The following is a 254,258-nucleotide window of genomic DNA, read 5'->3' on the forward strand; positions in this document are numbered from 1 at the left end:
CGACATGTAAGTAGGTGGACTGAAATGAGCCACCTGATGGTAAGTGGTCACTAATATGATAGACACTGGAACTCCAAGAAATATCAAACTTTCCTCACATCCCTAATGCACCACCAACCTTAGTTATTCACTTTTAAACTGGGATGTAGGAGCACAAGGCATTGTTCCTTGGCAGCAGAATAAATTATGAATGTGCGGGTGGCTACCCAGATAGGTCTGCACCACCAAGTGAATCATTTCAATTACTCCCAAAACACATGAACTAATTGAATTATTCAAAATTCACATCGAAAAGCTAGTTTCTCACAAACATTTGCAGTTCAAGAAGCCATTTGCCGATGTATGTAGATCGAACATTTCACTGTTTGTTCCCTACAAATACGTTTTCAACGTCGACTTACTGAGTGCAAGGACACGAGCGACGTATTTCAGTAAGATTTGTTGGTTACATACGTTTCATGTGGTTTAAATGGATTTTAACAGTGGAAACATAATTTTATTATACATATATATATGTTTGCTTCGACAATTGATTATGGATGATTTTCACGTGAAATACTATTTCAGTGAGAATTTACCAAAATATTCGATGACATATTGTTTATAAAGAATACTAGCAATACCCCAAATTAATTAAGGAATTACTAATATTCCTATCTACCCCTCCTTTCACTTGTGTTAGGACGACAATAGTCCAAGGGGTCAGGATCGATCCTGCGACTTTTTACTCCGCTACTAGGCCCGTAAACCATTGCGCTGTTGACGCTTATAAATGCTTGCCACCTTTTGACATAAAAAAAAGAGTTCGTCGTTAATATGGATAGCTATAAGGCTAGAAAAATACCAAGTTGCAGATAGGACCGGAGATAAAGATGGATGTAATAAGCCATACACCGCTGACCCAAATAAATGGGATATACGTGAATAATGATTTATGGGAACCAGAAATATGAAAAATGGCATTTGGTCACCTGAGAGGATGGGATTTTATTAGATATCGAATAACCTTTTATATGAAAGTTATATTGAGCTTATAATTTTATGATAAATATGTATTTTTTATTGTTATTTTACAACCGGATCAGAATAAAACATCTTCTAGGACTGACGAGAGTATCAGAAGTTACACTTTTTTTTTAACTTCAACTAAACGATTGCACCGATTTTGATAAACTTCTTGTATGTTTATCCTTGGGTATATTGGTCGAGATTAGACCCGGCTAGCGCTGTGATCAGGAAGTAAATAAGATTCTTATTATTTTCACCCGGACGACGTCATATTCGTATCTCATATAATTATATATTATGTATATTAATATTAAATTCAGTTCATACATTGCGGTCAAGTCGTTTATATATCTGACATTGTTGGTTATGGGCGAAGCTGATACAAAAGATATTTCGTTACAACCGTCTATTTAAATGTCTACCCATGATAAATTAAATCATTAAAAATTCATTCTTATCCAAAAGTACATGTTGAAATAATTTAAAAATGTGTTTTTCAAGTAAATTAAGTAAATAGCGACGTTAATAAAGCGAGGAAAATCAATTTATATTAATAATGTTAAATCAATTACTTCATCAATGTCAACACAGGTAACGAAAGTTCACGTTTTACTGAGAAAACTGATACTAAAATATTAAAGAAATACGTTGCTATAATCAAGTATACTATTAAAAATTGCTATCTAGTTTGGCTGGCTAGTTTTAAACAGTGACAGTTTAGGTGAATTACGTAATGTGTTACCATACAGTAATACTTGGTATTACTGTGTTCCGGTTTGAAGGGTGAGTGAGCCAGTTTAACTTCTGGCACAAGGGACACAGCATCATATTTTCCAACTGGTCTGCCTTTAAAATAATAAATTAAATTTCCTACTGCTGGGCTAAGGCCTCCACTTCTTTTGAGGAGATGGTATGGAGCATATTCCACCACTTGGGTTTGAACCCGAAATCATCGGTTAAGATGCACGCGTTCTAACCACTGGGCCATCTCGGCTCTTTTTATTATAAATATATATCGAAATGTTTAGAAATATACTTTATTTTCATTTTAACGTAAAAAAATACTTGTAAGTATTTTTATATATCTTTTTGTGATAGAATAACAGACAAACAAATGAACTATATTTCTTGGTAACGTTAAGCTGTATGTCTTGCAAGAAAACTTAAAATGTTATACCTTAACTTGTCTACACTGACTCACTCGGCATTCAAACATATATTCAACATTCACCGAAACATAGCAATAATATACTTTGTGCATTTACCAAACTCCAGCGTGTAGTAGCACCGCGTTGGTACAGCCCTTAATCGTCTCGACAAAAAGATATTCTTCTACTAAATTCTTTACCGTTAAACATTTGAATTTGGAATATTTAAAAATAGTTTTTTTATAATTATCTCGTACATTTGTTCTCTTATTGTTTTGCATTTCTTCAGCTATAACATATGTTGTATCTCCAAGTATAGAAGCGTATGGTATTTTGAATGGATTAATAAATTTGTTATTCAAAATGACAAGTTCGATAAGATCTAAAGCCTTCATAGAATAACAACCGGAACGGAACAATGAATGAATTCAAAGAATACGAAGTAAAACAAGGATTATTATATTTATATAGTCCTAATAAGATTATTAGATTTTGAGTTGATAAAGGCAAAAAATCCTCTTAATAAATTCAGTAATTTCTGACATAAAATAAATGGAAGCTTTACCGACGTTAAAATTACCGAACAGCGACATTAATTAATTATTAATCTTGCAAATTAATTACTTTCGGATTGTTAATTCTGTGAAAAAACGTATAAATTAATTATAAGTCTACGTTATTGCCTATTTATTAAAATAATTTACTTTTGTGGAAACAATCTTTACATTCCATTAAAAAAACCCACTGAAGCAAATATAAACTTAACCCCTTTTTAAAGTTTCATGCTATGAAAGTTCTAGAGCTGGACAAAGGTCCTTTAGAGAAAAAGACTCGGAGCTTATTTAACCAAGCTGCTTCAATTGGATACGTTTGTGGCAAATTAAACAACATATGTAAGTTTCTAAGGGGTTTCTATTTATATATACTATTAAACACAATTTTAAAGCTCCTAACTTTAAAATTGGAATTCAATTCGAACCAACGACGTTTTGCATTAGAGATGTTATGAGTCCATAGAATTTTTTTTTTTATTAAAATTAATTTAGCAGTTGAAACACCTGGAACTTGGAGTATTAGTGTAAAAATCTTAATTAAAAGTATAATACCTCGCCTTATTGCTTCCACTGATGACAGGAGGTACATTTTTTGCCCAGAGGATCGCATTGAGTTTCAACGGGGAAATGCAAAAATGCTAGAATCTTGCCACCATTCCATTAAAGCCTTAATGTTAACAATTCTTATGTAAATATGTTATAGGAATAAAACAATGTCAGTTCAAGAATCGAATCAGTGACTTACATCGTTAATCAGGTCATTTCATGATATGAGCCAACTAGCTTAAAATAAGTTAATGGAAATTTCAACAAAACTCTTAATAATGGTTATAAAGTATTATCATTAATAACTTAAGCGTTGTATTTAAAATAGCTCTTCTCCCCAAACTTTGTCGTAATTAAAGGCGGCGACAGACAAACTGACTACGAAGTGTAATTTGGAAAGAGCCTTAATTAGTGAATAAAGTTAAAAAGTAAAGGAAGTCACGGGTTAAAAATAGTAAAATACTAAAGTCGTTCAGTATTAGAGTCATCTAATAGCGTTGGTAATTAGAGAACTTGTGGTGCAACTTTAGTTCTGGATTAGGGTGACCATGAACATGTTATTTAATGCCAATGCAAGGACTTTATTGTCAAGAATATAAGACGGCTTGTTTTTGTATAATTTGTTTTTTTTTATAAATTTTAATTTAAAGATATATACACAATGAAAATTGAGATGAATATAATCGTTATTAGAATCTGTAATAGATTAATATTTTAATTTAATACGTACGTTTTAATTAAGATTGTTGCAATTATTTACAAAATAGATTAAATATTTTGAACACTGAGTACTGTCTGGCGGTAGAATATCTGATGGGTGGTACCTACCCAGACAGGTTTATACGTAGCCCCACCAAGTGACTGGACGTGATGGAATTTTATCACCCACAAGCTTTTAACAATAATATTTTGGATAATTATTGAAATATAACATTAGAGATAATTGTAAATCCAGCCGCTTGGCGATCGCTACCAAATTATAAAGTATGCATATTGTTTTCTTAAAAAAATATACAATAGAAAATTTTGAAACAGTATACATTTATAATTATTTATTTTATGTTATTAAATGAAAAAGAAAACTTAATTATAATTCAAATGACGCCATAACATTTATTAAGCGTTGAAAAATAGTATTAATACCTATTTACATATAATATAAATAATTTCTATAAAATTTATAATATGTTCATTTTAAACATGTTCGACTTTATTAAATACCTTTAACTCACAGTAAGATATTAATTAGTTTAGCCTGCCTCGACACATACGATCGTGTTTGCTTTTATACGATAACACTATAATACATATTAAGAGCGAAATGTTACATATGCCATCGGATGTACGAATATTTCTGTATGTGTCGGATGAAAATCAACATAATTGCTTAGCCACCGCATTCCGCATTGGAGTAGTGTGGTGGAATAAACTCCAAGTCCTTAATCCATAAGCAGAGGTATAAGCCGAGCAGTGCTTATTACAGGCCATTAGTTTGCCAGTGTCTATGGAATGATCTCTTACCTTTATGGTGGGGGACGATATTTTAAAAAAGGTGTGTTTCCTTACGTGTCTCACGTCAATAATCGACATTTCCATTACTTTGAAACCATTTGTTTAATACCGAGAATTACAAATTGTCTGTTTAGTTATAAAACAATTTATGGACATTTTATTACCAAGCGTTTTAGTAATTAACAGCCCGTTTAAGTTACTACCCGTCAATACCTTTTAACTGGAAGAAGCCTTGTATTATTTTTAAGGAAAATGGCATTCATTGCACTATTTCTTTGTCATTCTCTCCACAATGATAGTAGGAAAAATATAAATACCAGACACTAATACCATTGTGTATGGTGCTTGATGACTTTCTGTGGAGATATCTCGTCCTGACATAAGAGGATGTAATTTAGGAGGAGCGAAGACGTAGTTCGTCCTGAAACAGAAATTTTGACTGAAATTAAAATTTATTTTTCAGGTTAATAAAAATCATCGCATTTTATGAACAATATTGCATTAAAACTAAAAAATATTCAAAGCACATCGCAATTTTATTAAGAGACATTTGATAAATAATTAAATAAAATGAAAAACAAAGATGGTCTACTGATTTTTTTTTTTAATAAAGCTGGTTTCTAAATCACACAAGTATTTATGGTAACCCTATTATGCGGCACCCAAAGAGATAGGTTGAATCTATTGTTAATTTAATAACCTGTTTAACGTGAGCTTTGCCAGGATTAAGTCTCAGAGGGCTTATACTGTTTCAGTATACTCGCCAAAGTGTTTAGTTCAGGCATCCACGTTAAAGTTTGTTTTATGGCACACCACTGGGATGACATAGTATGTCATATGTTAACAAAAACCCAATCTTTCTACTAATATTTATAATACATCGATAATGATGTGCATAATTATATCGATAATATTCGATGTATTGTAAATGAAACCTTAATTAATAATGTGGCAATTACAAGCCTTTTTAAGTGAACGCACATTAATCTGTTTCGCTAAGCGTAAATTAATTAATTGTAATTAGTAAACCGAGACGGCGTTGTAGTTAGGACTCGTCAATCGATATCGATGATTGCGAGAACATGGAAAATTTTCATTCGTTTGGTTTGTGTTGTTAATTATTTAACCCTAATCCGTGCACGTATTAGTCTAAATAAAATCTACGCTAAAATCGCGTGCAGATGCCAAGTTTATTAATCCACTAATTTTGATAATACCGCACTGTATTTACATTACATATTTTACATTAGCAGCCTGTAAATTTCCCACTGCTGGGCTAAGGCCTCCTCAACCTTTAAGGAGAAGGTTTGGAGCATATTCCACCACGCTGCTCCAATGCGGGTTGGTGGAATACACGTGTGGCAGAATTTCGTTGAAATTAGACACATGCAGGTTTCCTTACGATGTTTTCCTTCACCGCCGAGCATGAGATGAATTATAAACACAAATTAAGCACATGAAAATTCAGTGGTGCCTGCCTGGGTTTGAACCCGAAATCATTGATTAAGATGCACGCGTTCTAACTACTGGGTCATCTCGGCTCGCACGCTCGGCCGCACAGTACAGCACATTCATATAATAAAACACTAGACACATACGACCTGGTCTACTTCCATTCACTTATCAGATATTCTACCGCAAGTATTAGTTAGTATTATTGTGTTCCGGGTTGAAGGATGAGTGAGCCAGCTTAACTGCAGGCACATAACATCTCCCAAGGTTGGTGACGCATTGGCGTGATGTAAGACGGCCTGCCAATGTGCCGCCTGATGGTAAGTTGAAAAAAATGTTAACGATTCCTCTTACTAAGTGTTATTGGTAGAATATCTGATGAGTGGGTGATATCAACTCAGACAGGTTTGCACAAAGCCGTCCCACCAACATTAAGTGAGTTTTTTATTGAAATTTTTGACTTGAAGCATCAATTTCTATAATTTGAGAAATGCAAGATGTTCCCTAATAGTTATACTTCCTCTTCAGGACCATTATTTACAACCTTATCAGTGTTTGGCGCGTAAATAAAAAAAATATATATTCTGTGGTTTTCGTCAATTGTAAACTTTGGTTAGAGGAAGACTCCACCATAAATTTCGATTTCATATGTGCCGGGCGTCATGTGTTGGCACTCGTTTACAACAAATAGTTTTTTTTTTTTCTATTAAAAATAAAAGGTTGTATATCAGTAATAATTATTACTATACTTGATTTAAAAAATAAACAGAGTGATATTTAGACTGGATGCGTTTGAGTGTGATTCTGCAATAAACTAATTCGAATGTAATCAACGGAAACCGATGGTAGCATTACAAAGTACCCGCACTTTAAATGCAAATCACTTGATTTTCTGCACTGTTTACATTTACCGAAGCGATCGCAACTGGCAACACTATCATTAGTCGTAACGAGAATGTTCGCTAATTAGATTTGTTTTAATACATTTGAGTAAATTCTTGATTAGAATATTAATCGTAAATTGTCTTTTATTTTAATTAATTTTATTATTTTTAAATTTTCTCTAAGGAATTTTTCGATGTAAATTTTAATATCAAATGTTTTTTATAATGGTAACAAAAGGTGATATAAGCTTTAAATAAGTGAGACTGCGTGCACAAATCAGGACAAGAACCTCTGCTGATTAAACTTCCGATGAAAATGGAAGGTATTCTAATACTATAACTTTCTATAATTATATGTTGAAAAAGAGTAACTACCGAGTTTCTTGCGGGTTCTTCTCGGTAGATTCTACATTCCGAACCGGTGGTAGCTTTGCTTCTTTGATTTTTCTCGATAGACTCTACTTTCTGAAACGTGGTAGCTTAACGATTCAAAAGTGCTTTTATGAGCCTATTGAAATAAAGAATATTTAGATTTTGTCAAAGATCATCAGCATTTTTCTAGTTGTTGTGATGATGTAGGCATTTTCTACGAGTCTTCAATGACATTACAATAACATGGTAACCCTACCCGATGTTGAACATCATCTACAACCAGCAGGATATCCAACTCCTCATCAATAAAAGAGTATTTTTTTTAAAGTTTTTACGAAATTCGTTTATATTTATAATATCAACGGTCCCAAATACCTACTTCTAACTTCATTCTTCAACTTCAACTAAAATGCGTAGCGTAGTAGAATAAGGGCCGAAGAGACGTTTGCCTGGCAATGGGACATTTTGAGAACCGTTATTTTATGTCATTTTGCCATAACATGTTTACATAACATATTATTTATATGGCTCCCGTTTAACTTACTTGTGCTTCTTTTCAACCTTTAATAAAGTTTGAGCAATCTTCAAATTGCAATGTGCAATTAAAGTAATTAAGAGGAAAACAGAATTTACCAGAAACTGCATAAAACATTTCGCTTCTCAAAAACTTTACCAGACCGGATTAAAAAACTCGGCAGTTTTGGCAGAGCTTGAACGAGCCTTAATTAACTAAGACTTTATAAAGATTCGCTGGCCATCTTTCTAATGCGGGGGCTTTCGGAAAATTAGGCCTCGATTTAAAGACGTAGTGACTTTATTTGGAAATGGTTTTCAGAAAATCGGTTGGTATTTTATATTTATTATTACTTAAATATTTTTTATATTAAAATGAGGGATTTTCCTTGGTGAACGGCATCACGTGTACGCGGCTGGACCAATTTCGCGAATACTTTTTATGAATGTTATTGTTAGAAGATGGTTCTTTTATAAGAAAACAATTAAGTTGCTCGGAACATTAAATAATTCAAGAGAACTTAACGATCATATTAACTTTTTTAATTTAACCACCCTTAATGTAACTGTTTCAATTAAATTCATTTCTTAGTATAATGGCTTTTAGTTGTGCCGACTGGGCAGAGATTATTTCGCCAATGTCACGTAGGAAATGTATCTGTCAGCTGTTTAACAGTTGATGCAATTGACAGCATGCGCACTGCAAATATCATTTTATGACAGATGCATCGGTCGGAATTACAGTATTAAAATAAAAGTTCGAAAATGGTCGCTTCTCAGTTTCCTTGATATCGAACATTTATCGATATAAGTTTTATTTCAATTACTTAACAAAATTAAATTGTAATTACATAAAATTCCTTAGTAATGGTATAAATTCAAACCTATTGGTTGTTTAATTATTTTATACTTAATTATTTTTTCCTTATATTATTACAGAATGCCAGGGGAATTAGTAATCTATACATAGTATTATACATATGATTGCGGGTTCAAACGAGGCAAGCACAACTGAATTTTCATGTGCTTAATTTGTGTTAGTGATTCATCTTTTGCTGTTGAAGGAAAACATCGCGAGGAAGCCTGCAATTTCAACGAAATTGTGCCATATGTGAATCTACCTCAACCCGCATTGGAGCAGCGTGGTAGAATGTACAACCTGTAAATCACAATATTAGTCTGATTTCAAAAAAATATTATTGCGTCATATAATCCATTTATTAAGAAAGTTTATAGATTATAATTAAAATATTACGTTATGATCCACGGGGCACAGCAGTAACGTAACGCTCATAATAACGTTAAACGTAAGTAAAACGTGGCCCAGCTAATTTAATATACATTTCACAATTATATGAAACATTTTCTTGCCGATTTTCTGCACAAGTTATTGTAAAAAATACGTCTACGCTATCAACCTTTTATGTACATTAACTGAAATAAAGGTATTTCGTTAAACTACCATGCCTGGTAGTAGTAGAGCTTAGTGAATGTTCGTTTGAGTAAGTACCACCCACTGAGATTGACAATAGTACGCAAATCAACAGAAAATATTCCATATGGTACTTTACTTTGCTGTATACTTTATTGCACACCAAAAAGAGATAATAAATAAATAAAACATAGAGACATCCATATAATCATTATTTTCTAAACTCCTTAGAACGAAAACAATTCTGAAATTTAGTAGAATTAATTTTACATTGTAGTTCAACTGAAAACTCTGATAAAGCGTAGCCAAATCCTAACTTTACTAATTCAAGAAACTAGATTATAAATTATAATAATGTGCTAAGCACAAATCTAGAATATACATATATTTAAACGCATATCACGAAACAAAGACGACAAAAGTACTGTTATAAACAACTAAGATTTCCTACGATAAATTCTTAAAAAAAATCCTAAATAACATAATAGTACTGGTATAGTACCTGGTTTACTCGTTAATCTACTAGATCTCCATCAGTACAATAATGTGAGAAATATTAGGTCTTTAATATGTTAAGGAACTTTATTTTTTTTGACTATGAATTCTCATTGGCAATTCTAAATTGGGAATTTGGGTGACTTCCATGAACCACGTTCTTATTTCAAATAGATCTGGCAAATAATGAAGCAATGACAAACCAGCCTTTACATCGCCAATGCATTAACAACCTTGGAAGCTAATGATGATGAACGATGCCTCTGATCCCTATAATTACCCTTTAAACCAAAACACATCAATACTCAGTAGTTAGCGGTAGAATAAGCGATTAGGGGGTGGTCCTTACCTAGATGGGATGGCATAAATCCCTTCCACTGAGTGAGTATGGTATAGGCTTTAGAATTTTCCAAAAAGACATTGCCGTAATATAAAATGTTTATATCATAAAGAATAACATTCAGTAAAACTTCATTAAAATAACTTTTAAGTGCTTGGCTTGTATCAATAACATTAATTAAATTGCATTCACTGATTAATTAAATGGAAAACCTCATTGAACGTTTGTAGAGTCATAAGAGACTTCAAGAGCTTTTAATTGCATGCGACCGAAAATAATGTGAAACCATATTAAATCGAACTTTTATACTAAAAATATATTATTTAAACAAGATTGAATTCAAATCTGCAAAAAATTATAATTTTAAATTTATACAAAGCAATGAATCTACTTTGGTATCTAGCAACTGTGATATATTTATATATTTAAAACATGAATAGGTTTCTAATCATCATTGGTAATTTAATCATTGGTGATGACGAGAAAATAAATGAAAATGAAATGAAAATTAAACCTACAGATAATATTTGATTACAAATTGAATCATCGTAAAATAAACGTGATGTTTGTGATATGCAAATAATTTATTTTGTTTTTCTAACTAAAATGTCTGACCATATTATAATTAATGTAATTTATTAAATTGAAATAATCAGCATAAAGGAGTGCAATAGTATTATTTATTTTGTCACTAATGTCATTGATAAAACGCTTAAATAACCGAGGTCCTAAAGTCGGTACTTTAGGAACTCCTGAGTATGAATTGCATTACAGTTAGGTAAGTGATGGTGACATCCGTTAATGCAATCTCAATTTAAATCTTTGGTTATTTAAAATACTGTGTTTTTTAATAGTAATACGCATAAACACAACAAATACATGACGTTGATCTCTAAATTTTGTTGTAAGTACATTAGTTGACTCTCTATTGGTAATGAAGCCAACACACAATATGAAATTTAAAAAACGGAATTGCGATTAATTTTTTTATGGTTAATTGCCCCGGATTATTAGAATCAAAATAAAATGTAAAAAATATACTTCATTCGATAAGTACTTAAAAGCACTTTTGTACCGTCATTTTACAAAACTATACAAAGTAATGCTACCACCGGTTCAGAAAGTAGGTTCTACAGAGAAGAACCGGCAAGAATCTTAGCAGTTATTTTTTGAGATAAATTGTGTTAGTTTATTATTAAATTATGTATATAATATATCCTGCCTGAACGTCAACAAGTATGAGCAGTTTGACGTGTCTACTGCGTATTATGCAAATCATTTGATCATAAATTTTGACGACCTCCGTGGTCGAGTAGTGTGTACACGGGTTTTCATGGGTACGCCACTCCGAGGTCCCGGGTTCGATTCCCGGCCGAGTCGATGTAGAAAAAATCATTAGTTTTCTATGTTGTCTTGGTTCTGGGTGTTTGTGGTACCGTCGTTACTTCTGATTTCCATAACACAAGTGCTTTAGCTACTTACATTGGGATCAGAGTAATGTATGTGATGTTGTCCAATATTTATTTATTTATTTATTTATTTATAAATCCAACTGAAATAAGATTATGCATTCAATTTGACTTCAAATTTAAGCAATTATAAAGTATAATAGAGAGAATCTGAAAGTTATCTAATTCGAGCAATCCTCAGTTATTCTTATTCATCGTTAAAACCGTATTAAGAAATCTTGACTTATAGCTCCGGTAGTTGCACTTTTATTTTAATTAAAGTGATTTATATCTTTCAAGAACAAACTACTCCTACAGTTTCTTTCGAGTAAAAGAAAGTACGTTCAAGAAAATTAATTAATTCTTTCTTGACTAGTCATTCATTATTGTCTTTGCAACTCTTACGGATTTAACCATCAATATAGTAGTTTTTGAATTCTGGGTGACAAAATCACGAATACTTACGTTGGAAGAACCGTTTTCTATTATTCTTAAATTTTCTCAACTCTCATTTCTTTTAGGAAGAAGGTCCATGGGTCCGTTTAAAAAAACACGATTATATTGTTTTTTTTTTTGTGATATAGATAGGCCGATAGGTAAATAGACCACCTGATGGTAAGTGGTCACCATTGCCCATAGACAATGGTGCTGTAAAAAATATTAACCATTCCACATATCGCTAATGCACTCTACTAGCAAGTATAAAACTATTTTAATGAATTATACAACATTAAAAATGACAAGTGAAAAATCTCTCTCAGATGACTGATGGGACTAACTGACTCAAACACATGTATTTTCATCATCATTATTCTCTCGACCTTATCTCATTCTGCTCTCCTAACAAAACAAAAAAATAATATGTGTGTGTTAATGCACAATTACGAAAATTAGCATTAACAACCTAAATCCAACCTCGTATAATTTATAGCACATAGGACAATGAAATTATTCCCGTGTTATTCAAGCGTTCCGCTTCGCTCTAAAAAGATAAAACGTCAGCCATTTGATAATGCGTTCATATGAAAAAATCAACTCCTTCCTTCTCGTGTTTGGTGACAAAAATGTCACACAATCTTGTTTTAACATAACACGCTGTACCAAAGGATTGTCAACGTAAAAAAAAAAATCAAACAGACGGATATTTTATTCCGCAGTGCACTGCTGCGGGTTAATTTTATTCATACGTTTATTTGCATAAATGCCGTGAATACAGAGTTAGTTTATGGTCCCTGTTAAGCCTAGTTTTTACTAAGCAAACACTTATAACGATGGAGTCTAGGCACTTGGGGTCTGTGGACGTTAACGAGGCTTTAGAGTAAATTTTCTATTATGGAAATTTTATATAGCGTCCAAGACTGTGCTGCTAAAATGTTTAGTATAATAATATTATAATAAATAATAGCCTTTGTAATGCCAAACATTACCGCCTTTAATTATCCAAATGAGTTCCAATCAAAATCAAAATATACTTTATTCGAGTTATTATTAGTCTCATACGAGCATTTTTGAATTAAAACTTACAAGGTTAATTTTAACGTAAAAAAAGTGGTACGAAAATCAGCAGTTACTTTTGTCATCAAACACAAAATGTACACGTAGGTATATTATGCAACTTGTATATGTCCTGTAATGACATCAATTAATATTAACTCCAAGCTCTTTTATCGTTTATATAATTCTGTATACTCTATAATATAATAATAAAATCATTATTTATTAATATTTTAACTGGATTTCTAAATTTATCTTTATTGAAAATTTGTGTCTCAGTATATAAAACCATCTTAACCGATAATTGCGGGTTCGAAGCCCAGGCAAACACTGAATTTCTATGTGCTTAATTTGGGCTTATATTATATCTCGTGCTCGATGGTGGAGAAAACTATAATGAGGAATCCTGCATGTGTTTAATTTCATTGAAAATCTGCCACATGTGTGTCTACAAACTATATGTTTCTGGACAGCGTTCCAGCGTGAACCAGTGGAATTATTTTCAAACTTTCTTGTCAAAGGAAGAGGAGGCCTTAGCCCAACAATGGATCATTTACAGACAGTTACAATACTTTTACTACAATTCCCCATACAACTCATGTTTTTATTAATCATATACAATTAAAACTATATATTAGTCTAACTAATTTGAATATGGTACTATATCACCCGACATACAAAGGTTTCCTCACGATTTTTATCTGAGCTCGAGATGAACTATACATACAAATTACGCACGTTAAAATTCAGTACTAATCCGGATTTTAATAGAATATTTTACTTATGACACACATTGTCAAACAAAACCAGTTTTTTTTTCATTGAAAAGAGATTGCAAAAACTGACCTTCTTGGACATACACTTGTTTAACCATCTACGACCATTCCACCGTCAAAAGCAAGTTCTTAATTTCCAATTAAAATAATATTGTCAAAGTAAAATTCAATGTGCGAAAAAACCTTATATATTTTCCATTTCATACAAAGAAAATGTTCCATTCAAAACATGTGCTTAATTTCGTGCAAGTCTAAGAAATTGCAGAAACTTACGAGCGAAACGACGGAATATGATGAAATTGTATTCAACTACAGAATTTTAAAATAAGAACGAAAAATTAGGTTACGAATGCTATTTGACACAACGTTAAGCTGTGAAAAAGTGCTGAATTTGTATTCACTAATGATTCGGCGATGAAGGAAATATAAAAATATGCTGTCCATCTGTGTTTGAAACACACAAACAGATTTACTTGGTGTCAATACTTAGATAGGTACCACCCACTCATCAGATAAAATCTGATACCGCCAAACAGCAGTAGTATTGTTGTATTCCGGTTTTAAAGGGAAGTGTGCCAGTGTAACTACGGGCACAAGGGACATAACATGAACCAAGGTAGGTGGCGTATTGACAATGTAAGGAATGGTTAATATTCCTCACAGCGCCATTGTCTATGGGCATCATCATGGTGGCCCATTTGCTCGTTCGCCAACCTACCCGGGATATGCGGCCCTATATGTCAGCCGCTAGACGAATTTGGTTTTTCTAAAAAACGATAATAAGAAATATATATTTATTTTATAAATAATAAAACAATTTTCAACAGTGTGCCCGTCACAATTTTTATTTTATGGAATTATGGACCTAAGAAGGCATGGCGTCTCTTGTGTCTGTTTCTTGTCTTCAGAATAATGTACGATCAGCCAAACACGAAGTTACTAATTCTATTCAAATGTATTTAAGCGGAGGGCTAAGGAGAAGATGTACATATTCAAATTAATCCATTCGAAATGAACATTTTGAGACGTAGCGTTTGGGGTAGTCCTCCATCACATTAACAATGCCAAGCAGTGTAGAAGCGATTTATTATTAATGGAAAACTAAAAAAGAAAATTTGTACCCATACCTCATGTGATGTGAAAGCTGCAGTTAGTTAGCTATTCACTTTAGTGGTCTGTATTTAAAAGCCTGCCTATAAATCTTAATTCTTTGATGTGTCATATTCGCCGCCTTAAATTTAGCACAGCACTATATTGGAGGTTCCAAATTTATTTTAAGCTACGCTTTCTGTGCAACAGCAACCTGAAATGCTAATGTTTCTTAATGCTCGTTACATTTCTATGTTTATCAATTACGTTTAATTATTTGTTTTTAAAATGAACGAAAAAATACGAATGTTAAAGTCATGTAACCAGAGATATTATCATCACAGAAAACAACTATTAAATAATAAAAAAACTACGAGTTAGGAACAGAAAACCAACGGCCTAGGAAGTATTCAAAGATTCTATCTAGAATAACCGGTAGGAAACTAAAATAGTTTTATTTCATCAATTCCCTGGAATAAATGAATTGACCCTCTTATATCATTATTTAATCATTTTTTAAACAAAAGTCACCATAAAAAAAAAAAAAAAAATAAACAATATATGAAATAGACGTTCAAATTTCGAAATCCCACTCACTGATTAATCACGAAATCTCAGAAACTATAACACCTACAACATTGAAATTTGGCAGGTAGGTTATATTGTAAGGGGGTAAAACTTTTGAACCCTAAGGGGGTAAGATAAAAATTTCGTGTAAAGGCGCAGGTTCAGCTAGTATCATATACCTAAATTACTAGATTTACAATTTAAATTCGCAATGAACGAAACGAAACTACAAAAGCGATAAAGAATTATAAAATGTCACAGACGCAAAATTCTGCAGAATACAAGTGTTCATAAAAAAAAAGACAAGAAGAAAGAATTTATCGTGAATTATCGAAACGTATATTATTTAAACTATCGTAAATGTTTCCAGCGGGCTATCTCCATCACAGTTTCCATTGTGTAACCACTTTTACTGAATATTGGCATCGGAAAGCTATAAATTGGAATTTTAATCTGATACACTCTTTCATTGGGATGCGACCGAATCCTCTTGTAATATAATCACAGAGTATTCAAGACAGAAGTGATGTATAGTAGAAAACCGATCGTTTCCCTAAGGTGGGCAAAATTTTCCTTTCTTAAGGTTTTTTCTTAAATAGATCGTAACCATCGCCCCTCACATTGGCGCCGTAATGAATACGTATTCATTTTTGATAAGGTTTTCAGGTTTCATCTGATGACTACTTGCCACCAAATGGTCCATTTGATGGTAAGTAAAAAAGAAAACAATGATCTGCTATTTATGTAGTTAATTGTTAAAGGAGATTAAATATTTTTTTATTTCATTAGATTCTTAAAAATAACATCCATAATTAAATTTGTTTAGCTTGTACGACAGTATACTTGTTGGTAGGGCTTTGTGCAAACCCGTCTGGGTAGGTACCACCCACTCGTCAAATATTCTACTGCCAAACAACAGTAAACAACATTTGGCGGAGGCCTATGTGCAGTAGTGGAAGGCTGATCATGATAATGATGATGAAACAATAGTACTCAGTATTGTTGTGTTCGTCCGACAACCTATGGCATAAACAAAAGTGACATGTAAGTATTTAATTAGATAATTTCTAATTAAAAATACTAAGGAAAAGAAATTACATTCGATCGTATATAAGTTATTTTATTTAAAGTTCATGCCATTTCCAATACTCTGTGTTTTAAGGGTATTTAACGCTCGCAAGCAAAAATCACGACGTGTAAAGTGTACATTTATATTTTTTATTGCAGAGCCCAGTGGATAAATGGGTTAAAGCCTTTTGGGAACGTTTCGAAAAAGTTTTAAAGCATTGTTCCGTTCGGTGAGGTTCATTTCACACAGGTTGCAGTATTTGGAATTTAAAACTACTGAAAACCTTACCAAGCTTTTATTTAATACCTTTTTAAGGCGGACTAAAACTTGTAATATAACTATAGTTAGGATTGTAGTTATTTATGTGCGAGTTTTTTCGTGATTCCAAAACGATTGTCTTTTTTTTCAGCACATGTTTGAGGTATTCAAACCCAAATATTTATTAATCTTTTTGATTTGGCTGATTTTTGGAATTGAAGTACAATTTTTAAGGTTACATTTTTTTCAGGTAGAGGACTTTGAAATGATGAAAGTATTAATTAGTAGACAAAAGTCTCAGAGAGATTGTACTACTCGTATACCACCTTGATGTTCGAAAATCCACAACATTGCGGTTCATAGTTGGTTAAGAACCATTAAGTTTTCATATTAAACGCGTTATACCTTGCGTCTATAATAATAAGCTTTCTTAGAAATTGTTAACACTTTCTGCATGTAATTTTCTAATTATTTAGAAAGTCATAACAATAATAACACATTAAAGAACATTGTTAAAAAAAAATTTACTCGGTAGGGCTTTGTGCAAGCCCGTCTGTGTTGGTGCCACCCGCACATTTGATATTCTACCACCAAACAGTTATACTTATTATTGTTGTGTTCCAGTTTAAAGGCTGAATGAGCAAGTGTAACTACAGGCACAAGACATGACATCGTAGCTCCCAAGGTTGGTGGCACATTGGTCTCATGTAAGGAATGGTTATTTTTTCTTACAGTCAATGTCTATGGGTCGTGGTGACCACTTACCATCAGGTGGTCATTTGCTCCACCTACCTATAATAACACTTACATACTACATAAAAAAAAAATTTGGTGTCGTATTAAATAATGTTCTTAATCTTAATATTATATAAATTGTTCTATTTAGTAGAGCCGAGATGGCCCAGTGGTTAGAACGCGTGCATCTTAACCGATGATTTCGGGTTCAAACCCAGGCAGGCACCACTGAATTTTCATGTGCTTAATTTGTGTTTATAATTCATCTCGTGCTCGGCGGTGAAGGAAAACATCGTGAGGAAACCTGCATGTGTCTAATTTCAACGAAATTCTGCCACATGTGTATTCCGCCAACTCGCATTGGAGCAGCGTGGTGGAATATGCTCCAAACCTTCTCCTCAAAGGGAGAGGAGGCCTTTATCCCAGCAGTGGGACATTTACGGGCTGCTAATGCTAAAATCTATTTAGTTCTTTATAAGTACAGCATGTTAATTTTTATCCTTATTAAGCCTACATGAAAATTAACAAATGCTAATTCCATACTTTTTTGGCATCTTTGTGATATTTTATCAAATAATAAGTCCTATTGACGGTTTTGATATCAAGTTTTTCTAAGATATTGTTATGGAAGCAGCCCTTTGATTGCTTTTGCGAAAAAGGAAACTCAGCGATACAATATTGTTCTCTTTTAGATTTGTTGAAAAGAATTAATTCAAGCGAGCCGCTTTGCACGGGTGCAATTTATTAAAAAAATATGATAAAGAAAAAAAATGAGGACTGGATCAATACCACTAAAAACAAACAATTTCTACGTCTTTATAATATCAGTACAGCTTACTCTGATCGTAAATATCATTGTTTTAATATACTGCGATGCAACAAACAATATTAATCGCAATTCAAACGCTATGAACAACTACCTATAAGGAATGAACTCGTAGGATATTTGAAAGCTGTTACTTTTCTTTGCCTATTATTCATGTTGAAAGTTTTTTTCTTCGAACATCGATCGACGATGTATAAAGTCATAAATTATACAGACGACAAAAAACGTGTAGATAATACTTGTTGACTTCCAGACAGAGTATGTAATAATATATATATATATATTTTTACTAACATAATGTATCTCAAATTTTGAAAAAGAGTAACTGGTGAGTCTTTTTCCGGTTCTTATCAGAGGAATCTACATTTCGAAAAGATGGTAGCTTTGCTTTTAATACATTTCTGTAAAAAAACGGCGCATAAGTGTTTGTAAAGCCTATTTGAATTACTTGGTACTTATTCTTACCAAACGTGAGGCTGTAGTATCATTGTCTCACTGGTACACACGCACACACGCAACAATACTCAATCTTATGATCTGACAATAGAATCCGTTAAAAATGGGTGGTACCAGCCCAAACGGACATACCCAACTAAGGCCTAACTTTATTTTTATTTACTTTACATAATTTGATGCGCGAGGATTGACATTGTTGTGCTAGCTATACACTTAGTGCAATTCTGTAAAAAGATTTTCCAAAAATTCGTTAAAGCCTAACTAAATATCTTATTTTTATCTTATTATCTTGGTTCAAAAGTCGAACGTTGTTGAGATTCATCGTCAAGAGTTAATCAAAATTATATTAACACCGTTTATATTTGATAAAGGTTTATGAAGATTATAAAATCGCTAGGATTTATTAGCCTTTACACATTCAGTAACAACAGCGTACTAAGACTCTCACTATAACTCGTAAGCCACAGACAGCTGGAATTTAACGATAAAATAGTTTGGATTCGCGCCATGTGGACTAACTCCAAAGCCAGGTTCGTAGCTGTGTAAAATGTTACGTACGTTAGCTAAGCCCAGAATTCGGTTCTTAATTGGATATATTTAAATAAACCCCGCCCGTATCAACTTCCAATTTGACACCTAAAGAGACAATATTGGACGATTCGTATGCAGTTTTTATTGAAGTCGATATTTTGAAAACTTTAATGTCGTTTACTAGGTTATATTGTTACTAGTACAAAAATTGAGCGCAGAATATGTTTCAGAACTGTTTTCAAATACTGTTTCTAAATCTAATAGGCCAAGTTAAATAAATTCTTATGAAAACCAATGAACCCAAACGCATAGTAATTAAATAAAATTAATTAAGTGTAATTTATGCTATTTCAAATATAATAGAATCGTTGAAGAAAATAATTTGGAGCAAGTCATTAAATATTTTATGGAAGAAGGTAAATGACTACATAATCACGAGTATATAAAATTAAAACGTCAAAATTTGCATTTTCAAAAAGCGAACGTGCGATAAATTTTTTTAAACAACATATTATACCACATTAATAAATATAACTATTTATACTTACGCTTAAAATTGTCTTAAATGTAATATTTTCGTACATTAAATTACAATTTGAGAGAGACATCTTTGATTTTCGTTTGAAGTTGAGGATAGTTTCAGTATTCCTTTACAAGGAGAACAGGAGTATTCTTTTGGAGCAGTTGCGCTATTGGAACAAAGAGGGCACTCTCGCTCGGAACTGTTGCTATTCGCCAATAGATGGCATTATTAGTTCATAATTTTATATTATAAATTGCAATGAGAATACAGCTATTTTTCAAATATATTTTTAGTTTTATAACAAGCAGTAGTATATATATTTTATATTTAAACATATACATACATGCTAGAATATTTTGTATAATACGAACCCTTGCTATAGCGATATCATTAGTTTAAGAAGTGAATAAAGTAGATGCACTACATATTTATGTCTTCGTCCATAAAAAAAAAAAAAGTTTTTCTTTTTTTTAATTTCAAACAAAATACTTTCTATACGTAATTATAGGTTTGGTAGTTACCAAACCCTTCGAGGCTTAGACCAGTTAATTTTCCTATCCCTTCAATTAACCGGAAAGCTTATGTAAGGGTGACGACAATAATAACAAGGGATCGGGATTAAATCTGTGACCTTCACGTCAACATGCCACAAGTTTTATATAATCAGTTATTTCTTACTGTAATACTGACTTATATATGTTAATGTAAAAGCTCGAACTAAGGTAAATCTTAAGGTTTTCCAGTAAAACCTAAGATTTACCGACATGAGTTGGTTAATGTAAGTATTTATTATAAAGGGACGACTTTTTCGGACTTTTAAATAACTAACCTAACCTATTTAAATTATTTTATAACACGTTATGACATGATTTTTTTCAACGTTTACCGTGCCTTAAATGTAAATCCAAAAGTTCGAATCGCAAACCGTTTTGGGCATTTACCATTAAGAATTGGTAAATGTTAGGTTTTACTGGAAAATCTTAGGATTTACCGTAGTTCGAGCTTTTACAGTAACATATATATTACATAACTTGTTACTGATAGTGAATGATAGTTTTCAGTGATTATATTTGAAGCTCACAATTTAACGATTTTCCTTGCAATTAAGCGGTAATCGTAAAATGCAAATTTTACCGGAAACGCCACCTAATGTTGGTTGGGTTTGTGCCAGCTCGTCTGAATATCTAACAAAGATTGTAAAATAGGAATAGGATTTTTCAGGACTACAGAGATGTTTTAGATGAAGATATTATTATAAATCTACGTCATTAATATTAATTTTTATTCAGGTTGTGGTAGGATTTTGCAAGCCTGCCTGGATAGGTACCACCACTCATAAGATATTCTACCGCCACACTCAGTATCGTTGAGTGACTGAACCAGTGTAACGGGCTCTAGGGTCATAACATCTTAGTTCCTAAGTTTTGATCACTTAGACCCAATATTTATGATAAAAAAATAGGTCCATTGTTACTATAAGTATTTGAAACGGGATATTTATGTTTTTTTTTTTTTTCACGACACTCTCGTGAACAAGACATTCGTAGATATTGTCGGACTATCGAGCTCCACCAAATAAAAATAAAAAAAACGTGGTAAATATCCCGTTTCAAATACCTATAGTAATAAAAATAACCATGTTAATTTAAAAAAGAGGTCCATTGGTAATATTTCTCAGCCTAATATCGGGAATAATTAAAGGAGATTGCAACTTATTCCACGAAATCAACTCGAATGCCAGTCGGTTGATGTTTAATGGTTAATTAAAACAGGGCATATATTAACTTGATGTTTTCCCTCACCACAGAGAACGAAACTTTTTATAAAATCATATTAAGTACGTTAAAATTTTGAGATACTTGCCATGTATTGAACCTAGAATCTAAGGTTAAGGTTCTCATGTTCTAACCGCTGCGGCACCTTGGGTCGACATATTTAATTTATTAATAAATTTCAAATGTTCATTTATCGGAACACCGAGCCTTATGTATGATTTTCAATATTACAAAGTATATTAATGTACGTTCTAGTTTCCACCCGTCTCGCTTCAGATCGCGTGTGGAGGGGTGATCGTTTGTTTTAAGTTATTAGTTAAGGTATAAAATATCTATGACAAATTTCATTAAAATGATAAAACATTTATTAACATACAGTACTTAAATATATACAAATATGAATTAAAATTGTTACTGTATAAATCTTGACCGCGTGGAATGGTGATAAGAATGCTAGCAGCATTTCCCCGTTGAAACGCAATTCCGATCCTCTGGGCTAAAACGAAACAGCTCTCCTGTCACCAGTGGACGCGATAAGTCTAGGTGTTATACTTTTGATGAAGCTTTTTACACCACTACTCCAAGGGCCAAGGGTTTCGACAGCAAATGGGACAAAAAAGTAATTTGACATAAGACACGAATATTTAGATCTTTTTTTGGTCCAGGTTGTGTGATTTTTCACAAACATTCGAACATAGCACATTGAAAATATGAGAAGGATCCTGTATCTCCTAACGTGTTGGTCTAAGATTACACGTGCTTTGGTTGTTATATAAATGTCAAGCACGTAATGTTATCACATAAAAATGCAAATAATATTAGTCTCACCTTTGTGTCTTATGTCGGTGTAAATAATCCGCCTCAAAGGAGAATACCGCGTACCGTTCAAACCTGTTATTCGAGATTAAACTGTTTTTTATATTACGGAAAATTATTTTGTATTGGGAATCTATTTATCGAAAGATATATTACCTTGATTTTAGTACAGATTGTTTTTAGAACTTAATACCGTTCAAGTAGTGGTCTTATGGCTAATTAGCCTTGAACTAATTTAGCCACTTATTTAAGATAACTCAATCCAAAGATTAATTTTAAAATAGAACCAGTGCTTTAATAAAAATATTTACAAACTAAAACCTTTACGCAATCAGCATAGAAAATAAAAGTATATTATGTATTACTACCATAGTCTAAATAGTTTACCCCCTTACCCCCCTTTTGATGGAGAGGTTTTGGTAGACCGTACACCTATCATAGATAATAATTATTATGTAAGTAAACGATCTACATGTTCGTTTGTTAATCCCAATGATTTATTTATCCCATTTGCAGTTAAAACACTTTGACTTTGGAGTAATAGTGCAAAAACCTTTATTAAAGTTTAATACCTCGCTTTGCCCTCACTGGTAACATGATGACGGGTACATTTCTTGCCCAGAGGATCGGAATTGCGATTCAACGAGGGAACGCTGCTAGCATTCTTGCCACCGTTACTATTTTTAATTTGTATTTCCATACAATTAAAACCTTAAACTTCATAATTCTTGTGTAAACGTATATATTTAAAAATATATATTAAGTGCGGATATTAAACGGACACCTTACGATACTTATTGTCAATTTTAAAGACTTACAAATATTCCACCATATATTCAATAATTTATATCAACATGGCATTTCAACTAGGGATGTACACTGCCTGATTTTAATCGATTATTAATGATAATACTTCGTAACTTAATCTCGTATCACATAAATATAAGAAATATCAATATGATTAGTACAAATTTGGAGAATTTTCGGGTCTTTGGCATCCCTAATCTCTGGTATGTCGGGCAACTGTCAAATGTCAATCTTATGATATCGTTTGTCCTAACCTTAAAATAATACTAGTATCGTTAGTAATGGCTATTTTCTCCGAGATATCCGTCAGTAAAAAATATATTCATGGGTCTAAAGTTGTTGTCAATTAGAAGACATACATTACATACATTAGCAGCCTGGAAATTTCCCACTGCTGGGCTAAGGCCCCCTATTCCTTTGAGGAGAAGGTTTGGGGCATATTTCACGACGCTACTCCAATGCGGGTTGGTGGAATACACATGTGGCAGAATTTCGTTGAAATAAGACACAAGCAGGTTTGGTAGGTAGGTAGGTTGTTCACGATGTTTTCCTTCACCGCCGAGCACGAGATAAATTATAAACACAAATTAAGCACATGAAAATTAAGTGGTGCCTGCCTGGATTTGAACCCGAAATCATCGGTTAAGATGCACGCGTTCTAACCATTGGGCCATCTCGGCTCAAAAGAAGATGACAAAAAATCATTTTCTTTCGCTATGGGTTCTGTTGAGGACTACAATATATATATATTTATGTATGGAGCTAATTGTACTAAGTTATAACAATTTCGATAACCTCTCATTTCTATTCCGATCCAATTTCAATAATTCTTCACAAAAATAATTCTCAACTGATTCGTAGCATGGAACCAATACAACGATTCTATACCGATCCCAGTTCGATTAAACCGCAACTGAATCGTTGCGTAATCAGGATAGAAAACGAATAGAAAGCAAAAATTACGGTTCGGTTTGATAGCGATACTATGAAATTTGTTTTGTAGAATTATCCCCTGTCATAATGGTTTTAAAGAATTTTAAAATATACTTATGCGAAGGTGATTTACCTTAAGTAATAATAATATTAGTAAGGATAAACATAAGTATTTAAATTAGAAGAGGACAAAAGATTTGTAATCGTGAAGTCACTCTTGAAAATTTAGTTGAAATAAGTCACTTCTCGGGAAACCGTGCCTTTAGTGCTAAGCAGGCATCATCTTCTCATATATTAATAGCGTAATCCAATTTTTGTCCCAGTGACTATGTGACGATAGATGCACATAAAAAACGGTTTAATTTCGAAGAGCTTCAGCTGTTGATGATTGAAAAAATAAAGATGATTCTTGATTGCGATTTACTTAATTGTTACAATTTAACAAAGAATGAATTTTAGAGAGCGGAAAATAGTTACTGGCCTGCCAGAGAGCGGTGCTACAGCTGTATTAAAATAATGAAAAACCTTATCAAAATTAAAGTAACAATTTGTTTTCGTAAAAACTAACTAATGTTATAATGAATATAAAAAAAAATCTTTCGAATAAACGCTAAGTTTCGGGGACGACCCACTAGTTAAATTGAATCATAGTTTAGAATATTCGAGAAAATTAGCGCTACAAGGACACGGTTAAATCGAAAAGAAAGACTCGGCTAGGAAGCTGAACGAGCGAAGAGAATGTGGCGCAAGTAATCGTATAGTCCGTATGAGGTTTATTAACCACAATTGCAGTAATTCTAGGGTTTTAACAAGAGGACATAAACGCTACTTGCCATACATGCAATGAGTGGTCGAGGAAAATAAATTTCCCGACTAACAAATGTAACAAGACTGTTGTTCATCGTGAGAGTTCTATATTATATTTTCGTTGTAAAGAATATTCAAGAAGATAAAAAATATGATTTGGCAGTTAAAGAATCAGCCGCCCTTTTGAACGAAGCAATATTTTTTTTTTTAAGTAGACTTTTAATGTATATATAAACATGTCATTAATTTTTTTGGTAATGAATATTGTTGTCACCTGCTTTATTTGTTGTTTAAGTCTTTTGATTCGCTTCTGAGTTAAGTTAAATTATAAATATAAATGTATAATTATTTTAAAATAATTAATACCTGATTTTTTTTCAAGGTCATTTGGTCATATTATCACAAATTTGCAATAATTTATAATATAACAGTATTCGCCCGTATAAATTTGGATCCTTGTGTAATTTATTGTTGCCGACACCATTTTTTTTCTAAGCTACCTAAGATTTGGAAACGTGGCTCTTATTATTCTTATCCCCGAGTAGCCGCCGTTTTAGTGGGTTGATGGTTCGACGGAGTTATTCTCGGAAAAAATAGGATCTAGATAGCTGCGCACTTGATACGGAGAAATATATACTCAAAGAGCTATCACCGCCGTCAGACGTCTAAGATAAGGCCTAATTATTTTATGTACCAGGCCCATTAGGCGAAAACACATCCAGTTCAATAAGAATATTTTTGGCCAGAAATGAACCAGTGCCAAGCTCGCTCGATCGTTTAGTCTTTTAATTAAATACAATGTATCTGCAATACAAAAATAATCTCGTGTGGAGTTATAAAATTTAATAAACAAATATAATTAGGGTATTATATTTATAGTACTGTTTTTTAACGTAAAAATATTTAAATTATTGTATGTTAACTTCGGAAAATAAAAAAGGCAAAGAAAAAAAATATAAAGCTAAACTTTCCACTTAAAATGAAAATATTATCGCATGCTAAAATATATGATAACTAATGAGACATAAGTCAATTATTTGTAAAATATATCCTTCAGACATTTCGCAAACTTACGAAACTCTCATACAAAGTTTTTATGTATCTGTTGAAGTTTTCGCAGCGTCTGCAACGAAAGCGTCTGGACCGACAATTTTCTCTCCAACTACGTCAGCATATTATCCTGAAACTATAAATTAAAATAATAAAAAGCAAGAAACAAATATTACTCTATAATACATTTCTTCTTTATTATAAGTCAACCAGAATTTTACGTAAATGTTTTTTTTTTTTTTTAAGGATTAAATAATACTAGACTAACTATGTAGCAATTTTCTAATCAAGAAATACTGTAATTTCATTTAAAAAGGAAATATGTAACCGATATTTAAATTTTACTGTTTTTTTTTTTTAATTTTAGTACGAAATGTGTAATTTGAATTGACGTATTGGGACAGCTTTCCGCCCAATGTGTATCATATCATTTAATAGTTACGAATAATAACACGAATGAATGTGAAATGTTTCTGTTTGTTGTTTTTGAAAAATATTTTCTGTGCATTTTATAATTATATTTAGTTGAACAAAGTATTTATTTAGATTAATATAAATTAATACTGTCACGTGATTTGTTCTTCATTGTTAATGAATTTACTTGTGAAAGTTTAAATCTAATTTGTTAAATGTCATTCACCTGTAAAATCATAAACTTTAACGAAATATTTTGAGATCGATTTAATGTTTCGACGTTTTTTTTATTTATAAAGATAACGTACTCTATTGAATAAAATAAATATATTTTGAATACAATGTCTCCGCGAAAATAAAATGTAAAGCAAAAATGGGATTAACAGCTATGTTTTTGTATTCAGTAAATAACTTTAAATCGAGATCGGTTAAAAAAGTCATTCCGTTACCGAACTTGGCAACGAACAAACGCTCGATAAAAGTTGTTGTGATGTTCCAAGCTTTGACCAATTTGGAAGATCCAGCTAATCCACTATTGGGTCCAACTTTATGGGGCTTACAAACATGGGGCATGTGGCAACCTAATAAAGGATTAAGTCGTGTTATTTATAACATCATTCATCTTTTAGCTATCATCTTTGTATTGACCCAATATGTTGAGCTGTGGTACATCAGGTCAAATCTAGAAATGGCTCTAAGAAATTTATCGGTAACGATGTTGAGTACAGTATGCGTTGTCAAAGCTGGTACGTTTATAGCCTGGCAGAAATATTGGAAAAATATCTTCGAAAACGTTTCAATGTTAGAAAAGGAACAAAAAAACAAAAGAGACGATATCATAAATAGAATCATCAAAAAATATACTGGATATTCAAGAACTGTTATTTATTTTTATTGGTGTCTCGTTACAGTTACAGTTATCACCGTTATATTGGCACCATTGGTAATTTACCTATCATCATCGAAACGAAGAGAGGAAATTAGGAATGGCACGGCAGCATACCCTGAAATAATGAGCTCTTGGGCACCTTTTGACAAAACCAGAGGCTTCGGTTATGTTATACTAGTTACAATCCATACCCTCATTTGTTTCTACGGTGGTGGCATAGTTGCCAATTATGATGCAAATGCAGTTGTTTTGATTACATTTTTCTCTGGTCAACTTGAAATTCTAAAATCGAACTGTGAACGATTATTTGGAGACGGTCAAGAGCAAGTTAGTTATGTAGAAGCTGTTAGAAGGATACAGGATTGTCATCAGCATCACGTTATACTGATCAAGTTAATGTACTTTTGATTTATTCAATTAAGGAACCATTTTACCCTCAATTTTAATAACTTGGATATTATGGGTTTATTTCAGATACACGAAGATATTAAATTCGCTACTATCGCCGGTGATGTTTTTGTATGTTATTATTTGTTCATTCATGTTTTGTGCCAGCGCCGTGCAATTGACAACGGTATTGTATTTTAACTTTAAATATGAATCACATTGAACATATATTACAAATTTATTTTTATATTCTCAAGTTACATGAATGAAAGTTGTCTGAATTTTATGTTACGTTGCGCGTAATTTAACACATTTTATGTCGCTTCACAAGTATATTGTATTGTTTTGTTTTCAGGAAGGCACAACCAGTATGCAGCAAGTTTGGATAGCGGAATATCTTATTGCGCTTGTAGTTCAGCTATTCCTTTATTGTTGGCACAGCAATAAAGTTCTGTATATGGTATGAGGTTTTCGAGCAGAATATTTTAAAAATGAAACATATTCCAGTGTTACGGTATACTGTTGTGGTATTTTCTCTGTTATGGCATCGTTTTGGTTTCTAGATATTTTTGCATATTGAAGTTCATCTATTTATCTTCTATGAAGTCAGTCATTATTCTTGTAGACAAAATTTATCCCTTCCAAAATAAAACACTAAAATGTGTTGGACAATTGTCAAATTATGGGTATAATAATGGCTAGCTGTTTATGGATAGCAGAGGCAATGGAGCCGCTCTCTTGAATTAGGGGCAAATTTGTAAAATTTAGAATAAAATATAACCCACGGCACGGGCGCACACATCTGTCCATATATATACATATAAAACTTTAAATAAATTAAAACTATTTTGATTTCAGAGTAAGACAGTCGACGAAGGCGTCTACGCAAGTGCATGGTGGTCTCAGAGCGTGAGCGTGCGACGCTGTGTTTTGTTACTTAGCGGTCAATTGAATAAAACTATTAGATTCACAGCTGGTCCCTTCACTGAGTTAACTGTTGCTACTTTTGTTGCTGTAAGATTCATATACATGATTGATTATGTCTTTATACAGATTGCAGATAGTTTTACAAAATGGAAGATGTCTGGTCTCATATAAAACTATGCCGTATTATTCCTATTGCTCAGCTAATTACTATTTTTTATCAAAGTGAAAGTTTAGATCTAATTCCATGTCGTTCTACTGATTTTGTTTAACGTTGGTTATTCAGATTTTCTTCTGATATTTTCCGTTATCCTCTAGGCTCTTGTAATTATCGATATTACCTTTGTTACGCGTTTTCTAATAGTATGTGCTTTGTTACAGATTTTGAAAGGATCCTACAGCTATTACACGCTTCTGAGCAAAAAATAATGGTTGTAATATAAATAAAAAAAATTGTCAGGTATATAATAGTTGCATTAGATATATTATTTATTTTTTGGAAAAGAAGTTATGTATAGTATAATTTATTATATGCCAGTATAAATTTAACTGAAGCAATGCAGCGAAAGGAAAAACTGACTCATGATGGAAATGCATATCAAGAATAAGTTGAACAACATAATGATAATACAAGAAATCTTATATTTAATTGAAATAAAGTAGTTATTGAAATAACTCCTATTTTTCTACTGCAGTTCCGTTCATTAAGAAAAAAAAATTGACAACTCTCAGAATTTTTATGTATGTGGACTAAAAATCATACGATTTTGTTTAATAGTAAAATTGCAAAACATTAGTTACTTGGCGTAATATTGTTGCGTTATTTCTCTGGAATTAAAAATTAAATTCAATGCAAATAATTTATAATATTTAATTATATTGAGTTGTATATTATGTATATATAATACAAATATGCGGTATTATAATATATAACATACATATTAGTTATGTAGGTCAAACTTGTGAAGCTTTATTCTAATTTTACGAAAGACGCTTAAAATAAATGAGCGCTCAATTATTTATTATAGAATCGTGTAACGCAAAGATCGTCGAGCAATTTTCTTACGCACCCACAGTTACGTAATTCCTGTTAATTAATATTTACTTATCTGGAAATAAAGATGTAATTGTTATTGAAATATGAGCTTGATTATATTCTAAGCGGTCGGTCAATGTTTTCCACAAAGAATCGAAGGATGTAACATGCTGTTTATCTAGCACCAGTCTTATTAAAAGTATAATTTCCTCGCTTTAATAGTCTTAATAAGATATAGACCTAGTAGGACAAAAAAAGTATAATAACGTTACTTTGTAACGCTTTTCTTAGTGCGGTGCATATTTTGATAATCATAAAAGTTATAGGTTGGAAAACATAGCGTAGCCCCACAGCCAGGTGAACCGATGACCCGAAGAAGATGGTGGGACCTGACTGGTGGCGAAGGCGGAGAATCGGCAGCTCTGGCGCACTTTGGAAGAAGTCTATGTCAAGCAGTGGATTATAATTGGCTTATGATTATGATGATATTGATATAATATTTAAGTACTGTAGGTATACATTGCAGACAACGCAATATATAATTAGTGCAACCAAATTTTTTTAACCAGCCAATGACAAATAAACGATAAACAATGAAACAATGAAAAAAATGACGAACAATACATTAAAGCATCAGCGGTGCTCTCATCATGTTAAGCTCAACATTTAACTAAGAAGACTTAAGATATATTATGTACTATGTATATACAATGAATTAAATATATAACAAAACGCTATTAGTGAATTCTGTGACGTATTTAAAGCTTTTGATTGTGTTGAGCAAAGTCTTTGATAGACTTCATACTTGAATATCAAAGTACAACAAATTTCCGTGAATGGAATAAATTCTGGGTCTATACCAAGAATAGGTACTCCACAAGGATCAACTTTAGTTCCTATTCTATTTTTGGAATACATAAATGACTTTAGTAGAAATGTTAAAGCTAATTTAATATTTTCTGACGAGGCTTCATTATTTTCTATTGATGATATAAAACAAGGCAAATAAGAAAAAGTCAACGAAGCTATTGTCATCCGTATTGTCATCATGACCATAGTATGATAATCAGTTATTTTTTTAGCGCATACTATCACGGAAGCTACTTCGAGATTTCTTCTTATTTACTAATTATCAAAAATATTTATTAATATAATGTAATACAAATAAATGGGTGATAATGTCTTAAGGAGATTTATGTAAATACGTTATTAAATCAATTTGGCAACGTTTGTCGAGATAAATTCCTTAATGTTATACTAAAAATAAATTAATTTATCAGTTGGAATCATAGTTTGTGTGTTATTTATACGTGACCACTGTTTGTGGGCCAAAACGTAGTCACTCACTGCACTACTAGTTCCCAAATTCAAGGTCACTCAGTGTACTGTGGAGCGAGCAATGGTCGGAGTACCTGAGATTAACCGGAGAAGAATCAGAATTACCGGCATAGCTTGCATGATTAGCAAACGGAAGTGGCATTGTGCTGGTCACGTATATCAAAATAAAATTGTGGCCGTTGGAGCAGATGAGCTAGAGTAGAGTCAGTGGATACAAGGCATACAAGGCGTAAGACGCCTCTCATCCAGGAGGACTGGCGTTCACGTCCTGGGTTCAAATAACTGGTCATGAAAATATTTCAGTAAGATCACCATTATCATCATATTGCTATTTATTTTACAAGCTTTGCTATAACTTGTATTGAAATGTGTAAATCGTGGACTTGTATCTTTTTCTGAAAATGCTAACTTGTATTCGAGGTATCTTAAATATAAAAAAAACCTTAATTTTATTTTTAATGTAGCTTATTAGATTATTGAGTCGGAGCTATAAATACCCAATAATTTTTTGGTATATAGAGACGACAAGGCTTCATAATTTGTGTAAAAAAATAGGTGTATATTACTTAAACTTTTTGCGAAAGCTTTTCTATGGTTTCGGTATCATTTCGTTTAATATCAGTATAATTTATACGATATTACCGAGGAGTTATTATCTTAGGTGTATAAAAATACATGCTTTTAAATGAAATACCCTTTATATTTAGTAGAATAACATAATTTACAAGTTCATTAATGCTAATTTATGCATGATTTTTAATTGAAATGTTCGCCTTGTTCCATTAGAAGTGTGTATTAAATTTTAGCAAAAATAGGAAAGAGTATTTTATTTTGCATTTAAATAAATAAAAAGTTACTACCGTTAGATTATTATTTACGGTATCAGGGCAAAAATATAATGTATGCATTATGCTTATAATATCACTATAAACTAACTTGTTACTGTAATTAAACTCTAATTATAAATAATAACTTTGTATTACAGAATACAACCACTGGTGTAATCCTGTTTCGGTTTTAATATAATACGTGCAACCTCTTCTAATACTAAGTACACAATCCTATATAATAACAGATTAATAAAAAACGTTCCGAATATTCTATACACTTGAATTTTTATTTCAAAACTCAAGTGTATAAAACATTTAAATGAATCGTATGTCTATATATATATATATATAACTCAAAGTAAATAAACAGTATAAGTAAATAATTATAGTAAATTATTATATTAGTCTGTCGGTTAATATGTATGCTTAGTTATCTTTACAAATGCGAAAGGGATTTTGATGCGGCTTTTTTTAATAGATGGAGTTAGTCAACAACAAGGTTTATATGTATGTAAAATACATGCATAATATAGCAGAGAAACACTGATCATTTAGTGGTTGGTAAATTTTTTAAATAAAAATCCAATTGTATCGTATGGGTTGGTTATATACCTACTTATTACTCACTGTAAATAAACATTACAAGTAAATAAATTTATATATTAATTTAATTGGTATTTATTTAATTTTTAATATTCAAATATTTTAATAATAATAGTTTTATGCACTCAAATTGATACGGCTTAGAGCGTTTTTAGTAAGAACGGCGTATAAATGCTCTACTATCATAACACTTACTACCTTTTACAACCACTTATCATAGACAATTCTAATAAAACATATTTGTTACAATGTTAACGCAATACATACAATATAAAATGTTATTTCCCGTGAGTGATTCACTTACCTTCCAAGTAGGTACACAGCAATTCCAAATAGGCACCTATTTGGAAATAGTACGAGTACTCACAAAGGTAGAAGACATGAATAAAGGCAACACTGCATATATTTTCTACTACACATTAATAGGAGTAGTTTTCCAAACTGTTGCGTAAGATAGAGTGCGTAGTAATACGAACGAATTGGAAGAATTTGGTCCCGAAATAAAAGTTCGTTGTATTTTACGCACCGTGATTGGTCTGTTTTGTAATGGACTAATTTATATATGTACTAACCAGCATCAGAGAATCAGCTGTTCAGTGGTCATTGCACTGAACTTAGAGGATGTTAAAAACTTTCTAGACTTCGAATAATCCATATTAAGTATTTATTAAAGTATAATTTGTTACCTAACTTTTGATGAGACATAACTTCTTCTATATTCCAATTTGTTTATAACAATTCAAACTAGAATTTAAGAAATCAATAGACGAATTTGTACCAGTCATTCAGAGCAGCAATGAGCAGCGAAATAAAAAAAAATGTTAATTTCATATTGTGCGTGTGTGTGTGTTTATGTGTCTTATAGTATAAGACGTTATTATTGGAAGTGTAAAGTAGTCGAGCTCTAGACTTTAAAATATATGTTATAACATCAAACAAAGTTCTGATATAAAAATCATTTATATGGCATCAGTCGAAATGAAGTGCCTATTTTTAGTGGAATATTAAGTTAGTATATAGCTTTAAACTTTAAGTGGAACGATATTATATTAAAAATATATATATTATTTATAAATTGGGTACATATACAAAGGAACAGTTACTTATGATGTGATGTGCAGTCGACCATGTGGTATAATGAGCGATCCAACTCCTTTGTATATTTAATTACACTCACTTAAAATTCAAATTACACGCTTACACGAAGCCTTACTAAAACCGGTAAGGCAAATTTTTGCGTACCATTCAAAACATAATTAGTAAAATGTAACTAAAAATCAAATTTCAAGGAACATTACAATGGCTGCAAAGCAGTTAATGTAAATTGTATTTATAATCAAGTCAAGTTAAAGATACGATGAAGTGGCTTCCCAGAATTGTCTTTATCATTAAATCCAACCGCAACCGAACACCATTACAATTGAGGTTGTATTGATACTTAATGATCTTCGATCGTTCATTCCCAGACAGGAAAATCAATTCCTAGTAAAATAGGGCGCAATTATAAACACTGATATTATAATCAAATAAGAATTATACCCAGTATTGTCCAATAAGTATCGTACGTTACACAGTGAAGATAAAATATTTATGTCTGTTTTTGCCCACGTGAAGACCAGGATCAGTATATTTGTTTTGAAGATTATACATTCGGTATTGTATTACAACAAGCTCCCCGCCCTGATTTCATAAGGGTAAAGTTCATACAAAGTTTCACCACAAGTTATTCCTTGAAGTTTAAAATTCCAAAAATGCCACCTTCGACAGCATCTACGTTCCCAAAATAGTGGGTTACTGGCTGAATTTCAAAACAATAATTTCGCATTTCAATTTCCAATTTTGGCGTTTTTTGTCTGCAAAGAAATGGAAACCTTAAAAAGAGGAACATAATCGGTGAAGTCGTTCAGACTTGACCTGACCTAGGGAAATAGGGATTCCTTTTTTTATGTAAATAGATATCGAGTTTCCCAAAACTGTTTGTAAGCTGTACAAGGTTGGATACTGAACAGACTTGAACTAAATTTTAAAACACTGAAACTGAAGTTACCATTTAAGTTTAAATTAGTTTCTTCGATTTAGAAGAGATTTCGACACAGCATCTTCTTAATACAAGATATTTCATAAGTTTAATTTTAAAAATCTTTTGAAATTAATCGTTTAAAGAAAACAGACAAGTCAAGACATGGTAGAGTTTACGTTGCAAGGAGTTAAAACGACTTCTCACACATTCAGCGTTAGCCGGTAAGCCAGGGCGTTAAGTTGTTTTATAGTTCTATACATATTTATATAGTCGTTGTTTTAATATATAGCACTGGCTTACTAATCCGTCATACTAGAACACAGCAAAAAAAGTATTAATGTCACGCAAAAGTTAAAATAAGGGAAGTATGGGAACCTAGACGAATCTGCAATTCTTCAGGTAAAGAATTTTTTTTTAAATTAAATTAAACACTTGTTAACATGTGCTAAAATTTTATTAAAATGGTAATGTAATAATCTATACAAAGATAAATAATGTTAATTGCAAGACAGTTAAACAATTTGTAAGTGTAAGTAATTAAACGACGAAATCCAAATTATTTTTTACTTTCATGCATTTGAGTGAATAAAGTGTAAAAACTGTATGATCCCTTCAAGATCTGAAAAAGAAAATGAATTAGAAACACATTATATTTACTGTATTTTATTTTAAATCATACAATTGTTGTAAAGGCTTAAGTACCAACGTGTCACAAACTAAGTAACCTAAGACGTTATGTCTCTTGTGCCTGTACGTAAGACTGGCTCGCCCTTCCTTTTTTCTCGGTGGAAAAACGATCGTACAAGTTTCGTAAAAAAGAAGCGTATGTGAGAGTCGCCGGTGCTGAAAACGCCTGATGCGCTCTAGCACAATGGAATAAAGACTAAATTCCAGTGGTACCCACTCAGTCTCTTCCGAGACGCCCCGACGGTCTTCCCATCTTTGGAGGCCTTCAAGCTAGAAGGGTTCCCAGGGAATCCTATACTCAACGACACTTAACGAGAATTTGAAAATACCCATAGGCCAGCGAAGACCTAACTCAACTATAGTTAGAGAACAAAATAATGAAAAAAACTAATATTTTGGTTTAGTTTCGTACGATCGCTTATATGTGCGATTAAAATTCAAATTGCAAAATTGAAAGATACTTACGTCGATAAAAGTAGACATAGAGAATGTTGCAAATGGTCCCGCATCTAATATGAACGGGGATGACAACTTTCCAGCAAGAATCAACACTTGTTTGCGAACTCGAACATCAGATCTCCACCAGTTACTCGTGTAAACGCCGAGATCAACTGCATTACTCTTGAAAAATATTTAAGTTTAAAAAACAATTGCGGAAAACGAATGCTTTATTCATTGACAAATTCAGGTCTAACATCAAAATGTATATTGCTCAGTAGAAGTTTATATGGATGATCAGCGTAGGGTTGTTACATAGTTTATAATTTAAGTTAATTTGTAAATAAGACTTATAACTAATGAAAAAATTTTGACAATTCATGTCGATAAAACCGAAATATTAGCTGAAATTTCAAACCGATGGTATGAAGCTATTCATGAAATATATTTCTGTTTATTTAAAACATCAAGTTGGTAACTTCACTATAATAAAATGAAATTAATAAAAAATTAGTAAGCAAAAACTTATTCATGTTCAAAAAAAGTCTATACAGTACGTCCAAAATATTGGTAATACTAGTAGATACCAAGGTTATATTTTAGAGCTAAGCTTATAAATTGACCAAGTTCTCGTCAAATATCTAAAAGCATCTCCTTTCGATGTAGCATTTCTTAATAATTTTTAACTTTATAAGTAATTATTTTACGTCAAGTTTACCATCGTTAACTAAGCTTAATATTAAAGTTTGTATAATTGTTTTTATAACCATACCTCATAAGCGATTTCATTACTGTGCCAACAGTACAAGAAAAGTTGTACTGCCAATGCTGTGGTGTATTCAATCACCCACAACTTTTGTGACATCGTCACTTCACCCTGTACAAACATATCACATAATAATTATCTAAGAAATTACTATAGAACAGTCAAAAATCAAAATTTATTTTTGTTGAAATTCACTTTAACTCAGGAATACTAAACAGACCTGTTTTCAAGACTTTCGTAATATTATTATTTTCTCGGCACGTCAAATTGATGTTAGATGGGGGCGAGTAAATGATCCAAGGATTCAAGATTAAATTGTTTTAATGAGTTCTAGTCAGTTCGTGTACTGACTATTGAGGTTTCTGATTAAATTAAATTACATTAGTACAGTGAATTTGCTTACCAAACTTAATTGCACGACGCTGCAGCAAATCATAATAGAACAAACAAGTACGTATATGAACATCACCGGCGAAATAATTGAGTTGAATGTCTTATATTGCCTGTAACAATAAAATACTGTACGGGTTTTACATGCAAAATCATAATTCAAAATTTGTCAAAATATTTCCCTCACTCGATTATAAAATTGTGCAATCGATGGCATTCCTTTATATTATTCAAAACATCTTCATTTGAAACTCTTTTCTCTTCTCCGAAAATTATCTGACACTTGCACCGCAAAATTTGAATTTGCCCTTTTAAAAATGACATAATAGCAACGGCATTGGTGTCATAAACTGCAACAACTCCAGCGCCCTGAGTTGTCATTGTAACGTGGACCGCAACTGCCACTAAATATCCTGGCAATTTTGTTTTGTCAAATGGAAACCATGAACTCAAAATTTGGGGGTAAGGCTCAGTACCATTTTTAATCATTTCACGATAGGATGCAGTTGTTACCAATTTCAGAAATGGAGACACAATCGTGACCACATTTGTCAATAATATGACTGACCAAAATAAATAGGTAATGATGCGGGAGTAATTCTTATACTGTTCCATTAAATAAACGACTTTTGGATCTTTACTTTGTAGCGCGGAAATTTCTTCTCTCGATATGTTTTCGATAAGCCTTTTCCAATACGTAAGGTATGATATAAAAAACACCGTCTTACTTATCGAGACGAGACTCAAAGCAGTGACCGAGATATTGAAAAGAACTTTCATCAAATCGTTTCTCATAAAGTACAGTTCGACGAATTCACTTATGACAAAAACAAGGGAACAAAAATGTAAAAAGTTGAAGAGGGCATCGCGATATTTGTTCCCGCGTTGCCAGAGGCCGAACCAATAAAGCCCTGTAACATTTGGAGCTAATAAAGGATACTTTGGATTGTCAAGTCTTTTGACAATTGTAATTATTCTCTGTAGCAACATGTTCTTTTTGTATTGAATTTCGAATATTTTATGATGATTTTCACAGAAATGTTTTTTTTTATATAAGTAAACGAACATTGTTATACCATAAAGAACCATCTAATTGAAAAATATTTAACATGCTTTTTTTGTTCAATAACATTTGACTGAAAACCAAAATTGTTCTCAATGATATCTCTAGAAAAAAAAAAATTAGAGCTTAGTAATATTTCTTTAACATATTTTAAAGTCTTTTAATTAATACTTTTTGAATAATACCCTTCAAATAGAAACAGCATAGAACTGCTAATTCGCCATCCATTAATAAGGCGAAGTGTGCAATTTGTAGAGCAAATTTATCGTTTAAAATTTTTCTTTCATTAAAAATTCTATTCCGGCCGCAAGCGTCTCATTAAAATAAAGAAAACATGGTACGTTTTTCTCAATGATATTTTATTACTTAGTTCAAAATAAATGTTTGAAGTATATTTTTTTGAGCTTGACAAATTAAGTAAGATATTATTAAACAATTAGACGATTACAAAAAACGCTTACATTATTTATTGTATGTTCGAATCAATTCTATAATAATAATTAGATGTTAATTATTTACACAAATACCAAGTATTGCTGTTTGGTGGGAGAATATATTATGGCTTGGCTTGCACAACAATCACACCTTCCAAGTAACTAATTCCAAATAACATACACCGATAACCATAATAACGCGGTATTTCTCAAGGTGTACACGTCATTGTATAACACTAATCATAATTTTTGTAGAAGATATTCTTATAATTGTTTTGTTAAATATTAGCATCATGTCTATGGCCGGTGGTGACCTCTTCCCATCGGGGGTTTATCTGCCTATCTATTTTTGAAAACATCAGTAATAAAGAAACCGAGCACATACGCACACATTAAAAATTATACAGCGTCCAAAAATTTACTTTTTCTGGTTACGCTAAATTACGAAAAATATGGATGAGAATGCTGAATTGAAAATTGGATAGGCTGATAGTTTCGCAAAAGTTTTCGTTTCATTCAACGAAACAGTTGATGCCTTTTGAATAAAAGATCTACCTACCTAAGGAATGTGTCCCAATTGGTGTTTGTTTATTTCACCTTACATTACAGTAAAATATTACCGAATTACATTTATAAATATACAATTCATAAGAGGAATGAAATCACAACCAAACGATTACTTAATTTATTCATTAAATATTAAAAAAATCCGCTGTAATCATCCTTAAATATTTCTTTTACTATTAATTTATTTTTTAAATAAAAAATTTAGCTTACAATTTCTAATTCTAAATTTGCCGATGCTCATGACATAATCCGCTTATTTTTCAAATTTAATTCAAATCTGTCTCTATACGTTTCATTATCTCTGAATAAAAGGGTATTCTTGGTAATCCGTTTATGCTAACCAGGGAGTCGAGAGAAGTAATAATGATTTTTTTAATGTAACTGAGCAAACATATTCACTAACAGAAATATGTACTGCTGCTTTTGTACTCCTTATACCGATAATTTGACCTTGTACTAATTGCACTGGTTCACCAGTTTTCTAACACAATTTTTCAGTAGAATAACTAAAAAGAGGGTACACATCAGGTACAACCAAAATCTTAGCTATAGCAAAATGTATACAAAATTGATTCTTCAAGATCTTATATTATTATTGTACGCTACAGCTCAGAATTACAGTAGGATAGCTCAGCTAGACCATTACCTGAGGAATTTATTGAGGTAATAAAATTCGTAACATTCACAGTTAAGACATTTGTGCATTTCAGATTCCGCTCTAGGAACATCAATTCTACGAACGTTGATACGGACGCTAATAGTTCGGATTCAGATAGATTATCATTAAGGCAGGGTCTTGTCGAATTTATGACTTAGATTTGGACAACAATAAGTAATGCAATGTATTTATTTCTCATTTAACTTAGTTCAATTTTTGTGATGTCGGTTCGAAAGCGGTTCTTTGACGTAATTCGGAGACTAGTGGCTAGGCGAATATTGTCATTGTTAAAGAAGGGTTGCATGTATATTGTAGAGCCGAGATGGCCCAGTGGTTAGAACGCGTGCATCTTAAGCGACGATTTCGGGTACATACCCAGGCAAGCACCACTGAATTTTCATGTGCTTAATTTGTGTCTATAATTCATCTCGTGCTCGGCGGCGAAGAAAAACATCGTGAGGAAACCTACATGTGTCTGATTTCAACGAAATTCTGCCACATGTGTATTCCACCAACCGGCATTGGATAAGCGTAGTGGAATATCCTTCAAATTACACAAATTTTTACAATTAAATAAACTGTTTCTAATGTAAACACCGTCACTTCCTCCGAGACATATAATACGTCATAGTATAGTAATAGAATTAACTGTAATTGTCAACTAAAAGTCTTCGGACGATGAGATGAAAGTTTGGTCTTGAACTTAGCACGTGCCTTGACTTAATGTTATCACAACTTTGTAAATAGCACTTGGGATCGTGTTCGGACTACTTGTAACAAGCGACGTAAAGTGATTTATCGATAAACTAAAATCTCTTTAAGTTCAAGCTTAAAATCGTTAACTCTTTGCCACATGTCTCGTTTTCAACGCTAAATATATTTAAGAATATTTTTGTATTGTTTGATAGCATCGTAACATTGTTAGTACAATGATTTTCGTCGACAGTTCATCTTGACGTCAAATATTATATAAAAATAATTATTGTTTAGAATATTTTATTGATATTATCTGCCATTTTACTAAAACCACTTGATGTGGTGTAGTTTGTTGTAATTAGGTTTATCGTTTCTATGTACCAATTCAATAAATATCAATACTCTACAAAGGTATAAGTTGTTGTTGATTTTTTAAATGTAAGATCAATTTTATTAATACCAAAAGAGCTTAGCGAAAAAATATCATAGATATCAAACATAAATTAAAAGTAAGTATTTTTGTGGAAAAATTGGATGATATCACAAAGCACACTTATTGAAACGTCAAGAAATGTCTCATAATTCTCGTATTTTCCACAATATCCACTGATATATACGACACGATAAAAGAATTTCCGCTAGGCTTGTTAAAAGAATGCGAGTTATTTTCTTTGAACATTTTCCTCATCAAAGTTTTCCTACATTGCTTTTACTTTTGTGAACCCATGTCAAAGTTCAAGGTTAGGGCCCTGTGATGGGGTCTTATGTCATAAGTTTTATTTGATATCGATTCGGTAACACAGAGGTCTAGGGACTACATTTTTATCACTAATATAAATGAAAAATAGTCTACTCAAAATTAATCGAAGATTATAGAATTTTTGGAGCTTATTCGACTCAATACGAAATAACTTATAAACACTTTGAAAATATATGGCTAAGATTATTTTTATTACTTCTTACTTTTATCACTGCTTTTAACAAAAGGTGAAGAGCGTATTTAATTTATAGGCTAGGCTATGGTTTCAGATCCCAAGGTAAGTAACGGCTCATTAATGTTACACTGCTGAGCTATCTTTCTCTACTCTTAAGGTTCTCTGTGCAATTGTCTATTCTGACTGAAATCTGTCAGGATTCATAGGATTCATCAAGGCAGGTCAGGGCATCATCATCATCATAAATAAAAGGGAGACAATAAACAAGAAAGCCTATATTTTTGATTTTCCACGATGGTTCAGTTCAGATATCTTTGCATTTTGATTATAAGCCTGAACTGATCCCACGCCTAGGACTGAGTTGATGAACTCTTCAACAGTTAACAGATTTTTTATCAGATTTAATTATAATAAGACATTCTAAGTGCCACCATAAAATATGCTGTTACACTCGAAATTAGCTCTGGACGAGTAAAAAGCTTAGGCACGAAATTTTTAACTTACACTCAATAATGATAGCCTGTTCCAAAGTTTGGCATAGCTACAATATTCATGTTAATTAATCCAAATCTCTGTGCTTCTCTGGAAAATGCTATCACTACTGGAAGATGAATGCTGCAAACAATATGTAGACTTAGAAAATTGTCCAGAGAAAACTAAAAAAATATATAAATAAAACAATTCACTTATCTCATTTTTTTATATATAAAATATTTAAAATTATACTTAGTATTGTCACGACGAGCCTTTATATTATATAAATTTATATATTGTAACCTGTAGGCGGATTTTAGTAACTTAAAATTTTATTTTCACCCTCTAGAACATCCAAATAAAAGTTATTTTTGTATTTTATGTATTTTAATTTTAATTTCAATTTTTTTTTTAAATAAATTCATTAAATGTAATCGTTATCGCTTTCGGAATTAATGACGACGAACTGCAAAATATTAACAATTAGCTTTAGTAGGTGTGCAAATATAATTTATACCTAATTTTATTCAGAAAATCATGCATAGTTGAAATAACTAATCTTGTTCTTTAATACGCAAAAGTGAATGTATCTTTATATGTTGCCGTATGGTTGCCGTTATAGCGTCTGTTGTTCTGCGCTTAAAAGTTGCTCCCAAAAAAAGATATTTTTTTTTAATTTAATTTAACATTTTATATAGACCCCCGTATCAAAAATGCGAAGCTGGGTCGGGCACCTACTTTATATAACTGTCCTTCAACAAAACACTGTGGGCGACGGTGAAATTTCTACCCTTATTCAAATATTTACCTTGTAAAATGTTTGTAGTTATTTGTAGTTCTAATTTGCTTGTAATATCAAATCTTCCATAACACAATACAAACTTAATGTTTACTGTATATTACACAAGGAAATTATTATACATCGTTACTGTTTGCCCTGTGGGTATTCCATTGTTGGTTCTATATAAATTACAAAATGTTGTTATAGAAAATAAAACAAACCCGTTTATTTAGAAATTTGTAATCTGTAAACATTTACATAATCTGACAAAGTACTTAAAAAAATTGATATGAATTTTATATTGTATACGACTTCAGTAGTTAAGGTTAGAAGTTTAAACAATTCGGAGTCTCTATTATTCAAGTCAAGTCACACCGACTAAATAGCATCTACTAACACATATGCAACAAATTTACACACATACATAGAATAAACTATATAAAAGATAAGAGACTTTGAAATAGAGGAGCTACTAACAAAGATTTATGAAACCCCAGTCATTATACTTTAGCTTTTATTGTACATTTTTTTTTCCATTTTTATTACCAATAAATATCCAATTTATGGTGGTCATACCTAAACTGCTTTGCTTAGCTTTGATGGTCAGTAATATAATAAATAATAATTCTAGTCATTGTTCTTATATAATAAAACCATATTGTAAAATTTTTAGTTGATGTGATCATGCAACCCAATATTCAATTTTGTTTGAGGTTTTTCACTTTTTATAAATATTTTTAATTTGATGAATTTGAATTCGATACAATATATATTGAAAATTCAATACTGTTATTGTTTTATATAAATGCTACCAATAAGGTGTCGATGTTACGGATCATGATTGCGCATACACTTGTGCTATAATATGTACGGCGTAGTTTACAGGTCTCTTGAGACTGCTGTGAAATCGCTCAAGAGGACACCATCATTAAAACTATGCTTCTTTTCTTTTTTTCTTATTTATTTTAACATGAAATGAGTTTCTATTCATCTTAGATTTATTAATCGACTTAAATACCTCTTGCTTGATTTCTCGATCCTATTAAAGATAAGTATCATTCTACGTGGAATATTAAGGAAGCTTAAAACGTTAAATGGGTATAAAGAAAACATTTAACGTTCAAAATGCTTTCAAGCGGCAGTATATTTTGTACCTTTGACTTGCTTCTTGCGGTGTTATTCAGTGAGGGCGAATTAATGAGTTTTATAAAATGGCATTTATAGCATTTACTGGGAGCATAATTATTTGTGTAAGCGAAAACCAGTGCGCACTTATTTGACATTATGCCCTATATTATATCGTTCGCTCACAAATTATTTTCCTAACTGTAACAAATATTAGGCTAAAATCAAAATTCTTGATTTGTTTATATATTGACTTAATTAATTATATAAACAATCATCAACAATTACAGTATTTCTTATCTCTGTTCGGAATCTCCAGTCTCAATTCTGTGCTATTGACCCGCATAATTAAGGCACAGGTAGGTAACAAGCAAGAGACGCATGTAATGGAAATTGACTACCCCCGCCCATGGACATCTGCACGTTACAGATAACCTTGACATCACATACAATTGACTTAAGTTGTACCTAAAATAAGGCGTAAAAAAAAAAGCTTAGAAAATAATCGTCCATATTAACCTTTCCAGAAATGTTATCAGTCAAATCAAATCAAATCAAAATATACTTTATTCAAGTAGGCTTTTACAAGCACTTTTGAATCGTCATTTAACAAACTATATTAAGTGAAGCTACCACAGGTTCGGAATGTAGATTCTACTGAGAAGAACCGGCAAGATACTCAGTAGTTATTTGTCAACGTCTAAAAATACAGTCATGTTAGTTAAATACAATTATATATGTATGTTATATATCCTGCCTGGAAGTCAACAAGCCTTAACTCCACGCTTTTTGTCATCTATATAATCTTGTATCGAATGCCTGCTTTACAGATATATTTTTTAGTCGTTGCCGAGTGTGATATTATATTCACGAACGTCAGGCTCAGCGCTCACGTGGCTTCGTGAGTAAAAATAGTATGAGTATGAGTATACCTCGGATTATTAACCCTATTGCCCTAATAGGCTTTTCGGGTTATTTTCATTAAATCGTTTGACCGTTTTTATACTTATCTTCAGACTCAACTGAATTTAAATTACTTTATTAAACAAGGCACGAGTCGATGTTATTTCCCATCGGTAACATTTAAGGGAACCGCGTGACTTTTCTCAAATATTTAACTTTTTGGATAATATGTTCTGTCTCTATCATTATCACACTTTCATTGCGGTGAGAAATTATTTCTGCGAACACAAATTTGTTCGAACATTTCGAAATATAAAATTTTTCATGTTGATATTCGTATCTTATTTATTGTTTATCCAAATTAGTTACATTCGTATCCAAAAGGAATTAATCCTTTGAGCATGAATAGTACAGATTCATCATAAACCTTTTTGATTTTAACGCAAAAATACTAAATTTAAATTATTTATAATGCAAAGCTATTAATTGATATTTATATACTTATATTTGAATTATATTTAAACGATAATTGAACTGACAAGTACAAGAATGAGTTTGTTAGTATATATATGATACCGTAAGATTATAAACATCGTTAGATTACAGTCTACCTCGTCAGATTGTAAACTGTTGAAATATTGTGAACCGTGAAATATGACTGCAATTTAACGCATAATTTTTAGCTATATTGTAATCTATCGATGGGAAGCGGTCGAATTGTGAACTAAAGTTCGATGAGTTTTGCCGTACTTGCCAGAGTTCTTACATTGTATGTGCCGATGAGGAGATCAATTTAATTTTTATTTTTCTTTAAAACGTTTTGTTGTTGTGTTGAAGGGTTGTAGTCAAGAGAAAAATCTATTTCTTTCTTCTCCCCCGCGGTGATCAGCTGTGTTGGGTATTTGAGTGGTAGAAGGCTATTTAATTGCTAGGAGGTGTAGGAGTTTTTGTTTTGTTGGAATGTTCGGAATCATTTTTTTTTTTTATAAAGGCAGTGATTTTATTCTTTTTCGGAGCTTGGTTTTGGACAGTTGTTCCGTCTTGCTTTGGAGAAATTTCTAGGTTGCGTTTCTTTGTTTTTGTCGGCTAGTAGGGACTTCATTGGTGATATGATAGTTTAAAAGTATTATTTTATCGTATTTAATTATTGCTTTTTTGCCTTCTGCTTTATATTTTAATAGTTCTGTTTGAAGTTGTTTTCTCTTCTCTAAAATTTTTTGTGGGTAATCCTCTTTGTAATGTGTAGCGATATTTTGAATATTTTTCTTGTTTTGTAATAATATAATTTTTTCACCATAGTTGTGAAGGTGACTATATCCCTCTCTCCTTAATCTCCTTTTCTTAACTATTTCAAAAATAAAATTATGTTAACATTTGCAGAATGACATTCTATATGTATATTGTAGTTAAAATATATATATATATATATCTAAGAAAACAGATAAAACGGACGCTATCATACTGATAAGTTTGAGCGAGCAATTCGCAAACCCGTGTCAAAAACACTGAATCACCAATTAAGGGATTCGCTTACACAAAATGCGAAGGCTAAAATAATGTCTTTATTATAAATAAATTTTACAGCTATTAACGATAATTGGAAGATAAAATATTAAAATAAATTAATTATATAGATGTTTTCTCACGAAGGCGTGTCAAACGAATTATTTAAAAAAAAAAAAAAACTTTACTAATATATAATCTAACTAGCTGAATATGCTGCTTTACCCTCGCGAAATATATACAACTTTATAGCACACAAACCTTCACATCGAATCTTCCCCATACAAACTTCTACCCCCTTTTCACACCTTTAAAGGATGATTTTAGAGATAAAAACTAACCTATGTTCTTCTCCAGGAATCTAAACTATACCGTGAACAGATATAGACACTTTTGAAAAAAAACTTTTTAAGTTCACATTTTATATCAGAAAGTCATCGTATTTACGATTTAAAGCAAGCGGAATCATATTTTAATTACTGGTAAGGCTTTAGCTTAGGTATGTTGAAGGTTAGGGTAAGGTCGTTAACCAACAATATTGGTTTGAATGGAGGATAAGCAAAGATTATTAGTGAGATAATATTACCTTCAATACCGTTATGTGTGGCTCATTGAAATTAAAGTGGGTAACTGACCACTTACCATAATTTACCCAGTGTCATCTGCCTTCCTAAAATACTCGTAATTATACTAAAATATTATACTTACTATCAAGGAAATGAGTCAATTGCAATTTTAACCTACTTCTATTTTTGACAAGCGTTTTGACAAAGATAGTGTTAGAAGTATTGTGAAGATTTTATAAACCGTATTTTTTTGATGGTGGCTTTATTGGGACCTAATAAATGCAATACTTAACACTTAGCAAACTAACAAGAGACGATACCACGTAAAGTTACATTCAGTGCTAGGATGTGTTTTGATTAAAGAATTGGATTCGACAGGCAAACATCTACTGAACTTTTAAATTAGTTTTCGTAGAATTTTTTCACTTAAATTATTATATTATTCTTGGAACAAGTAACCCAAGTTTACTCAAGCCCAGAACTTAAGACAAACTTGTTCGAAGAGACACTACACTGCTTTATAATTTTGAACCTGAATTTGCATTTACAAATCCTGTTTGTAATGTTGTATTCCGTTCTAACATGTACGAACTAATTGCTCATAAATTTAACAATGGATATAAATGATATATATCTCAGATATATCTAAGATATATAACTCAGATATATCTAAGATATATAACGGTGAGAGCCAAACATTATTTCCATGGTAATGGTGACGTAACATTCACGATCGTTAGTAGGCTTGAGGACCTATCCTGTTTACCTGTTTATCCTGTAACTTGGTTTTTTTTTAATAGAAAGATGGACTGGCCATTTGATGGTATTTTTAGTTTGATCTATTTTCTTACACCACGCTCAAACGGTTCGATTTAAGTTGAGCAATTGGCCCAATGATTTAAATTTAATTTATTGAATTTGAAAACTTCAGACGGTTCAATTCGTCATTTCATAATTTAGACTGTACACAGTATCAGCCTGTTAATTTCCCACTGGTGGGCTAAGGCCTCCTCTCCCTTTGAGGAGAAGGTCTGAAGCATATTCCACCACGCTGCTCCAATGCGGGTTGGTAAATACACATGTGGCAGAATTTCGTCAATTTCGTGAAATTAGACAAATGTAGATTTCCTGATGATGTTTTCGTTTACAGCCGAACACGAGATGAATTATAAACACAAATTAAGCACATGAAAATTCAGAGGTGCTGACCTGGGTTTGAACCCGCAATCATCGGTTAAGATGCACGCGTTCTAACCACTCACATCTCGGCTCATTTTATCACTTACGCTACATAGTATTTAAATGTAATAACGAAATCATATAATTAATTTTGAATTTCAATTTGAGAACCATCTAGCTGTGATAGATGAATTTTCGGCAATGTGGTCAAGTATATTTAGACGTCAATTAACTAATGCCCCTGTGAGAGCAATTAGCTCGATTCATCTATTAGTCTGAACTATATCTGACTTCTATTGTGATATTAGCGATGAAGCGAGTTATATAATTCCGAATGCTGTAAATATTTTAGTTCCTTGAATCAAGGACCTTTGTCATCTAACTTTTGTCAGTTCGTAATTGTAATATCGTCATTTAATATTAAGTTATAGTAACTTCGATGGCGTTTGATATTTACGTGAAACTATTTGCTATGAACGATCGAATTGTAATTGTAATATTATAAGCGTATATTATTACTTTTCTTTTGTAATACGATAGTTTTGTCTTGCTTTTCGTCTTTTTCTTGGTAAGTATTTGTTTTTGATCAAAATGCGCCACCAACCTTGGGAGATATAATGTTATGTTTCTTGTGTTTGAACTTACACTGGCTCACTCAATATTCAAACGGGAACACAGCAATAATAGCAAGTATTTCTTCTTGGCGGTAGAATATCTAATCAGAGGGCGGTATCTACCCAGACGGGCTTTCACAAAGCCATACCATCAATAATGTCCCTAAGATATATTTATAATAAAAATGTTGAAAAAAATAGTAATATACTTATCTCAATAAAAATTGAATACTAATTCGATTCATTTATTTTCATGCAGAGTAATTATTAATTTACTATACATATATATATATATATATATATATTTTATGCATAATATATTAAAAATATATATATCATATCTAATTTATAAATCAAAAATCTTTTAGCCGTATTAATATAATAACTTATTTTAATACACATATCACACATCAAATTGTATCCGATAATTTACCGCCTTCCGATGATCTTCATTAGTTTAATACAGAAACATTTATATGGTAAAAACAGATTGCAATCTTGTCGCCTATAAGCCTTCACTCGACTTGTTTTAATTAGAAATCAATCTCCGTGTGATTATACGGAGTTTTAATTAATTTTCAGCCAGGGAAATACCCATTATAATAAAAGATATATCTGTAGTGACTAAATTTAAAGCCACAAGTCTCGATTTCTTTGGTTAATCCCCAGATCGAGTTAAGAAACAATCATTGGGTTTTCCATCAAAAATTTATCATTCCATACTCCCGTGCTTCGGAAAGTACGTATAGCAGTACGTTTTGGTGCCCGAACTCTTTCCGGCCGTCTTGGATTTTCCGTCCGCCATTGGATTATGACACTTGGGGAAGATAGTGCACATGCATCTGTGCACTTGTGTACTATAATATGTCCAACGAACTGTCGTCCCTTGAGATCGGCTTGGTCAAGCAATGAAACTGTTAGAAATAGCCCACCGAACGATACTGAAAGTAGCAAACTTTAAACTAACACTACATACAAATTACAAAACTTGGAGTGTTCTTAACATCAGACAACACTTTATTTTGTAGAATATTCTTGTATAAAACACACAGAAATTCATTTCTACGATTTTGAAACAAAGAAAAGACAAGATATGTACTATTCAGCAGCCGTACTGACCTTACGCTCACGAAATTATTGTCACATATGGAAAGATGTTAGGCCTTTCAAATCGGCCTAGCCGCTTACAAAGAACCTTAAAGACACCCAAATTATAAGTTTAAAATTCAGACTTACGTTTTACTGTTTTCTAGCTTTCGTTTGCGGCAACGTCCACATGTGTGTGTGTGTCTGTATGTGTGTGCGTAATTATGACGTTCTACGTTATGTATTATAATAAATGAAGCCAAGATGGCCCTGTGGTTAGAATGCGTAAATATTTTCTGATTATTGTGGGTTCACCCTGACAATAACCACTGGTTTTTTATGGGCTTAATTTGTGTTTATAATTCATCTCCTATTCGCCGGTGAAAGAAAACATCTTGAGGAAATATGTGTAATTTCAATGAAATCCAACTACATGCTTATCCACTAGCTCTCATTATGGAACAGGCTCCAACCCTCCTCCCGATAGGAAGAGAAGGCCTTAAAGCAGATGTGGATGTGATCATTTACAGGCTGTTACTTTTATTTTAATAAAGATTAATTATTTATGACAAATTTATCTAAAGCTGTTAATCTTATGAAAAAAAAAAAGTGTACTTATTGTACGCTTGAGAGAATTTTCTTCGTCGTAATTAAAATTGTTTTTAATTTCAAGAAAATAATTAATTAGAATAAAATAACAGTGATCTACTTTATGATTATAAAATTTAAATAATTCTTATGATAAATGTATTTTTTTTTCATCACCTCTATAAAACTCACTCAAAAAAAATGTTTATTTTTTTTGAGTGAGTTTTATAGAGGTGAAACAAATTTCAAGTTGTCTGTTTTGAGCGACTTGACAATTCCTCACTTGACTTGACACTTAATTAGCGGTTTAGCGAGCAACTTCATCAGGTTTCAGTTTACCCTGTACGCGCGCATCATAAAAATACAATCTCATAATTTTTTCATAAAGTGCCAAAAAATAACACTTTTTAAAAAAAAAATCGCTAAACAACAGTACGAGGTATTGCTGTGTTCCGGTTTGAAGGGTGAGTGAGCCAGTGTAACTACATGCACAAGGGACATGACATCTTAGTTCCCAAGGTTGGTGGCGCATTGGCGATGTAAGGAGTGGTTAATATTTCTTACAGCGCCATTGTCTATGGGCAGTGGTGACTGCTTACCATCAGGTGGCCCATAGGCTCGGCCGTCAACCTATGCCATAAAAAACGAACATTTAAACTTTACTGACAACTTGCAACTATTCCGTCCCTATCTTGAATGATTAATCAATTAATCAAGGAAAATATAAACAATTGCAGTTTTTAGATAACCAATTTCTTTTAACACCTCTATTAGAGTAGCTGACGGATGTCACTCCTTCCCATTTATATATTCAACTGATTTTGAACAATATAATATGATAAGAAGTGCTATTGGCCCACACCCGTCATTAACTATAGATTCCTATCAGCCTGGCAGATTCTAATGCGAGGCATCGCAGCATCAACTGTACCACCTGATATACTTTAAACTAAACTGATTGATAAGCGGCCAGGTGCAGACATCGGCATCTGTAGCGAGTCGCGGAGTATCTTGCCGAGCATATGCGCCGCGGCGATTATGACATTCGGTACGGGATAACCTTAAATCTTAAGTTTTTTCGCAAAAAGTGACATATAATTTATTTCATCAGTGCAGGTAAGTTTCTAACAATACACGATCACTTCAACACAAATATTGTGAAAAGCACATATTTATTGTTACGTCATTCTTTTAATTTATTTTTCAATCTTTGTTATGAATACATATTCTATGTAACCTAATAATTGTATATATATGTATGCATGTATGTGTGCATGTACGTATATATGTAAATATCTGAAGTGTCCAAAACGACTCGACCAATTTTTATGGAATTTAATTGTACACAATTAAATTAATTGGTTCCACAGAAGGTCTACATTAAACCCGGTGTTCCGGTAGGTAGGTGGTGCTGTAATATGATTAGAATTAAAAAAATGGAACTCATTCTTTACAACATCTCTTTATGATATTAATATGTACAATCGTACTTTCATCAATCAATCAATCAATCAATCATTTATAATACGACGATTACAATATATAATATACTCGTTATCGCCTGCTTAATATGTGTACAGAGTTTTCTTACAACGTTGTCCTTTACTGCCGAGCACGAGGTGAATTATAAAAACAAATTAAGCGTATAAATATTTCTTGGGTTTGATCCTGCAACCATCTTTTATGATACACGCGTTTTTACCACCAGGCCATCTTAAAGTAAATTACTAAAGACGAAATACAGTTACTCAACAAACACGTTTTGAATACTAATGATATTTGTCTACTAATTAATAATACTTGGTAATGCAGTCGAGTTTATAATGCTTCATTTCACGTTTCTCATTAACAGCCAACGTGGCGTATTCATATTATTAGTTGTATGAAGTTTATATTATGTCAGTGTAAACGATTAAGTTTTACCTTTATTAAATGATTATGATATCGAACCGATTTTGACCACGGCAGATATTCTCAATATTGATTAAATAACTGAAAAATATATATTAGTGCACAAGTGTATTGTCTTTTCTTACACTTTCATAATACGTTGGTATGCCATATCCGATATAGCTGGAAAGACAGGGTCAGGTTAAATGGCTTTATGAGGCCCAGAAGTGCAACGAAAGCGATTCGCACGGGATCGCTTTCGCTTACTAGCATGACGCCCTGTCGGCCAGCCCGCCTATGCGAGCCTTAAATACCTAGGGGGATTCCCGAGGTACTGAGAACTCTCTAGTCCCTGCAGGATCTATTGAGGTGAGGGGAGAAGATGCGCCTAGCGCTTTTTCCTCCTCCCTGGTCCCCCGGATCTGAATCCCTTTCCCATTCCGCTGCCACCTTCTGTGACATGACATTTTCGCAGAAGGAACCCATTGGTACCGAGCATAGAGCATTTTTAATGATTAATTGATAATTTATCTTGGAATAGCATGCAATGAATGAATTCCAGTAATATTAAGGTTTTAGTCTAAAGTAATGATATTTGTGAAACAAGCCAGGTGAAAAGGCGTCCAAAAATGCTTTATTAGCATGCGTTGACGATTATACCTGAATAAAATCAAAATATACTTTATTCAAGTAGGCTTTTACAAGTACTTTTGAATTGCCATTTAACAAAATATTTTAAGTAAAGCTAACACTGGTTCGGAATGCAGATTCTACCGAGAAGAACCGTCAAGAAACTCAGTATTTACTCTATTTCAACATCAAAAATACAGTCATGTTAGTTAAATACAATAATATATGTATGTTTTGTCTCTTGCCTGGAAGTCAACAAGCATTTAAAAAAAAATGTGTTTAGGTAATTTTAGAATTGTCCGCGGAATCTTATCACTACATTATTGGTGCTTCGTAACAATTTAAATTTTCTTCGTTATCAAAAAACAAAATGACATGATAGCAGATTTAGAAGGATTTTCATATAATCAATGCTATGTGGGCAAAGTCGCGGGATCGGGAAGTCTGTATATGTGTTACCGGAAGGTATGAAATCTAGGAATTGTATACAAATCAAACAATACCCTCCCCTCGCCCCGTTATCCCCGCGTACCCATATATATATCTCAAATGTTTTACATTTCCGATTGCTATTCAGGAAATGTATAGATTTCCTAGGAAATGTGTCTAATATAATTTATTTGACATATTTCCGTGCGATTTTAGAAATAACATACATTTCCTAGGAATTGTTTACAATTCCGGTAACATATATAAAAATCTTCTATATATGTATATGTAACTAACCTCCTTAACTGTTGGACAAATTTTGATGTTTAAGTGTATATTTGGGTCCCTGAATGGATTCGAATGAAACCGGTAGATTAAGCTGGGTTCGGAAATTAAATAAAAGTCTTATTTCACCAGAATTAATTCAGGATGGGGTGCTCATATAATATGTGTAAGTATTATTGGATAGTAAGATTACATTTTTTTAACAAATGTTATCTGAATTTCTATTAGCAATAAGGCTGCTTTTGCGTTCTTTTAAAATGTTTTTTGCCTGTTGTTTACACGAATTATGTAAATGTGTGAAATAAATTCCTAACAAATTAAGTATAAAGCCTACAAAATTGGTAGATTCTTTGATTTGTGTGAGGCATTCTATAATATTGAATAACTGTAATATTAAATAACTTTTAAGACTTACGTTACAAAGGGCGTTTCATAGGAATAAGTCTTGGGTCCGTTATTGTTCCTAGTTTGTAATAAAAATCTCCCGACTTTTTTAAAAGGTGTGCCACTATATTTTATTTTATTTGATAAGTCATTAATTTATTATCTAATAAATAAAGTTATAACAAAGTTTATTAATATTACTATAATTACAGTATCGATTGATTTATACAAGTTTTAAAGGAGGGTAAAGTGGGTGACATAAAAGACGTTGCTGTTCTTAACAAATATTAGCCACTCTTTGATATTTCTTATCTATATCCTTAATGATTACACTGTGTCACTGACTCACTCACAGCTAATACCGTTCAGTTACTTGAATGAGAAATAATTAATTAAACATTCAGAATATTTCTATCTAACAATTCAATTAACGAGTGTTCGACCTCCCTTAGGAATTAACTAGATGTATATATGTTCTTTATATAAATTTGTATAATTTATATGTTTTTAAAAATGATGTCTTGTTTTACTAAACTTGAAAATCTCTACGTTCCCCAGATTATTGGTATAAAAATGTTTTGATTTGATTCTTTCAGCCCACATCTGACGCCTCTGCCATTTATCGTCTTAAGAAGCAAATTTTTTTGCTAATGTATTTCGATTAAGCAAAGTTTGATAATATGCTTTTACGTGTCGAATAAAATTAGTTAATCCATAAGCCGAGCTTGGAGCGATTGTTTAAAATTTTCCTTAAAAATCGTGACGTCGTCAAAACTCCAGGAACAAAAAGCCATATACATACACAGACTTCCTTCCAAAAATTAAACTATAGATGAAAATTAAATAAATGTATATTTTTAAATCTCATAGACACATACAATCGTATAGCTTTCCAGCAGGAATTTCTTTTAATATTTAAAAATAGAAGCACTTGTAAAAACAGAAGTAAAACCTTATTACGTCAGAAAAGATTGTTGAAATTTCACTTTTTTCGCGTCCAAAGAAGTTTCACTTTAAATTAAATAGACCAACTTGAAAAGTACAAGCTAAAAATATATTAAGAATGCAAAAGTGGAAATGACATATACGAAATTGCAAATAAGCAGGTTCCAGGGAGAAATTTTGGTTTATTTAAATTCAGTTTTATTATATACAAAATTTATATGCAAAGTCAGATATAGTGGAGATAAATATTGATGATGACGATGATGATGTCGTACTGACTGGTTTCGGCCACGATGACCATACTAAAGAAACAATTACTATACTATACTATAGAATACCTACTAAAGAAGTATTTTACTTCAGCTGTATTGAAAATACTACAGAGCTCTATTAAAATTGAAATGCTATGGAAATACTGACACCGAACCAAAAATCAAACTATAAAATCAACGTACACAAGAATTGACATGAAAAGAAAAACATGATAGGTGCATCAAGAAAAATATAATAATAGCTTATTAATAACTAATAAATAAAATAATAAAAAATAATTAATAAATAAACCAAACTCAAAGCATTTTATATCCTCTTCTAACACAAATGACACTATGTGTTTTTCTCGCTCATACAAGATAACAGTGAAGTTGCCAACTAAAATCCACAGACAACTCTATTAGTTTGTTAACTGACCATTGAAAAATGCATCAATTTTACTTGTCCTTTTAACAATCAGGTAATTTAAATTGGTAGTTAGTTATTCGTTCAATTAATATCCATGTTTGGCATATAATCATATTAAAAATTTAATTCATAAAAATGTCTCTTAATTAAACAAAACTTTTTTCTTTAAAATAATGTATAGAAATATTAATTTTGTGTCGTGCAAAAAGTACAAACTGTAACTAAATTAAGTTAATTTTTTTGGATACATATTTTATATATTTTTATAGATAATATATTTTTACTATTAAACATTATCTGTAGACTCAAGCCTGTGGTCTCACTTCGGTCCATTGTCCATAAAACAGTTAGAGAAATTATATTGTAACTTTTAGTACTTTAATTTTCCATTAGCCTTCTCATCATCTCCTTTGAAACAGGAAAATTCAACCACCAACTAATAAAATTTCAAATATATACAAACAACAGCTTTTATTAGGAATTATACCGACAAATTATAGTTTATTCAAATATGTGGGGCCTTAAATAATTTTAAAGGTACAAAAGAAAAACTTCGAGCTGAACCGAGTTTTTGGGAGCACTTCTTTGTAGAGCTTTGTTGAAAGCTGTATCGCGGTGAGCACTTATTATAAAGGTCGACCATTATGTCGTCCACTTAACGTTTTAAATGGGAAAATTTAGTTTAACATTTTCTCATTACGAAAAATAAGTTCCAATATTATTTTTACCTTATACTCTGTCTGATGTTATAAATTATAATCGCATTATCCAAAAGAGGCTTTTAAGGTATTTTTCTTGATCAGAATATTTTTTCGTTTAACACTCTTAAATAAATTTGACGGTGATTAGGGAAAATATTTATCATTTCTTTTAGCAACCAGAAGCGAGACAACACACAAAAGAATATCACAAACAAATACTACCAACATCAATGATAAAATAACATCAAGTAAATTCAAAATGGCTTAAGTGACCTTAATCACGACCAACACTGGTCACTATCGTCTGTAGCATACAACCGATGGCATGAAAATGTCACGTTTTACTTCTAAGTTAGTTTTCGTCGGGTGGTTAATGATGACCTATGAAAACTCCTTATAATACAGCGGCAACGCTCGTTGGAAAAAGGTCACTGATGATACGTAATAAAGTATATTAAGTTGTTAGTAACATATGTAACGTAACGTTACGTTACGATTACCTAACGTTTAAATATTTTGTTATACAATCAATGTGGAATGTGAACTTTCTGGTACAATTTAATTTCTAAACGTTTCTATATAAACAAATTTTATTGATCAATATCGTTATTGCATTCATTTGTCATTTTGAAGGTATAAGTTATTTGAGCTGATAAAAAGGTTTTTTGTAATTATCTATTAAAATTTAATGAGCATATTAATATAAGTTCTAATAATAAGTTCTAAGTAATCAATATTTTTTGGCGGTGGAATGTTCGGTGATAATAATTACAGGCAGAAGCGACATCACATCTTAGCTCCCAAGGTTGGTTACCATGGACGATCTAAAGAATGATGAATATTTTTACAGGGCTGATATATATGGACAGTGGTCCTCTATTGAAGTCAGTGATAAGATAATGGTGATTATTATAATATAAGACGTTTATTTAAAAGTAGAAAGTTGAGAAACACTCGTAATACACTTAATCCTTTTAAGTGTATTACGAGTATTTTTTACGCTTCTTACAATAGAGTGACAGAAATCGTCACGTAAGGAAAGAGCGTGAGTCCAAAATCAAATATTGTGTTACATAGAAATTAATATTCTTACAGAGATTTTAAATTAATATTGTTATTTTTATTATTACAAGTATTTAAAACGGGATATTTACCAAGGTTTTCTTTACTTGGTGGATCTCGATATTTCGACCCTATCTACGAATGTCTTGTTCACGAGACTAAAAGGTACATATCCCAATTTAAATACTTGTAATAATCTCACTAAAAAAAAATATGAGAAACGTAACATAATTGGAAATCTATTGCATACATTCAGTATTATATCTGTATTATCTATAGAAAATAGTGACGTCAGTACGTTGCAAAGAAGAATTCATCTAAATGAAAACTTTTTCAATATCTCGGTTTGCTCGAGAACTCGAATAGATCTATATTTATTTCCTGACAGCACTTTATAACAATTTATAATACGATGACAAGTTAAACATTTGACAGATGTGTGTATAATCAATTGCAATTATTATTTTCATTTGTATTTCGTGACGATTTTTAATTGAATTCTATGCCAATCCAGCACATAGCGTATATTTTTAATTCTTTAAACCACGAGAAATAAAGGATATAGCGTTTGAGTTTTTTGTTCTTACTAATTTTGTTTTTTTTTTTTTATGGCATTGGTTGGTATTGGTATTGGCTGATGGTAAGTGGTCACCACCGCCCATAGACAAAGGCGCTGTAAGAAATATTAACCATTCCTTACATCACCTATGCGCCACCAACCTTGGGAACTAAGATGTTATGTCCCTTTGACCTGTGATTACACTGGCTCACTCACCCTTCTAACCGGAACACAACAATACAGTGTACTGTTATTTGGCGGTAGAATATCTGATGAGTGGGTGGTACCTACCCAGACGGGCTTGCACAAAGCCCTACACCAAGTAAAAGTGTTTTATATTCTACCACATAAGAGCAATGTTTATGTAGTATTGTTGAGTTCCAGGTTAAAGATAGTGAGTCAATGAAATACTTCTTGTGCCTATATCACTTGGAAGATAAACCCAAGGGTGGCGCGTGAGCGATGTAAAGAAATGTAATATTTTTACAGTGCCAATTTTTATGGTCGATGGTGACCACTTAGCATAACCACGTACTCTTCCATACCTACTATTCATTTATATATATCTTAAGTCGCTAACTACTGCTTAAGCGGGATGTTCAATATCGTTATAAACTAATGTCTAGTTAATTTTATTAGGCGACAAAAACTAAACAAACTTCTCCGCTTATTTCGTTGAATAAATAATAATATTTTAATTAAAATAGTAACAAATATTTCGTTAATCGTTTATCTCTTTTAAAAAATCGAATTTAGCTTAATTAAGTTGAAAAAATGCGAAGTATTCAATTAATGGTAATTATTTCCTACAATTCACAACAAGAGTTACATTTCAATGAAGTAAAAGAAAAAGAATTAATTTCCTTCAGTTGTTTTTCTTGTTCAAACCGGAAAGTTCGTTCATTAAATCTATATTTATAAACGACAGATCGATGCCTTAAGAAATAATTTAAGCCTTAGTTAAATGTTTAAATTTTCTAGACAGTACTAAGTAGTTAGGAAGAAACTTATTCTGACGATGAACCGTGACGTGTACATTATAAAATAATAATAATAATAATACTTCCTATCTAAAAAAGCAATTGTATGGTATCACAAATTATTAAAAAAAATATATAAATAAAGAAAAGAATAATGTAATATTCTGTGTAGAAATATTTTACACTTAAAAATTCGAGTTTAATTTATGAAAGCATTTGTAACAAATATCTAAATAAATGTTATCCTTTAATTTTAATTAACATATACAGTATAATAAAATATTGTAGAATAAATAAGAAATGACTTGGACAAAAAAACTTATTAGTTCGAAAAGATACGCGAGTAGATTAAAATTGTAATGTTTTATATGAAAAAATTGTAAATTTGTACCACTTAAAATTATAATAAATCACTTAACCAAAGTACAAACCAAAAGGTGTAGTGCGTTTCGGAGTATTTTCTAATATTTTATTATATGTTTTAGTTTCATCCGATTTAAATATACACGTGTGAATTATTGTAAGATAATACCATATTCTTGTATTCAACATAAACATATAATTATGACGACCGCGTATCAGACTTCTTAGAGTATCAAATACATCATTTTTTTATTATTTTTTTATGGTATCATAAAGTATGGTATTATAGAGTGAAATATCTATTAATATATTCTTTTAAAAATCTCATTTTGAAATCTCGGTAAGATTATATAAGTTAGTTAATAAAATCAAAGAATGTTTGTCTGAAACCCATCGCAGCTGTCTGAGTCAAAAGATCTGACGGCAAGATTTCTGTAATTAAAATAAAATTAGTAAAAAGTTACACTTGGAAGTATATCCCCGAGATGTTGTCATCACGTAACAGAGACAGTCCGCCGTAAAGTTTGCCAAATACTTTATCTTGGAAAGTTTTAAAGTACGCGTCGTTTCAAAATGTATTAGGGTAAGTAAATGATTGCGAAGCCGCGAAAATCAACACACAAAAGGTCAATATTATATTTTTAGTTATACACTACACACGACTGTTTGTATGTATGTACTTCAGACCCGATTCAGACTCTCTTTTTCACCTATTTTCAGGGAAAATATTTATAATTGCGTATAAGCTTGCGTTTGGTGGGTGCTAATTATACATTCGGACTTGCACAAATCCCTGCTCCAAGTACTTGAACAGATAGTTAAACTACTTGGTGGACGAAAAAGTACTTCGAAATAATGTATATAATTACCAAAAAAATAAAATAAATATATGTTAGGTATTATTATTACAAATATTGGATTTATATACAACAATAATAGACTGAAAACGGATAGAGGGTGTATAAACCACTCACCTGTACTTAATAAACGTGACGTAAGTCTTTATCCACGCATCAGAGTTATACACTTTGATATCGTTGTCAGATGATTCAACAATTTTTGACATTGATGGATTGGAGCCAGTATTTATGTAATAATGCCTTTATGTACTTTCAATTCGAATTGAATTTATTTTTTTGTGAATTTACATTACTAGAAAAAACTTTGTATATACTAATATTATTAAGATGTATTTATTTGTTTCTATGTATGGGGTGATCACGGAACTAAAGATTCAATAAAAATACAACAGTCGTAGAAAGGTACATTATTCATGAGTGCTATGAAACAAAAAAAATATATATTAAATTCTCTACACCAAATATTAAGCTTGTCAAAAGTACAAAAGTAAGTAAACCTTTAAATGAGGAAGAAAAAGCCATTGACGCAACAGAATTTCTTGGTTTAACTCTTGATGGTAAACTACAATGGCGCTTAATAAGTAAGTCGGCTAGTAGACACAGTTCTGCAACATTCGCGGTCAACAAAATTAGAATGTTAACTACGATACAATGCGACTGGTACGATAGTTCCTTTCACAGTATAATGTCTTACGGCATTTTACTTTGGAGTAATGCAGCTGACATATACGATATTTCTCCTGCAGAACTTTTTACAAATATAGTATTGGCTATTCGCACAATTTATAACCCTAAAACTCCTAACATAAGATAACTATTAGTTAACACAGCACACACAAGTAAAGCTCCCAGTTGGCAATTTTTTTCCGACAACATCAATCACAATTCTTCAGCTAATTTACAAAAAATTTAATGAGTCATACATCTGAACCTTCCTTATGAATTACTCTGACCAATAGTAAACACAGTATAAAAATCCGTTTGATAGGTTTTGAGCTTATTGCTAACAGATGCGGCGAAAGAACTTTATTTTGTAACTAGATGAACACCCGGCTTCGCTCAGGTAAAATAATTACAACTAATCAGATATAAATATACTGACTACCCTGCACGAAAATTATTATTTGGAACACACTTTTTGAATGCACCTGTAAACTTCAAACATGGCCGCCCGTTAAACTTCACGTCATTGAATTTCATGAATTTAATATCGAAATATCTTGATTTTACGAATATATCCATGTTGTCGACTAAAAATCATTATTTTTTTACGATCTATAATTGTGGATAGGTTTCGATCGAGTCTATTGTCTTCCTGCACGTAATTATTGATATAGATATGTAGTTATTAATTAATTACGGTTTTACCAATAAATGTTAAAGGATGTTTAGTTAAATAATGTTCAGTCTTCTTCTGTTAAATGTTAAATCCATCAGGACAGAAATATTGTTTTTTTACATTAATAGCCTGTAAATTTACCACTGATGGGTCAAGGCCTCCTTTCCCTTTAAGAAGAAAGTTTGGAGAATATCCCTCCACGCTGCTCCAATGCGGGTTGGTGGATTCAAATGTGGCAGAATTTCGTTGAAATTAGACACATGTGAATTTCCTCACGTTGTCTTCCCTCACCGCCCAGCACGAGATGGATTATAAACACAAATTAAGCACATGAAAATTCAGTGGTTCTTGCCTGGGCTTGAACCCGCAATCATCGTTTAAGATGCACGCATTCTAACCACTGGGCCATCTCGACTCATGAAAGAAAGAGAGAACTGAAATCAAAACGTACATAAGTAAGGCCGATATATATTAGATACTCCCCCAACGATATGATTTAAGCCGCAACCAACGTTCTCTGTCATTTCCTCGAACACCGCAATTTCTCGGTATCTCATTTTAATAGACATTTTAAAATTATTATCTCATATCGCGTTTTTATTCAGAGTTATATATAAAATAAATTTATGTATGTGTTTCAATGTATTAACATGTGAGTTTAATGTAACTGTAGTTGAATACTAATAATTAGAATAACTTCCCGTTTCGTTGTCAAAATATTAAAATATTTAGCTACCATCCACCTGTGGCTTTGCCCAATTGTTGATATATCAGGTGTTAAGTAGTCTCCATACCAAGTTTTGCGTGATTGAAAGAGAATAAACATATAAATATACTTTCACATTTTTAATATTTTATTCAAAGATTTTTATAAAATACCTTCGATACGTCTGTTATTTATTTGACATCAAAATTAAAAATATAGCCAATCAAAAAAGCAGGAAAACGGCGCGTGCTTATTCACTAAGCGAAATCTTTCAGAGATTCCACGAAAGAACTCATCTTCTTTTGCCAAAGGTAAGAGAATTGTTAAGTCCAGTTAAAAAAACTGTTTGTCATGTTTATACTATATCATTAATAATTTTGCTCATATAATGTTTTAATAATGATTATTTATATAATAATAAAGCCTTTATTTCCATAACCTTAATTTTCCATTCTAATGTTGGTATTTGTTAGCAGTAGTGTTAAATTTTAGTGTTTTCCTTATGTCTAAATTTTAGTAAAAGTTAGTTTTTGTTATTGATTATGGAGTCCTCCTCGGGTGAAGGCCTCCTCCAGTTCTTTCCACTCATCTCTGTTCTTGCCGATATTTTTCCAATCCTTTCCTATTAATTCCGTTAAATCGTCTGCCCATCGTCTCCTCGGTCCCTACCCTTATTTTGCCGATGGGCCCTTTCCACATTGTAGCCTTTATTGTCCACCTGTTGTCTTTGTATCTCGATAGGTGACCTGCCCACTGCCATTTCAATTTTAGAGCTTGTATGAGGGCGTCTGTTACCTTTGTTTTTGTTTGATTGCTTTGCTCCGGATTTTTTGCATTTTTCTTATGTTTAGGATACTTCTCTCCATAGCTCTTTGTGTTTTTGTTATCATTTGTTTTGCCTTTTTTTTGAATATCCATGTTTGGCAGCCATACAGTAGAGAAGGCAGTATGTAGTAGGTGTTGATGATTATTTATAACTGCATGAATATCACAGTGTATTAAAAACTAAAATAACTTACATTCACAATCCCCATCTGGGCCTTTTCTTTTTTTTTTTGTAATGAAGCCTTGGAGCTTAATCCTCCACGCTGCCCCAATGCGGGTAGATGAATATACGAATCAGATTTTCGGCCCGCACGCACAGGTTTCCATGTTTGAAATATAATATAATATAATGAGAAGCACAGCAAAATTTCTGTAGGTTATTGAATAATATGTCCGGTGGACTATCCTTTGGGATATAACACAGCAAGTGGAATGTATAAAATGTAACACAGCGAAAGTTTAAAGGGCAACATTACTGTGGCGAAAAAAATGCATAGTTAGTTAGTCAGTCTCTTAGATCCTTTTCTATTTTCGGTAAATACTTATAACAATGTTTCTACGTATATATTTAACATTCTATGCAAAAGGTATTAACTTGAATCTTTAGCGGAATCCTCATTTATAGTTGCTAACAGAAAGCCTCGGCTCCGCAACAGCGGTTAGAAAAGTTAGACAAGTAACTTATATCGAACTGCTCGATTATAGCATTTTGTTGAATTAATAGTATGAGGTTTTGAAGCATATTCCTTTAATATAACGCTTTCTTTATTTATTATTATTAGCCGAGATAGCCCAGTGGTTAGAACGCGTGCATCTTAACCGATGATTGCGGGTTCAAACCCAGGCAAGCACCGCTGAATTTTCATGTGCTTAATTTTTGTTTTTAATTAATCTCGTGCTCGGCGATGAAGGAAAACATCGTGAGGAAACCGGCATGTGTCTAATTTCAAAGAAATTCTGCCACATGTGTATCAATCAACCCGCATTGGAGCAGCGTGGTGGAATATGCTCCAAACCTTCTCCTCAAAGGGAGGAGAGGCCCAGCAGTGGGAAATTTACAGGCTATTAATTTCTTTATTGTAATAGATATGGAAAATGGGCTAACTGAAAGCGATTGGTCACCACTTCCAAAAGAGATTGACGTATATATAAGACTAAATAAAAATATGATAAAAAATTTCGAGTCCTCGTTGATTTCCATAAACTTATATAAAGAAGTGTAAATAACTGCCTGAAATGCAGAAATGATATAAAAAAAAAAAAATACAACATGCGATTTCTTTTAACGAAATATTTGATGCATATTTCATTATTGGCATTCAAAAAGACTTGAACTATTATTATATTGATATGATTGGAATATGAAGGAGGGTGGTATTTGGTCCCTCCGAATTCTTGAAAACAATATATGATTTTACTGGCATAATATTTGGATCATTTTTAATGCAAGTAAAGATAAATAATAATAATCACTGATTCATCAATGAATAAATGGAGTACGTGTACGTATCGTTTCATCAAACAGATTTTTACGTCCGCCATGTCAAGAGCTCGTCATTCACTTATGTGACTGGGAAATCGAATATATTTTTATGGTGTTTCATAACGTATTTCAGCTGTTTCCTGATATATGATGATTGTTTGCCCAGCTGACCCTCGCTTTATTATAGACTGTGGGTCTATGTATTATGATTTATCTTTAGACAACCAATATTGCCTGCACACAAAATTTGTAAATTTTTTCTTTGGAAAAAATTGTGAAAACTAGTAACTGCTAAGTTTTTTAGTCGTTCTTTAAGGTAGAATCTAATTTAGGAACTGGTGATAGCTTTATATTTAATCAAAACTTACATGACTTTTCAAAAGTGCTCTTTGAAGTTACTAGAACTAAGTATATTCTCATATTGACATGAAGAGTTTAATTATAATTGAAATACTGACAGTTTTAATTTAATTTGTATATAAATATAATATAACCGAATCATATTCACTTCTAAGTGTATTTTATATCTGAGTCTCGAACTTTAGGCGTGAAAAAAAAATACAGGACAAAGGAACATCTATTACCTTAATATTATTATTTTTAATATATATTCCAGGCCGAGTATATATATATTATGTTGCACATCTCCTTTAAATATATTACTTTGTAATTTCGTTTGATATAAAGATTTTCTTATCAGTTATCCTCGAGAGAATTTACCTTCAGTACCCTTGCTAGCTTACATTTAATCTATTCTTGGAAAATGACGAATCAAATGTTATTGCAAAAGTCTACAGGAATAAATCATATTTTGTTTTACCATGTTAATTTTTTTTTCTTTATAATTGTGTACCTAAATGAAACAATTAACAGAATTGAACCCATTGTCAAAGGGCGCATGGAACTTTTGCAAGTGGTCACAGCAGATTTAGTAATTACAGGAAAGATAATTTACAAAAAAAGTTTGATAATCATTTAAATGCCAATAAAAAATGTACAGTCAAAAGTGTTTATCATAGAGTAAATAAATAATTTACTTTACCTCTCAAAAGTTATTTAACCTTTAACATATTTTCCTATATACTTCCATGATAAATTCTATTCCAAAAATGTTCACGAAGTACAATCAGGTGTGATAAAATAGTGTTCGACCTTCGTAATTTACGGTGCTTCTTTTTGTCGTTAGCGTAAACTTTAGTTGGTCAGAACCGGTTACGACAAACTTTTTTCTACTTTGGAGAACTTGTTGTTGACTTCTTAGACAGTATCTTTTACAACTTTGCTTACTTAATTAGCGTCGAGGAAAATATTTTCTTTCATTGTCAAAGTATCTCGCATATATTAATGTATTCGGTCTTTAATTATGAAAATGTCGTTTTTTATGAAATAATTTAGCGTCAATTTTGTTTCTATATTTTTAATTGTATTAATCGAAATAATCCCATGCAATTGATGTATCTTTGTTAACGCAGTAGCAGTTTATTGATGCTCTTCTTAAAGAAATCAGCTGGACTTGAGGCAACAAATGCCTTTACACTGCCAAGGCAGTACAAATTTGAAGAAAGGCATTTTATATTAAATATTTACCCGCTAAGAAGTTATTCTAATTCTAGAAAAAATAGAATGTAATTGCAAGGTCTTATGAGTATGGCGGATGACAGAGAGCTTCTAACTCCAGCTCCTATAACTTGGAGACCGTATACTGAGCAGTTTGAGAAGACATGCGAGTTTCCCCACCATCGTATTCAATAGGTATTCATCTGCAGTAATTCTTATACAGTTTGATATCAAGCTGTGATGAATTACAAGTGCAATGTATCCTCAAACGGTTGCCATCATTTTTCTAGGAGTAACTTTTCATTTAGATCCATCCATCGCCTTTTTATCTTGCAAATTTGACGTAAATGAACCAATATCGTTTTATGCTAATTTAAAAAAATATATTCACCCGTAGATTGAGTATCATCAGCTTCCACAGTCGCCTTTAATTCGTCTTTGTCGACCAAGGTTTTTGGACGACCACGGGGCTCATTTTTCAGATGTCAATTTAAACGTTATTGATGTTGACATTTGTTTGATTAACGCTATACCCTGTAAAAAAAGCTTAATCTCTTTGACAGATGTAAATTTTTCTGATCGACATAACTTTGCAATGAGGAACATATTATTTTCTAAATTAAATGATATTAAAAATTTTAAAAATATTTTAAAAAATACTTATAATACAAAAGTCTCTAAAGATTCGAGCGTAATCCGAAACTTTTAAGACTTTTTATTGCTTCAAAGTATAATTAAAATCGAAACACTGAAAGTAATACAGGAATGTACTAATGTTACATCGGTCGAATGGTAGGGACGCGAATAACAGTAACTTCTACAAATATCGATTACAAAAATCCTTTTTAAGGATCATTGTTAAGTTATTGTTACGAACGGGCGTCCTTTTAGTTGGGATCTCTTTAGCTGGTATAACTCTTTTTAGAAAAATAAGTAAAAAAAAAAAGAATTCTAATTTGAATTACGCGTTCCATCGTTCCATCGACTGTTATATATGCTATATTTTCTGTTTTTCATCACTATCCCGTCTGTCAAAAAGATCAAATTAACTTGAACAGGGTATAATCACCAAATATATTATAAAATTTAAAATAAGAATTCAATATTTTTAAAATAAAATTCTTAGCTAAAAATAAGTTTTTTAATATTAAATGGTCAGTTCTACAGAACGGTAACTTCTTAGGTACCATATCATTACGTTTGTTTACCGTAGAGGAGCGCTTTCGAAATGAATAAGTCTATAACTTGTTATAGATTTTCTAACGAAATTATTTACGGCCTTGTACGATTTTTGGATTAAATTCCGGCACATTTGTTTCTTAAATCAATCATCATAATATGTTTTTAACTGTGTCAAGAATGTATGACACATTTTTAAATTAAATACGACTTACTTCTTCGTGTCCTAACTGATATTAATTACTACTATTTTTTTGTTACATTACATTACATTAGCAGCCTGTAAATTTCCCACTGCTGGGCTAAGGCCTCCTCTCCCTTAGAGGAGAAGGCTTGGAGTATATTCCACATGCTGTTCCAATGCGGGTTTTTGGAATACACATGTGGCTGAATTTCGTTGAAATTAGACACATGTAGGTTTCCTCACGATGTTTTCCTTTACCGCCGAGTACGAGATGAATTATAAATACAAATTTTAAGCAAATGAAATTTAGTGGTGCCTGCCTGGGTTTGACCCCGAAATCATCGGTTAAGATGCACGTGTTCTAACCACTGGGCCATCTCGGCTCTCATGTTTTATTTTATCTATAGTAACAATGTTTTATTGTTAATAAAACATTATTAAAATAGATAATGTAAAGGGTTTGGAAGACAATAAATCTGTTTTAAGTTATTTTCAACTAAAGTCTATGCATGCGAAGACAAGAAGTATTTCGTCTGATAAATCCTTCAAACTTTTTCTCGTGATATTGAAAAAGTTCTTGAACACGATAGATTCTTTTGCCTTGAAGCTGCGATTTCCATTACGAATTTGAGCTGGAAACTTACCTTGAGTTTGAATTGATCATTTCATTTCACTACATTTTGCTTTTTTTTAAATTAATTGTTAGTTAGGCTTTGTTCAAACGCGTTTAATTCTATCCTAATGCTTAGTAGTGTTGTGTTCGGATTTAAGGAGTAACACCTTTGTTCCTAAGTTTGGTGATGTATTATTGATTTAAGGAATGGTTAATATTTCTAACAGCGCCATAGTCCATGAGCAGCGGTGACCAGGTAGCACATTTGCCGATTCGCCTAACAATAGCCTTGAAAATTTTTATGCTTTCATTTATTTTATAATTTATGTATGAAGCTTGTTCTTTAGAATATTTTTTATTAAAACTGTATACAAAGGATAGATTATTGCTCTTATATAATGTATGTTACATCATTGAGCAGTGATGGCCACGAGGTTACGAGATCAGATTCTTATACAATGATTTTGAGTTCGAGCACGAGCAAGCATCACTATATGTGCTAAATTTCTGTTTGTAATTCGTCTTGTGGACGCCGATGAAGGAAAACATCGTGAGGATACCGGTAAGTGGCTGATGAGGTTCTATATATGCCCAAAGACATAGGCGTTGTTAGAAATATTAACCAGCTCTTACTTCGCCAATGCGCCACCAACCTTGGGAACTAAGGTGTTATGTCCCTTGTGCCTGTAATTACATCGCCTCACTCAGCCTTCTAACCCAAATACAATAATACCAAGTATTGTTGCTTGGCGGAAGAATATCTGATGAGTGGGTGGTACATACCCAGACGGGCTTGCGCAAAACCCTTCCAAGTAAAACATACATTCAAATTCAATTGAATTTTAAACAAAGTTATTTGAAATTCAATGTATGTTTTGTATACAATCAATATATAAATACATAATTAATTTTGTGTCATTGTATAGACTAAATTGAAGTGTTGCAAATAAATTTAAATAATTTAAAGAGATTTGCTATTAATTAAATATTCTGGAGTCCTATTCACGAAGCATCTCTTAAATTGGCGCGTGTTGTGCATAAATGTACCAACCCAGAGCACTAATAAAAGTTGTAAAGGGAAAGATATTGATTTATAAAATATCTTTAAAATAGTAAGCATAATATTCTATATAGTTATATACATGATATATAATTAGAACTACTTATAACTATAGTAAGAACACAACAGGTACAATTTCCTACCAAATCTTCTCGGTAGAATCTACATTCCAATCCGTAGGTAGCTGTAAATTTAATTCAATCATGAATAATGAGGATTTATAACCACTTGCAAAAACCTTCTTGAATAAAAGTATATTTTGATTTGATTTGATAAAAATAGTTTCGTTTTCAAATCTTAACAATTTTTATTAATGATTCTGAGAACATAACGGCCTATATAAATCCTATGGAATTATTTATATTCCTATTTACCCCTCTAATTAAGCTTAAAGCTTAGGAGTAGTGACGACAATAGCCTAAAGGGTCAAGATTGATCCAGCGACTTCTTTTACTTACATTTTAAATAGGTGAAGTATGTCTAATATATGATTTTAATACAACAACCAGTTAATAATAATATTATTGTTTGAATTATTTTTTTATTCAATTGGTGAATACGCTATTTTATGATATGTTATGTAAAAAAAATTGACCGTGGTTAAGCCTTCATAAAATAAATTATAATTTAAATATGAAAGAAGTAAATTTTGTTTTTCTTTTTAATTATCTTTTAAGCAAAAGTTTTTTTTTTTTATTATTCTATAGCTTAATACTGGTTTAATATTAAGTGTGTGTAATTTTAAGTTATTTTAACTTCTATTCACATCGTAACCGATTTAAGATGGCTCCGAATTTAAGCTCGAAATGTAATGAAAAAAATATTTATATCAGATTCCCAATATATTAAAAAAAAAACTATTCTATTAATCCTAACAATATTACACCTTATTTCCCTTACACGCAAAAGGCGGAAGAATGTATATTATGACAGTTCGTTGAACTTCTATTGTGTGAAAAAGGTCGTAAATTCTCTTTTTTATGAAAGATTATATTGAGAAGATACTGAAGTACAAATTTCGTGCCTTTGAGTGTACCTCTTGGATTATTTTCTGTGATATATAATAAAATGTAAATGATCGATTATTTTTAAATTAAGAATAATTTTCATTTGAGTTCTTCTATTAATATAATTTTATTATTCGAGATTTATGACACAAAGATGACAAATTAGAACTTATATATTCAGAATAATTTTATATACTATTGTAAGGATCAGAAGTGGTTAAAGATAAAAAAAAAAATAACAAATATGACAAACACTCTGTATTTCTATTTCTTACAATTTATTTAAGGAAACAAAATGTCAATCAACACTTTAACAAAAACACACAGCAATTCGATAATAGAAATAAACGTAAACAAAAGAGTAATTAAAGGGCTCACGTGACCAGCGATCCGACCTCTCGGACTGTCGACAAGGAAATGTCCCTACAAACATCTGTTACCGCTCTTTTATACGATTCGGGTAGCAGCAAAAAAAAATTGTTTGTCCGATTTTAAAGAAGCTTAGCTTATACTATTATAAATTAGTATTAAACTAGCAACATACTTATTAAAACATTCATTTTGTTTTTGACGTCATTACGTTACTGTCAGTAGGTAGTATGTAACTCTCAATATTGTATTGACGTGAAATTTGAAAACAATTTTTTTTTATACACTATAGTCCGGGGCCCAATTAAACACATTTAAAATTTCATCAAAATTTGTCGATTTTTTTTAGACAATGCACCTAAACTTGAACTGTGCGTAAAACTAATAAGTACTCATTGTATTAATTATTTCGGTGATGAACTAATAAATATTTAAGCACAGCTAATGGTAATAAAAAGTAGGTCAGTCATAATTAAATTAAAAGTGGGTTTATCAAGATCATATTATATAATTTAATTAAATCACGTACCAATTTGCAACATTTATTAAGTCTGGAATAGTTTTATGACTTTACCAATTTATTCGTTAATAAATTTTCATTATTTTTTTATCTTAATTAATTACAAGTATCGTATATTTTTTAATGTGTTAATGGTGTCGCCATAGTGACGAGAGGGTGACTGCTAGACTCCGTCTTCAAATTGAAGCCATGTCATGCTCCAAATGACGCCCATCTTAAAGTATCTACCACCCCACTAGTATCAGCGGGTTTTTTTTAATGAATATGTTAGGTAGTAAGGATGATCAGTGCGACTGTTGGTTTTATAGGAAACCTATAATTAATAAAAAATATTACATAATGTTGGAGCCGAGATTGCCCAGTGGTAAGAATGCGTGCATCTTAACTGATTGCGGGTTCAAACCCAGTCAAGCATCACTGAATTTTAATGTGCTTAATTTTTGTTTATAATTCATCTCGTGCTAAGCGATGAAGGAAAACTTCGTGAGGAAACCTGCATGTATTTAATTTTAACGAAATTCTGCCACATGTGTAATTCACCAACCCGCATTGGAGCAGCGTGTTTGAATATGCTCCAAACCTTCTCCTCAATGGGAGAGGAGACCTTAGCTCAGCAGTAAGAAATTAAAAAGATATTGATGTTGTTAATGTTGTACATAATGTCGACAAAACATGGTTTTCTTAAAATACCCATTCTTAAATATATAAATAACCATTAACTAATTTTGCATTAAAATTTTATGAGGACAACAATACTGATTAATAAAAAAAAGAAAGAATTTAGATGAAAAAAAATAAGCGCAGATTAAAATAACGATTTTACATAAACAAAAAACTGCATTTAAACCTTTCGTATTCCCCGACGATTTGCCAAAGCTGCACTTCTAATGGTCACACATTGACTAGCAAGAGCCTTCCGATAAACCTTATTCGTCCATTTTCGTTTCAGTTTTATTATCTTCCGGTAGATCGTAAAACCCGGACGGAATATTTAACTGCATATCTCATAAAGTTAATCCCAATTTATGTTCGTCAAACTTTATAAACATCATACGAATAGTACCAGATATTTGAATAAATTCAGGAGTTTAGACTGTTCGCGGCATTGCAATGGAAAATTTTACAACATAAGAAATTCACAAATTGGAAAAGTGATTAAAGTTAGTGGGTAAAGAAAATAATAAAGGTTGATAAATAAGGCAAATTATTTAATACAAGATTATATATTGAAGATTAAAAAAAAAGTTGTTTACTGATACACTCTGTAATTAAAATGCTAGAAAAGAGTAACTACTGTATTTCTTGCCGGTTCTTCTCGGTAGAATCTACTCTCCGGATAAGTAGTAGCTGAAAATTTAAGTGCTTTAATTCGAAGTGCTTTGATGAGCCTGCTTGAATAAAGAATATTTTGATTTTGATTTCCTAGTTTAGGGATCAAGATTTCAACGCAAAAGTTAACATAGAGGTTTGCAACTAAAGTTTTTTTTCAAATGTATATTTAGGTGGACAAGCAAATTGGCCCATCTGATTGTACGTGTCTACAGCCAGCCATTAGAACTGTAAGAAATATCAAATATTCCTTACATCGCCATTCCACACCAACCATAGACACTAAGATGTTGTGCCCCTCGTGGCTCGCCTCACCAATACTAATTAATCTTTCGTGGTAGAATATAATAAGTGGGTGGCATTAACCCAGACGAGCCCCAAAAAGCTCAACCACCAAGATTATTTAAGTTTCTAGTTTTATAACGTATGCAATCTCGTAAAAATCGAAAACTTGGTATTAATATCGGTTTGAATATGCTGAATCGTAGAATAGTTCCAGTGTGTAAAACCCGTCGTCAGTTTAGAACAAAGTACGGGACAGATTGCTTTTGAATGTAGTAACGCTACGTTGCTTCGTTTTATTGAACGCTTTGTACTTTCTAGATATAAAACTGTATTTCTGTTATTAATATTGCGAGTCCTTTGTTAGTGCTTCTAGAGTTTTTAAACTCCACATTTTTATTATATATTTTATGATATGTTACAAAAATATTCGTGTTAAATGTACGTTTTCGATACCAAGGTGGTTAAAATACGGGTGGTAGGTTCCAGCCTAGACTAGCTATGCATGTTTATGTTTAAGAATGTTTTTTTTTTGTTAATAGATGGCGTTAGTAGTTCTTTAACTCGCGCTATAATTGTCTTAATTTATTATTATAAGAATTTCGTCATTTAAAATAACAATTGAGTTTACTGGACCAATAGTTCGTTTCATTCGTCGTCTAACACAAGCACTGTTAAAGTTTTAGCCTGCTCTTTCCTCAAAAGCTGGCAATGCACCTGCAAGCTCCCAGTGTTGCAGATGTTCATGAACACTTACACACATAGACACTTTCCATTAGACTTCTGCTTCTTTGCCTCTTATGCTATAAAAAGTGTTAAATTTGTGGTGATAATCAATTTTATTAATGTCATGTATCAATTCTAAAAATATGTACCATCCCAATGGAAACTCATGTTAATTCATCAACATATTCTATATCCTCTTCTTAAAAATCCATTAATACTAAATTCATGAAAGCTTTACAGTAATAATGTAATACAATATACATGTGCAGAAAACTACAGATATTTTTTAGAAAAAAGTGAAACTCGGTCCTTTCTAATAGAAGTTAATTTTATATTAGATACTCTTCTCCAAAATCATTAATTAATTTGAACAATGACTCATTAAAGAGAAAAACCATCTAAATGCCACTTTTGTTTTTCTATTTTTAGTTGTGTTGTACAATATTAATGAAATGGAATCTAACTGGCAACGAATTCTTACGAACCCACATGTAATTCCACGAATTAATTCAAAAACTGTTATTTCATTTTCAAATACCAAATGGCCAAGGTACAATATGGTACATATTTTAAAAATTGTTTATTTTATATTATTTTATTCTTAAGTTCCTTTCTTATTGTAAGCCCATAATACCCGATTTTTGTCCTGCCTAATTCAAATCCACAATAGAGGTTGCTTCGAAAAGACCCCTCTAAGTGATAAGCCCTCTTTATAATTTGCCTGTTTTTGTTTTATATTTTTTGGAAATTAAGTGCTATGTAGACATGTTATAAAGATAAGTAAATAATAATGTTATCGTACAGTGGTGACCACTTACCATCAGGTGGCATTGATCCGTCCTACTAATTTTAAAATGTTTGTCATTCAATGATTCTTATTAAAAAATTGTTATAGATTTTTATCAAAAGCAAGCCGATAATCGCTTTTTTAATTACGATTTTAATCAACATGTGTACTTAGAATTAATCGCGAATCCATTTGAGACACAAGAGATTTCAAATAAAGATAATCCAAAGTGAATGCTCTTCTGAAATCCAAAGTTAGTCTTTGATGATCTAGACAGGTCATAGACGGTCACACCCTTTCTGAAACAAAAATTATCTTCGAATCTCAAATCAAACTTATTTGATAATATGATGTTAATTTCCAATGAACTCTTGTTATTTCCTCTTTCTATGACATATTTAATTGAAGCCCTTAAAAAAAATATTGAACGCTTCATTGTGTGGAAAATATCAACGAATATATTAAAAACAAGAAAATAAAAGAAAAACGAAAATATGTGCAGGAAAGGAAGAATCGACTTCTTTCGGGTAGGTTTCTTTATATTTTTTGCAGCCATATATATACATATATTGGTTTAAGCTTTATACAATTCCAAATACGTTAGTAAATAATAATATATATATTTGACGACCTCCGTGCTCAGGTAGTGTGTACACCGGTTCTCAAGGGTACGCCAGTCTGAGGTTTTGATTTGATTCCCGACTGAGTCGATGTAGAAAAAGTTCATTAATTTTCTATGTTGTCTTGGGTCTGGGTGTTTGTGGTACCGTCGTTACTTCTGATTTTCCATAACACAAGTGCTTTACCTACTTACATTGGGATCAGAGTAATATATGTGATGTTGTCCAATATTTATATTTATTTATTTATTTATTATTAATATGAATGTCATCCTGATCGATTTGGACCACGTTGGCCAATGTCAAGGGAGACCAGCCAACTACGCAGGAAATATTATAGTGTACAAGTTTGTGCACAACCACAGGTAAACTCTCTATTTCATCACTCCCATAATCCGATGGAACAGTATATCCGACACAACCAGATAGACTTCAGGCGCCAACTGATACGTGCTTTTCGAGGCACGGTAGTGTACACTGTACATACTTCGAACTTCCAGACTCCAGGCTGGCCTTATAAGTTTGACCTGGGGTTCAAATTATAGGGGTCTGCGATCTTATATCTGACACTAGACTAAAGATACACACGTTGATACAATGACTAGTTACTATATACCCAAATATGATATGAAGAAATATGATACTTTGTGTCTTTACAAATTTTAACAAAATACCGTTTTGATGAGTGAGTGTATTCGAATTTCCAGGAACGAAAATAAATAAAATAGTCTTACTTCTTTTATTTTTATCTATAATTAGATAAGAAACCAATATGTCTGAACGTAAGATGAGCGTACGGTAATAGCCGGAATATATTACATCGTAAACATTCGTACTTCACCGTCAGTTCATTTAACTTTGATCATAAAATATTTCTTATGAGAAGACATATTGTTTTACGGCATTGTTTTTATCAATATCGTATTTGTACTCTAATAAATGTCTGACAACTGTCTAGTAAAAACAATAAATCGACCCAAACAATAACAAGAAAAAAAAAAGGTATTAAAAGGAAAAAATGGTACTAAAATATTTGAGTTATTTTATACTGTTTTCTAATTAGTTTTTTGATTATAAGGAATCACCGTTAAAAGATATTATTATGATCGGATTTTGAACACGATGCTTGATGGTAGAAAGTCTTTTTACAATCTGGGTATGTACCACCCACTCATCGTACATTGTACCGTCAAACAACAATTCTGAGTATTGTTGCGTTCTGGTTTGAAGGATACTGCTACTACATGCATAAGGGATATAATATCTCAATTCCCAAGGTTGGTGGCACATTGCCGATATAAGGAATAGTTTTTTTATAGCGCCAATGTCTAGGGGCTCTGGTGACCGTTTTGCCCTTGCAACAAAAAAAGCTAACCTAACCTAATCTTAAGGTTAGAGAAACGCACAAGTGAAATGTGCACAAATATAGATGCACCCTCTAATTTTATTCTCATAATCCCATGGGACGGCAATACCATGCGACCGGGGAGAGAGGTGCAGGACAAATGGCTTCACGTTATTTCTGAGATATGTAAATATTATTCGAATTTCGAATTCGATTTTGGGTTCAAATCCAGGCAAGCGTCGGCTTATTGTATCCGATGATATTCAACTACATTTGTTTCCAACATCATAAGGCGAATTAGGCTTTAAACCTTCCTAGAGGTCTTGGCCATCATCGTGAAATAAATAATATAAATGTGCCGACATTTAAAAAAAATAAAATATACAAAATATACACTACCAATTCTTAAAAAAAAAAAACAAAAAGAAAAACAAAAAGGAGATTTGATAAGCTGCTTTAACCATACAGCTTCAAAGACAGACGAAAAATTTTAAAACTTGCTATATGTTACAATTTTACTGAGCCGAGATGGCCCAGTGGTTAGAACGCGTGCATCTTAACCGATGATTTCGGGTTCAAACCCAGGCAGGTACCACTGAAATTTCATGTGCTTACTTTGTGTTTATAATTCATCTCGTGCTCGGCGGTGAAGGAAAACATCGTGAGGAAACCTGCATGTGTCTAATTTCAACGAAATTCAGCCACATGTGTATTCCGCCAACCCGCATTGAAGCAGCGTGGTGGAATATGCTCCAAACCTTCTCCTCAAAGGGAGAGGAGGCCTTTATCCCAGCAGTGGGACATTTACGGGCTGCTTATGTATGTATATGTATGTTACTATTACATATATATATTAAGAATATTCCTTTTACAAACGCAGTGAAATACGGCTAATCTTTATTCCACGGAACCACCTCAGCGCATATATACACGTGTATAGTTATTTAACGTTTGTTCTAAGTAAAGCAGTGACCTGATCTCAGGGCGATTACTTTGGTGTCCGATATCGCGTTCCGTACTCGAGACTATTATAAATCACTTCACGCTGGCAAAATGGTATTTTAAACCTATTTGTCTGGTAGAAAACTGGATTAATTAGATATAATAAATATAGATTCATAAACTGTCCTTTTATGATATGGTTTGGCGGACTGGAAATCAGCCAACTGATGGTAAGTGGTCAGCAGCGCCAATAAGCTATATCGCCAAAGCGGTAACCAACCAACCAATTATGGGGTCAAAGATATTATGACCTGCCGTTAAGCTGTGCAGTGCACAGTCTGTGCCTGCAGTTAAGCTGGCTCACTCACCCTACAAAACAAAACTGCTTTTGGATGAATAATGTCTGATGAGTCCACCACTACCATCCATACCAGACTACCATCTATAATATATTTTATAGCTAATTTAGGAATATTTTTCAATATCTTCATTATCATTAAGAGTCAACTTTCAGATGGTAAGACAATAAGCTATCATTATTTTATAAGAATGACGTGAAAAAATGTGTCCGTTAAAAGGTCATGAAACATCGAAATTGGTTTTTATTGCGAATGGCGCGTTTGCTATAGTGATGCTATCGTCTTTGTCGTTCAGGGCGTGCATAGGACGCCTGAGTCTGTTCGAATAATAATATACACCGAAGAAAAATAATGTTCCACACAAACAAAAGGTGTGTGTGAGAGTGGCGGAGAAGGGGACTGAATAAGGGAGCCTTTCGCCTTCACATATGAGTCAGTCTCAACCACAAGGTGGGCCTTAAAACAAAATATTTAATTACAAACACTTCCTAAATTTTAAGCACTTTATACACTTACAAAAGTTTCACAATAAGACCCAACTTTTGTACTTTCACGTAAACAATAAATATAAACCAAGTGTTACATGAGAAAGCAGAATGATCATTGTTTGGTCTCTATTAAGGGTCGGGTTCGTAACCGCGTACTTAACGTCCTCCTAACTTACCCATATATCTTTAGCAAATTAGACTTTTGTGTCTCCCAAAGGAGTTACCATTAGAACAACACTTCATTTCCGTGTTACGACATTACCATACCATAATGTTCCGTTTTACGTAACTTTATCAGTAATAATAAACGTCAGTTTTTGCATAATTCAAAAAATAATAAATCAAAAATTTATCTCATATTTCAATCAAATTTATATCAGTGGTCACCTGCGGCCTCGCTTGAGATTTAAGTATTAGTCGTCAGGTATTAGGCAAAAGTAGTTATGTCCTTTAGGTTCAAGCTTATTTGGTACTACATTAGCAGCCTGTAAATTTCCCACTGCTGGGCTAAGGCCTCCTCTCCCTCTGAAGAGAAGGCTTGGAGCATATTCCACGACGCTGCTCCAATGCGGGTTGGTGGAATACACATGTGGCAGAAATTGAAATTAGACACATGCAGGTTTATTCACGATGTTTTCCTTCACCGCCGAGCACGAGATGAATTATAAACACAAATTTATATTTCATTCACTTCATACTAAATTTTATCAAATTCGGTTCAGTGTTTTGTCCGTAGAAAAGCAACAGACAGTTGATTGTTTAGAAGTACTTTTGCATTTATAGTATAGCAAATCTATTGTGTAAATAATTCTAAGGTAAACGAACAAATTGGTCACCTAGTGGTTAGTGACCACCACTCATGAATCTTTTTTTTAAATAAGCTTTCTTAATCAATTATATGAAGAAGCAAAAATAAAAGACTGACACACATTAAACGTACCTTGGTGGACTCTATAATTAATAATATTGACTTGTGAACCCTGGACTTCACAGACCGTTCAGTAAACAAAACAGGAACTTATTTCAAATTAACCACGTAATCATATTACAATATATAAGCAATTTGCTATCTGTCAAGTAGCTGACATCATTAATTTTGCACTGGCGGAACTTCGACTTGGCTCAGCGGAACGAATTTGGAAAACAACCGCTATGAAAGAATTTATCATACAGCCCCTTGCTTCTTAATAGCAAAATTATACTGAAAAATACAAGAGCAAAATGAAATGTCATAAATTCGGGCGTATATTTAGAATCCATATAAGGCTGTATACCCAGTAAAAGTAAACCAGTATCCTACTCAAACTGACAATTTAATTTGGTGATTGGTTTCGGGTTCAAACCCAGGCAGGCACCACTGAATTTTCATGTGCTTAATTTATATTTATAATTCATCTCGTGCTCGGCGGTGAAGGAAAACATCGCGAGGATGTGTCTAATTGTGATGCATGTGTCTAATTTCAACGAAATTCTGCCACATGTGAAATGGTGGAATATGCTCCAAGTCTTCCTTAGCCCAGCAGTGGAAAATTTACAGGCTGCTAATGCTAATTGGTTTCGTCGCAGCGTTTTCAATGACCATTACGCTCGCAATAGTTACATCATTGCGTGCGTTTTTACCAGGTAGGGCTTTGTACAGGTTCGTCTAGATATTTACCACCCACTCATGACATATTTTACCACCAAACAGCAATACTTAACATTGTTGTATTCCGGTTTGAAAGTTGAGTGAACCAGTGTATTCATGTGACATCTTAGCTCATGAGGTTGGTGGCGCATTGGTGATATAAGAACTAGTTAATATTTCTTACAGCGTCAATGTTTATAGCCAGACGTGTGCACTAACTATCAAGTGACAGATTTGTCTGACCTTTTTATAAAATATATACATATATATTTTTATACTATATTCCACGTTGTGTAAAGGACTGAACAATGTACTTAATATATCTTTAAGTGTCTGACTGACATATAATGCTTATCCTTAGATAAGTTTGGTATAGAAGCAATAAATTTGGAACAGAAAATCCTTGCATAAATAAAGTAAGGTACAAAAAAGATTCGTAATAAATTCACCCCCTCAGGGAGTTAAATGGAGGATATAAGTAAGTCATTAAGGGAACGATAAATAAAAAAACGTCCGAAAAATATTAACATACTAATATTATATATGTTACAGTAAAAACTCGAACTACGGTAAATCTTAAAATTTTCCAGTAAAACCCTGATTATGAATGGTAAATGTCCATAAAACTTTGGGATTCGAACTTTTACCATCATTCACTTGGTAAATCTTCGGATTTACATGTTAGGTTAGGTTAAGTTGGAATGGTAAAAGTCCGAAAAAGTCGTCCCTTTAAAATAAATACTTACATTTAACAACTCATGTCGGTAAATCTTAGGTTTTACTGGAAAATCTTAAGATTTACCTTAGTTCGAGCTTTTACAGTAACATGTATAAATAATAGTTAGGCTCATATCAGTAATATTCCTTGAATAATAAACTTCTCCTGACCGACTTCAGGCGGGATAGTATAACGTGTTACCCAGTCTGTCAGACTTGAGTTATTTGAATCCATTATGATAAGTCATAATATCCTGTCGATGTCAATCGATGGAAAAGTTGCCTCATTTAAATAAAAGATAGATTTAATAAAATATGTTGTTTTAATAAGAAAATATAGATACATAAAATCTTCCTATTTTACGTAAAAAGGTCATTTTAACCGTTTTTATCCGTTAAATTTGAAAGTGGTTTCCTTGAAATTTGATGGCATCTTCAGGAAAAGCTTTGTGATAGGCTCGACTAATTGCCTATTAGAAAAATTTCATAACTCTTAAAACGTTTGGGCACGAATTATTTCCTTATCATTAAATATTTACCGTAGTATAAAACAAAGTCACTTCCCCCGTCTGACTGACTTAATAATTATCGTAACAGATTTTAATTTAGATTTCATTAGTAAACATATGATATTATCGTAGAGAAAAGCTGAGAATAACAACTGTTCTGGCCGATAAAACAAAACTTTTATCTACTACTTACTTTTAACTTTAATCTAAAACTTTTTACACAGAACCTTATTGTACCCGTGACCCGTGGTAAGTGTAATTAGTTGAAAACAAATCCAGATTATAATAAAAAAAAAAAAAAAATGAAGCTGATTAAATTTTCTAAAAATAAACTAAATGTAGAGCCGGTAAAGGAAATAATCCAATTTATAAATGTCACGTCAAGGTATTCTCATATTAAATAGTGACGTACTCCGTTAAATGAAATCGCCTTTGTCAATGTACATTTACGATACTCAAAGGATTCAGGATAAAACTCAGTTTGAAATTCATTGAAAATTGGATAGATATTTATAGTAACAATCCGAGTAAATGACACAAGATCGGTATAGCCTTTGTCTGTCAGCTGTTAACTTGAGTTAAAGTATTTCCTCTTAAGACGCTTTGTAATGTAGTTAGGGAGGATTTTATTCAATTGCTTTTGCTTGCAATCAAAGATTAAACTTTATTAAACAGTGATCGAAATTCGATAAATTGAAACAAATAAAATTCTTTTATGCAACAGAAGCATAAACTTTACTTATTGATTGTCAATTTAAATACTAACATCGGTTTGTTAAAGAAAACCTACCCTAACCAGCGAAAGAAACTCAGACCATAAATTCAAAATATTAGCATGTATCGAAGATTTTGTTGTTGAAAGTAACAAACCTCGTCAATAGCTACTGAACAAAATTAAGAAAATCGATAAAATAATACCACTTATGTTTGGGTATTTTTATCATTATTATAAATACAAAAATAAGCGTTATAGATTCCTTACTACAGTCTTACTTAGTGGTAGCCCATCTGGGTACCACCTATCTTTATATATTCTACCGCCAAACAGAAATACTTAATTACTTGTGTTAAAGATTGAAGATATAAGAAGACATAACATCTCAGTTCCCACATTTGGCGACGTAAAAAATGGTAAAAAATTCTAACAGCGTCAATCTCAAGTAGTGGTGACCGCTTACCGTTAGGTGGTTTATTTGCCAGTCTATGCTATGCAAAGAAAAAGTAGGCGAATCCGACTTGCACTTATTAATTTATTCTTTATTGCACACTAAGAGTTAAACTAGAGTAGGTATAATTACAGTTGCTTCACAATATGTTTACAACAATATTTTGTATAATAATATACACATTTTCGAAAGAAATGGTGACAGTCATTGCATGGACACGAGTAGGAAAGTAGAACTAATAATACCTAGTTTCCGATTTCGCAAAGTTAGTACATACTTCCTGGGGCACGGTATTCGGTTCTGTAATAAGATTCCACAGCTATTTTTAACTTGCCCTATTAAAAAATTTAAAGCTCGTATAAAAAAAAAAAATGATAAATAAGGCATACTGCTCAATACAAGATTTATATTAATGATAAAAAAGTATGGACAAAGATTTTATTGACTTCTAGGCAGGCATATAATAAATATTTGTTGTTTTCTCGCCGCTTCTTCTCGGTTGAATCTACTTTTCGAACCGGTGGTAGCTTTAAATGTAACACAACACTGCAACATAACGATTCAAAAGTACTTTTATAAGCATAATAGGATAAAGATTTTTTTGATTTTGACTAAATATGCCATTTCGATTAATAAAAGTTGCATGTGGTGCAAAATTTTTATTATATTGCGTTTTCCACATTTAGAAAAATATTTTCATTTGAACCTAAAGTGATACCGAAAACTGCACTAATCGGAATTTTAATATTCTCTGCCAACAGAGTTACGAGAAATGGGAACCGGAGGCATATCTGGATAAATGCTACATAATACATTTTAATACCTCGAATTTATTATTTTCGAAAACGTATTGAATTTAATTCACAGAATTATTTTATATCAAATTTAATATCAGGAGTCTTCACATCCTTTATATTAACTGTTAATAACAGTTATTATAAGGCAAAAGCGAGGATCAAATCTATGACCAGGGAACACAAAGGACAAAGTTCAAAAAAATTAAGACCAGACAAAAAAATTGGTGACGTTCTACCGGATTTGAGCCCGCTGCTATAAATTCCAGTATCATTTGCCACTCACACCGCTGGATTTTCTCGATTATCTAACAAGATAAGATAGATACTGCAATAAATAAACTTCTCACTGCTGAGCAATGGCCGCATCACTTCTTCAGGAGAATATTTAGGGCGTATTCCACAACACTACTCCCGAGCAAATTGATGGATGCCCACGTGTGGCAGAACTCATTCGACACTTGTAAATTTCGTCACGATGTTTTCCTTTACCACCTGGCGTAAAATAATTATAAATACATTAAATTTCAGTGTTTCTAAGCCGGGTTTGAACCGAATTTTCCGGTTAAGAAGATACACGTTTTCTAATTATAAAGGATTAATATTCAGTCGTAGGAAAATAAATCCTTGAATGAATTAAATCTCTTTTAAATATACATACATACTGAACTTAGTAACTCAATAAAATAACATTTCCTCCAGCCCTAGACACTTTTAGCGACCGTGCAGAAATTTGTAGTTGACTGGATAATTTCATCAGTCGAAGTACTGGGTTCTGTAAGTTCAATTCCTAAGTGACCAACTTAGACTTGGAGAAATTGAATGAAAGCAATTTTTATACCAGTCTTAGTACACTTAAAGGAATCTTTGTTCTATCTATGACTTAATCTATCTTAATTTAGCAAATCCATCTTCGCTTTAAATAGTCCTTAATTTTTTCGTCACCTCACACAACTTGGATATTTACGTTAAGAGTTATTATTTAGGAAAAGCAGTCGAAAAAAGGGGATGTAAATTGCTCACCTTTATCTATGGTCATAAGTTCTGCAATCTGTGTAATTACGCTGGCGGATACGGCACAGAGTATAAATTATTTTTGGTAATATAGTTAACTTATTAGAAGATGGTAACTATCCAAGTGGGCCGGTATAAATATATCAGTAAAATTTAAACAATGCCGGCACCCTGCATTAAGCATTGAGGCAACCATGGGTACTAAGATTTTTGTACCTTGTGATTATAAATACACTGGCTCACTCATCATTCAAACTTTCCAGAGCAATGCAAAGTATTGATATGTGGCAACAATAATAGCAAAACGTGTTATAAATAGCCATCCATCGATCTAACATAACATAATTATAATGATTAATATTGTCGCCCTGACCGATTTCAGCCACGGCGGCCAATCTCACTAAGAGAGACCAGAAAAGTGTCCAGGACATTGTATACTACACGGGTTCTGCTGAGTGTGTACGCAAACACAGGTCCACTCTCTATTCGCTCTCTCTTATAAGCCGATGGAACGGAAAATTGGACACGACCGGAGACAGTTCAAGGTCAGGGCCAACAGCTTTACATGCTGTCCGAGGCAAGTGGTGTATACACTTACAATTTCCAAGCTCCGAACTGCTACTTAGAATTTTTCGAAAGAGAGACCCAATAACTTTTTATCAGTCCAACCTGGGATTTGTACACGGAACCTCAGAAGCTTCGCTTTATATCTAACACACGACAGCCTCGTTAAACATAACGTACTAGTATGATTAAGACTTACGAAGAATCGTTTAACCGAAATTAGTTTCTTATCGAAGTCGTAAAATATGTAAAGGCTATTTAACAGAATTTTATGTTTAACATACGACACAGGGATTTATAGGCATTAAAAACTTATTTATTTCTACTAACAATTGCCTTCTTTTAATAGCTACGTTTAGATCGTTTATCAAATATATTCATGTATTTTATGTTCTAGAACTAATAATAAATACAGCCAAATTAATGCAAAACTGTTACATAATAAGACATTTGAAGATTTTGGGGTTTTTTTAAAGAAAGTATTACAAGCGAAATGTCCACTAATTATGACGTAATAGAGTTAACAATAAATAAATTATCTATAAGATTTTAAATTAACGTGATTATTACAACAAGTATTTAATACGGGAAATTCATCATGTTTTATTTTTATTTGGTGATCGTATTTATCTACGAATGCCTGGTTCACGAGACTGAAGTTTTCGGGTAGATGTTGACGGCATTAGAAGTGTCCATATAGGACTACCCCTCTTTTGTACGTTGAAAATAAGGTTGTATATGTAAAAAAAAAAAAAATTTTTTTTTTTATGGCATTGGTTGGTGGACGAGCATATGGGCGACCTGATGGTTAGTGGTCACAACCGCCCATAGACAAAGGCGCTGTAAAAAATATTAACCATTCCTTACAACTCCTATGCGCCACCAACCTTGGGAACTAAGATGTTATGTCCCTTGTGCCTGATTACACTGGCTCTCTCACCCTTCTAACCGGAACACAACAATATAGATGTTATTTGGCGGTGGAATATCTGATGAGTGGGTGATATCTACCCAGGCGGGCTTGCACACAGGCCGTCTAGGTAGGTACCACCCTATAATTAAATGTTATTAATTATTATAATTTTATATGTATTATAATTCTAAAGCCGTGAGCCGAGATGGCCCAGTGGTTAGAACACGTGCATCTTAACCGATGATTTCGGGTTCAAACCCAGGCAGGCACCACTGAATTTTCATGTGCTTAATTTGTGTTTATAATTCATCTCGTGCTCGGCGGTGAAGGAAAACATCGTGAGGAAACCTGCATGTGTCTAATTTCAACGAAATTCTGCCACATGTGTATTCCGCCAACCCGCATTGGAGCAGCGTGCTGGAATATGCTCCAAACCTTCTCCTCAAAGGGAAAGGAGACCTTTAGCCCAGCAGTGAGAAAAGGCTGCTAATGCTAAAAAAAAAAAAAATCTATAGAAGTAGAAATGATTGCGCTCTTTAATCGTTTAAGTAAGTTACGTTACGTTGTTTAAGTAAGAAATGTTTACTAGAACAATATCGATTTATACGCTTATGAAATTAAACTTTAATAAATTTATTAGTTACTTACCTATCTACTAACGTATTCTGAATTAATTTTATGGCGATCTATTCCCTTATTTCCCTCTGGAACAATTTGAAAATCAGTTTTAAAACTATAGCCTTATATATTATTACAGTACCTATCTAAGCAAACTGTGCGTTCAACTATTTAAGATTAATGAACGTCGAAACTGTTTGAACGATCATTTTAAGAGTAGTCGCATAAGTCCAAAAAACATTGTGGCTCGTCCTCTTAGCATGATAGCTGATTCTATAAAAAAATATATATATTAATACAGAATATATTATAAATAATGAGTAAAATTATTATCTTATAAGTAAAATAACCACAATTGCGTGTTATGACAAGTTTGAGATCGCACTCAATTTATGAGCCTGTGTAATACTCCATATTAAAGTTGTCGACATGCGAGTTAATTGGTTTTGTACGTTGTTTGATATCAATATATCATACCGACATGGTTCCGTAACGTAATATAAAATAATTAACACATGAATATACGGAATTTATATTAATTATCAAATACAAATAATACTTTATTCTAGTAGTTTCGCAATCACTTTTAACTGCTCGTTGATCACACACTTGTAGGTAGGACTTTGTCCAAGTTTGTCTAGTTAGGTACCACCCACTCGTCATTACCACGAAACAACGATACTTAGTTTTGCTATGTTCCGGCTTAAAGGGTAACTCAGCCGGTATAACTACAGACAAAAAGGTCGCAACATCTTCGTTCACTTAGATATTATTATAATGTATTCAATATTCTGTTTGAAACAAAGAAATCTTGTAATTCAAAAATGTGTGAATCCTAGGGAAGAGCGCTGTTGTCTGAAGAACAGATTTTTATTAATCTAGTTTTTTAAGATATAGGTAGGCGGAGGAGAAAATGGGCCACCGGATGATAAGTGATCACCACCACCCACAGATATTAGTTCCGTAAGAAATATTAGTCACTTCTTACATAGCAAATGCGACACCAAAAAAAAAGTTCGAGTACGGCTGCCGAAGTTCTTTTAATAGAAAATAAATAAATAATCTCATCGGATTATCAGAGTGAGGAAATCGAAAGTACACTTGTACACACAGATATGCAATATATATATATAAAAAAAAATCCTTTACTCATATCCTGTGTAATTAAATTCAGCTGAGTTTCTTGCGTGTTATTTTCAGTACAATATATTTTCGAACCGGTGGTGCTTTTATGAGCCTACTTGAATTGATTTATGGTTTTCGTAAACAGCTAATTGTGCTTGAAAATTATTTAAAATAAAAAAATGAAAAACATAATCTTTCATCATTATTATTTAAAAATGGAACACGCCACAATTTCTACAAAAATTTACATTCTTACTAACATGAATACCGTAATAAAAAATCAATCAAACCAGGGCTTAAGTTTCGCTCAGTGAAGCGAGCGGGTAACATCTACTTATTCATACAATTGAATATAAATATCGAGACGTACATATAAATTGCAAGACAAGTGACACGAATAATGAGTTAAAATTCAGCTAATAGTATTCATTTTACATAAAAACATTTTATAATGTATGCTAGTTATTTTTCTTATGTAAATGATACTAAATATTTTATACCAAATCCTTGAAGTAGAATATCTTCCTATTTCACTTAAATGATGATTGGGCTATCTGCATGATTGTCTGTATGAGAGAACCAGTATAACTACAGGCGCGAGGGCCAAAACGACTTAGGTCCTTCCGTGCATTGGGGATGTAATTTTTTTACGGTGGCAATGGTTATGGGTCGTGGGGATCATTACCATCATGTGGCTCATTTGACCATCCACCAAAAAGAACAAATAAAGTAAATCCAATATTTAATTATGATAAGCTATTCAAATCCCAAAACTTTCGAATTCGAATGGTTTTCCAATGGTTGGAGCTTAGTATAATCCCTGCAGCTCATTAAAATATAAATGTCACTGGAATCCGGAATTATAGTTAATGTTTTACTCAAATGGGTTAGGAAACAAAATTTTCCTAAGTTTGTTTCCAGTAACTCATTTATAAAGCTTAGCAGAACTAAGGTATAATCCGTGCTATGAGAAAGGAATGGAGTTTTTCAAAGCATATCGATAATGTCAGTTTTCGAGCAAAAGAGGGTTAGCAAAGAATTTCTGTACAATATCTATTGGACTCTGGCAAAGACAAAGGCGAGAGTTTTTATAAAACTACATCTAAAATAGTAAATTTTAAAGTAAATTTCATAACTAGTTCTGTACTATATGGAAGTTTATTCGTCGGTCGCGATGACGTTGGGTGAATCGAGCTGGTTAGACGCGCCACTTAAACAACATGTATTATTTGGTCCTACCCTCGTTATATGTGTTTTATATTTCGCACTCTTTTAGTGTATTTTGTTTTAATGGATATAAGTTATACTAATATATTACAATAATATCTCTGTTTAATCCCAGCCAAATGTATATTCACATATATAGTGTGTGTCTCATGCATGTGACATTTTTGGTAAATATTTTTGAGAAAAATAAAGATCTTTAAATCTAAATAATGAATCTATTAATAAATAACCTTTTATTTTATTTATCAATCAACTGATCTATTTTGGTCACTGCCAAACTCAAGCGAGACTAGCCAACGCAGGATGTATTATATTATGTACAAGTGTTCGCAAACACAGGTGCATTCTCAAAGTCCTAATGTCCCCCCCTCGCACAATCCGTGGCGATGACAAATCTGACAACTGGAAAGTGGTCAAGCATATGTATGTCCTCTGCTTTATGTGCGTACCGAGGCCCAAGCGTGTGCATACTTCCAACTTCTAGACTACAGGCTTTTACTGTCACTTAGACCTGGAGTTTTAACCAACGAGTTAGATATCACAAATGAATATAAATCACACATGATAGCGTTTCGAATCATCCCAATTTTTCATGTTTTTTTAGTAAGTCACGCTCAATTGTTTTTCCCAATCAACACAATGGACAAACAACGAGCTAACGACTTCGGCGACAAACAAAAACGCCGAAACGTGACAAAAGCGAAGTGACGTTTATTTGTTCGACTTTTTCATATAACTCACAATAACGGCTACAGCAGAGGTATTCTGTGAGAAAAAAAATCCCGAAACTGAACTCAGAACAATAGCGTGAAATGTCGGAATGTGATATGCATTAACAATAATAATTATAAAATGTATAGGATATATGTACAGTGTACGTATTAGAATGGCGTAAGTTGACCCTATTTCCACACGCTCACAATCCAATGGGATGGCAAATCCGTCACAATCGGTAAAAGTTCAGGGCACGGCCAACATATTTAAATGCTAAGATTACTTGGTAGTGAGGATTATTTTTACTAGTAGGTATCCCGCATAACTTTCCGTTTATTCAAAATACTTTTTAGGAAGTTCGAAACCTATTACAGGTTTTGATTTGATTACATACACTGCCTTACATACCAATTCCAACCGGACCACAACAATACTCAATATTGCTATTGTATAGTGAAAAATGTGATGAATAGTTGGTACCTTTTTTTTCGCTAGAAAAACGCGTTACGCGTTTCCCCCACGTGGAAGTGGGGGGGTATTTGGGACTCGTCGGTGCCCAAGATGTTAGCGGCACACCGGAATACCCACTAAAAATCCAGCGGTACCCTCTCCGTCTCATTGGTGGGCGCCACGGGATCGCTTTCGCATGCTACCGTGACGGTAAGCCCGCCTATGCAGGCCTCCAATTCCTAGGGGCGATTCCCGGGGTACAGAGAACCCTCCTAGCCCCTGTGGCGCCTATTGAGGTGGTGGGAGAAGGTGCGCGTAGCGTTGTTTCCTCCTCCCCGGTCTTCTTCGGCGGATCGGGTCTGTACCTACCTAGATGGGTTGATGCAAAACCACCAAGTATTAATTAAGCTGATTGCGAAACATTGTATTGTATTCAAGGTTTTATTGGAAATTCTATTTACTAGTTGGTGTAAATAAAAGGAATAATTAATATTGAATTATAAGTAAAATAAAAAGATGTTTTTCCGAATATCCTCTTTTCATTTTACCAAAATCTTTCAATAAATTAATCAGACAAAGATGTACTTGATATTCTCATTAAAACTAAAAGCTTTCGTTTTAATATTTGATAAATGTAAGCGGAACCGTAATAAAAAAAAACCTTTTTCGTTTTCGGTCAAATTTTTTTTTACATTAAAGAAAGCACAATGAAAGATATTGGTCCAATCTTTTTAGAATTTAAAATTTTAATGAGGCTTTAAGAATTTTTAATCCAAATTAATGCCTCTTGAATTTTTCTCATTATCATTGAATTTGTTTACTTACTCTGTATTAAGTAAACTCTTAATTAAATGGTTAGATAACAATTTAATTAAATATATTCGGATCAAAGTTAAAAATATATGTACAAATGTCTGCGTAAATTGGTGCAAGAATGCCAGCAGCATCTTCCTTTTGAATCGTAATTAACATGCCTTAGGCGAATAATTACCCACCTGTGTCATTTCAATGGAGGTAATACGACGTCGCGTGAAATCTGTGAAGACTTTTTTTAGAAATCTTTTTTTTATGTTATCGATAGGCGGACGAGAGAATGGGCCACCTGTTAAAGTGGTCACCACCGTCCATGGACAATGGCGTTGTAAGAAATATTAACCATTCCTTACATCACCTATGCGCCACCAACCTTGGGACTAAGATGTTACGTCCCTTGTGCCTGTAGTTACACTGGCTCACTCACCCTTCTAACCGGAACACAACAATACTGAGTACTGCTGTTGGGCGGTAGAATATCTGATGAGTGAGTGGTATCTACCCAGACGGGCTTGCACAAAGCCCTATCACCAAGTAAAAACACATAGAAGCAATTATATACTGAGTTACATTTTAATAAATGGATCTTCACTTATTATAGCTTCAATACCTGCCCATCTATTTTTTATTGGATATTTATTATAACAGCAATATATCAAATTCAGTCTTAAATAAAAAAATATTAAATAAAACTACGAGTCAAAAATTTTTAAGAATTATATCTAATAATTTTAATAATATTTTGTTTATTGAAACATTCCAATGAGCTCAAATAAGATACCCTTTTGTAAGTAAAGGAGTTTGATATTCAAACTACAGATGATACTACTAGATGCATGATCAGGTTATTTTTTTTTTAGAAAAAAATATTCTCGATCTTGCTATGATGCCACAGACACAAACATCAAACTTATAAAATCTCTTTATTGCATAGTGGTAAAAAATCAGCACTTTTATTATAAAAAGAAAGCCTGTTTTGACGTATCGAAAATATAAATAGCGAATAAAAATCAAAATATACTTTATTCAAGTAGGTTTTTACAAGCACTTTTGAATCGTCATTTACCAAACTATATTAAGTAAAGCTACCACCGGTTCGGAATGTAGATTCTACCGAGAAGAACCGGCAAGAAACTCAGTAGTTACTCTTTTCCAACATCTAAAAAGACAGTCATGTTAGTTAAATACAATTATATAGAACAAATATATCTGATATATTTGCAGAAACTAGGTCGCACAAAACGAAATAAAATGCCAGCAAAACTTACGATATCATTTAATTTAATCTATTTACTAATAAAATGCCAATATCAATCAATTAACAACTATTAAGTATAAATCTACTAACTCAAGAAGGCACGCCCCTCTCCGTTAAATTACTCTTGGAGTGCGTTCGTGTATTAGTACGAGTTACGGCGGCTTGTAAATAATGTCTTAGTGTGCGTGAGACGACTAAGACAGAAATACAGCAAAAAAAAAAAACAAAGTAGATTATAATTATTTGTTAAATTCATTCTAGAGTATTAATTATTTTATAAATTTAATCATAATAATTATGAATTGACAACAATCTCCTTAGTTTAGAGAATATCGAGATATAATTACATACGTATATGATACGCATATAATATCGGATCCGCTTTGAAATTTAAGCCTTAAGGGAAACGTCCAATCGTCAATCTTAAGGGTGTCTCCGGTATGATCGCACTTCAACTCAAAGCGTAGTCGCTGGAGTGGAAAGCGCTTCTGCTCTCAGCACTACAAATTCTTGTCACGTCCTTTTGCGTGACATCACTAGCTCCCGGCAGCAACGGTGAACGAGTGTACTATGTTAGTTCCCTGCAAAGGGAGCTCTCGCAATAATTATCCTATCTTGTTTCTCTTGCAGGACGTGAGTTTATTGCTAGCACTGGATTCTATATAGAATTTCATTCTTAGCTGCTTGGCAATCAAATCGATGGAGAGTTTTTTAGCGCTACCATTATTACTTCTCGGAGGACATACTTTGCATTCCAGGTGTTGTTGAAACCAAATCAAAAAGTTCTTTTATAAATTATAAAATAACTTTTTGGTGAAAATCGTTCTTGGCATCATTATAAATGGTTACAGGTCTTTTGGGCGTCCTCAGGGTTGATTGAGCATAAAACAAAATATTAACTGTGTCGTACAATTTAATTAAAGTTTCACAATGTTTAATCGCTTCACAGTAATGACTTCCCAGTTACTCAATCATACATACATATTACATTAACAGTCTGTTAATTTCCCACTGCTGAGCGAAGGCCTCCTCTACCTTTGAGTAGAAGGTTTGGAGCATATTCCACCACGCTGCTCCAATGCGGATTTCGTTGAAATTAGACACATGCAGGTTTCCTCACGACGCTTTCCTTAATCGCCGAGTACGAGATTAATTATAAACACAAATTAAGCACATGACCATTCAATGATGCTTGCCTGGACGCATCATCGGTTAAGATGCACGCGTTCTAATCGGCTCGTTACACAATCAAATAGTTACAATCGAGTAGTGGATTATCGACACCAATTTGAACCCACTCAACCTCATTTTTATTTTGCATTAACTGTTCCAATGATCACCTAGATCCAGCTTCCCGCCATTCCTATTACATCGATTCTAGTTACAGACTACCACTGCGTAATTCCCGCCAAAAACATTAAGACCCCTCTCGAGGCCTATTCTCTACCCTGATTGATCGTAACGTACCAGGCAATATTATAATAGAAACTTTGAATGTTGCTTACTTATTTAAATGAAGATTCTGCTCGATAAAAAGTGTTATAATACAAATACAGCTTAAGAATTTATTTAAAATTTAAGGAACTACTACCGAAATAAAATCTTTCATTAGTTAAATTATCAATTATTATTATCAAATCACAATCCACAGCTGGACATAGGCTTCTCCCAAAGTCCGACAAGTCGGGTCATACCACCATCTTCATGTCATCGACCACGTTCCTGGGTGCCTATGCTACCTTTGCTGGTCCAAGATCATCTTCTAGAGAAGTGGTTAGAGCCACTGCCACTTCTATCTAGCTAACCTCAACATCACGAAATATTTAATTAGAAGCATTTGATTCTCTTGGGTATATGTAGTAGTAATAATAATAGTCTATTTTACAAGAATACTGTTTTTCTACGTTTCAATCAAAAATAATGACTTTTTTTAAATATTTGTTTTCTCGTTCGATTAAATATGACTTTCAATTCACATAATCAAACTTATACACATACACATACACACTAACACTTCTTCTTGATGGCAGAGCTATATGCAAGCCCGTCTGGGTGGGTACCAACCACTCATCAGATATTATATCACCAAGTAAAAGTACTCAGTATTGTTGTTTTCCGGTTTGAAGGTCAGTAAGCCAGTGACATAATATCTCAATTCCCAAGGTAGGTAGCAAAATGGCGATGTATGGAATAGTTAATATTTCTTAAAACGCCATTTTCTAGGGGCTGTGGTGACCACTTACCATCAGGTGGCCCATATGCTTGTCTGCTAACCTATGCAATAAAAAAGTAAACACACATTCTGAAATGATTATCTTCTATTCCCTTCCAATTTTACAAATATCCACTAACTACTTCAATTTATAAAGGTTATTAATTTAATTATAATACTCGTTATTTGATACCCTACCTTAAAATTTTCCGCCGTTAAAAGCATTCACCATCAAATCTGAACTACGCTTTCCATTTCACTCAATATTTTAAGAGGGTTGTTACACTTTATGGCAACGTATAACCTGAAAGGTATAATTAAATTTCCCTAAACGTTGCAATTTCTGAATAATGTTCTGATTCTAAGAAATTCAAATTTTACATTACCAAGATTTATTTGAGTCTCACTTTTCAAGTTCGAAGTCGAAGAACTCTTTACGAGTTGAGTGTTTTAATATTTCATAAGACAGACTAGACGATATTATGAAAACAGAGTACCGGTTATAAAATGTATACGAATCACTTGGGACTGTATTACATTTTGAGTACCTGACGTCATCTAGTCCCTAGTTATGTCATATTTTGGAATAAAGACGAATTGAAGTATATATATATATATATGTATGTATATAATAAATATTTAAGATAATAAAATTTTATATATAACGAAATTAATTGAAGTCGTCTAAATTATTACTTAGGTAATAGTTTTTTACAGCATTTTTAAAAGATGAAATAATTTGTGCTTTTTTTTATTTTTACTGGAAGGGCATTCCATAAAGTACAGTACAGTAAATGAGTTTTTAAGAAATTTTGTTTTGTGCACAGGTATTTTGAGAATAATGTACCGCTTCGATCTTAATAAAGAAAATTCATTTTTTTTCTTTAAATACGTAGGAAAACTAACGTTAAATAGCGCACAGTATAGAAGGGAAAGAATTTGCAGGTTCCTGCGAAGACGTATAGGAAGCGATTTGAGTCTAGAACGATATTCGGAGACATGGTCATATTTTCGAAGGCAAAATATGAATCGAATGGCAATACTTTGAAGTGGTTCAAGCTAAAGTGCTAACGATAGCACATGACATGTTTATTACGGAAAAAAACCGTTACTCAACTTTTATTTTCAGGAATCCACTTTGCCGGAAAACATATATCGAAAGTAACAGTAAAAATGAAATAAATTAGTAACATATACATGCGTCTATGTATGTTTAAGAGTACGGAAATGTACCTCAATATATAAATAGATACATCCTTTCTTGAAGTTTAGATAAACTTGCGTCGTGGTATCGAATTGTGTGTTTGGCGAATTTCTTTGTCTCCCTGCACTTTACAATATTTATTTCTAATTAAATCAGCAATCACTACACTAACACAATCGCATCACAAGAATAATGTTTCGGGCACTTCTATTTTATGAAATTTATTTCGTAGTCGGATCGACGTTGTTGACAAATTAGATCCATCATCGTGATAAGCTTTGTTATCTTACATAACTTCAATCGCTGTGCGTGCTTAATGGCTGTAGTAATTTCGTTCATAAAACTCAGTGCCTAATAAGGCTCTCGATATTATTATTTTTTACCTGTTTGTCGTTGAGCAATTACGTCTATATGGTAATGATAAATTAGACCGATTTCAACCAAAGCGGCCAATCTTATAGTACCCATTATAATATAGCCAATACTTATAATTGTCATAATCTTATGGGGATGGGGGGAGTTCAGACTGATAGGTCCTCTAATTTGCACAACGGTGACTACCAGTAGATAGTCACCGTTGTGCAAATTAGAGGCTCCGAGCTGCTACTCAGGATGTCAAAGAAATTACCGACCCAACTTAGATTTAGAACATATGACTTAGCATTACTTAGATTTTTAGAAATTTCCAAATCTATGACGGGTTTTGTTTTGATTGAATTTCATTGTAAACTGACGACTGTCTGTTCGTACGTTTTACTTTTGTTTTTGTTTTTTTATATATACAGCCACAGCCGCTCTCTACTCGGCCAATATTATTTTTCCGCTCTCTAAAATTAACTATTTCTTAAATCTTAACTATTTAGTAAATTGCAATCAAGAATCCTCTTTAATTTAAAGCACATCTACGGCTGGAGTTCTTTAAAATACGACCATAACCGATCTTCCACGTACAGCTATCGTCCCATAATCACTGGGAGAAAAAATCGTTTGCACTATTAATATATAAAGAAATATAAATAATCATTATTGTTTATAGTATCCATAGTCTTTCAGCGGTTGTAATTGGTTACTAATTAACTAATTAGTTCAGTTAAATTCCAATTCCGATCAAGCCGACCATGACTTAATTTGACAGTGAGGTAGCCTGGTATTATATAACGGGAGTCACGGGTAACATCCAGTATGTTTATAACGATTTATTCGTCTCGTGTTCGACCGTGAAGGTCAAAAAGTTATCAAGTAAGTCTGCACGTGTACAATAAAAGTCTACTTCGTGTATATATTTCCGTCAGAAATCAATAGTTCGAATCACTTCTGGTTAGAAAAGTAAAAAAAGAAGTATAATTCACAAAAAAAAAGATATACAACGAATAAGATTTTACTAAAGTGATATTTGTTTATTTGTCAGTTAGTCTGTTTACTCAAGTACTTTTCTAAAAGAAATAACATTTTTGTACCATGGAATAATCCAAGTTGTGGCTGGTAAAATAGGTTGATTATGGTAACTGTGTTGCCTTGATCGATTTTCTCCACGGTCATTCTCATAGGAGACTAGTACACTATGCATTTTATATATATAATAACAAAAGTGTTGAAAAACATAAATATAATTGAACACTTATATTACAGACGAAAAATCCCAAGCAACTGAGAAAGGCATAGGCGTAGAAATATCTTATATATGATATATAGAAGATTCTGAAAAACTGAATGGTGTCTACGTGAATTTATCAATAGAACCCAATCACTTTTTATTGGCCCGACCCAAACTTTTAGCTCAGGAACTCCGGATATACGATTTAACGGATTTACCACTAGACTAACACGCTACACACACACTAACACTACATGAGGCTGATAAAGACTAAGAATCCTTATAGCTAGACTGGCATAGCGATTTGTTTTGTTGAATTTTTTCAAGTTGAAGACAAAAATCATTATTCTTTCGCAGGTTCTTCTCAAGTCGGACGTGTTAATTTCCGAACCCGAACGGTAGATTTTTGACTATCAATAAGCAAGTGTAACACATCCATATTGAATAAAGACTTTGACATTGACATTGACTGATGAATGAAATCATTTACAAAAAAACAACACGTGTGATACCACAAGGAACGTTACGAATGGTAATTCACCAAACTGCTCTTTAGCAGTAAAGGAAAATATGATTAATTTTTTCTTCTGATTAGGACAGAAGATCTTCTCTCTTCTACGAGTATTGCTGTAAAATTTCACGATCTTCTTATCAATGAAAGTAATATAAAAAAAGTTTTGGTAAAATGATTCTACTTTTGTAATTTTAAAAATAGAATCACATTTACAAGCAAGATTGTTACAAACTTTAATAATTGAGAGAAAACAGCTCTCAACAAAGAACTCCATAAAATGATACAAGATTCGCAGATGCTTAAAAAATTAAAAACTTTGATCATTAAATCTTAGATTTTTTCTCTGGAATTTTAACACAATTTTTAATTTAGTTCGTAAATTTATTTATTATATTGAAGGACTTTTTATCCAATTATGTTTTGTAGATTTAATAACTATCTTTTAAGACTCCAAGTCTTGGAGTTGTAATCCCAGGTCGGGCCAGTAAACGTTATTTGGATTTCCTATGTCTCAGTAAGTACTTATAGCCTATTCCAATCACAGGAGGAGCAAAGTCATAGAAACAACTTTGACATGGAACTAACATGATACCATAGGTTGATATTTCTGAATAAGCTATGGATGAATTCTTTCATAGGTAAATGGTTTTTTGATCTTGGCAAAGTTTTTCTCAGTTATTTGATTTAGTTAAGTGGAATGGTTTTGTATTATAAATAAATACATAACTCAAAAGCTGCTTGTAATGCATATAGTGAAGCAAATTGCATAGAATATGTTAATTTAAGAATTGTTTACCTCCTTCTTCAATTGGAATAGGTTGTAATGATGACTGATTTGCCACACACACTTGTGTAGTAAAATATCTTCTGTTCATTAGATTGATCTTTAAAGATAATATTTGTGGCCAAAACACGAACGGAATAACATCTTAGTATACCTGAACGAATCTACGAAACTTCAGTAAATTCTAAAGTTATTTGATTTTATAAAAAAGTTTGAAAAAGAAACTATTGTCATGACTATTCTTAAAATTTTAGGACTCGTTTGATTAGACATCATAAACTCGGTTTTCAAAGTCACCAATATAATTTTAATTTCGTATTACGAGACTAGTTATTAAGTCCACGTTAAGAAGGGTTAAATTCCTGTATAACATTTTAAAAATACATATCTGAATTTTATAAACAACGTTTCGATGGTATTTTTCTTAAGGCAAATGGACTTGTATTTACATTTTGCTACATACATATTTCACGTGATATGAGAGTTGGCTGTCGAAGAAATTTGAAATGTACTTGAAACTTTCTACTTTAGACTCTAGTTATTTTCTTATCTTACATTGAAAATAACAAATGGTTTGTTCATAAAATGTAAAGTACTTTGGAAACGACGTCGAATGATTCTACATTTATTGGAATTATGGATGACTATGCATTTATTTGGTAGTAAGATTTTGTTGAAGCACCTTTGGGTACGAACCATTCATCACTTATTCTACCGCTAACCAGCACTACTTAGTATTCTTGTGATCCAGTTTAAAGGGTGAGTACATTACATTACATTAACAGCCTGTAAATTTCCTACTGCTGAACTAAGGCCTCCTCTCCCTTTGAGGAGAAGGTTTGGAGCATATTCCACTACTCTGTTCCAATGCGGGTTGGTGGATACACATGTGGCAGAATTTCGTTGAAATTAGATACATGCAGGCTTCCTCACGATGTTTTCCTTCACCGCCGAGCACGAGATGAATTATAAACACAAATTAAGCACATGAAAATTCAGTGGTGCATGCCTGGGCTTGATCCCGCAATCATCAGTTAAGGTGCACGCGTTCTAACCACTGGGCTATCTCGGCTGTAAAGGGTGAGTGAACCAGGGTAATTACAGGCATAAGATACATGACTTCATAATTCTCAGCGTTGGAGTATTGTCGATGGTGACCATTCACCATAAAGTAGCCCATTTACTAGTCACCTTACACATTATAAATAGATAAACAAAAAATAAAAAATTATGTTAAAATGAATAACAAATACTAATAAAACAGACTCCGCAGTGCCCTGATTTGAACTTGCGACCTTGAACTTACAAAATAAAATAATTGATTCAAATTTTAAGAATTATTAATTCCGAAGATTATTTCGAGATATAATTTTTAATCAAAATTGATTTCTCGTTGTATTTAAAATGATACCAACAAACTAAATATATTTTTTTTAATTTATTATATACCGCCTTCATGGTTTTCTGTTTGATCTAAAGGTTGACTGAGAATGCCTTCAGGCCTTAAGTCCTCCTTTTCTCCCATTTACTTTGTGGTTGTCAATAAAGTATTTATTTATAATCATAAACTAAATTCTCTACTTAATTTGCTTTATTTGGAACTGGTAGATTTTATACCTCTGGGTGGGATAACATAGTTGTGTTCCATTTTGAAGAGTAAGTAAGTGAGCCAAAACCACTACAGATATAAGGGATGTAACATCTTAGTTCACAAAGTTTGCGGCGTATTGATATAAGGAATGGTTAATATTCCTTAGAACTTTAATGCCTATGTTACGTGGTGACTTACCATAGGTATAAAAAAAAAAAATTAATTCGACACTTTTAAGCCCAGATTTTGAAGCGCTCATAAATATCTGCTTTACTAATGGAACTAAATACTACGACCATTAATAGTCTATTACGTCATAGACCATCGGTCAATTACAATTCTGATTAAAGTAAAAACACTGATTGATGTCATTTCAGATACTCAATTTATTTTTCAAAAGTTTATTCCATTTTTTTTTTTCAAGTCTGCATGTTCAATTATTGTAGTTTATTATATTTTAAGCATGTAATCAGTTTTTTTAGGACATTTTTCCTATTGAGAACAGGCTTCCTTTTCGAGAAAACTTGATGGAATAAGTGTCATAACAAAACTAAACCACCTGGAAAAAATAGGAGCTAAAAGTGGAATCTTTAAAGGTGATTACTTCAGTTATTCCAATAAATATCCTTTTGGAATAATTCCATCCAATACAAATTATCTTGTTTGTATTCTGATTTTACCAGATGTGCTAAATCTGGGTCAATTTAGCGAATAATATCCGGCGATGTTCCGTTTGCGGTTCGACTTCAGTATAGCAAATATATTTTATGTACATATATGAATATCTTATAGTTGTATCGATGTTTGATCACATTTTCATAATACAAATGAAATTAAAAAAAAATTAAATGACTGTGACGTCATATTTTTTTTTTTTTTTTTTTTTTTTATGTCATAAGGTGGCAAACGAGCAGGAGGCTCACCTGATGGAAAGTGACTACCACCGCCCATGGACATCTGCAACACCGGGGGGCTTGCAGGTGCGTTGCCGGCCTTTCAGGAAAGAGTACGCTCTTTTCTTGAAGGTTCCCAAGTCGTATCGGTTCGGAAAAACCGCCGGCGAAAGCTGGTTCCACAGAGTGGTTGTGCGAGGATATGGATATATCGTTTAGTCTGCAAATTTTCTAATTCGATAGTCCTTAAATGGCTTAAAATTAATTAGCAATGAACATATACAAATATACATATTTAATTTTCAATGTGTGCTTAAAATATTATACAGTCAATGCTGTTCATATAAAATGTTGAAAAAAGAAAAAAATATGATTTCAATATATTATTTTTTTATCATTCCGCGCGATTTCGTTATATATATGTCGTCGATTATGAAGAATTATTAACTTGATGATTTTGGTGTATCTGTGGGGTGTGAACGCCGTGACATAATGAGTCATGTGAACGGAATCTTGAAGATTTGAAGGGACAACTGTCACATTTTGAATTCTATGCAGAGCGATGAGTCGGAAGCGATACAGTGCGGGCCTTCCAAACGGGGCCGTTGATTCCCCCAACTCGGATAGTTATAATATACCTACTTTATAATTTGTGATTACTGATTACCTACATAAAGTATAAGGATTGTCATATTGTATCGTCGTGGTTTATTGCCTGAGACCTACGCCATGAACCCTGTATACCGAAGAAGCTAATACCGATGACGGGCGTGCCGCTGATCTATCGCAGTCTCCGTCATATATATATATCAGACTCACAATAATTATTTTATCATCAAACAATAAGAATTATAACAATAAATACCATCTTTGTCTTAGGGATCGTTCTGGAAATTAAATTAATTAATTAGTCGTGGGTTCGAACTTTTCCAAATCGTCAGAGATGACGACTCTGAGCATTTGGAAGGAGATCGAATTATAGAAGTGTCGAATTGGAAAATTGATCTCTGTTTGATTGAACAATAATATTTTTAGCGCAGTTATCTATTACTTTAAGATATTTTAAATGTTATACTTATAAATGATTAATAAAACAACACGTTATACGATTCTCACTCATTTATTTGCTATTATATTTTAAAACATTGTTTTTCATCTGCTTACAAATGATCATATACCACAATTACACCACCTACTAGATCACAATGAAATTACAATTAACGCCATAGTATCTACAATAAATAAAAACAAGTATTATTTACAAATTCTCATTATTATTTTATAATAAATATTAAAAATAAATTCAATCTTAAAGAAACAACATTTAGGTCGGTTGTGAAAGAAAATGCAATATAAAATATTATAAAACGCCTTATTTAGTAGCTTATAATTCTAATATAAGCTTAACGGTGGATGTTAACGTGAAAAATATAGCTGTTTCTATTTTAATGGAAGTCGAATGTATGGATTGAAGTGATTTCAGCATTAAAAATCTAATAACGCAATTCCAAATAGGACAGTTAAGCCACAAATAAATATAAACGCTATGTAATCTATATAATATATAAAACTGCATAAACTGAAAAAAAAACATGAAATTAAATATTTCACAGGAGTGAAACATTAAACAAACCTAATGGTTTGTTTTAATTATATTCCAAATCCGATAGAAGCCGTGTCAGTATCGTGTGAACATTTAGAAGATTCTAATAATCAAAAATCTTATTTTTAACATTTACTCTTATTATTAAACGTGGAGCAATTTTTTTTATTTGTACCACTAAATTATATGGTATCTCTTTCTTTTTTTATAACATTTAAAATGTTAGAAAGAGACAAACCGTGTTAAGCGATACAATTATAACAACGTTAATAATAAGACAGGAATTAAGTACTGTTTTTGCTACCAATAAGCGCTTATACAATCGAATCATTTGGTTTTTCCGCTTTAGATAATAAAGGTACACTACTATAGTCTTTGAGGCATTCATTTACTTTTTTAGCTCCATTATCAAAGGAACTCGCTGTTGGTAATTTAGGTATCCAATTATTATTGCCTATTTTATTCGGTTTATGATTACCGATTGGGTTCAGCTGACAGTCCTTCAGTTTAACTTTAGGCTGTCCAGTCTGATTCACGTTATTATGATTCAGCGAGTTTATATTTAATGATACTGAATTTGAAACGGTTTTATCATCATCTGTCTCTGTCACTCCATTTGTTACGGGCTCAGTTGGATCAGAATGTTGTCTTTGCATCTTAATAACTTGCAATATAGGCTGAGCTTCTTTCTCCAGTTTACTAATATCTATTTGTTTTTGTATGAATGTTCCTGAACCCCTTCTGCTCGATGACCTCGATGTTTGATCCATACGCTGTCGGAATGGCGTGAGATGTGATAGTGACCCACTCTCTACTGACTGACTTTGTAATTTTAGTAATGGTGCCTTTTCTTTCGGTGCATTTGGATCAATAATTTCTCCTAATAACCAATATGTGACTAGAACTCCTTTACCCTGGTTAAAAAAAGAAAAATTTAATATTTTTTTATCACAAAATAAACTCATTTTTGTTTTAAAATTTTTAGTACATACCTTCATAGCGACTTCTCCTCTACACTCTAATCGGAATGTACCAAAACTATCAAGCAATGCCTTCGTAGTCGGCGAAACGTGAATTTTTAGTGCTTCGCCATTAGATTCCATTCTTGACGCTGTATTCACCGTATCTCCGAAGAGACAGTAACGAGGCATTTTAAGACCGACGACACCAGCCACACATGGTCCTGCAACAAAATATAATAAATTTCTATTTCTGTTTTACATATTTTAGTATTTGCATTAATTCGATTTAGTAAATAATAATTTTACGTTTACGTTTACTAAATATATTTACTAAAATGCGCTCCTTGTAATATTGTAGGAAGAAAAAGATATTTAAAAAAAAAATCATATATATATATACATATATGTATATGAAAATGAGACTGAACACAATCAATTCATTCACATCAATTCACATTCATTCATTCAATTCAAATTCAATCGAACAATAAGAATTATAATAATAAATACCGGATCATCTTTGTTTTAGTGATTATTCTGGAAATTAAATTCGTTTAAGAAATACTTCAAGGCTAAGTTATAAAGTTACAATATGATAATATATAGACCACGTGATTACACGAAATATTTTTGAGTGTTGATTATTCCAAATCCGACTTTTTTCATTCATCAGTTAAATTTTTCAAAGTAAAAGCAATTTAGATGATTTTTTCTCCACAACTGCGCACTGCCTTTGCCTGAAACCTATCGTTACGGTATCCTCTGATGTATTATTTATGAGGCAAAGCTTTTTACATGATACTTTTTCCCTTCAATCTTTTGTTTGATCTTTACGCCTCTCTTTTTGTTCAAATTACATTATATCAACCAAAATCTATTTTGATTTTTTATTCGATGAATTTTTCAAAAGCATCGTTTCGTTATTTTATACTTTGCAATTTGCATATAAAATTTCCCCAATGTTTTTTTTTTTGTATTTATATTAAATGAAATTTATCCTTATGTACTTTTATATAAGATGGATATTGCTTCAACGGTTATAAAGCCATAGAAAAATATTGTACTATTATGAACTTCTTGTTTATTGTATATATCGTGGTACACTAGAAAGGAACACAAAGTCGATAGAAACGTGAATATAAACGTGTTTTTTTTTTTGTAAATTCTATACACAATTTTTTTTTTTTTGAGTTAAACAATAGACATTCGTGTATTGAGGGTAAATTTTCAAGTGCTGTTTTTAAGTGGCAGGCGAGCTATTTATTTATTCAAGCTTTTCGAATATATCATCATTCATCAAAGCTCATTAGTTTGTAAATAAAAATAAACGTGAGAATCTCTTTATATTCTGTACGTAGATTTGAGTTATTTTATTTCATCCTTACTATATCATAAAGCCGAGATGGCCCAGTGGTTAGAACTTTTGCATCTTAACCGATGATTTCGGGTTCAAACTCAGGCAAGCACCACTGAATTTTCATGTGCTTAATTTATGTTTATAATTGATCTCGTGCTCGGCGGTGAAGGAAAACATCGTGAGGAAACCTGCATGTCTAATTTCAACAAAATTCTGCCACATGTGTATTCCACCAAACCGCATTGGAGCAGCGTTGTGGAAAATGCTCCAAACCTGCTCCTAAGAGGGAGAGGAGCCCAGCAGTAAGAAATTTACAGGCTGCTAATGTAAAAAATATAATGTAAATATCATAAAGGCGAAACTTTGTATATATGTATGTTTGTTATTCTTCCACGCTAAAACTACAATAATATAGCTTATACATTAAAATAACACATATGCTTTAATTTATAAAGATATTGTGGAATAATCTCTGATAACCAACAACAAACCCGAGAGAAGCGTAGAAAGAAATCTAGTAATTAATAAAAATTATAAGGAAAATATAATCAAAATATATCCTTCCAGAGGTGAGATGGTTTTAATAAAACAGGACTTATAATAATTTTATCTTTGATATGAACAGTGACATGACTATACTAAGCAAGGGGTAAAGATAAGCTAATAACACCGAGTTGCCGACTTCGCAAAGTAAATGTGTCTTTATGACAAATGTTTGCATCGATAAAATAAATAAATAGCACGAGAATATTAAATTCTCTGTTTCATGTATTTCACGTCAGTATTTGATGGATTTTAAGGAACGATTTTATTATTTATGCCTTCTATTATTATTTTATTATTTACATAAATCTTATTTGAAGTTTTTAAAACTTTTAGTACTTAAATTAAATTATGTTATAAATAAGTTTTGTTGGTTAAACTTCACTGTGATCGCATAAGTCTTTTGTATTTTATTTGGTTAATCTTCATAAATTTAATGGTTCGTTAGATTAAAAGCGATAATTTAAAGTACTATTTGTATATTATATTCTGTTATTGATGAGCCGAGATGGCCCAGTGGTTAGAACGCGTGCATCTTAACCGATGATTTCGGGTTCAAACCCAGGCAGGCACCACTGAATGTTCATGTGCTTAATTTGTGTTTATAATTCATCTCGTGCTCGGCGGTGAAGGAAAACATCGTGAGGAAACCTACATGTGTCTAATTTCAACGAAATTCTGCCACATGTGTATTCCACCGACCCGCATTGGAGCAGCGTGGTGGAAAATGCTCCAAACCTTCTCCTCATAGGGAGAGGAGGCCTTTAGCCCAGCAGTGGGAAAATTTACAGGCTGCTAATGCTAAAATTCTGTTTTCGAAGTGACTATAGTTCTGAATTTGTCGTAGAAAATATACATTGTACGATAACTAGTAATGATTGTTTTAACAGAAAATTGTAATATACTCGTAGACCTTTTTGTAAAATACCTTTTCCCAGAAAGTATGACTTTGCGAAATTTATAACATGACGTCGTAAACTTTTACCATATAAAACGAGCCTATTTATAACAGTTTCGCCAAAGTAAAGAAAGTTCTCGGCCGTTTTCTATCCGCTGTTCACATAGTTTGATAAATTTCATAAAGTGTACGCTGAGCCTAGAAAATAATAAAGCAAACTATATTATAAAATAAAATAAAAATTTCCATGTCAAAGGAAAACATCAAACGAAAACTATATTTGCAAACTTTGTACTAAATAAGTGTTACCGTTACTTAAAAAAAAAAAAAATGAAGCCCGATTTCATAAAAAGAACTTAACTAAAAAAAATTTTGAAACGAGGATGATTACGTGTTAATACATTTTTTGCTCTTTTTCTTTTAGTATAAAAGTAGTTGACTTTGTGTTTATATTTAAATTCAATAATTCAAATAAAAAAATATATATAAAAAATAACTGCTTCATATTCATTCCGACGCGTTTATTATCATAACGATATATATATATATATATATATATCAAAATCAAATCAAATACATTATTACTGAAGTTGAGCAAACTTTTATAGTTTAATTTTGTTAACTACGTTGCAGATATCAGGCGATAACTTTGGCGTTCGGTTGGCATTTAATTGGTTTTAATTATTGTTTTGTTAGTAGATTCCCAAATTAAATAAAAATATTAAAAAAGACTTGTAATTTAAAACGTCAATTTGAGAACAGGATTAATTAAATGTAAAATTAACACCAGTACAAGTTCTAGATCTAAAGTGATGAATTAACAAGTAATTATTTTTTATACGAATTATAATTCAAGTTTCAACAATTATGCAAATATAATTAAAAAAGGATTTCGACGATAATTTTCTGATAAAAACAGATATTATACATATAAACGTAACTATAAGTTCACCTATGGAAAATTACAATGTTTTTGTTAACAGCGAGTTTAATTCAAAAAATGAAAAATATATTTTGTAATGTAATATCCCATCAAAAACATAAATGTAAAAATGAGAGCCAAGTTAAATATTATAATATATATCTTGGTTGTTGTCTTCAATGACAAAAGAAGTGAGATCTAAATTTGTGCCAAGTTAAATAGTCCTTTCTGAAATTTATTTATAACTACGTAAAATATCATTTCTTCTTATAACTTGGGATAATATATTGTTGCCTAATACTACCTAGTACTCGTTTACGATCCTTCTAAGTAACCACATTATACGATACTAGTTGAAGTTGCGACATTGATAACGCGGAATTCGCGTTTAAAAAAAAAAAAAAATATATCCCGCTGAGTTTCTTTCGCCGGTTCATTGGGTAAATGAAATTAAACAGTAGCCTCATATCTATTAGCTGTGTTGTGATTTTTGGTATGTATATTATATAAAGATTAATTTTTATTAAAATAAATTATTATTATGTTCAATTATTTTCTCAATGTGTCTGGGCTCGAACTTACTGCGCCTACCTCTTAACTGATATATGTTATCTGTTATGAGGTATCGCCGTGAGATTGTAACATACAGAGACACTTTCAAAATTATGATATTATATCGTATTTAAATCTGTATATAATATATTACTGAATAAGTTTTATATTATAATCGAAAATTTTCTTATTCTTATATCCTGAGTTGTTTTTTCAACCATAACAACAGAAAACATTAACATATAATAAATTATATCTCACCAGAATGCAATCCAATACGTAGCTTCAGCTGATCAAGCGGCCGGTGTCTGATTTTGAAGCGCCGTACAGCGTTCAAAAGCGCAAGTGCCATGCGAGCTACTTCACAAGCATGCCGAGTGCCATTGCGTTCCGGTAGACCAGAAACTACCATATACGCGTCACCTATCGTTTCCACCTGAAATTATCACTTATTCATCAACATCATACCATACCACTTTAGTAAACAATAAAGGATTTTTTGCCTCATTAATAACTTTGTTATATTCTCAAATCGATTTTTTAATACCTAATTAATTTACAAATCAAATTAAGCTAAAAGGACAGGTTCATTATGTATATGAAATTGAAAATCTTATCTATCAATTAACTTATGTTATTCGGACACGTCGACTAAAGACTAGTTTGAAAATACCTCAAATTAAAAGAATTGAGCCCGTATTTGTATTTTCGAATGAATTTTAATCTGAAAATTACCTGACAAATGCAATACCTTGTTCCTTATAATTATTTATGTAATACCGATGTAAGAACTGACCTTATATACATCATAGTTCTCAACGATAGAATCGAAACACGTGTACAAATCGTTGAGCAAATCGACGACTTGCATAGGGGTTGATGTTGCGGATAGTGCCGTGAATCCGACGATATCAGAAAAGTATATGGTTACTTGTTCAAATGTTTCAGCAACTACAGACTCCCCGTTGATCAATTGAGAGGCTACTGACCTATTAACAAAATTGTTAAATATGACAATAATCTTCATAATATTTTTTTATATATATAATGCCCAAGTTCTTAAGAAATATGGGTGACATTATCAAACTTTGGTAAATTTACACACTATATTTTCGTGTGTTCAATTTGTGCTTAAAATTATTATCATGCTGGGCAGTGAAGGAAATCATCGTGAAATTGGATGAAATTCTACCAAATCCATCCGTATTGCAGCAGAATGGTGGAATAAATCCCAAATCTTCTGCTCAACAGAAGTCTCCCAGCATTCTAATATTTACTTCGCTTTAAATATAATTTAGACAAGCAAATTCGTCTTATAAAATTGGTCATAACGGGAAGAGGCAGGATACTTACTTTGGTAGTAACTGGTACAACAATTCCTCGCACTTTTTCTTCTCTTCCAAATAGTCCTGTGTGCGTTCGCTTACCAATGATTCTAAGTTATTAGCGTATTGTTCCATACGAGAAAGCAAATTATCTAAAATATTACTACTTTCTTGAGTTCTGAAACGAAAATAAACTTATTAACACAGCACAAGATGACAATATATAATTATTATTAACAAAACTGTGTACGAAGCAAAATTAAGAGAAACAGATAAAATTGTAGCATTTGATATTATTGACGTTTGCACGATCGTAATAAAAGTAAATTGACCAGTAAAAAGATTATCAAAATAAAAAATACAATATTTTTTTTACGTATCGCCTAAAATACTATCTTTCCAGCAGCGGGACGTTTACATGCTGGCGTTTAATTTACTTTTTTTAAATACTTCAAATAATTATGATTGCCTAAATTCTAAACTTGTTTTATTCTTGCAAAACTCGCAACTAAAATTGATCAAAGTAGAAATCCATGACCAATGCTTTATGTACATAAATATTACTTATTGAGGCGACGAATAGCTCCCTTCAAGTGTCCAAAGTCTGGTCTTTCAGTGGGCTCCTCTGCCCAACATCGCCGCATGAGATCAGCAGCATCGTCGGCTTCACAGGATCTGGTATACGTTGTGTTTGGACGAAGACCGCTACCTATGATCGCATCTACTATCTCTATAACAACATAATAAGATTTATTATTAATCATATATTCGGAATCAACGAAATCTTTTGGAGTTTCTAAACAGGAAAATTTAAGTGTTTAAATGAATGTAATTTTACCTTTGGGGGACAAATCAATCCCTGGTCCAAGCCAAAATACTCCTTGTCTATTAACGATCTCGTGCATTATAATACCAAATGAATATACATCGGCTTTCTGGGTTCCTTCTGGGGGTGGATCAGATAAACGGAGAAGTTCTGGTGAAGTCCAAAGACGACCTAAAGAAATGTTTAAAATTAAGTGGGAAGGTCCTGCATAGTGAATTTAATATTATTGATTTAAGCATAAAGTATATTGTCATATTTATTTTAAAGAAAAAATTGTGGATCAAATATTAGCATGAATTACAGAGTTTTCATCTCCTTAAGTAATATTTATAACGTATCTTGTCCTCAGCGGTGAAAAAATTCCATTCCTAAACCGGATTTGTCGAATAAAATTCTGTCACATGTAAATCCATTAAACCTAGACCGGTGAACTACACTGGATCACGTATTTGAAAATTTTATATAGATGTTCCTAAGCAATATAATCCCACACAAATAAAAAAATAAATAAACCAACAAAATACAATGAATCATTTTAAAAGCCAGACTTTAAGTGTTTACTTCTAACCAGAAAAAAATTGTAATTTATTTTAAAAATTATTTAAAAAAACCATTTTCATTCGAAGAGGAAGCGATTATTAGTAAATAACACTTTATTTAAATACCTCAAATGCGAATTATATATTATTCTATCTTATATTTTAAAAGCCTTGAATTTTTAAAAGAACATTGAACTTTACTAAAAAATCTGTTGAGTTAGGTTAGTCTCCATCCATTAAGTATATATTAGCATTTTTACCTAGTCTATTATATCTTAGGTTTATATTTTTGACGAGTGCCTCATTTTAATAATTCAATTCAGTGTTCTAAAATATTTTCTGATAAGATCATGTCCAAAAACCTGTCAGCTGAGGAATTTGTTCTTTTTTTTTTATGATGTAATATAGTTAAGCAGACAGTCAGGCAGACAAATGGTGCACCTGATAGGTCGATAGGTCAGTAGGCACAGGCTGTGTATCGTCCCTTTGGATATTATATCTCTTTTTCCTGTTACACTACCTCACTTGACCTCCAAATCGTAACATAAGAATACTTGTATTGCTGTTGAGCAACGAATATGTGATGATTTGGTGGTATCTTACCAGGGGAGCTTACACGATGGTATATAACTACGTTAATTAAAATTGTATTGTTGAAATTAGACTATTTTTTTCAAGTTTCGTCCAATATTTATCACGTATATGTAAGATTTTTATTTAAATTTAAAGTTGAGCAGTAATTAATTTGCAAATGCTGTGTTTAAATAATAATTAAGACCAAAAGTGTTAAATAACTTTGAATTTTACACATTAATATTCATATTTATCACTTCTGCTGTGTGTTTCCTAAAAGAAAGGTCAAATATTTAAATCTATATATATCCGTAATTTTATTTAATATATAATTTTATTGTTCGTAATGACAAATTAATTCAAATTTAACGAATCGAATTTATATACAGCGTGTGTTTCTCGGATTAATCATTTAATGCAGAATAATCATTAGTAATTCATTTATAGAATCGCATTCAAATCAAGATCGATAGATAAGCAAAAAAAGCTAAGAAATTATTCTATACTAAAAGTTAATAATATAATAAAATAAAATCGACTACTTTCAAAGAAATTTGCAAACATTCAAATCCATATAACATTCGAAGAGTTGGTCTCGGTAGATCTATATTCCGAACCGGTGGTAGCTTTACTTTAAATATTTTGTTAAATGACGATCCAAAAGTGCTTGTAATAGCATACTTGAATAAAGTATATTTTGATTGATTGATTGATTGATATTATATGAAAAGAATCTTACGAGTCCAATAGCTGTGAGCTCGATTGTCTTTCTCCGATGTCCTCAGAGCATTCAAGCCGAAATCGGTTATTTTCAAAACGAAACGAGAATCCACGACGCAGTTACTCGACGTCAAGGCACCGTGGGATCTTATGTCACTGCTGTGTAGATAATGCATTCCCTAAACGGAATAAATTTACATAAAACATAATTATAAAACATAAATGCTGTTCTAAAAATATAAAATGTAAATTCGATTGCAAAATAGTCTGAGACCGAATCGATTTGGTTTTTTTTGACTCATTTTTTTATCAAGATTCTTAGCTATCTTAAATAGCTTGTGTATCTAGTCATTATTCTTTTTTTTTATTATTTGTTCGATATTTAAATATTTATAGTTTTGTTTTGTCAAGACGATGGCAAATTGAAAACAATTTCTCAAGTGACACAAACATTCTCATAAATCTAAGTTGGGCGTGTTCTAACTTTGTTCTAACTTACCTTTACAATGTCATGCATCAAGCTAACTTTGAACATCCAATCTAATTTGATAGTATCGTTCTCCAAAATATCTTGTAGAGAACCTTTTGGACAGTATTCTGTTAGGAGACAGCAATGTGGCGGGTCTACACAGGCTCCGTAAAATCTTGCAAGATGATCATGTTCCAAGTCTTTCATTTTCTTGAGTTCCAGAAGAAGTGGTCTCGTCAAATCGATCCTCTGTTTGTCAACCTTCTTTATAGCGACCCTGCAGCCTTTGTAAAAACCACAAGGGGCGTATACTTGACGATCTCCAGCAAGAGAAGTTGCTTCATCGGAATAAGCAGTCTGAAAAATACTTGAATTAGAAAATACTATTCCATTGAATTAAATTAAAATCGTAAGGGGTGGGGGGCGTCTAACATAAAAATAAACAAAACGATACTGATTGATTAAGGTATCTAGTTGGTTTCGGTTGATAGTCTGAAATAATTGACATATTTTTAAATTTTCCAGGTATTTCTCGTAGTAATAACATAAATACAATCAAAACTCACCCCAGAGCTGTACCTTCGAGCCAATGAATGTATGCTACCCCGGAGCCGCCCACCGGGAAGTAAAACGTCACTCCAGCTGACTCTCCAGGTCATCATTGCTATCTCAGCCTCAAGTTTGTAATGTCTGTGTAACGAAAAGTTAAAATTAAATACCTTCAATTGACAACCACAAAAATAGTTTGAGATGAGATGCTATACAAAATCTGCTCATAAAACTGTCTTACTTGATACTGGACTTATACATATATAAATAGAAACGCTGAATTCTTTTTTCCTTTGTAAAATATTCGTGTCTTTTTCTTATTCTAATTAAATTAAGACATTAATTATGATTCGGTTAAGTCTGCGTATTCTATATATCTTGGCTCTTGCTTATAATTATTAACAAAGTTTATAATATATAGCTAACTTCCCTTCCTTTCAACATTATCGTATTCACTTGCTATTCTGCCTATAAGATACTATTATTACAAAGTTTAAGTAACGAATGCCACACTTTCTTCTCTGTTAACTTTCTTCTTCATAATAGGGCTAAAAAGGTGCCTGTTTACCGTATTGGCTAGAGATCCGGATATGTAGATATATAGCTGTTGATCACGAGGGGGTTCAAACTCCAAGAGAGGCCAATTAAAAGGTATTTCTTGAGAAATTCTCTAGTCTCTCAGTCTGGAGTCTAGAAATTGGAAGTGTGTTAACTCATGTGCCTCAGAAAGCACTTAAAGCCGTTTGTCTTGCGTCGAAGGAATAAAGAGTGCTCCTCCATAATATATTCTGCGAAGTTGCCTAGTGTTCCTCGGGAGTGCCGTTGTAGAATTTGGTCAGGATAACATCATCATAGAAATAGAGGATTGTAGATATATCGTTATGAGTGAAGAACACAAACATTTATTAATAATTTTATTTGTATGTGGATGGCATGATTATTCAAAATTAGCATTCGATTTCAATCCTTAAACCGTATTTAAACTAAAAAAAAAGTAATTCCTGTAAATATTCCACGGCTGGACAAACTGATAAAGCTGACAAAACCTTCGCTGGACGCTTATTTGTAAGACGATGGTGGATACACAGCATTACAACATTAACAGCCTGTAAATTTCCCACTGCTGGGCTTAGGCCTCATCTCCCTTTGAAGAGAAGATTTGGAACATATTCCACCATGCTGCTCCAATGCGGGTGGGATTCAAAAGGCAGAATATCGTTGAAATTAGACACATGCAGGTTTCCTCGCGATGTTTTCCTTCACCGTCGAGCACGAGATGAATTATTAACACAAATTTAGCACATGAAAATTCAGTGGTGCTTGCCTCGGTTTGAACCAGCAATCACCGGTTTTAAGTGCACGCATTCTAGCCATTGGGCCATCTCGGCTCGTGGTGGATACACAAGTGGAAGATTTTAATCTGATACATGCAGATTTCTGCGTGTAGTTTTCCTCACGAGAATCATTATAATCACTAATGAAGAATATGAAAATTCATAATTGCTTGCACTTCAAACCCTCAATCTCCGATTTAGATTAATTTATTATCCACTGGGCCATTATTCGAATCCGTATTCTTTAATGGTAAAAAGACGAAACGATTTAAATCAAACGAACGACTATTTAAAATGAAATTTAATTAATTACGGTACTTGTCATACAAAAATAGAATGTAATTGAATAAACAAAATTTATGTCGCTAAAATTATACGGAGACTTCACAATATATTTGTAAATGTCACCGTTTAATTTAAATTGTTAAAATCGTTAGTTCATTATAAACCAAGCCAGACTGCTTAATGTCGGATAATTATGAGCACCGCATATTACTTTTAATATAACAAGCATTGTCGTCATGAAAACAATCAAGGTACCCGAGCCCCTGGGGGATGGAGTTCATGGAAGCCGGGTTATGTGAGATTCCTACCCAGTAAAACCATTGCAGTGGCCAACCTCGGCACGTATCGCAGAGGCTGTTCTTCCCGCGTAATGATCCGCACGTGGCTCGTCGGAGCTCTCCTTAGAAATTGTAAATATAACCTAACCTAACTTAAAATATTTAAAACTATCGAACTATTGCGACTAAGCTATTTATTCTGAACTGAATAGCTCCGAATCTTTTGATAGCTTACAATTTGATGAAGTATTCACTAATGAGGAATGTTTGTATATATATTATTGGTGATTATTTATAATATTTTCAAAGAACTGTAGTGGTGATTTAACCAAAAAATATATTTTCATACGATTGTATGTACGCAAAAACATAAATGATTTTCCCAGAAATTGTGACGTACATTCTATTAACACTAGGAACAAGAATAAACTTGTTACTCCAAGTACCCGATTACACAGGGTTAGTAACTCTTTTTTGGGGCAATGTATACGTTTTTACAACAGGATCCCAGAAAACGTTCAAAATTATTCAATTATAAAATTCAAAAGAGTCGTTAAAGAGCGTTTGTGTGCTAAAGGATATTACAACACTAATGACTTTTTAGTTGACTGCACACCTTGGGAATGAAATGATCGCCTCCAGGCTGTTTTAAACAACTAATATATACTTATCATTGTACCTACATGGAAAATGGTTAAAAAAAATGAAAAAAAAATATATCCCGCTGAGTTTCTTTCGCCGGTTCTTCTCAGGTCCGAGGTGCTAAATTCCGAACCGGTGGTAGATTTTTGACAATCAATAAGCAAGTGCAAACACTTCTATATTGAATAAAGATTTTTGACTTTGACTTTGACTTTGACTATGCTAGAAAATTTTAGGTGTATATAATGCTTATAAAAAATTCCGTAACAGTATGTATCTTCTAAGTAAACTCATAACAACTAAATCAAATCAAACGAAAAAAAAAATGTTTATTCAAGAAGGCTCATATAACGCTTTTGAATCAAGTTACAGTGTTGAATTAAAGATACCACGGGTTCCGTAAGTAGATTCTGATGAAAAATAGCGGCAAGAATTTTTCTAAGAAGAAAAGAAAGAAGATATATTTATATATCTATATTATTTACTTAAGACTTTTAATGAAGGTCAAATTGTTTTTTATAAATCGAATTAACTTTAGGAGATATCTCCAAATTCAAATTACGTACATCAAAATATAATCATTAGCTGCGAAACGGGAAGTCAGTTAAACAGCCGTAACAATTAAGTTTTAACCTTGGCAGATAAAAAAATCTAGTATTCATATTTTTAATTTAAGAAGTGCTAAAAAACCTACACTTACAAATAAATAAAAGTTAGAACATAAATATACTTACTATTTTTCTAAGCACATATTTTCTTATTTACTATATTTATAAATTGTACGCGCGAAACCGGGTCGGCTCGCTAGTTATTACTAGACATAAACATATCGTTAGTTTACGACAAACAGAACGAACGATAAAAATACTATAATAAATATAAGTATTTAAATTTAAATACTTAGTTACCATGTCAAGATTTTAAATTATTTAAATGATATCACTATTTAAAATATCGATAAATATTCTTTAAAATTAATTATTTATTCTTATATGCATTTATAGGTAAATAAGCATATGTAAAGCTTTTACATAGTATTATATATGTATATAAATATCTATATGTTATATATTAATAATAGTGTTAGCCGATTTTTGTCCCAGTGATTAGCCGACGATGGCTGCATATAAGAAGTCGGCTATGGTCTCATTTTGAAGAGCCGTATACGTGCAGAAAATTAAAGAATATTCTTGATTGCTATTTACTAAATTGTTACGATTTAACAAATAATTAATTTTAGAGAGCGGTGCTACGGCTGTATAAGAAAAATAAATGAAAACTTAAACATACTAACTGATCTATACATATACTATTTGATATTAAAAAAATCATGGCGCCTGAACTCCTAAAAACTCTTTTGAATGAACCCGAAGTTTCGCGGGAGACTCACTAGTATTTATAAATGGACGTTGCTATAATCATCTATTCGAAATAAAATAAAGCCGCTGGTCCTGCACCTGAATACTTACCGGTAGTGTCGGATTTGACGTCCAATGGGATTACGTTGTGTGGGAATAGAGTGCCCCTGTTTGTACTAAAATGCACTATAATATGTCTTAACTGGTCGCTGGGGCCGAAATCATTCAGAATATATATTATGATATAGGTAGGCGGACAGTAAAGGCCATATTAACCATCTTTACATTGCCGATGCGCCACGAACCTTGGGAGCTGGGATGTTATGTCCCTTGTGCCTGTAGTTACACTGGCTCATCATACTCGAACTCAACAATACTAAATATTGCTGTTTGGTGGTAGAATATATGTAGAGTGGGTGGTACCACAGCGGGCTTGCACAGAACGCTACCAAATATAATGGACGAATGCCACATAGTCTCTTAATTTACATTCATCAAAACTTATCTATGAGATATATATGCTATTACACCGTCTTCACACATTTTTTTTCTCTAACGTCACTCGTTCTTTACACATGTGTAATAAAGTATAAATAAACTAGCGATATGATCTGAGCCGAGATGGCCCAGTGGTTATAACGCGTGCATCTTAACCGATGATTGCGGGTACAAACCCAGGCAAGCACCACTCAATTGGAATTTGAAAACATTGTAAGGAAACCGGCATGTGTCTAACTTCAACGAAATTCTGCAACATGTGTATCCACCAACCCGCATTGGAGGAGCGTGGTGAAATATGCTCCAAACCTTCTCCTCAAATGGAGAGGAGGCCTTTAGCCCAAAATTGAGAAATTTACAGGCTGTTAATGTAAAAAAATAACCATCGATCCGCCCCGGCTTCGCACGGATACAATTTCAAAGCTACGAGTATACCTACAGCACTTAGCAACAATAAATAAAATTTGGCCTGTATATACGTATAAATATTATTCTTGTCTATATGTGCATGCTTGTGTTGTTGCGTGTGTTAGTGAATTCCTTCTAAGCGGCTGGAACAATTTCGATTTTGTGTATGTTCCAGTGGATTAAGCTCGTAGTGATTAAGATTGGACCTGATAGTTGACATAGAGAAATGGTTCTAGTGTTATTCAAACAAAAGATTTCACTAATAGAAAGCCGGCTGTAAAACCTATCTATCGGATGAAAGCTCAAAAACTTATATAACGGTAGATTCGTTGAAATTGTTTTCGTGAGAACCTCCTATACACGAAATTACCTTCGATTGATATGGGCAATTTATTTTAGTTCAGGTTTAGCCGTGTTTCGTATCGTGAAGGCAAATTCAATATCATTACACGAATAGCTTCCCATATATCGTCATGAATCTTCACTACGACTGTGCCTCGACATCACCAATACTCTGATAACACTTTTTTTTAATTTTTATTCAGAAAATTATACATTTATCAGAATCAAAGGAATTAAAAATTAAAAAAAAAAGAAATATCTTTTTAATAATTATAAAATGAATATTTATAAATGTTAAATATTCTAAAACGTTTAATAAAATTACGTTTATTTTATTTTCAATAAAAATTCGTTGCATATTGATTAAAAATAAATTTCCCATAGAAATAATTTATTTGAAATGTTCAACGAAATTTATTCCTTTCGCTAGCAAATTGAGACATATTTATTCGTAACATCGGAAAGATCTTTAAAGGTATAATTTATTTAAAATAATTTAAAATTCACAAAATGCGGTCTTTATTAAGATTTTGTCACAATCGACGTTATATTGGCCTTATTTGTCTAGCAGAAGGCGTATAAGGCTTTGGATATAGAGGGCAGGGGGTTTTATGCCACCTGATGGTAAATGGTCACCACCATCGATAGCCATCGATGCTTTATCTAATCACCATTTCTTACATCACTGATGTGCTACCAATATAGAGAACTGAACCATCAAGCTTAGAAGGAAATATTGGGCATTTATATGGATATTTTTTCAGTAATATAGATTTGAGTTTAAAAGTTGGCAAGGTGCTATCATGCACGTAAAATCCTTGTCCCAGTGCCTTAACTCTTTTGTGATCGTATCGGATTGATCCCATCGGATAATGACAGTGAAAAAAGAGAAAATGCAGCTGTTCTTGAGCAAACAGAGAACCTCTGAGAATAATATCTCACGCATAGTCTTTTTGCGAAGACTCATCATCATATCTTAGTTATTTAATTCATAGTCGACTGTGTTCCTGTGCAATTGCGATGCTTCTTATTGTTTCGTTAAAAGGATTATTCAGTATGGGTAATTAAATGCTTATAATAAACTTTGGGTAAGATCACATTGTGGGCCTATAGTAATAATGCTTGCTATGCAACAATGGGGTATTTCTTTTCCTAAGCTTATATCGTGGGTTGCTTTACTGTGCTTCGGACGACTTAATTATTAGTGTAGAAAATTTTATAACACATATGCAGATGTCTTCACGCAATTTTCTTTCCGTAACACATGGAAATGACGGTGTAGATACATTATTTTCAAACGCTACATGTAGACATAATCGAACACACAGAAGTGATTTTTTTTATGTCAGTTACGTTACATGTAACGTTACTATCAAATTCAACTTTGATAATTTTTTCTTAATGCTCGTAAATAAGTCTTTCTGCTAGATTTTTGACCGTGTGACATCACAAGACTCTGAAGTTAAGTATCACATTTGACATTCGATCTTAAATAATTCTCTCTCCGCGCAAGTTTTATGTCAAAAAGGCGTTACGATGTATTTAGCATATTCATTAACACATTTTTCGTGTATATTTAATTTATTCATTTTATTGTTATTTTTTTAATCGTATTTATATATTTATATTTATTTAATTGTATTTCATTTAATTAACTTCCAAATAATATACACACTTTTAAGTTAAATTGATGAAATAACTCTCAATATTATCTCAAGAATATATTATTTTATCATTTATTTTTTTATTCTTCTCTTTGACTGTCTTAAAAAAAAAATTATGGTAACGATCGTTCAAAGATGAGTGTTAAACAATTATAATAGTTCGATAAACTGGATATTTTTTTATTTATAAAGTGGGCGGTTGAATTTGTGGATACAGGTTCAACAGTGAGAAGCTAAGATGGACCAATTAGAAAAGATTCATATATTAAATGAAATCGCTGAATTGTACTTCGGTGAATAATTTGCCTTTTTTCATCGAGCGACCCATATCGGTGAAGCGTTGTGGAATAAGTTTTAAGTACTTTTTTTTTGAAGAACAGGGGCATTGCTGGCCTCAAGTTAATTAAGAAATTACTAATATTCCTATTTACCCCTTCTTTTAAGCTTATCACTTGTGAGCAGACGACAATAGCCTAAGGATTGAATTTAATCCTGCAAATTTTGACAACCCTAGGCGGTCCATAAACCATTGCACTATTGACACTTATCCGTTAGTTCAAGACGTGGGTATGCCTTAACACAATATTAAAAAGCTTTTACATACAATAGATAATTATAAAAAGACCCAATGTTGAGGTTTATAATAAAGGAGAACATTTCCCGAGCGTGGAGAATTTTCTATTATAAGTTTGTTAATTCTTCAACGGTGCCGATAATTTAAAATCCCATTAAAGTTGTACGAAATTACGTTGCTTTTTTTTCTTCTTTATTCTTTTAAAGCATCCGCTTCCTTCCGCCACGAAGTGGACAGTATATTTAACTTAGTGGGGTAATAGAGGGTGCACATGTGTTTTTCCATACACACTTGTATATATAATAAGACCTGTGTATTTAGCTCATATCTTTGGCAGGCCATTGGGACATTTGTTGGCATGTGGCACTGCCCCAATACCATGACACCGTTTGAAATTGTATCCATTACTTTCATAACCAACGCACCGACAAACTTTGGGTATTGATATGTTATATCCCTTGTGCCTGTGGTTACTGGTTTATTGACCCTTCAAACTGGAATACAATAATACTAAGTATTGCTACTGATTATTGTATTATATGACAAGTGTGTTCCCAAACGACCTTGAAGAGTCTTAACACCAAGTAAATTTGTCATGCCTGTCACTGGTTTTGTTTATTAAATCCTAAGTTCTTTTTTTTTAATTCGTTATGTTATCACTATTTATATCTGTAATACCAATAAATTTGCTAGAAATAAACCTATATGAGGTGTCTTAAATAATGTACATAACTGGGACTATTTAAGTATTTCATAGTAACGTCGTGCTTCGCCGGATCGAGTCATAAGCCGCAGCTAATAAAATATATAAATTTTTTAAAAGATAGCAGCATTTTTATTTACCCGTTTAATTCGTTTAATTAAGTTTAAAGCTTGTGCTAGGAATGGGGACGACAATAGCCCAAGGGGTCAGTATCAAGCCTGCGACTATTCACATCGCTAGGCGGCCCGTAAACCATTGAGCTATTGATACTTAATATATAATTAGAATATATAAATAGTTTTTACCTGTATATAAATACTGATAGGATAGCCAGGATCACGACGACGGAACTCAGCACGATACTCAATATGGCGTAAACCGGGAGAGCTGGAACAAAAATATTGCATTAATATATGCGTACTGATTGGATGTCATCATACCGTAAATACAGTTAGTTAATATTCTTTCGACAGTTTACAATTGACTATACCCTGTACAAGTTAGCTTGATCTTTTTGACACATGTAAATTTTTCTGATCGACATAACTTTGCAATGACGAACATATTATTTTCTTAATTTAATTATTTTAAAATAGAAAAATAAAAACTTGTTATACAAAAGTCTCTAAAGATTCGAGCGCTATCCGAAACTTTTAAGACTTTTTATTGCTTCAATGTATAATTTAAAAAATAGAAACACTGAAAATAATAGACGCTTATACAATGTTACATCGGTCGGACGCTAGGGACACGAATAACAAGCAGTAACTGTTACAAATATCGATAACAAAAAATAATTATTAAAGATCATTGTTAATTTATTGTTACGAACGGGGTTCCTTTTGGTTGGGTTTTTTTTTGGCTAGTGGTTGGGGTCTCTTTAGCTAGTATATCTCTTTATGAGAAATAAGGTAAAAAATAATGGAATTCTAATTTGAATTACGCTAACCATCGTCCCATCGACTGTTATATATGTTATATTTTCTGTTTCCTACCACTAGTCCGTCTGTCAAAAAGATCAAGCTAACTTGAACAGGGTATGACATAGTATCGAATTGTTTCAAATTTTGACGAGTAGCGCCATATATTAGGCAGTAGTTAGACTTACTTATTCCACATTTGATTTGAAACTTGGAAATATAATGAGTAAGGTTTGACAGTAGAATAATTACATGTATGGCAAACGAGTTAATTTTCTAATTTGATACCGGGCCGATAAGAAGTTATCGTGTTTTAGTATCGATATATTCTCAGTATCAGTCCGAAGTCTTGGAGGTTAAGTGTTTACATTTACGCGCCTCGGAATGCAAATAAGACCGTTTTACTGTGCCTGATCTCTATCACAACGTATCGACTTATAAGAATGAGGGAATAGAGAGTGTACCTATATTTGAGCACACATGTGAACATTATATGTCCTTCGCAGTTGGCTGGTCTCTCTTTAAAATAGACGTGGAACGACCAATTTTATAGTATTTTATCTTTTTAAGTCCACTTCAAAAATACAATGAGCGCTTGAGAGTTAAATAATATGTTCTAAATTTAAACTCGGCACATTCAAAAAATCTAAATCTGACCACGTCGGGTATTTCGCTGTTTTTTTTTTTTTTAATTTAAAAATGATGTCATAGGTTTTCGTAACAAGACAATCATCATTCAACAAACTATATTAAGTGAAGCTACCACCGGTTCGGAATGTAGATTCTACCGAGAAGAACCGGCAAGAAACGCAGTTACTCTTTTTCGACATTTAAAAATACAGTCATGTTAGTTAAGTACAATTATATACGTATGTAATATATCCTGTCTGGAAGTCAACAAGTATAATTTTAATATACCAAGGGTTATAGTTGAAGCTTTGTAAATGGCAAGGCGGCATGTGTGATAAAGATAATTTCTCTATGATTTCACATCATAGATAATTAATGAGCCGAGCGTTTTCGGTTACGGTGGTCAGTCTTAACGTGGAATATTTATATATATTGTTCACAGGATATTTTCAATGCTTAAGTATGTACCAAAACAGGTGCACTCAATTATATTCCCTAACTAAAATATATAAAGTTTAATTTAGTGTGTATATACTTAGTATATATAGCAGTTTGTTATGGTTGAATATATTTTATTTTTATTTCATTTATGTATTCAATTGTACATATTCGTATGTATGTATATTATCGCAATACTAAGTCTCCTTTTCAATTCGATTGATTGGAAGAAACGGCTACTTATATTTTACGATAAAATTTTGATAAAACATAAATAAAAAATAACACGGAAGTAAATAATACATTTTAGTTGAAAAGACCGTTTGGAGGAAATAGCTAATTAGCCAAAAGGCGACCCTTAGTACTGCACACTAATTAGCAATAAGTATTCTGGAGGACAGTTGAGCCGAGAATGCCCAGTGGTAATCTTAACCACCCCGAGAACCCCCTCTAGGTGTTGGAGGCCCGCATAGGCGGGCCGACCGTCAGGGCGTCACGGTAGCATGCGCAAGCGATCCCGTGGCGCCCGCCGAAAGACGGAGAGGGTACCGCTGGTTTTTTAGTGGGTAAACCCGGCGTACCTGGGCGCACTCGGCGTCCAGGGCTCCGGGGAGTCCCACACACCCCCCCACCTTCCATCACGTGGGGGAAGCGCGTAACGCGTTTTTCCAGCGAGAAAAAAAAAAAAAAAAAAGTGGTAATCTTAACCGATAATTTCGGGTTGAAACCCAGGCAAGCACCACTGAATTTTCATGTGCTTAATTTGTGTTTATAATTCATCTCGTGCTCGGTGGTGAAAGAAAACATCGTGAGGAAACCTGCATGTGTCTAATTTCAACGAAATTCTGCCACCGCATCGGAGCAGCGTGGTGAAATATGCTCCAAACCTTCTCCTCAAAGGGAGAGGAGCAGGAGGAGCCTAGCAGTGGGAAATTTACAGGCTGTTAATTAATTCTGGATGAGTACAAAAAAGTATAAATTAATTATTTGACGAGATGGCAATCCGACGCGATTAAAAAGTTCCGAAGTAGGAAAGACTTTTTTTGTTATCCCAGGCACAGAAATAATTAAGACTTCGTTTCTAAACTACAAACTGATGTTAAATTAAGTAACTTTTCATTTGGAACCCACTGATTGGTAACCTTATAAGTCACAAAACAAATGAAATGCAAAATATCGTATTCCAAATATAAAAATCAAATCGTATAAAACAATACATCGAGCGCTTTATATCCCATACGTTCTTGCTTTCTGGGTCATAGATTCGATCAAACGATCGTGGATTCCATTTCCGCTGACAACCATTCGTTTCGGGTTATCGGGATACATGCAACGATTTGATATGAAGCATTTTTAAAACGTCATCCGTATCACGTACTTTATGGTAAATAAAATAATAAATTTTAGTTAAAATGTAATGGTTTAAAACGGTAGCTTGTTCAATAGGTAAGGAATGAGAGTTCGTAATATTTGTCATAATATTTTACAATTGATTTTACAAGCCAGAGTACTTAATAGTAGGGATTGTGCAAGCCCGTCTGGGTAGGTACCACCCACTCATCAGATATTCTACTGCCAAACAACAGTACTCAGTGTGGTTGTCTTCCGATTTGAATGGTTAGTCAGCCAGTCTAACTACATGTATTAAGGACACTACATTTCAATTCACAAGGAATGGTTAATATTTCTAGCAGCGCCATTGTTTATGGGCGTTGGTGACCATTTACCATCAGACGGTCCATTTGCCCGATCGCCTTTATTATAAGAAAACCAATTTATTATCGTTGGAAAAAATAAAGATATAGACCATGTACTAAGTACTATACTACTAGTGAACGTAAAAAGCCGAGACACTTTTTTGTATAACGAATATCAATGGATACAATGACCGTAGATCTGACCGCAAAAAGATTTTGTGAAGAAGCATTAAGTACTCGGTACGTAAAAGTTTACTAAATTCAGTTTCTCGAAGTTTTATAGAGCACTTTTGGGCTATTCTGTAATAAGAAACTCGAAACTCACCACAGAAAACGATCTTGAAATGTCTCAATTTGCTATGCGATATTAACTATAATGGGTATATTTACAAGTATCAAAATCGCGTAATACCGTAAGACGGTTGTCAATATTTCACGAGTGAACAAAAAACTAATAAATCGTAAAAGGACAAATGAACGATGATGATGGTTTGTTTAAATATACGATTTAGAACGAAACATATCTGAAAATGTATTTTATATTCGTAGTGCTTTCGATAAATATACGCTGTATCGATATTGAATTTTTAACAGTCGAACGCAAATTATAAAAAAAAAGCAAACGGATTGCTTGAAATATTACATTCAAGCAAGAAAACAGAAGCGAATACAGTATCATAAACAAAAGCAAATCTCAATGTATATTTTATACGTTTGACTGTTATAAAGCAAATTTATGTAAAAAAACGTCGTTTTTTAATGAATTACGTGAATTATATTGTAAACATTTATTAAGTAAAATTTAGTGTTGCCAGCATGGCTTCTGAATCAACTCGGTCTGTTACTGAGATCATTATTACCAACCAGATTCTTAATTTGTACATAAGTATCTGGTCATTCATTTTCAGTATTATAGTAAGTTACTATTAATTTTAATTATTAATATATTAATTAATAAAACATTAGTATATTTAAATATTTTCAAAAAACAGTTAAATAAGAAATATTAAAACAAGAACTAACTCAGTCTCAATTTAAAGTTTAAATTCTAGAAGCAAACTTATATAAGAATTTGAAAAATTATTTAAAAAAGTTACATGTAAACGCAGCTTAGAGTAATATCTTCATTTTTAATTAAAAAAAGCCTAAACCAAGCGCGCGTGTAAACAACACGTCCCACGGATTTGTTGTAAACAAAAGAAAATCAATAGATCGCTAGAAACAGATGAGGAAGTGGCCTTACTTGAAGTAAGAGGTTTTGAACGCACCAACAACCAATTGTTCAAATGTATACTTTTTTTTTTTTGTTAGTAGCCTAGGAAGTAATAATCTCCAGAATTTTAATCCGATCCAAAAACTTTGTCACTGGTAGAAAGCTAGATTATTCCTGAGTGCTAATGGGAATGAATGGTATTTATATTAAAACATTTTCTTTATTAATAAATTATGCCTGTAGTCACTATATCTTAATACATTACAAGTTGATTCAATGTAAAGATGAAGTAATATAGACGAGTGGATACAACACCAAAAACGTACATCTTAAACGAATTTCGTTTACTTGGTGTTGCTTTGTGCAAGCCCGTCTGGGTAGGTAGCATCCACTCATCAGATATTTTATCGCCAAACGGCAGTACCCAATATTGTTGTGTTTCGGTTTGAAGGTTGAGTGAGCCAGTGTTACTACAGGCACAAGGGACATAAGATCTTAGTTCCCAAGGTTGTTGGCGCTTTGGCGATGTAAGGAATGTTTAATATTTCTCATAGCGCTATTGTCTATGGACGGTGGTGACCACTTAACATCAGGTGGCCCATTTGCTCGTCCGCTAATCTCTAACATAAAATAAAAAAAAATCTGGTTAAGCATTACTATGTTACAATATCCTGATCGTAAATTACTTGTAGCAGATTTTCATCCGATACATTCCAGTTTCCTAAAGATATTATCTTTACCACCGAGCTCAAATTAAACACATAAAAGTATATTTTCCATTGGATTTTAGCACGCAATCTTTATTTAAATGTCACCCACTCGGTCATGTTTCATTCATTAGCTGGTACAAGGTGCAGAGGTCAATGATGTTTCTTTGGTGTTCTAAGGTTATCTCAAAGTATTTCAAAGCCTTTGACTGTAGTTCACTCTGCAAGAGCACTAATGGTCCCTAAACTAGGTGCCTGGTACAGTTTTTCTTCACATTCTATTTGATTTGTACATATATCGGTATAAATAGATATAATTGTTTATTACGTATATTTGTAACTGCATTATTTACATAAGAATCATTAACATAAATTCCTTATCTATTTACATATAGCAATTAAAAATAGTATAACTGTGAATAGGTGAGGTAAGTTTTGGATACATTGTAAAATGCAAGTTTTTGAAAATGATTTTATGAAAACTGTTCTTTTGTTTTATAAATACGTAGGCGGACTCTATGTAGGACCAAACTATTAAAAGTGGTTCCTATTGCCCGTGAACATTGATGCCGTAAGAAATTTTAAGCATTCATTCCAAAACACCAACAAGTTAAAAAAAAAATCACATTTACAAACCTTGGGATGTCATGTCCCTTGGGCTTGTTAGACCGATTCAATCACTCTTAAAACCGAACACAGCAATACTGAGTATTGATATTAAGCGGTCGAATATGTGGCGACTGAGTGGTACCTATTCAGACTACAACATTAACAGCCTGTAAATTTCCTTCTGCTGGTCTAAGGCCTCCTCTCCTTTTGAGAAGGTTTAGAGCATAGATGTTTACCTTCACCGCCGAGCACGAGTTGATTTATAAATACAAATTAAGCACATGAAAATTCATTGGTGCTTGCCTGGGCTTGAACCCGCAATCATCGGTTAAGAGGCACACATTCTAATCTCTGGGCCATCTCGGTTCTTATTTATTATATAGTTCAGACTAGCTAGCACAAAACCCAACCACCAAGTGTAAATATAATATTTGAAAAGAACAATTGATAAAATTTCACATCGAGATTTTATCGACACGTGGAGCTGATATTCGTTTATTTCCATATATTACACATATTTGCTGACCGTGTATTTCATTTAAAAAAAAGTTCTAGAATTTATATTCCAAAATCAAATTCATCAGATATTTATTTCGTATAAAAAACAAATTATTTCAATTGATAAAATGACATAGCGATTGTCATTCTGTAGGTGAGGAATCCGAATTATTATTTTGTATCACAACGCACAGATGTGACGTAACTACTCACTAAATACAGATCTAAAGAGTATCAGAGAAAACAACAAAAAAAGATCTACTTTATAAAAAATGCTGCTCTTTGTGGTGTTAGTGATGTTATGGTTCTTTGAGGTATATGTGTTTTACAAATCATCTTGATTTAATTTAAATTTAATGTCCAAAGTGGTCCCATACTGACATTTTAAAGTTTTTATTCGAAACATAAATTCAGACAATTTTTTGTATGTAATTTATTAACACACTACACATACTAATATAAAGGGTACATTGGACACTGGTGGGTAAATTATTTTAATTATATGACTTTTGTTTATGTATTATTAAAAATAATATTACTTAAATAGTTCTCGTAATCATACTCATTTTCTATGCAATTCGTCAAAACATACACAACACAATTCGAGATTTACTTACAATTGTCAGGACAAAGGGAGCCGTCAAAGCCACACTTCGGGGTATCTGGAGGGGGGGTGGTCCTCCCCCCAGCCCAGTGAATGGGACGGTTCTCAACGAATTGAAGAGATGAGTTCGCTGCCACGTACGTCGCAACTACCTGAAAGAAATGTTTTATTAAATTCATTGATTTAAAGAGTCTAGACGAGACTGAGTACACCCATCAAAGATTTAGACATACAAGGCATTACCCGTTCATATGACCTATAAAATGAATCTTATACAAGTACAGTTATGTTTGTTTTCGTATTACGTTCATATATTCGGTGACGTATCGTTCGTTCCATTCAGTTGAAACTTTTTACCTGAGCCGTGCGATTTTAAATCGCATCGAAATAACAAACGACAGTGATACGCCATTTTGATACGTGTATCCCATTTTTTTTAAAATAATTATTATCAATATGAAATATCATGCTTAGACATATTACGCTCGTGTTTCGAGGGTTCGAGTTCCTTGTTATAAAATACTGGTATTGATAAAAACATAAGGCATACGGAAGGCGCGAAACGTATGTAGTTAAGTAAATGAACTGCGCTTTAGTGAAGCAACGAAAGCGAACAAATTGTCAGAAGCGAATACAAATTTCCAAAAATTGCGAGACGACTCGTATTTTTGTAAATTCGTCAATAATAATTAATAATTATTATCATTAAAGTGAGAGCGCATTTGATTTTGTATTCGCTTTTGTTGCATCGTTTTTATGTTTTGGGTTTTCCGTTTCCCTTTTGTTTTATAATCTGAGATTCTTACATTTGTTATGGGCGTGAAGGTTCCCACCAAAATCGATCATACCTTCTCCCAGTAAATTAAAAATAATAGATGCAATAATGTGTTATGAAGAATAAGCATGAGGCTTAAAATCCTGGTAAGTATTACAAACCCGAATACAACAAGTACACTAAAAAGCTATGTCAAGAAGTGTCGTAAAGTAAAATAATATCGTTCGCATACTAAGTTTAAATAATAGGAAGATATTTATCTTTAAATTTAGATATTATTATCACGCACATATAATACTTTATATAGATTTTTTTTCAATTGCCTTATTAGATATAAGACCTTCTTTAGTTTATAAAATAGGTTATATTTGGAAAAGTACTTTTACCAGTTTTTTTTTTAAATAGATCGTATATTTTTTGAGAGTCCTACATTTATTCACCCATCAATATTCCTGCTGAGTAAAAGTGTATTTTAATATTAAAACGGTGGCCGTTTTTGCCCAATATTCTCATATTCATTGGCTTCTTTAATTTGTACTTGGAAGTAACTATTGGTCGCCCGCCACTACGCTCGCGTTATAGGTTTTGGTAATCAGGTAAAATGTCGCCTTTGCTTCCCTTCTTTTGCCCTTCAAGTTTACTTCACACTGAATTTTAACTGAGTTCAGTGGTTTGGCCGTGAAAAAATAACTGATCGGCAGACAGACAGAGTTACTTTCGTATTTATAATATTATTATTGATAACAGATACCAATATCATAAATAATATTCTCACAATACATGGACCATACACTTTACTTAAGGAGCGAGGAAATTGTCTTTATTATAATGGTAAGTACCATCGCCTTAAGTGTCCATAAGAAACAATTGCTATCGATAGAATCTAAATTGACTGGTGTTCTGATTGATTTTTACTGCAGGAAGACAGACCAAATAGGTTACTTTATAGTAAGACCTTCGACTATAGATATCGGTACTGATACTCTTAGCCAATAACTCCAATCAAGACTCCATCAATCTTTGGTTCAAAGATGTAACATTCCTTGAAGGCAAAGAACGTGCAATATTGATTATTGTTTGGTGGTACGATAATTGATGATTTTACCACCTGGTAATCTATGCTAATAAAAATAAACGAATTATACCACTCACCAAGTGGTCCGATTGACTTAAAATTTTTAATAATACTAAAAAAAAAAGGAAATTGGAAGAGGGTGAACGTTATATGATTTGTTTTTCGCACAAAGTCGGAACGAACAGCTGGTTTTTTTGTAAAATTTATATAGGGTGACGGGTCAATTACAATACGAAATATAACGCATCTAAAGCCTATGAGTTCCAACCCACTTTGTTAGTACAAAGAATGCAATGAATTGGTGGCTTTCGTTTCATTCGACAATAGATGTATTTAGAGATTATAAACTATCACCATCGTCAACGTACTCATTCCTCGACTTCACCCAAAAAATTTTACATTGTAGTTTAAATTTACTACAGTTATAAAGACTATTAAATAATTACGCTCACACTTGTATCAGATAACTAACTTGGATTGATACAATTCTCATTTCCCGGAAAATTTATAAGCCTAACGAAATTATAATACGTAGCGAACAAATATTAATTCAAAATGATTAATCATTAATAAATAATCTCATAAATCTTACAAAAGTACAAAAGAAAAGGGCGCCATATTTAATAAAGAAGACGAATTTAGAATTTTTACAAAAAAATTATAACGTTGTAATATATATATTACATTAGCAGCCTGTAAATTTCCCACTACTGGGCTAAGGCCTCCTCTCCCTTTGAGGAGAATGTTTGGAGCATATTCCAACATGCTGCTCCAATGCGAGTTGGTGGAATACACATGAGGCAGAATTTCGTTGAAATTAGACACATGCAGGTTTCCTCACGATGTTTTCCTTCACCGCCGAGCACGAGATGAATTATAAACACGAATTAAGTACATGAAAATTCAGTGGTGCCTGCCTGGGCTTGAACCCGAAATCATCGGTTAAGTTGCACGCGTTCTAACCACTAGGCCATCTGGACTCCGTTGTAATATTATTCGTTTATAAAATATTACTGACATCACGAGTTATAATGTTACCTACATTTTCAGTTCAGCTTCACTGAGTTTAAATTTGCTTTATACGTCATTAACATACACAGGGGAAACTGTTAAGGAAAACATCGTGAGAAAACCCGTATATTTCAGGTGAAATTTGGTCATGCGTAATATATTTTTTCGCCAATAACAAGCCTTTAGTTGAACACCTCGCTTAAAATAATTTAAATTTATTACAATTAAATAAAATCATTTGTTAAGTTAGCTTATATTCAAAGATAAGGTAAGATCGATGCAACAGTTCAAATAAATCTTTAAAAAAAATACACACAAAACATTATTTAATTATTATTTATTATATTTATTTATTATATTATCAACGGATGCTAACTACGCTCATTTTTTATAACATCTATATAATATGTTATCGCGTAAAAACCTTTATATTTCACTTTTGAACTTGTCAATCGTCTCTTGCATCGAAAAGTATTTTAAGTTTTCAAACCTGCACGTGATTTACTTTCGGTCGTGTGGAATAAATATCTGCTTGAGTAAGGATATATAAGGATATATATATATATATATATATCCTTACTCAAGCAGCTAAATATATAAGAGTTTTTTTTGTTAAATAAAAATCCCATTAAAATATAACATTATTTTCAATGTGAATTTTATTTAAAAAAACTCTTGTAAATTATAGTTAGTATATAAATAACTAGCTGAACTGGCGTTAACAAAAAAAAGAGCTTTTGTCCTTCCCCGGGAGCTAGAAGCTGGAGCTAGCTCCATACCAAAAATCATCTAAATTAGTTCAGCTTTGCATTTATAATATTAGTACAGTAACCCGTGTATCTATATACAAAATATAATAAGCTCGTTTCGTTTCCCTATCGTTTTGTAGTTGAGTGACTGTGCCCTCCGAGCCTACGGACCTTAATACTCTTCAAACGTAAGCTGAAGCCACACATGCGCAAATAAAACGAATTCTATTTATAAATTCGTTTTGTTATTTTTACTAATAATAAGCTTAGTGAATATAGCAAATATTCAAGGTAATTTGTTGATTCAGTACTAATTAAAATCACTGAATATATTTAGAGTGAGATGTTTACTTGGTCATAGTTCTAAATTATTAATTAAACATACTCAAGCTCATTGTGTCAAATGTAGATATTTTAGTAGAATAGAACTCTCTGTAGAACCCCTTTATAAGCTATTATTGGTTATTGAATTATCTACCTACCAGTCGAAAGGACCTTTAACTTGAAATATCAATTTATAGTATCCAGCTTCAAAAGGTCGTAAGTTTGAAATCTTGAGTCGAATCGGGTTTATATTTAGAAATTCTTAGTAGTGACTAGCGCAATTTTTTTCAAGTAATTATATATTTTAATATAAGTTGGTGATTTCACAATGGTGGTAGATTAGTGGTACCTATCTATCACCATTGTGGAATAACTCCTTTACAATAATTTATAACAAAATACACACGATACATTATTAAATTATTATTCATTAAATTAAAAAAACACTTTTATTATGCTTACACTTACACTTATTACTTGGTGGTAGGGCTTTGTGCAAGCCCGTCTGGTAGGTACCACCCACTCATCAGATATTCTACCGCCAAACAACAGTACTCAGTATTGTTGTGTTCCGATTTGAAGGGTGAGTGAGCCAGTCTAACTACAGGCACAAGGGACGTAACATCTTGGTTTCCAAGGTTGCAGGCACATTGGTGATGTAAGGAATGGTTAATATTTCTTACAGCGCCATTGTCTATGGGCGATGGTGACCACTTACCATAAGGTGGCCTATTTGCTCGTCCGCCTATCGATATCATAAAAAAACATCTATATGATATTTTATCGAGTGAAACGCTTTATTAACACTTTTGAAATTAGCAATCATCTCGAGTCTTTCGAGACGTACGTTAAATTATTAAACGTGCACCTGATTTATCTTCGATCGCTTGGATTGAACATCTGATCGAGGTGTAAGAGTAAGGTTATATAAAATTCATCAAAATTTTTATTCTACTCGATAATTAAATCCCCATCGCCGAAATTTAAGGGATAATAATTGAAAATATTAAAGACTAAAGAATTTATAACGAATATACAGTTTACGTAGCGCAGGTGTAGACCACGCATAATACAACAAACGTAATCTCTATATACTGTCATGTGTTTAAATCGTTCTTTGAATGGACCGTACGTTGTGTAGGGGATGTTTTAGTAAATTGGTTTTACCGTTCTTACACGAGTACAATTTGTTATCAGTAGAGGCTCAAGCTTTATTTATCTGTAATATGCGAATAATAATATATCGTTTTAATTTTTTTAGACAAATACATTATTTTAATATGTATGTGTATAATGTATATTTATATACATTAGACACATTTACTTGGTGGTAGGGCTTTGTGCAAGCCCGTCTGGGTAGGTATCACCCACTCATCAGATATTCTACTGACAAATAACAGTACTCAGTATGGTTGTGTTCCGGTTAGAAGGGTGAGTGAGCCAGTGTGATCACAGGCATAAGGGACATAACATCTTAGTTCCCAAGGTTGGTGGCGCATAGGCGCATTTTATATTCGTTACTTCTACGCGATACGACTACGCGTTGCAGTTACGTGTTATGTGCTACGGTTACGCGATACGGTAACCCATTATGGTTACTTTTTACATTATAATTATTAATTATATCATAATGATATTGTAATAATTAGTATTCATTATCAATATTACTTATCTTTTATTCTTTAATTATATTTATTTTTAAAGTTTCAGTACAAAAGTTATTTTAAAAAATCAAAGTAGTTTTCGTTAAATATTATGTATTTATTAACAGATACAATAAAATATATTAACAACGCTTGAGAATAATTACATGTCAATAAATAAAATTGTTATTAAAATCGCTTGTGAATTAAAACAATATAAAAAAGATGTTTTTAAAATATTATATAAAACCGTATGTAATAGAGAGAGAAAGAGATTAAGGTTTCTTGGAGGCGGCATATAAGGCTTTGTACATATGTGACGATTTATGCCAGTTCACTTTATTGCATTTTATAATGTTACAAGATTTTTTTTCTCTAGTTTAAATATGCATTTTTTTATATTATTAAGATTCACTTATTCACAATAATATGACATTTATTGGTCGCAGATATCTATCGGAAGTCTTTATATTACTTTGGTTGAATAATAATGATGCGGACTAACTCGTAAAAGCCGTAAATTGCGTGCTATTAAATATATCAAGTATTTAATAGTATGTTTATTATTTATTTTGTGTTATGAAGTCGAAATGGCATTGTACGAGTTTGATATGATTGCAACTTTAAGTCCGGGAATTCACTAGAATATTATTGTTGATAATCTCTGACGTCATCAGCGGTGAAAGAAAACATCGTGAATAATTAGTATTTTATATTAAATTCCGGACACATAATACACTGGTCACCAATACACATACGTTTTGGAGCCGAGATGTCCCAGTGGTTAGAACGCGTGTATCTTAACCTATGATTTCGGGTTCAAACCCAGTCAGGCACCACTGAATTTTCATGTGCTTAGTTTGTGTTTATAATTCATGCTCGTGCTCGGCGGTGAAGGAAAACATCGTGAGGAAACCTGCATGTGTCTAATTTCAACGAAATTCTGCCACATGTGTATTCCACCAACTCGCATTGGAGCAGCGTGGTGGAATATGCTCCAAACCTTCTCCTCAAAGGGAGAGGAGGCCTTTAGCCCAGCAGTGGGAAGTTTACAGGCTGCTAATACTAAAAAAAAAAAAAAATGCTTTGGAGCATCGTATTGGAATAAACTTCAAACCTTTTCCTCAAGAGAAGAGGAGGTTTTTTTTTGTATTATAATCAGTTATATGTCACATTCAGAATACCAAAAAAAATTCACCCTTACATTGTCACAATGTCAATAAACATACTATAACATATTTCGTGCCTGTAAAATACTAGTTTGCTCAACCAAAACTGTGTCTGTGTGTTTGATTATAGAATAACAAATGATGGGATGGTTGATCAATCAGTTTATAAAATTGATTAGAATTCTTTGATTCCGACTGATTAAGATTAGAGATTTTTCTTAAACCACTCCAACGCAATATTACATATGTAATTCTATTATCTACTTAGGTGTACGACGTCCAGGTGATCCAATTAACATCTTGTCTTAGGCTCAGTATGTAGGTCAAAGGTTAGAGTAATTAATTTAAGTTCTACTTAAGGTCCGCCAGACGAGCCGAGATCGTCTGTTGATCAGTTTGGGACAAGTTGATCTTATAAATAAAGATTCAAAGACGTGAAGTGAAATAAATGTTATCAAACATAGTCTATGAATTGGTAAATGTCTGACTGACTGGCTTTCAACAAACAGAATGTAAATTTCCCACTGCTGGAATAAGGCCTCCTCTCCCTTTGAGGAGAAGGCTTGGAGCATATTCCACCACGCTGCTCCCATGCGGGTTGGTGGATACATATGTGGCAGAATTTTGTTGAAATAAGACACATGCAGGTTTCCTCACTATGGTTTCCTTCACCACCGAGCACGAGATGAACTATAAACACCAATTAAGTACACGAAAATTCAGTGAGCTTGCCTGAGCTTGAACCCGCAATCATCGGTTAAGATGCACGCCTTATAACCACTGGAATATCTCGGTGGTCAACGCACGCTTCGTATTGAATATATAAAGAGTTTTTCGTTAAGAATATACTCTTATCTTTTTTGAGAAAGGCTCCATGGGTTTGGGTTATGTGGTATTCTAACCTACTAAAATGCCAGCGATAGGGGTTACTGATACAGACTGGAGAGGTTATTCAACTAATAACGCATAAACGTATCTTCCAAACTGTGTCCAGCTCGTGGATGTATCTCATTTGCGTTACAAGACTACAACTCTACGCATACTGATGTTGTATACTTGTATCACAATACAAGTAAAAAAAATTTAGTGTTAACAATTTAGTAAATATTGAACCACAGTTCAATATTTACTAAATTGTTAACACTAAAATTTTTTTTCACTATTTTCGCACAAAAAATATTTTTTGATTTTTTTTTATCATTTCTAGTGTTTTAATTATTATTTGAAATTAATATGAAAAATAAAATAATTTAATTGGGATTTGCAGTTGCGTTGTCGGCCTTTAAGGAATGAGTAGGGGAGCGGGGGGCTAGTTGTAACAATAAATCGCGTCTTGGCTATGGAATCTTACTTGTCTGGTATTTATGAAATCTAGCAGTACTATTCCAATTAACAACTATTCAACTATCGATTCCATATAAAATTTTGATCAAACCTGTAACGATCTTTTGTAGAAACTGCTTTGAAAAGAAATTGACGAGTGTTACAACTTACCCCGTGATTGGGGTTAGTTGTAACAGGCTTGAGGCAAAATGTAAGATTAGGAATTGAAAATCAGTTTTATATTTAATAAAGATTTATTTGGCATATTTAGCATAAGAAACTACACACGCTAAATCAGGTTTAGTCTTTGAAGTTAAATTTTTAATAAAGCCTTGGTTTTATTAAAAGATGTTGCGCAGCTTAGAGATGTAGCTTCAGGAGTCCTCAGAGACAGTCTTGGTTTCTTTGCCATAACATTTTTGAACGAGTCTGGTCCAGCTGGTACATTTTCACGCCAGGTAAGTTGTTCGCTTCAATCATAACAGCACACTGGTATGCTAACTTACTGACTTCCAAAGGAAGCAATCCAAAGTAAATGTTGGAACAAATAAGCAAATACTCGCATATTTTAGCTTCTTCTTCCTCTTTAAAAAAACAATATGGGTTTGACATATCCGACTGATAAAGATTTGTCTTTCTTCTTCCTTTTCCCGTATCTAAATTAAAATGGTTACACTGGTTTTCTTTTCCAAGACTTCAACAGAGCAAACTCTGTAATCATCTTGGCTTTGGGAAGTACGTTCAATTTTTCTTTCGTAGTGTCTCATTCTAAAATAGATAAAATCAATCAAGTCACCAAAGTAGTATTCGATATATGAAAACAAGGAATTTTAATACGTCCACCGTTATTTCATAGAACTTATGAATAACTAAAAAGTTAGAAGTTACAACTTGCCCCCGAAAAGTGTTACAACATGCCCCATTGCGAGGTTTTTTGAAAAAACCTCTATTAAAAAAAAATCACTTACTTGGTGTGAAATTCCATTTAATATAATCAAAGTAAACAAATACTAAGTATCTTTGTACAAATCAACAACTGCTAAGCAATTTGAAATTTACGATAATCAGTATTGAATAAACAAAAAAAAATACATTACCTGGCATAATCGGAGCCCCTGCACAACACCACTTACTGCCCCATCCGGCGGGGTACTGATCACGCTTATGTGACAAAATGGGTATTACATAGTAGGTTAGGTTGAGAGCCAAACGAATATTATTTTATTATACAGGTAAAAAAGGCTTGTTACTACTTGCCCCTGTTACAACTAGCACCCCGCTCCCCTACGCTCTTTTCTTGAAGTTTCCCAAGCTGGTTCCACAGAGTGTTTGTGCCAATGTACTGAATGACCCCATGAAGAGTAATCACCATTGATATAGACACTGACGCTGTATGAAACAACTATTCCTTGCATCACCACTGCGCCGTCAACCTTGGGAACTTAGATTTTATGTCCCTTGTAGATACACTGACTCACTCACCCTTCAAGCTGGAATACAGTTGTACTAAGTTCTGCTGTTTGGCGGTAATTTATGACGTGACCTACCCAGACAGTGTTTCAGCATCGCCTTACCACCAAATAACGATATCAGTACGTTTCCTTGTAATGCATATTTTAATTGTTTATGATAAAGCGTCCCACGTTTTTTAACTTTGACAATTATAAATATAATAAGCAAGGAAGTAATCAATTTATTTATAGCACGTACAATTAAACAATAACTAAATAATATACTTTTTTGCGTTCACTGTAATGAGGATTAAATCTTATCAACGGCAATATGCAAATATAAACTTAAATTAGAATATTTTATACATTTTAGTGCGATTCTGATAAACAAGTGTTTTTTAGGTATTTTTTAATTAATATAAGCCGTCTCATAATTTTATATGAGAAGCCGGAACGATATCCGAACACTTATTTTGCCTTCATTATTTATGGGTATAAATATTAACTTATAATATACATAAAAGTATAACATCTCGAACCGGGATGGCCCAGTGGTTAGAACGCGTGCATATTAACCGATGATTTCGGGTTCAAATCCAAGCAGGCACCACTGAATTTTTATGTGCTTAATTTGTGTTTATAATTCATCTCGTGCTCGGCGGTGAAGGAAAACATCGTGAGGAAATCTGCATGTGTCTAATTTCAACAAAATTCTACCACGTCATGTATATGTCACCAACCTGTGGTGGAATATGCTCCAAACCTTCTCCTTAAAGGGAGAGGAGGTCTTAAGCCCATCAGTGGGAAATTTACAGGCTGCTAATGTAATCTCACCTTATTCCCTCCACTGGTGGTAGCAGGGCTGGTTATTTTTTTGCTCAGAGGATCGGAATTGCGATTCAACAGGGAAATGCTGCTTGCTTTCGTGCCACGACTTGTACAAAACTGTTTGGGTCTATGTAAATAATTTTCATAAAATTAAAGTATAAATGACATACGGCTGATCATAACCCTCCCCTGTTTGAAAAGATTCGGTGCATTTATGTTGCTCTAATGTAGGTCTGAGCTGCGTGTGGCGAGATTTTCATCTGACAAACGCAGATCTCGTGAGAAAACAGATGGATATGCAGATGTGCTCGCCTGAATTTGAACTCCCAATATTCGCTTAAGATGTTTCCACCATTGGGCCGTCTCATTACGTCATCACAAACATTATAAATATTTAGTCAAATTTAAATCTTACATTTTTTCCAATCCCAATATTCCATAATATCATTTAACCACGACCGTCAAACCATATCGTTAAAAAATCGTATTAATTAAAACCGCTGTCAAACTTTACCGGTCATTAATTAGTACAACCAATAAAATAAATAAGTATTATTTTGATTTTTTCACGTTCGTTATTGCTTTTAGAATTTATAACGTAAATAAGCCATTAAAATTTATAATATCATAAAGTACAGATAAAATTTGACCGTAAAGTATGTTTCGATAACTATATACGGAGTTCGAACTCTGGCACGTTTTTAATTTTAATACGAAAAAAAAAACAGATCATTACCGGTTATAGTATAGTTTATAGACCCGTTTAAGTGGGTACCAACTCTCTACTAATTCTACCATCAAACGTGAAATCTTTGTATTGTTGTATTGTAACTTTATGAGCCGAGATCGCCCCAAGGTTAGAACGCGTGCATCTTAACCGATGATTTCGGGTTCAAACCCAGGCAAGCACCACTGAATGTCATGCGCTTAACTTGTGTTTATAATTCATCTCGTGCTCGGCGAAGGAAAACATCGCGAGGAAACCTGCATGTGACTAATTTCAACGAAATTTTGCCACATGTGTATTCCACCAACCCGCATTGAAGCAGCGTGGTGTAATATGCCTTAAAACCTTCTCCTCAAAGGAGAGGAGGCCTTAGCCCAGCAGTGAGAAAATTACAGGCTACTAATTTATTGTCACTTTTCTCGCTTAAATATATTCAGTTAGTCACGGAGTTCTCATTTTGTATATAATGGTTATCCAATATTTATATCCAATGGCTTTTCATACGGATTTATTTTTCGTTTTTTGTGGATCATAACTGTCCTACATAGAATTGGCGCTGTAAGAAATTAAAACTATTAACTACATCGCCAATGCGCTTCCAGCCTAGGGAGCTAAGATATGATGTCCCTCGTGCCTGTAGTTACACGGGCTCACTCATCCTTCATCCTTTAAACCAGAACAATACTAAGCATTGATGTTTGGCATATTATATAAGTTAATTCAATAACAATAAATTGACGCTTCACGTCAACAGAGAAATATAAAGTAGGTTAAGCTTCGAGGTTATCTTGTAATAATATTATATACAAACTCCTTTTCCGAAACCTTCTGCATCGTCTGGTAAAAGTTTTATTTATTCAGTATATTTTTTATTTAGGAAAGTAAAGTCTTCATCATTTTAGTACATATTTTTTTTAAAAAGCAATTTCTTAATATATAAGTGGCTCTGGGTTGCATTGTAAAGTCATTTAAAAGACATGATTTTTTATTTATTTCACCCTAACATTATTTGTAAATAAGATAAAGATTTTTCATTGCAAAGGAATTTAAACTATAATTCTAGTTATAATGGGTTGATATTCCAATATCAAAGTAATTAAGTTTTAAACCTCGTGCTATAAGTCTTTAGATGGAACCTCAAGCCGCTGAAAACAACTTGAAAAAACGAAAACGACAATGGTATTGTTTCAGTTTTTGTTTTAATTAAAACGTAATATCCGTATCTTTGTTTCATCTGCTTCGTGTTTTTGTGACTTGTTCCATTTCGAAATTTAAATATTTTTTTTTTTTTTATATTTTATACAAAATATTGTGACAATAGCACCAACTTGTTTCATGTCAAACGATTTGAATGTTTGTTTTTTTTTTGTATTATTGAATACAATATTTTGATTAAAGTGTTATTTATTTTTTATTTTAATGAAATAAAAAATTCCACCCATGATCAAACGCAAGGAGTTCGTCACTTCCAAATCATGTATGTATATTTATATATTGAAAATTCCTAAGCTTGAAGTATTGTCCGTAATTTTTTTTATTACTTAGGCAGGAACTAGAGTATTCTTATTCTATAAGCGGCGGTCACATTGGAGAAATTAACATAAACAATATTAAGACTAAATAAATGTACTCAGCACTAAAAATATAAAAACAAAACATAATTTTTAAGTTTTTAATATAAAGTCACGTTATATATTCTCTTTACAGCTGATATTATTATTATAAGTGCAATATAAAGAAAAATGAAAGCTAAATGGATCACTTTACTTGTGATAATAGAGCACTTTATCCTTGCATCGCAATTGAAGTGGTTCGGTAGAAAACATTTACTTCATAACAAGAACCTACGAAATCATCACGTCATGTCGAGATAAACCAAAAAGAAAGCAATTTGTTCCATCTCATGTTTCTATTATATTTCGATCAGTAAATATTATACCAGCAGTAGTTCATTGAACTAGAAAGACAGTGTCAATGCAAAAGGACGTATGTTTATTACATAAGGTTCAAATTGTAAGCTGCAAAGTATTCGCGACTTATGACTTATTAATATTTACAAGATCGAAATCAAAATATTCTTTATTCAACAAGCTCAGGGTGTTACACCAAATGTAAATTTATCACCGGTTTCGTAAGCAGATCCTACCGAGAAGAACCGACAAGAAGCTGAGTATTTTTACAATTTACTCAATAGTTACATTTATATATTTAAAAAAAAAACATTATAATACATAATACCTGAGCATGACGCAAATATAAATTGTTATTTTATTGTCAGAGCCGAGATGGCCCAGTGGTTAGAACGCGTGCATTTTAACCGATGTTTGCGGAAACAAACCCAGGTGAGCACTACCGAATTTTAATGTGCTTAATTTGTGTTTATAATTCATCTCGTACTCGGCGGTGAAGAAAAAAATCGTGAGGAAACCTGCATGTGTCTAATTTCAACAAAATTCTGCCATGCTATCCACGAACCCGCATTGGTGCAGCGTGGTGGAATATGTTTCAAACCTTCTCCTCAAAAAGAGAGTAGGCTTTAGCCCAGCAGTGGGAAATTTACAGGCTTTTAATGTTGTATTTAATGTTGAAAGTGTGTGTAAGATTACTACGTGTGTAAAATATTTATACAAATATTATAAATTGGAGAGCTACTCTGTCTGTTACCTCTTCACGCTTAAACCGCTAAACCGATTTAGATGAAATTTGGTCTGTAGATAGTTTGAGTCTCAGGGAAGGACATAGGCTACTTTCGTAATTCACCCCCTGAATAGGTAAAATTGGGGGGATAATGATAAATTTCGCGCAAGTAAGGCCGTAAGTTTAGCAAGTGTTAAATAAAATCTACTGCGTCCTTTGTGTAATTTACATTCCAGTCGTCCATTTAATTTATCTTGAAAATTTACAAAATTGCTTGCGATCACCTATTTAGGTAAGATTTAATTTGAAATACCTTTGAAGAAATCTATAGCCGTTTCTTTACACATTTTTGGCTACCCGACAAAACACGGCTTAAGATTCGAATTTCTTTCAGGATCATTTTAATTAAATATAATATGAGAATATTTTTTAGTATTTTATTTTTTAAAGTCACTGCAAAAAATAGCATTAGAATTTATTATAAATAAACATTTTTTCATTTAATTTCACTGAAATTATAGAATTGTAGTAATTACTTAATTATTCTTGGTGGTAGGGCTTTGTGAAAGCCCGTCTGGGTAGGTACCACCCACTCATCAGATATTCTACTGCCAAATAACAGTACACTGTATTGTTGTGTTCCGGTTAGAAGGTTAAGTGAGCCAGTGTAATCACAGGCACAAGGGACATAACATCTTAGTTCCCAAGGTTGGTGGCGCATAGGTGATGTAAGGAATGGTTAATATTTCTTACAGCGCCTTTGTCTATGGGCGGTGGTGACCACTTACTATCAGGTGGCCCATATGCTCGTCCGCCAACCAATGCCATAAAAAAAAAATATATATATACCTATGTACATCTGTATGGATTTTTAGTTAATTAATTTATTCTATTTTATTTATTTAATAACCAAACAGTTACACAACACCTAAATAAATACATTAAATTAAAAAAATCACAAACCAATAAATTTTTCATAGAAATATTTTAATTTGAAAAAATATATATGGTTTTAACAAATGTAAAAAATTCAAATATATATAACGGATTTAATTAAGTCAATCGAAAATATGAGAGGTTGAGTTCATGATTCCACGTGATTTTTACTTCTATATTAAGGCTTCTTGTATGTTGTTTCGCAGCGACGTCGACGTTGTAAGCAGTAGGTTTTGAGTTACGTGGCACCCATTCATCGTATATTCTACCGCCAAACAACAGTACTCAGTATTGTTGTATTCCAGTTTCAAGATTAATAGAGTCATTGTTACTACAGGCATAAGAGACAAAGCATCTAAGTTACAGCCCAAGGTTGGTGTCGTATTGGCAATGTAAGTGATTGTGATTGGGCAAACGCGACCTTTTATCAGGTGACCCATTTTCAATTTCGCTTACCAATATAACATAGTATGATAAATATATTTATTAAATATAGTCTACCATCTACCATCTGCATTCATATAAAATTACAAAAAATATATATAATTACATTTTACTTTTTAATTATCTACCGTGAGTATAGAGTAATTACTGAGTTTCTTGCCGGTTTTTCTTAGTACAATTTACATTTGGAACCGGTGGTAGCTTAACTTTATATAGTTCTGTAAATTTTTTTTTTTTTTTTGTTTTTTATTTTATATCAAACTTTTAGTCGGCAAAGCCCCAACAGTGGAACATATACAGGCTTAATTTTATTAAAATCAAAGTTTTTATAGAGTAGCTGGCGTTGTCCATTGCGGTTTAGTTATGACTACGGTGCGGTGCCAGGCGGATGCCACGAGTGGCTGCAACGCGGTTTCGATACGAACATATAGACAACACTGCGTAACGGCGCCATTGGTGGTTGGAATTCAATAAATCATGTATTCGAATTTTGTTACAAATTTTATTAGATACAATATGAATTATCTATCATATACTAGTAAAATATAATAAAACAATAGCGAATATTCTCTACTAGTATTACACATATGTATATATATATATATCTCATCGAACCAAAGGCAGAGACAAAAAAAAAATAGTATTTTTTTTTGCTCAAGATTAACGTAATACTAGCGGTAAAGTTATATGTTATAGTATTAAAACGAACCCAAACAGCCTATCGCTGACTTCATATACATCTCAACCTCATAATTATACAACAGTCGAAATCTCTACAGAGAAGTTTCAAACTAACGATATCATTTATTGATAACATTCAGAGCATAATGAAGGCGCTGGACTGAAACCGATCCTTGTAAAATTAGTTTAATGAAGGGAATAAACCAATCGTTAAATTGAGGTAGATTTTCATACAATGAAAATAAATTCATATATGAAACTAGAAAAAAAATTATGACTTAAAAAACTAACAAACGGTGCTAAATGTTATTTTATACATTGACTAGCTTCCGTCACATGGGTTCAATAAGGGTATATATGCAACGTTTAGCTTGCAGAACACACATAAAAATTATCGGCTTTTAGTACTATAATATGCACGCATTGTACATATAAATCTTCTTTTAGACCACTCTGCTTATTTATGAAAACCGTAATTAAATCTGTGGCGTAGTTCAAAAGATATAAGCGTACGGACGGCGAAGCGACTTTGTTTTATTCTATATAGAGAAGACAATAAAACTACAAGAGTTAAACATACAACCCATTTTGGAGTCAATTAAAAATAAAAACACAGGCAAAAGATGAAAGAGACGTAACAAATAAAATCTTTTTGCATCAAAAACTTTTTACTAAAATTTGACCTTGAAACTGTATTCTATCGTGTCAAAGAAGTCGCACATCTTTCACTGCAAATGAAATTGTATTATACAGGGTGTTCTATTCACCGATACGACGTAGACGTATATGAACGTGACGTAGTACATAAGCATCTTATAAAGTCTGTGTATAATAATAGATCTGCCTTACAATACTTATATTCACATGCAAAATGCATCTATTCTAAGCACGCGTCGTATTGATCGTATTGTCGTGTCTGCCGTATAATTGTGCTACTTCATTGTCACTCGTTTAATCTATCCTTAAAGGCTTCAGATAATATTTTTTTGCTATAGGTAGGCGGATGGTCAAATTGCCAACCTGATGGTAAAAGGTCACCACTGTTAAAAAATAGCTTAACGCCGATAGCAAAAAAAAATTCATCCGATAAACCAGAACACGACTAAGTATTGTTGCTTGGTGGTAGATGTGCCTAAGCCTACCACCAATGGACAAGAGATGTGTTCCAATTTTAAAATTCTGAGTCGCGTTCATATAAAAAAAATTTTTAGTTATTTTATGAAAAAAACTAATTACAGTTGCGTCAGAATTGTCTTAATACACGTTGAAGGGAATTATGCTGTTCTAGATGTTTCTCTAGTTATATCAGACTATCAAACCCAACAATTAGAAAACTACTTAAAACTAAACTAGTTGAATCCGGTCTAATGTCGTTTGGTTTACAAGTTTCGAATATGTGGTTAATTATACATTCGAGTGTAAACGGTTGCTAGTGTTTAATTTTATTGTTCCAATATAACTTCGCAAGAATATTTTGTACAAACGTCTTTAATATTGTTTAGACTACCTTGTTAGTAATAAGGCTGCATATACTGAAGGAACTCGGTATATGCAGTTCAAAATCCGGGTCAGACTACTAACAAGTTACTAGATATTTCTATCATTAACTGATCTGATCGAATGACTGAATATATTTCAAGGCAGTGTCCTTTGGAACGATGTAATGGTTCTAATGCTACCTAATACGTCCAAATCTGATCAATAAATATCAAATAAAATAAAGAATCACATACATACATCCATGAACCCAGAGAATACTGCACTTCTTTTTGGGTAGTCATGTAAGAGGAAAGGACTTGAATATTTTCAAAGAAATCGGTCGTGCTGAACTGTTTAAAAATTAAGTTGTAAAGGATACGATCCATGACTAATAAAGTTGAATAGTAAATGTATTTAGTAATAACTCGTGTATATGTTACTGTAAAAGCTCGAACTAAGATAAATCTTAATATTTTCCAGTAAAACCTAAGATTTACCGACATGAGTTGGTCTAAATGTTTTAGTATAACTGGACGATTTTTACGGACGTTTACCATTCCAATCTAACCTAACCTAACAAGTAAATCCTAAGATTTACCAAGTGAATGGTTGTAAAAGTTCGAATCCCAAATTTTTATGGACATTTACCATACCTATTGGGTAAATCTTAGGTTTTATTGGAAAATATTAAGATTTACCGTAGTTCGAGCTTTTACAGTAACATATACATAACGTGTACAAAATGCTTCATGATATCTTGTCGACAATTAGGTCGTAATATAATTATATAAGAAACCAGTAACATCGTTCTGAGAGCAATATATCTTTTGTTGAGACAAATTATCTCATGTAAGAGGATTATGATTGCGAACGGAGTTACAACGTAGGGGAGCTCACAGCCTATTTACAAATTATAATTTCATAATATCATTCAATTTGTAAATTATAATGAATTAATTATATATATATATATATATATTGGACAACATCACATACATTACTCTGATCCCAATGTAAGTAGCTAAAGCACTTTTGTTATGGAAAATCAGATGTAACGACGGTACCACATACACCCAGACCCAAGACATCGTAGAAAACTAATGAACTTTTTCTAATCGAGTCGGTCGGGAATCGAACCCGGGACGTTGGAGTGGCGTACCCATGAAAAGCGGTATACACACTACTCGATCACGGAAATCGTCAATTGTAAATATAAGGGTGCTGAGTTGGCCTAGTTGATTAATCGCGCGCATCTTAACCGATGATTACGAGTTCAAGCCCACAAACACTGAATTTCCATGTCCTTAATTTGTATTTATAATAATTCAATTCGTGCTCGGCGACGAAGGAAAACAACGTGGAGAAACCTGCGCGTCAAATGTCAATGAAATTCTGACACATGTCAACCAATTTGACTAAGAGCAACGTTGTGAAATTCGTTCCAAACCTTCTGCTTAAAGTTAGGGGAGCGCTTAGCCCAGCAATGGGACATTTACCGGTCAATGCTTTGAGATTTGAGATTGTGCTCAAATGAAAATCTAAACCGATCATTATTCTCGATAATTATAAGATGTTCCAATTAATTCGAGCTCCGGTGGCTTAATTAATAGCATTGATATTAAACAATACGAAAGAATTATTTAAATACTGAGTTTCTTGACAATTCTTCTCAGTGAAATCTAGATTTGGAACTTGTGGTAACTTTAATTTATTTTAATCTTGCAAAATGACTGTAAATTACTTACAAAAGCCTACTTAAGCATAGTATATTATTTTGATTTTATTTATTTGCCTTTTGATATTTTTAAGAGACCCGTAGGATTTACTTGATGGTACGATTTCGTGGCCAGTGTAACTACAAGCACATGGGACGTAACATCTTAGTTCTCAATGTTGGTGGCACATTGGCGATGCTTGACCATTCGTCAATATTTCTTACAGGACCATTGCCTAGCGGCTGTGGTGACCACTTACCACAATATGTGGCCCATTTGCTCCATCGCCTACCGCTAAGTTGAAGCTATATCTTTATTATTTTAGCATATTCTAGCACTTGTGTTCCCTTAATCTGATAAGACTTACTTTTTTACTCTGTGGAAAAATAAACTCATTGATACAAATATATAGATAAAAAGAATATGGAATGAAAGAATGAAAAACGTAAACAAAATTAAAGTAAATTTTTTACATCAAACTCAAATTCTAACTGAACGAATGTATAATACTATTTGACATTAAAAATTTCATTTAGATAAGGTTTCATAATATTGGTGCGAAGTGTAGAAGTGACTTGCAGTTGACAAGGAAATGACATCAAAATAATCATAGGTTCAATCAAAGGTTTCAAAATTCCTAAAAAATATTTTGGTATCTTTAATATTTATATAAAATAAGTACTAAGCAACACTTTTATATCAACAAGTCACTGAGACATGTTCATACGTAATTGTACTATCCCGGCTAAGAGCTACACACTCTACTTGTAAGCCCCACTAATGAGATCATTATGAGCCGATGAGCCATTTAGACAAAAATAAACGATATTAACCTACATTCAAATAATATTACACGTTGCAAATAAAACTAAGTCACTTTAGTTGTTTTGTTTCTTCTCGGTATCAACATTTACTAATTTAATTATAAATCAATAGTTCTTGAAAGATTCTCGAGGATGAAATGATATTAGAGATATACTTTGCCAATTTCTGACCTCAGCTGTGAGAGCGGATCTAGGGTTGTTAGTTAATTCGGGGTTCAGAATGCGATAGATATGTCCCAAAAGTATCTCCCTGGAGGTCTGTAATAGGGTAAGGGTTTCGTCCTTGGAAATCATCAGATTTTACATGATATTATAAAACTGAGTTTTTTTAAAGTGACATTTGAAAAAGAACTCATCAGTTTCGTTGTTATAGTTATTATGGATTAGCTTAAATTTTTGATTATTAATATTTGAGAAACATCTAATATCCATTGATCTGTGCTAGCACTCTTCTAACGATCTCCCCACCTATCAGATTTTTAGTGACCTTCCTGGGCGGCTCATCTATGGTCCAATCAATGGTCAAAATCTTCATTCCGCTACCAACGCACGACGCTCTCAACGCTCGGCATCTTGTTTTTTTGCACCCGAGGTTAAAACGGGTCCATCTATTATGGATGATGTCTGGAGGTACGACTGCGTACGACCGGCTTGTATGCCGTGACGGCAAGCAGTTCGATGCTCTCGTTGCCACGATATACGTCATCGTACATCGTACCTCCAAGTCGTAACTTGCAACATTTATATGTTTGACATAATATACATGATAAGCCATAATTGGTTCATTTTTCATATTAACTATTTTTGAAACAAGCGGTAAATTATTAAGCTAAAATAGTCAAAGCAAAGATGGCATCACGAGATAAGGATGAAGGTCTCTTAATGCGTTATGCTTAACTAACATTATTTTGTTAATTAACTTTACCACATAGTCAACGCCTCTTGAAATTAAAACGGCTTCGTACCTGAGGCTTAAACGAGTTGATAACTCAAATATTAATGTTTCATTTTCATGTCCATTTTATAAACCCTATAATTATGGAGTTGTTATTAGCTTCGCATGGGTAGCTATTATTGGGAAATTTCGTTAACGGTATCGTTTTATTAAAATATAATAGAGTATTATCTCATCATACATAGAGTCTCAATCCGTATACTCTTGACGGAAAACGAATTCACTTAGTAACATTTTTGGTACTGAGTTTAGGTACTATCCACTCGAATATTCTACCAATGTACAGAAATGGGTGCTTAATACTTTATTTCGCTTTGAAGATTGAGTGAGCTAGTGTAATTACAGGCTCTAGGGATATAACATCATAGTTCTCAAGGTTGGAGGCGCATTGGTGATGTAAAGGATGATTAAAATTTATTGACACTTGGTAGTGATAATAATCACTATTAGGTAGCTCATTTTCCAGTCTTTCCACCAATTTCAAATCAATAAAACGTATTATCAATAAGAATATGCCTTTGGTGCCTGTCTGATACTTGACACCCAAGGACACGCACCAAATATAAGGTTTTTCTCGTTATATGTTTTTTTTTCGCTAAAAACATTCACTACGTTGATTATCCCAGACGTATGAAGCTGGGAAAAGTAACTAGTGTAAATATAAAAATGCTACGTCGTTATTTGGTTTCGGTCTTTTATACCATAAAGTTACTAAATTCATAATAACATTGACAGAATCCTTAGAAATTACAATAAATGTATACACATAATCTCTGTAATATATTCGTTGCGACATCAAAAGGTAACATGTGTAAAGGATATCTTTTGACAATATTAGCCCTTGTTAATTCGTACAGAGAACCCTTTTTACAGGGATTAATCATACCTTATCTTAGAAACTCATCAGACCTTTTGCATTACGGATTCGTGACGAAAAAAGATCTTTTGTATGTTAAGTTTTCGTTACATATTCAGACTCATTTTGAGGGTACGACAGTATTAGGGGCAAATGTTGTTATGAACCCCATGAGGCTCTTTCATTTACATTATTTTAACATATGATTTATCGATGAATATATATACAAAGATAAATAAGAGACTATATATATAAACTCAAATTTTTACTGTTATATATTTCATTCCTTACTTCACCAATGCGCCACCAACCTTGGAACTAAGATTTTATGTTTCTTGTGTCTGAAGTTACGAAAGTATTCCTTTCGAAACACAATAATTCCAAGTAGTACCGTTTGGCAAAGGAATATATGTTGAGTGGGTATTATCCCGACTTGGGATTGAAACCCGGGACTCTGACTGTAGCTTTATAAAGCTTCAAGATTGATGAACTTATATGGTTATAGGAAAACATTTGAATAACTCTGATACAATCAGAATCAAAATACTATCATATATTTTTATTTTACTTTCATTTTTAAAAGCTATAACAACCTTTCATGCACGTTTTGAGGTTGTCTGGTTGAGAATGTACTCGTTAAGCTCACCTTCTGTTAAATTTTTGTTATGCAATAAGGTATAAAAATAAATTCAATAAACTGGAACGACTTTAAAATTTCGCAATCCGGTTTATTTTCGTCCTCCGAAAAAATTACACAAGATTATGTCCCTATACGTTTTTACCGGAAGTTACATTACTCTGTAGCTTACTGTGTTATACATATATTTCAATGGTGGCCTTTACTACTTATATAACTACGAAATATTGTTCTTGTTTTATCGATTTTTTATCTAAAACGATATTTATATTCGTTTTACATAATCCGATTTCATACGATTCACTTGGTGGTAGGGCTTTGTGCAAGCCCGTCTGGGTAGGTACCACCCACTCATCAGATATTCTACCGCCAAATAACAGTACACTGTATTGTTGTGTTCCGGTTAGAAGGGTGAGTGAGCCAGTGTAATCACAGGCACAAGGGACTTAACATCTTAGTTCCCAAGGTTGGTGGCGCATAGGTGATGTAAGGAATGGTTAATATTTCTTACAGTGCCTTTGTCTATGGGCGGTGGTGACCACTTACCATCAGGTGGCCCATATGCTCGTCCGCCAACCAATACCATAAAAAAAAATACTCTGTATTTTTCAACTTTTTTTATCACAAACATGTGCCTTCGGTTCTATTTTAACTTACATAAAACGTTTGATCCGACTTTAAAATTAGAAAAACTTAAAACCTATCATACTATACTCATGAATATCAGTGACATTATACATTTATCTTAATATTTAATTAAATTTCAGCTATTTAAAAAAGACGCTAGCTGATAATCGCAAACATTCGTAAATAACCTATTTGATCTTTGACCCGTGATTTTACCCGACCCGAATTTGGTACTCGGAACATTCGGGATGTTTCCAGATTCTTTTAATATCGAATTAAAACTCCAAACGAAATTTCCGCTTTAACCTATCCCTAGTGAGTTACTATGCTGATTACGCTATCATTCTAGCTAGAAGAATGAAATTAATTAATTAATTATACTGTGTTCAACTTTGGCCCTAAAGAAAGTCCTAAAGTTACATCGCCCTCTAAGTGAAATTGCACTTTGATACAATGTATTAGAGTATGTTGTTGTTAGATATTCTATTTAATAATAGGGTTGTCACGAATTGTAAAAAAAAATATTTATAATAATTTATTTCATATAATATAGATTTCAAGCTGAATATTAATGTTAGTTAATAAAACACTTCTAAAATAAAAAAAATAGTAATTTATATGCATATATTATGTGTCTAAAATGAATGACTTCTCATTGGTCTAATTGCTTGATATATCACAGATCCTGAGGTTCTAGGTTGAAGCTCCAGATCGGCGAGATCAAAGGTTATTTGGTTTTTCTGTTAAAACATTCTCAGTAGCAGCCCGGAGTCTAGAAGTTGGAAGTGTATACACTCCCGTGTAATATAATGTATTATAGTGTACTGGTGTTTTATTTAATTACCTAACTTAACTGTCGGTTAAGAGTAAATACTTAATGCGTTTCCGGTTCTACCACATTCCTAAGCTGTGTTTAGTTAAAATGTATTTTAATTTGATCTGTTATTATACATATTTATATATGAACGCGTTACTAAAATAACTGATAGAGGAAATATTTACTACATTCCTTTACGAGCGCTTGAGGACGAAACATATAAAAGGCTTGCTTTCTGCATTTCATACATTTTATTCGAATTGCTGTGGTCACGTGACTCAGACAGGTCGACGTGAAACTCCGTCGTAACGTCCGGAGAAATAAATAAAGAAATAAGATCGCCATTAAAACTCGAAGAATATAATGTATGTTATAGTGGCATATATCGTGAATGTTTAAGGTTTTTATTTCATTACCTGTAAAATGATTAATTTTTTTTGTTAAAAAACCGAGCAAGTGCTAGTTGGTCTCAAACACTATGGGTTCCGTACCACCACACAATTCTGAAATATATACGCTTATAGAAATGTTTCCTCTACTTGGTCTATTATCTTGATTCCAGTCAACGACAAGTACCCTATGGGGTTTGAATCCCTTTGCGTATGTAAGGGAAACGAGTCATAAACGGCCATATCTTTTGATTGCCTAGTCTTAAGACGTTTGATATTTTCTCAGCTTCAAGGGACCTCAGATTTCAACTTTATACCTATACGTGTACCTGAGGAAAATGTACTTAACGGACTGACAGACAGGTGGATAGTCGGACAAATAAGTGAACTAAAAAAAGGTAAGGTAGTTAATAATAGTTATTTATTTAGATTGAGGAAAGCTTTTTAAAGATAAAAATAATCTATATATATTAATAATTTTGTGCAGGTCTACGATAGACCCGATCGAAACCTATCCGCAATTATAAATAATAATTTTTTAATCGCAAAATTCGTATAAGCGAGATATTTCGATATTAAATCCATAGAATTTAATGACATGACAGTTCAATGGACGGCCATGTTTGACGTTTACGGTTGCGTTCAGAAAGTGTGTTCTAAAAAATTCGTGCGAGGGTACGGTAGACTCGGTGGAAAATTATCCACAGTAAATTATAGATCGAAGCTTAGCAAAGGATGAAACATATTTTTTTATATATTTTACCCGACCGAAGCTGGGTTCTCATCTAATATATAGATAATTATCTGTACATCCCCACATCGTACAGGTAAAATTAATACAAAAATACCGCCATTATTTAACTAACGACGAATTCCATCGTGTTTGAACACACAAATAATTAGGACCAAAACATTTTCTCTACTAAGCCTCATTGGCTCATTTATTTTTCGTCTTCATTTACCGTCAAGACTACCTTTTCTGATGAGAGTGATATGAGGGGGACGATGATTGCCGTAATTTTGTTCGGAGAATATATCTACGGTCAAAACTAATCAATCCAATAACACAAAGAGAGCGTTACATGACGAGCGTATCGGTATAACTTTTACTAGACATCAATAGGTTAATATATTAATGGCTGGTATTTCTATTTAATTAGTCCAATATTGATTGATGACCCCATTGCCGAGATGGCCTAGCGGTTAGCAAGCGTGCATCTTAAACGATCATTATGGGTTCAAACCCAGGCAAGCACCACTGAATTTTCATGTACTAAATTTGTATTTATAATTCATCTCGTGCTCGGCGGTAAAGGAAAACATTGTGAGAAACCTGCACGTGTCTAATTTCAATGAAATTCTGCTACATTTGTATCCGCCAACCTTCTCCTCAAAGGGAGAGGAGGCCTTAGCCCAAGAGTAAATTACCAAAATTTACAGGCTGAGATGTTGCTGTGTATGTCTTGTGGCTAGATACATAGTCGCAGATCGCTAAACATATAATCCTGAGTTCAAACCTAGGATTAGGCTGATATACAGAATGTACATTTTCGTGCCTCAGAAAACACGTAAACCCATTATTCCTGCACCGGAACTCTTTCCGGTCATGTCGGATCGGCCGTTCCATCAGCTTATGAGTGTGAGGGAATACAGAGTGCATCTGTGCTTGCGCACAAACTTTTGCACTAAATGTCCTGCGTAGACGAGCTGAACCTGGGCTTTTAATTTTTCCAACTTTAGCTATATTATACAACCATCACTCCGCATTTTACCATTCCAGAGGTGAATTGAACAAAGTAGCTACCTACACCAGGAAGTGTGATTTTCGCATTTATAACACTCATACGCCGATACACGAATATTAAGATCGTCAGTAAACAGATCTATACACTATCAATATAACTAACGAATGGATCAGTCGTAAAGTAAAAAAACGTATTTATAATTGAGTGCGTCTTCCTTGCAACATACATCAATATATACCGTAAATATTTGTTATTGTTAAAATTATACGCTCTTTAATTTCGTCAAATGTTTAAATTTGAAGATTGTAGTTTCTTTCTGAATAAGCATATACTTCTACAAAAGTCGTTTCTAATTTCAAACCATATTATATATGTAATAGTTCAGACTTATTTATATTTTAGATCATCCTGATATTATTCTATATTGAAACCCAATACACGTGTTCGTAATAAAACTATTTCCTCTGCGTTTGGACTTCTATATCCCAACCAAGCGAGACAATTATGATGCTATAGAAATCCAGTCGCAACTTCGTAAACAAAATCATACCATGCGAGAATGTACATGTTACAGACAGATTTCTTCCCGGTCAAAACTAATTACGACCGGGAATACAATCAAACGCACTTTTATTTTTAATATTAAGCCTGTGTATTTACATAGGTTATTGTTTGGTTCCTGTAAACTTGACATTTGGGATACGACTTACACACATTGTCCTTCTACGAATAGTACATAACTGATACTCTACACAAACAAACCTTACATAAAAAAAAATATTAGTGTATCTGACCTAAATATAATCTTAAAAGTTTTTTTTTAATTTTAATGAGTTTACAATTATTTTAGTAACTTAGAATTAAACTAGACATTAGTTTCGTAGTGTTTAACTTGACAATCACTAAGTAAGTGTAATGCTTCTATATTGAATAAAGGAATTTGATTTGATTTGTGTATTGCACATTCCTCTCAAATAATTATAATTTTAGTTAGAATAGTGGCAATCAATTGGTATGAAATATATAATACAGGTAACATTTTATAATAAGTCCATATATGATGTATACTTTTATTTTCCTTATGGTATGTAGATCCGGAATGTTACATAATACGATCCTGAATTATTCAACCAAATTCTTTACGTTTGTTCCTAACACCCTTCACATAAAATATATTTGCATACTCATACGTTGAAATATAAAAAAATACTGACCTCAAACTTGCTGGTATTCGGGTTCATATCCAGAAGAGAATACGACGCCACGCGGTCGCCATTACTGTTGATTATTACTTCCCCAGTTATGCCTGGAAATAAATAATATATAAAGTACGCGTAATAGTTCAGTGGAAATAACATGACGATTCCAAGCTGTGGTAGCTCATTCAAATCGTTTTTAAATATTGAAAACATATATTTTATCACATGATCACTATTGTTCTCGAACTGGTAAGAATTTAAAATTTTTAATTTCTTTGTCATATATGTGGACGGACTTGCAAATGGCTGGATGATAGTGGTCACCACGGTCCATCATTCTTCAAATCACCAATGCGCAACCAAATTTCGGGACTAAAATCTTATTTCCCTAGTGCCTGTAAATTGGCTCACTCACCCTTGAAACCAGAACACAACAATAATAATCATTGATATTTGGCGGGAGAATACGTGCACAAACTATTGCACAAAGTCCACCAAGTACTGTAGAATTACGAGTCAAATGTGCCTGTTAGAGCCTGTTTAATTGATGTATATTTTAATTAGAATATTACTAATAGAGAATACGAATAAAATAAAGATTATTTGAGAGACGAATATTTTACAATGAATCATTAAATAGACAAAACAAAATTAATTAATCTTAATTAAAAATATAAAAGAAAGAAACAATGGACATGGATACGACAAGGTTCTCAATCGGATATCACGGATTCAAATACAGAATAGCAAGAAAACATCGTAAGAAAATTTACATTAGACGGTTGAATGAAGGAATACCTTTTGTTTAAGGGGAGAGAAGTATTTCGTCCAGTGGATTTAAGAACTATTACGACAATAATATGTTAATTTTTAAGGATTTTATTATAAGTGGTACTTGGTGGTGATCAAGCACTAGGTCGGTACCACCCACTCATTAGATATTCTACCATCGAACTGGTAGTTAATCCTTATTATTGTTGTGTTCCAGTTTGAAGAGAGAGTGACCCAGTGTAACTAATGGCACAAGAAATAAACAGTTAATTTTCAAGATAGGTGTAAGGAATGGTTAATATTTATTATAGCGCCAATGTCTAATGGTAGGTGGTGACCACATACCATAAGTGTAATAATTATAATTATATAAACGAAATTCGCACTTAAAAAGGAATTTACCTTTCCTTTGTAAAACGAATTGTTATATGAAACTTAAAAGAACTTTATTGGAGAATCAGCGTGAGATAATACGCATGTGTTCGAAGTCATTCCGACAAATGTATATCAACCAACGTGCTCCATCTCGGTTGATGAAATAATCCCCAAAACCTTGTTCATAAATTAAATCCTCGTTGTGGAATATTTACGCCCTGTTACTTTCTGAGCCGCTTATTTATCGCCCGTTTCTGTCTTTAATATAGTCTTTAACGTCTATAAATTTAGTAGATGTATTCAACAGTAGGTTGTCGAAACAGAATGTATAATACGGAGTCTATTCCTGGTCAATATCAAAGTTCGAGCTAAAAACAAATTTTGCTGATCGTTAAAACTATTCGGCAGTTCGAAAAAAATATATATTTAAAAATGGAATGTAAGGTCAGAGATGTTGATAAAAAAAAAAAATAATAATTCAGATTTGTGTTTGGTTATTTAATTCAAGCCTGTTCAAATAGTTATCAGTGAAGAGCGAGCTAGTATTATCATAGGCACATAAATAAATAAATATATATTGGACAACATCGCATGCATTACTCTGATCTCAATGTAAGAAGCTAAAGCACTTGTGTTATGGAAAATCAGAAGCAACGACGGTACCACAGACACCCAGCAACATTGAACACTAATGAACTTTTCTACATCGACTCGGCCGGGAATCAAACCCGGAGAGGCATACCCATGAAAACCGGTGTACACCGGAGGTCGTCAAAACATGGGCCATTCTATTACGTTAGTTATAAGTTAATATTTCGTACAGTGCCAATATATCAGTTTCATTAAAGTTTTTGAGCCGACAACCAGATACATCTCTCGTCTGCCTTTTCATTAAATTACAAAGAAATGAACAATTCATTAAAAATGTCTTCTTATAGATCTAGTATTGAAATTTTACTGTTACAATATTATATCATTATTGTAATACCGTCAACTTCAAATCAACTAAATCATCTTTCATATTACGCATACAATCATTGTATCAAGGAAACTCGTACACGATTTGTATCGAAATTTTACAAAATATTAAAGTAACGCTACAATCTTTTTAGAACTTAAATTCTACTGAGAACAATCGGCAATCTTAATCTTTAATTTACCACTGTTGTGATTCAGTTTCAATAAAACAATATCATTAAACCTATAACAAATAAATCCTTCCAAGAATTTTATATATATTTTGTTTATGTTATTTGACGAATAAAATTTTTATTGATCGTAAAGCGCCTAATAAACAATAGATAGCAACAACGCGATATCAGTTTGATTCTTGTCAATAGAGAATTTACGACGACATATTTATATACACTGTTTGAATATTCTGGGTCATATTTTAAGTACACAACGTAGTTTATTCAAAATCACAATATTTTTGTTATATATTTTGAAACGTCGGTACAGAATTAAATTAAATATGCCACCGGTTTATCAATTCTACCAAAAAGAGCGTACGAGAACCTTATAAATCATTTTTTCAACGAATTTATTATAATTAACATCATCATCCTAGTGCCCTTATCCCAATTTTATTTGGGATCGGCGCAGCATGTCTTCTTCTTCCATCTCTGTCTGACGTCATCTCACAAGTTACATTCTTTCCAGCCATATCGTATTTCACACACATCCATCGTTTTATTGGTCGTCCCCTTCATAACTTTTAACATAAGAATTTAAAAAAATGTTTTAATAGTCAATTATGCAGTCGTATTAATTGGAAACCACATAACAACATTGCTCCAAAAAGGATTTATGTAAAACATGGCACGAGCCTCAAAAATGACATTTTTTTAACATTTTAAATGCCCTGGGCCATTTAATGGATTATGGCTATGATTGCTGGCCAAAGACATAATTTTATCTTAATAGAGAAGGGTTAGGCACGGATAGATTTAAGGCAGAAGGCAAAAGAGTTTTCGCAAGACATTTTTCTTCAATGAGCAAATTCAGAACTTGAAAACTCAGTGCAATGGAACATCTCAGCTCCCCAATGTAATATACTTGGTATTTTAAGAGGATTACGGCATTTGCATTGCAAATCTTAGTCGACCATGAGATCTTAAATGGTGTGTCCCAAATGGCTGTAATAACTTCGACACGCTTTCAATCAAACTTGATCATAGTATTACAAAATATGTCTACTTGAAGGTAAAAATTCTGATGAATGATTGATATATACATTTTAAAATTATAACAGGTCTTACTTATATAGGTACATGCTAGGCACCAGTCTCGTCTCCTAACTAGCAATGCATCCGTTGTAATTATTTTGTAATGGACGCACTGCTGCTTCTTCTTCGTTCCATATTCAAACTTTCTTGACATAATGATTTTAGAAATCTTAATAGTAAATCACTTAATGTTTTAATTAATAATATCTCCAATCAATAACATATTGGATACAATGCCTCTATATCAAATATACAAAGAAGTACTAAATATTTTGAGTTTAATGCAACTCAATAAACCTATACATCCTACATAAGTGATTAATGAATTATTATGAAAACAAAAGCGTTACATAAAATTAAAGGAAAACCAAACAAAAATTTACAAATTTGTAATAGAACCACGTACTATACTTGTCTCCTTAAACTCGCAAACAATCGTATTAATATCATGCTTGATGACAGATGAAAATATAAAAGAAAGTTTGTAAAAGGGAGAATTGTAGCTGCCTCCAATTCTTCGTTACAAATGTGAACACGGTTTTATTATTATACACTTTTCAGATTCCTAGCATGTTTCCAACAAAGATATATTGTAAACAATTTTAATCTACTTCTAATTGTAGAATAGATTTAAAACTTTACAAGTCTATAGTTCAGATAAAAATACAATAATTTGGTAACATTGATCATATCAGATGAGAATTATAGATGTCTTTATTGGTAACTAATAAACCAAGTTTTGGCTAATTAATTTGTCCTGTCAAGTTAGTGTTCATTTATCGTTTAGACTAAGTCCCATTATTACAAGCTATTATTGCTTAGTGATAGAATTATGGTGATTAATTTGTTGATAATTCATCTCTTTCGGAAGTTTTCTTGGTGGCTTTGTGCAAGCCCGTCTGGGTAGGTACCAACCACTCATCAGATATTCTACCGCCAAATAGCAGTACTCGGTATTGTTATGTTCCGGTTTGGAGGGTGAGTGAGCCAGTGTAACTACAGACACAAGGGACATAACATCTTAGTTCCCAAGGTTGGTGGCGCATTGGTGATGTAAGGAATAGTTAATATTTCTTACAGCGCCATTGTCTATGGGCGGTAGTGACTACTTACCATCAGGTGGCCTATTTGCTCGTCCACCTACCGATATCATAAAAAAAGAAGTGTTTACATACATATATATTATCAGTTCGCTATATGTGAGGTTCGCTTGTCTGATCTCAAAGTTCGTTTGTGGTGTCGTGTTTTATCATATGGACCTAGTTCTCTAAGCATGTACGTTCATTAAATTCGACAAACCTTGAAATGTTCTATTCCACATGTTTCTGATGACCGCCGCTCCATCCAATTGTCCCCTGGGGTCATTGGCCTGTCTCAAAGTATCGTTAAGCGCCAACGCGTAAAGGAGCACAGCATCGTAGAACGCAGCTACGAATGTGGATACAACTTCGCCTTTGCCGAATGTATAGTTATACTTTGTTTCTGCTAGTTCTTTGACCTATAAATAAAAATATATTAGTTATAAAAAGACATAATAAATGCCTATGCTAGGGATATGTATGAGTAAAACCGGAAAAAAATATTAAATGTATTTTTGTGTTCCGGTTTGAAGGAACAAGGGACAGAACATCTTAGTTCCCAAGGCTGATGGCGATTAATATTTCTTACAGTGCCATTGTCTAAGGGCGATGATGACCACTTAACTTTAGTTGGCCCATTCGTTCGTCTACCTATATCTTAAAAAAATAACAATTTTTTCTGATTGTTTTAAATTGTTCCACGAAAAATGGCGTAGAACGCGCGTTTGATATAAAATACAGAAATAATTAACTTAGAACAATATTTAAATTATAATTATTCACCGTATTTAGATCAATTATTATTTCCTTTCCCTTTGAAAATCGTTTTCTTTAAAAAATATTTTATTTAAAAGTTAAAGCACGTGGGTGGAAAAACATTCATTAGACTTTATACTTTCAGAAATGTTTATTTTTAGCTCGAAAACTGACGTTTAATTAAAAATTGTAGGTCAGTTTTGAGTTTCTAGAAGATTATTAATTAGATATTGTAAGAATTTAATGCTTTAATAATTTTAAAGTTCAGACTTTCAAAGACCTTTATTAAGAATCTAAATCACGTCGCTTCAAAGGAATCGTTAAAATGAATAATGAATAAAATGTTAATTGAACTTTGTCCAGAACTGGATGGTCTTTTGCAAGTGATAATACTTATATAATGAACCTAGTTCAGGAAGTAAACGCAAACTTTCAAGTTTGCGGTTACGAATGAGTACTATGGAGATTTAGGCTAGGAGCAACAGGAACTTAGACGATAGTAAGTTGTCTAGAACCTTCGTTCCCTTGTGCATAAACTATGTAATTAGTATATACACAGTATATGATTTTATCATCACTAAGCTCAAGATCTGAAACATCATCACACATTCAATATTTACACTGAAACACAACAATGAAACAAAACTTTATTTCTGGTTGAATAAATTTGAGGATAACGCTGACATTGGAATACTTTTCTCACCGTGTATTTACTGCTAAGCTTACAGTATATTTACGAATTAGGGAAAAAATATTATAGCAGGATTTTTTCAGAAAATATTTGAGCTAATTTGTTGATATCCAAAGCCGTTGTAGACAAATTACGTCCTAAACACCTTTTATTGTATTCAAACAATGAAATTGTAAATGTACCTGATCAGAAAATTCTAAATATTCTTTTTTCTCTGGTGCAGGACTGGTAACGGTAAGGACAGCACTATACGCCCGTCTCGCTCGCTCGTTTCTTTCGTCTGTATCCCCTTCGACCTTCCAGGGTTCTTTGGACGAAGCTGACGCCAAGCTATAGAAGAAATATTACGATAAATTTAAATTTTATTATGGTAATTATGGACATATGTAGTTAAAATACTTACTTAGAAAATAGTTCGATGTTGAAGAAGACGTATTCTCCAGAGGAAACCATGTTCAGATCCTCAGCTGCCAGCATTATCTCGCGAACAATATTCGGATTCGCGCATACCACCACAACTGTAAATAAAGTTTCATAGTAAAATATTACAGTTTTTATCTAATAAATAACACAATGTAATAAATAAAAAAACTATTATTTTTTTAATTGAAATAATTTATTATTGATTTAGTGATAAAAAAAACGTTAAGTGTTTTTTAAAATACATTTTACAAATAACAATAAAGACTGCCTAGTCATGTCCTAGACAGTGACCATCTCGCTCTCTGTCTTGCTCACTCTCAAAGACAACATGCTCTGCCCAGCTAATGGGATGCGTTTCACTGTCGCGTTTACTCTTTTCACATTTTTAATGATGTTTTAAATGAATTGTATTAAATAATACTTAAGAGGCTATAATATTTGAGATGTAACTATGTTATATATTTTGTAATGTTTTATAAATTTTTCATAAAAGTATCATTTTAACAAATATTTAAGGAGAATTTCATAAATAAATCATTTTAAGGACAACACTTTAATAACATTTTATATTAGGTAATTGTATTGATTTATTATACATTCCATAATACTGGAAACTTTAACATCTTCGTTCTTCAATCTGGGATACTTAAAATATAGTGAACCAGTACCTACTATTTAATTGCGTGCATTCAACAAAAGCGTCATATAAACAATTCATATTATATATAAAAATTATATTGATATCTAAAGCAACCAAGTTTGTTATTTTTTTGAGTCCATATGAAAATAACCGGGTAAGTGCATTTCGGACTCTCGCGTTGATGGTTCCGTAACACCACATAATACTGTCAGATTTACCGGTTTTTGGATTTATTCCTAGTCTTATGCTTCTTGCTATATTACATGATTATAGATCAACAGAAAGAACATAAGAAGAAAGAACAGAAGAAAAGGTTTTGATATGATTGATGTACGACAAATAGCCATGTATTTTGTTTATTGTATTGTCTTAGAGGTTTGATTTTTTCATGGCTTTTAAGGACCATAGAATTCGGTGTTTGGTATTAATATTGACTTTATACCTTTACGCGTTCTTCGGAAAAATGGACAGACTGACGTACAATGAAGTGATTTTATAATGGTTCCTTTTTTCCCTAATCCCTAATAATCCCTAAATTAAAATTTACGCTTCTGTAAGACAACACACATATCTTAAATTATTTTTCTTCAGATACACATAAATGTGGCATTAAAATCAAAAGAATTTCAACTCCCACAAAAACAGCACAAAGGTTAATTGGCGTGTAATATAAAAACGTTAATCCTTTAATGGAATTGCAGACTAATTTTATGCCTTTGAGTTAGTTTGACTAGATAATAAAAGATAAGAAACAACCCTGTCTGGAACAGATCGTTCTGAATCAGAAGTGTAGTTAAATGTCCAAAGAAAAATCTCTTTTCAAAAAATCTTCAAAAGAATTCTGAGATCCTGAGAATACACATTTAAACCTATTAAAACTACTGAGTTTCTTACCGTTTCGTTTCGGTAGAATCTTTCCGAACCGGTGGTAGTTTAACATTCAATTCAACCTGACGATTCAAAAGTGCATTTACGAGCTTACATGAACAAATATATATACAATTATATATAGTAGTATAGCAAACAATAAAATATTATATGTAGAAATGACACGTTTAACTCGCTTTTTAAGAAGTTTTTTAATCCATATATAGCCATATATATCTTTAAAATTGTATTATTATATTAAATTCTACCTTTAATAATAAATATTTAACAATATTCATTGGGAATATAACAATATATTCACTTAACCGCTTGTAATAGCCCAAGGGGCGACGATCGTATTCGCGACTATAACTAGACGACTGTTATACTATTCAATTGTTGCTTTGAGAATATTATATTACAATATTGAAATTAGAGTGATTCTTTGATAAAAGTATTTCCAAGTGAAATATCATACTCATTATATCATACTAATAAAATCTAATTACAGATTTACAGAGGAGTAAATTTTTACATAAATTTACAACAAGCTGAAAATGCTTTCACTTGTTCAAAACATAATTAAAAATAATATTCAGAAGTTCCGATTCATTTCGGTACCTGGATTTTTTTTTATTTGAGGTCAAAGGTCCAATATCCCGAAAAAAGCATTTTTAGCTTGTTGTAAATTGATGTCACTTCGAATGTCTAGATTGACCGGGCTAAAGTGCAATGTCAACAAGTAGATATTCAATCAGTTTAAAGTAAAAATATGTATTACATTCGTCTTATAACCTTTTTGGTAAGTTAAAAAATATCAAATTATCGAAATCGTTCGGAAATTAAATTCAAATTATTATCGAAACGATTATTCGTTCGAATATTAATGAGTTTATGAATTCAAGGTCACGCTAACGTGTATTGCGGTAAATATTGTTCGTAAATACTGCCGGCTATTATTAGCTATCATTAAAATACCAAAGTTGAAAATAGACGAGGAAGTCAATTATTTATATGAGAGACCGCAGAAGCAAATGGCTGATTAGTTAGATATATATTACAATCAAAATGCATGGATACACCGTAATTAGACAATTATTACTTCGTGTCAAAATCACGTAACTGTTCAATTTCATATTGTCTCTTTCTAATGCCTACCAATGACTTATTTTATATCTCTTTCTTATAATAGCTGCTCGAATTAGTCCCGATGTAATAAATGTTTTTCTTTACTTCTCGATCGCAATATAAACCATCCAATTTTATCGAAATTGGTTCAATCGTTTCGGAGGAGTTCAGTTATAGACACACGCGCAAAAGATTTATATATATATATATATGAAAAAGTTTCTCTTATTTTTTTATTTCTTCTAGACACACGTACAGAACATGTTTATCTATTTATATATATATTGTATTTTTTTATATTTCTTCTTTGCCCTGCTCTTCGATCTTATTGCTAAATCTTTGTGCTCTTAAGGAAGCCTGTAGATGTTTAATTAATTTTACGTTCCTGAAGTACCTATTAACTTCGTTTTATATATTTTCACGGTCATAATTTTACAAGGCAAGCACCGATGTATGAAGCAATTTACGATCATTAGGTCATATCAAGTTTCAGACTGTAAGGTGCCAACGATTTTCACATGGAAAATTAAACTTTATTACATGTTGAATAAGGTTTAATTTAAACTGTCTGGTTTACTACGGTAATATTGCAATACGTAAAACACCTTTAACATCTTTCAAAATCTCATTTGGCACGGGTTCCTTTCCATTAGCATCTTCAGTTGGAAGATGGCTGACTAAACATTCACGGTATGTTACGTATTTCTAATGAAGAGCATCTACGAATTTATTTATTTAATTTTAATCAACAGTATTTACAGATGAGGCACACATAGCGAAAATACCATAAATAGATATACATTAAATATACTAATAATATAATACTAACTGGGCCATCTCGGCTGTTCCTTTTATTATTATCGGTTAATAGCGTGTATTGTAACTAGACTTTACTTTCTAGAAGAAAATCTTATATATTCATTTGGTTGAATGAGAAAAAATAATCACTACTATTAACCCCTCCAATAACGCGTTGAACACGTGAAACGTTTTTTGAGTGGGGATTACTAGTACAAGGGATACCTAATATCTCGTGACATCACAATCACCTGGGTACCTAATTTATCAACACATCACAACCGTTACACTACTGTAGTTTTAAGCATCAATTCAGACAACAATCATTTTAACCCCTTTCCCCTTTTTAAGAACACAAATATAGCATATCGTAAGCCATAAATATATATTCACTATTACGATACTAGTTGATTTATCGCGAAACCATAATATATTTCTTTCAAACGCGTGTGCTGGTGTTAATAAAAGCACGAGATATAACAAGTTGGCAATGCAATGGCAATTAAGTAAGTAAATAGCCAGTACAATGCCAATTCGATAAATAGACACGGCCTTGTGTTTATTGGTAGAAATTCTTTCATATAATAAACGACGTTAAACGTTTATAATATTAGCGTAATTTATCTCTTTAATATATAATAATAGATCAAAAGTGAAAATTGTGTGAAAATTCACTCGGTATCTCACTCGTGGAATGATAAATATCGATACTGATATGCCACTTTGATACATATAATAAAATTGGAGTCTCTGTTTATAATATTAAAACAGCCCATTTCTACTAAATGCATATGTATGTATACACAGTACATATACCTAAATAACATTTTTTACAATTTTTGTCTGTCTGTCTGTTTGTTCCGGCTAATCTCTGGAACGGCTGAACCGATTTCGACGGGACTTTCACTGGCATGCAATAAGGAGTAACTTAGGCTTACTTTTATTTTAGAATTATTTATAGAATAAAAATAAAATCACGCTACAATATTCAAATAGCTTAAGTTCTAACAACGCGCGCGAAGTCGCGGGCACAGCTAGAATTTATATAATCATCACAGTAAATTTCGCATATAACATACTGACACTTCACGTTAGTGTTCTGCGAGCTTGGAGTTTCTTCTAACAGAATACCTCTACAGCCTTTCATTCTAATACAGTTATGTTTGATTTTTTTTAAGTTATCGGTAGGCGGACGAGCAAATGGGCCAGATGATGGTAAGTGTTCAACACCGCCCATGGACAATGGCGCTGTGAGAAATATTAACCATTCCTTACATCACCAATGCGCCACCTTGGGAAATAAGATGTTATGTCCCTTGTGCCTGTAGATACACTGGCTCACTCACCCTTCAAATCGGAACACAGCAATACTGTTTGGCGGTAGAATATCTATATATCTATATAGAATATAATATCAGACGGGCTTGCACAAAGCCCTGCCACCAAGTACGTTAATTATAATAAATGGAATGTAGTACCAAGTAAGCCATTTATTTTTAATCAATAAATTTAATCATTTAATAAACACTACTTATTATAAAAGAAAGTCAACCACGAAAAAAAAAGTAAATTGGTCAATAAATATTATTTGTGTATAGTAGCTGAAATATTTTTATAATTGATTATTGTTGTATAAAAGTTATGTAGAACCTTATTATACCAGTGCGAAACCGGTTCTCGTACCTAGATAAAAAAAATATATAAATAAACTATAGTTAAAAAGTTTCTACATAAGAATATAATAATAAAATTAATAAACCATACAATAAAACTTATTCATAAACATAATAAGATATAATGAGGTCGTAAAGACGAATAGAAACAAAACATCTGACAATAAAATAAATCAAAAAACATCTTAAAATTCCCGGTAATGTGAACAAAAAATAAACACTTTAGAAAGAGACAAAAATACGGAAAACGTTCACGTGTGAGCACATTACAAACAAAGGCAATAGAAACCACTTCAACGTTAATCGATACACTTCTACAATCAGATTACTCAGCTATATTTTATAAGTCACTTCACACTCATTTTATAAAGCCTATTTATCTAGTGATTTGATATCGACACGTTACAATAAAACCCTATAGCTCGCTTCGACATCGCTTTAAAGCGATACGACCGCTTTAATTACAAATGTTAAGTACTTCAATATTTCCTATGTGAGAGTTGTACAAAATAACACGTTTCTTCGTATCTACGAGTATCTATATCTCTTCCTGTCCCAGAATCGAATTCAGAATATACTTAATTCAAGTAGGCATGTAAAAGCACTTTTGAATCTTCAATTTACAGGAATATATTAAAAGTTAAGTTACCGCCGGTTCGAATGTAGATTTTACCGAGAAGAACCGACAAAAAACCCAGCAGTTACTCTTTTCCTAAATTAAAAATACATTAAGTTATGTTTGTTAAATACAATTATATATAATGAAATATCATCCCGTCTGAAAGTCAACAAGTGTTAGTCTATTTGAAATCGGTTTTCACTGATCTAATTCTATTCAATCGGTCGGAGATTAGTGTTAATAAACGAATAGATAGCATTAGCATTAGCATTAGCAGCCCGTAAATGTCCCACTGCTGGGATAAAGGCCTCCTCTCCCTTTGAGGAGAAGGTTTGGAGCATATTCCACCACGCTGCACCAATGCGGGTTGGCGGAATACACATGTGGCAGAATTTCCTTGAAATTAGACACATGCAGGTTTCCTCACGATGTTTTCCTTCACCGCCGAGCACGAGATGAATTATAAATACAAATTAAGCACATGAAAATTCAGTGGTGCCTGCCTGGGTTTGAACCCGAAATCATCGGTTAAGATGCACGCGTTCTAACCACTGGGCCATCTCGGCTCACGAATAGATAAGCAGACAAAAATTCTAAAAAACATATTTTTGTGATTAATAAATACCCCCAGTACTATTCGATCGAACGAAATCTGTACATAGAGGATATTTTCTCAAATATCTTCTATGTACAGTTTTCGATCAGTTACGCTTTTTTTATATGTACTTATAGAGAGATATAGAAGAAGACTAACCTAAATGCTTACACATTTTTCTAACAAACAAAGTAAAAATTGAGAAAGCCAATATACCTATCCAAATAAACATACAACCAAAGTTCAACCTAACCTACAATATATTCTACTACCATCACGAAATAATCATTATCATTACATAGTATAAAACAAAGTCGCTTACCGCAGTCTGTCCCTATGTATGCTTAGATCTTTAAAATTACAAAACGGATTTTGATGCGGTGTTCTTTAATAGATAGATTGATTCAAGAGGAAGGTTAATATGTATAATACATGCACAATATAGTAGAGAATCACTGACAATTTTAGAGGTTTCTGAAATGATGTCTAAATAAACACATTTTTTTTTGCGCTTACATTGCAAACGCTGGCTGAACCCCATGAGATAGATCAAAATAATGTACTACAGTATTTTATACCTCAAAAAGTCTGCGATAGTATATGTCTACCTCTTAGGGATAACCACAATAATCATTTTTTATCCTCCACTTTTTAAGCAATACAGCAGTAAATCCAATTAAGTATCTTAAATACATTGTGCATTTAATATAGATCAATATGAGCCTCCACAGCATGTAATTTAAATGAATATTTTCGAAGATATTACAGATTTAAAGCGCAGGGACATAGCGGTTTGTATTTGCTGAAAAACTGTGAACGTAAGACATTCTGTAGTATATTTAGTATCAGCATTGCATCCGTGGGAAGCCGGGGCGGGTCGCTAGTATATCATATGAAAATAACAAAAAAATATAGGGCGCGCGGTATCAATAATACTTGTCTTACTTTTCTAACCGCGTATGCTGCGGAGCCTTCCAGTGAGGGACGATAAATGAGGATTCCACTGAAGTTTATAATCTAATGCTATTTCTAAAAAAAACCGACGCATCGGTTATAACAAGATCAAGATTTAGTCATAAAACCGAATATAAACATTACCATTGAAAAAAAAAAAAACTTTTAAGTTTATGCTAAATAATGACACATTTTATGGAAAAATATATTATATATTCATTATTCTATACATATCAAATATGTTTTTATATATTGATTTTCTTAATATTAAAAAGTAAGTTGTTAAAAATGTTACATAGGGAAGGGTTTCTAAAAACTTCACTTTAAAATATATCGAGGTAAGTGTAGTAAGAAAATACGAAACGGAATCCAACAGCTGTTACGTGAGTACTATATAATATTGTAATACATACAGATAATGTCATAAACTTAAGATACAGGCAGCTGTTAAGGATCAAATGCACAAGTGACAAAGTGAAACAGAAGCGACCAGGCGAAGCAAATTCGAACTAGCGAAACAGATACGAACAAGCTAAGCAGAAGTGACCCGCGTTCACAGTTGTGTAAATATAATATTGCGACGGATCTGAATTGTAGAGATGAATCAAATTGGTTCTTACATATTAAGTGTTAAAAATGAAGGCATTAATTATTTTTTTCAATAGGTTTTTCATGTTAATAAATAGCATTTAATAGAGGCGTCTCTACCAAAATAACCGCCTGAAAATTTCACACTATTGACTTAACTTACTCCACTTTTGATGATGGATAATACCACACAAGTAGGTTGAGAGAATTTTGAAAGAATTTCATCAGACCAAGATTGGGTCAGAGTGCAAATCCAGCCCAAGAAAATTTAGTGGTGCTTTCCCGATCGATTATCGATATCGATAATCGATCGGGAGATTTTTTTGTTTTATCATAAAGGTAGGTGGACTGGCAGTCCTTTGAGATATATTAAGCAGTCCTCGTACCAATGCATCACCAACCTTTGGGACGAAGGCTGGTGCCGCATTGGCCTTACTTAAATTTTAAGCCAGAACACAACAGTACTAATTTTAAGCAGAAGAATTTGGTAATGAATGTATGGTCCCAGACAGGCTTGCCCTAACACCAGATAAAGGTACGAATAAATAAGTAACTTTTAATACGCAATGTAATTTAATTTTGAATTAAAGTTAGTGTATTTTTATTGAATTTTTAGAGTTTGTAAAAAATCCAGACAAGCGCAAATTGCCAACTATTTTAGTCGAAAAAATGTTGGTTACATAATTTTATAGCACATTTTTATTAGCTATTTTGATAAAATCTTATAATGCGATTTAATTATTTATATGCATTAATAGAAATTGATTTTAGCGATATGGTAAGAGCTATAAATTTTGGTCAATTCATTAATTTTCCGAGAAATAAAAAATGCTAATAAATTCATTAAACTAACGAAAGAAAAAAACAATAAATATTAATAAATTACAATTCTTTTTGTAATGTAATTTTGTTTGTACGCTTTTACGCCTTAACTACTCCATCATCATCATTCTTCCAGACAATGGGTATGCAATATACAAAACTAAACAGAGAGTATCTTACAATCGACCCGTTTTACCTTTTGGGTACGGAGCCCTCAAAATTATAAAAAATACCCAATGTGAGAAACAATAAAATAATAATGAAAATTATAACTAAAGATAAATTGTCTAAGAAAAATGCATTGCTATAAATATAAGACAGAACAAGAACAACACAACTGAAATTCTTGTGAATGTACTCGTGTAAAAAATAGCTTAACTGGTAATAAAACCGTCTAGAAGATGGCTTTCAGACGAGTACGAGGTTATATTTTTAAACTAATTGTTTCTCTTAATGGCTGCAAAGATAAATGTTTGAAAGATGATTTTTAATTCGCTAAGACAAATATTTTATTTGAAAGTGTCACTTGTTTTAATTTAAGCTTACAATAAATAATTCCTAGATCTATTCACTCAAGAAGGCGCGTCGTCTTCGTCTTCATTAAATCATCTGTTTGCATTAGTGTGAGTGACGCTTGTGCTTACCATATGTCTCAGTGGTTTTTTATGATATAGGAAGGCAGATGAGCAAATAGACCTGATGGTACGTGGTCACCACCACCCATAGACAACGGAGTTGTGTTTGTATTGGCTCACTCACCCTTCAAACTGGAACACAACAACACTGAGTACTGTTGATAGGCGGTAACATATCTGATAAGTGGATGGTACCTACCCAGACGGGCTAGCACAAAGCCCTACCATCAAGTAAAATTTCGAGGGATGAATAATTTAAGAATAAATACAAAAAAAATTATTAAATATTTGTTAAGGCCGATATATGTTCAGGCCGATAATTTAACTTGAAAGGGCGCCGTCATAAGTTAACAGATACATTTTATTTATTATATTAAAATATATAAACGAAATCAAACGATTTATACTTTGATCCTAAGAGCTTAGTCGCCAATGGCACTCCTTTTAATTACTATGCTCCAAGGCCGTTTGGTGGATAGACTATAAGCCAACACGAACAATTATCCGACAATGCTTTCGTTTAACTAGAACACTAAATAACAGTCACTTGATGGAAGAGCTTTGAGGAAGGTCATTCTACCGCCAAACAGAAATACTTGGTATTGTTTCGTTCAAATTCGAAGGGTGAGTACGCTAGTGTTGCAACAGGCACAAGGAACATAACATCTGAGTACCCAAATTTCGTGGCGCATTGGTGATGTTAGGAATGGTAAATATTACATTCAGCGCTCCGTCTACTATAGACGGTGGTGACCACCACCAGGTATATTATATCTATATCACAAAAAATATATAAACAAATAAAGTACAGGAAAACTCAGCATGCTTCGCCATGCATGAACCTGGAATCTTCAAACCAAACGCATATACCAAAGGTGTAATCGATGTACGAAAATTTAAACCGCGATATCGAAGTACCTCTATAAATACATTCCATAATTAAATTGTTTCAAAATTGAAAGTAATGATAGTCATTCGTTACCATAAATAAGTATATCGTAATGAATACGTAACGTATGACACGACGGGGTTACATATGCTATATATATATATTGCATCGCCTTGAATACAAAATAGTAATATTGAACACCGGTTGAGGTCATTTAAATGAAACACGATAATTGAATTATAACTTTAAAATATTTTATTTAACTTGCAACGTTCGTAAATTTCCTTCCCGATCTCGCAAGCTTGATAATCTTTAGACGTTCCAATTAAAACACACACTAATCTATCGAATTCCAAAGACAATTATTATTACACTTCCTGTACTAAAAATAATGTTACGTGTATATTTTATTTTATTAATTATTAATTTGTTAACTCATAAATATTGTGTCAAGAACAATTGAGAGAATTATGAGCTTATGCTACCAAAGTTGGTTGTACATATTTCAAATTACATTACATCCAACATATATAATTTTTCTGACAATGTTTTCCTTCCCTTATAATCAGGTATTGACCATTAGGCCCAAACCTTGGTCACCCATAAATATAAAGCTTGCTCTAATTGGCTTGTTAGGGACAATACTTACTTCTCGTGCTGAGCGAAAGTTTTTGCAAGAGGTGTTTAATTTTTGTTGTCGTGACGTTCGTTTCGTCGAACGGTATGTTCGGGATGTTGTCCGTTCCTTTCTTCTGTAGGACAGTGAATACAGCACTGAGGGTCATGAAGCAAGGACTGTTCCCTTTCCCAGTTGATGGGTCATTGTTATGGTATAACATACCGAATTTCCTCCAACTAAATTCCTGAAACAATAAATTCTCATATAAATAATATTCAGATGTTTATAATGCTTATCAATAAACCACAATACATAAATAGACTAACTTTATATTTCGCTTAGTTCTAATTAAAATATAAATAGCAATTAATTAATTCATAATATACGAGCAATTTGTCCTAATGATCTGTGAGTTTAGCTTTTTCAGTGTTAGGCAAAGAAAAAAATAATGGGTCGTGTCTATATGTTTTTTGTCTATGTCATAAAAGCCTAAGAAAATACAATAACAAAAAGGCGTATACGCCACTTGATGTTGAGTTCTTATTTCTAAAGTCATTAGCACTGTAATTAGTATTATCCCTCATCAATACTCCGCCATCCATACGATCTAGTAGGTCTTGTCTCTATTGTAGTTACTGGCTCACTCATGCTTGAAATAAGAATACCGAGTATGCTTATTACGTTTAAAATTACCAACCGAGTGGATGCTAAAACGGGCTCACTTATACAATAGTAACCCAACGTCATATTTTTTAATTATCACAGCATAAAAACATCACTTTATTACGTGGCTACAAAAAGTTGTACGTAACAGTATTATACACAAAGTGAATAATAAAAAACCGACAATTATCTTAGGATTAAAAAGATTTAAAAAACATGCAGAATAAAAATTAAACTCATTGTTAAAAAATTTAATTTTAAATGAATAATTTTATGATGTAATTAAGATTTTAATAAAACACAAACACGACGGTGACCAAATAATAATAATATAATTATCATTTTAATAACAAGAGTGATAATATATATATGTACCATTTTTTTTAAGGAATAGTACCAACGCCCCAAATTAATGAAGGATTTACTAATATCCCTATTTACCCCTCCTTTTAAGCTTATCGCTTGTGTTAGGTGTAGGTACGATCGATCCTGCGACTTTTTAAGGCCTTTTAAGGAACGTAAACTATTACGCTATTAACTATTAACATATATGCTTTCAAACTTTGAGAAAACATTATTTCTCTTAGTTAAATACAAGTAAGGAGATTTATTATACGAGTATTTAAATATAAAACTAAAAGCTATCTTTTAACACAGAAATCCGAAAGGTAACCAAGCTAAAGGTTGCTCTACAGTTCTGTGAAAGTCTAAAATGGAGGTGGGCTGGTCATATGGCGAGATATGACGACAGTCGTTGGACTATCAACATCACGAGATGGAAAGGACCGTTTGGCGCTAGAAAGAGAGGTCGCCCGTACGCTCGGTGGCAGGACAAGATTGTGGCCTACGTATCAAGGGACTGGATGACCTCTGCCAAAAACAGAAATAAATGGAATTTTTTGGAGGAGGCCTGAAGGGGTCCACAAATTAAAATGGTCCAATTTACTAAATTTGTTGGTTACAATTCATGTTTGTGGAATAAATAAAACTATTTTATTAAGTAGATTTTAAGTTTAGTTGGTGATAGGAATTGTGTAATCCCGTCTGAGTAGGAACAACTCATTCACATACATATTATATCCACAAACAGTGATACTTAATACTGTTATGTTCTGGTTTGAAGGGTGAGTCAGTCGGTTTAAGTAATTTCATTTAATATTTTTGTTGTCAAGATAAATTGCGTTGATCGTAAGGGATGATTGATATTTCACGCAGTGGTCATCATCAGATGGTCCATTTGGTAGTCTATCAATTTAGAATTAAATAAAAATAGAAATATTTATAGCTTGGTAATTTTAATTTTAACGTTTTTATACAAAACATAAAAGTCAAATCAATACCGAAACGTCCGAGCACTTGTTTTGAAGTCCGTTTTAATCATCACGCTTTACAAATATAAATGAAAATCTCATTTCGTATGAAATGGACGCAGAGAACTGTATTAAAATAATTAAGAGCTTTGAAATTATTCGAAAATGCCGATATCAGCCGTGATGTGGTATTTGAAAATGTTTATTTAGATAATTAGATTTGTGACGCTATTTTAGAACTATTGATATAACGCTGAATATGATTTAATTTGAATACAATAAAGTAAAACTTGAAAAAAGTTATTGAATAATTCAACATACTAGTTCTGTAGATTAATGTTTGCTGAACGGTAGGACTTTGAGCAAAAGCAGTCACCAATTTTTGAAATATCCAAATATTTAGTATGAATGAACAAATCCAGTGTTGGATACAATGTTGGTCACACATACGCCAGATACAGGACAAATAGAACGCGCGGAACATTATAGCGAAGCAAAAAAAGCGAATATAAAATCATAAGCGAATACAAATTCCCGGTGTGTATGTGTGTGGTGTGTATTATTAAATTAACTATTTGACAGCCTCGTTGGTCTAGCGGCTAGATAAAAGGCCGCTGATCCCTAGGTCCTGGTTTTTGAGGACAGAACCGCAACTCCCGGTCGGGCCGAAAACGTTATCGGGTTTATCGAAAAATTCTCAGTAACAGCCCGGAGTGTGGAAATTGGAAGTGTGTACACTCTCGTACCTTAGAAAATACGTAAAACCGTTGGACCTGCGCCTGAACTGTCTCTGGTCGTAGGACCTATGTTTACATACACATTTGTGCATTCCGACAGAGCTGGTCTCCTTAGAGCATTACCGCCGTGACGGAAATCGGTCAAGACGACATAATTATCAAGTAACAATTTTTAATTATGTGAAAAATTAATAACAGCACTTTTGACGTATATTTAACAATAAAAAAGTAACAGCACTTTTGACGTATTAACCAAATGATATGACGTTTCGCTTCTGTTGCTTCACTATAATTCTGCGCGCTCCATCTGCCTTTTGTTTTTAATCTGGGATTCCAATCTTAAATTGGTTATGACAAAAATAGTTTTTTTCGACTAGGAGTTGTAATTCTTGGTGTTTATACTAATATGCATGTTATGTACAAATCCTCTTGAATCACTCTGTTTATTAACGAGCACTGTATTCAAATCCGTTTCCTAGATCAAAAGATCTAAATATTCAGACGGCGAGAAGCGACTTCGTTTTAAAATTATGCTTTCTTTTTCGTACGTAAAATTACATTATATTTGAATTTTAGTATTAAACATTGAAATAAATATTTCGAAATTAAAAAAATAACTAAATACAAAATATGGTTTATTAATACAGACACTAATGACCATATTAAAATTGACGTCGTACTTGTTTCGTTACGTTACAAGTGATGTTAAGACCGTCACAGATAATAAAATTGACCAATGCTTATGGGAAGAAAACGTTAAGAAATCCAACAATTAGCATTTTTATTAACTTAAATTCACTTTAATTTATTTACGAATCGTTAATTTCGTCTGGTGTTATTGTTTTTGTTTTATTTTTGTAAGATGTATATTTAAACTAGCTATTTCACGCAGGTTCATCTGTATTGAAATAAAATCTCTTTGTTCTTATCATAATATTTAAATCTTTCTAAATAAATGGCCTATCTATCGCAAAAAGTTTGATGTACGAACTAGCACGTTCATATAAAATCTGCTGATTTTGATTTTTCTCTATCATATTAAGTTATTTTTTTATTTATACTATATGTTGGTTTTGTGTTGGTAAATACTTATAAAGATTTCTTAATACTTTTTTTATAGGAGGCTCTAAAAAATGTTCGTAAGTCGTAATAATATAAAAATACTCAAATCCCTTTAAAGGTTCTCATTGAAAATACTTCTTTAGTGTAGAGAAAGTAAAAATGTCAAAGCGTTTATAGAATCAATTTGTTGTCCGTCAGTCTATCCGTCGATAACCTTTTCTCAGAAATGCCAGTGCGATTGACTTGAGTAACATCGCATAAAAAGGTTTAAAGTCTCGATGCTGTTAGAATTTCAAATTTAGAACGTAATCATTTAAACCTTAATAATTCAACGTTTAGACTAGGAATGTAAAAGACGTAGTGTCAATTCAAAGAGAACTAGTTCTTAGGCTGTTGTTGTCACACCCAAGACCAGCTAAACGCCTATTAACTTTAACTGTAACTGTAACTTTTTGGACACATTTCATCCATTCAGGTAGATTTTTTTACTCATCCTCACGTTCGTTTAGAGCTACGAATACATGAAAATGAAAGATAAAATGAAAGAAATCTCTCAAAGCTAGTGAAAAAAATCACATGGACCTCTTCTTAATAGACAAAAATAATAATTATTAATATTATAAACTAATGTTTATCAACATTTACATGGTGTTTCCTATCAATATGTAAAGCAATCTGATACTCAGAATTGACAATAAATTTGTTACATACTAGGATTAATTTTAATCCCTTCTAGAAGTAAACACACCTGATACGTGGGCTGAATTAATTTACACTTCTGTTTTTGTATGGAAAACATGTTTCATAACACGAGTGTTGAGAATTTTAATATAAACACTTCTAAGCGTATATTCATTCATGTTTATTTGCTTCTATAAAGGGAATGATGATTAGCACACTTTGTTTGAAACACAATAGAAGTATTAGTCATATATATATGTTTTAATTGATCATTGTTTTTTTTTTTTTTAAATTTGATTTTACCAATTGATATTTGTATATAAACACTTACTGTGCTAGTGGCTTCTCGCACGTGCAATTTGCTTTGTAATTAGTATAGTCTTATTATTATTGAAATAAAAAATTGCTTGTATAACTTTTGATCCTAGTAGCTTTGTTTGTTTGAGATAATTCTCTAAATCTGTACAGTACTTCGAAAGTTATTAATTATAAACAAACAAATCTGCGTTCGGTATTTGAAAATCATGAAGAAGTAACTATTGCTCGTCGAAAAAAAAATCCAGAAATGGTTTTAAAACATCGGATGTTTTTATTCTCTGTGTAAGTTAATAGGCGAAGTATTTTTGAACAAAGGGTGATTTGAGGCCTTTGTTTTGAGGTTCTAGTGTATATATTTTTTCATACGTTATTTTAAAAAATATAAAAATGTTACTTTTTTGGATTCTGGATTCGTATTGATTCTTTATCGTGTAGTTTTAATCCATAATTACATTTTGTAGTCGACGACAGATAACATAACCTATAACGGTTGCACATTTAGTTAATTTAATAAATATTAAAATACTTATTGAAAATATACCATATGAAATGCAAGTATTCAATTTTGAATGAAGTAATAAGATTATTATTATGAGGAATAATATTTTGTATTCCAATGTCAGAAACATTAAAAAAAATGCTTTTACGCAACTGGTTTTTGTAGGTAAAATCGTAATGTATATGATACCGTTCAAATTCACAGTAGATTATTTAACATTATTTAAAGTGATTAAGACTCCGTTATTCCAGTTTAAGCCGCTTATAACTAGCCTTATTTAAATAAATATAACCTCTATAAATTGCCATTTCATTATTAGAAAGATTATTTTTATATTCGGTGATTGAGTTCAATTAAATGTTCTTAAATAATACGAAAAATAACCTTAATTATCTAGAAGCGAAGCCACGAAACGAACAAAAAATAAAACACATAATAGTTTTAAAACATATTTTAAAGCATAAAAAAAACAAAGGCAAACATGACAACATCAAACTAGATTACACACAATGGTACCGTTTTTTTACCTCGAAAACTTTGCGGATGGCGACCCCAGCCTGTGTATAGCTCCCCATCATTCTTGTCAGCGACATATAACTTGGGTGCTTGTATCCGAACGCTTCAGCCTGAGCTCCAGCTGTGAGGACAGGTATTCTCCAAAGGCCAGCATATCGGGCGACAGGGGCGATTACGTATTCACACCCAGGTCCAATGAAAGCATCTGAAAAATATGTATCGTTCAAACGTCTGGTATATAAAATTCTTGAACTGAGCAATCTTATTAGTTGCAAAATTACAATCTATGGACAAATATTTTGGAATAAAGCGTTTAATTTGTAAAATTGACTCACCCGCGGAACCATTGACGTAGAATTCAAACGCCGCAAGAGGGCCTTCGACGGAAGAACATCTCGTATCCCTATAATCTACGAGTATTTTCCATCCTGGCAAAGGACCATCAGGCTTCGTCATAGCCGGTACAGCCATTTCTACAATCGGCAAAACCTTAGCCAAAGAGAAAACTTGGTTTGGATCTGCAGGTAATAAAACTCCAAGCTTCAGAATTTTCTCGTTGAACTGGTGAGTTTCTGGTCTTAAATTAAAATTTGTCCGTTTGACGTAATACGGATTCGTGGACAGGTCGTGTGGTTTTCCCACTGCCTTTATATCATCATAAATATCTCGCGTCACTTGTAACGTACTCGTAAAAACAGATTTATCCGTACTGTTTTCTTTATTTTTGTAATAAGTATAATATTTGTTCAATTCAAGAACATCAGGAATAGAGTATTTGTCGGATTTCTCGTCGTCGTCTACATCTTGACTCGCTGTTGTTGTTTTGATGACACTCTTTTCAAGTAATTTTTCATTTAAGTTGCGACGCCGCTTTGCGTTATCTAATTCTACATCTTTTACATACTTATCATGATTGTGTTTAAAATTCTTCATATTTACATTATTAACACTAACATCACACGTAATTATCACATTAAATACACATATATATAATAGGAGGAATGAAGCTAGATGTGGTACTTTAAATTTTGTTTTATGGCACTGTCTTTTAATCTTGTATGCTTGAGCATCGTCCAAAGTCTCGTTCTGTTCGTGTTCTTTTTTTGAAATTTCATCACGTCTTCTTCTAATGTTTGCTTTGTTAGCACATGATCTTTCTTTACACCAAAATGTCTTCACGTAGTGTAATGGGAGGATCGTATGAACGATCTCTGTTACCATTTTCTAATTAGTTTATTTCATTGTATACGTTTCTTTATTCATATTTTCTTTATCAATTGAAATCATTATTATTTATTTACTCAGTGGGTAATAAACCTCGTTAGCGATCATCGTTTTTAGTAAATTTACATTTTAAATGTTTTATTGACTCAAAAATTATCTAACACGTTTTGTTTATATATGTATCGAATTTCGGTTATTTAAAGCAATATATTGTATAAATAATGTTCTGTAAAATTAATAGATGTATGTATATATATATTTTAATATACTGAATGTTAATATGTTAATGAAGTTTTTTTTTTTATTTCACTATTAATATTCATTTAAGATAATTTAATGTTTGTTGATTGGGTTCAAATCTTATGTTTAACCATAGAAAAATAATTAAAAAATTGATGTTATTATTCTGTAAATAACTAAACTTTAATTTAATCAAAAACCAAGAAAATATATATGTACTTAACATATTGTTTTTGAATTACGAGTAATGTCAGTTCTGTATAATTTTACTGTGTTAGTTTTATTATACAAACACTATTCCTACTGTTTTTCAACCACGTATAAGTAAAACAAATTGTTCGTTGAATACGTTAACAGGGCTTAAGAATTATATATGTTTAAAATTATATCTTTACTTTTTTATGAAGAGTACCTAAAGGACTATATGTTCAGACGGTTATTATGGTTACGTTCGAATACAAAAAAAGTATACATAATTTTTTTTTTTTTTATTCAAAGCTTTTTTTTTATCATATAAGTGAACGAGCAAATAAGTCACCTGGTGTCATAGACAGTGTCACAGACAGGAGTAGTCACATAGACATAGACTAAAAATATTTAGCATTCCTTACACCGCCAAAGCGCCTAGGAAGCTAATATGTTATGTACCTTGCGTCTTAAGTTACTTTACTCTTCAAACCGGAACACAACAACACTATATTTGTATATAATCATTGTTGCTCGGCGGTAGAATATATATGGATGGTACCGCAAAAGAACTTGCACAAAGCCAAAAGGCCAATAATAATTTTCAATTGTTTTTTTTAAAGAAAAGCTAATTTAAAAAGTATAAAATTATATAAATTGAATCTAATATAATTAAAAAAAAAATTAGTAAATTTAACTCTCAGAATGTTACAACATAATATTTATGTAATGTATATATGTGAATCAATTAAAAACAATAAATTTATTTAATTGAAATATCGAATATTATGGTTATTGGATAAATTTATAATAATTAGAAAACATGTATGAAAATTAAAACCGGCAGTTTTATCATACAATAAATGTATGTTTGATTGTATGTTATGATATACGACTCAATCTTACCAGAATTTAAATATAATTTATTCAAGTAGGCTCATAAAAGAGCTTATCAATCATCATGCTACAGAATACTGGAATTATAATAAATATATTATAATTAAAATTAATTCAATAGAATTAAATGTAAAGCTACTAGGTTCAGAAAGTAGATCCTACCGAGCAGAACCGATAAGAAAGTCGATTTTCCAGTGGTGTAATAAAAAAAAAACAAAAGAGGTCTGAGTATAAATTTAAATAACGTGAAAACTCCATCGCTTTTTATCATACATAATATAATCTCGTTTTAATATGCTTTTTTTTATTTATATTTTTAATAAAAAAATTAAAATGATTTATAGGCTAAGTTAAAAATATTTGCGGAACTTTATTATTAAGACGAAGACCTTGCCTCAGGATTTATTGACTTAGCATAGTCGGAAACACGGAGTTATAAGTTTATTTTTATTTCTCGTGTTTAATACAATATTGTATTATGTAATATGCCTTATTAATTTAATTATTTATAAATAACATTAAATTTTATTTTAAGACATTTTTTTATTTATGAAAGTTTATTACAGAAGTTAAGACCTTGTCCCAGCAGGATTTATTGACTTAGTGGGGTTAAAAACTCGGTGTTATACGTTCATAGATAAATGGTCATGAATATATTAAGCCGTAATTATAGTCTTGCTCCGTAAGGGAGTCTCGTGCTCCGAGGTGGTAAATAGTCCAGATAGCTCCTTCTTTATACGACTTCAAAAAAGAAGGGAATGTTCAATGCCGTATACTTTTTTATGTTTTGAGGTCTCACCTCAAGTCTCCGGAGATTATACGTCCATTTGGTTCTAGTTAAATTTTTGTTTAAATTTTATATTAATTGACAAATAATTTTACAAAAATTGATATCTCGTAAAAATTTGTTGATTTGGATTTTAAGTAATCTGATCTAAAATAATCTGAAACCTTTAGTAATCATTTATGTATAATGGAAGCAGTTTACTTGGTCATAGGGCTTTAAGCAAGCCCGTCTGGTAGGTACCAAACAAACAAACAAACAAACAACGGTACTCATTATTGTTATGTTCCGGTTTGAAGGGTGAGTGAGCCAGTGTAACTACAGGCACAAGGGACATAACATCTTAGTTCCCAAGGTTGGTGGCGCATAGGTGATGTGAGGAATGGTTAATATTTCTCACAGCGCCATTGTCTATGGCGGTGGTTCATTGGTGGTCCTTCAGGTGGCTCATTATATCTTTATACTATATAAACTTTGTTCAATAATTGTTAATAACAATTGCATTAAGATTCCCGCCAAAATAGTACAACTACAATAGGTGACACTTGTGTATTATCAGATATTAATTCTTTTGAAAAGCCGAAACGTGATTTCGGAAATGTTTTGTATAATTAAATGAAGTAATTTGCAAAAATTACCCATTTTGTTTTTGATACAAATAACTTAAATTTGGTTTTTTTTTATTACGATTTAAGTCTAATTATAAGTTAAAACATGTTTTTATCATTGATAGACAAAGAACCGGTTTAATTTTTCATACGTATTATAAAGCCAATATATTCAATAATCTCAAAGTCAAAGTCAAAAGTCAAAAATCTTTATTCAATATAGAAGTGTTTGCACTTGCTTATTGATTGTCAAAAATCTACCACCGGTTCGGAATTTAGCACCTCGGACCTGAGAAGAACCGGCGAAAGAAACTCAGCGGGATATATTTTTTTTCATTTTTTTTTTAACCATTTTCCATGTAGGTACAATGATAAGTATATATTAGTTGTTTGAATCAGCCTGGAGGCGATCATTTCATTCCCAAGGTGTGCAGTCAACTAAAAAGTCATTAGTGTTGTAATATCCTTTAGCACACAAACGCTCTTTAACGACTCTTTTGAATTTTATAATTGAATAATTTTGAACGTTTTCTGGGATCCTGTTGTAAAAACGTATACATTGCCCCAAAAAAGAGTTACTAACCCTGTGTAATCGGGTACTTGGAGTAACAAGTTTATTCTTGTTCCTAGTGTTAATAGAATGTACGTCACAATTTCTGGGAAAATCATTTATGTTTTTGCGTACATACATAACATTATCAAAAACAAATTGAGAAGCGACAGTCATTATTTTAATTTCTTTAAATTTACCTCTTAACGAATCTTTTGGGACCAGGTTATAAATTGCACGAATAGCCCTCTTCTGCAGTACAAAAATAGTATTAATGTCAGCTGCATTACCCCAGAGTAGGATGCCATACGACATTATACTATGGAAATAACTGAAGTACACAAGGCGTGCCGTATCCACATCAGTCAAAAGTCTAATTTTTTTTACCGCATAGGCTGCAGAGCTAAGTCTATTCGCCAATTTATTTATATGGGGGCCCCATTGGAGCTTAGAGTCTATTGTCATACCAAGGAACTCTGTTGATTCTAAAACATCTAATGCTTCCCCGTTTAAACGTACACTCGTTTTGACACATCTTACATTGGGAGTAGTGAATTTAATACATTTAGTCTTTTTACTATTTAACATTAAATTATTAACACTAAACCAATTTACTATTTCAGAGAGAGTATTGTTCACATCGTCATATATTGAAAGACGTCTTTTTATTTTAAAAATTAAAGAAGTATCATCAGCAAACAATACTATCTCGAGTTTATCACCTAGGAGATGTGGCAGGTCATTTATATAAACAAGGAAGAGAAATGGTCCAAGAATTGATCCTTGAGGGACCCCCACAGTAACTGGAGACCCGGGAGATCTCTTTCCATTTACATCAACCCTCTGAATGCGATTGCTCAGATACGAAATCAGAAGACTGAGTGCAGTGTCCCTAATTCCATAATGACGTAGCTTCCTGACCAAAGTTTCGTGTTACACACAATCAAAGGCCTTAGATAAATCACAAAATATCCCTAAGGCATCCTGTGACTCCTCCCAGAATTTCTAATCTAATCTAATAAGAATTTTCCTTATAACGACTAATTTTTTTTAAGACTTCAAAAAAGTTAGCATGCACATCATGAGCATCATTAAAAATACCACGAACTCTAAATCTCTAGCATGAGCTCGAAAAAACAAAATTACAACGACTTTCCGATTCCGACGAAATTAAAATTGAGTATACTTATTACTAGCATTAACAGCAGTAAATTTCCCACTGCGCGGCTAAGGCTCTCCTTTTTGAGAAAGTTTGGAGCATATTCCACCATGCTGCTCCAATGCGGTTTGGTGGATACACATGTGGCAGAATTTCGTTGAAATTAGACACATGGTTTCCTGACGATGCTTTCCTTCATCGCCGAGCACGAAATGAATTATAAACACAATTGCAGCACATGAAAATCCAGTGCTTGTCTGGATTTGAACCCGCCATCATCGGTTAAGATGCACGCATTCTAACTACTGGGCCTTCTCGGCTCTTTACTTATTACTAACAATATTTCTATACACTTGCAGTACACTAAGAGAAAATTCTCAGGAGTACGCTTTTATGATTTGTGATAAGAATGAATACTATGAATAGTAATCATCTTTATCATTATTTATCATTAATATGTTCGCAACGATAGACATTTTTAACCCCCATACCAACCTTAGTGTTAGCGTTAACCGTTCGCAAACTATAAAGCTTATATCTGACCTTTCTGGTCCATAATATAAAAAAATTGTAAAATAGTTCTAAATAATTTGGTTTTGTAAATTTTACTTGAATCGGCAAAAACTCTTCACACTCACACAATCACAAACAAAACATATGTCCTATTAATACCAATGTATGACAGTATGATTAGTTTTGAAGTGATAACTTCTTATAGGAGGGTAAACCGCTTCGTTACGTAACGCGTTACGGCGCCAGTCTGCTCGGCTTCTCCTTCTCTTACGGATGCGACAACGGCTAGGCTAGGCTGATTCCTCCTCTCTTACTCTAACCCAAAGCGCCGTATTTCGATAGGATTATCATTTCTATCAGGCATACCGAGACGCACACGTTATTTTTTTTTATCTTAACGCTCTTACGCATTTCCCCAGATTCACTAAGAAACGACCTAATACACTCCGTCTTTTGGGAGTGATCACGTGAGAGACATCACGTGATCGCTTTCGCATGCTACCTTGACTAATAATCCTTATTTACATTTACCTTGATTAAATCCCAATGGACTTGGTCAAAAATATTATTCGAATCAATCATAGAAAAGACATTTACTTAAAATCGATAAAAGTATTGACAATTCATTATCAAATGTTGCCAGACAGAAAAATTAGATATGCTAATAAAATTCAGTCATGAGTTACATAATAATTATTTCCAAGTATGTCACTTGTTCTATTTTTAAATTGAAAACAGGAAATGAATATTTAGACGTATAATGGATGTAAACAATACTCATAACATATTCAACTTGTTTTGTTTTTGAAGTTATACTTCACTTGGTGTGTGATGAAAAAATTATGAGAGTACATTTTTATGATGAGCATGCACATAGATGTCATTTGGACACACAATGAAGTTGCTAAGCCGCCATTTGAGTGTCGAATCGCATATTTAAATTGTTAAAGTTGAAATTTGTTCGAAAAAAGAAATTACGTTTATCATAGTAACGACTATTTTAATGTTAATAAGTAGATAATTATTATCATTTTATAGTAATTATATATTGGCATGAATATAAAATCTATTTTTAATTATATCGCAGAAGTAGATCCTCTGACGCCCGTACATAAGTACCTTTTTTAAAATTCGACGATGATCATTACCCCTAACCCTAGTAACGTCAGAAAACCTTAATAAAATCACCGTACCTGTTATTTATTAACACATTTAATATATTACGTAATCTGACTCCGTAACCCCGACAGGGGCAACGATGTCGAAACGACGGATGTATTAAATATATATTATCAAAATAGTTCGTTACAATATTTAATTATAATAGGTAGGCAGACTGCCTGAGATGGTTGCGGAACAAAGATTTGCGTATAAGAAGAAATTAGTATATAATATCTAATTATATTTGTTATATATATTATATTTATTAAACATTAATAGTCATTAGACTTTTAAATGAAACGATCACGGCCGTGACTCCTTGCAGTTTTTTTCTATTTCGCCGTAATCGCGTCCTAAACTCAAATCCAAACTCAAATTCCTTTATTCAACATAGAAGCATTACACTTACTTATTGATGGTAAAATTAAACACTACCACCGGTTCGGAAAAAGGAACACTCTGTGCTGAGAAGAACTAGCGAAAGAAACTCAGCGAGTCTTTTTTTTGTCAAATTAATTAGATACATAATTGTATATGAATAGAAACAGCCAGGAGGCGATCGTTTCATTCCCAAGGTGTGCTATCAAACATAAACTCACTAATTGTATAGTAACCTGTAACCTTTCGAGCACCAGCGTTCCTTAACATTTTTTTTTAAATTTGGCAACAGAAGCATTATGAACGCTTTCTGGGATTCTGTAGAAGCGTATACATTGCCCCACAAAAGAGTTACTGACAACAACACAACTTTACTGTATCATCTAGTTGAGATAAATACTGTAGAAAGAGATTTTATTATATATAGTTAGAATTATTTCATAAAATCAATTTTAAGTTTAACTCAAAAGTCAATCTTGAAAATGTTCGTTCAAATAGTAAAATAGTTATTACACAATTTTATTAAAGGAATTGTGTAGATTTAGGAAACGGCTTCTGTAAAATTCATGACCGCATGGATTATTGGTAGGAATGAAAAAGCAGTATTTCCCAGTTGAATCGCTATTCCCATTCTCTTGGCGAAATAGAACCAGCGATTCTGTCACCAATGGAGGCAATAACACGGAGTGTTATTGCACGGAGTGTAATGTTCTAGAAAAGTTTTAGTACTATTACTCCAAAGTCCAAGAGTTTCAATTGTAAATGGCTAATTTTAAAGTTTATTTTTTTATGCCATTGGACCAACCAAGCTCTTCGAATGCGAGCGATCACGCGACTCCAAAAAAGACGAAGAGAATACCGCTGATTTTTTAGTAGAATTTCCGATATACTCGCTTTATTATAATTATGAATATCAGAGATTAAGTCGGAAGGTATTCAATACACTATTAGCTTTTTCCAGTAGGGAAGTGTTCTGAGTTTGGCTCGAGTGGCGCTAGATATTGAAATCGGAGATGTTTGTCGATAAATCATAATCGCCAGATGCACGCAGTTAGCGATGTAGGTCACACACACATATGTCAAACACATTTAGCATATGTACGTCTTAGTGTGTGTACAAGTACAAGATAGTGCATTGAAATTGTAAGGTATGGTAAATATTTCTTAAAATGCCAATGTTTATGGCGGCAATGGTGACCACTTACTATGAGGCGGATCATTTGCCCAATTTAATAATTTAAAAAAGGAATAAAGACTCTATATATTATATGGAACTCAACTATTCCTAACTAATTCATTTTATCGTTAAGTATAATCGGTGTTTACAAGAACTTCTAAATCGTCATTATATGAAGAAAATACATTGCAAGCTTTCCCTAACCACCAAGAATATATATTGACTCTTTTTCATCAATCATATACATATGACGTATATGATGATCACTTACAGTTAAAATATGTATAGTCATTGAAAATCATATACAAAATAATATGTCATACTTTTTTCTGTACTAATATACTTGATATGCCCCAAATATTAATTTCAAAACTGAAAAATCAGACTTTAAAAAACAAATAAAAAACATCGTGAGTAAACCTGCATATGTCTAATTTCAAAGAAATTCTGCCACATGTGTGTTCCACCAACCATTGGAGCAGCGTGTCGGAATATGCACCAAGCCGAGAAGGCTCTAAGGGAGAAGAGGCCTTAGCCCACCAGGGGGAAAATTACAGACTGTTAATGTTATGTTATAAATGTATTTATTCTTCATTTTGAAATGAACTATGATTTCATTTACATAAGAATTATTAACACTTAAATATAATTTAAAACGAGTTACTGTATAAATCTTGATCGCGTGGAACAGTGACAAGAATGCTAGCAGCATTTGCCGTTGATTCGCAATTCCGATCTGGGCAAAAAACGAACCAGCAGGCAATAACCAGTGGTGGCAATAAGGCGAGTGTTATACTTTTAATTAAGCTTTTAGCGTTACTACTCCAAGGTCTAAATGTTTCAACAGCAAATGGGACAAAAATATATCTCTGTTAAATACAGCCTGAAGGTACTCTCTACCTCTAAGATTAAAGCTATACCTTGACCATATTTTCATATTTGTGGTATATAAGTTAAATTAAATCAATTGTTTCCAAGTAAAGACTCTATTTTTTTTTTAAATAGAACCTTGTACGTATTTATTTCTTTACTATTATTAACGAATTCAGATAGTTTTTATGCCATTTTACCGACAGTTTCTAAACGTTTTTTTGCAACGTCGTGAAATTTTTGGTTACGCTTTCCCCATTCGAATGGGGTCAGTATGTTGGAAACCAAAAACCAATGGTACCGTCAACGTGTTTTGGTAACGTAAAACTCCAACCGAGATTGGCAGCGACCTAAATGTAAGTCTTTAAATTATCTAAATCATAAAAAAAGCTTAAAAATTATTTGTACATTAGTTTCCGCAGAAACTATAATGTACACTGATAACAATAATTCAAGTCAAATTAGATCTTGTTAAATTAATTCTACGACTTTTGTTCATTAATGAGAATTATAATTGCTCATATTTTATGTACCATATTAAAGTTAATTTCAGAATATGTTCTGATTTACATAACTAATTAAAGAGAAATAAATACAACTATAAAATTTATATAAATGTAAGTATAATTGGTGGCAGGACTTAATCCATGCTCGTCTGGGTAGGTACCCACTCAATGTTATATTCTAACCAGTGTATCAAGAGACCTTATGTCTGACATTATATATCATAATGCCTATATATGTAATGGACATAATATATTTGTTTCCAATGTGATTGGCGTATTGGCTACATGGGGATTGAAATTCCTGGCAGTACTAATGTCTATAGGTGGTGACCACATACCATCTAGTAGCCCATTTGAAAGTCGATATACATTAGCAGCCTGTAAATTTCCCACTGCTGAGCTAAGGCCTCCTTTCCCTTTGAGGAGAAGGTTTTGGAGCATATTTCAACACGCTGCTTTAAAGCGGGTTGTTATTGGTGGAATACACATGTGGCAGAATTTCGTTGAAATTAGACTCATGCAGGTTTCCTCACGATGTTTTCCTTCACCGCCGAGCACGAGATGAATTATAAACACAAATTAAGCACATGAAAATTCAGTGGTGCCTGCCTGGGTTTGAACCCGAAATCATCGGTTAAGATGCACGCGTTCTAACCACTGGGCCATTTCGGCTCGGTTAGTCGATATACGTACATGATATTCAAAAAGGGTGAAATGATAATCTAAAATGATTATTAATTTAAAACAAAGGTTCATTTAAAATGGCTACATAAATACTAGCATCGTGCGGTTTCACATTTTAAGCTTGCCTGCACCAACTGGGGCCGTACCGTAATCCGACGGGTATTACCACAGATTAGAGCATTCAAATAAAAATAAACAAGGACTTGTATATCTTAATTCTTTGATGTTAGTATATAACATTGGCACTATATAAAAATATTTAATAAATACTGAAAATTTCAAGCAGCTTCTGACGAGTTGACAATCTAAGATTCTTCCTATTTTCAAATAGAAATAATTCAACAAGCAATAAACTGCCTGTCTGTCTAAATCTTTAAATTTATTCCTATTATTTTGGGCTTTTAGGCTCCTCTCCTCTGAAGGAGAAATTTAGATTTTAATCTACGCTGCTTTAATACGTGTTGGTGGATTCATGTAGCAGGATCATCCAACACGTGCAGGTATCAAAACTTTTTCGTCTTCGACGAAGAATTCGAGAAGAAATATAAACACAATTTCGCGTGAAAACTCAAATTGAGGTAAATTCCTAATATTTCTGTCACTGTATAATTAATAATTGTACTTCAACTTCAACGGACTGTCGGTTCCTGGCCTCTTTGAGTTTTTCTTATTTTGTTTTATTACGCTCTGTTAGTTGCTAATTCAAGAGTAAATTTTAATTAATTACACAAAAAACGTTCCGTCTGGTCTATTAATGATATTCGAGCTAAAATATTATAATTAAATCAAACAGATGAGAGTTATTTCTGTTTTTTGCAATCGTGAATGAGTTGCGTCATAAGATACACAACAATATCAAATATATAAATATATTCTTTAGTATATATTTTAATATAATCTGCAATAAAGTCCCTTCATCGTGTCTGTTTAATTGTCTGTCTATCTGAAATTCAAAGGTACAGAACGGATTTTCGTAAAGGAGCTATTCATGAGAGAGGTTTAGGTGTAAAATTCTTTATTTTTTATTTAAATTTACTGAAGTATGACTGCTTGTTAAAAATATCAGAAATGATCAGTTGACTGGAAGTTTCACTCAATCGTAATCAATTTACCCGTACAATACCGGGATGAGTATCTAGTCATTATTTAAATACGTGACGTAAAACTAAGCGTATGACGTTTGATCAACTCAAAATTTTTACAATTTTTCTGTTCCTTAGAGTAGTTTTGAAGTATTGCTTGCAGTGAGCCGAGATGGCCCAGTGGTTAGAACGCGTGCATCTTATCCGATGATTTCGGGTTCAAACCCAGGCAGGCACCACTGAAATTTTATGTGCTTAATTTGTGTTTATAATTCATCTCGTGCTCAGCGGTGAAGGAAAACATCGTGAGGAAACCTGCATGTGTCTAATTTCAACGAAATTCTGCCACATGTGTATTCCGCCAACCCGCATTGGAGCAGCGTGGTGGAATATGCTCCAAACCTTCTCCTCAAAGGGAGAGGAGGCCTTTATCCCAGCAGTGGGACAATTACGGGCTGCTAATGCTTGCAGTGACTCTTTCATATAAAACGAACGATAAAATCACTACAAGTGTCTCTATGACAAATATACTTTAATCTATGACGCAATATTGCAACAACTGCCTGGTATAGGTTATCATGGAATTGCTGTATTCTTGTTGATCACGCACGATTTGCACATTAGCCCTTGTACCTCTCGTATGGGCTGTTAGTGCAAATCTTTGTCAAATGCCTTTATATATCTTTATAGATTACTAAATACTTGACTTGCTTGATCTAGGCCGTCTGCAAAAACTGCGAAACTAGCTCTATAACCCTGTTTGTGTTTAATCTTTTGATATTCTGAGAAAGTTACGGTGTTATAAGGGCTGGATTTTTTAATGTTGTTGACGTAACAGAACATTATTCTTAATTTCGTTACATTTTCGTTCATTCACCAGCCGCCACGATTGATCGGAAAATATTCTCCACACTGCTGACAAAATGAGGTGTTTTCTCGATGTTTTTAAGTATCACGTGAAGTTCAAACTTAAGTTACCATCATATCAAACCTTATCTCCCAATTTTTTTTCACCACCGCTGAGCACGACATCATAAATATAAATTAAGCAGATGAAAATTCTTTGATGTATGAAGCCAGAATCTTTGCCTAATTATTAACGACCAACTCGATTCTTAATCGTATTGAACACAATTTTTTTAAACAGTTTTATCTCGTGTGATCGTGCCTTTCGTGTATCTTATCTTTAATTTGGATTAACACTATTTTAATGGGAATATTATTAACAGACATCAGAATTTAATTAACGGCTTTAGTTTCATTATAGTTGTCACTCGCGGTTTCGGTCGCATTTTAGGGGTCGCGTCAGGTGAAACTTGCTTCAACCAAATTTCGTCAAATTTGGTTCAGTTATTTGGATTGGAAAGAGCGACAGACAAATATACAGAGTTCCTTCGCATTTATAATATTAGTATAGATTTAAATGGTATTGGTAATGATGGTACATGGTGGATAAATGGTAATGGTGGTGGTAGATGGTGGATAAATGGTAACGGTGGTGGTAGATGGTGGATAAATGGTAACGGTGTCATTATATACGAACTAAGAAAATATTCTAATTGTATTACCAAAGGTCATTACGCAAAGTCGAATTCTATAAAAAAATCTCCACTCATAACAGACACATAAATATCGTAAATCCTTAATCTTTATAGCCGAATTATAATACCAATCGGATTAGTACACGTTTATTAATAAAATATTTAAATATTAGAATTTAACACAATTAATGTATATTTTAAAATATTATGAATCAATTATAATAATTTAAATATATGAGAAAAAGTATTGATCATCACATCTGCTTAATACAATTCTAAAATGTCTGTTTGACATGTAACCCAAAGCTATGGGTCTAACGGGAGGAAAAATTGCACAGTAATTATTAATAGATCGTAAGTGAGTGGGAGAGCCGAGATGACGCAGTAGTTAGAACGCGTGTATCTTAACCGAAATCATCGGTTAAACGGGTTCAAACCCAGGCAAGCACCACTGAATTTTCATGTGCTTAATTTGTGTTTATAATTCATCTCGTGCTCGGCGGTGAAGGAAAACATCGTGAGGAAACCTGCATGTGTCTAATTTCAACGAAATTCTGCCACATGTGTATTCTACCAACCTGCATTGGAGCAGCGTGGTGGAATATGCTCCAAAACCTCCTCCTCAAAGGGACAACACTTAGCCCAGCAGTGGGAAATTTACAGACTGTTAATGTAAAAGTGAGCGCTAAAAAAGGATTTTTCAAAATTAATCTACTAAGGTGGATAAATAGGGAAACAGTCTCTACAGAAATTTTCACTTCTGTAATGTTAAAAATATTTCTGTTTTAATGAATTCAGGGTTTGTAATATTTTATTGATAAATGGGATTTGGTGTTCAGGTTTCCTTTTACTTTTACTTTATCTTGTAAAACAGTTGGGTTGAATAGCGGATGAATGTTTGCATGGAACTTCATCCCTTTTTAAGTAATTGATGCGAAGAAATGTGTTCATGAAGACTATAATGGTTTTCTACAATATATCGCCCAAGAGAGTAAAATTGGTGATGTAAGTTTGTACAAAAGTTCGCCTTTTATAAGTGTTCAGATATTTTTTTTTGATTAAAGGTCAACCAGTGTAGCGTTTTTGTAAACTAATCTCTCAAGAACCATCTTAATTGTAATTGGAAATTAATGTTCAATATACATATTTTGCAGCAATTTGTGAAATTCGAATAAAAACAATTAAACTTATGTGAGTTATATATTAGTTTCCGCCCATGACTGTGCCCGCAAGTGTGGGTAGGGTTCAATTGTTTATAAAAAAAAAATCATTTAGATCCATTCTGGCGTCTTAGCGAGTAACAAACATCGGTTCATCCAAACTTAAAAATTTAAATGAATAGTAAGATATTACTTAATACATCATTTTATTCAATATTTTGCTTGTAAATAGTTATCTAAGTTGGACATTTTGAAAAAAAATTCAGTGGGTGGGAAAAATCTGCGAGTTTTTCAATAATGTTTCCAGTGGGATATCCCATCGGGTGGGTACGCGGCTTATAAACGAATAAAATATTATAACGTAGCTATTAATCTCAGCTTTGCTCTGTTCGTTGTTGTTATAAAATTATTGAGTTCAGGCAGATAAACAGACGCAATGATACATAGACTTTTTTCAAGAATACGTAGTTATAGAGAATTGTCTTAATAACAATGAATCAATTGAGTTAATATATATGTAAAGGCAATAACACTTTGTTTTGTAATAAAAATGACACATACGATGATCTAATAAACGTCATATATACATTTAATTACAGTATTTATTGCGGTGGAACGATGCATCATAGAATGAATTTATAAATTATCGTACACAGCGATTGTTAGTGAGGATGCTATAATCGATTCTCTGACAAGTATGGATAGAGGAAAAGATTAATATGTAAGTTTTTGTTTGAAAATAGCACTTAGATGACAGAACTGCTAGAGAATTTATTATTATCATTAATTTTAATCGATATAAAAAGGCAAAATGTCACTATGGGTAGACATTTGCACTGTAAGAAATATAAGCATCCCTTACATCACCTAGGTGTCAGCAACTTTGGTGAGTGAGATGGCATGTCTCTTGTGCCTGTACACTATCTCATACTTCTAGCAAAACGAAACAAAATAATACTAAGTATTGGTGTTTAGCGATAGAACATTTTGTCGTAAGTGGGTGTAGCATACACAGAAGGTCATTTGTAGCGTATTTAGGTTTATGCATACATTGAAACGTCAATAATTTTATCAATGGTATGATTTTGACGTATGACGTACTTCCCTTCTCGTATGGGCCGCGGTAGCGTGTGCATTGTGATTGCGCTGCGCTTCAAAATTAGCTTGTGTAACAGACTATTATCCTTCTCCTAAATCACCCACACTATCAATAGTAATATCACCCATCCCTTGGCTGTGTTCTTCGAGTGTGTGAAGAACAAGAGAGTGCGCCCAAGAAGAACGTGTCGTCAAAAGTAAGAGCCCAGATTTTGAGGTAACATTTCCTCTTTTTTACTCAACTACAGTCCACTTATCTTTCGCGCGTACACCATTTATAAACCCCTACCATATATGACGTCACACACGGACATCTCACGCATCCGTCATTCAAAAGGAGGAGGCTAAAAAGACAGTTCAACTTTCTAGGGAGGTGTGAGGTTTCACAAAGATGACATGATACGATAAGTGGAAGAAAAATACACACGCCTGAAAAATGGAATGAAGGAAAACAGTGATAGCGATATAGTTAATAGATTTGAGGTTATTTATTTGATATTACAAATTTTGGTTATTTATATTTGAATGTTGATAGCGAATTATTTTTGTAAATAATAACAAAAGCCCTTATCACTTGTATGATTGATAGACTTTCGACAACAAATAGGAGAGTGACTAAACAAAATTTCAATAGAATTTCGTTTAAGAAAAGAGGTTGGAACTCAGACTCCTTTTAACATTTTGCTAACAGATGAAGTCATTTAAGATTCACGTGAAATATAAAAAATATATCTACGGTTTAGTACGATACCTTACAAATAACTAAAAATGTTTTAATATACATATATTTATGTATATATATATATATATATATATATATGGTATAAGAATTTTCGATGAATATAGGAAGTATTATTTAAATAACCTGATTGTATTATATAACCTGTTTCTTCCGATCGTCAATTTTCCACTGATGATGATGCCTTGCAAAATTCTAAAAATGAACACATAAATTTAGGCTTCTAAGAAATTCAATTTTACGCTTATTGTGTTCCAGTTTAAAGGGTAAGTATAATATGCACAAAGGATATAACATCTTAATTCACAAGGTTGGTGACGTATTGAGTATGTAAGGGATGATTCATCAACATCAACAAAAGCCTGTAAATTTCCCACTCCTGGGCTAAGGCCTCCTCTCCCTATGAGGAGAAGGTTTTGCTGCTCTAATGCGGCTTGGAATTGGTGGAATACACATGTAGCAGAATTTCGTTTTCTCACGATGTTTTCCTTCGCCGCCGAGCACGAGATAAATTATAAACACAAATTAAGCACATGAAATTTCAATGGTGCTTGCCTGGGTTTGAACCCGAAATCATCGGTTAAGATGCACGCGTCCTAACCACTGGGCCATCTCAGCTTAGGGAGCAAGGGATGATTAATACAGGAATATTAACTATTGTGTATTTCTTTCTATGGATATTAGTTTACCATCAGCCCTATTTGCTAATCTATATACTTCAGCTGATAAATATATAGAATAAACAAGCTGCTTTAATAGCTCAGAAAATGGAGCAACCAAAACAAACTTCATCGGTCATTATTTTTATTGCTAGTGAAATTTGATTCTTGGCAAGTTAACAAAAACCATTGAATCTATCATAAAAGTTTATGCCCCTTGTATTGTTAAAATTTAAAATAGAACAGGTACTGGATATTGGTACAGTATTATTAGTCGAGCGATCCCCTGTCGTCCCTCAACCCACATATTAACCCCCCCCCCACCACTACGTCTATTACACGGTGATAAATCATAGCTTCATATTAGGATATAAGTGTCAAGTATCCCATGACCTTTTCTCTATCCATGACAACAATTATACAAAGTTTCATGACGAGATTAACTGTTCGATACAGTGATAAAATCTTTCGTGTATAAATATATCAAAATATATCTTAATTCTACTTGACTATTGATAGCGTTCTGAACGCTTTACTGGTTTTCTTAAATATTTCAAAAGAATGTTGTTGATATCATGTAATCCATCACGCCAATATCGTTATGGGGTATTTTTTGTTAGCTAAATCCGGAATTTTCTGGAAAAATGCCATAATAAACGAAATACGTTGCTGATGATTCGCAGCCACAATTCACTGCGAACTTAATTCTTGCTCCACCGTTCGTTCTAACCCTTGAAAAAGGCTTAGAAAATCAATAATACAATCTGACATATTCTGAATTAAATGAAGACCCGAAATACTTTAATATCGACTATCCAACAGGAAATAAAGTTCTTTCATAAAAAATAAAGTAACAGCCAGTAGACATCTCACTTTTTTTCTTCAGCCAGATTCAGAGCCAATTTATTCTTTTCTTTTGAGGAGAATTAAAAAGAAGATGATACAGATTTCCTTAGAATGTTTTCCTTTACAAGCACGAGATGAATTATAAACACAATTTAAGGTCCTGAAATTCAATTAGTGCTTGTTTGGTATTGAACCTGCAGCTACCGGTTAAGATACACATGTCTTAACCAAAGGGTTATCTAGTTTTACAATGCGGCTGCACTATCTCTTATTCCCATAATTCGATCGGATGGTAATCCGGCTTTACGCGCTACGAGAGACAGAGAGAGTAACCTTGCAAACTTTTCTCGGAATAGCTGAAAATTTGTTGGAGAAAATCTCATTAGCTTATTTTAAGCCCTCTAAACTGCCTAACAAACTAGCCACTAGATCAACGAATCTTAAATACTAATATTATAAATGCTTAAGGAACTCTATCTGTGTGTTCATTAACATTTGACCTAATTTGATACCATTTATTAAAAACCTATCTAGTTGAAAATAGGCTACTTTTTTATACCTAACTCACAACGACCAAAACGCAAGCGAAGTCGCAGGTAACAACTAGTATTATATATAGGAATGCATGGATTTCCATAGTCGTTTCAATAGTCAAAGTCAAAGTCAAAAATCTTTATTCAATATAGAAGTGTTTGCACTTGCTTATTGATTGTCAAAAATCTACCACCGGTTCGGAATTTAGCACCTCGGACCTGAGAAGAACCGGCGAAAGAAACTCAGCGGGATATATTTTTTTTCATTTTTTTTAACCATTTTCCATGTAGGTACAATGATAAGTATATATTAGTTGTTTGAAACAGCCTGGAGGCGATCATTTCATTCCCAAGGTGTGCAGTCAACTAAAAAGTCATTAGTGTTGTAATATCCTTTAGCACACAAACGCTCTTTAACGACTCTTTTGAATTTTATAATTGAATAATTTTGAACGTTTTCTGGGATCCTGTTGTAAAAACGTATACATTGCCCCAAAAAAGAGTTACTAACCCTGTGTAATCGGGTACTTGGAGTAACAAGTTTATTCTTGTTCCTAGTGTTAATAGAATGTACGTCACAATTTCTGGGAAAATCATTTATGTTTTTGCGTACATACATAACATTATCAAAAACAAATTGAGAAGCGACAGTCATTATTTTAATTTCTTTAAATTTACCTCTTAACGAATCTTTCAATAGTCTAAGTTTAAACGAAAATGATTTACGAAGTTTTCCTTATATTATAACAATTAAGCTTTCCCTGAGGTGCGCTGCATCTGGTTTGAGTTTGATGTTTAATAATTTCGAGGATTTTAAATAAAAAAACTCTCTCTCATATAGTAACTCATAGCATATACTACTCACACAATAATATTATTTTTATATGGATAGGATTTCTAACCCGCATTGGAGCAGCGTGGTGGAATATGTTCCAAACCTTCTCCTCAAAGGAAGAAGAAGCCTTAGCCCAGCAGTGGGAAATTTACAGGCTGTTAATATATGTATGTAATGTATATAGGTAGAACGAGAATATGGGCCACCTGGTGGTAAGTGGTCCATCACCAATGCGCCATTAAATTTGGGAACTAAGATGTTATGGCTCTAGTGCCTGTAGTACACCGGCTCACTCACCCTTTCACCCTTTAAACCGGAACACAATAACACGGAATACTGCTGTTTGGCGATAGAATATCTGGTGGTACCTACCTGGACGGGCTTGCACAAAGATATACTAGTATTGTATTGTTTGTAAACTAATGATCCAATCCTAATTCTTTTTTACTCGTAAAAAGCATACATTATTCCTGACTACTAAGCTATCTATAGCGACTATAGGGTATAAATTATATAATATAATTTTCTTTACTAATAACTGCACTTGTGGGAGGCTGGGTTGGATCGCTAGCAGTTAATAAGTCGGTATCGTCAATATTAAGTTTACTTCCTCTGAAATAGTGAAGCCAGAGTAAAAATTAATTTAGTATAAGAAGCCTTATTACATTCCTTTTGCGTCCCATGTCACTAGGACTTTTAATAGTCTCCAAGACTAAGGGCTGCTGTACAGTAGAAATATAGCGCTATGCAAAGTGATGAAACGTTTACTTTTTTTAAAAGTAACATTTTACAGATTACTATTTAAAAAAAATATATGTCAAAGGTGGCAAACGAGCAGGAGGCTCACCTGATGGAAAGTGACTACCACCGCCCATGGACATCTGTAACACCAAGGGTCTTACAGGTGCGTTGCCGGCCTTTAAGGAAGGAGTACGGTCTTTTCTTGAAGGTTCTCAAGTAAATTATTTTTTAACTTTAATCTTAATAATTTTATAAATGCGAAAGTTTGGATGGATGTGTAGATGTTCGTTTCTCGATCAAATTAGAACGGCTGAACGGACCTGAATACTACGCAGTTTACTTCTTTTATCTTGAAAAAATATACCACACCTGCTCCACTTTACACGCGGGCTAAGTCACGGATGGAATATATAGTGTGTTTTTTATATTTCTGCTAATTTATTAGAAATGTTAATTGAATCTATTAATACCTTTAATTGCGTTTTTTTTTTATTTGACTTGCGATGCTCGTTGGCATAATTAACAAAAAATATAGAACTGTATAAACTACTCTAATACTTTTTGAATATAAAAAAGTATCTCACCTTTCCCATACCTACTTATTCGAGTAATTAAATTGTTACTTAAAATGACAAAGACTGAGTACAGAGTTTCTTAGCAATTCTTTCCGGTAGAATCTACATTCCGAACCGATGGTAGCTTTTCTGTAAAATTACGATTCAAAAGTCCTTGAGAAAAATGGATAAGGAATTTTGGTTTCAACTCTGTTAACGATATTTTAAACATAAAGAATGAAGTATGAAATAGGAAGCTGGACAAGGGAAACATGATGTTAAGTGGTCATGACTGCCGATAAATTTTGAACATTCCTTACATAGGTACCTAACGTGCCAGTAACCTTGAGGACTAAGATGCCAAGACCTAAATAGTTATACTGACTCACTTACCATTCAAAACGAAACATAACAATGTTCAGTCGCTGTTTGAAGATTCAAAAAATGTTTCTACCGAGCGTCAAAATTTAATACAAAGAGGTATATTTCATGATGACGTTTTTCTTTACAAATAATGTACGAGAAAGACATAAAAACATTTTTTTATTGTTGAAATGAAGATCAAATTTACGATGATACTATTGTAATGGTCACTGGATTCACTGTTAATGGCGGCCCTCCGTAATTTTAACATTTAACGATAAAAAACTTATTTATGGTTACCATAAAGAATCCATGTTGATTGAGACTACATTTGAAGCTTCATAGCTTCAAATGAAGTCTCAAATAACAAAAGCTTTACAGTGAGTTATTCCTACATACGATGATATTCCTCCTATTTGAATGTATTTATAGACCTGATAAAATAAAATTTACATTACATACAGCGATTTCGCTTAGTGGTTGCCTTTTTTATTACATTTTTTTTTTTTACATTTCTGGAATAAGTTTTAGCTGTGCATAATTACTCAGCCAAGCCAAAAGATTTTTTTATATATCATAGTAACGTACCTATATCATGAATTTCCTCAAGCTATTCTTGGACATGTATTAAATTAATTGAATAAATAATTAGAATTCAAGGCTATGTAATTATATATATTTTTTGTTACACTAAATTCAATGACGTCAAATGCAGATTAGATATGATCATCGCATTGCTTATTTTATTCTCAGTTTAAGAATGAATATGCTTGGATATAAAAAAATAAGCGTTATTTGTAAGTTCTCACTAAAACTGTTGAAAAAACACGTAAGTCGCCTTTGAATTGTGTTTCCAGTTTAGTAATTGATTATTAAACAAAATATATAAATGGTTCAATTTTCATATAAATAATATTATTTATAAGAACTTTAAGGTGAACACCGCTCCTCATGTAGACTACTGCAAAACCAAAATAATTTATATTGTTGTGAAAGTGAGTCAGTGTAAGGCATCTTGGCTCCAAATGTTGGTGGCACATTGGTGATATGAGCAATTAATACTTTTCATGTACCAATGGCTATATACAGTGGTGACCATTAACCATCACGTTGCCAATTGCCAGTATGCCTACCAATAAAAACTTTACACAATTACTTAGGATATTATTTAATCCGCTCTCTTATGTCATGTTAAATCAATTTCATTAAAGATTTTAATTAAAAAGTTAATTGATCCAGATATATATGTCAGATAAAAGATATATTTACATTTCAGTAAATTACAAGATATATTATGAAAGGTGCTGGACTATGTTTTGAAATGTTAGTTCATTTAAGAACAACACCATACCTGTATTTAATAAAATGTTTTTTTTTTTATTCTATGATGTAGGTAGGACGGGTAAATGGACCACTTGATGGTAAGTGGTTACCACCGCCTAAAGACATTAGAACCGTAAGAAATATTAACCACTCTTTACATCAACAATGTAACACCAACCTTGGGAGCTAAGATGTTATGTTCCTTATGTCAGTAGTTACGCTGCCTCGCTCACCCTTCAAACCATGTTATGTCTCGTATGTCAGTACTGGCTCACCCTTCAAATCAGAACAAAACATTACTAAGTAGTGCTGCTTGGTGGTAAAATATATGATGAGTGGCTGGTACCTGCCCAGACTGTCTTACACGAAATCCTAACACAAAGCTAAAGTTAATTGTCATTCCGTTTTTGGATACACAATTCTATGAACTCATTACACGTTATAGTGTAAAATTCGATATAGTTAACGTCAAATAAAGTGATTGTACCGTTAAACGAAATACGTAACCCAGGCGCAGTTAAACTAAGTTTAATCGGAGATTATGTTAAATTGCATTGTTCTGAAATTCTCTTTCAAAAGTTATCGAACCAATACAACCAACGTATACAGAAACCGCAGACAGAACTACCTCTTAAACCGAGCATTTAACTTTTAATGGTTTTCCAACTCGATATATGTTACTTGAGTTGCTTAGAATTATTTTACCGACACTTGAGATTTTTTTATTAAAGTATTTTGTATTTCTATAATTATTTATTTTACATACATTAGCAGTCTGTAAATTTCCCACGGCTGGGCTAAGGCTTCCTCTCCCTTTGAGGAGAAGGTTTGGAACATATTCCACCACGCTGCTCCAATGCGGGATACACTTGTGGCAGAATTTCATTGAAATTAGACCCATGCAGGTTTCCTCACGATGTTTTCCTTCACCGCCGAGCACGAGATGAATTATAAACACAAATTAAGCACATGAAAATCCAGTGGAGCCTGCCTGGGCTTGAACCCGAAATCATCGGTTAAGATGCACGCGTTCTTACCACTGGGCCATCTCGGTTCGGATATTTTACATATCAAGACAGATTTTTTTGGTAAAGATATGTGTACGTCATCGGTTAAAGTCACTCATCAGTGACTCTAACGTCAAATAACAATAAGTACTTAGTAATTTTATGTTCTGATTTGAAAGGTGAATGAGCCAGAACAGGCTTCCCAAGCTATCTAACAAAGGATTAAATGTTTCTCACAGAGCTAATTTCTACAGACGGTCTAGGCCACCGAACTACCATTTACCTCCGTGGTCGAGTAGCGTGTACACCGGTTTTCATGGGTACGCCACTCCGAGGTCCCGGGTTCGATTCCCGGCCGAGTCGTATCATTATATCGCGCTATATATTAAGTGAGTAGCTGGTCTTATTTATTTAATATTTTAATAATTATATTGTAAATATTATGTTATATTAATACCGATTATTGTAATAAAAACAACATAGTCATTCATTAATGTGTGTGTGTTAGTTACGTAAGATTTGCATTATTAAAGTTTGCTTTTGAAATTGTTACTTTTTTTAATATAATCTAATTAATAATATTTTGTAATTATTGTTTTTTTTTTATGGCATTGGTTGGCGCTGTAAGAAATATTAACCATTCCTTACATCACCTATGCGCCACCAACCTCGGGAACTAAGATGTTGTGTCCCTTGTGCCTTTGATTACACTGGCTCACTCACCCTTCGAGCCGGAACACAACAATACAGAGTACTGTTATTTGGTGGTAGAATATCTGATGAGTGGGTGGTACCTACCCAGACGATAATTAGACTTATGTTAATTAATTAAATTCTGCTGTAATATATTTTTGATTTGGTTATTTTTAACTTGGCATGTTAAAAAATTTAAAGTTCACGTCAATCATTCATTAATAAGTCATATACATACAATGAAATTAAGTTGGTGAAAAAGAGTAACTACTGAGTTTCTTGTCGGTTCTTCTGGGTAGAATCTATTTCCCGATCCGGTGGTATCAAAATTGCTTTCATGAACTTACTTGAGTAAAGAATATTTTGATTTTAATTATTGACAAACATATATTATATAGATTTAATCAATGTCCTTACAATATCCACTAACATAATATGTTATGTAATTCTGTCAACAACATATAACATATGATCTGATAATGGTAATTTGGAATTGATAATGAAAAATTATCTAGTTTTATTATTGGCATCAGCACCATAGTTTGTCTTTATCACCTGAACTTTTGTTTGAATTGAAATCCGCGCAAGCGCCACTGAATTTTCATATGCTTTATTAGGAATATAAGTCATTTCGTTCTTGGCAGCGAAGGTGATATATGTTTCCAACGTTCTCTTCAATTGTAAGAATTTTATATACTAGGTAAGTTAATCTATTATAGCACAGTCATTCTGATGAATGCGTCAATGCGTCACCAACCTTGGAGACTGTGGACTTACGACCTTTATATTTGTATTTACACTGGGTCACTCACCCTTCAAATTACTATACAGTATATTGTTAGTATAGTATATTAATACTAGATGCGAAGGTAACTCTGTCTGTTATTTCATCACGCTTAAGTCGCTGAACCGATTATGATTAAATTTTTTTATGAAGATAGTTTGAGTCTCATGGAAGAACATTGACTTATTTGTTTAATTCATCCCCTAAAGATAAAATTGGTGACAGTTTACGTGCTATAGGTAAGTTTTATAAATATCACGCGGGTGAATCCGTAGGTTCAGCTAGTATAAATAATATGATAATTAACTCATAACAATAATTAAAGATAATTTAAACATATAAACTATATAATTATGTCATAACTCACATACATTCTTAGATACTATAAATCGACTCTATCGTCATAAATATTCATAACATATGTTGATATATTATATATTAACACAAGTACTAAGTATGCTCGGTATGTGAGCAATCCTTGTTATGAATGCATAGTTAAATAATTAGTGATTATATCAACTGCGTTTACCGTAGAAATTCATTATTCTTATATTTATAATTTCCGCATCAGAAATACTGGTACATAAGAGCAGTGAGTCTTAACCGATAACTACGGGTTCAAAGTCAAGCAAGCAACTTTGTATTTTAGGTTGATTATAATTCGTCTCGGTGGTAAAGAAAAACATCGCGAAGTAACTTGTATGAGTTGGATGAAAATCTGCCTATGTTTTCCTCAAAGGAAAAACTGGGCTAACCAGCGATATGATATTTACATTTGTTACTTTTACTTTTAAATATATGTGTAAGTCGAGATGACTAATAGTCTCAAGTACAAAACCAGTATATTGAGTTTGTATGACTTTAAGGCATACTATAGCATGCCCCGAATTTATGCACCATGCTTAAACAATGTGATCGAATAAACTTGGAACCTTTTAGTAGGAATGGACGACTTTACTGTAAATACCTACACATATATCAAGAACACGGACCTATATAGGTAGTATGAAAAGATTGTTTAAAGATAAATTACTGATAAATTCGAAATATTTGTTTCGGTTGGAAAGGTGAGTGAGCCAGTGTAAATAGAGGCCCAAGGTTAATCTCCGTTCACAACATTGTTCACTCTTGCATTAGCGATATAATAAATGGTTAAAATTTCATAGAAACTTAAATGTCTGTGGATAAAAGCTACTTACCATCAGATGGCTCATTTCCCCTTCTACATATTCCATTAGAAAGGACATTTCTAATAAATAACAACATAACATTAACAGCCTTTAAATCTCTCACTGCTGCTAAGGCCTCCTCTCCCTTGAGGAGAAGGTTTGCATATTCCACCACGCTGCTAAACACGTTGGTGGATAGACATGTGACAAACACAAATTAAGCACATGAAAATTCAGTGGTGCTTGCCTGGGTTTGAATTCGCAATCATCGGTTAAGATGCACGCGTTCTAACCACTGGACCATCACTACTCAAATACATATAACACCCTTAATGCCACTGGTGACAAGAGCCGGTTTACATTTCCACTGGATAGCCGGTATTGCGTTATCTGATATGTACTGTGAAATACAGCAAGTATTCTTCCTATCATTGTTCGCGGTCGTGATTTCTACCTTAGCTATTGCATTCGAAACGAAGTGCCGCGTAAATGCTCTACTTTTATTATGATTTACATGTATTATACATATACCGTATATATTTATTATATGCAAATTAATGTGCATTATAAATTAATAATCATTCCAGAAGGAATGCTGTTTAACATAACTGTGTAACAGAAATGTTGACTATTTTCTATAAATCTTTTCCAATTAAACTCATTCTGATATATTTTCGGGCTCAGTGAGATTCCAGCAGAGAAATCATCCGAAATCTTCTATATAATATTGGACAACATCACATTCATTACTCTGATCCCAATGTAAGTAGCTAAAGCACTTGTGTTATGGAAAATCAGAAGTAACGACGGTACCACAAACACCCAGACCCAAGACAACATAGAAAACTAGTCAACTTTTTCTCTTAATCGGCCGTGAATCGAACCCGGGACCTCGGAGTGGCGTACCCATGAAAACATATAAAAAATATAAATATATTATATAAAAGCGAAAACCGCTCACTATTTAATCACGAAACCTCGGAAACTTTAACACTTACGAACTTGATATTTGGCAGGTTCCTTATAGGGTGTAGACATCCGCGAGAACGAGTTTTACGAAACTTCACCCCAAAGGTAAAACGGATTGGAAATTTGTGTTTTATAAATTTCGTGCGGGTAAAGCGGCAGATTCAGCTATTATATGACAGATTACAAGATGTACATATACTTGACCGTAAAATTGTTAATACCGTTAGATTATAAATTATCTATCGAGATTGTCAAATGTCAAAAGATTAAGAGGACGATAATTTGTCATGGTGAGTTACTATTAACGAAAAACAAAAAACAAAAATAACCAAAACAAGGAACGAGGAAATAATAATACTAAAACGATCTTATCGGTTATCTCCTTAATAACCTTTTGTATAGCGGACGTAATAATATTATTACAGTTATGTGCACGTACGGTTTAGTTCTACGGATGTAAAAAAGATAAAAAGAAAATTAATAAAAACCAGGGTTAAAAAAACATTTTCAACGTTTTTGATTCGACATTCGACATATTCAAGGAAGGATTAACTCGTAGGAGGTAATCTCAAGAACGAATTACCTCAGGATCCAATTCTAAAAAAAAATCAATGGCAAAACGCTAAATTATTCCTGAATGCCATAAGATTTAATTATAGTTATATCCTTCAAAACCATGGTTTTATCGCTACTATACTATTTCAAAAACTAAAGGTCCTATTGACTTAAAACTTAGAATAGTGGACGCTCACCAAGAAAGGATTTTCGGAAATTTCAAAATCGAGCGAAATAGGCCCGGTAACTTTGTTTGAATAAATTTTGTACAGACGGACAGGAGGTCGACTTTTTCTAGTTATATATAAATAAAATCAAGGAATAATATATAATTCAATCATTCTGTTATATTTAGGATTAATCCAAAAAAAAATTAATACCGAAGGCTCTGTATTAGTTTTTGATAAATTGTCCATTAAAATTAATTTGTTATGATACATCCTATATATTAATAGCGTAAGCCAATTTTGGTCCCAGTGATTATGGGACGATAGCTGCACATGAAAAATCGGTTATGGTACATTTCGAAGAGTTCCAGCCGTAGATGTGCAGATAAATAAAGATGATTCTTGATTGCAATTTACTAAATTATTTCGATTGAACAAATAATTGATTTTGAAAAAGTTACTGACCGGTTAGAAAGCGGCGCTACGGTTATATGAAAAAAAAAACAAACAAATGAAAAGCGTACGAACCTACTACGACATACGTTGCGTTTGTGTTTTATTACATTACATTACATTAGCAGCCCGTAAATGTCCCACTGCTGGGATAAAGGCCTCCTCTCCCTTTGAGGAGAAGGTTTGGAGCATATTCCACCACGCTGCTCCAATGCGGGTTGGCGGAATACACATGTGGCTGAATTTCGTTGAAATTAGACACATACAGGTTTCCTCACGATGTTTTCCTTCACCGCCAAGCACGAGATGAATTATAAACACAAATTAAGCACATGAAATTTCAGTGGTGTCTGCCTGGGTTTGAACCCGAAATCATCGGTTAAGATGCACGCGTTCTAACCACTGGGCCATCTCGGCTATATTATTTTATTGCTAGGTATATTGTTTTATGAATGAGAGGCCATCTCAGGTTTTTCAGAGGTCGAATTCAGTATCATCTCAGGTTGGCTGCAGCGAGCCACCAAAGGCAGAACCTGAACTTCCTGCGTATCTTCTTCGTATCGGTCATGATCGAGAAGAAAAACTGCCGAATTCTGAACTTATTAGTTTCCCTGAGCAGTTTATTGTATAAGACGTCAAATTCCTAAAAAATATTGAATAAGCGCGAAGTTTCGCGGGCGACCCACGAGTTATTATAACTTTGCGTCCGAAGTCATTTGTCTTTTCATTGGTTGAAATTATAAACTACTTTTCATTGGATACTATACAATGCATGTTTGATTTCTATTGGTGTACAAAATATTCAAACCACATGAGGACAAAAGTCAAATAAACAACACGTGACATCGAATCAACGCAATATCATTGGTCGAGAACGTAATTAGTCCAAAATATTCATTATGGATTTTAGAAAAAAAAATACGTTTTTATATTCGACGTAACTGATACGAGTATCAGACCTTTGAATGTAAAGTTGAAGTTGATTTAAGTCGTCACGTGGAATATTTTTATAAATAATGACATTTTAATCAAGAACAGTAGAGTTATTCTGTAATAAGAAACTCGAAGCTCACCGCAGAAAACGAGCATACAATGTCAGTATGTGATATGCGATTTTGACTATGATAAGTATAAAATTTATAGGATACACGTATCAAAATGGCGTAAGTAAGTCAGTTTTTAACATTTCACGAGTGAGATAAATAAATATATATTGGACAACATCACATACATTACTCTGATCCCAATGTAAGTAGCTAAAGCACTTGTGTTAAGGAAATCAGAAGTAACGACGGTACCACAAACACCCAGACCCAAGACAATAAACTAATGAACTTTTTCTATATCGACTCGGCCAAGAATCGAACCCGGGACCTCGGAGTGACGTACCCATGAAAACCGGTGTACACACTACTCGACCACGGAGGTCGATCAGAGAAGTGATTTTTTACAGAATCGCACTGCTGTCACATGAAATACGTAAATCTAAGACTTGTGTACAGTCAGAGTAAGAAAACCTTCGTCAGTTTTCAAAGTCATTCCTTTATCAAATCGTAAACTCTTAGTAAATTTTGAAACTAAAGCATTAAACAGAAAACTGCACATAAAATTAAACTAACATAGTATGATAACTAGGTCCAAAATAGTGTACATTGCGACGCAATATGTCATATTCAATCGGTAAAGCAGATTATCGCGCATACTGAGCACAACAAAATAGACCTTAAGGTGACGAACCTTTTCTTACCACGACTGTACATTCCTTCTGAGATTGGGATAGGCTAGAGTTCCCAGATCATGGCCGGAGTGATAACAAATCCTTCCTAAAAATTGACTTAAACCATAGATTTAAAGTTTACATAAATTACAGATTTATATTCAAATATAAGTTTATATTATTAATCTCGGGTTATGACGTCATAATGTTTTAATTACTTATAATTATGTAAAAGATAAAAGGCAACATTGACGCAGTTTATTATCGGTTGAATTTAAACGAAATGAAATAACTATAATGGAAATACGACAAAATTGAATAGTTTGTATTATTGATATAATTTCCTCGTTTTAGAGAGCATTTTTATTCAGTCAGGTTATAGGTTACTAAATGTCACCTCACAGCTCAAAGGAGCAGAACGGTAACTATAAATGTCAATCAATCTTGCAAGCTACGAGTGCTTTGTTATTGAGACGTATTCGGACATAATATTGCATTCAGTGTTTGTATGAGACAAGCATATATGATACTAATTTATAACGTATTGTACATTGTACTGTTTATTAGAAAGAGACGGATATTTTGATTGGTTAGTATAATATTGGCTAGGTTATTTTGCTGAGCCTCGAACAATATACAAACAAACATGTTCGGAAGGAGTTAATTTTTTGTTATGTTATAGGTGGACCGGCAAATGGGCCACCTGATGTTAAGTGGTCACCACCGCACATAGACATTGGCGTTGTTAGAAATATTAACCATCAATTACTTCCACCACCACCACCAACCTTGAGAACTAAGATGTTACGTCCCTTGTGCCTGTAGTTACTGGCTCACTCACCCTTCAAACCGAAACACAACAATACCATGTATTGCTGCTTGGTGGCAGAATATCTGATGAGTGGGTGGTACCTACCCAGAAGGGTTCGCAAATAGCCCTACCACCAAGTGCTTTATTGTATTTGTGGCATAGGAATGCAACAACTTCCAGAACTTTCTGTCAGAAAAATTCAATCACCTCTATTAACACAACCAGAGTTTTGAAATAAGAACGAAACAAGGATCAGATTTTTAATAAATCTATTTTTTATAAATAAAAATAAAAGGTCACATGAAAAAAAAATACTTATTACCTTCAATTTATTTATATATTTCCTTATAATAGAATTGTGAGCGAAATTCGACATTTGTAAAATTTATTGTGCAATAAACTGTACTGAGGAGATTTAATAGCGTGAACCGTTTTTCGATTTCACGATAACGTGCCACAGCCTTTAGACAGCTTTATCATTCAATTTTTTTCATATAAATATATATAATATATATAGTTGTTTTTTGTATCAAGATTACGATAAATATTTTTAACCCTTTAAACAACCCAATTATAAATTTATTTCTCATGGCTACAATGTACGAAAAATAAATGTTACTGATGTAAAAAAATACACGATTCGACTTTCAAAAGATCAATATAATATTTTCAAGGCGACATTAAAGCCTAATTATATCATATATTTAAAACATTACTTGGTAGGGTTTCATGTTGTTCTGACATATCTGTACGTTTTTGTTTTAAGGGTAAAAGAACCAGTGGAACTACAGGCATATAGGACATAACTTCTTAGTAGCAATGGCGATGTAAGGAATTTATGGTTAGTGTTTCTTACACCGCCTGGTGGCGACCACTTACCATTTGGTGATCTATTTTGGGAGCCGAGATGGCCCAGTGGTTAGAACGCGTGCATCTTAACCGATGATTGTAATGAATTATATTTTTTAAATAGTAAATTACGTCATTGGATACGTACACTTTACGCGTCTTACATACTTATATGTGATTCCATTAGTATATACGAATTCCCATAGTTTGTTATTTAATCGAAATAAATGACTCAATATACTGAGAGAACGTTCTGTCTATAAGAATTATAAATTTACAATAATTTAAATTTCGATTGTATCATTATATACTTTGAGTATAATTTAAGTCGACTTCAAAAAGGATATAATCAGTCCGGCCTTAATAAATTTATGTTTATTTAACTGTTTATGATATTTTTCCAAAAGCCGTAAATACAAAAAATTTCAACAGTCAAAACTCAGTAGTCTTTTTTATAGTATAGCTTCGGGAAAATAGATCATTACATACATACATTAGTAGCCTGTAAATTTAATACCGCTGGGCTAAGACCTACTCTCTCTGAGGAGAATATTTGAGGCATATTCCATCAAGCTGCTCCAATTCGGGTTGGTGGAATACACATGTGGCAGAATTTCGTTGAAATTAGACACATGCAGGTTTCCTCACGATGTTTTCCTTCACCGCCGAGCACGAGGTGACTTATAAACACAAATTAAGCACATGAAAATTCAGTTGTGCTTGTCTGGTTTTAAACCCGAAATCATCGATTAAGATGCACGCGTTCCAACCACTGGGTTATCTCGGCTCTTAAACCCCTAAAAATGGTACCTTAAATATATTGGAAAAACATCGATTGACAGAATAGTAATCAGGCGATGGTTGAATTGTTATTAATTTAATTTAACAGTTACTGTGATTCAAAAATTCACGTTCGCAATATTATCCAAACCATATCTCATTTTTTTTGCATAAATGATTGCATTCCATGCAAAAATATTTTTTCAATGTATGAGCATTGCTTCGATTAAAAATACAAGATTATTTTTAGGTGTTTTTATCTGTCACTCTTTGCATCAGACAAGAGAAAGGGAAGTCTTTTAAAAGCAAAAGACTGAATGACTTAATGAGAATCCCGATTGGTCGAAACGGTAAATTCGGTGACGTGACAAGAGTTACGTTACGTTGGGCCCTAATCGTTAACCTTTACCCTTTTGGAACGCACGTTGCAGGAATAAAAAATCCATAGTATATTTTTCGAATGTTTGGCCAATTAGTATTAGGAACGAACATTACGGGGATAACATTCGTAATTGAAAACATTTTATTCTTAACGGCCAATGGGCTTCATTTCGAGGGAGGGCTGTGTGCAAGGAACTATCCACTCATAATACATTCTGACAGGCAGTAGTACTTAGTATTGTTTTGTTCAGGTTTGAAGGATGAGTGAGCCAATCTAACTACAAGCATGGGATTATTATCCTTATCCTTGGTAATTGGGATAGAATATCTCAATTATCAAGGATAGTGCCGTATTGGCGATGTGAGGAATGGTCAAAATTTTTGACTGCGCTAATGTCTATGTGCAGTGGTTACCTTTACTAGTCCCCTTAACTATGCAATGAAAAAAAAACCTCTTGTCATTACATACTGACGCTGGTACAATTTAAAATAGAATGCTTAGAAAACTCCTATTCATTCTTGCTTTGAAATTACCCGGATTATGATACACAGGAAGTACAAACGCCGGACGGAAATTCTGTACCTTAGCTGTAATCTTGCGAAATGAGGAAGCACAACGCTTCGTGCAAAGAGGTGGGACGTCGATGACGTTATATGATGATGTTGAATTTAGGTCATGCAACTAATTTACCGATGGTAGAGTGAAGAGGGTATATGTCTCCTAACTCCCGTGTACCTTCGATGTTCCAAGATGGAATTTGTAGAGTCAATTAACGACGATCGAAGTTGTTTCAAAACGAAACGACGAAACTTTTGGTATGTTTAGATACGAACAGATTTGACCTTAAATATTATTTTTAAGTTTTTAGTTTAACTTTATCTCTAGTTTTTGGAGTCAAGTTTTATTATTATTTTTAAACGAATACAGACAATTAATATTGTATTTGTCTTAAATGAATGAATTATAATCGATTTATAATTAAATAAAGATTACATAAGACCCAATTAAGAATATGCGGAACTATATAGAATATCTTATTTGCTAATAACGAAAAAATAACACCAAGACGATATGAATATTGCACAGAAATATGACTTAAATAAAATTTTAAATAATATAACTTAAGTCCTTATTTACAGTATTAATCAATTTATTGACCGATTTACCTCGATCAGTTTGCAAAATTTTAGGTTTAATTTAAATCCAGAAATTTTGATCTTTATCAATGATTTTTGATTTTTTTTTAATTATACGAGTCTGTGTGTGTACACAATATACATTGATGTATGTTGTGTGTATGTATGTATTTTGAGAATGCACCGTTAAGCCCACTGTAGTGTATTTAAGTTAAAGCAGAGATTGAAGCGTTAATTATTGTCGATAGTATGATTTTGACGTATGACGTAATCCCGTTCACGTGTGGACCGCGGCAACGTGTGCTCCGTGATTTAATTCCAGCTACTGTAATGAATGATTATCCTTGTCCTATCCAATAAATACCATCATCCGTTGGCTTTACTTCTTCAAGTGTGTGAAGATGTGCTCTGATTTCAAAGTAACCCCTTAATAATAAACTCCATACAGTCCACTTAGCTATCGCGACCTTTAGTACAATTTAATGTTGTTGTGCAATAAACTATATATATAAAAAAGTATAACACACACAGATAAAAAAGCAGTTACAATCATCAATGATATTTTCAAGGCCACATTCTTATACATTTCGACGCGTCAAGTGGAAAATGGATTTAGATAAGGACAACCAATCAACGAGAGAGAGAGAGAGAAAATAACTGCACTAATCGGAATATAAGGTATGGTGTGAAATTCGCAAGATTGTTCCTACCTTGGTTTATCGTCGTCCTTACTTGCCCCAGACTTACGCTTAATATCAGAAACAGAAATATTCAATATCCCATTGCTGGGCTAAGGCCTCCTCTCCTTTGAGAGGAAGGTTTGGAAATAGGACATCTAAATCCTTTATTTGAGGGGGCCTCACACGCGGGCGACCAAAAAGTGAGTCCATAGGCCAACTTGTACTACCTACCTACTACCTTTGATAATTAATTTAAATACTTTATTTATTACATTGTATTGCACATACTTTATCAGTCGTAGGATCTCTGTGGTTGCGTCTCCTTTGCATATAAAATAATTCCAGGTCACTAACCCCATATACCGCAATGTAGTTCTTATAATTATTTGACATTAATTAGGTAATCAGATAATTTATTATTCTGAAATTAAATTAAAACGAATTTAAGATTTAAAAGAGTAAGTACACATACTATGTAGCTACTTTGTGATAACCACAGTAAAATTTGATTATGGCAATGTACTACGGTAGTACCACTTCCCATCAGGTGGTCAGTCTGACCGTCAGGCAAACTTAAAAAAAAGTTTCATGGTGTGATATTTGATCGTGGCACACTTTTCTTTAGATCTTTCCGAAAGAAATATAAAATAATTAGGAGAATCTTTGTCGGTTTTATTACAATTAATTAATTACATTACGTTTCGTTGTTTGTGGTTTATTTAATTAATATACTTTAAGTAATTCACTTGAAAATAAATATGTATAAACAAATACTATGCATTGAAATAATAATTTGCCTACAATTTTATATTATGTGTTGTAATTAATGAAACAAAAACCTTTTTAAAGTATTCACCGACAGCTTCATTCGAGATACATTTTTTAATATAAATTAATTCAATGACGAAAACTTTGTACAGTTTTTCTTTATCTTATATATAAATATATATATATATATATTATATCGTATATATATATATATATATATATACTATACGATATCTTAACGCAACATAAATATATTCTAACAAGCACTTAATCTTCTTTGTAATTAAATATTTGAAAAATAAGTATAGTTGTACATATTTTGTATTTATAAAAAATATCGTTTGAAAGGAAAGAGCCGAGATGGCCCAGTGGTTAGAGCGCGTGCATCTTTAGCGATGATTGCGGGTTCAAACCCAGGCAAGCATCATTGAATTTTAATGTGCTTCGTTTGTGTTTATAATTCATCTCGTGCCCGGTGGTAAAGGAAAACATCGTAAGGAAACCTGGATGTGTCAAATTTCAACGAAATTCTGCCACATGTGTATTCTTCAGCTCGCATTGGAGCAGCGTGATGGAATATGCTCCATACTTTCTCCTCAAAAAGAAAGGGGGGCCTTAGGCTCGCAGTGGGAAATTTACAGGCTGTTAATGTTGTTTTGAAAGGTTTCGGTCAATGTCGATTTACATTAAGTGTGTAATTTAATTATTTATTTTACTATTTGTCTGTGCTATATATCTTAATTGTCAAAGCTGAGTACGCGTCGAAAATAATAGTATACTAGCTGTGACCGCGATTTCGCGCGCGTTTGATTTAAAAAAAAAGGTATTGTTGTAGCCTAAGTTTCTCCTTATTACATCAGCTATCTACCAATGAAAGTCCCGTCAAAATCGGTCCAGCCGTTCCAGAGATTACTGGAACAAACCGAGAGATAGACAAATATTGAAAAAATGTTATTTTGGTTTATGTACCGTGTACATACACATATAATGTATTTAGTAAATAGCGGTTATTTTAATATAACAAACAGACACTTCAATTTTTTTATATGTATAGAAGATATAGACTAGTAGTATGACGTTTGGCGAGTGTCACGTCACGCACACAGAGATAATAAAGGCGGCTCATTTGCTTTAGTTCTGTAGCGCGACGCAGTCTAGATATATCAGTAACCTAAGATTTTATTATTACCAGACATTAAACAGATTAGATAATATTGACAAAAGGAAATAAACACTTACGTCATGCTAAGCCATTATTGTTCTAATAACAAACGAGAGATATGGAAATCATATATAATACTTTTTCTCTTCTAAAACTAGTACGTATTTATTCAATGGATTTCTCTATATCATTGATCAAATGTTAAACGTACTTTTTAATCCCAGTATATCGACCACTGTTTGTTTTTTGTTAACTGTTTTTTTATTCTCTGTGGTTTTCATTCAATAAAAAATCGGATACTTAGTGTGAAATATATTCCTAATTTGTATACCGTCAACATTTATCTAAGATAACCTAATAAATGAATTTACTTAGTGTGCTTTGTGCAAAACCGTCTGGATAGATATCAACCACTCATCAGATATTCTACCCCAACAACAGTACTCACTATTGTTGAGTTCCGGTTTAAAAGGTGAGTGAGCCAATTTAACAAGCAAAATAGATAACATACTAGTTCCCAAGGTTATTATTTCTTACAGTGCCATTGTTTATGAGCGGTGGTGACCACTTAACATCAGTTGGCTCATTTGCTTGTCCACCTTTATCCTAAAAGAAAAAAGAGGCATAACATTTTAGTTCCCAAGGTTGGTGGCGCATTGGCAATTTAAGGAATGGTTAATATTTCTTATCTGTCTGTGGGCGGTAGAGACCACTTACCATCAGGTTGCCCATTTGCTCGTCCTATGTATAATTCAATTGATAAAAAACTGTCATATAACATATATAGAATAGATAATCTTATATTACGCATAGATACAAAGTATGCGGTGCAAAAATAAGTCTCAAATTTCGACTTAGATATTTGTGTCTTATGCAGTTGAAACATAAGATACAGACATACAGAACCTACAAAGAATTAACGATAGATTTGTACATATTTTAATAATATATAGTCTGTTTCTTAATACAGATTTTTTTACCGACTATTTTTTACCAACGTCCGACTTCCGAATCTATTTAAAATTATTAGTCATTGGGTGTACTTATGTATGTATCTGCTCTTTTAAAGCAGATGGTCTATGTGATTGAACTCTAAATTTTATTCGACACTATATTTGAACAACGTTGAAAATAATATTAGTTTTTGACCGTTAAACTTTTCAAATCAAAATATTTTCATTTAAATATACTTTTACGGGTGCTTTTGTGCCTTCGAATCGTCAACCACTACGATCGGTTCGAAATGTTTGCCGACAATTTTTTTTTTTTTAATTGGAATAGTGAGTATGCTCCAAATTAATGAAGGAATTACAAATATTCCCATTTAGTCCTCCTTTTTAAGCTTATCACTTGTGTTAGGAGTGGGAACGACAATAGCCCAAGGGGTCAGGATCGATCCTGCGACTTTTTAAATCGCTAGGCGGCTTGTAAACCATCGAGCTATTGACGTTTTAAAAATACTATCTCGCTCGACCTAAAGTCCAATGGGATCTCAATCAGATCAGATGCAGAATCTCCAGCATTACGTATAGTATGAGGTACAGGAGTGTAATATTGACGTCCTAATTCAACGTGTCTTAACTCAAAATCCTAACTCAAAATCTTGGGGTTTACAACGCCATAAACGAGTCAAAACACCAACGAAGCAATTTAGAGAATGTTATATTTCACTGCAGCGTTATATCGGTCTTGAAACAAAAAATATTGAAGGTCAGGGAAGAAATTAATGTTATATAACCAACTAAAGACTATATTATATAATACTATATTAATAAAATTGACTCCTTTATTTTAAGAAGTCAGATAAACAAATAAGCCTCGTACTTAAGCCAATATTTATTTTATTTAACCAATATTTTCAAGCTGTCAGTCTAGAGATAGGAACTACAGAAAAACATACGTATTAAAAATAAACAGTGCGAATTTCTGACTGTTGCCATCACACTTAGAGTGTATGTAATATGAACTATTTTCTTAAATGTATTATTTGCGATTATATGTGTAGGAATGTCACTAATATCAATTGATTCACCCCCTAAACTTTTTTTTTTTATTTATTTATTATATAAAAAAGTTTTTACAAAAACATAAGTTCTCGCCAAGCTGGTATGAAATGTTGGCAGCACCAGGAGAACTCTCTGTTTATTTTTTTTGTTGCGTTGATGGCTTAATTTTTACCTATAGTTGGGTAGCAGTTACTAATTATATTCAACCGTCTTTGATATTTTACACAAATTTTGTTCCAAGCACGTTTTGTTTTTACGACCTTTTCGTAATTTTTTTAACATAATAATAATAATAATGTTTATTTCATCAATAACCAACAGAGTACAATAACATCACAAAGGTTGACTTCTTCTTTTGAGTGCCATGAGCTCCCGTGCCAGAAGAAGTCGCTCTTCCTTAACACACTCATACTTTAATTCAAAGTTATAAGATGAAATAAGCTTAGAATTACAAAAATACTAATGAAAAAAGATAATGGTAGTAACGCGCGCGCGCGTTTGTGTGTGTGTTTGTATGTATGTGTATATATGTGTGTGTGTGAGTACGTATTTAAATTTCGCGTTAAATGTTCATGTGTAAATGGCTAACTGTATAGATATCCAATTCAATCTACAAAATATGATAAAGTAATAATTCAGTATCTTCATAATTCAATCTTTTAAGCCAAGCTATTATTTTCGCTTTACATTCATGCAGAGTTAAAGGGTATATTTGTAGGATGGCATTGCATTTATTATATAAGTGCGATGCAAGATATTGTAACTGTAATTGAGCAAATTTTGTATGTGTCTGTATTATACATACATATTTCAATGATAAGGTTATTTTTAGCTAAAGTTATTTTATGTTCGACTCTTAAGTGGAATGGAATTTAATAGGCTATATATAACCTAATGACGAAAGTCAAATAAAAAATATTTGACATCAAATTGACGAGATATCTTTGGTCGAGAGCTTGTTTAATCTATGATATTCATTATGAATTTGAAAAAAAAAATGTGTAGTGTCGACGAAGCTGTTCTCAGAATTTTGGCAGTAAAATAAAATATAGTTAATTTGAGTATAAAAAACGTATAAATCAACATAAATTAATCAAGAACTGTTAAATAATTGTTTAGAATACGTAAGGGTAAGGTTTATTTATTTTTATTATTTCTTCGATTGGAATAGACTTTTTAAATCACGGAAATTATAGTTATTTACTGGTATTAATTTCAATTCCGTTATTAACGTCATTCTACGTAAATATGTAACTGAAACTTTTGTATTGGTAACTGAAAGCTAACTAATTTTCGTACCTTTGACAATGTATAAGAAAAAATTCATGGTGATCGGTTCAGTAGTTAAAACGTCGTAACAGACACATTTTCCTATTTATAATATGAGTTACTACCTGTGTAACAGTCCCAAAATTAAAAATATATATATATATGAGTTACGATTGGTTATTTGATATCGACTTATTTGAATCATAATTTTAAATAGGTAATGAATACGAAATAACTTTGTATAATAATTTGAATTTAGAATAAAATAAATAAAAACTATTTGATTTTAAAATATTATTATTTGAACTTAATTTTAAATATTGTGAGCAATCGTAACGCTGACCATCGTCTTGAGTGTTTTGTGGTGTCGTGTGATTTTTGTCTTTGATGCGAGCTATAATGAGTGTGATTTTTGATTACAATAAAAGTATTCTATCTTTAGTGTGAACCTTATGTGCTATTTTTTGAATAAGAAAACTTATGCAGAATCTTTTTTTTTATGATATCGGTAGGCGGACATGGAAATGGGCCACATGATGGTACGTGGTCACCACAGCCCATAGACAATTGCGCTGTAAGAAATATTAACCATTCCTTACATCACCAATGTGCCACCAACCTTGGGAACTAAGATGTTATGTCCCTTATGCCTGTAATTACACTGGCTCCTTCAAACCGGAACACAATAATACTGAATACTGCTATTTGGCGGTAGAAAATTTGTTGAGTGGGTGGTACCTACCCAGACGGATTTGCACAACCACCATTTTGTTGAATTTAAACTAATACAATACGTTGAAATTAGACACATGCAGGTTTCCTCACGATGTTTGCCTTCACCGCCGAGCACGAGATGAATTATAAACTCAAATTAAGCACATGAAAATTCAGTAATGCCTGCCTGGGTTTGAACCCGAAATCATCGGTTAAGATGCACGCGTTCTAACCACTGGGCCATCTCGGCTCTTACTTTAAATGCCTAAACAGATTTGGATTAGGTATCATTAGAATCGTTACAATTAAATATATTTTATTTTTTTGTTTAATTCTTTGGGCACTCGTGGATTTTAATATTAAACATCGTCATAATGAGTTATTTTTTTAATAACGAGAACCTGACGACGTACGTGGAATGTGTTTTACGTAATTAAAATCGAAAGATCTGCATAATTACGATATTATTAAAATACGATTCGCGGATTTAAATCGATTTGCTATTTGACAGTAATTGGATATTTGAATGATAAATATAATTTATTATATTTCGCTAGTTCATCATAAATAATATTGCAATTCGGCGAAAAAAAATATGTAATGAAATATCTTCTCCGATAAATAAAAACGAATGTTGATTTATGTTTGTCTTACATGCGTTTCTAAGCCGTTCATTAGATTGTAGGGAATGGACTACACACAAATGGACTACGAAATTCAAAATAAATCTCTTGTTATTTGACGTTAAATATAAATGTGAATGTATTTATTAATAAAAATGTCTGTGTCTGCTTGTCCCTTATGCGTTCCAATGCCACTCACAGCTGATTTTGACACTTGAGTGAAAGTTTCATGAAGTACCGTCAGCAAACAAAGGTGGCATGGTCGTATGGAATATATTTTTGCTATAATATTTGAAGAGGTATTGATACCCAAGCTTGGTATTAGCTTATTTACGTATCAGACTTTTTAATTGTTTGGCTTTGAAGTTTTGACGTCACATGCGCTCGGGAATTATAGGAGCGTCATCTAAGCTAAAACCTTAAAAAAATATTTGAATTATATATAATGCAAATTAACTGTTTAAGTATGATAAATGATATTTTCTATTTTATCATTATTAACAGATTGGTTGCTATCTGTTAAGGTCATCTAGATTAATGTCTTTTTAATGCTTAATGTTATTAATTTAATCTGTGCCCTCTCGGCACAAATAAAAGCGAAATTAAAAAAAATAGTGTTCTACACTACTAACTATTTAATTCAATTATATTGTATTTATTTTATTATTGTTATTTTAATGTTCGAACCAAAACTAAATTTCGCTTATCATCACATGTGCTATTTGCCCATACATCTATTTTATTTAAAAAAAACCTTATTAATGTGCCTTGAAAATAAGTGGGTGATACATGACCGGTATTTAAAAAAAAAATCTAAAAAAAGATTTATTTAAAAAAAAACACACATAACATAACCATATATAATATTTGTATGATAAGAATAACTGTTAAATAATCGTTCTGCATTTAAACATAACACGATAACCCGTCGGTTACTTTTCAAGAGAAAGGTTGCAAAAGTGTATCAAAAAACGAAAGTTCTCGAATGAGCTTGGTCGACGACAAACGTTTTTTTCCCAATTATGTGAAGGAACATTCATATCGGGTTAATTTACAACTTATTGGTAAATTAGGTGTTACGCTTAAGTATTCCAGTGCTCTGGGAACCGGTTCAGATTGGTTAGTGGAGTTTTCTTTTTGATCACTCAATAAGAGCTGAACATACGGCACCGACTGCGTGCTATTCGGCCTACGAAAAAAATCCTTGTTCAACTATTTTTTTGTGATAAGTAATTTTACATAAGTATTATTTATAATAAGGCATTCATTGTATACAAAAAGGAATTAAAAAAAGTTGCTGTAAAAATCGCGAACGCTTGGAATGTTGGCAAGAATGTCACCTCGTTCAATCGCATTTCAACGAGCCCTCCTGTCACCAGTACAGCCAATAAGGCAAGGTGTTATACTTTTAATGAAGATTTTTGCACTATTACTTTCTTAATTAAATTTAAAAATAAGAATATAACCATTAATTTGTCTGAGTTTGAAAACTGAATATAAAGCTTCTTTTGTTGTAATACAACTCACATTGAGATTAGCATTGTAGGTTACAATTACATTACAATTGTCCCTCCTTAAGAAGATACTTCTGTCTATGAAATATCGTGAAATTATATTTTCCACTATGCAAAACAAGTCAAAGGAAAGTCTCGTGTGGCTTTACAAGATAAGAAAGGTCGTTTATGTATGTGAGCAAATTGACACCGTGTTACGTAACATTATCTAATGTTATGCTTCAACAAAAAAGGATTTTGATTTTGATTAAAACTTCATTGAATAGTGCAGTTTACAATTACCAGAAATCAGGTTAGTAATTATCTATGAATTATCCCCGTAAGGGTATTTTACTTCTTAAACAACAATTAAATAAAAAAATGGCTCAAGAATTGCTCCTTGTGTGCTACATGTTTATATAGTAGTCGATCTCAAGCTTCAATGTTTCCATAGTAATAACTATATAGAGAATAATAATTCATGATTAAAAATACTAACAGAGTTTGCATTACATTACTGTATAATAAACTACGTCTTATTACACTATTTGTCTATTCAGAACACGTGTGCAACAAGTTTCAACCACAAATCATAAACAAAGCGAGGAAATTACAGCTTTAATGATTATCTATTCGTCATAGTGAATTATAAAGTTAAACGAGATTCGTTTCTATTTTTTGAGCATCAAATATCAAAATCGCTTATCATTATTCAGTTATTTTTTTTAAGCTAAAGTTATATTTAGAATCATTGCGAATGTCGCGATGTCAATCATTGAAGTCGATATACTTTGTACTTTGCTCAAACTAAATTTTGGTTTGGAAGTACTGATACTTTTTACTTATTCTTAGGGAATGTTTTTAATATAAGCGTTGTTTTATTCGTTTATTTCATATAAATTATGAATATAAAATGTAAACATGTTATAAAGCTGGAAAGCTTGAAAGGTTGAAATAACTTCGAAACTCATAAGACCAATTTGAAGATTTTTTTTTGGGTTTGAAATTATTAATTTTACAAGGTAAAAGCTATATACTCACCAATCTCGCAAACTGTGGTTATCGTGTCTTTAAATAGGGAATGTATAAAAATAGCGAGTGAAACTGCGCGGCAACGAGGCCAGTAATAATTAGCCAACAGTTACAATGAAATACATTTTTTAAAAGTGTAATACACAAAAACATAACGGACATTCATATGATCTCCTTAAAGCTGATACTCTACACCAGTGATAGCTTCCCCCCAGATTTAATTGCCACATGATTTTACCAAACGATAAATGAGAAGTGCTCGTAAAAACCTACTTGAATAAATTATATTTTAAGATATCATTAAACGAATCAATTTTAGAATTAATATTGACTTGAAATTGTGATTAGTCACGTTCCATATAAGATCGAAAATATGTTCGAAGTACTTTTAAAATATATCATCAATGTGTATAATGATTGCGTCCTGATCGGATTCTGCCTTCTTATCTTTATTTGAACAATTCTCAATGAAGATTAACCAATTGTAACCCTACTTGAGATTCTCCATTTTCTCTTTTCTCAATGTCCACATCAACGTTTTATCTGTTTCACGAAATTTCTGATACAAAAGTGTGTAGTGTAGTGAACGAAATTCATATTTTCTGGGATATAGGTATGTATCGTCTCTAATCTGAATTTGTATCGATGGATGGACCGATGGAACTCTAATCAGAATTTGTATCGATGGATGGTTCGATCGGAGATGAAAATCATAGCAACGCTATTTAAAGGGACAGCTATCTCGGAAATATATATCTTTCCATAGACAACGTTTCAGCTGTGGCACTCGATACTATACAACGGTCGCTTAAAGGTGCCTTTCTAAGAAATCTGAGCTTAATTGACAAGAACTTGGGTAGTCTAGAACTGTCAACAGCATTATAAATGGCCTTCCAGCTTGTTCTTCGTGCAATGTATTTTATCTTAAAACATTGGATTTTATTAATTATACATTTTACGTCATGAAATACAATGTTTATAAGGGTTTAGCGAAAGGCTATTACATCAGCTTTATATCAAGGCAAAAAAACAAGAAATCAACTTGTTTACAATTATAGCCTCGTTTCAATTTTTTTTTTCAGTTGACTTTGTTTTTTTTTCTATAACAGATATAAATCAAAACACATTACGTATAAACTATCAATAGAAACGGATTAAAAAAATAATAATTAAATTAATTAATTACATCTTAAATACCGATAATACCACAGCCGAGTGAAAGTTTGATCGTGCGAAAAAATATAAATTACATGCATATTTGTATAACCTGCTTTAATGTCGTCCATTCACTTAAAATCTCGTGAGGGTCAAAACATTATAAAACTTTATTGTATTAAACGAGCTATTTTTAAATCTTGCAACACTTATCTCATTTAGCTATCAAGTTTTTTTCCGTAAGTTTTAATATTTTTATTTCCTTTATCGTTTTTATATAGGAACTCCATTAACAATTATTAATAAACTGTTCAAGATACTTGGTAATTATTTTAAATATAAATTATTGTTTGACTTCCTGCATCTGTCTACTTTGTAATCTTCTTGATCGATATTTGGCAACGTTTGTAATTTTCCGTGGAGACTAAATACGCTGGACATATTACAGTGCACGCAATTTCCCAACGACCAAGACGAAACCAGAGTTCGACGTTATTTCCAAGTGCATCAACCATCAAACCACCTCATATACAGCTGGTGCTGAAATTTTTTCCCAAAAAAAAAAAACTTATTTATATCTCCGAAAACTATCATATAGTAAACTTCGTTACATAGTAATAAATTTATAAACCAAAGAACTACTCACGTAGTGGAACGGACTATTGCTTTCACTAAACACAACTTAGAAGGTTTCCCTTTTGATAAAGATTGACATCGTTCATTAGATCCGAAAAGGGAAAAAGGCAATAATACGGACAACGAGACTCCAAGGGCCGAATCCGCTAAGTTTTATAAAAAAAAATATTGTTTTTAACTACGCTAGTGAGGGTGTTGTATTTACAGCGATTTGATATGAGAATATATATCTGTGTGAACACACACACAGCTAAATCCGACATGTGTGCACTTTTTGATGTTTGTTTATATAATTGTGAATATTATTTAAGCCAATGTCAGAGAGATCTATAATTAGTAATAGCAGTACGAAGGTGTTTTGTTTACCGTCATAATGGTAAAATATGTCTTTGTGTGTATATCTACTCACACATTTAAAAATTCAACGTGTGTGTACTTTTCGAATGGTTGGTTTATATAATTATGACAATTGGTGTAAAGAACTTATATGATAATTGTGAAAGTTTGTTTGTATGGGTGTCTGTTACTCAATCTTCTTATATATATAGCTTACTCCATTATTTATCACACTTAACCTCCCCACCACTCCGAACGATTAGGGCGGGAATCTACTTAGCATAATAATCATAAAACTTTTTCTATAAATACTCTTATTGGTCGAAAATGTTTTGAAATTACTATTCAACACTTACATCGACTCATTAAACCCGTTTTATATTTTATTATTTATATATCAGAATGTATTTTTGAAAGTTCAATAACAGGAAAAGGTGATTCTAAAATCGTCTCATTTATTTTTGGACAATTTTTTGAGAGACCTTGTGTTTATTAATTATATTTTGGCCAGAAGCTCGATTTGGAACTGGAAATAGAGATAGGTATGTAAATTTCTGATAGTCAGTCATAATACTAGTTATCAATCGAGACGAGCGATGCGAAATTATGCGATACATTTTTCAACCACATGGTGGGGGGGGGGGGTATTGTTGTAGGTATCTTAAAGTAATTTTCCGCAACCCTGATGAAATTTTGTGAACAAGCTCACTCATCCTTAAAACCGGAACACAAATATATTGAGTACTGATGTTTACACCAGAATTTCTAGCTCAGCGCAGAACGCGATATTAGAATGTAAGGTGATATGCAAAATTGATTACAATAATTATAATATACATAACAAAATAGCATATCACCGAATGGCAGATATAGCATTTTACAGTACGAAGTGAGTTAGCTATCTTCTTATGTATTAATAGCGTAAGCCGATTTTTGTCCCAGTGATTATGGGGCGATAGCTGCACATAAAAAATCGGTTATGGCCTCATTTTGAAGAGCTCCAGCCGTAGATGTGCAGAAAATTAAAGAGGATTCTTGATGGAACTTAAATTGTTACGAATTAACAAGGAATTTCTTTTGAAAATACTTACTGGCCGGTTAGAGAGCGGTGCTATGGATGTATAAGAAAAAAATTAAAAACATAAACAAAATTAAATTGTTTTCGACAAACTCCAATTCTAACTGAATTAACATATACTATATGATAATAAAAAAATCATTTAAAAGATGTTTCATCACATTGGCGCCGAATGTGGACGAGTGACTTGAAGATTAAATGAATTGATATAAAAAAAACCCTGCCATTTCATATACCACATCTGCCACAACCTGCCACATCATACTTACTATTTTTGGATTCATATCGTAAAAGAAATAATAAAGAAATGCATACGTGAAAATTAATTCTGACATACTATATATAACGACAATCCCTTCATTCGTATGGTTATGGACTTCTAAACGATATCAGACATTAATAAGGTTGCCGCTTGCAAATATTCTGCTGAACTTAGTCTCTCTAATGCCCTCATAAGGTAATTGAGTGACAATTATTCCGCCACACTGCTACAATTCGTGTTGTTGCATAATACGCGAAAAAAGGGCAAATCTACACACATCTACAAACACTGTATAAGATATTTAACGTTTTCAATAGAAGAAGAGAAAGGTATTCATTTATTTATATATATTTAGAAAATAATAAATTAAAAAACATCATAACCACCCTTCACACCGACATCGTGAAACACAAGTCATTTGACTTCGACAATTACATATAGTACTGAGTAGATAAATTTATTATGCCAGAATAAAAAAAAAAAGAAAAAAAATATTAACATAAGAATTGATAACATTAAGTGCTTATTGATTATATAAATGATAAAGAAGTTTGGAGTTAGTATTCGTCAAGAAATAAATTTTAATATTATAAGGTACAGGACATGTATAGGTTTTCAATCATCAAAATAGTCTCAAGTAATCGCTGAGATTCTTTATTATTAAATAAAGTATATTTTGATTAATATTCATACAACAATACTAACCAAAATATAAATTGAATACTGATATGTAATCTTTATGGTTCGGACACCTGTGCTACTATAAATAAATGTATATATTTAAATCTTATAAATAAATAAATATATGCGTAATTTTATCTTGAAAAATGATTTATTATCTAACATATTTATATACAAATAATTACAGCTATATATATGTGAACTATTGAAATTATATTGGCATATAACCTCGAAGTGTATTATTGCCATAGTAAAATTAATATCGTGTGAATAAATCAAATTTATTGCGTGATTAAGGATTAGCTAATATAAGACGTATAAAAGATAGATTAAAGTAGAATCTATATTTTTTGATGTTGCTATTAAATAAATATGACGAAACATTGTTGATATGGACAAGGACACAGGATGTTAGCGTCACATAGATAGATTCCTTAAGAGGTCGTTGACCTTGCTCGATATAATATATGCCTCGCGTAAATCTCACACCCTCTGTGCCCTGTGAGTGTGGACGTGACACAGATCGGTTCAGTTCAACGTCTCGATCTGCGCCGATTTATAAGCCTACAGTGGGATTGCATCGCGATTTTGCTCATGAAATTAAAATATATTCTTCCAAAATGAACGCTTCTTCAATATTATGTTATTATTAGTAATGCGATGTAAATAAAATTGTTGATAGGTGACTCAGAAAAAGACCTAGTACCAAGAGAATAAAAAGACACTTTCAAAGTCTTGGCAAGTACTACTGAATTTTCAAACTTAGTTTACGTACAATTGGCACATGAGTATCCAAGCTTTGAATCAACGAGTTGAAATAATCTCTAAGCCGAAAGCAAAGAAAATCTACAATATTATGGGTGATTATGTTAAGAAATATTTTATATTTAATTGTACGGTGATTTTTAAATGAATAATTATTGAAATAAAAGTCCTCAGTCCTGCTTATCAAATGAAAAAAAGAAACTAATTAATTCATACTTTCTATTTAGATTTAATATAGACTTGCAAAGAGGCTTCAAAGACTCCTATATGTATTCTAGAATATATATAAATACACAATTAAATAAAATAGTTGGTAATTATATATGATTAAGGAGTAAGATCATTACATTATTACTTTTGAAGATATATGTAAATTTAGATTACACTTAAAATAATCTCTACCTTAAATGTAAATTCCGTACAATTTGTGGAAGAACATTTTTATTTTTTTTATTTTCAATTCCTTTTTAACATTCTTTTTTTTAATTTTTAGGTGACACTGATCGTTTGTAATAGTCAAGCGTGAGCCCAATCCACAAAAAAAATTTCAAACAACATTAAAAGCAAACGTACAAATGCCCTTGAGTTAGATCAAAGATAGTTTAAATGGGAGACTCTTCCTGTTGAAAAATATTTAGTATAAATTAAAAAAAAATAAACCGGTCGTGATAATTTTTTAACTAGACACGTGCTATCATTAATATTTTATATAAAAATTGTCATGTTATTTTTATCTTTACGTAATTAAAAATTATATATTAATCTTTAACTACCGCTTAATATAATCTTAATCTTCTTAATACATATGTAAAATACTCAATTAAGATTGATTTAGATTCCGTATTAGAAAACTAACCCATTTTTATAAGTACGAAGAGCCCAGCGAATAAATCGCGTTAATTTAAGGCCAAGACCGCCAGTTCTGATAGAGAAATAGAAAATGGTATGATGTGTTATAATTTATGTCCTTTGATATTCAGGGCCTTGGCTTTATCTATTTCTAGATAATCTAATATCCATAACTGACCGAAATTACGCATCCATAGCATCCGCTTTAACCAGTGAAAAAAATTGAATTACTCATTAGTTACAGACATAGAAAAAAATAAATGGTTTTATACTTTATAACTAGAGAACAGTTTTTTTTTTTTATGGCATTGGTTGACGGACGAACATATGGGCCACCTGACGGTAAGTGGTCGCCACCGCCCATAGACAAAGGCGCTGTAAGAAATATTAACCATTCCTTACATCACCTATGCGCCACCAACCTTGGGAACTAAGATGTTATGTCCCTGGTGCCTGTGATTACACTGGCTCACTCACCCTTCTAACCGGAACACAACAATACAGTGTACTGTTATTTGGCGGTAGAATATCTGATGAGTGGGTGGTACCTACCCAAACAGGCTTGCACATAGCCCTACCACCAAGTAAAAGATATAAAGAAAGGTTCGTGTTAATTAAATATAAAAAAGTACCTACCAAAATCCTAAGGACAACAGGAAAGTAATTTTTAAGAATTTCACAAAATTAAACAATGATAACAATACCTTGAAAATTAAACTGTAATTTTAAAAACATAAAATAAGTTGCAGGCTTATATTTAAAAATATTGTCGCGAAAAGGGAATAATTTCGATTTGAAAATTTCTGTTATGAGCCTACGTACTTGAATAATGAATTTTGTGTGAGATTGATTGGTTATTATAAATCAAACTTTGGATTTGATTAGAAAAGGAAATAGAGAAATGAGCTGGTCTTGGTAGAACGGTGGGGCACTTCGATAGCACAGAGTAGGGCATGTAGGGCTTCCATACATGTGGATGATACATTACATACATACGTACATTAGCAGCCTGTAAATTTACCACTACCGGGCTAAGGCCTCCTCTCCATTTGAGGAGAAGGTTTGGAGCATATTCCAACACGCTGCTCCAATGCGGGTTGGTGGAATACACTTGTGGCAGAATTTAGTTGAAATTAGACCCATGCAGATTTCCTCATGATGTTTTCCTTCACCGCCGAGCACTAGATGAATTATAAACTCAAATTAAGTACATGAAAATTCAGTAGTGCCTGCCTGGGTTTGAACCCGAAATCATCGGTTAAGATGCACGCGTTCTAAACACTAGGCCATCTCGGCTCATGGGGATGATAAGGATGTATTCAAAAACCATACTGATAGCACAGAGCAGGACAGGATATAATGATATATTCGAAAACCAGACGGAGAAACTTAAATTACATTAAACAACAAAAAAAAAAACTAATATATTCAAATGAGCTCTTTATATAATTAATACGCACTTTTGATTCGTCGATTTTCAAATAAATATAAATATATATTATACTAAGAAAAATCGTCAATGAATTAATTATATGTGACTTTTCCAGCAATCAAATTACATAGATATGCTAATTAAACATAATTAAATATAATTATACATCCTGCATCAAAATTACTACTAACTTTACGCTTTTCTTATCATATAATCTTGTAATGAATAATATGGAGTATCTTTTTTAAGTGATTTAATTTTTTTAATATTAGGTTTAAATATAGAAGGATGTATTGAATTTGCGGGAACGTCAAGTTCTTCTTTATGCTAGGTATTTGTACAATCTTGTCTGGTTTGGTACCACCATCACATATTTTACCATCAAACAGTAACTTTATAATGTGACCATCGCATATGCGATTCTGACCTCTTCAACTGTTGGAATTATAAACACAAGTAGTTGTAATTAAGTGTTTTCAATCGAATAACTCAAAAACATGTTTCCTAATAATCCGTCATTCATTCAATCATAATATTCGCATATATCTTCCAAAATATGCAAATAAAAATGAATAAATAATTTTCTTTAACTAAAATATACATATCGACTTCGCCAATCCTTGGCCTCTGCGTCATTATGGTTACAGGCAAATAATTAAACATTCGTATTGTATGTAAAGAGCCGAGACGGCCCAGTGGATAAAAAGCGTGCATCTTAACCGATGATTGCGAGTTCAAGTCCAGGCATCCACCACTGAATTTTCATGTGCTTAATTTGTGTTTATAATTCATCTCGTGCTCGGCGGTGAAGAAAAACATCGTGAGGAAACTGCATGTGTCTAATTTCTGCCACATGTGTTTAACAACCCACATTGGAGCAGCGTGGTGGAATATGCTTCACCCCTCCTCCTCAAAAAGGAGAGGAGTCCTTAGTCCACCAGTGGGAAATTTACAGGCTGTTAATGCAATGCAATTGTATGTAACTTTATTTTAATGTTGTATTTCATTAACTCTGTGACTCAATTTAAAATAGTGACTACTGAGTTTTTTCATTTTCTCGATAATATCTACATTCGGAACCTGTTTCATTCGATATTTGAAATTAATTTAAACTTTTAAAATGATTCCAAAATTCCCACAAGCCTATTTGAATAAAGCATACTTTGAATTGATTTGATTTGAATAGGAAGGCAGGCTGGCAAATATGTGATGACTAACTGGTTATTCATGTTAATAGCCTTATTATAAATGGCCTTAAACTCTTGCGCTATTAATAGAACAGATTTTGAATTTATAAAAGGAGTTATAAAAACTCATTGATTATAATCGGAATGTGGTTTGATAACGTCAAAATATTAAGATTGATAATGATAAAGTTTTCGGGTGCAACACGTGTATCACCTCATGTATGGAGTAGGCGTAAGATGGTCACGCTTTTTAAACAGTAAAATAAACGCGTGTTAAAAAAATACTATTTCTTTCTTTTTTTTATTATTTCATCGTGCGTAATTATTAGTATTCGTTTTTTTTTATAAAAGCAGCACACGACTCGTGGCTAATTCCTGACCGGCCAAGTTACATCACGCCTCTTAAATTTATATTGTATGTTATTGTTAATTATATTTGAAAATGTGCAAGAAATGTATCCATGTGAATCGTATACGTATTCATCCTATACGACTGACACTTTGGTCTAGTGGCTAGATGTAAGGCAGGTCTCGAGGTCCTGGGTTCAAACCCAGATCAGGTCGATAAAAAGTTATTGGAATTTATTTTAAAAAGTCTCATTAACAGCCCGGAGTCTCGAAAATGAAAGTGTACACTACCGTGCCTCGGAAAGCATGTAAACTTTTAGTACTGCGCTTGAAATTTCCGGTCGTGTCGGTATTGCCGTATTATCGGATTATGAAGACGTGAGAAAAATAATGCAGTGTGTTTATGTGTGTGTGTTCACACAATCGTGCACTATAATATGTCCTGCTTCGTTGGCTGGTCTTCCTTTGGCCGTCGAGGACAAAATGAATTAGGACGATATTATTATTAATAGACCCTATATAATACTGATTGTTGTTTAGTAATAAAAAACTGACTTTTTATATTGGTTGGCGGACGAGCATATGGACAACCTGATGGTAAGAGGACACCATAGAGAACGGCGCTGTAAGAAATATTATCCATTCCTTACATTGCCAATGCGCCACCAACATTGGGAAATAAGACGTCATGTCCCTTGTGCATGTAGTTACAGTGGCTCACTCACCCTTCTAGCCGGAACACAACAATACTGAGTACTGTTTGTTGGCGGTAGAATATCTGATGAGTGAGTAGTACCTACCCAGGCACCAAGTAAAAAAATATTATATTAATATGTATATCAAAAATAAGTAAACTAATGGCTTATATTTGACCTCGTAATAATAAATTTAATTCATATTAATAAGTGTTTTCAGAAAAAAGTTTGAAAAGAAAATTAAATAAAAAAAAATACTTTAAATCCCGTTACATAAAAAAAAGAACCACACTAACCGATACATGGTAACCGAAATAGTTCTGTCGAAACAAGTTTCTTGAAATATAGAGTCGCGAAGACAAAGTCATTGGCTATTTTTAGAACACTCGTACGGTATGGCCTTGCTTAGCTCACCTTAAGTATAATAAAATGATTAAAATAACAAAACAAGTTGATAAATTTAACATACAAAAGATTTTACAAGCGAAACATTGAACACCCAGTAAAATCAAATCTAAGTTCGTTAAAATAAAATTTCAGAAATCCGATTCCTGAATCGCGCTAACGTTGTGTTCAAGATAAACCTTATATAGAGTAACTATAAAAAGTATTTTGAAATCAAAGCTTACTGCGTTAAAGACGATTCATGTGTATACACCAAACTCTACCCGTCACCGAAAAATTCAACGCAATATACGAACGTGAAATGTCAAAAAGTGACTAGCGAGGTGCATGATGCGACGTTAATGATTATATCTTATACATCTCACTCTTTCTATCGTAAGAGATTATTATATATTTAACTCTTTCCTACTTATTGGAGATTTGCTCTTGAACAGCAGTGCCATTCGTTTGTTTAGTCATAAGACAACAACGGAAGGCTTTAATGTAACAATCTAAGATTCGATTTGAAGAAGCGTTCGATGGAATGCTCCCAGTGAGCGACTGCCTTTATGAACTACCTATAGAACAGAGTTCCTTACGCATTCATAATATTGGTAGATTTATATTCCATAGGATCTATGTGCTATTATAAGAATTACCTTTATCTAAATAATAAATGCATTCTAAAATTAGATAAGTTTTTGTGTAAATAAATAATTAGATATAGATTATTAATAATTGGTCCTTGTCGGATTATTTAGGAATGTTTTATAATCGATTAATATTATTAGTTTATTTGGGTATAAGTCAAATGTCATGATATTTTAGACCTTGTTTAATATTATTATATGAGATGCAGGTCTGAGATAATCGTAATACGTGGATTATTTAAATCCGACTGGTTTTTTCTTAATTTTTTAGATCTGTCTAGATTTTAAACATATCTTATTGAAATAAATATTTTTTACAATATTCGAACATTAGCTGTGAATGTGTTGTGTAAAAATATTTACATACAAAAAGACGGCAATGAAGTCTCTTATGAAATAGTTTGGTTAACTTTTTGTACTGATATATTATACATATATAGTGATATTTTCTTTTCTAATGACTTATTTTACTCATTTACGTTTGTCTAACGAAGATAATCACTCAAAAATTAAGTTAAAACTATAAAATTATACATACTAGTACGACACGTGAAATTTAACACCTACTTTTTTTTACAAAATCGAGATTTTTATATCCATTCGTGGGATACTATATTTACAATAATATACGTTTAACTCCCTTCCTTTTATTATAAATACTCAAAAATATACAACAATTATCAAATAATGTAGAGATCAGTAACCAATTAGAGTTAGATGCATATTGGCGATGTAAGTAGTATTGACCATTCTTACATTGCCGATGCGTCACCAACCTGGAGAACTAAGATGTTACCAGTGCCTGTAGTTACACTGGCTTACAGGTGACTCGGTCGCCAATCTTTCTTTCTATAAATAAAAATCTTTATATTCTTACTCATGCGATTCTACAAATATCAGTTCAAAGTGAATATACCGGTTATCAACCGATGAGATCTGTCTAGGAAACACTTTAGCTATATTATACCTACCTAGTCTGACACGTCTGTGTAATGGCTAGATATAAAGCCAAATATGCCAAGGTCCTGGGATCCAACCCCATGTTAGCTCGATAAAAAGTTAGTCAGTTTTTCTAACAATAAATCTTAATACCAGCTCGAGGTCTGGCACTTGGAAGTGTGGACGCTCCCGGATCTCGGAAAGCACGTAATGCCGTTGCTCCTGCGCCTGAACTATTTCCAGTTGAGTCGGATTTGCCGCCACATTGGTTTACGAGCGGGAAAACAGAGAGCTCCTGTGATTGCACACACCTGGGCACTATAAAATGTCATGCGTATTTGACTGGTCTCTCTTGAGATTTGCCGCCGTGATCGAAATCAGTCACGATGACATTTGTCACATTTATTAATCACAATTCTTTATAATATTATCAACGTATAATATAACATCTGTAAAAGCGTTTTTACAAGCCAAATAAAGCTGTAGCTATCGTTTATTTTAAAATGCCGACGTTTCTTATATCAATAAATAAATAATAAATATTCATTACATGCTTTATATTCTGTAAATAGAATATTATCACGGAATTAATTAATTCTTGGTATAAAATTCTTTGTTTCTTTGTATTGTATTGTCAAGACGACCAGAGAACGGTTTTTGAGAATTTTAGGTTATAAGGGACAGGGTGGCACATTAATATTTGACTTCGTCCATTTGGTTCCTTTGAAGTGTCGCTGTTTCCGGTATACCACGACCAACCAATATCTGGTCATATATGCCCGAAGCTATCAAGGGAATTAATGAAACAAAGGATCTGTTCTCCTTTCAGTCAACATACACAACCGCCGTGATTTCATCGGTATAGCGGCTAGTTATAAGTCCGCAGACCCATAGGATATGGTTTGAAATCCTTTCTTGGATTTCAAGCTTGCTTCATAGAAAATTTCATCAATTTCGGTTCAGCGAATTAGCCATGAATGAGACAAAGTTATTTTAGCATTTATATAGAAGATTTCATTAATTTTTTATTTTTTTAATTTATATCAAATAGTTCAAGATATTTGTAACATCTGTACTTTTCTGTAGGAAGAAATTCGAAACTCACCATGTGATTTGCAAAATTGTCTAGAATAAGTATTTTAATGTTGTCGACATTTCCCGAGTTAGATACTTACAGAATCGCACTGCAGCAGTTTTTTTTAACATATTCAAGTAATTATCAAATAAAATGTCTCTGTGGAATCTAAGAAACCCGTTTTTATCTTACGTCATAAATGATAATTTGAATTTCAGTGTGTAGTTTCTTTTATAATACGTGTGGGGCGACCCACTACGTTTAGCTTTTTAAAATGATATTGCTGTCACTAGCGACGATGGGAATGATATTTTATATATAATACTAGCTGCTTATCTCCCGTGGGTGGGTAGATTGTACATTATATAGTATCTTTTGTAGCCTAGATCTTTCTAAATAAATAAATAAAGGCACTAATTATATAAAATGTTAATAGAAAAAACGACTTCAGATTAAACATTATAAATAAAATTTGAGACTGGATAAAAAAATAATCTCGTATTTTTTCACCCTTAGGTGTATTTATTCTCCCAAAGAAAAAAAAATATATAATTTTCCAAATAAAAAATGACGGAGACATAGTTAGCATCAATTAAAAAAAAAATTAAATCGAATTGATATATTCCTATTATCTTTAAGTCGATATTTTCTAATGAGATTGCTGGATCGTTATAATAATTTAAGGAACAAAGAAACTCCACCTTTAAAAAATTAGCAAAGATAACAATACTATACAGAGTGTAAAAAGTATCAAAATATTATGTCTTCTGAAATAATCGTCGTTACTTTACTCGCCCTGTATAACAATGGTTATATTTACAAGTAAACTGTAAGCATCGTTAATCTATATTTAAACATCATAATCTATAATTTTATATTGAGACTTGTCAGTTAACGTCGCGAATACATTCTGCATACTATATTTATATGTACGATAACTTTGAATGCATCATTGTTAGATTTATTTTTTTATATCATTATAATAATGGTCACTCTACCAAAAAAATCTAGTATAAAATTTGTATGTATGTATACCGTGCTTAGAACGCTTATAAATAAATACTCTCAGCCTGCAATTTCCACCGCGTTTTATTAGGTATCGAAGATGTTATAGATCACAAATGTCAACTACCAAGGAGCTTCTGGCTTACAACCAGAAAATGACGAGTAGTAGAGACGATCTTATTAAGCAGACTGCCGAATACCATCCAGACAGGCCGTGGAATCCAAAATCCCGAGAAGACTACTACTATTTATACTTTAAAGACACATTCCAAATGTCCGTCTGGAATTTACGACTTCGAATAGATATTATATACACATAAGTTTGATAGACAAGTTTGAGAATGCTGCCTGGTAATAAAATATGCAGCCAATAAAAAACCGCAAATTAAAGAGACACCAAAGGCGCAGACATGTCTGTGGAGATAAAAATTATTTTATAATATATACTACTATACCTTTACACCGTATGTTTATACAATAATATTTTTAATAACATCTCGAAGGGAAACAAGGTATAAGAACTAAAAGAAAGAACATAAATTAAAAGAAAAATCTTTCTTACCGGCTAAGAAAGTTAAAATTCTCCATTTCATTTCTTCGATTAATTTCTCAAGTATAGTGTGTGTATTATACAAACAAACCTTCCCCTTGAATTTCTTTGTTAATTGAAGAAAACCGCATCAAAATCGGTTGCGTAGCTTATAAGATCTAATCGTACAGACGGCGGGAACCGACTTTGCTTTATGCGTGACATACATCGAATGTATTTAAAGAATAGGTATATGTATAAGTAACATATTTGTATATAACGCAGACATATATGCAAAATTGTAGACGGAAGACGTCACACTGAGCGAAATGAAAAATCAGACGTGAAATTTTATTTTAAAGTTTTTTTCTAAACTGCATAGATTATGTTACTTACATTTATTTTTATATAAACTCGTTTTGATTATCGACTCATGAATTAAATAATAAAAATAATCTGATCGATTTTGGTCATGGCGACCGTAACGAATTGCTGAATTATTTAAATTACGTCATTTATTATATAGAAATAAAAATGTTTATTGTATGACAAGACCACGTTTGCCGGAAGAATGCTAGCAGCAAAAAATGATGCAGCCCTCCTGACACTAGTGGAGTCAATAAAACGAGGTTATACATTGGATATTGTAGAAGTACGATCTACCGGGCTTTGCTAATATGTCATAAAACTTTACAAAAATATATGTTAAATGTCTGATGTATACTATAAAAATATACATAAATGAGTTGTCTTATCAATTTGTACTCTTGGAGACTCCCGTTGGTATTAACAATAAACTATTGGCAGTTTGCGTTGACATTTATATATCTTATTGGTACAAAAAAATACAATAATTGTATAAAATAGACGATAATTATTGATCTAAGGTTTAATAACTATTACTCCAAGTTTAAATAATATAATGCATACATTTTCTATGTATTAGTTAACTTATAATTCGTGGAAACGTGACTGTACGTGGTTATCGATGCACGGGAGCGTGAACATTGTCAAGTTCAGAATTCCTATCACCTATTAAGATTTTCTTAATATCCTAATAAATTTATTAGCCCTGGATTTCTAGGGATAAATTTATACGTTTGTGTTTTGTCCCGTTTTAAACTCATTCTCGAAATGCCGCCTCATAATATAGTCATTTGAATAACACAAAATTTTTACAATTAAAAAACATTTATGAGCTCCTAATTTCTAATAGAGTTGTACTCAGTAAAGAGCTCGAGAGATTTTCATATATAACATTCGAAATTCAAATTAGTATACACATACTTCACAATGGGCTATTCAATGTTGCAAGAATAAAAAATATAACATATTTTTTTATATCAGTAATAAATTCGGTTAAGGTCTTTGTTCTGGTTGGATATATATATTAAAATGTATTTTATTATTAATATCTGACTACGTAACTCTACTCGAGACGGCAAATAAGGAATCTCATTACGAGTTTGTTTGACTTAATATTTACTCCGGAGACAATCGTGTGTATCCCGAGGAGAATCGTAAGACCTGTCAAAACTTATACACAAGTTTATTATTTATTATGACATGTTTATATTTAATACAATTATATATAAAAAAAAAAAACGTTTTTTAATGGGAAGTGTTTTGTTTTTATTATTTGGTATCTAAGTATTAGGTATGTTCCTTTTTTAAATTCAATAGAAAAAATAATATATTTTTTAGAAACTTCAATAACGGCATTAGGTACATGGTTATTTCTAATAACGATAATTATGAAAATATGTATTTTTCGTCTCAATTATTTATGAAGTCGTTTCGTTATATTTCGTCTATTTAATGCAATGAGGATATCGTTTTTAATAACGTCTTTGAGAATGACGAATAGTTATGACATCATAATTCGACGTTGCTTATTACCAGATATTTTATATAAGATTTTTCCAGACGCAATCTGGAATTCACCAGTAGACGGAACTAAGATATCATGCCTCGGAAAGTACGAAAAGCTTCCTACATCTAATATTTTGACTATATAAATATTAACGTGTCAAATAAATAACATTACAAAAATTTAACGTTAAAAATAACGTTATTAACAATATTCATGGTTAAAAGTAAAAGTACTTTTGAAGATTCTACATTTTTTTTCGGTCAACCGTTTCGTTCGTTCAGCCTAAAATAAATTATAACAATACTTTTTTCTTTAAAATTAAAAATAAATTATATATTCTATCATATAACGAGCTCTAAAATTCGTTTCTTTGGTTGAATGTAATTGAGTGATGGATTGTAGAAATTAAAAATATAACTAATATCAGTAATATAATGTTATTATGAATGTTCTACAAGTAAATGACACGATTTAGTTACAATCAAAATCGCCAATACTAATAAACTTATTTTATTATTTTTTTTAAACTATTAATAAATTTTTTTTTTAATTTTGTGACATACTAGCAAAACCCGATAGATGTGACCGACTCTAAAATATTTTAAAATCTATACTAATATTATAAATGTGAAAGTAACTCTGTCTGTCTGTCTGTTGGTCTTTCACGGCTAAACTACTGAACCGAATTTGATGAAATTTTCTATGAAGGATACTTGAATTTCAAGACTAATCTTTATGCCTAGCACCTGACAATAGACCCCCAAACACGAGTAAAGCCACAACAAACAACAAGTTAATTATAATTAGGCAAATATTATTTTATATAATTTTGTAAGTTCACCATATCACATAGATGTATGAGTACGTGTTCGTGGACATTTTTACCTCTTAGGTCTCTTACCGTTAAGGCAACGTTCGTGAGAAGCGCATTCGCTCAACCATTTTTCGTGACGTTAGAAAATTGGACGCGACGAAAAGTCAAGTTACATTTAACGATATAATGTATAATATTGTCTATGCCTTCATATGGATGATGTCAGATGCCATATGTCCACGTGAAAGTTCATCCTATGTGGAATTATATTTGAAATTGGAAGGGTGCCCTCGAATTTCTCCAAAATTAAACTCTTTAGCTCATTGATGATTATGTATACGTAAATAGAATGACATTTAACAAAAATTGTGTTTCCAGTTCTAGTTTTTATACTCGATTGGTATTAATAAAATAAATATGTTGTCTAGCGTTAATAACGCTATAATACAAAACTAAAAAATTGTAAGGTCTACCCGGTTATATAGCAAGATCATAAAATATACTCATAATAACGTTACACCTACACATAACATATAACGAGAAATAAAACAAATCTTAATATCTTCCATAGAACATTGAAGCCGTACAAACTCATCTCAACCTGCAGTAATGGAAAAGTTACACAAGCTTCAACGTTTCCACTGGTAAACTAAGTGCATAGGAAAGTTTAGTGAGCCAGTGTTATTATAATGAATCAAACGTCTCAGATCCTATTTAGGATGCAAATACAAAGTGTAATAATTGATTTATAATTCTTGAAAATCCAGTTTCCATGAGAAATTATGATAAAATGACTTTTTGCTCATATAAAAATTGAAATTCTTGAGCATATTTCTGCATTTAAAAACGTTTTAAAACAGAAACACGAGGCAAAATATGAATACAACTTAAAACGAGAATGTCTTGATTATTTTGTATAAACGACGTTCTGATGTTATCTAAGCGGGAATTTATTTTATTTTAAAATAAATTAATAGTAATACAATACAATTTGCCGATGCCGGATGCCGGAGCCGATGATTTCGAGTTCAAACCCAGGCAGGCACCACTGAATTTTCATGTGCTTAATTTGTGTTTATAATTCATCTCGTGCTCGGCGGTGAAGAAAAACATCGTGAGGAAAAATTTCAACTAAATCCTGCCACATGTGAATTTAGTGGAATATGCTCCAAATCTTTTCAAAGGGAAAGGAGGCCTTAGCCCAGCGGTGGGAAATTTACAGGCTGCTAATGTAAATACAATATTTTAAAATATACATTATACAAAGAATTTCGTATCTGTTGAGCGTTGAATACATTCCTCTGAAGCCAATCTTGAGTGTTGAATGAGGGGGCTAATTCTACTAAACGATGATTCTTTCCCGAATATATTAAAATTCAACTTCGATTATTCAGCACACAAATAAACCTCAACGTAATCGTAAATGAGCGCCAATTTTAATTTAACTTAACAACTCCCAACTATATTCCGATTCAACTTCGACTGCGACTTCGGCAAATGGATTGTTATTTTAGTAGAATAGGAAAACGTCTAGTTTCGATTTGGTTGCAATAAAATATCAATTCGTGAGTTGAATGGGCACCCTGATCATAACAGATAATGTTTTTTTTTACTAATTTCGTAAAACATATTTATAATTACAATGTCAGGGATTTCATTACGACATTATGTTAATTCAAAGTCAGAATCTTGTAGTTTATCTTGGTCTCTTAAGTTTTAACATTAGCGACAAACTATTAAAATAAATAATCAGTATTTTGATGCGTACATCGACATTACACAATCGACAGATACTCATCAAATTTTCAGGTCATAATCCTCTCGTTTTTCTACAATCTGTCTGAGTGAGATTTTGTGGAAAGAGGCTGAATTATGTGGCCAAGTTTGTCAGAGATCCAGTGTATCATTTATGAACCGATTTGGATTTTTTTTTTCTGGAAAGGTATACTCCCCCTTTTCGTCTTATTTAAATTTGAATACAAAATATGAAGTCGGTTAATACAAATATTTTTTAATTTTGTCCATTTAGAAGTTACGTTGAAATTTTAATACTAATTAATATAGAATCTTAAAACAGAATCTTATATCATAAGCTTAATATTAATAAAACCAAGCCAGATTTTTATCATACATAATGTCATAAAGTAAGTTTTTATTTCTTGTTAATTTTTTTCCGGATTCCTACAAAAACTATATGGAGTAAAATTGTTATACCTCACATTATGATTACGAACGTCACAAGACGGACATGAACTACATATGTATATCGTGTATTCATGTTAAGTCGTATCGATAATCTTACACACACATACATACATCTCACTCGTGGAACGTAACAACTCATTTTATAGAAGAACTATGCTGAAATTCACTGTATTTATCGCTATTTGCAAAATTAAAAAAAAAATGCTAGCAATTCGATCGTTTTTTGTTTTAAGTTTTTATAAAGGTTTCTTAAGAACATCGCCATTAACGAACCGATTTAAAATCAATTCCCGTTCGGTTCCATTTAAATTTGAAGAAAAAAATTGAGCGTAGCTAATATTTCGTTATTTCTTTAATTTTTATATTTATATTAAAGTTCATTATGTTATTTAATTCGAGACAAAAAGTAACTATTGAGTTTCATTCTAGTTTCAGAAGAAACTCAGTAGACTAGTCTATAGAGTCTTTATTCTGAGCCAGCGGTATCGTTGGAATCAACTTATTCCTGCTAAATAATCTACTCGACTTAGCTCCTTTTTTATGTAAGATTCAAGGTATAAGACAATTGCTGGACTCAGACTTATATTTTGAGGAGGGCTTGGAGCTTATTCCATCATGCTTACAAGTGTGGCTGATTTTCATCCCTCACATGCAACCTACATTTTTTAATAACTAAGAACAAAATAAATTGTGAAAACAAATCAAGCACATACAAAATTAAAAGTTTCAAGATACACGTGTTCTTGTCACTAGAGCGTAACGAACCTACTGGACATATAAATTACAAGAAAAAAAGACATTATACAAGGGGGCGTGGTTCAAGAAACTCGTTAGGTATATGCTGGTTTATTTTAATAATCTAAATTAATAAATGAGTCTTTTTTTGTAAGGTATTTCTGAAAATACTGCTAAACTTATATGTGATAAAAATATATCAGAAGAAAAAACTCATTTCGGAGAAGGTTTTAGTATATAATATTACTACCTGTGCCCGCGACTTCGTGCGCGTTTGAATTTAATAAAAAAGTTAGTTTTGTATCCTAAGTTACTCCTTATTAATATCAGCTACCTGCCAGTTTAAGTGCCGTCAAAATCGGTCCAGCCGTTCCAGAGGTTAGCCGGAACAAACAGACAGATAGACAAAAATTGATTTTATTTCTTTTTGGTATATGTACCGATATCGACATAAATATTTATTTAGTATAAAGCGGTTATTTTAATATTACAAACAGACACTCAAATTTTATTTTATGTATAGACTATTGAAGCGACAACAATAAAAAAAAGTTATAACCGTGGTTTTCAAGTTCTCGTAATAATAATATGTCTCCTCAAAATTTTAACGCGAGAAGTCAGGATATATAACTAATTACAATTGCAATTGCAATAATGTCTCCAATTTGTCCCTGAGCGTATTTTACTATTATATGAATGTCACATCCGATATTAATTGCCTTCAAGAATCGATAAAGCAATTTAATTTATTAATTTTGTATCTATTTATACGACCGATATTCCATAGAGATTAATGCTAAGTAAAAAGTAAAACTAGACTAAACTTAAAGTTATTTTAATATTGAAAGAGGTTCGAAATTTTCGAACGTCATACTTTTTTTTTAAATGTCTAGATTTTTGGTTTATAATAATTGAATGTATGTGTTCCTTTTCATTTCTCATGATATACTTTGGTTATAAATATTAACCAATCCTTACATCGCCTATGCCCCCCCCAAACTTGGGAGCTAATATGTTATGTATATTGTGCTTGTTACACTGGCTCACTCACCCTTTACCGTAACACAAAAATACTCGTCAAATAATTAACCTTGCTTATTGACGTTAGAATATCCGATGAATAAGCGTTACTTAGCGAGACGGGATATTTAATTTGATAAAATTAAAAAAATAATGGAAGTACAATTAAATAATTTAAACATGGAATAAGTAACTATTTTTTTTACAGAGTCAACGTCTATAGTCAATGGCTTGCACGTGTACCTTTCTACTTTAAATTAACCAAAAAAAATAAAATATGTACGTACATTGAAAAATTACTCACACAAGCAAGATTTTTTTCGTGTATAATTATGTAAATGTTTAATACGCTTGATACCTTTAAATTAAAGGTTTCTAAAAATTTCCTTTACATTTTATTCAATTATTATAATTTTTTTATTTATATATTATAATAACGTTCAGAAATTAAATATATACTAATTAAATTTTAAACAATTAGCAATAATTTCTTATCTGTAGTAAGTTACGATTTTTTACAGGCTTGAATGCTATTAATACATTAGCTAGAATAAATGGCAATGATCAGATATTTAGATATATTTTTTTTAACATTTAAATTAAGAATCAGATTTTAGTTAACACATTACACTTTCGCTCTCATACGATATATATCACAAAAATTACACAGATTACTAAAAAGATAATCTTTTTTTAAGAAATAGTCTGTTAACATGACGTCGATGTAATTAACATAAAATCCGTATAATATGTGAGCTTCACGTTAGTTTAAAGGTAATATTTTAAGGTCATATATTCTATTGCGAAAAAATACTTAGTATATTTAATTACTGGTTTTAAATGTGAGTGAGCCAGTGTAACTAGAGGCACAAGGGACATAACATCTTACCTCCCTAGGCTTCCTCTAAGGTTGGTTTAGTGCCAATATAAGGAACGATTGTTATTTCTTACAGCCATTTTGCCTGATCGACTGCATAAATCACAATCCTAACTAATACAATAAAAATGATATGTCTATTCATTTGTAACGATTTAACTCAACACACAGTCAATCATCATATCATCGGTACATATTATCAGAAGTATAGAAAAATACATACGGAACCTAACCCTGCAACACGCACGGGCGAAGCCGCCGTCGAACCCTAAAACTATAATAGGAATGACTAATAGTGAATTTAAAAAGTTAATGTTTCAGAAATAGGTAATAATTATTTAATGCTCTTATCAAATGTGAAGTTCAAGTTTCTTTAAAGGTATAGATAGCTGCCTCATTATACATAATATTTAAATATCAAACGTTTTCGTGCACACGTGTGTGACATAATAGTTACGTATGTGTTCGTGCATGTGTGTAGGGAATTGTTCCAAACACTACGTAGTTTAAAAATAATATATTAAACATAATTTACATCACTGTTAAACAATGTAATTATATAAGCCTTTTATAATGTTTCGGTATTTATACACAGATTTTGATATGTTAGATAGAGTTTGTTTTTTAGATGCATTGTTTTATTTGACCAAGAAGGTTTTATTGTGAAATGTACAGTCTGTTCCTAACAGAAAAGAATGGCGTTATAACATTAGAATAATAGAACATTAACATTTTTTGAATTAATTATAATATTTTATTATATTATAATCAAGTTCGGTAAAAACAAATTATTTTATGTTTATTGTGAAGGCGTTAAGTACACATAGGTATCAAGAAATAATTTCCTAGATAAGCATTGAAATATAAGTCAGAGCCGTAATTCAAATTGAACTTCACTTTCAATGTAATTTTTTCACATCTATATATAGAACAAAATTTAAATACACGGTGTATGTATTAACATAATAATCGACAGGGTCGTCGTTTGAACAGCTGTTTTTATTTCAAACCCGGTAAAGATTAAACGATGATCGCCTTCGAGGTTTTCAATTTTTTTTTTTTTCTATTAAAATTCTTTTATTCACAAACTCACAATCACAAATTGAGCACGTTTCACACTTCAACCAACACAATTTGAATTTCGAATGTATTTTTTTTTTCTTTATCAATCACACAGTTTGACGTTTGAGTACGAACGATTCCCGCGTAAAATATTACGTCGCGCGTGCACTCGCTCTGACGGCGAAATTGTAACTAACTTTTTGTAAGCAGTTTGGAATTGTATGGAATGAGAGCTAATATTCAAAAACGCCATAAAACATGGCGTTAATTTAAACGTCTTGTGTATGATATGTTGATTCATTTCTCATTTCAATTTCAATACAGAAGGACGTTCTTAATCCAAACATTTTTATGCCGACACGCTTATCAATTTTATTTTTAAAAATAGATCGTTTGTTTGTACGAGTTTTTTTTTAGTTTTTTTTTTTTATTTATAACTTCACATGCCACACCAAGGAAATAATAAACGAACATTTGTGTTACTTTTTTTAAATGTCTAATATTGTCTAAAGTGTAAATTTGTATTATTTTTAATTTGTTGAAATTTAATATGAAACTTTTAATAAATAATCATTACCCTTTGCATTGGCATGTTTGCATTGAGATATTATAAGCTATCTGTAATTAGAAAAGTTCAATCATAATTACCCGAACAAGAAAATATTATCTTACGTATATAATCGTATCAAAGTATATCTATGCTAATATTAAACCAATAAAGAGATTTATTTTTATAAGCAGTTTATTAGATTTGATTCATATGAAACCTTTTTATTAGTCTGTGTTACAATTATAGGACGAACTCGGGATACTTTATTATATTTGATGCTGAAAAAAAATAAACAAAATATTAAATCAAATATAGAACGCGTTCGAATCTATAACCGATTCCATCCACGTTGAGACAAATAAATAACATGTGACATCAAATAGACGCGATATCATTGGTTAGCTTAAATAACCTATGGTATACATAATTTATGCGGAAAAAATGGCGTTAGACGTCGCTATTGGACTTTGAAAGTAAAATTAAAGATAATATATATAGGTTGAATAAATAAATACTTTTTATCATATTATGTACAGCTGGTTTATATTCTATTTACTTGATGATATAAATATATATTGGACAACATCACATGCGATACTGTGATCCCAATGTAAGTAGCTTAAGCACTCGTGTTATGGAAAATCAGAAGTAACGACGGTACCACAAACACCCAGACCCAAGACAACATAGAAAACGAATTAACTTTTCTACATCGTCTCGGCCGGGAATCGAAACCGGGACCTCGGAGTGACGCACCCATGTAAACCGGTGTACAAACTACTCGACCACGGAGGTCGTCGTATTATAATATATATGTAACCGTAAAACTAAAAATACCGTTAGATTATAATCTATCCTGTAGGGTTGTAAACTGGCCAGAACTGAACTGTAACATGCTGCTTATAATAAATCGAAGTGAATATCGGTTATATTTTAAAATCTCTAACCAAACCTAACCGTAAGTTGGAAGCAAGTCTCCATTAACAATCTTCCAGTATCTATAAGTTTACGGTGATTTATTTGTCATGTATTGCTGTTTGGCGAAAAGATATGTTGAGTGGAGTACCAGACTAAGCCAATTTAAGTTGCATTTCCATTCTACCTCTGTAAAGCCACATCGAATACTCCATCTTATTATCTGAGTTTGATGGATTCAAAAAAGATCCATTTATAAAATTCCTTTGTACGTTTTAGGATAATGGTTTTGCAACCCGCAAAATTTCAAATTGATTACGTAGTTATCTACGTAAATCAACTATCAAAAGACCACTTATAATCTTAGGTCTGATATAATCTGTTAATATGTATATAATATGTCTGTTAATATAAAAATATAATTAAATATTTCACAAATAAAATAAAAAGCAATAAATAATAATGAATTAAAAAAATAAAATTAATTATTAATTCTTGTAATTAATGTTCTTTAATAAGCTCATATAATAATGATTAATTATCTTCAATTCTGCATATCTCAACAAGTCCATAAATTTTATAAGTGTTTGTTATAAGTTAATCGTAAAAGATCAGCATTTTGTCCTAGTTTAGTTTTAAAAAGTCTGACGTGAAACAAGATTATTGTATTACGTGTGTATACTTTCCTAGACACGATAAAATTTATTCCTTTAAGAATTTAAGGGCAGTCAATATTATTTCTGACAATTTTATTTATATATTTGTAATCCTAAAATATATATAAATCATGTGTACGTGTATGTTTAAGTAACTCAACTATCCATAAACGATTGGACCGATAAAATTTTGTGTGTGTGAGCGATTCAATTCTTATCTCTCCCTGACGAAGTCGGTACGGGGCGCTAGTTCATGTTATATAACGATATAACATGTGATCTTTGTTGTTGTAATCTAACTTTTTTACTTTAAAGGTAGATGGGCAAATGGGTCACCTGATGATAAGTCACAAGCGCCTTTAGACAATGACACTATAAGCAATTTTAACCATTCCTTACATCGCCAATGCGCCACAAACCTTGAGAAGTTAGATATTGTGACCCTTGTGAAGGGCAATTGGATGTTTACTTTTTAGGGTTCCATAACCAAAGGGTAAAAACGAAACCCTAATACTAACACTTTGCTGTCCGCCCGTCCGTCCGTCTGTCACCAGGCTGTATCTCAAGAACCGCGATAATTAGCTAGATAATTGAAATTTTGACAAATTATGTAAATCTTTAGATGCTATAACAACAAATACTAAAAACAAAGTAAAATATTTTTTTTGGGAGGCTTCTCGTACAGCAAACTCGACTTTTTGCTCAATATCAATAATGGCAACAGGTATGCACATGAAATATTCACAAAATACTCAGTTGTATTTTTACTTTAATAATAAATAAATAAATTAATCAATATTTCCCATACAACATATTTTATCTCTATATCAATTTATGTGTGTACCTACTGTTGTTTATCTAGTCAATGATAAGGAACCCGTCGTCCGCGAGTCCGAATCGCACTTGGCCGTTTTTTACATTATACAAGTAATTCTCCATCATAGGCGTGATATTTATCAAACACCCGTAAATCGACCATCCCTCCTCAGGCTACTACTATCTAAAAATTCGTTAAATTCTCTCAAGAAGTTTACTTGAATACAAACAGACACAGATATTTATATTATTATCCTCATAAAGTGCATTTGTTGATTATTTTGTTAATTATAAATCAATGTAAGTTGATCTTGATAACAGAGGTCAAATAGATGAAGTTCTCTGAGTGATTTGTGTAAACTTTGTTTAAATCATAATATTATTGCATGCAATATCTTTACTCTTACATAAGGCTGTTTATGTAATACATAAATAAATAAATATATATATTGGACAACATCACATACATTACTCTGATCCCAATGTAAGCAACTGAGCACTTGTGTTATGGAATATCAGAATTAACGACGGCACAACAAACACTCAGACCCAAGACAACATAGAAAACTAATGAACTTTTTCTACATCGACTCGGCCACGGAGGTCATCAAAAAACTTACATGGAATATTAATGTTATTTTCTTATTATATTTTAATATTGGTATACCTTTGACCTTTGTGATGGGGCTTTATGCAAGCTGGATTGGTACCAACCTCTCATCAAATATTCTTCACGTCAAGCACCGTCTTCTTAGTATTGTAATGGTCCGGTTTCAAGGGTGAGTTTAAAGACGGGGAAACACAAGGGTTGGTTATGTAAGAAATGATTAAAATTACATAGGCGCCAATGTCTCAATCGATCAATCAAGATATATTTTATTCAAGTAAGCTTTTACAAGCCCTTTTGAATCGTCATTTAACAAACTATATTAGGTAAAGCTACCACCAATTCGGAATGTTGATTCTACCGAGAAGAAACTCAGTAATTACTCTTTTCCAACATTTAGTTAAATACAATTATATATCTATATAATATATATAGCCTAAAAGTTAAAGTCTATCAGCAAATGGTACTTTAGACCGTCAGTTAACGGATGCCATAAAAAATAGTCTTCATACAGAGGTCAAAAATGAATCACAAGCATAATAATTATACATTAAATAGGGATATATTTACCAAATATACAAGACATAAAAGAGGAAACAGGAAGGCGCTTAAAAAAAATATTGACAAAATGACGGAAATAACGAAAAACATAATACCGTCAAGCAAGCAAGCCAAGCTAAGAAAATAAATATTAAACAAAGTCACCCCAAAATAAACATTCACAGTGCAATAAAAACAAACAATACTGGGAGAAGGAAATTCAAGCCGTAATTTAAAAAAAATAAATATACATTTGACTGCATATTACGCACTAACGAATTTTTTAGAAGCTTGAAGTTGTTTTATATATATTCTTGTATATTGACAGATCCGGAGCTAGAAGGCTGCAGAGTGCGCGAGTTCACCTTCCTGGAAAGTTTTAATAAGTTCCTAACCACGTTTAATAAAGTTCCTATACCTTTTAATATATGTCATAACATATACAGTATAATAAAATGACATACTAAGCTAAAACATCGTTACATCCCTAATTCATATTATAAAGGTCTGTAAGCATCCCACTGCTGGGACAATCAGCGTGGGAGTATTGTGGTGGCGTAAGCTACAAGCCTTCTCCTCAAAAGGGAGAGGAAAACTTTGCCAAGCAGTGGCCCATTGTCAGGCTGCTCGTTGTTTTTTCAACTAATTTATAGAGATTTTCTGTAGATAAATCTTTGTAGCAACTAGCTTAATACTTTGTCGAACCTTGGAATTTGGCAGTGTTTAAACTCTCGTGGCTCAAAATGGGAACTCTGGGGGTTAGTTATTGCATAAAAAATGTCAGTCATGAAACGTCCGGTAAATGTGAAACATCGAAATTAGTTATTGAATGATTTTATAATTAAATAAAACCTATTTGAAGTAACATTTCTTGTTTATTTTTTTATAAATTTAAATTGCGAATGTTAAAATATGTAAGTAATGTATTACAATAATGTATGTACGCGACACGCACACATAGAGGAGTGGAGAGCGTGGCCGGAGAGCTTGAACGATAGCAGTAGAGAGCGTCAAGTCGTTTGCCGTCACGACATTCGCGTCGGTGTTACACCCAAAGGACGCCACCCAAGTTTAAATAAATAAATAAAATAAATAATGGACAACATCACATACATTACTCTGATCCCAATGTAAGTAGCTAAAGCATTTTTGTTATGGAAAATCAGAAGTAACGACGGTACCACAAACACTCAGACCCACTCAGAAGACAAAATAGAAAACTTATAAACTTTTTCTACATCGACTCGGCCGAGAATCGAACCCGGGACCTCGGAGTGGCATACCCATGAAAACCGGTGTACACACCACTCGACCACGGAGGTCGTAAAGTTAAGTTTACATCTTAGATAATTTAGAACTACGAAAGAACTAAAACAAACTAGACAACTTTCTCATGTTGGTGTGCGTGCACTCGCCAAACGTCATACTACTTTACTAGTGTGCGTGAATTGTGTGACGAACTGTTGGTTTTCCACGCATTCTTAACTTTGACAGTATCCTAGGTATGTGTTTGATCAAAAGTTAACATGAAAAACTTCAAAATTAATAATATATCAAATATTTGATATCATGATATACCTACTTCATAGTTTTTAATATCAACTTTATACTAAACAGACGCCAGGGTTGCCAGCTTGGAATATATAACTTGTTACACTCTAATGAAACCGCAGAAACATTCATAGACCCCTCCTGACTTCGCGCGGGTAAATAAGGGTTTCATTCCAGAACTAATTTAATGCATGTCCGAGCTCATTATTCACGTATGATTTTGTTCATTATTTATCATTTGATCTTTGTATTTATGACACTGATTAATTTATACTTATAATGATACTTTCGGTTATAGGTAGGTATATTATTTTATTTTATTTTCGGGAAACATAAAATAAAATAAAAATCCTACCACCAAGTAAATTCGGTTTGAACGAAGTTCTAACACGCACTTACGAGCGTGTAATTTTAGTATATGATATCTGATTACAACAACTAGTATATTATGAAAATAATAAAATATGAAATCAAAAGCTTCATTCGTATATCAAAATAATTTATGAAAATCATTCAATGTTTCGGAGAAAAATAATAATGAGCAGAGTCATTATCAGTGTATATAATATATCTTCCAAAATTATATAGAAATATTACATTTGTATACATACAGGGCTTTTTTGAGGATCATTTAATTATAGTAAAACACGGAAAATGTACTTTCAATTTCCATGAAAGTCGCCTTATTTGACTTTATTTGTGTCTAGTCTGTTCGTAGATATGCAACTGTATATATCCTCAGAAAAACAATCCAATAGTTTTTAGAACTACATTTATAAGCAAAGCCGCCAATGAAAAAAAACAGTGGTAGCTTCACAATCAACATCATACTATTAAATGATCAAAAAATACTTTAATACTTGAATAAAGTCATAGAATATTTGTTTATTTTTGCAATTTGGACCTACTGAAAAGAAAAGTAAAGTAAATACGTCTGATGTAATTCAAAGGATAGGGCATTTGTGGAGAAAGTTAGGCGATTATTACACCACGTTACTCAAAAGCGAGTTGAATATGCATAGGGAATATATTTCAAATATAATCATATACGTTATCTTTGTGATTACCTCATTATGAACCGAGATCAATTTTGCCACACGTATATTAAGTGTATTATATCTAACAACCCACGGTGAAGCAGTTGCGCGGAATAAGCTTCCCCATCCCTCACCTTCCTCTAAAACTCATTTATTTATCAAGAAATTAAAGCAAACAATCCAATGAACTAAGTGACCGATATAAAATCTTTTCTTATTTCCATTTTTTAATCTTGTTTACAATTCCAACAATTTTGTCCATTAAATCGCTCTAATTAGAAACGCTGAATAGTGACTGATCTAACCCGTATTTGGTGTATTCAACCACACATTCATTTCCGGTACTATTTGGCCGAAATAGTGCTTCACTAGTTTGAGCGAGAAGGACGACCCACATATATACAGATCAAACAATAGACGAATCCTTTGACTGCGTCTAGGGCTGTCATATTAAGTAGAAATTATCTTAGGTTCTTTTTTTGTAACTAATGGTCACTCATTGGTCGAATTTCGACCGTCATTCATTGCTAGTAATGATGCATTGATTGAAAAATGAGGCACAACTGGATGGTAGCTAGTCATTATAAAAAAAATATCAAAATAAGTGTCATTCATTTTTAACATTGACATGACGTGTGTTTTTCAAACTCTTTCGTGTCTTCTCGATCCTACGTGGCATTGGCGAAATAATCTGTGCCCTGTCGGCACAACTAAAAGCCATTAAAACTAAGAATTTAATTGATGTGTGTTGTTTTATTGGCGGCATGAACGTAAACAATCAATGTTTTGTGTGTTTCTGTGTCAAATCTCTGATAGTAATAGTAATCTGTGGTACTGCGTGTTACTTTTTTTTTATTATGCTTACGCTCTCCTTCTTACTACTCCTCTTTTACACATTAACTTTAACTGTGCCTAATCATACTCCTTTGTCTGCGTTGAAAATTAAAAAGTTTTCTCTTAATGTCTTAAGGTACTCATTATCTCACTGTGACCATTATGATATTAACAGCAAAATGCTACGTTTTCAAAATCAAAATCATAAAGATCAATTCATCATCATTAGTTTAGTCTTGTTCCATTAATTTGTATTCGAAGCAGTTTATAAGCTGCATAGAAATGATTTGGCAGACTTCTAAGGCCAATCAAGAACCCGATGCCAAATATCTCAGGAAATAGTTTGTGAGCTAAGAGGATGAGATACTAACATTCCTGAACGATCGCATTCTTACAAATATCCAATAATTGGTTCTTATAACACACAGTTCAAGACTAACTCAAAATACGTACTTTGCACACAAATGCCATAAATTTCTCTTGCCTTCCCTCTCAGGACTACGTAAAACAAGAGGCCTCCTCACGCAGCGATGACCTAGTAATTTCAGCTGAAATATGCAAGTTTATCGCTGTTGATAGTTTCATTCGTCAATGATTAATTAAGCATTACTGAATAATATATAAGAATATTTAACACCAAAACAAATACAATTTACTTATTTTGACGTAACATGAATAAGGAAGTACGCTAGGTAAATCGTTTTCCTCTAAACTATTTTAATACAATCACTCCTAAATTATCTTTATGCGTTCATAATATCAATACTAAGTATTCTATTACTACACCTGTTATTTATCGAATCAAGTAATATAAGGCTTTGTCTTCAACTGCTATTGCTTTGGTCATACATGGGATTTTATCATCTAACATTACTGTCATGCATCTAATGATGAGAACGTCATTTATTGGTATTCTGAACTTTTGAGACGACGTGTCTGGTTACGAAATCGCTATCACGGGGAATCCCGTGATACTTAATTTTAGTATTTGTTAAGTTTCCATCTATAAAAAGCCTATGTTTTAACTTAATGGGCCACCTGAGGGACACCACTGTTCAACCATTCCTTGCACCGACAGTGCTTCATCTTTATGTACTAAGATGTTTTGTCCTGGTGTCTGTAGTCTTACAAGTTCACTAATTACAATAATTCTAGGGATTGTTGCTTGGCGGTAGAATACGCGTTGTGCGGGTATCTCGGGTCGCTTATGTATATGGAAAAACTGTAGGATGTTTTCGCATCTTTTTGATTTACTTGGTGGTAGGGCTTTGTGCAAGCCCGTCTGGGTAGGTACTACCCACTCATCAGATATTCTACCGCCAAATAACAGTACACTGTATTGTCGTGTTCCGGTTAGATGTGTGAGTGAGCCAGTGTAATCACAGGCACAAGGGACATAACATCTAGGTTCCCAAGGTTGGTGGCGCATAGGTGATGTAAGGAATGGTTAATATTTCTTACAGCGCCTTTGTCTATGGGCGGTGGTGACCACTTACCATAAGGTGGCCCATATGCTCATCGGCCAAACAATGCCATAAAAAATAAAAAAAAATAAAAAAAACAACGATAGGTGATTTTATGCTTAGGCATACATTTTATTTACGACCTTTTCATTCTACGGACTAATGGAATTCCCGTTTTAATTTACTTCTTTTTATTACTTTAGTGTAACAATAAATATATATTCGTTTTGGAAATAATGTGACTGTCAGTTTTTTTTACGGACTGTCGATACTTTGTATTAGTTAATCATATTATATAGCTGATTTTTATGACATTAAATTCAATGTATTACAAAATAATGTACTTATCTTTATATATGCAGATGAGAACCCTACGGAAATCTTTTGATACCCTGACCATTAAACATGTGGGTTGATTGTGTGAACTGTTTTCAGTTTAATTGGACTTCTCATTTGGATGGGTTCATTTAATTTTTCTCCTCATTATATGTATAGTTGCTACTCGTCCTGACTTAACAGGGATAAAGTTAAAGCTTTAACGCATAATTATGTAATATATTTTAAAGCCCTTATAAATATCTCTTAATACCATAGACGACCTCCGTGGTCGAGTAATGTGTACACCGGTTTTCATGTGTACACCACTCCGAGGTCCCGGGTTCGATTCCCCGGCCGAGTCGATGTAGAAAAAGTTCACTACTATTATCTCATTTTCCATTATTGGGAACTGTTTTAAGTTTAACATATACATAATCTATTTCCAATTCCAAATATTACTAAATCTGCGGTAACATAGTCTTCGATTTTAAATTAAACTAAACTAACTTATCCAGCTGTAAGTTACAAGAATATAAATTATAAATTTAATAAGAAAATCGAGAATAATTTTGCAGTGTATTATTTTTAGCCTTCGAATAAATGCTGCTGAACTAGACGGGGCTGAAGATAAAATCGGTAACATAGTCCGTGATACTTTAAAATGTACATTCGCCATTTTTTACTTATCGAAGTGATACTTATTTTGGGCGAGTTATAAAAAAAATTAGAGTTAATTTTTATGATGAGTGATTAGTGACATGATCATGTTGCTGAACCGCCAATTAAATATCAAGTCACTTGGAATAAACAGCTTCACGGCGAATCTTAGTGGACAATGTTTATTTTACTAAAAAATTAAATTGTGAATGTATATAGTAATGGTGAATTAAGAAGAAATTATTTTCATCAGAATTATTATTAGCAATAAAAGTATTTTGAGAAAATAGCAGATAAGTTAATATCTCCAAAGACATATTTTTCACCAATTCCTACGAAAAATATATTAGCAGTCCCACCTACTACTATATCTTAATATATGGTTAAAACAAGGCCAACTTAACAAGCTTTAAGCGATTTTGAAGACTCATAAATGTAAGCTTTATTTAATTTTATTTCGGCTATCGCAAATAAAACATTACAGAACGCCGTAAAATGCTCAAGTTGATCCCGATTAGGGTTTTGAAGAAAGATTATTATATGAAAAAACGACATACATTTTTATAACTATCCGCTGGATCTGTGACTGTTCCTGTGACCTGTGATCTACTTTAATAATTTACCGTAAGATAATCTCATACCAAACCCATATCATATTTATTTGTCTTGGTGCGATAAAAATAATGCTCCTTTAAACGGGTCGATATGATAAATAGAAAGAATACCCTAAAATTGCAAAAACCTTTTTACATTACAGGACGAAGATTCTCTTCGAATTTCAAATCCCTGTAGTTTTTGTCAGTTTGGGATGTCTATTGATAGCGAGGCAGTACGAGCATTGTACTTTATCTCATTTGAAAAAAACAATCTTATTTCCATTTTCAACTTGCAATAACACGCATGCCTTTGTAAGGTCAATTGTGGAGATAAAATCTTAATTATTTTCCGAATGAACTGGACTATTATTTGTTAAGATCTAAGTGTACCAACGACACTAAAG

At 32.5% G+C, this 254,258-nt stretch overlaps 3 protein-coding genes across 4 annotated transcripts; 1 reads left to right on the forward strand and 2 right to left on the reverse strand.

Moving 5' to 3' along the window:
• The first annotated feature begins 27,117 nt into the window (after positions 1-27,117).
• LOC125071372 (odorant receptor 49b-like) lies at positions 27,118-29,259 on the forward strand. Its single transcript, XM_047681590.1, has 5 exons — positions 27,118-27,911; positions 27,994-28,093; positions 28,262-28,366; positions 28,765-28,920; positions 29,212-29,259. The coding sequence occupies exons 1-5, from the start codon at positions 27,121-27,123 to the stop codon at positions 29,257-29,259; spliced, it is 1,200 nt and encodes a 399-aa protein (XP_047537546.1). The 5' UTR covers positions 27,118-27,120.
• Positions 29,260-35,213: 5,954 nt separating this feature from the next.
• On the reverse strand, positions 35,214-37,928 carry LOC125071403 (odorant receptor 82a-like). Its single transcript, XM_047681631.1, has 5 exons — positions 37,126-37,928; positions 36,952-37,051; positions 36,555-36,659; positions 35,810-35,965; positions 35,214-35,276 (listed from the first exon to the last, which is right to left on the reverse strand). Exons 1-5 carry the CDS (start codon positions 37,926-37,928, stop codon positions 35,214-35,216), a joined length of 1,227 nt encoding a protein of 408 aa, XP_047537587.1.
• A 63,581-nt stretch (positions 37,929-101,509) lies between these two features.
• LOC125071303 (atrial natriuretic peptide receptor 1) lies at positions 101,510-243,487 on the reverse strand. 2 transcript variants are annotated; one of them, XM_047681493.1, is made up of 20 exons: positions 243,346-243,487; positions 177,428-178,360; positions 177,104-177,297; positions 171,337-171,550; positions 160,460-160,574; positions 160,239-160,386; positions 158,830-159,028; positions 154,172-154,263; positions 127,154-127,292; positions 120,130-120,211; positions 111,756-111,879; positions 111,220-111,546; positions 110,740-110,899; positions 108,901-109,059; positions 108,627-108,792; positions 108,091-108,240; positions 107,534-107,726; positions 106,999-107,173; positions 102,496-102,686; positions 101,510-102,417 (listed from the first exon to the last, which is right to left on the reverse strand). In XM_047681493.1, the coding sequence occupies exons 2-20, from the start codon at positions 178,311-178,313 to the stop codon at positions 101,818-101,820; spliced, it is 4,314 nt and encodes a 1,437-aa protein (XP_047537449.1). In that variant the 5' UTR covers positions 178,314-178,360; positions 243,346-243,487; the 3' UTR covers positions 101,510-101,817. The 2 variants fall into 2 exon arrangements, with proteins under 2 accessions (XP_047537449.1, XP_047537450.1); XM_047681494.1 differs by lacking the exon at positions 243,346-243,487 and having other exon boundaries at positions 177,428-178,369.
• Between the last annotated feature and the right edge of the window lie 10,771 nt (positions 243,488-254,258).

This window comes from Vanessa atalanta, chromosome 19 (assembly GCF_905147765.1).
Source record: "Vanessa atalanta chromosome 19, ilVanAtal1.2, whole genome shotgun sequence".
NCBI lineage: Eukaryota > Metazoa > Arthropoda > Insecta > Lepidoptera > Nymphalidae > Vanessa > Vanessa atalanta.

Coding starts and splice junctions, on each gene's coding strand:
- LOC125071372 (XM_047681590.1), top strand. CDS start 27,121: ATGTTCCAAGCTTTGACCAATTTGGAAGATCCAGCTAATCCACTATTG. Junction 28,367..28,764: donor GCAATAAAGTTCTGTATATG/GTATGAGGTTTT, acceptor TTTTGATTTCAG/AGTAAGACAGTCGACGAAGG. Junction 28,921..29,211: donor CTGTTGCTACTTTTGTTGCT/GTAAGATTCATA, acceptor GCTTTGTTACAG/ATTTTGAAAGGATCCTACAG.
- LOC125071403 (XM_047681631.1), bottom strand. CDS start 37,928: ATGTTGCTACAGAGAATAATTACAATTGTCAAAAGACTTGACAATCCA. Junction 36,660..36,951: donor GCGTCGTGCAATTAAGTTTG/GTAAGCAAATTC, acceptor ATGTTTGTACAG/GGTGAAGTGACGATGTCACA. Junction 35,277..35,809: donor CTATGTCTACTTTTATCGAC/GTAAGTATCTTT, acceptor TTTCTTTTTCAG/ATCTTGAAGGGATCATACAG.
- LOC125071303 (XM_047681493.1), bottom strand. CDS start 178,313: ATGGTAACAGAGATCGTTCATACGATCCTCCCATTACACTACGTGAAG. Junction 177,298..177,427: donor CTACGTCAATGGTTCCGCGG/GTGAGTCAATTT, acceptor CATATTTTTCAG/ATGCTTTCATTGGACCTGGG. Junction 159,029..160,238: donor ATTTAGAATTTTCTGATCAG/GTACATTTACAA, acceptor TTTTATTTATAG/GTCAAAGAACTAGCAGAAAC.